General features: G+C 39.9%; 27 protein-coding genes, 1 long non-coding RNA gene and 1 pseudogene across 48 annotated transcripts in view; 16 read left to right on the top strand and 13 right to left on the bottom strand.

Moving 5' to 3' along the window:
- Nucleotides 1–371, top strand: part of LOC146695600 (uncharacterized) — a 407-nt gene extending 36 nt beyond the window's left edge. The window contains exons 1-2 of the long non-coding RNA XR_014923598.1: nucleotides 1–4; nucleotides 153–371. The exon at nucleotides 1–4 is cut by the window's left edge and continues 36 nt beyond it. This is a non-coding gene — a long non-coding RNA (uncharacterized LOC146695600). The remainder of the gene's footprint in view (nucleotides 5–152) is intronic.
- A 686-nt stretch (nucleotides 372–1,057) lies between these two features.
- Nucleotides 1,058–3,736, top strand: LOC146695599 (uncharacterized). The gene is made up of 6 exons (XM_085477893.1): nucleotides 1,058–1,266; nucleotides 1,534–1,636; nucleotides 1,716–1,768; nucleotides 1,877–1,955; nucleotides 2,177–3,042; nucleotides 3,151–3,736. Exons 1-5 carry the CDS (start codon nucleotides 1,264–1,266, stop codon nucleotides 2,710–2,712), a joined length of 774 nt encoding a protein of 257 aa, XP_085334019.1. The 5' UTR covers nucleotides 1,058–1,263; the 3' UTR covers nucleotides 2,713–3,042; nucleotides 3,151–3,736.
- Nucleotides 3,737–4,858: 1,122 nt separating this feature from the next.
- LOC146695598 (uncharacterized) lies at nucleotides 4,859–9,769 on the bottom strand. The gene is made up of 6 exons (XM_085477892.1): nucleotides 9,553–9,769; nucleotides 7,985–8,894; nucleotides 7,620–7,716; nucleotides 7,136–7,246; nucleotides 6,521–6,687; nucleotides 4,859–6,188 (listed from the first exon to the last, which is right to left on the bottom strand). The coding sequence occupies exons 2-6, from the start codon at nucleotides 8,890–8,892 to the stop codon at nucleotides 5,141–5,143; spliced, it is 2,331 nt and encodes a 776-aa protein (XP_085334018.1). The 5' UTR covers nucleotides 8,893–8,894; nucleotides 9,553–9,769; the 3' UTR covers nucleotides 4,859–5,140.
- A 1,459-nt stretch (nucleotides 9,770–11,228) lies between these two features.
- On the top strand, nucleotides 11,229–23,664 carry gclc (glutamate-cysteine ligase, catalytic subunit). The gene is made up of 16 exons (XM_085477890.1): nucleotides 11,229–11,886; nucleotides 13,180–13,292; nucleotides 16,667–16,849; nucleotides 16,993–17,106; nucleotides 17,372–17,430; nucleotides 17,642–17,778; nucleotides 17,893–17,967; nucleotides 18,507–18,623; nucleotides 19,764–19,902; nucleotides 20,001–20,113; nucleotides 20,216–20,308; nucleotides 20,421–20,525; nucleotides 20,632–20,713; nucleotides 20,797–20,906; nucleotides 22,242–22,362; nucleotides 22,462–23,664. Exons 1-16 carry the CDS (start codon nucleotides 11,737–11,739, stop codon nucleotides 22,641–22,643), a joined length of 1,893 nt encoding a protein of 630 aa, XP_085334016.1. The 5' UTR covers nucleotides 11,229–11,736; the 3' UTR covers nucleotides 22,644–23,664.
- A 3,425-nt stretch (nucleotides 23,665–27,089) lies between these two features.
- On the top strand, nucleotides 27,090–41,808 carry elovl5 (ELOVL fatty acid elongase 5). Its single transcript, XM_085477889.1, has 8 exons — nucleotides 27,090–27,287; nucleotides 32,372–32,436; nucleotides 32,744–32,931; nucleotides 35,956–36,033; nucleotides 36,529–36,700; nucleotides 37,051–37,175; nucleotides 38,287–38,421; nucleotides 39,694–41,808. Exons 2-8 carry the CDS (start codon nucleotides 32,379–32,381, stop codon nucleotides 39,820–39,822), a joined length of 885 nt encoding a protein of 294 aa, XP_085334015.1. The 5' UTR covers nucleotides 27,090–27,287; nucleotides 32,372–32,378; the 3' UTR covers nucleotides 39,823–41,808.
- Nucleotides 41,809–45,521: 3,713 nt separating this feature from the next.
- On the bottom strand, nucleotides 45,522–54,566 carry fbxo9 (F-box protein 9). Its single transcript, XM_085477888.1, has 13 exons — nucleotides 54,276–54,566; nucleotides 53,451–53,522; nucleotides 52,351–52,482; nucleotides 52,196–52,253; nucleotides 51,935–52,034; nucleotides 49,944–50,074; nucleotides 49,740–49,854; nucleotides 49,468–49,586; nucleotides 48,369–48,459; nucleotides 47,172–47,267; nucleotides 46,992–47,085; nucleotides 46,053–46,207; nucleotides 45,522–45,965 (listed from the first exon to the last, which is right to left on the bottom strand). Exons 1-13 carry the CDS (start codon nucleotides 54,276–54,278, stop codon nucleotides 45,857–45,859), a joined length of 1,275 nt encoding a protein of 424 aa, XP_085334014.1. The 5' UTR covers nucleotides 54,279–54,566; the 3' UTR covers nucleotides 45,522–45,856.
- Nucleotides 54,567–55,809: 1,243 nt separating this feature from the next.
- LOC146695594 (serine/threonine-protein kinase ICK-like) lies at nucleotides 55,810–65,074 on the top strand. The gene is made up of 14 exons (XM_085477887.1): nucleotides 55,810–56,096; nucleotides 58,368–58,621; nucleotides 58,784–58,838; nucleotides 61,291–61,412; nucleotides 61,512–61,591; nucleotides 61,709–61,841; nucleotides 61,940–62,111; nucleotides 62,491–62,658; nucleotides 62,740–63,123; nucleotides 63,267–63,481; nucleotides 63,567–63,709; nucleotides 63,882–63,998; nucleotides 64,087–64,194; nucleotides 64,309–65,074. Exons 2-14 carry the CDS (start codon nucleotides 58,521–58,523, stop codon nucleotides 64,458–64,460), a joined length of 1,950 nt encoding a protein of 649 aa, XP_085334013.1. The 5' UTR covers nucleotides 55,810–56,096; nucleotides 58,368–58,520; the 3' UTR covers nucleotides 64,461–65,074.
- Nucleotides 65,075–66,590: 1,516 nt separating this feature from the next.
- LOC146695593 (glutathione S-transferase A2-like) lies at nucleotides 66,591–68,545 on the top strand. 2 transcript variants are annotated; one of them, XM_085477885.1, is made up of 7 exons: nucleotides 66,591–66,673; nucleotides 66,758–66,884; nucleotides 67,040–67,091; nucleotides 67,328–67,460; nucleotides 67,574–67,709; nucleotides 67,801–67,926; nucleotides 68,236–68,545. In XM_085477885.1, the coding sequence occupies exons 2-7, from the start codon at nucleotides 66,798–66,800 to the stop codon at nucleotides 68,362–68,364; spliced, it is 663 nt and encodes a 220-aa protein (XP_085334011.1). In that variant the 5' UTR covers nucleotides 66,591–66,673; nucleotides 66,758–66,797; the 3' UTR covers nucleotides 68,365–68,545. The 2 variants fall into 2 exon arrangements, with proteins under 2 accessions (XP_085334011.1, XP_085334012.1); XM_085477886.1 differs by having other exon boundaries at nucleotides 66,628–66,884.
- A 5,194-nt stretch (nucleotides 68,546–73,739) lies between these two features.
- Nucleotides 73,740–75,465, top strand: LOC146695592 (glutathione S-transferase A4-like; annotated as a pseudogene).
- Nucleotides 75,466–77,620: 2,155 nt separating this feature from the next.
- On the top strand, nucleotides 77,621–79,863 carry LOC146695591 (glutathione S-transferase 3-like). Its single transcript, XM_085477883.1, has 7 exons — nucleotides 77,621–77,712; nucleotides 77,798–77,927; nucleotides 78,004–78,055; nucleotides 78,429–78,561; nucleotides 78,646–78,781; nucleotides 78,856–78,981; nucleotides 79,081–79,863. The coding sequence occupies exons 2-7, from the start codon at nucleotides 77,841–77,843 to the stop codon at nucleotides 79,213–79,215; spliced, it is 669 nt and encodes a 222-aa protein (XP_085334009.1). The 5' UTR covers nucleotides 77,621–77,712; nucleotides 77,798–77,840; the 3' UTR covers nucleotides 79,216–79,863.
- On the bottom strand, nucleotides 79,429–81,215 carry tmem14a (transmembrane protein 14A). The gene is made up of 5 exons (XM_085477884.1): nucleotides 81,140–81,215; nucleotides 80,418–80,500; nucleotides 80,177–80,278; nucleotides 79,993–80,080; nucleotides 79,429–79,885 (listed from the first exon to the last, which is right to left on the bottom strand). Exons 2-5 carry the CDS (start codon nucleotides 80,491–80,493, stop codon nucleotides 79,846–79,848), a joined length of 306 nt encoding a protein of 101 aa, XP_085334010.1. The 5' UTR covers nucleotides 80,494–80,500; nucleotides 81,140–81,215; the 3' UTR covers nucleotides 79,429–79,845.
- A 4,622-nt stretch (nucleotides 81,216–85,837) lies between these two features.
- agpat5 (1-acylglycerol-3-phosphate O-acyltransferase 5 (lysophosphatidic acid acyltransferase, epsilon)) lies at nucleotides 85,838–97,470 on the bottom strand. Its single transcript, XM_085477882.1, has 8 exons — nucleotides 96,634–97,470; nucleotides 95,964–96,033; nucleotides 95,764–95,879; nucleotides 94,400–94,489; nucleotides 93,350–93,440; nucleotides 92,311–92,472; nucleotides 89,151–89,274; nucleotides 85,838–87,788 (listed from the first exon to the last, which is right to left on the bottom strand). Exons 1-8 carry the CDS (start codon nucleotides 96,850–96,852, stop codon nucleotides 87,563–87,565), a joined length of 1,098 nt encoding a protein of 365 aa, XP_085334008.1. The 5' UTR covers nucleotides 96,853–97,470; the 3' UTR covers nucleotides 85,838–87,562.
- A 1,907-nt stretch (nucleotides 97,471–99,377) lies between these two features.
- Nucleotides 99,378–137,164, bottom strand: mcph1 (microcephalin 1). Of its 5 annotated transcripts, none has more exons than XM_085477877.1 (15): nucleotides 137,062–137,121; nucleotides 135,689–135,753; nucleotides 132,669–132,760; nucleotides 131,751–131,869; nucleotides 131,510–131,594; nucleotides 130,903–131,014; nucleotides 130,696–130,827; nucleotides 130,513–130,593; nucleotides 128,423–129,520; nucleotides 126,112–126,227; nucleotides 123,022–123,059; nucleotides 122,744–122,906; nucleotides 122,592–122,669; nucleotides 99,937–100,174; nucleotides 99,378–99,842 (listed from the first exon to the last, which is right to left on the bottom strand). In XM_085477877.1, exons 2-15 carry the CDS (start codon nucleotides 135,720–135,722, stop codon nucleotides 99,790–99,792), a joined length of 2,439 nt encoding a protein of 812 aa, XP_085334003.1. In that variant the 5' UTR covers nucleotides 135,723–135,753; nucleotides 137,062–137,121; the 3' UTR covers nucleotides 99,378–99,789. The 5 variants fall into 5 exon arrangements, with proteins under 5 accessions (XP_085334003.1, XP_085334002.1, XP_085334001.1 ...); XM_085477876.1 differs by lacking the exon at nucleotides 137,062–137,121 and adding an exon at nucleotides 136,938–137,000 and having other exon boundaries at nucleotides 99,378–99,838; XM_085477875.1 differs by lacking the exon at nucleotides 137,062–137,121 and adding an exon at nucleotides 136,938–136,999.
- angpt2a (angiopoietin 2a) lies at nucleotides 109,449–121,242 on the top strand. The gene is made up of 9 exons (XM_085477874.1): nucleotides 109,449–109,946; nucleotides 113,098–113,253; nucleotides 114,130–114,251; nucleotides 114,359–114,597; nucleotides 114,997–115,124; nucleotides 116,190–116,291; nucleotides 116,919–117,085; nucleotides 118,177–118,307; nucleotides 120,113–121,242. The coding sequence occupies exons 1-9, from the start codon at nucleotides 109,680–109,682 to the stop codon at nucleotides 120,283–120,285; spliced, it is 1,485 nt and encodes a 494-aa protein (XP_085334000.1). The 5' UTR covers nucleotides 109,449–109,679; the 3' UTR covers nucleotides 120,286–121,242.
- A 1,711-nt stretch (nucleotides 137,165–138,875) lies between the features above and the next one.
- Nucleotides 138,876–147,541, bottom strand: npy4r (neuropeptide Y receptor Y4). The gene is made up of 2 exons (XM_085477873.1): nucleotides 147,440–147,541; nucleotides 138,876–142,822 (listed from the first exon to the last, which is right to left on the bottom strand). Exon 2 carries the CDS (start codon nucleotides 142,750–142,752, stop codon nucleotides 141,412–141,414), a length of 1,341 nt encoding a protein of 446 aa, XP_085333999.1. The 5' UTR covers nucleotides 142,753–142,822; nucleotides 147,440–147,541; the 3' UTR covers nucleotides 138,876–141,411.
- Nucleotides 147,542–147,744: 203 nt separating this feature from the next.
- LOC146695585 (beta-microseminoprotein-like) lies at nucleotides 147,745–149,920 on the bottom strand. The gene is made up of 4 exons (XM_085477872.1): nucleotides 149,839–149,920; nucleotides 148,551–148,656; nucleotides 148,205–148,307; nucleotides 147,745–147,985 (listed from the first exon to the last, which is right to left on the bottom strand). Exons 1-4 carry the CDS (start codon nucleotides 149,839–149,841, stop codon nucleotides 147,865–147,867), a joined length of 333 nt encoding a protein of 110 aa, XP_085333998.1. The 5' UTR covers nucleotides 149,842–149,920; the 3' UTR covers nucleotides 147,745–147,864.
- Nucleotides 149,921–150,133: 213 nt separating this feature from the next.
- On the bottom strand, nucleotides 150,134–156,783 carry LOC146695584 (sphingomyelin synthase-related protein 1-like). 4 transcript variants are annotated; one of them, XM_085477864.1, is made up of 6 exons: nucleotides 156,690–156,783; nucleotides 154,034–154,657; nucleotides 153,771–153,866; nucleotides 153,565–153,682; nucleotides 153,239–153,389; nucleotides 150,134–152,383 (listed from the first exon to the last, which is right to left on the bottom strand). In XM_085477864.1, the coding sequence occupies exons 2-6, from the start codon at nucleotides 154,651–154,653 to the stop codon at nucleotides 152,079–152,081; spliced, it is 1,290 nt and encodes a 429-aa protein (XP_085333990.1). In that variant the 5' UTR covers nucleotides 154,654–154,657; nucleotides 156,690–156,783; the 3' UTR covers nucleotides 150,134–152,078. The 4 variants fall into 4 exon arrangements, with proteins under 4 accessions (XP_085333990.1, XP_085333991.1, XP_085333994.1 ...); XM_085477865.1 differs by having other exon boundaries at nucleotides 154,034–154,654; XM_085477868.1 differs by lacking the exon at nucleotides 156,690–156,783 and adding an exon at nucleotides 156,247–156,401.
- Nucleotides 156,784–156,789: 6 nt separating this feature from the next.
- Nucleotides 156,790–158,968, top strand: LOC146695583 (dual specificity protein phosphatase 13A-like). Of its 2 annotated transcripts, XM_085477870.1 has the most exons (5): nucleotides 156,790–158,200; nucleotides 158,282–158,367; nucleotides 158,464–158,496; nucleotides 158,577–158,781; nucleotides 158,903–158,968. In XM_085477870.1, exons 1-5 carry the CDS (start codon nucleotides 157,989–157,991, stop codon nucleotides 158,922–158,924), a joined length of 558 nt encoding a protein of 185 aa, XP_085333996.1. In that variant the 5' UTR covers nucleotides 156,790–157,988; the 3' UTR covers nucleotides 158,925–158,968. The 2 variants fall into 2 exon arrangements, with proteins under 2 accessions (XP_085333996.1, XP_085333995.1); XM_085477869.1 differs by having other exon boundaries at nucleotides 158,282–158,496.
- On the top strand, nucleotides 158,786–160,494 carry LOC146695582 (dual specificity protein phosphatase 13A). Its single transcript, XM_085477871.1, has 3 exons — nucleotides 158,786–159,306; nucleotides 159,479–159,696; nucleotides 159,780–160,494. The coding sequence occupies exons 1-3, from the start codon at nucleotides 159,182–159,184 to the stop codon at nucleotides 159,989–159,991; spliced, it is 555 nt and encodes a 184-aa protein (XP_085333997.1). The 5' UTR covers nucleotides 158,786–159,181; the 3' UTR covers nucleotides 159,992–160,494.
- Nucleotides 160,495–162,575: 2,081 nt separating this feature from the next.
- Nucleotides 162,576–165,493, top strand: dusp13a (dual specificity phosphatase 13a). 2 transcript variants are annotated; one of them, XM_085477860.1, is made up of 7 exons: nucleotides 162,576–162,822; nucleotides 163,060–163,185; nucleotides 163,268–163,509; nucleotides 164,342–164,558; nucleotides 164,656–164,778; nucleotides 164,851–165,068; nucleotides 165,167–165,493. In XM_085477860.1, exons 2-7 carry the CDS (start codon nucleotides 163,061–163,063, stop codon nucleotides 165,394–165,396), a joined length of 1,155 nt encoding a protein of 384 aa, XP_085333986.1. In that variant the 5' UTR covers nucleotides 162,576–162,822; nucleotide 163,060; the 3' UTR covers nucleotides 165,397–165,493. The 2 variants fall into 2 exon arrangements, with proteins under 2 accessions (XP_085333986.1, XP_085333987.1); XM_085477861.1 differs by lacking the exon at nucleotides 162,576–162,822 and adding an exon at nucleotides 162,833–162,862.
- A 214-nt stretch (nucleotides 165,494–165,707) lies between these two features.
- Nucleotides 165,708–168,230, top strand: LOC146695580 (dual specificity phosphatase 29-like). Of its 2 annotated transcripts, none has more exons than XM_085477863.1 (4): nucleotides 165,708–166,015; nucleotides 167,167–167,352; nucleotides 167,476–167,699; nucleotides 167,797–168,230. In XM_085477863.1, the coding sequence occupies exons 2-4, from the start codon at nucleotides 167,174–167,176 to the stop codon at nucleotides 168,021–168,023; spliced, it is 630 nt and encodes a 209-aa protein (XP_085333989.1). In that variant the 5' UTR covers nucleotides 165,708–166,015; nucleotides 167,167–167,173; the 3' UTR covers nucleotides 168,024–168,230. The 2 variants fall into 2 exon arrangements, with proteins under 2 accessions (XP_085333989.1, XP_085333988.1); XM_085477862.1 differs by having other exon boundaries at nucleotides 167,162–167,352.
- Nucleotides 168,231–168,844: 614 nt separating this feature from the next.
- On the bottom strand, nucleotides 168,845–182,000 carry adka (adenosine kinase a). 3 transcript variants are annotated; one of them, XM_085477857.1, is made up of 11 exons: nucleotides 181,795–182,000; nucleotides 179,606–179,680; nucleotides 178,539–178,592; nucleotides 175,467–175,545; nucleotides 175,207–175,379; nucleotides 175,012–175,120; nucleotides 171,146–171,316; nucleotides 171,009–171,044; nucleotides 170,790–170,904; nucleotides 170,604–170,690; nucleotides 168,845–170,468 (listed from the first exon to the last, which is right to left on the bottom strand). In XM_085477857.1, the coding sequence occupies exons 1-11, from the start codon at nucleotides 181,884–181,886 to the stop codon at nucleotides 170,344–170,346; spliced, it is 1,116 nt and encodes a 371-aa protein (XP_085333983.1). In that variant the 5' UTR covers nucleotides 181,887–182,000; the 3' UTR covers nucleotides 168,845–170,343. The 3 variants fall into 3 exon arrangements, with proteins under 3 accessions (XP_085333983.1, XP_085333984.1, XP_085333985.1); XM_085477858.1 differs by lacking the exon at nucleotides 181,795–182,000 and adding an exon at nucleotides 180,881–180,987; XM_085477859.1 differs by lacking the exon at nucleotides 181,795–182,000 and adding an exon at nucleotides 180,695–180,830.
- An 8,111-nt stretch (nucleotides 182,001–190,111) lies between these two features.
- Nucleotides 190,112–197,489, top strand: ap3m1 (adaptor related protein complex 3 subunit mu 1). 2 transcript variants are annotated; one of them, XM_085477855.1, is made up of 9 exons: nucleotides 190,112–190,502; nucleotides 190,845–191,122; nucleotides 193,456–193,627; nucleotides 195,117–195,254; nucleotides 195,372–195,457; nucleotides 195,537–195,670; nucleotides 195,802–196,009; nucleotides 196,224–196,368; nucleotides 196,483–197,489. In XM_085477855.1, the coding sequence occupies exons 2-9, from the start codon at nucleotides 190,850–190,852 to the stop codon at nucleotides 196,581–196,583; spliced, it is 1,257 nt and encodes a 418-aa protein (XP_085333981.1). In that variant the 5' UTR covers nucleotides 190,112–190,502; nucleotides 190,845–190,849; the 3' UTR covers nucleotides 196,584–197,489. The 2 variants fall into 2 exon arrangements, with proteins under 2 accessions (XP_085333981.1, XP_085333982.1); XM_085477856.1 differs by having other exon boundaries at nucleotides 190,792–191,122.
- A 970-nt stretch (nucleotides 197,490–198,459) lies between these two features.
- LOC146695577 (vinculin-like) lies at nucleotides 198,460–222,330 on the bottom strand. 4 transcript variants are annotated; one of them, XM_085477850.1, is made up of 23 exons: nucleotides 221,918–222,329; nucleotides 215,908–215,978; nucleotides 214,691–214,841; nucleotides 214,035–214,143; nucleotides 213,076–213,198; nucleotides 211,428–211,588; nucleotides 209,601–209,691; nucleotides 209,361–209,508; nucleotides 209,074–209,227; nucleotides 208,618–208,793; nucleotides 207,545–207,735; nucleotides 207,110–207,136; nucleotides 206,638–206,837; nucleotides 206,210–206,338; nucleotides 205,920–206,069; nucleotides 205,691–205,799; nucleotides 205,287–205,589; nucleotides 205,077–205,201; nucleotides 204,292–204,477; nucleotides 203,103–203,279; nucleotides 202,059–202,262; nucleotides 201,880–201,984; nucleotides 198,460–200,345 (listed from the first exon to the last, which is right to left on the bottom strand). In XM_085477850.1, the coding sequence occupies exons 1-23, from the start codon at nucleotides 222,083–222,085 to the stop codon at nucleotides 200,199–200,201; spliced, it is 3,405 nt and encodes a 1,134-aa protein (XP_085333976.1). In that variant the 5' UTR covers nucleotides 222,086–222,329; the 3' UTR covers nucleotides 198,460–200,198. The 4 variants fall into 4 exon arrangements, with proteins under 4 accessions (XP_085333976.1, XP_085333979.1, XP_085333977.1 ...); XM_085477853.1 differs by lacking the exon at nucleotides 203,103–203,279 and having other exon boundaries at nucleotides 221,918–222,330; XM_085477851.1 differs by lacking the exon at nucleotides 207,110–207,136.
- Nucleotides 222,331–225,465: 3,135 nt separating this feature from the next.
- plaua (plasminogen activator, urokinase a) lies at nucleotides 225,466–229,168 on the bottom strand. The gene is made up of 11 exons (XM_085477849.1): nucleotides 228,843–229,168; nucleotides 228,116–228,209; nucleotides 227,995–228,028; nucleotides 227,759–227,897; nucleotides 227,587–227,669; nucleotides 227,443–227,487; nucleotides 227,170–227,350; nucleotides 226,907–227,052; nucleotides 226,668–226,808; nucleotides 226,440–226,588; nucleotides 225,466–226,032 (listed from the first exon to the last, which is right to left on the bottom strand). The coding sequence occupies exons 2-11, from the start codon at nucleotides 228,164–228,166 to the stop codon at nucleotides 225,838–225,840; spliced, it is 1,164 nt and encodes a 387-aa protein (XP_085333975.1). The 5' UTR covers nucleotides 228,167–228,209; nucleotides 228,843–229,168; the 3' UTR covers nucleotides 225,466–225,837.
- Nucleotides 229,169–233,734: 4,566 nt separating this feature from the next.
- LOC146695575 (inhibitor of nuclear factor kappa-B kinase subunit alpha-like) lies at nucleotides 233,735–241,973 on the top strand. The gene is made up of 22 exons (XM_085477848.1): nucleotides 233,735–234,030; nucleotides 234,462–234,622; nucleotides 234,713–234,807; nucleotides 234,917–235,034; nucleotides 235,119–235,188; nucleotides 235,263–235,351; nucleotides 235,452–235,541; nucleotides 235,649–235,773; nucleotides 237,100–237,207; nucleotides 237,294–237,429; nucleotides 237,565–237,765; nucleotides 238,250–238,352; nucleotides 238,756–238,879; nucleotides 239,473–239,624; nucleotides 239,723–239,784; nucleotides 239,877–239,986; nucleotides 240,310–240,359; nucleotides 240,606–240,714; nucleotides 240,834–240,981; nucleotides 241,106–241,155; nucleotides 241,383–241,482; nucleotides 241,624–241,973. Exons 2-22 carry the CDS (start codon nucleotides 234,518–234,520, stop codon nucleotides 241,681–241,683), a joined length of 2,205 nt encoding a protein of 734 aa, XP_085333974.1. The 5' UTR covers nucleotides 233,735–234,030; nucleotides 234,462–234,517; the 3' UTR covers nucleotides 241,684–241,973.
- Nucleotides 241,974–245,761: 3,788 nt separating this feature from the next.
- Nucleotides 245,762–254,981, top strand: erlin1 (ER lipid raft associated 1). 3 transcript variants are annotated; one of them, XM_085477845.1, is made up of 12 exons: nucleotides 245,762–245,840; nucleotides 246,735–246,863; nucleotides 247,067–247,148; nucleotides 249,307–249,353; nucleotides 249,441–249,502; nucleotides 249,612–249,737; nucleotides 249,828–249,901; nucleotides 250,814–250,872; nucleotides 251,039–251,130; nucleotides 251,272–251,361; nucleotides 251,468–251,547; nucleotides 252,684–254,981. In XM_085477845.1, the coding sequence occupies exons 2-12, from the start codon at nucleotides 246,751–246,753 to the stop codon at nucleotides 252,873–252,875; spliced, it is 1,017 nt and encodes a 338-aa protein (XP_085333971.1). In that variant the 5' UTR covers nucleotides 245,762–245,840; nucleotides 246,735–246,750; the 3' UTR covers nucleotides 252,876–254,981. The 3 variants fall into 3 exon arrangements, with proteins under 3 accessions (XP_085333971.1, XP_085333973.1, XP_085333972.1); XM_085477847.1 differs by having other exon boundaries at nucleotides 245,770–246,077; XM_085477846.1 differs by having other exon boundaries at nucleotides 245,770–246,081.
- A 4,195-nt stretch (nucleotides 254,982–259,176) lies between these two features.
- Nucleotides 259,177–262,746, bottom strand: spef1 (sperm flagellar and cilia associated 1). 2 transcript variants are annotated; one of them, XM_085477844.1, is made up of 8 exons: nucleotides 262,494–262,746; nucleotides 262,231–262,342; nucleotides 261,603–261,750; nucleotides 261,432–261,477; nucleotides 260,861–260,944; nucleotides 260,381–260,465; nucleotides 260,175–260,280; nucleotides 259,177–259,742 (listed from the first exon to the last, which is right to left on the bottom strand). In XM_085477844.1, the coding sequence occupies exons 1-8, from the start codon at nucleotides 262,600–262,602 to the stop codon at nucleotides 259,629–259,631; spliced, it is 804 nt and encodes a 267-aa protein (XP_085333970.1). In that variant the 5' UTR covers nucleotides 262,603–262,746; the 3' UTR covers nucleotides 259,177–259,628. The 2 variants fall into 2 exon arrangements, with proteins under 2 accessions (XP_085333970.1, XP_085333968.1); XM_085477842.1 differs by lacking the exon at nucleotides 260,861–260,944 and having other exon boundaries at nucleotides 260,381–260,459; nucleotides 262,494–262,722.
- A 1,041-nt stretch (nucleotides 262,747–263,787) lies between these two features.
- On the bottom strand, nucleotides 263,788–271,846 carry adam8a (ADAM metallopeptidase domain 8a). Its single transcript, XM_085477841.1, has 25 exons — nucleotides 271,764–271,846; nucleotides 271,554–271,672; nucleotides 271,379–271,452; nucleotides 271,203–271,281; nucleotides 270,450–270,526; nucleotides 269,897–270,125; nucleotides 269,108–269,185; nucleotides 268,918–268,986; nucleotides 268,359–268,528; nucleotides 268,190–268,271; nucleotides 267,964–268,106; nucleotides 267,685–267,862; nucleotides 267,500–267,589; nucleotides 267,151–267,346; nucleotides 266,973–267,054; nucleotides 266,704–266,884; nucleotides 266,534–266,620; nucleotides 266,364–266,448; nucleotides 265,917–266,028; nucleotides 265,605–265,803; nucleotides 265,356–265,403; nucleotides 265,222–265,278; nucleotides 265,059–265,109; nucleotides 264,880–264,960; nucleotides 263,788–264,625 (listed from the first exon to the last, which is right to left on the bottom strand). The coding sequence occupies exons 1-25, from the start codon at nucleotides 271,807–271,809 to the stop codon at nucleotides 264,581–264,583; spliced, it is 2,658 nt and encodes an 885-aa protein (XP_085333967.1). The 5' UTR covers nucleotides 271,810–271,846; the 3' UTR covers nucleotides 263,788–264,580.
- Between the last annotated feature and the right edge of the window lie 5,783 nt (nucleotides 271,847–277,629).

Below are 277,629 nucleotides of genomic sequence, written 5' to 3'. Positions count from 1 at the left end.
TGAGGTACCTCTTGACATAAAAATCCTTTTATGTTGTCATAAAACTAATGTTAAATTCTGCTTTAAATACACTTTATTGTACAATTTACTTAATGAATCGTGTTCCTTAGTTCTGTTTTTATTTATATGTATTTATTTATTTGTTTTATAAGGTAATAGATGGCCTAATCTATTTGCAGTGTGAGGTATGTTGAAAAGCTTGTTTGATCATAATGACATAGCATGTTTACGTTTTTTGTAATGTATTTGAAAACATAGGTGTATTTATGTTATTTTTATAGAATTTCCCTCACATTTATCCAATACCAAGCCAAATCACTGGAAAAATTTTGGATGGGTCCACAAGAGCACAAAGTGCATACTTTTTGAAGGTATGACTTGGACTGTGGTAACTATGTTCTTATCACAAAGGGTTTATAAGTTGCCACTATAAACAAACAGCATTTTCCAAAATTGAAGCCTTGTCAGAAGAACCTGAAAAATACCTTTCTGAAACCTTTTCTGTGTAAAGACTTGTTCAAAAGCAATGCACACAGATTAAAACATTTCTGTCTTGGCCAACTGATAAAGAACACCAAAAATTTAGTGGTGCGTGTTGAGTCTGTGGTCTTGATTTGTTTTGTACACACTATAGAAATTAATTAATGTAAACCAAAAATGACACTTTCTATATGTTTGTGTATCTGCAGAATTAATTACAAGTCTCACCTGACAAGCTTTTGCAGTTTTGCAGTGTCATTCTTGACAGAAAAACATACTTGTCACATTATTTTTATTTCCAGAAAAACATCTTTCAGATGTATGAGAAATTGATTGGAGCCTGTCTGGAAAACGGCAGCCACTGGACCTTGTTTGTAAGTTGCACAGATTTTGCACTCTCTCTAGTGCATGATACTTTTCAGTGTCCCTCATTAGGAAAGCTCAAGGCCCAAGCCTACCATATCCATCTTTTTACAAAACAGTTTTGTGACATACCCAAGAGGACCATAGTCTATATGAATTCATTTGGCGAGTCGGAGGTCAGAAAAAGTGCGGTGTTGAAAAACTGGAGGTAATTAATTAACATATTTAACATAACATATTTAATTTAATTGAAATCATTACCGAACGTGGTTATTGATTTCTCTATATGCTTTTTATTTGTAATAACTGCGATCTCTCAGCTCATTTGCTTCAGCAAGAGGCTGCGCTGGAGAGTGGACCTTGTCACATGTGAGCCACCCACATCAACAGGATGGGAACTCATGTGGAGTGCATGTCATAATGGTACTGAAAACTATAGCTTTAACCTATATAAGTAATGTTTACATTTTTGCCTATTCAGTTTTTAAAGCCTTAGAGGCAGGATGGTAAAATCTCAATTTTTTTTGTAGATTGAACCATTTCAGCAGTAATGCTTTGCTTTGGTTGCTCTGTTTTTTTTTTTTTTTTTTTTTCTCGGGGGGGGTTAAAAACAAACAAACATTTCTTTGTTAATCTAATTCTTTTTGTTCTTTTTTTTTTTTTTTTTTTTTTTTCTTCGTCAATTATTAGTTTGCCCAATCTCTCATTGACGGTAAAACACAAGTGGAGGAGTACAACACTGAAATCACAAAGCTCAGGTCCCGACTTTGCCACTACTTATTTTCCTCAATAGGTAAAGATAAAATTAGCTGCCTTCTTTTTCTCTAACATTGGAAAATGTAACTTGTACTTAAACAAATTATATTTTGCAGATCGAACTAGGAAGTGCAGTCAGTGCTGGTGTGTGATTGCAGCCAAAGACCGGGTACACTATGACATGTCCTTAGCCATATAGATTGTTTATTTAATGGACTTTGTTCATTTGTTTTTTGTTTGTTTATTTCTTCTTCTTTTTTTTTTTTTTAATTCACAGGTGCAGTGCCAGAAATGTGGTGCATACAAGCACATGCGTTGTTCAAAGTCTGTTTGTGGCATCTGTATCTTCTGTGAGAGTAAGTCACAATATAACTAAACAATGTCCAAAAATGTTTAAAGTGAATTTTTTTTTCGTAATTTTGCCTTTGCACACCAGGACTGTGTAATTAAAGTGGATGTTTCAAGATCCAGTTTTTACACAAAACTATTTTAGACATAACTGTGTCGTATTGTGGGGATTTCTCTTCACAATTAAATTGATATAGTGCTGTTTATATCATTCTTCTTTATGTAACAGCACAGTGCAGCACAGCAGAGGGAAAGGAGTTGTGCAGCATAGTGGGTGGCTATACAGGAGGAGCAATAGAAGTAGCCAGTGAAGAATGTCATCAGGGAAAGCATCAGGCAGCGAATGACAAAGGAAAAGTTCCTAAGGGAGAGAACATCTGCAGCAAATCGACAAGTAACAGTGAGATAGGAAGACTGACAGTCAGAGATGAAGGTACACAGACTGAAGACAAAGAAAAAGAAACAGAAGTATACGGCACAAGTCTGAGTACAGATAATGCTGCTGCTGATGATGTTGACAGGATCGATGCAGATACAGAATTCCAAACTGATTCAGAAGGAACTAGTACAGTTTACAGAGTGCATGGTCGCTTATCTGTACCAAGCTCAAAAAAGAAAACCTACACAATAACAGAAGACGAGATCAAGCGCAGAATCAACGCAGAGAACATGTCAGTTCATGTTTTCAGAGGTTTGATTGGGGTAGATATACATTTCGTGATTTTGATGTCACCTGAAATAAATCCGGGTTACTCGTATCAATGAAGTGACAATGTGGCTGGAAATTGTGCATTTGCTGCAACATATACACAATTACACCATGTAAACAAAAGCATTTAACTTTGTGCGCGTGTGTGTGTCTCTCTCTGCTCTTTTGGTGTTTGCACTTTTTCTTTTTTAGGGCCGTAAAGCCAAACTGCCCGCAATGATTCTTGACAGGCCTAAGAAGGCCAAAACTAAAGTAACAGTGTTTAGTGTTCTGAGTGAAGAGGAGGCTGGGGAGCTAGCCCTCGGGTTTGCCGGAAGATTGGCCTGCGATGTCACAACAGACATGGTCTGTAAAGGCATCGACCATTCAAGTGCTGATATGACAAAGTAAGTTAGTAAAACAATATGAAAGTTGTATCTTTTTTGGTATTATTTGTCATTTCCCCGTATTTGGGTTATTGGTGTAACATTGTTAATCTTACTTTCTAATAACAGACAGACTCTTCTCAAAATCCAACACAATCTTAAACATGAGCTGACTGATTCCTCAACCTTCAGTTTGCTGACACACACCTTTGGCCCCGCTGCACTGGATTCTGTCATTTCATTCCTGTGTGAAAAACTTGATCTTGTCTCTTAAATAATGAAACCTTTTGTGACTTTTGTTTGTTCTGTAAATCAGAATCTTGAAAATTGTTCATTGTTGTTCTAAGTTTGTGTTAACTATTTGGCAAAAATGATTGGTTCCTAATCCAAACAGCATAATGACTGTTCTAACACATATCTTAAAAATGCTACAAAGAAAGAAAATTATCACATATGTTTCAATATGAATGTAATTGTGTCACACTCGGTTTGTAGTAACTTTCCTGTTTTATTTTGAGTTTTGGTATGTTTACACTGTTATTTTTATTTCCCGTGTGTTCGTCTTCCCTTATTAGTTTTACTGTATTTAATTAGTCTGATTTAATAACTTATAATTATTTACTTTCCAGTGTTTATATATGCTCCTCGTTTGGATTATTGTTTGTTTGAGTTCTGCCTGTCTTTTCTATTAAAGATTTGGACTTTTGGACTATTAGTGGACCTCGTAGGTTTTTATTCTGTTCAATTGGTAATTGACTGGGTTTAATTTAGTGGCCTGGAAAACAGGCCGGAGGGGTCTGGTCATTTTAACCCCCTAAGACCCGAAATCTTCCATGGCATGCATTTTTAATTTCTCTTTGATATTTGGGCCGATTGGAACCCGATGAATGTAAAAAGAAAGAATTACCAGGTTTTGTTTTTTTTACCTAATTTTTGTTTCTGAGAAAAATGAGAGCCACATATGAGGACATTAATTTGAAATTTCGATAGAACAGTTGCAGTATAATGTCCTCATAACTGTATATCAGGCACTTGTTGATCAAGATTTAGTATTTTGGTCTAAATAACCCAAAATGTGATGTCCACATGTGTGGACGCCAGGCTGGAGTAAAGTGTTAGAGCTATTTATACCTATGTAAACTTTTATACACTGGTTTTTACCTGTCTTGTTTCAGAAAGGTTTAAAAGGGTGATGTCCACAGTTTGTTTATTTATTTGTTTGAATTCCACATATTTTATTAAAGTAATTGAGCTTGAACACAGAAAAAACTGAATCAAATAATCATAAAATCAAATCACTTGCACTATACTGAAGTCTAATCTACTCTGAGCTAATGCCGGTTTCCAACACTAATGATCGGGTGAAGGAGAGAGATGAGGGTGTGCACGGCCACTGGTGCTCTTATCCCTGTTCTTTGTGATACAATCCAACAGGAAAGCAGTCAAACCCTTGGACATTAGCCAAGTTAACGTTCACAAATATATACACACAGAGGAACTCTGAGCCCCAATGTCAGCATTAGCACAAACATGCCACTTCATACCAAATCTCAGTGTGAGGTCAGGTGTTAGTCTCATTCCATTATTCTGGCTATATTTTCTTACTCATTACTATTAAACTTATACTTAAGACTAACTATTAACAAAATCACACCACAATAACTCTGTTATTACACTTTGTATTTAATCATAAAAAGGCTGGATGTTGAAACCTTTTACTTCTATTTTGTATGAGCCAGGATTCTCAACAGCTGATACTCTATGTCCAAAAAGTGACAGGTATCGTTTTATGGAGCAAAAAACTTAAGAGCACATATTTTATAAATAATACCAACAATTACAAATGCAGACCTTTAATAGTAATAAGTAATCCTTTATTTATAATGCATAGCAATATAAAAATAGTAACATATGAAAATATTACAATGGGCACAGATGAATTTGTATCAAAAACAGCAACCAAGCCAAAGTAATGAATAACACACATAAATAACTGCTTGAGAGACCAAACAATTTCTTTTCAACTGTTCCTTGGCAGAAAGTTAAGACAGCTATTCAGCTTTAGGTTTCAATAAACAGAAGTAATGGATGCAGTCCCTTTGAAATGTCACACAAAAGTCTACTTGTGCATATACTTAGCTTTAACTCTTCTCTTTTTTGTTTTGTATTCCAAAAGGTTTTCATTTTCTCCAGAGGATGTCTCTCTTTCAGTGGTTATCGACTGTTCACATTCATTTTCACAGACTGTTGGAATGTCGATGCTGGCCGAACGTTTCTTGCTAGAATACAATGGCCTAATTTTGCGTGCATTCTCTGTCGTCTTTATTTCGTACTGGCATATACTTTTGCCTACTTGTTTTGTTTTTAAGACATTTGTATGCAGTTCATCTATCATTGGAGTAATACCCTCTGGAATGAATGCCCACTGTTTAACTGTGTCTAAAACAGCATTTAGTTTTCCAACTGCATCTTCTGTGCATTTTTTGTCTGTGCTTTCAACTACAGGAGTGTCATTCAAAGTTGATAGAGGACTTTTCAGAGAGTTTTTCATTTTTTTAAAATGGCTACAAGCCACCTTCAGGCAAGCACATGTGTTATAGTGAGAGAACGTACAACAAGTGCACTGAAGTGTTTCAGCCGATGCAAAAAAACACAGATTTCCAAACAAACTTGGCATTTTTATCACTTTCAAGTCCTCACAGTGTACAAAGTAATGCCTTTCTTTCACTGCAATTCTTGCCAAGGTAGAAATGTCTGTTTCCATGTTTGGATAGATGTCATTGTCAGCCTCTGCTAATTTTGCAAGTAACACTAGATGCTTGCAAAGAAGTCCTCGTAAGCCATATGTACAGTTGCAGTAGGACTCAACAGGGCAGACATCATACACCATGTCTTCTCTTGACTCAGATGGGACTTGATATGCATTAACTCCATGGCTGTTCTTGACTGTAATTTTAAGAGCCCAACCACTTTCCATCAGTCTTGAAGCAGAGTCTGAAACTTGAGACAAGGTGTCAGCAAACCTGTTTTTCATGCGGCCCACATCTTGCAGGGTTTTTATGACTGAGAAGTAGTCGTCGGCCTTCCCTAGGAGCACTTCAATCAGATCATCCAGACGCCTATTCTTGTAGCCAGATAAAAACTGGTATTTCAGGCGGTGGAAAAATCTGAAAAACAGTTATTTGAAATGATTAGTAACTGTAATTGAAGGAATTTAAAGTTTTAATCAAGACTGTATTATTTTTTTAAAAATTGGAATACCTATTGCACACGTCTTTTATAAAGGAATGCTCTGTGCCGATTTAGCTGATTTAGGCAAATCCACCTACTCTGTTTTTTGTTGTGATAACATAAAAAACGCTGCTAGAATTTAAAGGATTTGCCTAAAACCTGTTCTGGCAATGACATGACGAACCTACTCAGTTTAGCCTCTTGGATTAAAGCATAATATCTTTTTTTCAGCAATACAATTGAATGAGGTCAAAATAATAAATCATACCTTTCAATCACATTGTTTGTTTCAGAACAAGTGTGACTGAAGCGACGGCCGTAGTCACACCACATGTGGCCAATGCCTTCCCAGTGCTTCTGAAAATACTGGCACACCAAAGGGTATTGCTTAAATGTCTGGCAGAACTCTGCTGATGTGGCTTTAAAGTCGTCCTCCTAAGAGAATTGGATGCAACAGAATATATTTCAATCCATTTAACAGACCTATTGAAATCTTTAATATTATGTATTGAAGCCCTTTTCCTTTTATTGAATAACATTAAGAATTTTAAGTTATTAATAATATGTCGTGTTTTTGTATTAAGAAGCAATTATTTCTTCCCTTACAATGGCTAAGAAGGAACACTAAACCTATAAGCATATTTGGTTTCAGCATCTGTCTGTGAAAGAATCCCACTCACAAGTTCTACTGCACAGTGGGTGACACAATGATGTTCTGCACAGCTTAAGTACTTGTTTTGATAAGCAAGATAAGAAGCCAGTTTTAGAAATTGTTTCAAAAATCTATTTTGTATCTCTCTGTAACTTTTTTTAGCAACTGAAAGTTATTATGCTCTTAGTGTAATCAAGAAATCAAAATGTGAAATAGACAAATTACACTTACAGATGTGCAAGCTTTCAGCTTACAAAAGAAAGAAATGATTTCATTTCTCTTTTGGGTGTTAGAAAGCCCATGGACCCCGGACTCTGATTTTGAAAGCCATCGATTAACAGCCTGTGAATGTAAGAGAAAAAAAGTTAATCTGGAGAGAGAGACAGAGGAGCAGCTGTACAAAAAGCATAAAAGAAAGCTGACGTCCAAAAATAACTTTGTCACTCACTGGACAAGAGGACCTGTGCATTACAGAAATCAACCAGGCAAACATATTTTTAAATGTCAAAAAGAGCTTTGGGAAGCAGCCACCAGAAGATGAGTGCACTGTGGTCTTAAATGGATGGACATAGTCACTCAACATTTTATCCCTTTATATTCATTAACCTGAGTAGGTGAATATCACAATGAGGCAAATCATAACAACAGGACCCTGTTGTAAAAATGTGTTTCAGGTGCATCTTAGACAACGTGAAAAGAAAACAATGTGGTTTACCTGCAAGACATGGTACCAGCATAGAAGGATAGCTGACTCTGGAAAAACCTTCTGCAAAGCATTTATTTCCGCAAAGTCTTTGTCAACCATAAATGCTCTACAGAAAAAAAGAAAACACTAAATGAGATTAAACAGTATGAAAATGTTTTTGCTATCTCAAAGCACCACTTCAATGCCAAATTAAACATTTCAACTCACAAGTAGATATATAAAATACTGCATACAGCCTATAGGAATAACTTTAACAACTGGAAAGGAAAGTTTTTTGCAGCCCATGCTGCAGCTATAGCATTAGATTCTGGCATGTTATAACTTTTTTGAAAAGGAATTATTTCAAAATCAATAGCTGTCAATGTATTATTTACCTCGGGGAAGTTGGGAAATGCTCACAAACTATTCCAAGAACAGTTTCCAGGGTTTTCTGACTTTCGTTGCTGACAATAGCATAGGCCACAGGGACTCCATGCCCATGATCATCTCTTACAACAAGTGTGAATAAGGGAAATGAATACTGGTTAACGCAGTGCGTGGTGTCAACAAATACTAACTGTTTTGCATAGTTCTCCATGTTTGATTTCATTACAGGTGTCTGCAAAACAATCATTAGTTCTTGGTCAGATGTGTATGGTTGATAGAAGAGAACATGTTCTTGATGTTTTCCATTAAGTAAGGTATGTACACTTTGACTGTCTCCACAGTTAAAGTGCTTCTTCCTCATCATGCAGGTTCTAACACTGTCAATGTCACGTGGTGTGACAAAATGCTCTCTGTTGTGAAGATCTCTGTGTCCATGTTCTTTGGCCCATTTATGACATTCGGTTAGTATGATGGCTGGCTTAGTTCCAAGGGAAAGCAGTTCCTCAATCTTCCTCCTCAAATCACTGGAAATATTGTTGAAATGTGCGTCTTTTGGGTCCGAAGGATCATGCCCATCATGCTTATCATATGTACGCTGCACGATGACTGTGTGGTCTTTCCAACATTTGAGTACTTTAAATGAAACATAGGCCTTACAGCCCACTGCTCTGTAGCTGTTTCGACTTTTTTTCCCAGCTCTGATGCAGTTGAATTTGTAATAGTCTCTTTTCCTGTCTTTACCTGAGGCAACATTTAAACATTTATAATGTCCATGAAGGGTTAATGAGTTCAATTTTTCTAACACAACACTGAATGGGTCCTCCTGGCATTGTGACACATGCACACAAAGTTGTGTGTCTTTTCCAGTTCTTTTTTTTTCGTCATTCAGAACACTTCTTCTAATTATGTCGTCCATTTCTGGTGGAAAAATAACGAAGGTTTAATTAGTCAATATTCATTAATTCATTTTAACTTGTTGTGGGGTTTTTTGCAATACAATGTAAATATTAAATATAATATTAAAAATATATATATATATATAAAATAATATAAAACAAACAGGGGCTAAAAGAAGCTAAACTTTCATATGGTATGTCTCTGGCAACTTTAACATGATGTCCCAGGGACAACATTTACGCGATGTCCCAGGGACAACATTTACGCGATGTCCCAGGGACAACATTTACGCGATGTCCCAGGGACAACATCTACGCGATGTCCCTGGGACAAATTTGTAAATTTCTGGATTACTGTTAATCTCCATAGAATCAAGAACTCATGTCCAGTTTCACAGCTATGGACCAGTTAATTATGTTTCCAGGTGATAGTTTGATTCATAGATTCAGCACACAACCATAAGTCTAGGCCTTTTAGTCCAGATTCTCTTCACTTATGTTTGTAAAATGATCAGGGGAGCTACTGCAATTTTGCCTGACCCAACCCCCGGGCCACGAAACACCCAAAAAGTTGGGGAACGCTGGTCTAGAGAACACTGGTTAGCTAATGCTGTCGTCAAGTAGCCTATCGCTAGCAAACAAACAGCAAGCCAAGTGAGGAACATATGTATAATGCTTACCGTTTATTAAAGGAAAGTATCCTAAATTGACTTCAAATTCGGCGGACAGGCGGCGGTTTTTCGCTTCTTCACTTGTATTTCGAAATACTCGAAGGCGGGTATTTCGAAGTCGCAAAGGAATGACGTCACAAGAAGGTGATTGGTCACTTGCAATGTTGAACCTGGAACAACATTAATTATGATGATGTGGGAACAATGCTGACACGAGGAAATCAGATCGTCCGTTAGTGGACATATTGTGTTGCTCAGTGGCCTACATTACTTCTGGACAATACTGTGCTACCTGATTGAATGTTGTTCTGAACACCTGTGCACTTTCACATTTTCACAGAGGATATTACAGTTGGAAACGATGGCCAGACCTCATGAGTACCTCTTCCTGGATGAGGCTGGTTTCAGCCTGCAGAAACGAAAGAGGCTGTAACATCATTGGCCAAAGAGCCATCACTGAGGTCCCTGGCCAACGGGGGGGTAATATTACCCTTTGTGCAGCCATGGGTCGGAGGGGCTTGTCCACCGGCATGCTGTCCTTGGGTCTTACAACACCCAACGTCTCCTCACCTTCCTAGAAGAACTAAAAGACATCCTCCTGGACCACCACCAACACCATCCTGGGCCCGCACATCACATTTATGTGATCATTTGGGACGATGTCCGCTTCCACAGAACAAACCAAATCAGAGAGCGGTTCACCACCAACTGTGACCACTTTTTAAACGTCTGTCTGCCACCTTACTTCCCTTTCCTGAACCCTATAGAGGAGTTCTTCTCATCGTGGAGATGGAAGGTTTATGACAGACAACCATACACAAGAGAGAACCTCCTAAGGGCAATGGAGCTGGCCTGTGTTGACATCCCAGCGGAGGCCTTCCAAGGATGGATTTGCCATTCCAGGGCGTTTTTCCTGCGGTGCCTGGCAAGAGACAATATAGCCTGCGATGTGGGTGAGGTGATGTGGCCCAATGCAGCTCAGCGACATGATGCCGCACAGTGATTGTGGTGTGAATAATGTAAATAAAAAATAATAATAAATTTAAAAAAAAACCAAAAGCTTCACACCCTGATCATGTTTTCAGGAGTACTGTTGTGTACAATAGATTCTGTTTTTGCATTCAGTTGTGTTACAGTAGTGTACGTACATGCAGGATTTTCTATAGATTTATACTCTTCATATGAAACTCACAAATCTAAATGCCTAATCCTCTGCAGAGATCTACGACAATCCGTTACTGTATGGTTTATAAAAAATATGCATTGGCAGTTATGAAACAAAGAACCTTTTCACAAATTGAGCATTGTGTTTTCAATTGTTTTGCTGTAGTGTGTAATGATGTGTATAGTGTTTACATTTTTTTTGAAAGCTTCAAGCTGCTCTTTTGGCGTGAAAGTTTGAGTTTTGCAGTGGGAAGGTGTGGTTGTATTTATGTAGCTTTAGAAAAGTGTGTTGTGTTTAGACATTGGGGAACATGGTGGAAACGTTTGTGAAATCTGTTTTAGCATTTGCGAAAAACTGTAATATGGACGAATGTTATATCTACGGCATCTCGCTCTTGAACGTGCCCTGGTGCTCGCTATGATTGACGGCTTGGTGGGCGGAGACTCGAAGCGAAGATTGCTGAGTCATAGTGACGCAACTCCACGCTACGCTCCGCCTGAAGATGTCACGTGTGTTGAAGTAGGCGGGCGTTCATATGAACAACACTGAGCGACTGCGTGCGGCAGAGTGGTTCCGAAACACAGACTTCTCTACCGGCGCACGTCGCTGTCATTCCCCCCCCCCCATATAGCTGCGCTTTTACTGGCTTCAGTCCGTAGCTGTTTACCGAGCTGGTGTCACCAGGCACTAAGTCGTCCGTTTAGCAGCGGGTGCGGAGTTATTAACTCACGGTACCGAGCTAACGAGGCATTAGCAAGTGATGAGCAGGGGCCTGTTTCTTTTGGACGTCCAGCTGAGGTTACCGACAGGGCACGTTGTTGCTTAGAAACCCCAAGAGATCCTTCATTCAGCCCGCGGCTCTGTTGAAAGCCCTCCATACTCTGCCGCTTGTTTTAACCGACGCTTCATGCAAGCTCTCCCACCTGGACAGACGAGCTAGCTAGCTATCGCCCGGCGTGCCGTTTAAATAGAAAGCAGGCAGAAAGAGCCGAACAGCGGTCACTTTATACCTGCAGTCAGCGTGTGCGATGGGTCTACTGTCACAGGGATCTCCACTGAATTGGGAAGAAACCCGAAAGTATGCTGACCACATTAGAAAACACGGTATCATCCAGTTTCTCAACATCTACAACAAACTGAAGGATCGTCAGAAAGATGTGCTAAAGTGGGGCGATGAGGTAAGGATTGTGGAATATTAATGCTGGTGTTGTCTGTTAATGCTTTTAATCTATTAGTAATGCGGCTGGGCATGATGCAACAGTGGTCCTGTGTTGATAGACTAATTAAGTGTGTGTGTGTGTGTGTGTGTGTGTGTGTGTGTGTGTGCGCACCTTGACCGACTGCAGCACATACACATGTAACTGCAACAAATCCTGCAGCTCTTTGATACTGTATACCAACGGTGGCAAACATAAGGCCCGGGTTCCAGAATTGGCCAGGCAAAGACTCCAATCCGACCCTCTGGCCATATTTGGAAAATTTCAAAGGAAGGCATAAGTTTTGGACTTTTAACTGTATTTTTACATATATTACAGCTTGCCCTACTCTGCCTACACACAAGTAATTAAGTAATAGATAAACAATTAAATGACAGAAAAGTTCGTGTTTGTCTGATATAGAATTTTCAGTTTTTCATGTGTCCACCATAAAATAAATAAAGCAGGACATTTTCTGTAAATTAAAAGAAAAGGTTTCCTGCTTTATGGGCAGCAATTTTAGACATTTCTTTATCGTGTAGAAAAACCAAGATGTGCTTGTTGAAATCGTGCTTCTTTGCACCAACCGCTCCGGCAGCTGTATATGGGCCCCGATGTAAAACTAGTTTGGCCTCCTTGCAATATGTGAAGCAATGTAATTCCCAGCATGTTTGAGTTTATTGACATGACAAGGCCGTAACCATGGAGCCAGTTTTGACTTTTAAGTCAGGTGTTGGGGAGCGTTGAATAAGAGTTGAAGAGAGCCGTGAGCAAAAAACATGACAAAACAGAAGTCCAGCTTTGTCACTGGTGGTGGTCCAACACTCATTTATTTTCCCTTACTGCTTACACTGCTGGCATGCTTGCTACCACATGAGGACACTCCTTATTGTGTGGATGGTAACTTAATGGCTACTATGCAATGTATGTGGGTTTGTCTGTTGCTCGCTGTGGTTTTCTTACATTTTCATTCAAAACTTCACATCTCTTCATCCGTCACCAGCCACAAAAATCTGTACAGCTTGAACAAAGTATTTTGATTTCAAACCATGTGGAATGCTGTTGTTATAGATTAATCCCTCTTTCAGACAGGGGATTACAGGGTAGCAGAGTCAAAAGTCAAGGAAATGTAACTGATGAATTGGAATTGATGTGATGGCATCTATAGCGCCGATGGAAAGTCTGGTGTTTATTTAAAAAAAAAAAAAAAAAAATCAGGCAAGTACTTTAAATACAGTATTTGTCTAATTCTGTCTTTGATCGTTTTGCTTTTAGGTTGAATACATGTTGGTGGAGTTTGACGACAAGGATGAGAAGGTTCGCCTCGTCCTGAATGGTGGAGATGTTTTAGCAACTCTGCAGGACCAGGGAGAAAACATAAACCCCAAGTAGGTACACTGTGTGTGTGTGTGTGTGTGTGTGTGTGTGTGTGTGTGTTCAGTTGCATATGCTACTAAAAGATGAAAGATGCTCATAATTTACTTGGCTAGTGTTGTTTTCTTCTTTGTGTCTCCTCCCAATATTAAACTGGGGATCTTTTACTCGTTAGGCGAATGTGTAAACCACTACACTGTGGAGGAGACACTGTGTTGTTGCACTGAAATGGCAACACACAAAACTAGAATATGAAAAACATTTGAATAAATGCCACACCTCAAATGTCAGGAGCTGTGACAAAAAGGCTGTCGGTTTGTTTTGAATAAATGTAAGCTGAGAGATTAATGGCGGATTTTGCTTTGCTTATGACACAGTGGGATAATAAGAAGAGGAGTGAGATGAGATGCTGTATAAAGGTTAAATCAGCATGCATTGCAGGTGGACACTTTCTTTTTGTATTTGTTTTGTTATCAGCCTCAGTGAAAGTTCCTGAGTTGGTGCATGGCGGCTTTTTTATAACTTAAATTGGAAGTGCAGCAGTTAAGAGAAAACACTTCTTTTTGATATGCATCAACGTGACTTAAAGTAACAGATGCTATAGCTGCTCAGTGGAGGTCTTATGCATTAGAAATTACAGCTCCCTATAGGGTTGGGCCATATTATACCGTTCACGGTAATACAGGTATAATGTTAGGCAACGATAGGAAAATGAAATATCGCGATAGAATATGAGTAAAACGCGCATGCGCAGTGCCTTTGTTTTCATACGCACATGGCCGATTGTTGAGTGAAACAGATGAACCAGAATTGGTTTGTACAAATGGTGCAACTTCAGTGATGTGGAACTGGTTTTGTCCGTCAGATACACGACAAAGCACATTTTTTTTGCAGAACATGCAAGCGGCCGTTGTTATTGTCGTATTTGTCGGACTAAGATGCTCTTAAATCTGGGAGTAAACTGGGTCCTAAACTCCGTATATTTCAGGTCAAACGAACACTGCAGCATCACTGAGAGTTAAAAACTGTCTAAAGTCTTTCATCTTTAATAAAACGATCAGCATTGCTGCTTTACCAGGTGTAACTATGAAGTTTAACTTCCAGGCATCCATGAAAACAAAAGTTATTACATTTAACGGAGTTAGAAGTTAACAGGAAGCTAGCGGAAGTTAGCTCGCTAGTTTCGCTAGTTACCCAAGAATGATATTGCATGTTCTGACTGAGATATTTCTGAAAAAATTCAAACGTTCAGCTCTGCTATCACTTCCAACATAAATGAAGACAGGAAACTAAACAGCAGTGACGTTTGTAGGGTTACTGAAGTTGGGCTAGCTGGTATATAATGATGTGCTACGTAATCGCTAGCGACACAGCTATGTTAGCATAACATAAACAGTGAAGCTGGAGGACGAACACTAACACTTTTCCACTTATAAAAGTTAACGTGAAGGTTCCTCATGGTTAGAGACAAATGCAATCGCATGGCAGGATGCTGTAAACGGACCAAATTTCAGTCAGGAGAACAATTGAGATAATCCATCCACAATACGAGGTTAGTCATTAATATACTGCAACAACATGGGAATAGAGCAGCTGCCAGAGAATTCAACATTAATGAATCAATGGTACAGAAGTGGAGGAAGCAAGAAGAATGAGTTTAATAAAGTTTGATTTATCTGACTGCTTTGTTTCGCTTAATGTGCCTTATAATCCTGTGCACCTTATGGTCCGAAAAATACGTACTGCACACTGCAGTTTAATGTTGCAAAGCACCTCTTTTTAACTTCAGTGGACATTATACATGGTTATGCTCAGGATATGTCAGCCCGTTCCTACTGGAAATGCCTTTTGGTTAAACTTTCAGCAAGGAATTTGCATTTGCACTGTTACATTTTTATAAAGCTTTAATGTACATAAAAACCAGCTTCTTATTTAAGTGAAAATAAATGGAAGGTTGTCTTTTTGCACTAGTAATGTTGTGGAGTTGTATTTTGTCTCGCATCAATTATATCGTCAGTTATATCGTTATCGCAAATTTTCAAATATATATTGTGATAAATATTTTTGGCCATATCGCCCTGCTCTAGCTCCCTATTCCTCCAGCTGTTGCAGAACATTTAGTTTAATGTGCAATGTTCAACAGAGTTCTGTGGCAGCTTATTCCCACAAAAATAAAATGCTAAACGTTTTTTACATGTTTTTTATTTACATGTATACACACACACTTAAACAAAAGCACCTGAGAAGTGCAGTTGAGTTGAATGTCCCATTCTGAGTGTGCAGCCAGGAGTCAGACCCTCCTGTCTCATCCTGTTTTTCACTCTCAATCAGCTGTTTCCATTCACTGTATTTGAGTATTTGTTTGTTTTTGTTTTTCCTCAAATCACACAAGTTGGTGCCATTAACAGAAATCTTGAGTATTTTTGCTGTGAAACGCTCCTGAGATCAGTAGTTTTTTTTTTTTTTTTTTGTTTTTTTTTTAACTATACACTCTAAAAACTACAGTCTTAAACAGTCAAACATGGTTGTCTTGTTTTATCTCATCAGAAGTTTTTAACCTAAGGTTATAAAAAAAAAAAGTGTCCATACAGAACATGCACAGAGACTCTCTGTTGATCACATTGTCTTTGCACAAGCAGTTAACTGGAAGAGACACATCTCCCCGACTCAGAGCTTTGAGTTATTCTGTTTGATTTTGGCACAGCCCCACAGGCTCCCTGCACATGGTACCAAAGCTTGAATCTTCCAGTCTTTCTGCTCAATAGTTCAATTAATATTGCAGCACAAGAAAAGGGTGCGTAGCACACTTGTTAAAAACAAAAAAAATGTACAGCACAGTGTTTCTGTGATGTGCCCTTTTTTAGCGTCGTTTAGGTGGCTTTAAAAATATGTGACGCGGAAATTAATCTGTTACAAAAGTTTTGTTGATGACTGACTGACATCTCCAAGGTGATGCCAAGGTATTTCCCCCCTGATGAGCTCCTCCTGGGAATACTGTTTGCATGTCTAATCTGTAGTGCCATCTCTGCAGTCGCTGTAAATGTGTTTGTACAGGCTCCTGAGTGTTATGTTTGCTTGCAGCCCATGACATCGGTCTAAATCTGTGTAGCCAACTTCACCCAGGGGAAATACCAGTGACAGTGGGAATAGTAGAGCCGATGCATTCCTCATTACTGCCCCTCTGTCGCACACACCAAAGAGCAGGCTCAGAAGCACAAATGTGTCGCGTTCATTTGCCCCTGCCAGGATTACGCCCGACGTATGATAAAGGGAGAGCGGTCCGTTTATTTAATCAGAAAGGTCATCGTGATACTGAAACCAGGGGCTTTTTTTCCAGCCTGACCTCTAAGTGTTGTAGCTTAATAATACACTTTGTGTGTTTTTGCAGTCACCCCACACTGTGGAGACCAGAGTATGGTAGCTACATGATCGAGGGAACTCCAGGTCAGCCATACGGCGGGACAATGTCAGAGTTCAACACTGTTGAGGGCAACATGAGGAAGAGGCGGCGCGAGGCGTCGTCTGTCCTGAACCCCAGAGAAACGCTCTGCACCGTCACCGCATTTCCAAGGTGCTTCAGTTTATACTGATCAAAGGTTTTTACCCTCATAAAGGAAGTCAATACAAATGTGAATCTATAAGCTGATATGGGATTGTTCTAATAAATGTCAGCCGCAGCTTTTTAATGTTGCGTTATGTGATGGTTTTGTTCAGGTTAGGCTGCCCGGGTTTCACCAAACCAGAGTACCGACCAACTCCTGTTGAAACAGGAGTGTCCAAGTCGCTGTTTTTCCCCGATGAAGCCATCAACAGACACCCGAGATTCAGGTAGGCTTCATGGTTGTAATGTCAGTACAGTTTAGATGTGTTTAATTAGAAATTTTGGAGTTAGTTGAGCAAAATGGATCAGAAACTGATGGGCAGGAAATATCCACATGGTTACATGTGATTTTTATTACCTTTTAGATTGTGATGTCATACTTTTGCTTCTTGTGTTTTTATTGTGTAGCACTTTATTATTATTTTTTTAATCTGTGAAAAGTGCTGTATAAATAAATACATTTTACTTGCATTTTTTACGGGTTTTTTTCAGCACTCTAACCAGAAACATACGTCACAGAAGGGGAGAAAAAGTTGTAATAAATGTGCCAAGTAAGTCTGACTGAATTGAGGATATTTTTATATTCTTGTTTTTTTTTGTGATAAGCAACAATTGCGACCTGTAGATGTGGTCAGAGTCGAACACATCTGTAAGCTACTGTAAATGGAGTTAAAGTTGTGTTGGTTTTTTTTTGTTTTTTTTATGTGATTCATTTGCCTTTAAGACATTGTGGAATAAATGCATGTGACCAAATTTCTTTAGTTTTCAAAGACAAGTGCACTCCATCTCCGTTTGTGGAAGAGTTTCCTGAGGATGATGGCGAAGCGGCGAGGGCGGCTCTGCCTGACCATATCTACATGGATGCCATGGGCTTCGGCATGGGCAACTGCTGTCTGCAGGTAGTGAATGAACTGACCGAGCAGCATGCCACGTCTGGTTGTCTTTGTCAGCTTCACATTCCTAATAAGTAACTTATAAGTGTACTTCATCCTATTTTTACGATGCTTTTGCAGGTGACATTCCAGGCTTGCAGCATTGATGAGGCAAGGTATCTTTATGACCAACTAGCAACATTCTGCCCCATTGTGGTGAGTGGATAAACAAAACACTTGCTTCCTGTCATATATTATGTTTCCGTAACTGACCTCATTCTCAGCAGGACTGTTTCAACTGCTTATCAAGCTATTTATGCGCTTGATGCTGTAGCAGCTTTAGAACCTGCAGTTTTTGCTGTGCTATAGTAGATGTGACGTCTAAGAAGCCAAAAACAGACCACACTGACATAATGGATGCTGTAAATAAACACTGTCTGTGGCTCTACAGTAGATGCACACTCCATGCAGGGGAATGCAAATAGTAAAACCTGCAAACAAACCAAGTGTTATAAATACATATTTATGCAAATTTTTGGTATTTTGTTGATGCAGTCACCTCTTTGATATGCATTCATTTGATTTGTTAGAAGCTCTGAAGCGCTGTTGGGTTCTTAACAGCTATTTAAGGAGGTTGCTCGTTTTTTGTTGGGTTGTTTTGTTTTTGTTTTTTTTTAACAAATTTGCATCGATTTTATTTATTTGAACCCACATTTCCTTTAAACGCACTAAAGAGAGTTTTCACTCTTTACCAGATGGCACTGAGTGCAGCCTCACCCTTCTACAGAGGCCATGTGTCAGACATCGACTGTCGCTGGGGAGTTATTTCTGCTTCGGTGGACGACAGGACGCAGGAGGAGCGCGGGCTAAAGGTGAGCAGGTGGACCTGAAAACGGCCAGGAGTAGCCATGACTTTATAAATGTGTTTTATTCATTTGTAGAGGCAGACTTCTGGTGAGTTGTTGGATTTAAAAGGGGCTTTTTGTGTTCCTGTTTCTGACATCTAAAGTCATTAGCTCTTGAGATCCACGGAAGTAACCCGAGTGCAATGGTGAAACTAAGTTACTAGGGAGATTTCCCAACAAAGTTTGAATGTTTTTTTTCTTTTGAGTGCAGTTTTCTGACAGTGCTTTCAAGCAGTTTAATATGATATGAGACTGTGAAACTAACTGCAAAGAGTGCGTGAGCTGCAGGTCAGCATAACCTTTTCATGCTTGATGATGCCAGATGAGCTGAGCTCAGAAAACCCAGTTCAGGCTGTCATTTTAGTTCAGGGTACTGATCAGATTTAAAAACCTCGAATGAAAGTGAGTAGCTTTATTTACTCACTGTATTTCTAGTATTTCTAGTCCAGCCGGTGTCAGTAGTGACAGTAGGCACTCTACATCATGGCTTGACCCTTTTATTTGTAAAGTTTATGTCAGTCATGTGTTGCATCATGTGCTTTCATGCTTCCTGGAAACTAATCTCTCGTCGTTCCTCCTATAATGAAGTGCAGTGTCACATCTGTGTGTAGAGGCCAAACTAAGATGCATTTCTGCTTTTGCATAATGCTTTTGCATAAAGGTGCAAGGAACAAAACACTGGAAGTTGTATTATAACCACTGCAGTGACTGAGTATGCTCAGATTTCAGATTATACAGACTTTCTTACATGTGTTTAAAAATAATTTGTAATGATGGCTGTTGTAACTTAAATGATAAATATGTATAGTAAAATGGCCAGAGGACCACTGATGGTCTATGCAGTTTGAGTGTTGTGCTGAGTCCTATCAAGTGGCAGTAGTGGATTTAAAATAGGTTTTAGTCAAACACAAATTTCTGCCGTAAATTTCTTGTCATCAACTACTACTTTACTAACTGCTTTTTTTCCCCCCTTTTTCTTATGCTTATGATGCTTCTCATCTAACCTTGTAAAGAGCCAACTTTTTATTTTCATTACTAAGTTACTTTTTATTATAGTTTGTTGAAGTGAAAGTGAAGCAGTAACGAAATGTTTTTCTTTCCTTGCAGCCTTTAAAAAACAACAAATACAGGATCTTCAAGTCGAGGTATGATTCCATTGACAGCTACCTGTCCTGCTGTGGGGAAAAGTACAATGACATTGATTTGACGATAGACGAGGAGATCTACAAGCAGCTGCTGAGTGCAGGTACTGATTCTGAAAATACAAACGTTTTAGCCACGGGGGAAATTCTAAACGAGATGATCGCGCAGTAATGAAATGAATAATGCATTCTGTGTGAATAGGCATCGACAAGCTCCTGGCCCAGCACATAGCGCATCTTTTTATACGAGACCCACTCTCTGTCTTTGAGGAGAAAATACACTTGGATGACGAGAACGAGTCCGATCACTTTGAGGTGAGAATTTAAATGATTTTTTAGAAGAGGGCCACCTGCATGTAAAAATGCAGTATACACATGGCTGCAGTGTACACGAATATTCATTCAGACTTCTTGCAGAACCTCCAATCAACCAACTGGCAGACGATGAGGTTCAAACCTCCCCCTCCAAACTCTGATATCGGCTGGAGAGTCGAGTTCCGCCCCATGGAGGTACTGCTCACCTCTTTGACTGTTTTGTTGTAATCTGCTTTCAAATTCAGTGATGTGGTGAGTTGTCTTATTTTTTTATTTTTATTTTTTTTTTTTTGCCCTTTCTTTCCAGGTGCAGCTCACTGACTTTGAAAACGCTGCATATGTGGTGTTTGTGGTCCTGCTGACCCGTGTGATCCTGTCCTACAAACTGGACTTCATAATCCCGCTGTCAAAGGTGATAACAACCCCACAGTTCTTTTTCTAAAAAAGGAAATTAACCAGTGAGTAGGGTTGTGAATTTTTGTACACAGTGATCTGATACAGGAAGTGTCTTTTATTAGGTGGATGAAAACATGAAGGTCGCGCAGAAGAGAAACGCTGTCCAGGAAGGCATGTTTTACTTCCGCAAGGACATCTTTAAAGGTGCTTAAAAAAACAGTTTATCTTTGGATCTGCGCTTGTTGTCAAGGCCTCAGACTGAAGCAGCTGATATATTTATTTTGCAGGCTGCAACCCGGTGCTCGATGGCACCGCGTCTGCTCAAAACGGCTTGGAGTCTGATGGTGCCAATGAGGAGTACACACTGATGAGCATTGACACAATCATCAATGGAAAGGTGAGTTATTCTCCTGCACATGACGTGTGAGCTATGCTGGTAGTAATGACTCAATAGGAAAATGATGTTGAACGACCGTATCTGTCATTTTATTTCAGTTCACCTTTTTTAAGTCACGATCCCTTCTTTCTTTTTATTTTTAACTTTTTTTTTTTTTAAATCCTGTTTTCAGTCTGTAATGACAGATTTATACTTGTAGTGCAAGTATAGGCCAGTCACGTTTGAGGCATTAGTTGCATGCAGGTTAACCGTTGCTGTGAAGAGCAAAAATGCATTAGACGACAACTGACTTTCATCAGACCGTGACTGAGCTGGGGGGGATTGTATCTCTAGACAAAAATGAGGACCTGCAGAGAGAAGAGTTCATTTTTGCTTCGATAACCACTGCTTCAACAACAAACCCAGTAAATTAGCCATTTCCCTGAGAAGTTGATTCAGAAGATTAGAAAAGGGATTCCTAGATTTACGATGCCAAACTCCAATAGCAGTTATTGCAAGGCACTTAATATTGTCAGGCCATGCAATTTAACAAATAGAAACCTAACGATCTTCATCCAGCAGCAGTTGGCAGTGGTGTGTTGGGAATCTTTTAACATAAGAAATATTTGGCAGAAGCAGATGTACACTCCCGTCTGCTCTCCTTTTCTCTTCTTTCCCCTCACCTTGGTCTGGTCATGGCAGATGTCTGTCCCTTCCATGACCTGGTCTTGCCAGAGGGGTTTTTTCCTGTTAAAGGGAGTTTTTCCTTCCCACTGTCGCCAAGTGCTAGAGGATTATTGGGGTTTTCTTTCTGATAGGGTCTTTACCTTAGAGTATACAGAGCACTGATTTGACTATTACACAAATAAAAATGAATTGAACAGAGTTGAATTTTATTGATTTTAAAACCTGATGATGTTCTCAACTATAAGTTGTCATTATTCATGAACCAGCTTTTGGATGGAGCACTATACAAGTGATAAGACAATAAAGCTGCCCTCAGTTATCATCGTATTGATTAAAACTAACATGCAGATGTATTTTAGTAGCCAAACTCTGGGATGGAGATGGAGGAACAATATTTCTGCCTGTGAAGAAAACATTGTTTGCAGATGCATGTAGATGAAATGAAACCCGCAGACTTGAGTTATCCAATTTTGAAGGAGCTTTGTTATACAAATAAAAGAGAGACATTTACAATATTAAAAGTTTTGGCCGCAAGGGTATCTGTTTTTAAATCTCTTGAAATAATCTGGAAGGGTTTGTAGTTGCAGTAGTTTAAGTTTTCTTTTTCTATCCTGCTGAGGAGACTTCAGCATTTTGTTTCTTTTTTTCTTTTCTTTTTTCAATCATCAGGAGGGAGTATTTCAAGGGCTTATCCCAATACTTAACTGCTACCTGGAAAACATGGAGGTGGATGTGGACACCAGGTGCACCATCTTGAATTATCTGAAGCTCATAAAGAAACGTGCCTCAGGTAAAGTGTCATTAAAAGGTTAATACTGAGTAGTCTCATAAGCAAAAGCATTTTTCTCCTTGTAACGCTCCCTAAACGACTTCTCCTGATGTTAAATAGGTGAACTGATGACCATGGCCAAGTGGATGAGGGAATTTGTCGCGAAGCACCCCGACTACAAGCAGGACAGCATCATAACCGACAAGATCAACTACGACCTGCTCAGAAAGTGCGACAGGATTGCTAAAGGAGAGGAGCAGTGCCCTGAGCTCATTGGCAACCCAGTTAACAGATCCCAGTAAACGAGAGAGGAGGGCAAAAAGTATTGTAGATGATACAAACATGCATGTAAAGAAAGACCAAAGGTGTGGCTCGGAACAGAAGAGGTCCAATCATATGAGAATGCAAACCGGCATGTGTGTAATGTAAAGAAATGCACCTGCTTCAGACATATGTGTGTGTATATACTGTATGAGATTTTTATGATTACAATGTTATTTTAATAGATGAGCAATAAGACATGCAAAGGGTAATAGAAATCAGATGTGTATTTATTTTTATCTGGAAATTAAGCCTATCTGTGAGAATGTAAATGTAGCAAAGAGTTGTACAGTAGTCTGCTTTTAATCTCCTGTAAATACTGTACTTCAGCTCTTTAAAACATTAACACAACTTTTTCTTTTTGCCTTTTTAAAATACATTTATATGACATGTTTGCTTTGCGCTGCTGACCCAATGCGTTCTCATCCCGGGGAGGTCATAAATCAGATACCGTTGACTGCCAGTCATAGTAACGCACAATGTATTGTTTGGTGGTGGTACTCAATGTGAGAGGACCGTGAGATCTACAACATCTGGGGCAGGTTTGTCAGCCTGGAGATCATGAAGTTCACTTTCTTCCCCCCCACTCAGATTACTTTGTTTTCACTTGTTTTTGTTTTGTTTACTATCACTTGTTGGTTGGGGGATGTGTTTGAGTGAGAACCAATCAGTATTCTGTCGCATATAGGCACTAAAGTGAAACTACTTGATCATATGCGGGCATTAAAAACTGTTTTTGTGTTGGGAGGACGTGAATCCCTTTGCAGTGGTAATCCTGCAATGTGGAGGCAAATTTTAAAAAAAGATGGACTGGATGTGACTGACCTGTCTCATGTGACACACCGCCAACTTTGACAAAAACCTCATTATCAGATTCCCCCCGTGGAATGAGAATGAACTGGCTGACGTTGTAGTGGGACCTTTAAATTTGGTGTTGCATTCAAGTGGTAAACAATTGTTTGCAATCTGATGCTGTTTTAAAATAAATCTGTGCAACAGTAAGCTCATGGGTTTCTATTTAATGGAGTCCCATTTCATTTTGCTCAAATATGATGCAGAAGCCTTGGAACCAACCTACACTTTGCAGTGAATTAATAACGGCTCTAGAGTTGACCTTTTAAGGAATAGTGCGTGTTTCAATATTTTTTCTGTTTTGGTCACCTTCTGTTGTAGAAGTCCTGAACCTTGTCACCCACAAGATGGTGGTATTGAACCAGCGTTTCACACAACAGTGACAGATGAGAGCATTACCTCGGTTTGACCTCCAGGATAAAGATAACGATTGTGGTTGGTACAGGCCTACTTATCCTGCAAAAGAAATCAAAGCCCTAGGACCCAATGTTCTCTTTAAAATAAAATGCCCTGGTCTGAATTGATGCATGATTATAGGCTGTGCACAAATATCAGGTTCACACTGTGTACTCATAACAAGAGGACAATCATGCTCTTCTGACAGTAATCTGCAGCTAATGTGCTGTTGGCATGATGATGTGCTGCAATCAATGTTAGGTCTCTTTGTGGAAACAGCGGTCGTTCAGTAACCAGTAGCAGGTCTTCAAAATATTACAGGTTGACCAGTGATTAAACAGAAAAACTTCTAAAATGATTATTAGGGGGGATTAAATTAAAAGGGACCATAATGATGACGAAAGATGTTTTAAGCTGTAATCATAGTGGCCATCGGTTGAACTGCAGCTTTTCTAGCCTTCCTGTTGTGATAATACAACAACATTCTATCCTGTGATTGTAACAACAAAGAGTAAGGCTTTTCTTAAAGGCATACTAATCATGGGTTGTTTTTTTTGTTTTTGTTTTTTTTTTGGGGGGGGGGGGGTTATAGTCTCCACCCCCACTCTGATCAGCAGGGTTTCTATCAGCAGAAGGCAGACGTGTACACACCCTTTTCCAAACCATTGGGAAGGGTCAAATTCAGGGAAAGAAACTTCTTTATTTATAAATTTAAAAGGAAAAAGGAAAGCATGGATGCTTACAAAAAATTAGTGGAAAATTACTGGAGCGTTTAGACAAAGACACCATTGTTTCCTTTAGGATTATACGAAGACCAAAAACAGATTAAAAATGAGTTTTGATGTTGATCAGATCAGAAACTTAACTTCAACTAATTTTTAGTTTTTCTGGTTGTTAACATGCATGCTATATCAGATAAATCTGTTAGTTGTATGCTTACAGCTTCTTTCTGTTGTCTCACTTTGGGCAGTATGACACAAGCTTTATCAATAAGCAGGAAAAAAAGCCCACATAATCATCACTGATTCAGTTCACTTTTATTTATATGGCATCAAATCACAACAACAGTCACCTCATAGTGCTTTATATCTACAGTAACAAGCACTTGGCAACAGTGGGAAAGAAAAACATCCTTTTAACAGGAAGATACCTCTGGAAGAGCCAGGCTCAGGGAGGGGCATCCATCTGCCACGATCAGTTGGGGATGAGGGGACAGAGGCAGGACAAAGGGCACACAAGTGAGCCAGAGATTAATAATAATGTATGATTAAATCCAGAGTGGCGTATATAGACACAGAGAGTGAAAAGAGGTGAGTGAAGCTCAGTGCATCATGGGAAGTCCCCAGCAGCCTAGGCCTTTTCCAGTGTAACTAAGGGAGGACTGGAAGCTGGTTCCATAAGGAGGGACCTAAAAGCTGAAGGCTCTGCCTCACATTCTACTTTTAAATACCCAAGAAACCATAAGTAAGCCCACAGTCTGAGAGTGACAAGCTCTGTTGGGGTGATATGATACTGTGAGGTCTCTAAGATAAGGTGGGGCCTGATTATTCAAGACCTTGTATGTGAGGAGAAGGATTTTAAATTCTGGGGGAACGTTCAATGGCCAAAGGGTGTTTCTGCGAGTGTGTCTGTATCAGTGTGAACTGAGTACTTATTAATGACAAATTGGATAAATGTGTTTTCTTTTTCTTTTAAAAAAATTAAGAAAAAAAATTAAAGTATGACCTGGAAAGTGTTACTGGTGAATTATAAAAGTAATTAAACAATATAAAAACTAATAACTGAGTCAAAAAAGTTCAAAATCCAACATAAACCACAGCACCACTGTGGTTTATGTTGTGCTGTGCTGTAAACTCCTCATAAGTGATGCTCACCAAAGGTTTTTCTCTCAACCCATTTAGATGTGGCTAAACATGTGGGATTGTTTGGGACTGTGTCTGTGCTTTATGGACCTACTGGTCTCTTAAAAGAGATGGGTGTGAGGTATGCATAAATATCCTGTTTACCCTGCAAGCATCCAGTCATAACTGTAAGGAGAAAAAAGAAAGAAAGAAAAAGCTGTTTTTTATTAAAAATGCATAGTGAGCACACAGCCATACTTCAAGTACGCTTAGCTCAGCAGCCACATGCACAATATTAAATGTCATTCAGCAAGAATTACCTCTGAGTGTAGCATGTACTGCAGCTAGCTCTGTACAAATCAAGGAAACTTTCAGTGAACTGTACACCATCACTAAACACACTGATTATATATTTGCAAAATATTTCATTTCAAAAGAGAGAGAAAGACAATGAAAGAGTGTCTTTATTATGACAGGTCATAAAAACAGTTGTAAACTAGACCAGGGATGTCAAACTCATTTTACATAGTGGGCCACGTCAACTCACTTTGATTTCAAGTGAGCATGAGAGTAATTCACATTAATTCGCAAAAAATGTCCCCTTTTCCCGTGGACTCACTGGAAAAAAACAAAAGAAGAAGAAAGAAATGTAAAAAACGGGGATTTTCTGTGTTTTAACTGATATTATTTTATCTATTACTTAGGAAAAGCTGTAAAAAGCTATGAAAATACAACAAAAATCTAAATATAATGCCATCTGTCATATTTCCACAGCCTTCCAGTGGGCCAAACTCGAGTCTTTGCTGGGCTGATTCTGGCCCCCAAACCTTATGTTTAACTCCCCTGATTTAGACACTTAAAGAAAAGATTTTTTTTTAAGTCTCCTGCGACAGGAGGATTTTTTTTCTACATCAGAAGTGATCTTTGATACAGATTAAATGATGCCTGATCAGAAGCCTGACTCCTTGGCATAGTGCAAAGCTTAAAAAAAAAATCACGATGCACGAACGAGCGCCCCTTTGACCAGCAGTAAAAACCTGTGACATAACTCGTGTCTTTAAACCATAAACGTCACGTGTGGCTTCAATTATTTCTACTTCATTTCTACTTCAAATATGTTTCCCACTGATGAGAAATAAAATCTGCAACGACCCAATTCTTCCTTCTAATGAATGTGACTTTGTAATAAAGTTACAGGAAGGTACAGAAAACCTGCATGTCATCTTCTTTCCCTTTTTCCTGCGTGTGCAGTTGCAACGCATCGGGTCACCTCGTGGCTGTAGCCCTCCTGCGGGGCAATGGGCCAATCTGCGTGTTCCTCCCACTATTTTCCACTGTGAGCGACAAGGCTGCACATTGTGCCCAGACCCGGCCAAGCCAAGGTTACACAGGCGGGCTTTTTTTCTCCTTTTTTCTCACTCCGCCTCCAAAGGTAGGCAGTCCGCTGCTCACAGCTGCATCCACTCTCTCCTGATCCACTCTCAGGGCTTCTTCCTCCGTCTAAATAAGGCGCCGGCCCAGCTCCGTGGCTGTACGGTAGGCGCTTTCTCTGTCTTCTTCTACGTTTTATTTCTTCTTTTAAAAAAAAAAATATATATAATTATTATTAATGATGCTGCCTTCATGGCGTCTGCAGTGAAAGCGACCAGTTTTGACTGATGCTCCCGAAGCGGTGACCTCTGCTGTTACTGTGGGTTGTAGGTTGCGATCGACGGGATGCGAAGTTTGTTGCTCGGCATGTTAATGAATTCCTCTCTGGAAGTTTCCGCTTTGAAATTAACGGGGTTAACGTCGTCGGCAGCAGCTCACATCTTTAGGTTAACGGGGCTGCTGCTGAACAGGATAGTGCGTAAAGTGCAGCTTAGGGTTACACGTGTGACCCCCCCTCCATGCAGAATAGTTGCTATTATACAATAATACTGTGTGTGTGTTGGGGGGGGAGGCGGTTTTGTGTAGCAGTCCCGTGAACCTGTCGCGATCATCACGTCAAAACTCTTTGGAAGTAGCCACCGAGTACTGCAACGTGTTTTTGTGCGCTTAATACATGTTTGTAAGTGATGGCTGTAGATAATGTGACAAACCCAGGAGTGAAAGTGTGCATTTTTATGTGCTCTCGGGAACTGAATTGGGTTTCTTCATCATCATCATCATCTGTAGAGCCACTTTATTCTTGGTGGTCACCCATGCAGTTAATGAGTACATTAGCATTTAAAGCAGGGCACTAGAGAGAATAAGCTAGCCTTATATCGACTATTTCCATGTAATTAATAAGACATGACAGATGCTTAGAGTGAAAACATGATGCTGGTTTTTAGTTGTAGTTTAATTTTTGTTGAGAATTAGTTACATGTGTTACCAGAGGTGGGAAATGTCCATAAAGTTTTGTAAGTGTCATATACACATGCAAATAAGCACAGACAGGTTTATACTGTACAACGGAAATCTTAGTTTGCCAGACAACCTTCACACAGCAGTCATAAAAAAATTGAGAAGATAAAAGTGTCCAAGAAAGTACCAGTAATGAATGTGAAGACAATGAAATGAGTTTAAAAAGCTAAGGTTGTGTTTATTCTTGTGCAGGTTAGCAAAACAGATGTGCATGGATTGGTTTGATAGTCTTATCTTTGTGTGGTGATGTTTGAGGAGAACTCTAATAAGAGGACTCTCTGATTTTTGACAAACACCTGGTAAATAAAGTGAAAATCGCCACAGTAGTGGAGAAATTATTACAAACCATTCCCAGAGTAGCCTGAAAGAAACAGAGAGCCTTTAAAGTGGCACATACTGCAGTGATGAATACTATTAGAGAGTCTTCCTCTCTTCAAGAAGAACCAGTTGCAGGAGATGGCCGTCCCTTTCTGACCCTGATTCTGCTGGAGGTTTTCTTCCTGTTAAAAAGGGAATTTTTCCTTCCTACTGTCACCAAAGCCCTTGCTCATAGGGGGTCATATGTGCATTATTGTAGGATCTTTATCTTACAATATAAAGCACCCTGAGGCAACTGTTGTTGTGATTTAGTGCTATATAAATCAAACAACACTAAATAGAAGCTTCAGCTCTGACTGTTTAGACATATTTTGCAGGGCTGCATGCAGCTTGTACCCAGCAAAGACTCACTGACTGGCTGCTAACCTGCTCCCCTGTTGAGGCTCAGCCTGCTCTGATTAAGGCCCTGCAGATTATCATGTTTTGGTGCAGCCTAATGCATCTCAGATAATCAGCGAGGATATCACCAAACTGGGGTCGATCAGAATAAGCCATATTCAGTGCCGACAGATAAATGATTACATGCTATGTGTTCCCTGAGCAGCGATTCAAATAGGTGTTTAACTTTTACTTATATATACTCTGTATTTATGGGCTTTAGTCAGTTTAAATAAGAATTTCTTTACATAGATTAAAAGACTTTCTGAATGCATGTAAACAAAGTCATTAGTGTGTCCTCTCAGTTCTGTTAGTTGCATTTCAGTATCATATGACTGTGTCTAAGAGGCGTGTGCAGGTTGAATTGAGATGCTTTGGTTAAATTTGATAGATCTGCTCACATTTCTGTCTTTAGTGGCCAAGGTTATTCTGAAAAACGGTGCGATTTACTGTCAATGTAAGAGTCAAAAAAGTGTTTTCATATGTGGTAGAAGAGCTACAGTATCTCTCAGCTTGCAGGAGAATGGGATTTGTCTTCATGCTCTCAGGGGGCAGGTGTAGCGACAGTCCAGCGGTGCAGCAGTCGGTTAGATCACAGACTGCTGCATTGACTCAATAGCTGGGGAAACATGTCAGAGGATATAAAGAAGGCAGTCGTACTATTTCTGTTTGCAAAGGCTGAAGTGATACAGCAGGCTTTTGCAAACAATATAAAGGCCTGCAGGAATGTGTAAACACCTCTGGGGTGATAATGAATAAAGCATGTGATCATGAGACTTATCAGATTGGGAGTAAGAAAATCTTAACGCAGGGATTCATGCACTTCTGAAGTGAGAGTATTGTTAAGACTGTATGTGGAAGCAGTGCTGTTATTGTGTAGAAGCACTGGTTTTTGAAAATGTCCTGTATTGTTAAAAACATGATGCGTTTATCCAGGCCTGCGTGTCGTGATGAATGTGCTTCCTGCTGCTGTAAATCATAGTAGGAGACAGGCTTGTGAACAGAACCTGGCAGTAGTAACTTATTAGACTTATATGGAAAAAATATCCAGTGGTGCACATCCAGACGTTCATACTGGCCTGTACATGGCCTTCTGCTTCATATCACTGGGCCGATCTGACTTTCTGAAGTATAGCAGTAAAACCTAACTTTTTGCTGTATGACAGTTATATAGTGGTATATCTACTGACAGAGCAATAATTTGCTTTCACGCTCTTCTTGACAGCTCCTCAGGCAGCTGTTTAAATCAGGAGGGGGACATTACAAACTGTGGGTTTGAAACGGTCACAAAGGGCTGAACTATCAGCAGACACAGGGCCACAACCACCACCACAATATGACAGCTTTGGCAGCAGAACATCCACAAGGTTTAGGAAATATACACATAAAGGGCTAATGAATCTGCACATTCTGACACGTTCATCATCTTCAACAATCTGAGAGCCAGAGGATCAATACACATTGGTAGTAATGGGATAGAGTCGTGGTTATCCTCTGAGTACACCTGCCTCCTGGCCTCTGCACTTCATTTGCATCCCAGAGTGAGAACTGGATATATTTGATGTGTTGATGGAAACAAGAGGGATGTGAAGGATCACTGCTAGGTTTATGGGATGTGTTAGGTGGAGAGAATCTATGGACTGAAGTATGGAGACTTAAAAAGGCAGGCAGGCACAGATGCTTTCAGCTGCTGATAGGCATATATCAGAATTGATTTCTTGGAGTTATGTCATGGTGTTTAAACGCTGCTTAGAGTTGATCATATTTTTTAAAAGGCTGTGGTTTTGATCACTAATAAAGACATCTTTCACAAGGATTGATTACCACTGCATTCATCTCTATGTCTACTTGTAGTGATAAAACTATGGTTGGTTTCCACCACACTCTATAGACTTAACATCTTTTCATTGTGCTGGTTTTGTTTTACTCCCTGAAATTGTACTTGCTCTCATAAGTGACTGTTGTTACTAATTCCAAATGACAACCATATTGGGAGAGGTGGTTTTGGGCGTCATGTTCTTCATTAGACTTATTTAGGTACCGTGGTATTAAATTTAGGTTATAACCTAGTATTTTGTGTGTGTGTGTGTGTGTGTGTGTGTGTGTGTGTGTGTGTGTGTGTGTGTGTGTGTGTGTGTGTGTGTGTGTGTGTGTGTGTGTGTGTGTGTGTGTGTGAGAGAGACGCACAGAGACATCCAGTGGCGTTAGCTCAGTCTCTCAACTCACATTTGAAATGACTGATTAAGCAACACAATCGGTTAGAAATTTCAGAAACTGCTCATCTACCTGGATTTTCTCACATGACCATCTTCAGGGTTTACACAGACTGGTAAGATATCCTGAAGAGCAGCATTTCTTTGGCTGAAAAAGCCTCATTGATGCCAAAAGTCAGAGGAGAATGGCCGGAGTGCTTCAAGCTGATGAGAAGACAATAGTAACTATACAAACAACCAGTCGTTACAGCCATGGTATGCAGAAGAGCATCTCTGAACGCATAACACATTGAATCTCAAAGAAGATGGGCAGCTAACAACAGGAAACTGATGCTACCACTTGCACAGGCCCACCAAGTTTGGTCAATACAAGACTGGAAACATTGGTAACATTTGGATGTTGAAGGTCTGAATTTGGTCCAGGTAACATGAAAGTGTGTTCAGGCTGCTGGTGTTGGTATATTAGTTTATTGGGGTGTTTTCTTGGCACATGTTGAGCCCTTTGATAACAACTGAGCACTGGTTAAACACCACAGCCTACCTGAGTATTGTTGCTGACTAATCCGGGTCCCTTTATGGCAGCAGTATACCTACTGATGGTTGCTTCTGGGGGAATAATGCGGCATGTCACGAAGCTCAAATCATCTTAAACCTGTTTCTTGAACATGACAATGAGTTTAGTGTGCTCAAAGGTCCTCTACAATCTCCAGATCACAATCCAACAGGGCTACACTTGGATCTGCAGCTGACAAATCTGCAGTAACTGCGTGGTGTCATCATGTCAATATGAACAAGGCTTTCCCAGGAGTGTTTCCAGCACCTTGAATCTATGTTGAATATGAAGGATTAATGAAGTTGTGAAGGAAAATGGGGTTCAACCTGGTATGTTGCATATAAAATCGTGGTGTGATGAGTCATCCTCTCCTGAATGCACAGAACTCAAGTTTACCCTGGGCATACATAGGCAGCATTAACATAACATATCTTTTAATCCTGCAAGAAACCAGAGCTCCCAGTGAACCTGCGAACTCCACACAGTAGTGCCCCACCAAGGTCTGAACCCAGAAGCTTCTTGCTGTGAGGAAACGGTGCTAACCACAGTCGCCGTGATGCTCATGCTGCTAAAAGTCTTAATTGTAGATGATACAGAGTAGTTCGATTACCTTACTGTAGCACATACTCCTTTACATTTATTATTCTTTTTTTAAGCTTTTGAATAATTATTTTGTAATAACGTCTAACAACACTCTGTTCTTTTTCTAGGTGAAAAATGGAGACCTTCAATCATAAACTGAACGCGTATATCGACTCATGGATGGGTCCAAGAGGTAAGATGATGCAAATTGCACTAATTCACTGAACGGTGCAAATCATTCACAACTCTACAAGTACCCTGTGAGAAAATGTTATATAAGGTAAACATTACTTAAAACCTTTGACCCAAGTCGTACGTTACATGCTCGACACTGCTCTGTGGATCGTCTTGTGCTTTTCCGCCTGCTAACTTTCTAGGTGTTGAGCAATATTCCTTTTGCTGGTGATTTCTTTTCAGCTCTCTTCATTCATTTGCTGCTGGCAGTCAGGCCACCTTATTGTCCATCCTCCTCTCCTCACCTCTTTATCTCCATATTTCAGATCAGCGGGTTCGGGGAATGCTGCTGCTCGACAACTACCCACCAACCTTTGCACTCACAGTCATGTACCTTCTGATCGTTTGGATGGGGCCCAAGTACATGAAACACAGGCAGCCGTACTCCTGCAGAGCCGTCATGGTGTTCTACAATCTGGGCCTGACGCTCTTGTCCTTTTATATGTTCTATGAGGTAAACGAACTGCTCAGCGCTGAGAGATGAGCTAAACTGGGCCAAAGCAAACACAGCAGAGTCGCACTGCAAATAGATTATAAAATAAAGAGGAGGAAACTAAAATGACCCAGAACTAGATATACACCAATTGGCCATTGATTGTGTTGTTACTGTGGCAACTATCAAGAGGCAGGTTATACAAGGCAGTAAGTGTGACGGTTGTTTAAGTTAATGTGTTGAAAATTCAAATCAGTTTCATTTATATAGTGCCAAATCACAACAGCAGGCATCTCACCTACTTAAAGAAAGTAAAAGTACCTCCTTGAAGAACATTTCTACCACTTTTGCAATGCAAAGCTAACCGAACCTTGTCCTATATTAATGTAATGATAAAATAATATTAGTAGATAGAAATACTGATTTTATTTCAGTTTACATTTTAATTCTTACAAAGGTACTGGGCTTGAATCAGGGAAGTAGGACATGAGCAGAGAAAAAGACAGAAAATTAAAAAATAGCTCTATTTTCTGTAGAGGGTGACTTTGCCTCTAAACAGGAAAATGAGTTGGAAAGAGGTTAAAGACTAATTTAGCAGGTGGGGGAATCCTAAAATCAGCGGTAATGGCTCAGCATGGGGAAAAGAATCACAACTCACAATTATTACCGTTTAGAGCTCCAGTAGATCTTCTTAGTGTACAGGCTGTGATCAGCTGACCCACTGCTCTTTGTGGATGTACACAAATGAATTCATCAAGATGCTCGCTGAAGATGCTGAACTTCAGACACCGCAACTTATAGACACCTGCAATCGTTCCGGTGTGCCAAAAAACACCCGCCCAATTTGGCACACGGTTTTCCTCTTTCATCTCTTTTTATGCGACGTCCTCCGGTGATTCCATTTGTTACTCTTCAGGCTTAAATCAGTTTCACGTTTGAAGACACAGTGACGAAATAATAACTCCCCTCAAAAAGTTTTGAAAATGTAAGGAGTAGAAAGTACAGATTTGAAAATGTAGCAGGTAAAAGTAAAAAGCTGTCAGAAAAAGTACTGATACCTATAGTAGCGAAGTATTTATACTTTGTTACCTCCCACATCTGCCTCTAACATGAGTTATCATGCTAGATTAGTACAAAAATTGAGTGTAAAATTAATTATAGCTTCATTTTTAACAGATATCAGTGCGCCATCACTCTTTTGCGAGGAATTGGCTGCCTGCATCTGTGGCTGAAAGCTGCACCAAGAGACAAAGCCCCCGGGGGGGAGAGAGGGACGCAGCTGGATGCTGACAGGCTCATTGTGCCAGCTTTTAGCACAGGACACTATTGTTTGCTGGAAAACTGCTTTTTTATAAACGGGCTGACTAAGTGACTGCAATTGAGAGACGCACTAATGTAAACAAACATGGAAGAGCATTCTTATTTGGCAGGGAGGCTCAGTCAGTCTGAGCTCAGTGCACTGGGATGTGGCAATAGTGCAGAGTTCTCTTATCAGTGACAGCATCTGCTGTTATGCGTACTGTGAACACCAGGATGTCAGAACCAGACATAGCATTTCTGAGGACGTGTAAGTCTAAAGTATCTTTAGTCTCCTCCCCATCACAGCTGGCAGACCAATCTTGTCTGTCCCGCTGCATTGCGTAAGGCCCCAGTGGACTGTTGCCTGCTTTGATTCATTAAGCACTCCAGTTTGGTAATGCCGCAGCCACGGGGTGAACTTTTGGCAGTGCAAAGTCAATCAAGGCCACCTGATGTGAATCAAAGTACAGGCCACTTTTGATCTTTGTCAACTTTCCAGAGCACAACTGTAATTGTGATCAGTTTTGTTTGACTATAATGCATCTGTAAGTCTGAAAAAAATCAATCAATCAAAGCTGTATATTAAGTTAGAGACAGGCTAATATCTGTGCCCACAAGATAAAATACAAACCTCATTCTGCTGGCGGTTTCTTGGCTCTAAGCTGTGTAAGTGAAGCCTTTTACAGCAGCAGACAAAGTGCATCTATATGGAAGTGGTGACTCAGCAATCAGCTAAGTCATCCACGTGTATTTGAATAATTATTCTTTAATGTGCCCTTTCAATGCCTCTAACAAGATTTACTAGAAATGGCAACAAATAGGCTGAATAATCCAGTTTCTGTAAGTTTCCTCCTCTTATGTAGTCCACAGAGATTACAGGCTGCTGCTGCTGCTGCATGTTTATTGTTGAAGCTAACATGTTGCAGATGGTCTGAGAGTCTGGATTTTAAGGAACATAGCAGCCGGTCAGAAAGTGTTCGGAGCTTTGCAAACATTCCAATGAAACCTTTGACATACACACACAAAAATCAGTGCAAACAAAAGGGAGTTAATGTAGACTAAAGGTGAGTACATGGTGTCCTTTGCTGAATACCACGGACCGGTTTATGCCCGACAATATTTTCACGGACCGGCCTTTAAGGTGTCGCAGAAAAATACAACAAAATAAAACTAGTACCGGTACTGAAAAATAGAAGAGTTATACATAAAACACGTGAAAAGACCCAGGAAAAGCGAGTTAACGATAAAAACGATAACAAAATAACGCTGAAAACCGATAAAAACCCTGAAAACCACACATTTCACACCTGAGCCTCAACTCTCGCGGCCTGGTACCAAACGACTCACGGACCGGTACTGGTCCGAGGCCCGGGGGTTGGGGACCGCTGTCCTAGAGTACTGCAATTAGCCTTTCCTAGATTAAACGACTTCCCGCACGTTGTGTGATAATAAACAATGAGCTTGATGCCTTTTAAACTGTATCATCTTTGTTGTCATTAATTGTTATCAGCTAAAGATGGTTCATCACAATCTGACACAACATGTATTAACAGGAGAAAATAGTTATCTTACTTGCTATTTGTGCGTGTATTTGCACACGTTTGTTAGTTGCTGGAAGGATTGAGTCATATTTAAAAACACAAATCATGCACTTCTATTTGTGCACTGCACATTCTTTGTGTTTAGTTGTTTTTTTTTTTGGTACAAAATAAATTAATTTTACATTTAATGTCTTTTTATCTACAGCTCATTAGCGCTGCGTGGCACGGAGGCTACAACTTCTACTGCCAGAACACTCACAGTGCAGAGGAAGCGGATATTAAGGTCAGTCACCTTTACACTGTGCACTCTTTTTGTGTGGGTGTTCCTCTGTCTTTTGATTGCTTCTTTGATACACTGATGGGCTTTATAGTGAAATTGTAAGAGAGTCTATACGAGAGAGAGAGCATATTTAGGCATTTTACTTAAAATGTGTATCCACTGATCTGCTTTGATTTCTGTGGGCAGGTAGCTATAAATCCAGTCAGATAAGCTGCAGAGACAGTGCATTTAATCCAGTTTTCGACATCATGATGGCTGTCTTCAGCATCAGTGAAAACAAGCCTCTCACTGAAATGTGCTTGGCTCTGCAGTTCTGCAGCGATTAAATTAAAAGGTTTATCAGTTTGTCAGTCCTACAGTTAAACAGATTCCTCCCAGACCTTTGGGTGCCTTTGGGAACCCATTCCAATTTTGCCAACATTTTTTTTTTTTTTTTTTGTGTATATATTTTGTTTGCTATGAAGGTTTCTCTCTCTCTCCTCCCCCACCCCCACCCAGATTATAAATGTCCTCTGGTGGTACTACTTCTCCAAGCTCATCGAGTTCATGGACACCTTCTTCTTCATACTACGAAAAAATAATCACCAGATCACGTTCCTGCACCTTTACCACCATGCTAGCATGCTGAATATCTGGTGGTTTGTTATGAACTGGATACCTTGTGGGCATTGTGAGTGTTTTTACACAGCTTCACCCTCCAGTAACCACAGAAACAGTCTGGCATCACAGTTCAGCTAAATAATTCAAGTGCTCTAACCCATTAGCCTTGAAGGATACAAAGTGACACTTATTGACCCACACGCTGCTACAATGTGTAACTAACTTTGCGCTTTTTACTGCTCACATAAACCATATTACTTCTGCATTAATTTACTGTTAATGGTTTCTAGTGTTTTTATTTTTTATTTTAACATAAAATCTGTAGTAAATTCTCCAAACACAACAGACTAATAACAAGTTTATTATCCCTGCTCTCTCTTTGTTAATATCATCCTGTCTCTTTCTTTTGTGCCTCTCCAGCGTACTTCGGTGCCTCACTAAACAGCTTCATTCACGTCGTGATGTATTCGTACTATGGCCTCTCAGCCATTCCAGCCATCCGGCCATACCTTTGGTGGAAGAAGTACATCACGCAGTTACAGCTGGTGGGTTCACATTCTTCCTCCAGTGCTAGAAACAATATTCAGATTCTTAAGTAAAAATAGCGGCATTTTAGTAAAAAATACGTGGTTTGTTTCAAATAAAAGTGCAATTAAATGCATAATTAAAATCCAAAAGTACTGGAAACTCCATGGACTTTAGTTTCTGCAGATGACTCTGTGATTTGTAGCTAGATTAGCGTGCGTGTGGAAGATGAATGAAAGTCAGGAGATGCAAGAGAAAACATATATGTGAAAGGGAAGGAGGCGGGTGGAAAGGTGAAGATGCAAGAAGGACAGGTAGTGAAGGTGGATGAGTTTAAATACGTGGGGTCAACCAGGTATTTAAACTCATATACAGTGGCTTGCAAAAGTATTTGACCCCCTTGAACTTTCCCACATTTTGTCACATTACAGCCACAAACATGAATCAATTTTATTGGAATTCCACATGAAAGACCAATACAAAGTGGTGTACACGTGAGAAGTGGAACGAAAATCATACATGATTCCAAAATTTTTTTACAAATAAATAACTGCAAAGTGGGGTGTGCGTAATTATTCAGCCCCCTGAGTCAATACTTTTTAGAACCATCTTTTGCTGCAATTACAGCTGCCAGTCTTTTGGGGTGTGTCTCTACCAGCTTTGCACATCTAGCGACTGAAATCCTTGCCCATTCTTCTTTGCAGAACAGTCTTATGTCAGCTCAGATTGCTACTATCCCTTGTAATCCTGTTTAAATAAGCAGTTATGAAAATGTATTGTTAAAAAAAGGTTTACTTTGGGTTTAAACAGTGTCTCAAAGTGCTTCCTAGTTTTAAATCTGTTTGCTGTAATTCTCCTTTAAATTTATTTCTTTTAAAGAACATTTAAAGGAAATACAGACTCCGTTACAAGGTCAAATAACTTAAGGCTGATTGACACACTGAACTGTATATTTTATAAGCACTTTGTGTGTATTGTATGAAAACGTGCACGTAGTGGCATAAAAAGAGCAATATTTCCTTTGCCTGTAGTGTTGCAGAAATATAAAGTAGTATGGAACATTGGGGGGGGGGCTCTCTGTCACCCTCTCACTCTGTGGTGTGTGATGTGTTTGTTTGTTTTTCTCCACAGATCCAGTTCTTTTTAACTGTGACCCAGACAACTTTGGCAGTCATATGGCCATGCGGCTTCCCGATGGGATGGTTGTACTTCCAAATAAGTTACATGTTCACACTCATTATCCTTTTCATGAACTTCTACATTCAGGTGAGTTTTTTCTTTGCAAGAAGGTAAAACATTCAAAGGAAGTAATTGTTTTATGCACGACTTTATCAGCGTGTCACATTGTTATGGTGGAATTTTGTCCCTCTCTGTCTTACAATGTTGATTCAGTTCATTGAATGTTGCAGGCACAGCACTCAAAGTCCAGGTCTCAGTGCAAATGAGATCTGGACTTAGTAACACCTTAACTTAGCCATTGCAACATCTTGATTCTTTTCTTTTTCGCCCAGTCTGTTACGGTGCTTGGGATCGTTGTCATGTTGTTTAAGCTGATTTTGACTAAGTCCTAGATGTCACACAGATGGCCTTTAAAGTTCATGATTCAGGTCCATCTAACTTGACAGTTCATATAAGCAGTTTGTTTCATTATGCTGTGTTTTAATGCTGAACATTTCCACTTTGGTTACATCTGTCCGAAGGACATTTTTCCAGATGCCTTGTGGTTTGCTCAGATGCAACATTGCATTCTTTTAGAGAGAAGAGGCTTTCTGTTGGAAACCTTTGCAAACGAGCCATACTTGTTCAGTCTTTCTCATTTTAATGTTGTGAACATTTAGCATGCACTCTTTCTGATGATCATTTAAATTGATTGCATTTTATCAGGAATACCTGGCTGCTACTTGGACCCTTTTTAAATCATAAGGAAGCAGTGAACGTGTGCTTAGTTTTCCCTATGAAAACTTTCTTTATCACGGATGTGCTTCTTGTTCCTTTGTGCTACAGCCCTCTGCCTTTACACAAAACCCATTAAAATTTAGAGAGCCATTCACTGGAGTGGATGACATCCGCAGTCCTACAATAACTTGCTCCTTAAAATACCTGAACTTGTGAAAGCACCAACACAAACCTTTATCTACAGCTGACTGTAGTCTGCTGCAAACGTACCCTTTGCACCTTTGAGTCATTAGAGCAGTGGCCAGCAGTTATTATTTCTCAAGCAAACTTACATTTGTTTTTATATAAAATGAAATATGCCCGATTCACAGACGGGTTCTGTTCTCAAGCTAACATTCACACTCTGATGGATTCCTCAGAGTTCAGTATCCAGCCCAAGGTTACTGTGTTATGCGACTAGAGGAGCCAGGAATCGAGAAATACCATGGAAACATTACTACCGCCTCAAGGAGTGGAGCCCTGTTCTCCTATATGTCGTTCGGGGCTATACTATAATAACCAGGAAGGCTGAGAGGAAGAGTGAATTTTCATCTATAAAATTATATGTAGTGATTTATTTTTCCCTCTTTTGTCTCACTCAAGACTTACAAGAAGAAGAGCGGTTCTCAGAGGAAGCATCCACAGAACAGCTCCCTGCTATCAACAAATGGACATGCTAACGGGACGCCATCAACGGACTTCACCGCACCCAAGAAACTGAGGGTGGATTGACATTTGAGAAACCTATTTCTCAATGTAGCGTGTTAGCTAATGCTGCTAGATGTGTCTTCTTACCTAGAATAGCCTAGCACTTACTTCAGATGAAATAAGCCATAGCCACATACAGTATAGCCAGAGACTTTCCATGTTTTTGCACATATTGCTACTTACTGTACTGAATTATTGACTTAATGAAGAAAATTAATATTTTGTAGTAAGGTTGAGACTGTACAATATTGCCTTCCCCACCTTCTAGAGGTAATGATAATCCAAAGCAAACATGTTGTTCTTGCTACCAGCAAACAAGCACACATTCAGTAACGCTTTACACCCGCAAGATCTAAAAATGAAAGCTGCACCGAGTGTGTTGGCAGCTGAAGGTTCTTCTCACACTCAGTGACGTCAACTTGAGGGACTGAAAACATGCACATGTACACGATGCTTACTGTGGTCCTTAATGTGTAACCAGAATACGCATCTCGCGTCTTGCTTTATCTTATTCCTGCCTCAGCAGTTGCATCATCTTAAATGTTGCTCCCTGTAATACTGTAATGCATACTTACTGAGAGGCTGTAACACCTGAAATTGCACATTTACAGAAAAATATTCAGTGCAGGGTCTGAAATTTGGAATATTTAGCAATCTAACAAAGCATAACCAAAGTATAGTGTTCTGCGCATTGTAGGATTTCTATTTAAAAAGCATTTAAGACAGCGTGACAGGGCAGCTGTGGTGTTTCATGAGAGTAGTTTAAATTCAGTTCTGCTTAATTCAGAAAATTTAGTCTTCCCTTGTCCACTGAGCTTTTAAGACCTTAAATATAATTTGATTAAATGAACCTATGCCATTAGCACTGCAGCATAAATGTTTATTTTTAAACTATTTAGATGGTAAAGATAATCATAGTGTTTTTGGCTAAGTAAGTAAATATGTTGTATTCAGACAAATTTTATAGTTGACTATGAAAGATCTGTTATCTTTAGATCAAGTTGTTGAAAGGCAATCTTACCTCCCGTAGGTAAACCAGTTAGAACATCTATGATCTGCCTGAACACGTGACTAAACATTCAAAAACTGGAAAGATTATGACAACTGGACGAATCCCATTGCTGAGGAGCTTTACATTAAAAGCTCAGTTAGGACAGTTTATTATTAATATCATTACAATTCTTTTTAATTATATCTTTATTGAAATAGGGTCTTCTGTGCCTTCTGGACCAGTTGATTTGGTTTCTAATGTAGCATTTTCCCATTTTTCTTAATGTTTGTTCACGTCAGACAAATATGTGTCCAACTTCATGTCTGAATCTTGTGCCTGAATCTACATTTCCTTTGTGGGATTTGAGAATTTCAACAAATTATTATTTCTAACAACTTCTAATCATAATTTGATGTCGATAAAACAGAATAGCAAAAAAACAACAGCAAAAAAAAAAAGACCGACCTTTTTCTATTCAAAAGTAACTACATCCACTTAAACCCTCGAAAGCTCACTTTGGATCATAATATACGTGAAAATAGCCAAAGTAGCTTTTCTCCTGGTTCTCAGCCTTCATGCTAAACTACTGGCTGTAGCTACATGTTTGGCACACATATATCAGCAAATGAGTATTTTCTCTATTCCTCTCATATCCACCCCACCCCCCCACCCACCCACCCAAAATAAATAAATAAATAAATAAATAACGAGGGAAAAAGATTTTAGTGATTAAACTATTTAATTTTATTTAATTTCCAAGCAGAGGCGGTAGTAAATGCTGGTATGGAAGAAGAAATGTATAAGGGTGGCTAAAGGATGAATCTTAAATTAATTTCTGACACTGTACCCATGAAATCATACAGGCATGTAATGACATGTAATAAGATGCACTGAGATCAAAGATTTTCTAGATTGTTAAATCGATAGATATATTTTCTGAAATCAGGTCATGAATCCAAATTAATGTGTTAGAATTTGTTTATTCACTGTAACACATTAAAAAAAAGACTATGAACATGTTTGTTGTGTTTGTCTTGAAAATTAATCACACTGACAATAACGAAAGAGAACAGACTCTTAATTATTTTTGAGTTTGCAAAACATTTACTAGCCGTTGCTAATAGCAAAACTAGTTTATCAGTTGTATTATGTATAGTTAGTAACTGTTGGTATGCGAACATGCTGCCATGTGAGCATGTTAGCACGACTGGCTGCATGAATAAAAAGATTTACAATTTCTATGTATTTAAAAAAAGAAGTTATTTACAAATATTTTTGTGACTGTTTCTGTTTCTGGCTTCTTCCTGTAAAAAGGGAGTTTTTCCTTGTCGCCATCACCGAGTGCTTGCTCATCCAGCATCATCCGATTCCTGGGGTTTTCTTTCTAAAGTTGTAGGGTTTTTATCTTGCAGCGTATAAATAACATTTATATGCTGTATAAATAACATTTAGTTGAATCATTTTCCAGATAAACTGCATTATTATAGGTGAAGTTATTATTGATCAAGCAGTGCAAAAGTAATTTAAGTAAACCGCTGCAACATTAAATGATTTACACATCAATGAACCAATCATTTTAATTGTCATTTTATATAACGACATTAAAAAATATGCATGTTTTCAGTGTTTTTCACTGCTGCTACACAGCCGTGCATTTGGAATACATGCAGTTTGCTATCAGTTTTGAAGATAAGTGAGGCCTGTTGCATTGGGGAAAAAAGAATGGCAGCATACGTTAGTCAGAAATTTGAATCGTTGAACAATACAGGTGCCTTCATAAATTTCTATACCATATTAACGCACCTAGTTTTTGGCGACACAAGCTGCATGTTCCCTCTTCTCTTTAAGCTATGACGTGGCACTCACATTTTCTTAAATTAATTTACTGGCCAAATCCCAATATGCTTTACTTCTTCTCCGCAGCCCTCAGGCCCAAAGGAGGCAGAAGCATTTCTGTGTCTTTTGTAAACATTTCTCTTTTTTAGCATGTCAGTGTTCACTGACTGTCTTTCAGAAGTGATCCTGAACCCGAGCAATGATCGATTCCCACTACAGAATCACGCCTGTGTTTAATGCAGGGCTCCAAAATAACCTTCCAATATTAGCTTTCAGTCTTGTCCCATGTGTGCAGATGTCAGTCTGGACTGTCTGAATCTTTAATGATATTTTCCTTTAGTTTATGAAATCCTGAAATTCTTTCCAGCTTTAATTTGAGACATGAAACAACCTCTCTGGGATTTTTTTCCCCACACCCAAGCATTTTACTGAATAATCATATTAGTTTTGAGAAGCTTCACCAGCTGTGGGTTTTTCCCCATTACGTAACATCGGCAGAATTCTTGTTCTCCCTGTACCCAACTTTTTGAAAACTTCTTGTTTGCATTAAAGCTTCCAAATAAGTTATAGCTCTTGTAGTTATAGTTTTGAATGATCTGCATATCAGGGCATTGTGCTTTTATTTGGTTTTTAAATATGATCCAGACCCAGCAATATATTATTGTCCTATGTGGGGGACATGAGTCTGAGAGCTCTATACCAAACAACATTAATGCATCTATTTGAGTCCTGGTGTACAGTCAAGAGGACATCCTCGACTTTCTAGTGATGCCACATTTGTAGGGATTTGATAGACAACATAGACTTTATTTTCAAAGTCATAAGCATTGCAGTTTCCACATTTTATAGCAAGAAAGGATGTTAAATTATTCATTTTTAATAATGTTTTGATTGATAATCTTTTTTTCTTCTCAGTGTGAGATTCCTAAATTCAGTTTAGTTCAGAATAGTAATTTTAACCTTTTCAAAATAAAACTTGTATTCGGTGTGATTTTTTATGATTCTCAGGAGATTATCAATTTCTATGTCTCTCTGTCTGTGCTCGCTCACTGTGGATTTAATCAGGATGTTGTGACCAAATGTCTGACCTCAGAAAGCAGACATGAGGCCAGAGTGAGGGGGTCACACCCTGCACAGCTTTCTCACTTACACATGAAACTATTCCAACTAGCTCTTTGGGAGCTTTGTCTTACAAAGTTTTTATTTAATGGTGTGGGGACAGAAAAAAAGTCTCTTCCCCTCTGTTACCGAGGTCAGTCAGCGTCGTTTCGACTCAGTCTACACAGTATATGTTGAGACAATGACCCACCCTCACCCCAAAGTTTTTTCCATTTGCCCTGTTCTCCTCCTCACGAGCACTGCATGCAAACTTGATGCACTGGAGAGCCGTGAGTCACACTGAGGTCGCGTTTGGAGGACAGAGCCACTGTTTGTGAGCTTTGGTGGCGTATCTGCTGGCCAGCCACTATTCAAACAATGACTTACTCACTGATTTTTAGAGGCCACGGCCTGAGGACATCCAGAGGTCAGAGTACATTATTGACGTTTATAAAATCAGCAGTACAGTATGCAATGTTTAGATTCCCACCCCACCCCACAGTATCTCTAACATAAGCACAGGTAGAAACAAGGTTTGGTTATCAGATCTCCTGCTGCTCCATCAATAACAGTTATTATAGGTAACTGAAAGTAAACAAAAAAAACCCTGTAAAACTAGATGTAAAAAAAAAAAAAAAAAGTAAACTGAAATACAAATAACAATTAGACCTCTGAAAAAATAAAACAAATCCTCTTTTAACTTGGAAAACCAACTAAAACAAAGTAAATGCATGTTTAGATTTAGTGTTTGGGGAAAAAAATACCTCATGAGGCTTTGATAGACATATTCATATTTTTTGCAATACATGTGCTGATTTATTTCTTTTTATCTTACCTTTGACATATTAAAGGCTAAAACTACGACTAAAACCAATGGAAATTAAACATTTTCAATAAATAAAAACTAAAGTAAAATTAACAAACTAATGTTGGAAAGTTAACTGAATGAAAAGCAAAAAGTCTGAAAGAAATGAAAACAAAAACTCCCTTTTAACAGGAAGAAAACTCCAGCAGAAACAGGCTCAGGGAGGAGCGCCCGGTTGGGATTAGGGGATGCAGACAGGGAAACCCACATTAATAGCAATAACTGTACATTTTTACACTGTTACATAAATGGTAAACAAACTCGAACATGTCATTGAAATGTAAACATGCAAACAGAGATATTTTAAAGACTTGTGAAACAGACAAACGTTCAAGTGGCCGTTCAGGTAATTTGCCTCAAACTAATTTCTCAAACTCTTGCTATGGGAAAATGATATTGTGTCCAGCATGAGTCAGAAACAATAACTGCTTACTGGTGTGGTTTTCTGGAGGTATTATTAGGCAATTTCCTCATTATCCTCCCACTGCTTTTCCCATAAATCAGTGCCGGCTAAATGACCAAACGATGGCTTCATCGCAGTGATTCAGGATTGCTGTAAAAGAAGCCGTTTATTGACCTTTTCCTTCAGTTTACTGTGAACCACCAAAAAACTGGCAACTGCCATTTTCATAGAGTTTTAGATCAGCCACCAGCTCTAGTAAAGCTACAAATGATTTCAGACTAATCCAAACAACTTTCACATTTATTGTTTTTGGGGTTTTTTCCTGTAAATCCTGTTTGATCTGCTCAGTTCAGAGAAAATGTAATGTGTGGATTAAACCCACGTGTCCTCAAAGAGACAAATGATGTAGAAGCATGAAATTAAATCTGCAATGCTTTCTGTTGAACTCATGTTGTGTAATAGGTTTTCCATTGTAGGTTTTCTGTAATCTATCAATTTTGAGTAAAAGAAAGCCCCAACACAGCAGCGAGGCTGTTTTGTTCATCACTGTTTATTTGAGGAAGAAAGTGCACAACAAAACAAAAACAGTATGAACATTCATTGCTTGGAACAGGTGGGAAATTCTGCTAATTATTTTAGCTCTCAGCATATTACCACAATTTCTGAAATCAGAAAATAAGTATTTTTCTCTAAAGTGTACCTGAAAGAATGACATGCTTTCATTTAGAAAACGTGAGGGTTCAAACAGCAACACCATAAAGCAGCTGCAGCACAAATTAAAACAGGCTGAGAAGTACGTGAGTTTTTGATGCAACGATGACTCAATCTCTGCTGTGGTCTTCGTGAGATCATGTGCAGGGTCTGCTTAGAGAGGCTGCTCAGAGAAAGCAGTGTAACTCTTCACACGTGCAAAGAAGAAGGGTGTGTACATCCTGTCCAGGTCAAAAGTAGTAATGACCGTTTCCCCAGTCAACCTAAAAGCATAATCACGGTCAGGTTTAGAACAGAAATTGACATTTTTTCCCTTCTTGGTCACTTCTATTAGCAGTCCTGTGACTTACTTGTAAGTGATGTGGCAGGAATGGTGGATCCACACAAGCTTACTAAAACTCTGATGCCCCCCAGAGGACAGAGCCAGTCCCACGTGAAAGCTGTGTTCAGCCTCCGGAGCTGGGTTCCGCCTGCAGAACCGATTCCTTTGGAAGTCGGTCGCTTTCTGTCAACAGATGCGGTTTACAAGTTCAGACGTAATCCGACAGGTTAGGTGAAATATTATGGAAAACTGGAATTCACAGCAGATGCTCTCAGAGACATGGCACCTAAGAATGCCGTATACCTGCCAGAAATGTGATAACTACAAAGCTGGCAATCAACCAGAAGAGATTAAGCCAAACTCACAGCTGAGATTCAGTTATTTCAGATTTTGTTTCTAACTGTATCCGTAACATAAATAAAGCGTTTTTTTCCCGGGCTCTGGGTGCTTCGAACAGAGGCATAGATTCTGTCAGCACCCGTGGGTCAATGCTGCAGTCTTTAGCACCCTCACACATTAGTAGAAGTATAACTTGTGTAGGGGGAAATCATTTTAGACCTAGTAAACTATAACAATACATTTAACAGTGTTGTGTTTATGTAATGCAATGTAATGTTATGCAGGAATGTTTTTGACAAGCACAACGCTGGTGCAGCCATGTACTGCACGCTAAATAACTTATTTGTGTTCGAGTAGAGGCCAATAAGAGGCCAACTTCTTCCATGAAAAGAAACAGACATGCTAACACACTGATGAATGAGGTACTAGGATTAAACTATGTAATTTTTTTCAAGGGGAAAATTCCCCAAATTGTGTAACTGCAACTGTATTTGCACTGTTTTAAACATGACTTTTTTTAACCACTTCCATTTATTGAGGTTTCATTTACTCAATGAGCTGGCCTTATTATACATATATGGTTATCTATTCATCTCCCACCCCTCAAATGCCTCAAACATTTCCTTACCTCATCTTTTTTCTTGCAGACAACAGCAAAAACTTTGGTTTGATTGCCTGTCTCCTGTGAGAGACGGAAGTGACCGAGCAGAACTGAATCCATTCTGAGAAATGAAGCACAATTAAACAATTGTCAATCCTTTATACTCTCTATGGGTCCAGCTGAGTTTAGAGAAAAGATGAGGTGTACCTGGTGTTCCTGGTACGCAAACGGGGAACAACGGACAAAGGCTCCTCAGGGGTGGTCAGCATGATGACGTGGCCATCAGGGAAGAAGCGGAGGTACCTGAGGTAACAATGTCATCACCAGTGTTGGTCAAGTTACGTGAAAAAAGTAATCAGTAACTAATTACTGATTACTTCCCCCAAAAAGTAATCCCGTTACTTTACTGATTACTTACTTTCAAAAGTAATTAATTACTTAGTTACTTTTTAAAAACACGATTTACAACCTGAATAGGTGATAAAGCCATAGATCTTTCAGCCCAATTCTACTTTTTCTACATAATCAATCATACAAAATGTAACCAAATGGAAAAGCATCTTTTTAAAACTTGTTTTATTAGTTTTAATCTTTTAACTTTATGCATCAAGCAAAAATTTTATTATATGCAACATTCTCTGACTTGAATAAATTAGTTTAACATTTAAACCTATTTTCTGCACATTCCAGCACATAAATAAAATATTTTTTGTGTTTACACTCACTCTTTCAAATAGATGCAAGTAAATCACAGCAGAAAATAAATAAAGTCCTTTGGTCTAGCGGTCCTTTTGCTCTATTTTCACCTGTAAAGCAGGAGTAGGGTAGGCGGAGGTTTACCCTGGTGCAGGTGTGCCGCAGCGGTCAGTGGAAGAATCCGCGAGTTTCTCTGTGACTTTCCCATTACGTCGTAGCACACTTGGTGCTTGCTTGGAAGTTTAGGGGTTTTTTTCGCTGTAAAAATAAGTTTTCTTCCCACGCACGATGGACGCTAATGTTTTTGTCACTTTTTATGGAATCAAATTCAAAGTAAGGTCGGTACTTCCACACTTTAAACGCTGCACGCTCATACTCTCCTGCACTCGATATATTATCCATTGTTGATCTGCACACAGCTGTTGTCACCAACGTCGCACTTGCTTACGTCACTGTCATGAGACATTCTTGCAAAAAAAAAAAAAAAAAAAAAAATCACGGTTTTAGTAACGCAGTGTTCCTACGGGAAAGTAACGGTAATCTAATTACCGTTTTTGCAATAGTAATCCCTTACTTTACTCGTTACTTGAAAAAAGTAATCGGATTACAGTAACGCGTTACTGCCCATCTCTGGTCGTCACTGTCAAAAATGTCATCTGTGGTTTCGTTACAACTCACAATAAATAAAGACTACACTCAAATATTTACCTGTAGTATTCAACATGGTGCCAAGCCCTGTAAAATCCATCCAGTGATTCCTCTCCTTGGCGAATGTACGATGTTTTGCTGATATACACACCTGTGGAAAGAAAATGAATCATCCAGTAATTCGTTTACATTGAATATGGCAGCAATAACTTCTAAAAGCATCAGCAAAAAACAACACTAGTGGCTGGTAATTTGAGGCATTTAGCTCTCAACTGTTGTTAGCTGCATGTAACAATCATCTAAAAGTTTGCAGCATAAAGAAGTATTACACCCGTAACATTATTCCTGCGGTCTTTTTATGTACTGAAACTCAGTACCCTTCCAGCAGCTGCCTCACACTGCAGGGGGCAACAGTGAACTGCAAGTTAAGAGCAGGTATGCAAACGTGGGTGGCAAACTTTCATGAAGTCCTTATACCTAGAGACCAGTTGGCGACACAAATATGAATTTCCCACCAAATGAAATTAGTCACAAAGAAATTTCTGCCCCAAAAACCTCCTTTCGTTTGCTTCGGGTCACTAGCAGATTCCCCATAGTTTACATGGAAGACACAGACTCGTCTGCAAACACTGTACAGTTACACTCCATGATGTAGTGAAAAAACATTCCCCTTCACAGTAAAACTTGGGTTTTACCACTGTAACCACACGTTTAAAAATCTGAAATTTTTATTTTGAAGGTGAATGATCTCCACCGAGTAGCTGACATATGCTTGCAGATCAGCCTCCATGCAAACTACTGAAGATTGCAATCACGAGGTGGTTTTCGACAGCACCATATTTCTCTGTGACAAATTTCAAGTTAGCAATTGCTAGCAACTGCTCTTTTCCCTCTTCAACAGTGGTTGGGAGATGGTCGCTGCCAGGTCTCTAGGCCAACGTGATTTGAAATAAACTGCTATAAAAAAATTAAAAAAAACATTACGTGGAAATTTTTACTTGATAAGCACGCTTGTGGTATCTGTCTTGATAAAAAAAAAAAAAAAAATTTCTATGACACTCTAGCTCTTAAATCATTTTGTATCTGTTACAAAACAGTACCTTTGGTATTTTCCTGCACTAATGTGGGTTTAGAAACCTGAGGTGTCAGTAGTAATTACCATCAAAACGGACTCTGGGCCTTTGCAGGAACATCTCCCTCCAAGATGTGAAGGGTACAAGTTTAGTGCACTTCCGTCCCCAAACTCTTAAACAAGCCAAGCGCCAAATCTCAGGGTCTCTGGAGAGAGAATGAAAGCGAAACAAAAAATTAAGAGCTCACAGCACCATGAGATCCTTTATTGCCTGATATAAAATTGGCAATTTTGTCAAAAGCTGAGCTTGCTGACAAATAATTTGTCATCCAGCTGATTTCTTTGAAAGCGAGGCTGACCTTGCACAAATGTAAAACCCACGGCAAACCAAAGACAGCTGCTCCAGAGCGCGCATGTCCAGATCGCTTGATACAACCCACCGAAATATGTACATCAGGATTTCCCGTGGCAAAGCTGCAATCAAAAAAAGAAAAGAATGATAATGGCTATGTGTTTATTATGACTCGAGAGGTTTACAATGAAATTACATTAGAGTTTTTTACCTGAAATGTGCACCTGAGTCATTTCAACCTCAGGAGTGCAGATCTTTGGAAATGAGCCTTCCACAGATAGCTGCTGCTCGAAGTAGGCAAGTAGATCCTCGATCTCCCCATCAGCATCACTATCCTCCATGCTGCAAAAAAGAAAAATAAACACAGTATGCTCAGTTTAAGAAATTAGACTATGCACTGCTCTCATACAAGCCAGCACACTATATTATTCACCTACCAAACTAAAGCAAAGAAAGAAAAGTTGCTTTTGTTGTTGTTGTAAATGGGGCAGCTTAAGTTTTAATCCAGCTGAGTGATCCTCCTCACACCCTCATTATAAGTTCAGCCTAGGGCTGCTCGATTATGGCAAAAATGATAATCACAATTATTTTCACTGAAATTGAGATCTCGATTATTTGACGATATTTATTTAACCCTTTAAGACCTACTATAGAACCAAGTCCGCCAGAGCTTTTTTTTTTTTTTTTTTTTTTACATGCTGTAGTGCCATTTTTGGGAGCATTTCAAGTTGCTATACATCAATACAACTGTTATAGCCCATATTTTAATAATATGTATGCATTAAGTCCATAGTAATTACATTAATTACAAAAAAGTGCAATAAACTACAAAAAAATTGAAAATCGTTGTTTTTTTTTTAACATATATTTCTACTTGGGGAAATTTAAGAGGCTTATCCCTCAAAACTTTAAATACAAAAAAGTTGCAAAAAATAGTTTAGAAGAACAGGAAATTTATTTTGAGTGTCTTCATAGTTTTATTTTGGGGATATAGCAATTTTTATATACTGCAGGGAAAACAAAAAACAATCCTATGATGCAAATTTGCAAAGAAAACAGCATGTGCATCAAAATAAACTATTTCCAGCAGTGCAATTCGAGTTCTAAGCATCCCAGAAACTATTCAGAAAAGTCAAACATGACTTATAAAAACACCAGTATAGGCTTTTAAGGCCTACAAGTAAAAAACTACATTTTCCGCGAAAATGACGTCACTTCCGGTTTCGGACAGGAAATGGCGGACATACGATAGCTCGCCTTGACATCTTTTTCATTGTGGGAAGTGTTACGAACAGCTGTTTCTGGAATATTATGTTTTTGTTCCTGCAAGCGCTTTTTATGCAATTTTTGCAAAGCTTTATGTGGAAGGAAACCGTGACCGAGGACAAGCTGATGGCATAAGATATAAGTACAACTCCTCCGGTTTCATATGCAAAACAAATTATTGCGCTAGCTTACGCAGTTCCGGTTCTACGGGGATTTAAAGGGTTAACAATAACAATGTATTGAATAATGACTTTAAAAAATAATATAAAATAGTGTGCAAATACTGATAACAGGGCAAATGTTTGCAATATAAAAAATAAATGAAAAATGTAAACATCTATGTTTAGTGAACTTTGCAGTGTTGCTCTGTGGTGCAGCTACAACACCGTAGCAAAGTTTACACACTATGTCTACTTGATCCACGACAAGTAGAACCCATAATGTTTCCACACCACTGAAGTTTTTTTTTTTTTTTACCTCTCTTTTCAACCAACGGCAGTCACTCTCCTCCCCAAGTAACTTCTGCTTAGCTTTCCGAGCTTCCCTTGGGTCTTCTTACCGGTAATTGTTGTGGCACGTGTTCGAAATGCAGAGAGGTGCGCTCGATTTGCCACACGGAGCAGCGCGAGAGTAAAGCACGAGGGAGGGGCTAATAATCGGCTCAGTCATTTTTAATGATCGTTGAAAGCCCAGATCGTAATCGTGATTAAAATTCGATTGAGCAGCCGTAGTTCAGCCTTTATACTACTAGTATAATTTCAATAATAATTAATATAGCAGCTCTCTGTTTAGCATCTTAATTACCTCACAGGGGAAAATGATCCCCGAAAAGAAAGCGATTTGCATAAGACTATAATTTTAGAACAACTTAATGTCTGAAAACATGCTGTCACAAAATAGACCTGCGGTAAGATTAAACAAAATAAAGTAGCTTACTAGTTCCCTCCACCTCTGTCTGCATCAGGAGGACGGCTGTAGTTGATTTTAAACTCAATGTCAGGAACAAGCTGCATAGCCATGCGATAAAATTTGATAGCTGCAAGTAAAAACATCAGATTAGACATGAGAAACAAATCAAACAACCTCAGAGAAATTACAGAACTAAATGGACGGCGGGTAAGGATAAAGAGTTGTTAACTTCTAAAGAGTTATTTTTATTTGTGGTAAAGTGCCATCTGTATCCTATGTAGCGCATACCTTCATAGACAGCTCCATTCTGCTCCTCCTGAGCAGCTCTCAAGAACAGCTCTGTGGCCTGAGGGAAGGTGACTCTCGTCAGTCATTTAACAGCTGATAATAATCGACAACACATGCAAGCTTACAGCTAGAAAAAAAATAATTCCCCAACTTGCCTTTTCCTCTCTAGCAATTTCTTGAGCCTTCCTCAGACCTTTGGCTTGGAGCAGTCGGTTGCTCGTTCCACTCGCTCCAGAGCTCGGTTTGAGCTCAGACATCCACTGAGCTCTGAACACATTGAGCTCCAGCTGGAATTCGATTACAACATTAATAGAGTGAGTGCCAAAGAAAGGTTTCAGCTTATCCATGCTTAGTTGAACTTTAACACTGCTGTTATAGCCTATTTGGTTTACAAATAGGCTATAACAGGCTATAATCGTTGCAAACAAACAAAATTAAGTCCTCCTCGTCTTTCATTGTACCTGCCTAACATATGAGAATTAATTTGGCTGCCATGTTTTGCATACAGCGCAGGTTTTGCCACTTTAAACAAATAAGTACATGAGGGGATAACATATCTTATCTTTGGCCAAAAGAAATGTTTTTGTTAGTGATTTCAGTGCTAGCTCGAAGGATACACTGATGCACAGTACAGGTTCGCTTTTAGGAATATTGTAGTTTTCTTGACCTTTATGCATTAATGACACTGCAGTTTTTGTTTTATTTTCAGAAGATAAGTTAGATGTACTGCTCCAGGCTCTGGGGAGGCCCCAGCCCTGACTGATAGCATAGTGTGTTTTTCTCTGCAGGTATGTTTTTACTACATTGGTAGTGTGTTTGGGATCATTGTTATGCTGAAAAATGAAGCTGTTGACAATCAGAAGCTTTATAGATGGTTTTGCATGATGGATCAAAATAACAGCACCTCCACCATGTTATATAGACGGCAGCAGACACCCACTGTTGTACCACTCTCCTGGCTTCAACTGTACATATTGATGACAATTTAAAAGAAGAATTTCAAATTAGACCCATCACTCCATCAGACCTGCTGTCACTGATTGTCAGTGCAAGTTTTGTGTAATCTGACACATCTCAGTCTTTTCTCCCTGTGTCCCCTCAAGAATGTCTTCTTACCACGCTTACCTTCCACTAACACCACTGTGTGCTTTTATGACTAAATAAATAAATTGCAAGAAAATGTGGCTCCTTGGAAGTAAAATTTAATGAAGCACAGCCCTAGAGTGTTGCACAAACCATAATTTATGCTGCTCACCTGAAGATCTGGATCATCTGAACTTTCATCTTCATCCTCTACTGTACTTTCAATATCTGCATTTTCGTCAGCCTGCACACGAAACCGAAGTTATAATTTAAAAAAATTAATTTACGGTTAACTATTTATATAAAAAACAGATTATCAGACATCCTGTATATAGCAGTCAATAAGGTGATAAATTTAGAGACTAGAATGGCAAGCCTCATGTAACCAAACTTAATAAACATAAACATTAATATATGCATTTAGCTCACTTTGGGTTGAAGTTAATTACACTGCTACTCCCTAAACAAAATCGATTTAAAATGCATATGAAATACGTAATAAACAACAATATTGTAAGTACACGTTGCTTTATATGCATTGCACACCGTTTTTTGTTGACAGTTTGATGCTCCTTGTTATTACAGCACACTTCCCTGTTCATGTTGCGGTAAATAAGTTTCATTTTTCTTTAACATACAAACTGTCAAAGTGGTCAAACTTGTTGCAAAAAATAGAAACTATAAAGTTCTGCTGTGGGCCTGATTTAGAAGCAACTCAGGTAACACAACCATATTTAGCTTAACAGTCTGCGATGCTAACCTCGGTGTATAATACTGTGAATTAATCTGCATATCGTTGATTTGAGGGTCTTGCATCTAAATGTAGGCGCCAAGTGTTGTAAATCAACTACTTTCGTAACTAGTTAGTAAACTAGTTAGCTTACAGCTCGGCTGAGCTGCAGGTAGCATTAAAAGAAGCCAGGTGACGTTAGCTACATTAGCTCGCTAGCTCGCTAACACTTTTCGCTGCATAACTGCCAAAAACACGGTGACCCACCATGACAACCTGGCCAGTAAGTCTCCTTGTTATCTTCACAGGCGGTCAGTATTACCGTTTACAGTTCACGGTCGGAGAAACGGACAACACAACGGACATATTTACGAGCTCGCAGGAACGCAGCCATTTCGCTGAGTAGCCCGGAGCCTCAATGGCACAGGAAGTCAGGAGGCGCTGTGAGACTCGAGAAGCGCCCTGTGTCACTCCGGCTCTTCAATATCAGCTGAAAAATAAACATCCCTGTGTGGGGCAGCGACTAGCAGCTGTCATTTATGAGTGGCCTGTATGTGTGTGTTATATTATAACAACAACTGTCTTTAGTGACCAAATTGTTGGCATGTTAATTACGGGACATTAAATACTCTGACAGGTGCACCTGTTCCACTGCTGGTGGAACCAGCCAATCACATGGCACATTTAAGCATGATCAAGATGACCCACTGAAGCTAAACCTGAGCATCAGAATGAGGAAGAAAGGTTATTTAAGTGGCTTTGAATGTAGCATGGTTGTTGATTAAAACTAGATTCCAATTAACCACTCATCACAACCGCAGAAGAGCATCTCTGAATGCACAACATGTGGAACCTTGAAGCAGATGGGCTGCAGCAGCAGAAGACCACACTAAATGCAACTCCCATCAGCTAAGGGGAAATAGAGGCTACAGTTTGCACAGGGTAACCATAATTGGATGATAGAAGATTGGAAAAATGCTGTCTAGTCTGATGAGTCTTGAATTCTGCTGCAACATTCAGATGGTTAGCATAAACAACATGAAAGCATGAATCCATCCTGCCTTGTATCCATGGTTCAGGGTTGTGATGGTGTAATGGTGTTAGGTATATTTTCTTGGCAAACTTTGGGCAACTTAGTACCAACCAATCATTTAAATGCCAGAGCCTACCTCAGTTTTGGTCACAGTGTACCCATCTTCTGATGGCTTCTTCCAGCTGGATAACACACTATGTCACAAAGTTCAGATAATCTCAAACTGACTCCTTGAACATGTCAGTGAGTTCCCTGTACTCAATTGGCCTCCACAGTCAACATATGTCATTCTTTTTTTTTTTTTTAATTTACTTATTTATTTTTGCAATTCATTATAATATAGCACCAAATGGCAACAGCAGTCTCTGAAAGGCACTTTATACATGTAAAAAAGAATGCGGACTAACAATTTAGGGAGTAGGGAAAACGATGATGACCTCACATTCATAATAAGGGCTCTTTTTTTTTCTTTAATCAAAGAAGAGTGCGAAACAAGAGCACTAAATGTTGCTCACTTTCGCTTTTGCTCTGCACCTAAACATCTTTTCCACTCTTTGCGTATTTTTTATGTTACTGGCTGGTCTTTACACCTCGCCATTCGCCCTTCACGATTATGTCATAAAATGTCGATAACTTTAAATGACTGCACTGCTTCATGTTTATCTTCTCTAGCAATGCGTGGACTAAACACAGTAAAAGCCCTTCTTTAAATAGTCCGCACTCCTTAAAAGCGATATAGATACATAAAAGCTGGTGTTTACGCTCCAGCATCTTTACGACGGGATGAGAGGAGGACTGCTGTGATTTGTTGAAATTAAACCGCAGGGTCTTTTCACAGCAACGCGAGATCTTGATAATCTCTGTGAGGAAGGAAGGAGGGAAGGAAGGGAGGAAGGGGCCTAGCTGGAGATTTATTTACGGTGTGTGTTGGGTACACTGGTTGCGGCTATTCGGAGTGTAACGGTAACAGTTAGCGGGCTAATGGAGTAAGCCATTTGTTTACCATCGACTACGAATGACTGGCTATGAACTGTTGGCGGTTTGACGCGAGGAGGGTAAGTGCTGTGTGCTGCTCGTCGTTTTATTTTGAGTAAGAAGCCCATTCTGTCCACTGTTTCTCTGATGGCTTGTCAGCAGCTGGGCCACCAGCAGCATCACAATGCGGTCAATGTTTATTTCTACCACGCTAGCTGATAGAGGGCTGGCTAAAATGTAACCACAAACTCACAGGGGGTTGTTGTAGTATTAAATCCAGTCAGTCTGAACAACGTCAGTGAACAAAGCAGTAAACAGTAGCTGGTTTGCTAGCTCTTGCCAGTAGGTTAACATAATGTGAACCCCTCTTTTGAAATGATTGGTGATAAATTGGCCAATATAATCAGTTTCCTGATACTGTGCTGTTACAAAGAAAGAAAAAGATATTGCCTCCTTCTTAATTTGTATTCTATTTATTATCATTTTAAACGTTTTAGGTCATGAATAAAGCTTGATGTTAGACAAACATAACCTGAGTAAATGCAAAATGCGGTTTTTAAATATGAGTTCATTTATTTAGGGTAAAACAGCACAGCTATCCAAACCCACATGACTGTGTGGAAAAAGTGATTGCCCCCCTGAACCTAATAACTGGTTGTGCCACCCTTGGCTGCAAGAACTGGAATCAAGTGTTTGTGATAAGTGGCAATGAGTCTGTCACATCACTGTCTAGGAATTTTGGCCCCTCTTCCATTAGTTTGGCCACATTGGAGAGTTTTCCGGCATGAACAGCCTATTTGAGATGCTTGAAATGCATGATCTTAATCTGATTTCACACCAGACCATGACTGGGCCACTCCAAAACAGACGGACAGTCTCCTTCAGGATTTTCTGATAGATATCAGAAATTCATGGTCTCATCAATTACAGCAAGTCTTCCAGGTCCTGAAGCAGCAAAGCAGCCCCAGACCATCACACTGTGACCATTATGTTTGACTGTTGGTATGACGTTATTTTTATGAATTTTTTTTGTTAGTTTTACTTCAGTCCAAAGAATATTTTGCCCAAATTTTTCTTTCAGCTGCACCCTTTAGCGCGGTCACCATGACAGATCATCTGCCTCCGCCTTATCCTATCTCTACCACCCCAGCACTAACCCTCTTCACGTCATGCTTCACTACATTCATTACTCCTTCCATGGTCTTCCTCTTTTCCACCTTCCTGGCAGCTACATATTCAGCATCCTTTATGTAATATATCCACTCTCCCTCCTCTGCCCATGTGTAAACCATCTCAGCCTTGCCACTCTTTGTCTCCATCTCAACTTGAGCTGTCCCTCTAATGTTCTCTGATGCTGATATTGAGAATCTGCACAGCATCATCTAGGATAGCAAAACTATGAGTGATGGCTGCTGGAAGAAAGCTATTTTTAAACCTTGTTATGCTGTACTTTGGCACTAAAAGCCTTTGTGTAGAAGTAAGAAACTGAAACTCACTACGCAAAGCATGCAAGTCTTTCAGTCACATCTTGATGGAGGTGGACTTAAATTTTCTGTGTAATAACACATTGACCTCGAGGGTTATGATTTTTTTATTTTATTTTATTCCAAATCCTGTATTCTATTAAATAAGGGATGGAAGGGTGACTATAAATTGCATGCATTCAATAAAAGATATGATATGAGTGAGCTGGTGTGTTTATGTTTCTACAAACTTCCGCTGTGTCGTAATTATTTCCATGCAGAGTTGCATTACTTTTTCACCATGATGTTGCGTTTATGATGGGAGAGGCGGACAGTTGTATAATGTCTTCTCCAGCACATCCCAAAATTTCCCCCCTGAACTACTCAAAATCCTAGTATTATCATCTCCGAAAATGGTGCACTATCAGGAAAGGGAAAAAATAATAATTCATGTTTTTTGTTTTTTAATCCATATATTCAAGTAGTTAGCTGGCCTCAGTTTTTGGTCACCTGAAAAACTCGACGGTATGAACTATGCATGGTGGGCGCATCACTTCACCTGCCTCTCTTCTTACCTCGATGCATCACATCCATCACTCTGGAGCATTCATCAGATCGCACGACCTTTTAGCATTGTTCCAGAGTTCAGACTCTACTGCAGAACTAACCAATCAAGGCTCTTAACTATCTGTGTGACTTTTTGGTTAGTATATCTGTACCTGGATATATTGTGGAAACATATACTTAGTGATGGGAGACAATATTAAATCTTTCTGACTGATAAGATTTAAAGGCTTAAAGAAATAATGTCCCACTCAGTGGTTAGTTTGTGGATCCTTTGCTGAGTGAACTCATGCTTGGTCTCTTTATTTTTTTTTTCTTTCTCAGCTCAAAGGACAGAAGTCCATGACACAATGAGTCCTCCACCTCTGCCTGTAGTCTTCTGCTGTTGTCACAGGAAAATCTGGTTGCATTCAGCAGTAGGAGGCGAACACATCTCTGTTTTCCACCCCGTTATTATCTGTCCCCTGACAATGCATAATGAATAGATACACTACCATCAGACAGCTCGGGGATGGCACCTACGGCTCAGTCATCCTCGGCCGCAGTCTGGAGTCGGGGGAACTAGTTGCCATTAAGAAGTGAGTATCACAAAATTGTGTTTCTCTGTAATCTGATAGATGTTTTTCCTTCTTGGGTTTAGCTATAGTATGATTTCATTTGGTCTCGACTTAAAAAGCTAACTGTAAGCCAAGACACAGGCTGTTTTGTTTTTTTTATTTTTTTCTGTTATGTTATTTCAGAATGAAAAGGAAGTTCTACTCCTGGGAAGAATGCATGAACCTCCGTGAAGTGAAGGTGAGCTTACATTTTCTAAAAGTTTAACATTTTAAAGTGAGTGATGGAAAATAAATCAACCGAAATTTAACATTGAATCTGTTAACACAATTCTTCATTCTTGGTGGGGAAAAATGATTTAATCAACCTACCACATTTACTTTAAACACTTAATCCTTAAAGGATATCTTGCAGCCTCTTCAGTTGTATCCAGGCTTGAATTGATCAGCATTGTTGTGCTTTAACATAGTACCTTGTTTTCTGAATGAAATACACAGAATTATATTTATATGTGACACAAGATGTCATTTTTATGATTTTAAAACATGTAAATGTGCTTGTCCTGAAGATTTTTGTTTTTATTCTACTAGTCCTCCTTGGCAGATGAGGGAAAGAGGTAGCTTTGCACACTGAAGACTCTCAGCAGAAACTGATTTATGCTGTACTACACAGGAATAGTCAGCCAAACCAAAGTGGCCAGCTGGTTCTGGCTCGATGTGCATTAGAACACGTCATTTGACCCCTGTCATGCTTGTGCCATCCAAAGTAGTCCTGAAGAATTTAACATACTCAGAGAAAATATATGTTGTCCCTTTCACAGCAAGAAACATTTGCCTTTATCCTTAACAAAACTTAAAACTGTCACCTCACTGTAAGTTACTTCACTGTCTAAATATTACTTACATGCACTCACTGGCTTCACTAGTTACACCTTCCCAGTACCAGGTTGAAACCTCAGAACTACTCATGGTATAGATTCGCCCACGCCATTACACCAACAACACCAGCCTGAACCTATGGTACAAAGCAGGATGGATCCATGCTTTCATGGTGTTTACACCAAATTCAAACCTTACCATCTGAATGTTGCAGCAAAATTCAAGACTTATCAGACAAGGCAACATTTTTCCAAGCTGCCGTTGTTCAAGGTTGGTGAGCCAATGAGAACTGTTGCGTCAGTTTCATGCTCTTACCTGAGGAGTGGCACCCAGTGTGGTCTTCTGCTGCTGTAGCGCATCTGTTTGTGCATTCAGAGACTCTCTTCTGCGTTCCTCAGTTGCTGTTATTTGTCTTACTGTAACTTTGATGCTCAGATTGTCTCAACTGTGTCTACATGTCTGAACGCATTAAATAAATTGCTACCATATCCTACTGAGAATCAAAGGGGTATTTGTGTTAATAAGCAGTTGATAAGATTACCTAATAAAGTATCAGTTGGGTGTATATCACTCATGAAATTCAACATGATAATATTTTTGAATTCATGATGTTGAGACAGACATTCTGCACTACAGGCAGGTACATCAATAAACACTGATTGCAACAGGAAACGTGACCATAAAGTATGATGTTATTACACGTGACTAGCTCTTCAGGATTTACAGTTAAAAATTAACCATATTTACCACATACTGGGCTTTAATCCCACGATAATGCATCTACTGTCCTTCCCTTTTATGGACACTCTCCTTCTGATTGGCTGCTCCACATGAAAAACCTTTGAACAGCAGTTGTTTGGGTTGCTGTGTGTCTGAGAGAACCATATTAGGAAATACACTCACTCTGACGTCATGTACAGCCAAGAGTAAAAAAAAAATCTAAAATCAAACATATTAGGATTACTTTCAAATCTCATTATTATCAAATTATGGTATGAATAACAACATCCAGCACATATATGACACAAAATAAGGAAAAGCATTATCACATAAGGCCAATGTTTCAGTTTGGGTTGATTATTTTTCATTATTTTGTTTAGAAAGCTCATAATGCTCTTAATGCTATTGTGTATATATGCTATTGCTTTATGGGTAATGTAGTGATGATTTACATGCTAGGCCATTTGGGAAATCAATGAATGCCTTTCTGTTTGTTTTTCACACCGTTTCAGTATTTTACTGTCTAAATTTCCTCACAGTGCAACAGTCACACACCAGCTCTAAGAGCAGAAGGTGATTCTTGTGTGCTGTTGGTTTTGAGCTCTGTTCCCCACCCCGGCCTACACACACCCCTTTCTAGAGCTTAACCTTGATACAGCAGACACGAGTAGAACATGCTGCTCCTTTGAGTCCTGCTGAGTAGATTTATAATTACAGCATGCTATCATGAAATCTGAGACCCATTATGGCTTTCCTCCCCCTTACTAAAATATAGCATGGTTAAACCTATACCATCCCAGTGCATGGGAAAGTGTATATTTCTCCATTCTGCTTTCTATTTATTCCATATCTCTTCCCCCCCACACCTTTTTTTTTTTAAAATTGTAAGCATAAATCCCACCTTTGCAGCATTTCACCCTCCAAACTACACCCTACCTATACCTACAAGGGTTTTTGGTAGTTGTAGGGTGTGCTTCTGAATGTGCTGCAGTGACCTCTGTGTGTTGTCCAGCATGTTTAGATTCATTTATTTCTCCCTCTGCTTCGGCTTTATGGAGTCCACATTGTGTTAATGCTTGTGTCTATTCTTGCAGTCCTTAAAGAAGCTGAACCATGCTAACGTGATCAAGCTTAAGGAGGTAATTCGGGAAAATGATCACCTCTACTTTATATTTGAGTACATGAAGGAGAATTTGTACCAGCTCATGAAAGACAGGTGTGTGCAGTGATTTAGGTATTTCCATATTTGAAAGTGTATTTGAGTAAGGTTTGCTGTTTCTGTACTCATCCAGCTTTGAATGGTTTCTTTGTGCAGGACCCGGTTATTTCCTGAATCTACTGTAAGAAATATCATGTTTCAGATACTTCAGGGGCTCGCCTTCATTCATAAACATGGTACGTCTGGTTTGGTTTGGTTTGTTTTTTTGTTGTTTTTACTCCAGGGTGTTCATTAAATGTTGCATCCCTGCCATTTCAATCTGGCGAGATGCTCATGCACGCGTCTCTGGTTAGGTTTTTTCCACAGGGATATGAAGCCAGAGAATCTTCTGTGCATGGGCCCAGAGCTGGTGAAAATAGCTGACTTTGGGCTTGCCCGAGAGATCAGATCTCGACCGCCTTACACGGATTATGTTTCAACTAGATGGTGATTTGATTTTTTTTTTGTTTGTTTGTTTTCGAGCAAACGTAGTTCTCATGTACTTGAAGGATGCCTAAGTCCTCTTACTCTTCTTTTTGTACCAGGTACCGAGCTCCAGAGGTGCTCCTCAGATCCACATCCTACAGTTCACCTATAGACCAGTGGGCAGTTGGCTGCATTATGGCAGAGCTGTATACCCTCAGGCCTCTTTTCCCAGGATCCAGTGAAGTAGACACCATATTCAAGATTTGCCAAGTCTTGGGTACACCAAAGAAGGTAGTTATTCACACACAGAGCCAAAAACATTTTGAGTTTGGGAGAAACAAGGTGTTACTTAATAAGAGTTGGTGTCCACCTCACTGAAACTCTATAGTGTGAGGAGCCATCTTTAAAAAAGGGTCTTTTAAAAAGACTCTTTGAGTCCTCCTTATTTGCTGTGTGCAGTTTGAGTCGACTTCTGTCAAACTAAGTGCTTATTAGTGTTGAGAACTGCTTGTGATCCTTTAGAAACATGCTACGGTGCATATGGTGGAATCATAAGGACAGGCTTGAGTGGGCGCGATCATGTCTACTGTTGGCAACGCAGCGAGAATGTGAAGGTTTCTGAGTTTTTCAAGTCTCAAAACGTGAACCGTGGACTGACTCCTCCTTCTAGAATGATTGGCCCGAGGGATATCAGCTGGCCAGTGCTATGAATTTCCGTTGGCCTCAGTGTGTTCCCAGTAATCTGAAGACACTGATCCCAAATGCAAGTCCTGAAGCCATCCATCTGATGACCGACCTGCTGCAGTGGGATCCCAAGAAGAGACCAGCGTCTGCCCAGGTAGTGTCTGATTTGATGTCCTGGTATTTCCATTACTCTGTGCAGCTTAGCGAAGAGAACAAATACTTTTTTTTTTCACAGGCTCTCAGGTATTTGTACTTCCATGTTGGCCAAGCTTTGGGGACGCCTCAGCAGATCTTGGAGCAGGGCAGGCCTCAGCCGAGCCGTGTGCCAATGCAGACTCCTTTACAGTCTCAACAGATGTTGCAGCAGCAGCCTCTGCTGCTTAAGCCTGTGCCCCCCTCCCAGCCTCCTCCTCCCAACCAACACTGCTCGCCCTCCAGGCCTCTTCAGCAGGTCCAGCACTCCCCTGCATCGGCAGCCGCCCAGGCTGCAGCGTACCAGCGGCACACAGAGCTGGTGCGAGAGCAGCAGCAGCCAAAGCACATCCTGAAGCAGGAGCAGACTGAGGGAACGCCGCAGAGCCATCTTCCTTACATCGTTGACAAGACTCTCCAGTGCAAGGTGAGGCTCCTAAATGCTTTGAAAAATCTGTGTAATCCACATCTGAGTAGCGCAAATGTAGAGCACAGAAAAAATGAATCAGTGAAAGGCTAAAGAGACAAGTTGTTGCATTGTCTTTATATTCTTGGCCAATCTTGGTGTAGCAAACGAGGCAGGAGCCAGAAAATGCAAACCTGCTGAGCTATCAGTTGAAACCTAAAGGAGGAGGAGGGCGGCGGCGGTGGGGCCACGGCACAGGGCACCTCAAGGGTGACGACTGGGACGACTACGAAGAAACTGATCTGACGTCTATAAGTATTCTTGGGAAAAGTAACTTCTCCACACAGAAGTCGAGGCAGGGAGAGGGCACGCCGAGCAGGTGAGGCTCTGATCTGTTTGTGACATTTGCACATTAGTTATGTGCATGCTGGTTATTCAGATCCCTCCACTTTTTTGTCTCACAGATATGGAAATATTCTGGATTTTAGCCGACCCACTGGAAATGAAGATGCACCTTTAAACCTGAACAAGACTGCATCCTATCAAGAGCCATCAAGAACTGCCTCTGCTAAGCAACATTACTTGAGGCAGTCGAGATATTTACCTGGTAATAAACAGTGTATTTTTATACATAGCAGAAGTAAGGGATGGGCTTTATTTAAAAAAAAAAAAAATCTATAATGTTGGGTCTCAGTTAATAGGTTTACCTAGCTCTGTTATTCTTAAATGTTGCCCATTTAAGAGTCTAATATTTATGATTGCCTTTCTGTTCATTTCAGGCATTAGTACAAAGAAGAACGTGGCCATAAATGCCAGTAAAGACTTCACTGGAAGCCATCTTTGGGGCAGCAGTAGTATTCCATTCGGAGGGACTCTGCCGAGTAGAGGCGCTCACGGTAACTTCACTGTAACCTTTAGACTCTTTGTTGTTGTTGTTGTTGTTAAAGAGGTTCAAAGTAATGGGCTTTTGCTTTTAACTATCAGGCACAAATACAGTCCCAGGTGGATACATGCCATCTTTTTACAAAAAAGACAGCGGCTCTGCCGGTCACAGAGGGCATCAGGGTCCTTCAGTGGAGACAACAGCATCAAGTGAGCACAGATCTGAGCTTTCTTTGATACCCAGTTCTTAAAAAAGGAATTTATAAAGGGAAAAAAACACTGCCTTCAAAACCCGCTTTTCGTGTTTCTTTGTTGCCGTTTCAGATTATGCAACATGGCGGTCTGGCCGGAGCCAGATGAACACGTCTGCCAACATGCCATCGACCAACAAAAGCACCCCGGGTCTGCTGCCTCGCCCGCCGCTGCAGACTATTCATGGGCGAACGGACTGGTCTGCCAAATACGGACACCGCTAGTGGCCTCGCCCCTGAGCTCCGATCTGTGCCCTAAGAACTGTTTCTCTCCAAAGAGTAGGCATAGTCGTTTTATAATCAAAATGTGTACATAAATCTTACACAGCAATAAATTCAGTTTTGTCGTGCGCACCATGGATGTTGTGATATGTAAAATATTTAAGTAAACAGGTAGAATGCAACCTGCCAAAATGTGAGCCCAGATTTGCTCATCAGTGTTTTATTTTGTATTTCTGGAGCTGAACGTATGCCCTGCGGAGGTTGCATTCGCAGTTTTGTATCATATCTGTTGTTTACCACATGTACACTTTATATGCATACTGTAACTATTCACTGTGACATTTTTTGGCTGACAAGTTACTTTGCCTCTGTACAGTAGTAATGTTTTTCTTTTTACATGATTATTCTTTTGTTTTACAGTGATTGCATTTCCAATCAGGTAGCTGTCATTTATGTGTTATCTCCTTTTTTATGTCACTGAATTTTAATGCAATTCAAGGGGTTGTGACATTGTATAGATCCGTTTCTGTTCAGTAACACATTTAACCCCTCTCGGCCAAACTGAGTGTAATTATTGAAATGCAGGTTATCAAGTACAATTAAACTTTTTGACTGGGTACTGGTATTCGCACAGTTTATTCTTTTATGAAGCAATTGTAGTCGATTGAAACGTTTTATTGTTATTTCTTTTAAATGGAACTATTACCTGTCAGCCCAGTTTCCATGTCAGGCCCACAGCTGCTGCAGGATGAGCACAGCTTGGCTGCTGGATTACTCTGTCAGGGATTAATCCAGCTATTAATACTAAAGCAGATAGGTTGGGAAATATTTGGAAAGTGACACAGTTTTCATCATTTTAACTCAAAATTGGATTCTGCTTGAAGCTTTCAAGGGGTTTAACTAAAATATTCCATCAGTTGGTGTAACTAGTTTCTACTCCTACCTTCTTAGATGGATTTGCTTTATTTTTCCAGCCTAAGGATGACCTGTTTCGTGTGCACAGAGAGCTCCTCTGACTCCTTGTTGTTTCAGATCGTCAGCCTATTCAACGTATGACAGCTCACAGCTGTACCTGTCAAATTCTGTTTTCTTGCTTTAAAAGGAAGAAGGCGGGATATTGAAGAACTGCATGTCCTAAACCTTTGCTCCAGTCTACATGTGAATAGCCTCATGTTAAAGTAGACATTCTGCACTTTGAGCCCATTTTCATTATTCAGCTGTAACTTGAATATATTTTGGCAAACGGCTTAATAACAAGTAGTACGGTGTTGTGCAAACGTCTTGCAACATCCTTCATTTCTTTATAATTTTCTTACAAGGAGCCAGATGTTATTATTATTTTATTGTGGTCTTGAGAAATAGTTCTCCAGGCTTTCTGGAGGCATTTCCAAATTTTTCTTTGGGATTTGGCTGATTATTATTATTTATTTTATTTTTAACAAGAATGTTCTTTTTCTCAAGCCACTTTAACACTGACCTATGAATCATTAAAGCATCAAAAAAGGGACATAGCTGAGGGATAAGCCAGATTTCTGTCTACATATAACAGACAACTCTGTAAAAAGCCAATTTTTAATCAATGAAGCTTCATCAGAAATGGTCTCAGTGGAAGGGTGGCAAGAAGCCTTTCTCAGGAAAGAAAACGGGAAGAAAAAGCTGAAGTGTGCCAAATTACAGAAGAGCTGGACTGGAACTCATCATCAGCATGCACTGCTACAACCAGCATTAATGTGGAGACTGACACCAAAGAAAAACACACATTGGAGCACTATGAGTCATGCATTGGACTCCCCAAAGCCCAGACCTCAACAGCAGTGATGGGCTCATCTTGACAGAGATCCAAAGAAAAGGCAGCCAACATCCAAAGAAGAGCTTTGAATGAGGAAGAAGAAGCCTGGAGAACTATTCCTGATGACTACTTAAAGAAACTGGAAAGAAAAAAAGCTGACTAAGAGTTCACGCAATATTTTATGGACCGCTAACAGGGAGGAACTAATCTTAACATCTTGGGAATTTTTTCTTTTTTTGCTACCAAAGCACATTCACAGCCTGTGTTGGTGGGCACTGACCAGTCACAGACTTCACATGTTTCCCCGCCTTCATCCTCCAGCCGCCCAAACCTTGGACTTCAATAAGTGTTATATAACAGCTGAACTTTTATTTGCACTTCTCCCTTCGCTTCAGTCGCTTCTCCACGAGTGCCGGAAGGATCGCAGGTATCGCAGCTTCCCATCCAGTAGTATCACTTCCATCTTCATTCAGCAGCTCATATTTCACTGTGATTGCATTGTTGCTTGTAGGTTCACGGGTTATCAGTTTAGGAAAAAATAACCAACAATCATGGGTGAAAGAGTTGTGCTGCACTATTTCAATGGGAGAGGGAAGATGGAGTCTATTCGCTGGCTTTTAACAGTCGCAGAAGTCGAGGTAAGTGCTTTTTTTGAAGACCTGCAGACTTGATCAGCTGTAACATTTGTCATTTCATGGTAAACGTTACAGCTGAATAATGAAAATGCACTCAAAGTTCAGGCTTTACATATTATTACTGTCCCAGAAACTGATCTAAATGTTTATATTCACAGTTTGATGAGAAGTTTTTGGACACCCGCGAAGAGTATTTAAAACTCGTAAATGGTGAGTTTAATAAAAACAAAACCCGTAACTAAAATATGAAAAACTGAATGAAACGGACATGAATTAAAGGGGGGATTTAAGCTAAAATCATGTTCATCTTTTAACTAAAGTGAATCAGCAGTTTTTGTGGGCAAAAGGTTTCAGGAGTGTCATGACCTACAAAGATGTAGCCTAAGATGAATTATTATGCCTGGGAGTGCCACCCTGCTTTACTAGCTTCTGTGTTTACCCTGCAGATGGAAAGCTCATGTTTCAACAGGTGCCATTGGTGGAAATCGATGGCATGAAGCTCGTTCAGACAAAAGCCATCTTAAATTACCTCGCCGAGAAGTACAACATGCATGGAAAGGACCTCAAAGACCGTGTCATGTATGGTCTTTTATTTGTTTATTTATTTATCAGACATAATAAAGATAGTCCGTCTTGTAATTGAAGATTTTTTTTTTTTTTTTTTTTTTGCTGTTGTTGTTTTTGTTTTTTAGGATCAACATGTACTCCGAGGGACTGATGGACCTCATGGAAATGATTATGGTGCTGCCCTTCAATCCAGACCCCACAGCCAAACTGGAAGAGATTGAGAAAAAAGCAAAGGAACGCTACTTTCCTGTGTTTGAAAAGGTAGAAAAACAGAATAAAATGAGTTGTTGATGATTATAATGGTTTCTGACAACTAAAGTATGTGCTATGTGTTTTTGGACAAACGTCTTAGGCTCTGACCGGACCCGTGTACCTGGTGGGAGGCAAACTAAGCCTCGCAGATGTGCTGCTGGTTGAATGCACCCTGATGCTAGAGGAGAAATGCGTTGGGATTCTCAAAGACTTCTCTGCTGTTAAGGTAACGTTGACAGAAACACCTTCTTCTATCATAACACTTGGTTTTTTTTAATGACACCATGAAAGTTTGTATTTACCTTTAAAGTTACAGGCCCTTTACAGGGTTTTTTCTGGGACATGCATGCTATTTCAGGGTATAAAGGTCCAATTTTTCAATCTTTAATAAATAAAGTTTTGGTTTAAAAAAAAAAATCAGGTAAGAGGTTCTCTTTTTAGATTTTGTTTTTTCTTTATTTTATACATGGAATGGCAGTTATTATTAAACCAAGTACCGTGAAATGCTCAGTCAGCTTTCTGTGTTTCCTCACAGTCTTTCCAGGGCAGGATGATCCAAATCCCTGCCATCAACAGGTTTCTGCAGCCAGGCAGTAAGAGGAAGCCACCCCCGGGTGAAAACTATGCAAAGGCTGTCATAGAAATCTTCCAGATCAAAATATAACCTCAGTAAAACCCATTACATTCCTGCTACATTCCTCATTAGGCTGCATGACTGGGATCAGTTATATCTGCAGGCCTACGTGGAAACAAATGCTGCACTAACACTATGGAAAGCATATGAATCTTGATGTGTGATCTTTCCTAACAATGTGAAATAAATAAATGTTGATCTTCCAAAAATATTTGAAGCTACTGTGTTTTTGTTCTGATTTTTAAAAAAAAAAAAGATAATAATTATAATAAATTTGTGTCAAAGAAATAAAGAATGGGAAAACATTTCTTAGTAATCTGACTAAACCACCTCACTGAGCAGTAGACCGTTCCCTTTTTCAGGAGCTGAAAATTAAGTGGACAATTGACTGACTGGCACTTTATGGCCAGAAACCAATATTTCCTGTTCTTTTGTTTCATGTCAAATGTTGCAGACATTTCAAGTTGATTCTTAAATCTTACTGCTTCTCACTGTACTTTTAAATATGAGGCCCCAAGAGATGTTAGTGGAAGTGAGTGTGGCGTTCACTAGTCTGTAACCCTTCTGTAGTGCTAGCTATAGGTGGCGAGTACTGCTTCAGTGACATCTGCGCCATGAACGCAAGAAAAAGGGAAGTGTAATTTTCTCATCACTGAGCAAGCAGCTGGTTTAAAGCAGGAGGGTTGAAGAACATGCACAACAAAGTCAAACAATGCTGCCCACATTACTCGTTTGAGTAATATGTTGTGGTCAACTGTATCAAATGCTGCACTGAGATCCAGCAAAACTAAGACTGACATTTTTCCACTGTCTGTGTTCAGACATATGTCATTAAACACTTTGGTCAGAGTGGTTTCAGTGCTGTGGTTCTGTCTAAAACCTGACTGGAAGGCATCATAGCAGTTATTCTGTTTTAAGAAGTAATTGAACCTGGAGGTTTGTTTTTCGCCATCTGCGCTCAGCTTTCCTACACTCTCTTTTTTCATTTTTCACCAGTGTGGAGTTTCTCCAGGAAGACTTTTTCCTTCCAGAGATAACCTTCACCTTAATGGGAGCTGTTAAGGAATATATTCTAAAACACTTCTTCAGTAAAGACTCAGAGAAGAGAAACACACAGAACTTCTTGCTAGCAAGGGCAGCCTCCAGACTGAGAGACTCGCGCTGAGAAACTGCCCCGGTCTTTATTTATACTTCAGTGTGTGTGTGTGTGTGTGTGTGTGTGTGGGGGGGGGGGGGGGGGGGTCCTGCTGATCAAAGGGTCATATAACAGCACAAAAGGAACAGCCTTGGTCATAAAGAGGGTAGTCTCCCCCTCACCCTAGATGGTTCACCCTAGATAACACAGTGAAGAAGTCCAGCAGTTCATCTAAACAAAAGGCACTTAGACTAAAACTGACATAACTACGTTAATCCTACCGTAAAACAATAAGACAAGGTACGACCTCTCCCATGCTCCTAGGATGTGGGGGTGAACACCCTGGAATGTTACAGACCTCCTAGGATGAGACAATCTTTCAATATGCCACAAACTATATACTTCTACACACAAGTGATTACATGCAGTATTCTACCATATGCAAACTTATATCACTGAAAGATTATACTGACTACTAAGTACAATTTTCCATTGACAGGAGCAAAAGTGTCCATTACATTTAACATTTTAGCATTGAAGCTATTGACGAGCTCATTGACTGAACCTCTGGACAGGTCAGGTGTTAATGGGAAGACCTGGTAAATATCTCACAACTGTGTTCAGTTATACACCGTTTTGTGATCACCGCTGTTGATATATTTGTGTGGGCTGAACTTTTACTTTCAAAGAAAACACAGTAATGATCAGACAGGCCCACATCAGACACAGTAACCTTCGAAATGTTCAGGCCCTTGGAGATCAGCAGGTCAAGAGTGTGTCCTCTATTATGTGTGGCCTCTGTTACATGCTGAGTCAGCCCAAAGTTGCCCGGAGTGTTACTCAGGTCTTTAGTCCCTTTGTCCTGAGGGTTGTCCACATGGATGTTAAAATCCCCAGCAATAATTACACAGTCCAAATCAACACAGATCACAGACAGCAGTTCACTGAGGTCATTAAAAAAGTCTGTGCAGTATTTGGGAAGCCTGTAAACATTAAGAAACACAACTTTGGATGGGGCCTTCAGCTGTAAAGCCACATATTCAAAAGACTGAAAACTTCCAGGAGATAGCTGCTTACATTGAAATGATTCATTAAATAAGACAGCAACCCCTCCTCCTCTCCTGCTCGCCCTGACCTCACTGATAAAACTGTAGTTAGGAGGGGTCGTCTCGATGAGAACAGCTCCACTGTTACTTTGGTCCAACCAAGTTTCAGTTAAAAACATAAAATCAAGGCTGTACTCAGTGATTAAATCATTAATTAAAAACGTTTTCCCAGCTAAAGATCTAACGTTTAATAAAGCCAACTTAAGTGTTTTAGAGGTATTACTTGTCCCCTCGTGTTTGGGAGCAGTCTGTGGCACACAAGGTATGTTTACTATGTTTAAAGATCTTTTAGAGTGCAGCTCTCTGTGTTTTGACCAGGCCACATGTCTCCTGTCACCTAAAAGTACAGAAATTTTAAAACCTTCTAGTAAACAGGGTCCCAGCTTCTCCTGGGAAAAGTCATCACTGCCATAATCCTCGCAGCCCGGACCCTCCACACATCACACATCAGACTGCGGAGACAGAGCATGAAGGTGGTAAGGAGGAGCTAAGGGGGACGAGGCTGGGCAATGTGACTTCGATTGCTCTGTTGAGGACGGGGCTCGATGGCGAACCTTTAACTGCTCTGGTGGGGGGGTTTATGGGGGACAAAAAGGGATTGGGCCGGGGGGTAGATCTGAGCCCAGCATTGACCCGCTCCATCATCTCCTCAGTGAATTTCAGGTGTGACGAGGAGGGAGAAAGGGAGGGGGAGGAGGGTGTTGGCTTGTCAGGGGTTTGGGGGACTGGGGAAGGTCGTGGTCCCTGGTCCTGGTCCTGGTCGTTGGTGTTGTTGAGAGAGTTGGAGGCAAATAGGGACCCCTCTTCTTGCTCATCCCAGGTGGGGGCAGATGGAGCTCCTCCTCAAGGTTTCTGCTGGGCTTTGTCTGTTCTTGGAGTACTGTTTGTTCCTCTTTATGAGATAACTCCTTGTTTATCTCAGCCTTGGCACCAAGCACAGATGGATGACGTATGGAATAAAACAAGTTGGAGGTGAACAGTTTCACCCCTGACTTGTTAAAATTAAATCCATTTGCTTTAAACAGATGCCTGCGTTCCCAAGAAATATTAAAATTGTTGATAAAATGCACTGAGTGGTCAGCACATGCTGATTTATTCAGTGCAAACAACCTGCTGAATCTCTCGTCTCCTCCTCTGACAGGCGGTACAGGTCCACTGATGAATACAGCTGCATTCAGAGAGTTTACAGTATTTAATAATCCAGTAAAGTCCCGTTTCAGAACCTCCGACTGTTGTTTGGACACATCGTTTAACCCTGTATGCAGAACAATGTTTGTCACAGTTGGATATTCATCTGCAATTTGAAGAATTCTCTCCTTCAGGTTGTTGACCATATCCCTAGGAAAGCAGATGACTTTAGTGTTCTTACCGCACATCCTTTGTACATCCTTTACAGCAGAGTCACCCACAATCAGAGTTTCAGGCCTAGCCTTTAGCTTTCCCTGTGGCCTTTTACTTTTCAACAGATTTTCAGACCTTACTTCGCTGCTTTTAGATGGATGGTTGTCCGATATAGATCCAGGGTCCTTTGATAGTGGAGCAAATCTGTTCTGCAGTTTCACATTCAGTTGTTTTGGAGGTTTGTTGTTAACCTTCCTATTCACGGTTGTCCAGTCCTGTTTCCTCCCGTGTACAGGGGTAGAAGAGCTTCTCTGTCAAATCAAATCAAATCAAATCAAATCAAATCACTTTTATTGTCACATCACATGTGCAGGTACATTGGTACAGCACATGTGAGTGAAATTCTTGTGTGCGAGCTTCACAAGAAACAGAGTTGTGCAAAATACAATAACATAAACAGGCAAAATATACGAATGGCTAAATCTGAAACTAATAAATATATGTACAATATATAATAGTATATGCAAAAAAAAATATTTCTGGATGTGTATACTAAATGTTTTTCTACGTGTGTGTGTGTATACACATATTTTACAAATTAAATAGAGTAAACAATAAATAAAATATATAAAAATATACAGAGTTGAGACATGTGCAAAACAGTGGCATTACTGTACAGTATGGAGTGCATAATGTTGAAGTTCCAGTAGTGAAGCTGAGGTGTCTATGACGTGTTCAGCAGTCTGATGGCCTGGTGGAAGAAGCTGTCTCTCAGTCTGCTGGTTCGGGACCGGATGCTGCAGAACCTCCTTCCTGATGGAAGTAAGTAAGTAAGTAAGTAAAATTTATTTATATAGCACTTTTTAAGACAAAAACGCTGTTACAAAGTGCTTCACATGAAGACATGTCAAACAAACAATATAGCAACATAGAGGAAATATAAAAGCATATCAAACAATCAATAGTACAATATAAATATAAAATAAAACAACATATTACGCATTAACATTACCCAAATGCCTGTCTAAACAGATGTCGATGGTGCGTAGTGAGGAGGGTAAACCGTTCCACAGTATTGGAGCCAGGGTTTGAAAAGCGTGATCCCCCTTTGCAGCGAAGTAGTCTGAACAGTTTATGGCTGGGGTGACTGGAGTCCTTGATGATCCTCCCCGCTTTCTTCAGGCACCGCTTCCTGTAGATGTCTTGGAGGGAGGGAAGCTCACCTCCAATTATCCGTTCAGAGCACCGCACTACTCGCTGGAGAGCTTTGCAGTTGTAGGCGGTGCTGTTGCCATACCAGGTGGTGATGCATCCAGTGAGGATGCTCTCAATGGCACAGTGATAGAAGGTCCTGAGGATGCGGGGGCTCATGCCGAATCTTTTCAGTCTCCTGAGAAAGAAGAGGCGCTGTTGCGCCTTCTTCACTGTTTTGTTTATGTGTACTGACCACGTAAGATCCTCAGCCAGATGTACTCCAAGGAACCGGAAGCTGCTCACTCTCTCCACAGCAGCGCCGTTGATGGTGATGGGGGTGTGTACTTCTCTGCACCTCCGGAAGTCCACTATCAACTCCTTTGTCTTTGCAACGTTGAGGGTGAGATGGTTGTCTTGACACCAGTGGGTCAGGGCGCTGACCTCCTCCCTGTCTCGTAGGAAGTGAAGGCCAGTCGGTTTCAGAGAATTCAGCTCGCTGTGTCCTGCCTGTGATACGTCCTCCCCCTTCCAGGAGACATGATTTATGTCTTGGTTTTGCACCAAGACAGTCCAAGGGGGGATTATCGCTTGAGGATTTATTATAATGCACAGAGTCTACTTTCTTGGTCATGTTATCTGTGCTCCTTAGCCATCTCGCTGAGAAGCACAACCTGCACAGAAAGGACCTCAAAGATCGAGTTATGTATGCTCCACTTCAATAATCATGGAATAATAAAGAGAGAACTTCTGATACTATATCGTGGCTGTATTTAAATACATTATTAAGCTTTTCCTTAGGATCAACATGTACTCTGTCACTGCCGTTCTGTGCAGACCCCAAACCTAAACTGGAAAACATTCAAAGCAGAGCAAATGAGCGCTACCTTCCTGTGCATGAAAAGGTAAAATAACTGACTCTTTTTGTTTAGAAAAACATGATTGTTGCCAAAATGGCCATTATGCATTTTTTTTGGACAAATTTCTCAGGCTCTGACTGGACCGTTTACCTGGTGGGAGGTAAACTAAGCCTCGCAGATGCTGCTGGCTGAATGGACCCTGGAGCTGGAGGAGAGATTTCCAGGAATTTACAAAGACTTTCCCAACATTAAGGTAACAGTGACAGAGCTGGATATGATTCAACAAAACAACGAATCACCTGTCCTTGTGAAACTGAAGCACATACAGGGCATTCCAAGAAAAATCAGTGCCTCCCACCCCGTCCTCTCAAAATCAACTTCTACAATAACTTTAGTATATTTAGAGACGTCATGAGAATTTGTATCTCTATTTTATGAATACTTAATAAGTTACAGACCGTTTAACTACACCGAGGTGGTTACCCTCTGCTATGTCAGAATATAAATGTCAAATTTTGCATATTTTCATTAAATAAACCAAAGTTACAATGAGAAGCACTCCCAGAGCGCAAACCTCTGCCAAAGCAGCTCACTCAGTGGGCAATATTTACTTTTAAGTGAGTCGTATTGTATTTTGTGTGCAATCATTTTGGTTTTTTTCTTTTAAAATGTACTTTTAAAAGAAAAAAATGTACAGCTCATTAAAGACATAATGCATTTGGTGAAATGTAAAAGTGAGATCAAAGGTCAGGTATTTGTTAAATGTTGCCAATACAAACAAAAGCAGCAGACTTTTAAGTGCAGTTTTGAAGATAGAAATTGGACCTTATTTGACCTTGAAATGGTCAGAAATCCAAAGTAATGTGATAGTTAAAATTCCCTTAAACTATTCTCTATATGCTGTCAATAAAAACAATGGAAGTAAGAAACATGTTTTAAATAGCTCTATATAGGATTATTATCACTTTGACCTTTCAGATCACTCTGTTGATGTTAAAAAGTCAGAGGTCAAGTGTGACATGATATCTTAAATCTTTATGTGGTATTTTCTATATGTTGACAGTACATGCCACAGTTGTAATATTTAATGTTTCTAGGTTATAGGGCTTTCCACTAATATACCATTAAGTACACTTTGAAGACCTTGGTGGATGTAACCCAAATTTTAATGGGTGGTTAACATGACAGAAGGACACAAACACAATTGCAGAGGTTAAAAAAACGTCAGCTGGTTCTCAGGGATTCAGGTGGAAGCTTTTTTAAGATTTGATGAATTTCATATTGAATGACTCATATTATTATTGTTATTAAAACTCAGTACTGTGAAACGCTTAGTCAGTTCCCAGTCTTTCCTCCCAGTCTTTCCAGGGCAGGATGATCCAAATCCCTGCCATCAACAGGTTTCTGCAGCCAGGCAGTAAGAGGAAGCCACCGCCGGATACAAAACTATGCAAAGGCTATCATGGAAGTCTCCCAGTCCAAATTACCATCTCAGTAAAATCTGTTCCTTATCATGCAGCATGTTTGTGATCATTTATATCTGCAGGCCTACGTGTCGATAAATGCTGCACTAACAGGATAGATGAGAAGGTATGTGAGCTTTTCTAACAATGTGAACTAAATAAATGTTGGCTAAATGACCTCCCCAACATATCTTGAAGTTCTCCAGAGGCCTGGTAATGAACTAATCATTCGATTCAGGTGTGTTGAAACAGGGTAATGGTAAATAGTAAATGGCCTGTATTTATATAGCGCTTTACTAGTCCCTAAGGACCCCAAAGCGCTTTCCATATCCAGTCATCCACCCATTCACACACACATTCACACACTGGTGATAGCAAGCTACATTGTAGCCACAGCCACCCTGGGGCGCACTGACAGAGGCGAGGCTGCCGGACACTGGCGCCACCGGGCCCTCTGACCACCACCGCAACGGGTGAAGTGTCTTGCCCAAGGACACAATGACCGAGACTGTCCAAGCCGGGGCTCGAACCGCCAACCTTCCGATTACAAGGCGAACTCCCAACTCTTGAGCCACGATCGCCCGGGTGAGATCTAAAACCATTATGTGCACTTATATGAACATCTGAAGAAGTGTCGCTGGTTGTTTAAAGACACATTTTGATTGAATTTTGTCTTCTAACACAACACTTTTTAGTTTGTTGCCTCAGAGCAATGTTATGCAGTTAGGCTGCCTTTCTTAGGGCAGCAACGCTAAAGCAGTGCTTCTGAACTCTGATCCTGGTGACTCTGTTTTAGGTTTGTTGAAAGGTTTTTATGGGGATAACTGCAGGGACTTGGGTCACAGGGAGAACCTCTGGGGAAATGATTTGAGAGCACTGAGTGATACATAAGCAGCCAAACCAACTGAACTTGTACCAAATTGCAGGAAATAGGCACAAGAACTTTTTATGGGAGGAAAAAATGTGATTGGACAGTTGGGGGTCATTCCCTCAGTGAGGAAAGTGAACTAGATGAAAGTGAGAATTAGGTTTGAGGAACAGTTAGGAGATCAAGGGTCAGTTAAAGGACACACATGTTCATGTACAAGTGTGTGGGTAACCAATAGTGTGTGTGTATATGAATGATGATGTGTGCCTGTGTTGGGAGCTGGAAGGGGGCTTTATGAAGGGAGCTGGAAGATACCGGGATGGTAGTCCAAAAGGCAAATGACAGAAATGACACCCAGCTCTGTTTTATAAAGTTCCACACATTTAAATTCATTTGCAATAAAGAGTTATCTTATCTTAAACACACACAAACATGCAATATCACATAAAGACCAGCCCAAGCATGGATGAGTGCACACACAAATACACTCAGTTATTTGTTTGTTGGATTAAATGCTTTTATGAAAATTGAATAGATAGATAAAGTAAAAGTGCCACAGGTGCATAGTGAGGCCCTCATACTGTATATTTAACATATACAACAGTGATTAAAAAAACAATAACAAAACAAATAACCTTTTAAATAAGTAGAAATTATTAATAAAATGATTAAACTTTTAAGAAAAAAAGATCATAAAAAGTTTGTTTTTTCAACAAAAACTAAAAAAAGGAAGGCAGACTGCCACGTGCAGCGCCGCATTTGGATGTGTCTGAAGCTTGGAGCTTGACTTCCCTACGTTTCTCCTACAAATGGGCCTTGAGCTTGTTTGGAGGTTCTAGCAGGGGAGCGCAGCTACTGGTATACCGATGGATGGTCGTCCGCCGGGGGGGGACATCGTCCGCTGCCACCGAGCGCTGGGCGTCGGGAGGGACACACATGGACCGGTGAGGGAGGAAGGGGACACCCGCCTAGCCAGCCAGATCAGCCGAATCAACCCTAGCGATCAATGGGGTGACAGATGTCGCAGCCAGATCGCCCTCACATCCAGAAACGCTCGGTCGTTTAGCATATTTTATAGCCCTGCATAACAAACCTGTTCACAATGAGGGTTTAAAGACTCAGAGTCCTGGTCGGGATCCGTACAGTTTGTCTGGTTCATCTTATAAATAGAAGCTGCATCGGTAAAATTATTTTAAACAGTAAAACAGAAAACTGTATCTGTTTTACCCATGATGGTTAGCGACAAAATGCAAATAAGCATGCTTGCATTGGCTGAAGCTGCCCAATCAGCGCCTTCACGCATTTCCCCCGCCTACTCCACCCCTTCAACAACCCTGAGCGCTGTGAATGTTACGTAAGGTTAACTTTTACTTCCACTCTTTTGCATTTCTGCGTAGAGGTTGAGTGCGCACAGGTATGAAAACTACACACGCAGGGGAACAGCTTCCACATTTATGCAGCTGCTTGCGAATTTACTGTGATTTCACTTTGCTTCACAGATTTTAGGCCCTGAAAAACAAAAAGAAAACACCGACAACAGCCATGTCCGAAAAACCTGTGGTGTACTATTTTAATGGGAGAGGGAAGATGGAGTCAATCCGCTGGCTTTTAACTGTTGCAGAAGTCGAGGTAAGTGAAGGAGGTGTGAGTTTTTGAAGAACTGCAGGCTTTTGTGCAAATCTGATTTGAAATACTTTCTTTGCAGTTCGATGAAGTGCTTCTGACAACTCGGGAGCAGTATGAAAAACTCCTTGATGGTGAGATGGGTGCATGCAGGGAATGCAAGAGATAGGATTATTCTGGGTAAACATTAAACTAAAGGTTCAAACAAGGAAGGTTAAAAGTTTTGGGGTTTTTTTTAAATCTGTTAAATCGTTTAAAATTGAACTCATGACTGTGGGTGGAGTTTTTGTGGTTTGCCTCCAAGTCATGCTTTAACTCCCCCTCCCATCCACCCCATGGTCTTAGAGCCACGTTATGTAATCTAGATTGAGACAGCAGCTTGTATGCAAACATCTCTTAATATCTTCTCATCTACAGTCAAAGATGCACGTTAAAACAAATTGTGTTGGTCTTTTCCACTGGGAGTGCAAACCTGCTTTACCTGCTGCTGTTGTGCTTGCTCCAAAGATGGGGCGCTCATGTTTCAACAGGTCCCTTTGGTGGAAATGGATGGCATGAAGCTCATTCAGACAAAAGCAATCCTGAATTACATCGCAGAGAAGTACAATCTGCATGCAAAGGATCCCAAAGAACGAGTCATGTATGGTCCTTAAAAAAAAAGTGTAATAAAGTTTTTGTCTTACATCATAGCTGTATTTAAATAGGTTATTATGCTTTCCTTCAGGATCAACATGTATTCCGAGGGATTGACAGACCTCATGGAAATGATTATGATCCTCCCCTTCACCCCAGATCCCAAACCCAAATTGGACAACATTCAAAGCAAAGCAAAGGAGCGCTACCTTCCTGTGTATGAAAAGGTAAAATAACTGATTGTTTGGTTTAAAAACCTGAGTTTCTGCTGATCATTGCTAAAATAGGTGTCATAAAATAGGCTCTGACTGGACCCGTGTACCTGGTGGGAGGTAAACTAAGCCTTGCTGATGTGCTGCTTCTTGAATGCACCCTGATGCTGGAGGAGAAATTTCCAGACATTTTGAAAGACTTCCCCAATGTCAAGGTAAACGTGTTTCAACAAAAAAATAAATCAACAACAAGTTCAATGATAAAGCCAAAGCCCAGTGCTGTGAAACGCTCATCTTTCTGTTATTCCTTCCAGTCCTTTCAGGGCAGGATGACACAAATCCCCGCCATCAGCAGGTTTCTGCAGCCGGGCAGCAAGAGGAAGCCGCCGCCAGATGAAAAATACTTGAAGAATGTTGTGGAAGTCTTAAACCTCAAGTTGCCACTTTAAGAAAAACGCTACAAAAGATCTGTTACATTCCTCATTAGGCAGCGTGATTATGATCAGTTACATCAAAAATCAGTTACATCTAAAATCTTAATTAGTTTAAAGGACAAACAACACAATAAGAGTTAAGAGGCAGATAATCATTTACCAGCCTCTTAACTCTTATTGTTAAGAGGCAAGTAAATACGTGAAGATAGACGAGGCACCAACACAGCAACATGGAAAGAACTTCTGTAATCTTCTTTAGCAATAAATACATTTGACAAAAACACTTGAAGCTGCTGTTTTTCTTCTAGATAAAACACAACAGTTTTTAATGAATTAAACTTGTTTTAATTTGCTGTTATTAGAAAAAAAATCACAAAAACTCTTTCCCCATCATAGACGGACAAGAATACAAATGAAAATGCTTCAACTTGTTCTTTTTCTCAAGTTCTAGAAATAAATCCGAGCCCTAACAGCACCCAGAGCTCACAGTCGTCTCCTGTAGTGTGGGTTAAGAAATCATGGAAGTTCCCATTCATACACTTGCTCATATGCATGTATTAAAAAATAATACTGCAGTAAAATTTGATTTAGTCGGCTTAGTGGGAATGTTTCCTGTTTCCAGGGTAAAGGTTGATGTTCTCCCGGTCAGACGATCAGAAGTAAGAGGCGAAACACCATCAACAAGCTGTAAGACAGACAAAAGCAACTGCATCAGCGAGTTTAACAAATAAATGTCCCAATCCCTGATTTGTGCAACAATTTGTACTGTCTGGTAGCACGTCTGACTCTGACCTTAGCCCTGTCATTATTCCAGCTGGCATTAATTTCCCAGAGTTCTTGTATCTCATTCCCATGATGACTGCGAGAACTCCCGAGGACACTGAAAGAAAGAAAACACCCTGTTATGACACTAGCTGGACACTGAACCTCTACACTCTTGATTGTAGCCGGGCTGCATATAGAGAGCCATACTCACGCAGTGACACCTTGATGTCCTTTGGGTCACTCGTTATGTTGTAGGCACCGAAAGCGGATAATCCGCCAAAAACTAGACCAGCCATCAGGGACATCACGCTGCCTGCGGGGAAACGCAAAAATCAATCAGGTTTGATTTCATTTCCAACACTTTAATATTTAGTTGAGCTTTATGCACAGCTGTGGTCAGAATCTGAATCAGAAATACTTTATTAATCCCGAAGGAAATTATGCTCCTCAACCTTTTCTCTTGTATCCCATAAATCCTCCAAAAGCAATGGCTGCAGCATAGCTGAAGCCAATCCAGTCCAACGCCATCGTAAAGCTGAAAACCAAAAAGCAGTGCAGGGTGTCAGGTGGTTAAAAGACACAACTCAGGACACTTATTCAGCTTTAATCTTTACCAAGCACGCGCTCCCCAAAAGAGGTGGGTGGATAAATTTAATTATCGACAGTATCGATATCGGATCGATACTAACATGACAGGATCGATACTTTGTTTCTATCCTCTAAGTTCAGTGTATAGCCACTGATGTGTGTTATTATTTTTTGTTTTTTGATTTGTAAATTGATGATGATTCACCTCATTAGTCATGACATAAGTTAAAAATATCGGTATTGCTATCTACTGCATCCACTTGGTTTTGGATAAATACGCAATTTTGCAGGCACAGCACTGCTCACCAATGCAGATACTGCACTGCTCCCAAACTATTCTTCATAATTCTTGGGTTTCGACATATGTGTAATCTAATCATATCTACCCACAATAAGATCTCCGGATGTTGCTGTGAGCCTCTGGGATGATTCAACTACAGAAACAATCGCAGCACAAAGCTAAAGACGTGCACATGAACGCCTATGCTGGCTACTTTCTTTAAACTGTTGTTAAAACGACTACGTATTGGTGAAGCTCACATGAATTGTTACTGTTGTATGAATCGTGTTGCTGCATATTACATACCTGGAGTCCAGACAAGTGAGCAGCAGCAGCAGCCACAACCTTTGGTCCGAAATTGCGCTTCCTCGTTGACTGGCCGTGGAGATACGTAGAAATGCGTAAATCCCGCGTCATCAGGGGTTGTGAAGCGCGTCTCTCCCGCCGCCATCTTTCTCAGGGGTTGTGGCCACAGTTATATATCGTATTTCTATGCACAGCTCCCGAATGTTATTGTGTTTATTTATTTTAACGTTATCTATTCATAACGTTTCACACGTTACCCAAGCTGTTTTCTGTACCAATACGAAGCCAGATTCTAATTTCGGTTAATTTTTAGGTCCAGGTAATTTTTATTGGTGAAAGAGAAAAAATGATTTGTTAAAAATGTTGTTGCTCAGGTAGAAAACTCGTGGACGGAAAGTAGAAGCGGATCATCTCCCTCTAACCCTAGCATCCACCTCTGTCACACCAACCATCTTCCATCAACCCTCTCTGTGGTCCTCTTCTTTTCCTCCTGACTGGCCTGACTCCTGACTTCATCCTTCCACCATCCTTTCTCCGGTAAATCTACTATCCCTCCACTGCAAATCTAATCCTGCCCATTCTGGTCACTCCAGGATAATAATAATAATAATAAAAAACGTCCCCTATCTCTTCCTGTCTGCTTGTTAATAAGAAGACTTTGAAAGTACAAAAACATGACTATACACATGTTTGTCTGTTTTCCATTTTATTCATTTACTTATTTTTAGATTCTTTGGTAAAGACTAATTTTAAAGGGGGAACTTGTCAGTATTTACCTTTCCTGTTCATCTTTGAAGACTTAGTGTCAAATTAAATTTTTACATAAACATTAACAATTTGATATATAAGCGCACTCAACCCTATCATTTAAAATAAATACCTTATTACATTAATTATCCTGAACAACTTACTTATGTCCAGCTGTCCATACAGGTTCAACCTACAGGCAGAGCAAATGAAACCGCTGGAAAGTTAAAAATCCTGACTTCAGGAGGTGCGGCTCTCCCGGACCAACATGGCTGCTGTCTTGAGTACTTCCAAACAAAAACCAGAAGCGACCCCTAGCGGTAACCTCGAGCTAATATTTTGACAACTTTCCCTATCTCTGACCCATTTCTGAGTTTCTAGTGGCAAGTGACTTCTCTGAACTACTATGGCTTTTCACACTTCTAAAAGTAGCCCTTCAGGACTCTATTTCTTAAAACTGGAGACACAAAGCATATTACAAATGGTAAGTGGACTGGTGCTTGTATAGTGCTTTTTTTCTTTTTCTTTGTTAACTTTACTTGAGCACTCAATGTGCTTTATACAACATGCCTCATTCACCTATTCACACACATTCATACAAAAGATTTTTTTTCTACACCTCAGTCTTTTAATCTAACATTTAAGCACAAAAAAGAAACATAAAATTCAAGATCTGCAATATGATATAAAATATATCTCCCAAAGAAGAGCCCCACATGTGTCTCCTTCACTGCATTGAGCTACAGAGTCAGGTGTGCTTAATTTTAGGTCTTTCTGTAAATTATTCCATGCTGTTCTCCTCAGATCTGTCAGAACTCCATGCACATCAAAAAGCAAAAGATGGTCTCTCCCTGCTTTAGCCCAGAAGATGCAGCGTTCATTTTCTCCAAAAATGGTTTCACATTTTGTTTCATCATATTTCCACTTTGAATGGGTTCATTTTGAATGAGCTTTGGCACAGAGTTGTGTTCATTGATAATGGTTTCTGACAGTGCTCTTGAGCCCATGCAGTGATTTCCACGACAGATTCGTTCTAGGTTTTTATACAGTGCCACCATTGGGCCTTGTACCTTGTCCCCTGTGCAGAGATTTCTCTAGATTCCCAGAATCTCTATATGATATTATGTAATATAGATGATGAGATATTCGAGCCAGGTCTTCCCAATTTATGTTAAAAAATAGATATTCAAAGTATTTCTTTGTTTTTCTTGCTGAATGGTGAAACTCTATAAGGGGCCCTTTTTATACCCTTCATGTTTATGATCTGTTGCCAATTAACATAATTGTTTCTTTGTAGTATCACTTTTCCAAACTTTTTGTTCCCCCATGCAAAATTCTTTGAGACGTGTGGCTGACATCAAATCAAAATTGAACTTTTTGGAACTGGGGTTGTATTTATACTGATTTAATGTGAAATTTAGTGAATGCAATGTCTCTAATAAAAACACAAAAACAGAAAATTCTAAAGTTTGGCTTTCAGTGCAAAATTCGATTAGATCTGCAGTGTATGTAAATATGTTGCAAAGGCGGGTAGGAAGGGCACGAGGTGAGCAAGGATACAGTCAAAGCTTTTACGGCATTTTAAAGTAAAATCAAACAACTTCTTCTTAAGTACAAATCTTGATAATATTAATACGCTTTATTTGTACACACAACATTTAAAAAACAGACTTAAAGTACAAAAAGCAGACTTTTCAGAAAGTAAATTCAAACATCAGCCCAAAGAAAACAGATACAGTTAATGTGATGAAACAGAAATAAAGATTCAAGGTTATGACAAATAAACAACACTAATAAAATCACAAAAGCAAGAGAGCTGAAACAATAAACAGAACCAAAAAAGACAAAAAAAAAAGAGATGACATCACATACGACACCAATAAAATCTCCTCAGGTAGATCATTCTAGAGTCGAGGGGCTCTAATGGCACAGTGATCACCTTTAGAGTGTGACTGTGAAACAGCTGGAAGGCCCCAGCTGAGTATCTAAATTTGCAAAATGGCCCATGAGGAGTCAACATGCTCTGACATGCAGCCAGACCCTGACGCACTCAGGAAGCATACAGGGAACCAATAGCAAGAGCTGGATTCATGTCAGGCTATCTGCTAAAACTACTAAGAAGCAAGTGCTTAACCAAAACATGTCTTATTTCACACCACATTACAGCCTGCTGGATGTTTTAAACTCATCTTTTTGCAGTAACACCATAACACACGTGAATAATGAGATCACAGAGGAGATAATATCTTATAAAAAAACCAACAGATTGTTATCAGGTTTTAGCTGTGTGGAAATTTTGCGCTGTTTGTTGTAGTTTTTCAGGGTTTTATCAAAGATAATTGGTTACTCTGGTGTGTTGGGTGTTGCACACATAAAATAAAATCTACAGTAAACTGCACACTCCTACTGTAAAGCTTTACTTTACTTCTCTGTAGTATCATAGTTTCAAAGCGCCGTAGCCCAAAGAACTTACCCATGTCACAGATGGTGATGTGAAGAGTCTGCTTTCTTGGATCTTCAGCAGCATGTCCCAGATGATGCATCAGAACCAAACAGGCACATCAGAAAACTTGTGACTGAAGGCGAGGACTTTGTCATGAAGAAGAACTAGAGGACTGGTGGAAAGAAACTTGGGGTGAAGCTAGACAAGAACAAAGAAATGAAAAAGGAGGACGAGAAGACAAAACTGAAGGGTGAGAAGAAATTGGAAAAGTTACTGGGGATTAAAGAAATGCAGGAGATGAAGTAAGAAATTTAACAAAAACTTGATGAAAGGATGAGAAAAGGTTGGATGATAAGAAGAATTAGCAGTATAAAAGTAAAATTAAAAGAAAAAGGAATGACTTGTGTTTTTTCAAGCACAGCAGGCAGAGCTGCAGAACAAAGAAAACAAAGTGCAAAGAAAGGGGGAAAAGGAAAGTCAAAGGGAGGGAACAGGCTGAGCAGACAGGAAAAAAGTAAGAGAGTAAAAAAACAAAAAAGAGTTAGAATAAGAAAAGGTGACAAAAGAGAAAATAAGGACCAACACGAACAGAGAGAAAAGGAGGAGAAAAGAGTTCAGAAGCCAGAGAAGAGGAGAAGGAGCTCGGCTTCAGGAACTGGATCTGAAGCGTGACTGTGCCAAGTGATGGGGAAGGTAAAGACTTGCCTTTCTGCCTCCCCCCTCTATAGGGGTGTTTGCAGGATTTAAATGGGGGAACAGAGGAGAGCCAATAACAAGGCTGAAGGGATCATGGGAAATCAGAATATTTCATGAGAAATTAAAAAACAGAATTTAGAAAAAACTGGTGCAGAAAACTTAGGACATGTTTTAAAAGACACTGTAAAACCAGGCATTGCCTTAGTTCATGTTGACCAACTGATTTGCGAAAAAAAAATTAGAGCCAGGGCCCCCTCCCCTCCCCGCCTCACTCATCATCGTCTCCATTGTTCCCTTTCTCTGCCCACCTCCTCCTTTATCTCAGCCCTCTGTTGACCATCCATCACCAATCATTAAAAACTAAACATCATCAGGTTTGTTTCTGCATGATGTCGTTACTCTGAATAAACACAACAGGTTAAACCCCACAGCAGACCGACTGCATCTCATTGTTGAGCTGGTGCTTATCTCACTAATTTCAGAAATGCCTGCCGTTTGTGTTATTGATATTAATGCATTCCCAGGCTTTTAATCTCCAAGCTAAGTGCCAAACTTAACTTCAGTCACTCGTGCAGGTGGGAAGAATCATTTGTATGGAGGGCCGTGAAAGGTCCTAAGACTGAAGAGGCTGTCTACAAAACTTTGAAAGGCAGTTTAAACACCACAGCCCACCCGAGTATTGTTCCTGACCATGAGAAGTAATAAAGCATAATGTATATACATAATACAGAGGCAGAACAGTATGCATCTTCTACATATATGTGATATCAAACTTATAATCAAAGCAGTAAGAGCAACAGAGAAGAGACAACTTGCCCAGGAAAACCACTTTATTTCATTCTCACCCCCAACTTCCATAACTTACACGCATTAAAGGTTTCACCATTTAATAATAGTCCTCAAGTGTAAATCAATGCATTCTTAGAGGAAAATAAGCCACTATGAACTGTAGACAGTGTTGCCGCATGCTGCAGTGAGCAGCAGCTCCAGCAGAGAGCGTCTGTGCAGTCACCTGGCGGAAAGAAAATAGAGCCACCGTGGCGCTCTGTGAGACGGCCGAGGACCGACTCCTCCAAAGAGAAGGCACGCATTTCCAAAAACAGTTGGCATTTAATACACTGTCTACACAGAGTTTCCTGATGAGTTACAGTCAGAGCTCGTCTGGATAAAAATGACTAGAAAATGGCTGACAAAGGTCATTTAAAAACAAGGAAGGATTATTCAAGTGAGGTATTAGAGCAAGATGTAAATTACTATACCATCCACACAAGGAAATAAAACACATCAGGCTACAGGAGGTCGTAAATACGTAAAGTGACGTGTGGAAAATGCAACGCTTTCATGGTAAACAACGACAACAGACATACAGTGCATTTCACGATACAATGATGTTTAAAATACAAATGGCTTTGAGTGCACAGGAAACCTGCGATATACTGTTAACATGGCTTTGTCAGCTTTTTGTTAGGTAGACAGACGTGAACCTTAACACGGTCGTAACAAATGCATATAGAAAAGTTATGAATAATTATGAAAAAAATCAGATTTTTTTATTAACTCAGAGGAACAAACACGTAAAGTCTCTTTGCCGTCGCCGACAACGTATTGCTCAACTTAAAACACGCAGAGACGCTCTCAGTGGGACGATGTGGAAAAACAAAACGCAACAGGTTTTGGCAATGACTGACGATTTTAAAGGTGGAAGTAATGATTTACATTAGTGGAACAAGTTCACTGACAGTCCTCCACTGCGAGCTCCAACAGTGTTTCTTGACAAAAAAGGCTGAGCTGAAAAGAGAAAAGGGGGAGGGGCTAGTCTTTCACAGATCCACAAATATACTTGTTCTTACGGCTACATTCACAGTGAGGAAACAAAAGATGAATATTTAAAATAAACAATGTAGCTGGTGTCACCCGTATGGGCCCGTGTAGAGGACTGCATGTTGTTCGACCAATGTAAAAAACAAAAACAAACATCACCTTACACGAGGGGGAAAAGTGCATTTCTTCCTGATATGAGACTTGGCATGAAACAAGACAAACATTACAACCAATACCAATAAATCAGTGCACTTAAATGATCAATCAGCAGCAGGCTGTGCTCTTTAGTACAGCAGCCGACCGTGATCGTTGCATGTGTTTTTAGAGTGCTTGGCACACTTTGCTCTCAGAAATAATTAGAACTAAACTGGCCAAAGACCAAAGAAGAAGAAAACAGCATGCAAGGATACTAATTTGGCTAAATCCGATGAAAGGAAGGAGGGGTTATTTTAATAGAGGTATGAAGCTATTTCAATAACTTTTGGGGAATATAATACTTTAACAAAGGTTTTGTCATTTCAGGTTGAGGAGGGAGCAAGTAGCACAAAAGGCTAACATTTCTCAGTGTCTCCGGTCAAACAGTCAAACAAAAATATCTCTGAGCCTTTTATCACATACTGCTCTGCATCTGGAGCATACATTGTGTCGCGATACAGGAAAATGGCACCGTCTCGAGTCTTTTGTGCGTCTCATCGTGGCAGACTGGCCTCGATTTGTTAGGGAAAAATGTTTACCCACAGCCAGCCCAGAAGCGTCCCACACACCCAGGTTCTCACGTACAGCTTCCTGCCCTTTTCTGTCAGCAGCATTGGCAGTGTCAGTCCCCCAAGGATGACCAAGGAGGGCAGGGTTTTCGAGAGATTCAGCGGAGAAGGTTTGCCCTCACCGGGGAACTTGCATAATTTGTCGGAATCCTGCGACTCGTAGAAATTGGTCAGCAGCCTTTGAAAAGAAAGAAAAAAAAAGTCTCATGAAATCAGGATGAGGAGAGAAAAACATTTGAGACTATTTTTGTCACTTTCACATCTTTCTTACAGACTAAGAAATCACACATGGTCTGTTATACTACAACAAAGGAATACCAAAACAAATGTTTTCTTGTCATTAGTATAACAGTAAATAAAATTAAAGTTTATTACAGTGGAATTTACAATACAGGTAGTGAGCTACCAGTACTTTTATATGCAGTTTTACACCTTTGACCTTGATTTCTTCATCACGTAGAGAGAGAGAGAGAAAAAAAAGACTTTCTTAAAACACCTCATGGATTAAAATGTGCAGGTCAACTTTTTTTTTGAAGCAGAGAAAAAGGGGACATTTATTTCTTTTTACAGGTTATGAAGCTGAAATGAGCTGATCTGGACCACTTAAACTTAAGTGTACTTAGACCATGACGTAAATTGAATTTGACACCACTGATCTAGACCCTTCTCTGTCTGTGCCCACATGGAAATGTCACAAAACCATTATTCAAATGGTTTCTTCAGAGGTAATGTCACATAATCACACCAGAGAAGCCACAAAAGAAAACCTTACTTTTCTGTGTTTCTCACAAAAAAACGAATAAGCTATCCGCGACGAGCTGTCAGTGTAAAGACAATTTAATTAACGAGCAAATCGGCGACCACATTTGACCCAATTGTACACGTGTGCCTGAAGCAGCCTTTTTTTCTTTTTTTTTTTACTTACTAAACTGTGTGCCAAGAAGCAATTCTTATATACAGTTTGTTGTCCACAACTACATAAAGTCAAAACCACATTGTGTTCTTTCACCGTCACAACAACCCTTAGACACGCTTTTCTCAGTTTGCCAACATGTGTAACTGTTTTTGTTACGGGTCGATTTGTCGTTTATGTATTTTGTTCACAGGTCTTGATTAACAAACGATCTTTATCTAAATGAGAAAGCTTATTAAAATAAATGATTTATTAATTATTAACTTCATAATGACTACCTGGTATTGTTTTATTAGTAATTAATTAGTTAGCATCGTATAAAAAAAAAGAAGAGATATGTAGAGTAAATAATTATGTTTTCCAGCTGGAAACCTGTGAAACAAAACCCTTTGTTATATTTTACTGGTTGAATATTAAGTTGGTACTGTGTTAATTTATTCTAACTACAGAAACACAAAGTTAAGGTTTATCTCTCTGTAACAGAGCAGTGGCACACAAAAGAAGTTGTTTTGCAAAAACACCTCGCAGCTCACATATTGACTAGATGACATGCAATTTCAACATGATTAATTACTCCACACACAAGTGCGTGTACATGCTCTCACACACAGGTACGCACACACTCACCGGTCCTTGATTTCGAAGCGATCGTGCAGCCATCTGCGGAAAAACGCCGGCTCCGAGGGAATTTCTTTTATGTCCACACGGTCGAAGTGTATGTGGATGCGGCGGCATTCTTTGCAGAGGAATTCTGTCAAAGAGAAAAATAAATCCATAAAAAGACCAATCAAAAACAGGAAAAGCCTGTCAGTGCAACGACACGTACAGTAAGCACTTAAAAACCAACACGAGGTGACAGTGATGGACTGGAGCTGCTGTGATGCAATTGCCCAGTAAAGACCAGTAAAGGAAGGAAATCACTTAAAGGCAATTCCAAAACAGTCACTGGTGTTACATCATATGACACAAAAGACAAAACATCTTTCCAAATATTATAGATTTAATGTTTCAGTTTCAACTTTTCTTCATACAATATGTTAAAATCCAACTGTCAGTCTGCACTTAAGCAAAGAAACAGAAAGTCACACGTCTGAGGAGGTCATATATAAAAGCGTAACCAAGTGTGAACGCTCAAGGCTGCTCGTCTATCCCCAGAGACCTTCAAGTTCCTGTTTCCACAACATGCAATATCATCAGGAAATGTGGCACTGAGGCCAAAAGAGGAAACTTGATCGAAGTCGGCAGCGAAAGACTGCTGGAGAGAGCACCTCCATCAGCGGCTGCCCGGATTTAAATTGACCTTCGCACACAATGTGTGCCAGTTTAACGAGCGTCGACAACTCGTTGACGGCTGAAGGCACGAAAATATTTTTACTGTAACGCACAATAAAAACGCCGGAGTCATTCTTAAGGTGCAAAGCAGTGTTGGTGCATTTCCTCCTCGTGCTTGCGGGGGGTTAAATCCTGTTTTTGGGTTTCTTGGCTGCAGACACTCGTGTTTGGCACCAAGAGGCTAAAAGACTCTTAAAGCGTTTCATAAATCAAAGCTCAGTCTCAATGACTGCATGTCATGTGTGTTTGAGCAGAACAATGCTGCAAAACAACCTTTAAAAAACAACCACCTGGAAGGGAAAACAACTCTGCTGTGAAGTGACAAACAACTCGCTATGATCCAAATATCTTTATTAAAAACAGAGAGGGAATCTTTGATCTCGCGAGTTGAAAGAAACCGATTGCTACCATGAGCGGTGCAGTTACAAGTTGGACCATAATATTTTAAACAAGGATAGTCTTTACAATTTTACCTTCTTAACATGCACCTTTCAGCATGAGCCGACTCCACCACAGATTCCCATGTCACAACACTGCTGCCACCATGTTTGACAGGTGGTCTGGGCTGTACCTTTCCCTCTCCATACTTTTCTCATTGATACAAGTTCATGTTTATTTCTTTGGTCCAATATGATCGCAGAACAGTGCAGATGCTTTTAGAGGCTTTCTGGCAAAGTGTAATCTGTCCTTCTCATTCCTGAGTTCGCTCCCCTCTGCACGTGCATTCAAGGTGTTTGACAATCACACTCCTGCCTCCTTGAGAGAGTATACTTTGTGTGTGGTTAGATGTTGTGAAGTTGTCTTTCTCAACATCACTGTGCACTTTAGCTGTCTTCTGTGGTCTTTTAGGCCTTTTGATGTTGCTGAAATGGCCAGTCTTCTTTTTAGCAAAGGCAGCAGGCGGATTGTTGATTTGGACACTTAAAACTTCTCTCTGATAACCTGACAGCTTAACAACAGCCTCCCTCACATGCACCAATACATCTTTGGTCCCTTATTTACAATCACAGTGAGAAGCTGTAAAATACTAAGTCAACATACCAACTGACCTTCAGATGTCACGTCTCCTTCATTTATCATAAAAAAGGGACGGGTCTTCATCTGGCCATGAAACTGCTTGTCAGTCTATTGTCAAACTAATTTTGACAATGAAAAATTGGGAACTTCGTATAAAAATTGCTACAATTCAGAAACACTTCATGGATTTTATTATTTCTCTCTCTTATTCTCTTTCATTTAAAGCTGAACATGTGCACTTCAATCACATCAACTGATTTAAAAGCTGCGGTGAAGTACAAAAGAAAAATTGCAAATATGTGTAATCGTATACAAGTAGTACTCCAGAAGATAAGAACGTAATTTGTAATCACCGGTAACAATCAAGCATTTGTTCTTAAGTTATAATTTAATCAGTTTAAAGATTTGTGTTGTTGTTTTTAATACACTCAATAAAAAAGGGATATAAAACTTTATTTGCAATAGCATTATCCCCCCTCCTTCACAGTCAATGAACAAATCCAAGTAACCAATAAGTTAATAAAGTTATTTTTAAGTCTCCACATTTTGGCTGCTACCATTTTTTTAAACCATGTTTTTGTGACTACGAAGGAAAAGTCCTGGACCACATGCTAATGTTGTTGTAGCGATGCAAAAACCACCCCTTATTTACAGCTATCAAAACAAAAGGCCTCCCACAGAGGCACTGAAATGACTGCAATCAAATCAACAAGCCATTCTGATTTGAAATGCATTACATTTAATATTAAGAATGTGTTTGTTGTTTTTGTTAAGTAAAGCAGGAATTGGAGCAGCAAATATTATAATTTCTATTGTGCAGTAAATCACTAATTTGTCTTCTCTCAATTTGCAGCTATTAAAGGACTACAGAAATATGCTGAATGCTAATTTAGTCACCCCGATAAGAAACATTTGCTTTGGCAGCCTTGAGTCCCTTCCAGTTCCTTGTGAAATCACCAGCGTCACCTTCGCCACATGAGGCCAGGAAGTGCGTGAGGACAGGAATGCTTTTCTATTCTCTGTTCTGTTTTCTAGAAACACACAGATGTTTATTCCTGAAACGGGATGTTTTTTTGTTTTTTTAATTCATTCAAAGAGCGCTTGTTGAACAACTGGGAACACGGAATAATCAAAGGCTCCAAAACACCGAGTCATGTTGTTTACAGGAAGGTGTGACTGTTAATAGGTGATGTTTGCTGTGTGATTAATTACCGGTGGCGTCGTTTACAATGTTGAAGGACTAATAATACTCCGTGTGTGTGTGTTTAAGGATGCACTGATTAAGAAGAAAGCAAACTGAGGTCGCTGTTACGGGCAAACCAAAGCATATCTCGTGCAACAACAGCTGCCGTCTACAGAAATAAAGGTGCACGTAATCAGCTGTAACACCAACAACAGAACCCCCACGACTCGTGTCTAAAACAACATGCCTGCATACCTGGCATCGCTGGTGCAGATCTCCTCTGCCCGGAGCTGTCCAGCGTTCCCTCGTAGGCCACAGTGACGTCATACACAGCATCCAGGTGGCCCTTCATAGTATCGATGGCTACGTGAGCTGCTTTCATTCTGGGTGTTAGAGTGTGCTTCAGGACAGTGAGCCCTGTGAAAAATATGTAAAAACCGTCATAAATTTGTTTCTTATCAGCACATGCAACCAGTGTTTTACATATTACAGTCCCGGTGTCTTAGTGATTTATGAGCCACGCAGACGGCTCCTCATACACGAGTGTGCATGGGAACCTTTGTTGTGCGCCATCTCCCCATCTCTTCTCATTTCCTGCCAGCTCCACTGCTCTACTGTAAAACAGGTGACGGCTAGAATCCCCCGCAAAATGAAGAAAAACAAATGTGAATGTGGCTGTTTGAGATATTCACAGCAAAGCTTGGTGGATCCTAGGTTGGTGTGCCACCGTCCTCTGCTCACTAATGCCACACTAATAACAGATAATGTCATGCGCACATGTCAGCGCTCCAGAGCGATTTATTTGGATTAATGGGGGAAGGTGATATTCAGTGCCGAGGCCGAGATAGTCCTAATCTCTGCAGAATCGAGGCTGTTTGTGAGCAGAAAGCAGCACAAGCCCCTGAACTGTTTCAGTTCATTGCACTTCATGGTGGTGCCAAAATAACAAAGCTGGTGGAACGTGGCTACTTCTCAGCGCAGCACCAGTATTACAATACTTTTTATTTAGTGAGGTTTTTACCTGATATGTTTACTGTTCCATATAATCTTTTATATTCATGAGCATTTATATGGCTTTCTGAGTCCTTAATCCTACTGAATCCAGGTCTGCTTCTAGTTTTATACAGTTTTTCTCATTTGTTAACGCTCAAGAAAGTTTTATTTGCAGGTTATGTTTTAGTGGTCAAAGAAGGTCTCAGAACTAAATTTAAGTCAGCTGTTTTACTGACTGAGTGGGCTGAACTGAATCAGTATGCACAAGTACAGCAGTGAGTGGCTGCTGTTATGACTCTACCTTCTTTCGCAGCAAAAGCCTGACTGTCAGCGATAACATTCTTGAGGTCTGGATTATACCGAGTTCCTTCAGGGAAGATGACGAGGTACATCTATGAGGAGAAAAAGCACATGAAATCAAAGACAGTTTTCTAACAAATGTACTATTTGTTGAGAAGGAATCTGTAAACCCAACATTGTTTAGGCTTAAAAGAAAATGAAAACATTTTATCGGGTTATCTTGATTCATACCAGTTTAGATTCCAGCTAACCTGAAAACAAACCCTGCTTCCCAGGCCCCGGCTGTATCGGATTCATCTACTGTTGCCCAACCTGTGCAGATGCCTTTATGACAACATTTGCACCAAATGAAACTATGCAGCAGTTTGAACCAATGTGAATTACTGGCATCCGCAGCCAAGTGGGATTTACCGATTCCAGCCAAACTGAACCATTTGTGAAAATCTGTGTCTTTATTAATATGATCGTACGTTTCTTGTCTCAGTTTCCAAATTTTTGTTCCATTAACAATTGATTACATGAACAGGAACTATCAGCAGTGAACTGTGTTACACAGTTTTCACAGTGAGCCTTTTGGAAACCATGACGGCTTGTGCTACAACACACACATACGCACAGGCAACACTAATCCCCCACAGTCAAATCCAAAAAAGCGATTAAAAGCAAGTCCTTGCACCGCAGCAAACACACAAAACAAATGAATCTCAACACATAAAAACATCCAGTTATCCATTTAGATGGAGTAAAAACTGCTGCCTGTTTCCCACGGCAGAAAATAAAACATTTTACTGATACAGAACAAAACAAATCCTGAAATATTTATAACTTTAATTTCAATTACTATCTTGTTTTCATAAATATTCCAGGAGGTTAAAAAAAAATTAATGTGTTGAAATGGTAATGGCTTCAAATGACCTTTGAACAAAACATTTTGGATTTTCCGTTTTAAGAATATAATTACGTGCAATTTAAATCTTGAAGCCTCTTTTGTTTCAACTTAAAAGACAAAAAAAGATTTACATTCAGGAAATACTTGAAGATGTGTAGTTACCGGTGCTCCACGCTGAGTCTGAGCAAGGAGCTTCTTCCTCATCGCCTTTTCATTGAACTTTGAGCTTCGTTTCACATAGATTCCCCCGTGCTAGGTAGAAGAGAAAAAAAAATCCAAATGAGATTAATAGAGTAGTTAATTAATAGAGAATCTGTGGTTCAGGTCTACTAATCAGAAGGTTGGTGGATCGTTTCTCGGCTCTACTCGGTGTCAGAGTATCCTTGGGCAAGATGTTAACCCTGAGTTGTCCCTGATGCATACATCACAGTGTTGATGTATTACAAAACAAACAAACAAAAAACATTTGGTAAAAAGTGCGTGTATGAATAGAAGTGATTGGGTGAGTGAGACTTAAAGTGCTCTACTGAGTAGAAAAGCACTACATATGTTTATAGCAGAGATTTTTTTTAATGCTATGGAACACAATTGTGCAAAATGAAGGCTGCGTTTAGAGATGGGTTTGGTTTATTATGTTTATTACAGATGGTGTGACCCCAATGCTAAGTGTGGTCTCTTGGCTTAGGTGTGCTTTCATCAACAACAAATTGAGACTTTAGAGATGAGACGAAAGCTTTGCTACAAACCAGTCACCACACACAAACAAAAACAAAAAATTCTTGTGTCAAAGACTCTTCCTGTTTTAGACAGCGTTCTCACATGTTAGAAGAGTGTTTGTGGTAATCACCCGGCCACACTGGGGTTAGCCTTTTTTATTCTGAGATCTGTAAATTCCAAGCTGAGGCTGCAAACAATGCAGCGCATTCAGAGACAACTCCCTTCCACTCTTACAGAGAAGAAATGCAACTTAAACATGTTGATGCATACATACATACACCTGGCGAGCATGGTAGAATCATTTTGTTTTTTTTCCCTTGCCCCAAACCAGCCCTTATATCCATCTGTGTATGTGTTACTGTGGCGAAATATGTCAGGTTAACTACCATGATGTCTTAATGATCCAAGATGAAGTGACGAAACTTTACAGGTTAAGTTCAAATGGAATGCCAACGTTGCAGCACTGGTGTAACTCATGAGCACTCATGTTGTATAATAATGCAGTAAATATCAGTCACAGTGCCAAGCTGGTAAATGCTTTTATACTCTGAGCTCTCAAAACGCAGTACACACCTTGCCCCATTAATACAAGCACTTTTTTTCTACTCAAGTGCTTTTTATATAACATTCACACACATTCATACTCCAATGGATGCATCAGAGAGCAACTTGGGGTTAGCAGTATCTTGCCAGCGACTGGAACCACCAACCTTCCTGTCTACTTCCTGAACTACAGCCACCCCAGATTAAGCAGCTGGTCTCTTCTTAATCTTAAAAATGACCTCCTCATACTCACACAGATACATTACCTCAGAGAAATACCATCCATATAGCGGCAGCCACTTGAGTCCATCTTTAAGGACATATCTGACATGACCCAGAGCGCTCTGCCTGATGGCAAGCATGTCAGCAATGATCCAGTCAGCTACAACAAAAGAAAAGGTTAGATATTTGAATAGTGCTTTACATTGGACTACATTTTATAAAGCTTGATATTCAAATTAAGTACCTGTGCATTGATGATTTGACAGGTAAACCACATTCTCCTTGTTCTTTGGTATATCTCCATAAATAACAATCTACAGAAAAAGAAAAGAAAGCAGGTTGAAGGCAGTATACGTGTCAGCAAAAAGGTAATTTTACATCACTGTAAAATTAACATTTATATTGTTTCATTAAATGTTAAAACTTGAGTCTTTGCAATTAATCCTAAAGAATTTACTCGAACACTACAGCACATTTAAGAAGCCTTCATTTGAGGATACTGCAATGAATTTATGAGATTAATCATTTTCAAAGGCAAAGGTCAGCCAGCTACACCACTGTACGTGCCTTCAGTAAACACACCTTAACGTACGAAAACCGCCTATTGTTCTAGGTGTGGCAACAGCAGTGCCAAAGAATGCAGACTTTCTTGCAATGTGTCTGGTCCATCTGGTTAACTGGGCTGAATGCGTACACACACTCTTACAATGTTATATATTTACCCCAACAGTTCTAACAGATACAGAGACCTGAAAAAGTGCAACATTCTCCACAGACTTTAATCCGCTGTAAGTTGAAAACCTGCAGACATATGCACCCAGAGGCAGCTGTATCTTAAGACGGTCTGTTTTTCTATTCGTAGACTAGATATTAGTAGGTAAAATAACCCACACACAAAGTGGAGGATCACCCACCTCAACTCCTGTGTAGTTTTCAAAGAAGAATAGGACCATACTCTGGTAGACGCAGTACAACCGGTCGTCTATTTTGTGGTACAAACTCGATGGTAAGATAGTTGACAGCAAGCGCCAAGCCCCCCATGACAGCAGATAAGCCGGGGCTGTCCCCAGCATAATCGTAGCAGGAAACCAGTACCGCAGCGAGTATGTGTGCACAACCAAAGAGAGCAGCATGATTGCACCTCTGGCTCCACTGAAGTGACAGAAAATCCCTGAAGTGGACTGTCAGCGCACGCCGTGATTAAGTAGCAGTGCACCCTGGGTATCCCACAACACACCTGTCCCAATTTCAGCACACCTGTCCCGACTAGTCAGCGGAGGAAAAGTGAGAAAGCTGCAGCAAGAAGGGAATGAGGAGCTAGTTGGCTAAAGCTAATTTTAACCTTGTGTGCAAAAAAAAAAAACGCAGTTTGTCAAGTCGGCTCAAGCGCTTAAAGCCATACAGCAATGCATAAACTTAAGCTGCAGTTATCAAATATTAGTACGGACATCTCAGGACAGCAAACCGGAACACGTCCTCAGCCTGAACTCTGCACGTTTACTACAAGTTCAGGAAAAAAGGCATTAGCTTAACTACTCAACGTGCTCGCCAACACAGGAAGTTTTACCAAACGCTACATTTGACATAAATATCTTCTCTAATCGAGGAACCATGACCAAGTCAAAGCCAAAACTCGACCCTGGTGCTAAACGGAAAAAATATTTCCTACTTTCTTCTCTAGGTCCTCATCTTTACCCGGTTAGCTGTTCTCAAACTAGCTTCTTGCACCGCAAATGTCACACACGCCTCCCTACGCAATGACGCCGGGTAAAACCGACTGGCCACGTGACGTAATAGGGGCCAGCCAATCAGCGACAGTGCACCACGAGAACCATATGCTGTAACATTAAAGGCGTATGCCGCGTTTTTTGGTTTTCTTTCCAGCAAAACCCCTCATTTTCGTTTTCTTGTTTGAGAACATGTGGCGTCAAAAGTTGTCTCAGGACACACGTGGAGATTGCTTAATATGATATGTGAATATATTAACGCCATTAGTACTTATTTTTTTAAAGTAAAGATAGTAATAGTAATATTTATAGTTGGAAATATAACAGAGCTTTCTGTTTATTTTATTTTAAAGGGAAGATGCACATTCATTAATAGGAACACTGAGGCGGATGATGTAAATATTGGCAGATTTATGCAGGTGACATCTCCAGTGCCTGGCATAGTGGTTTTCTCTTTCTATCTATACACCAAAAATGCAAAAGCACTACACATTATTCTGCTGGAAGGAGCCATCAGAAGATGGGAACACTGTGGTCATAAAGAGACGGATTTAAATAATGCTCAATTGGTACCAAGGGCCAAAAGTTTTCCAAAAACATATCACTCACACCATTACACTCTGTACCCTGAACTGTTGATACATGGCAGGATAGATCCATGGTTTCATGTTGTTTACACCGAATTCTGATCCACCAGCTGAAAATGTGACTCATCAGACTAGGCAAAGTTTTTCCAATCTTCCATTGTCCAATTTTGTAGAGCCCATGTGAATTGTAGCCTCAGTTTTCCATTCTTAGCTTAGAGGACTGGCACTGGATGCAGTCTTCTGCTGCTTCTACTTCAAGGTTCAATGTCTTGTGCTTTCAGAGATGCTTTTCTGCACACCTTGGCTGTAATGAGTTACTGTTGCCATCAGTTAGAAGCAGTCTTGCCATTTACTTGCCAACTCTGGTTTCAACAAGGTGTTTTAGCTAGGGAACTAAAGTGAATATTTTCTTTTTCAGACTAAGCTCTGTAAACCCCACAGAGGGTTGTGTGAGAAACTCCAGTAGAGAGGCAGTTTCAATTACTCAGATCAGCCCAGATCAAATCACATTTGCTCCCCATTCTGTTTGGTTTGAACATCCACAGGTCATCTTGACCACATCTACACAACTAAACACACTGGGTTGCTGCTATGCGATTGGATGACCAGTTACATTTGTAATAACACGCGGCTGAACAGGCGTACCTAACAAAGCCAGTGAGTTATTCTAAAAACTCAGACACAGGAGGACATGAGGCCAATTACAAACACAGAAAATGTTATTTAGGTAGGTGGGTATAGTATGCCAGGTATGTGGTGCTTACTAAGAATAGACTGAAAGCCCAGATCATTTTCTGGGATTTGAAAAGTATTTACAATCCTTTCTAGAATATTCTGTTTTTTAAATCATCATCTGCAGATGATGATAAAATTTGCTAACCTAACATGTAAATGGAGTCAGAATTTATGATGCTGACTTTGGCGCTGCTCTTTAGTTTACTGAGCTTGGTACGAAGCTCCAAAAGTGATCAGTTAAAATGGCAACATCTTCCCTGTATTACGTTTGTGTTTCTAAAAAATTGTGACAGTTGCATTTATCCACCTGTATTTATGTAAAAGTGTTTATTTCCCTGTCTGCTGTGGAAAGATGATAAGTGTCAGAGTCCAAGCTGTGAAACATCAGGCTTGTCATCTGTCATCCAGTGCCCCTGCTGAGTAAACTCCAATCACACTTCTTCAGTTCACTGCTGAGTTTTGACCAAGACCAAGCTGTTACACTCGTGGAGTAATCATTTCATTACACTACAACAAATCAATAATACATAAGATGACAAAGAAGCAAAGAAAAAGAAGTTATTTTTATCGTACATTTTGATCCAGGAGTTCAGGAAACAAGGTCCAAAATCAATTTTTTGTAAATAAAGTATTTATTCAAAAGAGATATTGCAAAAAAATTTATAATCACACAAAATTTACTTTCTAATTACAATGTCAAACTGGCTCATTAAGGATTTTTAAACTCACATTGTCTTATTTTGTTCCTTTTTACACAGTAGTGCTTGCTACTTTAACCCAGGACAGTAAATAAGTTAGGGTTTCACAGTAACTGAGATTATTTCTTATTCAACAGTGCCAAAGGGTTAACAAAAAATCTATGAACACAAAAAAAGATAAGAAATCTGACCAAGATGAATACTGCATGGAAGAAATGAGGTAAACTATACAATCGCACACCATCACACATTCAATTGTTAAAACTACACTTCATGCTCCGAAAAACAGGAAAAAGAGAGAAAATAAGAAAAGTCAGTGGAGGTCACTCCAGCTCATAGTTATCGTATGACAGCTGCTTCAGATGTGTGATACTGTCTGAAATAAAACCACACAAAACGAGACAAAGTTAATAGGGACATGCTATTATAGTGACATGATAAATCACAGAACTGAACAGAATATGTCTCACCCAACACCCACTGCTCGGACAGGATCCTGCTTCCCTCTGGCCTCCTGCCGCTGTATTTCCCTATGCAGATTCCCGCCTGCCGCACAGTTTTGCAGACTGTCCCTCCACAGAGCTCAATCAGCTCCACCAGGCTCTGCGTGGGCGGCTGCGAGTGCTGAGACACAAACATGGCAGGCTGACCTTGGAACAGGTCCTGCTGGTGCTCCCCAGCAGACAGGTGCCTCTGGAGACGACAGATCTGTGAAGAAAATGGACATTCAAATGCTGCACGGGTGCATTGTTTTTACTATGTTTTCCTGTTTCAGAAAATAAGCTTGAGACCTTTATACCAGCCACTTAGTTGCGTACACCTGAGCAGCTCTTCAAGATCAAGATAAAAAAATTATATCTCAGCGTCACAAATAAGGAATAAAGGTGATTAAAGCAACTTTAAAGACAGCACGGTGAATTTTTTGCAGGCAACCAAATTTAGGCTTTATAGAAAAGGTTGTGAAAAAAAGAAAATATCCAGTGTGTTGCAGTTCTCTTTGTGAAAATACTTTGTTCACGCCAGAACAAATGGCAAGACTGCTTCACTTGGGCTTTAGCATAACTGAACGCAAAACATATCAGAACTTGAAGTAGATGAGCTACGGCAGCATTAGACTACACCAGGTGACACTTCTATCAGCTAAGAAGAAGAAACTGAGGCTACAATACACACAAGCTCACCTAAATTGGACAATAGATGATTGGGGAAAAAAACTTGCTTAATGAGTTTTGGATTTATTTGACTACATTCAGATGGTAGGGGCAGAATTCAGTATAAATATCATGAAAACACGGAATCTGCCTTGAATCAACAGTTCAGTCTGTTGCGATGTGCGGGGAATATTTTATGCTTGCGGCCATACCACCGTGAGCATGCCTAATCTCATCTGATCTGCAGGAGTTCTCTACTCACCTCTGTCCACTCCCCAGGTATTTATGTACTACTGCTGCATGTCATTAAATTTGTCTTCTCATTTCCATAATGCATGTTCTCCACCAAACAGTAGCAGTAGAGAGCTGCGCCTCCCTGAGCCTGTTTCCGAAATGACCTGTCCTGAACTGAATATTATCTTTACCCATTCTGGCCCCCTTAGTATGAAGTGAGTATTATTTAAAGGCCACAGCCTACCCAAGCGTTGTTGCTGACCATGCCCGTCCCTTTACGATCACTGTGTACCTATCCTCTGATAACTGCTTCTGGCAGGATATAGCAGCATGTCACAAAGTTCAAATCATCTCAAACTGCTTACTTGAACATGACAGGGAGATCACCAGATCTCAGTCCAACAGGACACCTTTGGGATGTGGAGCAGTGGGAGATTTGCATCATGGATGTGCTGCTGAGAAATCTGCAGCAAGTGATGTGATGCTATCGAGTTAATATGGACCAAAATCCCTGAGGAATGTTTCCAACACCTTGTTGAATTGGTGCCATGAAGTATTAACGCAATTCTGAAGGCAAAAGGTCTTCCAACTCATTAATAGTAAGACGTAACCTATGACGTGCCAGTGAGTATATGAAGTTAGTGCCAGCAGCTTATTGGCATACCTCAGCACAAAAGCTGGAAACAAGACTTAGAAGCTATTCTGGCTCTTTAACAGCAAATCCAGAGTTCATTAAAATGTTTTGCACAAAAACAGAAGTGTAAAAGTTACAGCTCTGCATGTGTGGCAGACTTTGTTGTCTGTTTCTTGATGCTGACTCAAATAAAGAGACTCCAGGAATTAATTAGCATAGTAATGACAGTTTTTTTGTAATCCAACTTCTGACAGAGCAAAGAGCATTACTCAAAATGTCTAAAAGCTAAATTAAAGGCACTGAACCTGCCACATCAAATGTTTTCCACTTTTAACATCTCATTCATCACAACTATACATAATGACAGAGATTCCTTTGCAGAAAAACTCATTGTTAACTTAAAAGATGTGTCATCACTCTGCCTGTTAAATCTCTCTTACATGAAATAGTGGTTAACATCAGGTGCTACTAATTTGATATTTGATATATCTTTTATTAGTTATTGGGCTCAGTTCTAAATGAAAACAGGACTCTCATTAACGTCATTAGCAACACCCGTGTTTACCTATTGTTTCGTGTTATAACAGCGGTGTGGATGAAGTCTATGAGCTCTAATGGGGATTATATGACTTTACCAAACTGGATTAATAAGCACAAGCATGTTCACATCATTTTGCCCTGTGATAGCAGTAAACATGCAGGTGCTACTAGCACCATTAACCATGGATTAATTATATTCCAGTCTCACAACAGTTAATGACAGATTAAGAATGAGCCATCATGCACAGTTTCAGGGCCCTGAGGAAGAAGCAATTTATTCTTAATTCTTTTCATTATTTAGTCCTGAGATTTATCGACTGTGACGTGTCAAAATGCCATCTGCGGGGGAAAAAAGGTCTGTGAGGAAGTGAGCTGTCGGTTTAGTACAGTATAAACTGTACATGCCCACACAGTCATGAAAAGGGGACACAAGCAAAAACACCACCACAATCGCTCCACGGTGGCCAAGCAGAGACAAACACAGAATAATCATGAACTCATATTGTGTGACTTTACAAGGAATTATGAGTCAATTTAATCTCCCGATGACTGCTCACTAATCCATCAAACATTGTTAGGTTTTTTGGCACACTTCCCAGAATTCATTGTGTTCAGATTTTCAGGAAACCTTTGTCCCTTGTAGTTCTACCAAGATTTCAAATGGAAACTTGATAAATATGAGTCACAGCTTTTCTTTCTCTGATAAACATGAAAACAATTCTCTCCCTTTTAAAGATCAGTGCTGTCAACCTACACGGCACTAAAAGAGGCAAATAGAGCACTCTTCCCTGAAACCGCTTTTACATGATACTAATGTGTGCTGCCGCCTCAAAAATCTAATTTGCATTCATCAGAATCACAAATCTGATTCCTTCAAGCCAGTTTCAGCACTGAAGTACTGAAAATAGCCTGAAGGTGGCTGCTGGAGATAAAGCAGCAGTTTGGCTGGGAGGCACACACCCTCACGGCCTAAACCAACGCACAATCACTGCAGCATATGAGACCAATTTAGACAGCAACAGCAGACATTTGCAACCCACAGCTAAATGCTAAACCTCACTCAAATACAGTTTATTGCAGTAGAAAATTGATAAATTCTGATCAAACTCTGATACATCCAAGTAACTCTAATCGGATTAGAATCACATAAACTCAGGTAAGAACAAGTTGAACTACAATCCCAACCTCTGTGCCTTGTTTCATTTTTTTAAGCTCACCTTGTTCTCAGACTTATTTGAAGCTCTTTGCCTGACTGAAGCTGTGATTTTCTTGGAGGGTCTTTCTTTTCAAGTTTGGTAACTGATGCTCTAAATTCTCACGACAGTTCTGTACAGTACGCAGCAGTGTTCAGCTGATAAACTGAAGGGGCAAACGGCTCTATACCAAGTCAAATACATGCAAAAAACAGACTTCAAGGCTTTAAGTCTTTATTCACAAAATCAGACACTGTTGAGGAAAGAGTTCAGGAAATAGCATCACATTAAATTTAACCCTCATTAAAGATTAAAAGACTTTATCTGAGCTATAATATGGGAGGAAAAACAGAAGCACACATACAAGAAGAAGTTTGTCTATCAATTATTTCGCCTGCCATTTATGACGAATGACAATCACGGTGACAATGTAGGAGCAAATAAGCAAATAAGTCCCCAGTCAAAGGCTTAGATTGGTCCATGATCATTGGTCATGAAGGAAAATGTGTATTCCCCATACTGTGGGCAAAAACATCCTTGTTATTGCTCTGGTCTCTAGAATATTGGTGAGGTTGCGTGGAAGTGACAGACTTCTCTACAAACACTGTCCAGCTGTTGTCGGAGCTGTAGAGAAACAGTGAAAAGTGTGACACAAACGAGAAACAGAGACCATCTACCCTCAAAGTAGTTGCAGATAGATTTATCATAACTCACAATTCTGTTTGTATCTTATTAATGTCGAACATTAATACCAATTTTTAAGGGTAGAGACGAGCTAAAGGCCACTGCATCAGTATCAGCATATATGCTAAAACCTTTTTTTAATTTAACATAATGTGGAAAAAAATGCTTGAGTTAATTGATAAACAGCGCAATCGCATATGAAATGTAATCAATAAACGTAACCCATGAAAGTCCAAAATCTTTTTTAAATTTAGCCAATCTCACTTTCTAGGTCTGGTTCTCCGACACGTCGAGATCCTCTATTGGTGTGGTTGTTGTTTTTATATTAATGCCTAGAACTTTTGTTCTGCCCCCCTGAATTTGTGCGTTTGTGATGCACGTTGGATCTGTTCCAGTGTATTAAAAGATAATCCTTGACTTTCATTTTTGGGAAGTTGATAAAGTCCCGTGAATTGAGTCTGACATAAAGAGAAGCTGTGCTGTCTAGAGGTGCAGGAGGCAACCTTGAAGGGGAAATAAGGTCAAGTTAAATCAGGTAAGGTTTTTGATTTGTGCTTCTGACTCCAGTGAAACAAAGCAGACAATGATGAGGAGTTTCTACAGTAAGCTACGACTAACCAGATCCCCCCTTTTTCACATATATTCATACAACACTTTATTCTATGGACTTGAATTGTTTTATATAGCTCACATTCAAACACGTTCAAACTAATAAGCATGCATTTGGGCTGTGGAAGCAAGAACCTTTTTCACCCCAACAAAATGGTACTGATGCCAAAAATGTACAAAATTGTAACACAATGGATGAGCTGCATTTTATTACCTTTTATTTATTCAAATTTTACATTTTTTTTTTGTAAAGTGAGAATCCAGAGAGGGCAGTGGAGGCAAACAGACAGCATGAGCAGCGCTGTAACCAGGATGAATAAATTAGCATCCTTGTATAATCAAACACTTTGTGTTCTCGACAGCTCAGCAGACTTTACATATGTTAACAGCATAAGGAAGCTGTATAAATGGAGCAGTAATAAATTCAATTAATGAATGGTCCCTGGACTGGATGTATGTTTAACTGAATCACTGTTGATGTTCCTGCCCTTCCCTTAGTTTTCAATGACGGTAAAATAAACTGAAATACTGAAAGTGATGCAGATCAATCTACTGCGTGGGTGATTCAGCCTGAACACCTGAAAAAGTCAATATTTTTGCAATGACTGCATGTCCTTCCTCTTTGGTAATGTGCTTAAAATGTGTAACATTTCCTTTATACCATAACTATTACATCAGGCTACTTCCTACAATTCTGTTTTGGTATTTGTACTGTCCCATGAAAAGGTTTGTGAACGTCGAGTGCTCATAAATGTGGTCTGAACGTCATCTAAACAAATCAAACTGGATCAAATTGTCATGGTCTGGGTCTGATGACCCAGAGCTCATGTATTTCTTGTATATGTTTTTCCATATGTTATGGTGGTTTTCTCTCCCTTTTTGTCCTTTCTCCCTGGGTGCTCCCGGATGTTTTGGGGTCGCTGAGGGGACTGCGATCCGGAAGTGTTCCCGCACTGGGGACTGCCGCACCTGCCGCCCATTAGCCCTCACCAGCTGCAGCTGATGGCTTCATGAGGGGCGCCTTATTTAAGAAGGTGGCGGAGCCCCAGTCAGCGCGGGATTATACTAAGTCGAACCTGTTAAGTACCTCCGTAGATTAGTGTGTTGTGATCGGCTTCGCTACTAAAGGCTGCCTGCTGAGCTGTGTGTGTTTTTGTGTCACCAGGAGTCGGGAGTCAGGAACGTCGTCACGAGGGGAAATCAGAGTGGAATCGGGTTTTTGGAGTTGTCACCTTTTCACTGTGTTACACCCCGGCCTAGGCAACCGGGGTGCAACGTAGAAAAATAAAGATAAGGAAAAATAAAACCACGAAGGCTCTCCACCAAAATCCCAAAACGAAAATATCCCATGACGAAATTATTAACCAACCCATTCACAACTATTTACAACAGACTATTTATTTACAACAAAACACCAAACTATTTACAACACGGGGGAGATCGCGACCATGACACACTGAAACACAGGGTTTAAATACATAGAGGGAGCAATCAGGAAATGGACCACAGGAGGGAAACACAGCTGGGGCAAATTAGAACTGACGAGACAGGGAAAATGTAAACTGAACACACTAAGATAACACAGACTTTCAAAGTAAAGCAGGAAATACATAAGTCATGCAAAAACAAAACACTGACACACCGAAACGTAACATTTCCCCCTACCCAAAAATCAAACATGTAACCCCAAGTGAAAAGTTTGATTCAGACAAACGAAGGCTGAAACGAAGGCAGACGAAGCTGATGGAGGCTGGAGCGGTCCCACTGACCCTCCAGCGAAGGCGGATGAAGGCTGGAGCGGTCCCACGGACCCTCCAGCGACGACAAAGGCTGGGGCGGTCCCACGGACCCTCCCCCCAGCGAAGGCGGATGAAGGCAGACGAAGCTGATGGAGGCTGGAGCGGTCCCACGGACCCTCCAGCAGACGACGAAGGCTGGTGCGGTCCCCCGGACCCTCCAGCAGAGGCGGATGAAGGCTGGAGCGGTCCCTCGGACGCTCCAGCGAAGGCGGATGAGCAGCTCACTAGCTGCACACACGGACACGCAGCCCACCAGCTGCACACACGGACACGCAGCCCACCAGCTGCAGAAGGCTGGAGCGGTCCCTCGGATCCTCCAGCGAAGGCGGATGAAGGCTGGAGCGGTCCCTCGGACCCTCCAGCAGACGACGAAGGCTGGGGCGGTCCCTCGGACCCTCCAGCGAAGGCGGATGAAGGCTGGACCGGCCCTCGGACCCTCCAGCGAAGACAGACGACTGAAGCGGTCCCTCCCTCGGACCCTCCAGCGACGGCGGACGGCTGAAGCGGTCCCCGGACCCCTCAGCGATCCCGGACGAGCCCCCATATGTTACACCCCGGCCTAGGCAACCGGGGTGCAACGTAGAAAAACAAAGATAAGGAAAATAAAACCACGAAGGCTCTCCACCAAAATCCCAAAACGAAAATATCCCATGACGAAATTATTAACCAACCCATTCACAACTATTTACAACAGACTATTTATTTACAACAAAACACCAAACTATTTACAACACGGGGGAGATCGCGACCATGACACACTGAAACACAGGGTTTAAATACATAGAGGGAGCAATCAGGAAATGGACCACAGGAGGGAAACACAGCTGGGGCAAATTAGAACTGACGAGACAGGGAAAATGTAAACTGAACACACTAAGATAACACAGACTTTCAAAGTAAAGCAGGAAATACATAAGTCATGCAAAAACAAAACACTGACACACCGAAACGTAACAACTGCTATGGACACGTGCACTGTGTGGGATTCTTGGAGGAATCGCCACAGGAGTCACAGTGCTTGAATTGTATATAGTTGTCGTTTCTGTCCACTCGCCATAAATAAATCCACTGTCCTTCACTTGAGTCTCGCGTTTGGGCCCTACTTTCTCTACAACTCCACGGTCTGCCGTCGCAGCCCGTGACACAAATAAATATTTAACAGCTGTACTATTCATGTAAATCTACAATTATCAATCTGCTCTTCTCAAGAAATATTGGCTGGTATGCACCATGCCTCAATTGCAACATCTTTGACAAAACCATATGAGAAGCATTACAGTGATGCTCAACGATGGCAAACATCTACAAAAGCATTTTGAAAGACCAATGTATTCATCGCTCCACAAGTTTTCACAAGAAAATGTAAGGGGAGAGCTACATGACCTGCTGCTTTGTAGAGGCTGGATGGTGCAATGAGAAAATGACCCAGAGGTTGAAAACAATGAGAAGCAGTGTTTAGGAAAACTGAACTGAGATGTTGTCGAATGAGCAACTCAGTGAAATTAAATGTTCAAGCAAATCATCCCAGAAATAATGATGACCTAAAACAGTCTTGTAGGAGTGATGGTTCAACATTCCTCCTACTTGTGGTGCAGGAAACATTTGATGGAGGCTGCTGCAGCTAAAGGAGGTTCTGAGTTACTGAACTAGTTTACCTTGTTTTTTCAGCCTGCACTTTGAGTCCAGTGTGTTATATAAAACATTAAAATTGTGCATGTTCGTGTGTTGTAAGTTTAGTCCGATTCAGTTTTTTGTCATTTTGACATCGAGAAGACCCCTCTAGGTGCCACTAAAATGTGATTAGACTACACATCACACAGGTGGTTAGTTTTCTGATGTCACAGAGCCCTTCATTTTTTTTTACTGACTACAACAACTTTGTCATGTCAAGATAGTGCTCCAATTGGACAAAAAGACCCCACAGTATGCACTCTGTGTGTTGCAGAATAGTTATTATAAAAATAAATGGATGCACGTGCTTGTATCATTACATGCTGCTGGAAGCCAGTTCCCTAATTTTCTATCAAACGTAACCATTAGTTTTCACAATAATGTTTTGCTCTCTGCTGCAAAACATTATTTAAGCCACAGAAAAACAAATCGCTAATGCATGCATTTTAGGCGTGTTGTTCACCACAGTTTCTGGAAATATTCCATTACTCCTAATTACTATCAGAACATCCTGGAAAATCACAACACCTTTTAGAAGGCTTCAAAAACATTCAGTCTGTAAAATAAATAAATGAGAATAAATAAATAAATTAAAAAAAATTGCACTTTGCTGTGTGTAAGAGTGTGGGACCATGTTTTGTTGGGCTATTTTGGGCTTGTGTAAACAACAATGGGCTAGGCTACAGAAAACACCCACAACTTGCTGAGATTAAAACTCCCAACCTAACAGAAAAACCTGCTTTGTAAAAATGGATTCTTTTTTGTAAGAAGGAAAAAACAATGAGCTTTCCTGTGACTTTTTTGGTCTTCAAGGGTAAAAGCATCTAATGCTTCATTATACTTGTGAATCATGGTTCTGCTAATGTCATTTAAACTCTGAAGTAGATGCAAATGAAAAAAACCCATCTTGTTTTTCTAATTGGAGGTCATAAAACGGCCACTCTGAACCACTGGGAAATAATAAATGACATGAAATGAAAATCTATTTAGAGTTTTAAGAAATTTTGAGCTTATCAAATAAACCAATTTTATTTAAAAAAAAAAAAAAGAGGACAGTGTATTTAATGTAGGTGCTGCTTATATGTACAAAACAGGAAATGGTTAATAATAAAGTTGAAATGGACACTTCTTCCTTTGAATCTCCCATTCAGGGCGCTTGCTGTAAACCGGGAAACATTTTTCAATGAATGGGATGGACGCTGCTACTATCAAAGAGTGTGCTGAAGGTGGACAGCTGCATCCTGAGTAGTTGTTCAACTAAAGCAAAAAAAACATGTGGGTATTGTGGAGGATATAGTAGAAGATGTGTAGTTTGTGCATCTGCTCCTGTGTGTTGCTCAGCGAGCGTGTACTGAAAGGAATCTCTACTTCAGTGCTCTTCACACTGACTGGCCAAAGGCAAGGGGGTGTGGTTTAAACTCACAGTTTAAAGCACTATAGCAAGTGGTCAGGGGTCTAATGAAAGGCGAGCACATGCAGTCTGGCACCATCAACCTTAGGACACACTACCTCTCATTCCTGATGGCTTCTTCTCCTCCTACCACTGAGAGGTAATAAAAGGAACCTGCAGAAACTCAAGAGAGCTGTTTACACTTGGATGCTGCTGGAAGAAGATATCTAATCAGATAGAGATAAGATTAAAGAAACCTTGAAAATCCAAGGGGGTTTATTTGTAAGTTTAACATAACTCGATCTACAATGAAGATGCTGAATGTGGACCTACTAGTTTTAAGCTTGTGCCTTGGTCTGGGAACTGGATTCAGTGCTGCTGAGAAAACACAATATCAAATCCAAAATGGCCCTTGCAGCTATACGTTTCTGCTGCCTGAGCAGGATAACTGCCAAACTCAGTATAACAACTACAACTATCCTGTCCAGAAGGACGGACCTACGGACAACGAGTCAATTCAGAGGCTGGAACAACTGGAGATCAGCATGGAGAACAACACGCAGTGGCTGCTTAAGGTAAAATTGTGTCACACCCTTGACATCAGTGAAAGAAATTTAAACGCAGTGGTTAAACTGTATCGCAGTAAGTTAAGAGTAATGACAGAAAGCCTCCGTAGGTACCAAAAACTGCAATGATGTGAAAGAGGACAAAATGTGGTGAAGAGCTGAAGGAGTCACCACAGGGGTGTCAAAGTGGAGATACTTTCATGCCGATCTTTTGTCCCAACGTGGGCAAAGACTAGTAAATTATTCTCTCACCATATTGCCTCTACACTTACGTGCAAGTATCAAATATACTTTTATGGGTGGAACAGATGATTATGTGAAACTTGCACATTTCACGTGGTGAATGGCTCATTGTGTCGGACCAAATTAAAACAAGAACAGTTTTTTCTCTCTCACTGTGTAGTTACATAGAAGCAGTTAAAAGAAATCACAGCACCAACAACCACATATTCAACAAAAAAGAAAGAACAAAACAAAACTTGTTTTTGTAAGACTGAAAGACTCTTCTGAAAGCTCTCCCACGTCCTTAAGTTGGATAAGTGGTTGGGAAAATGGATGGATGAATGGATGAAAGGCTCTTTGAGAATCTATTTTGATTTAATGACATTTGAAATTGACACAAAAAAATGTGCTCAGTGTCGGTGAGACACCTTTATTCAACCCGGACTGACAAAGACTTGCAGGCGCAGGTGTCCACACGAGTGGATGCACACTTTCCTTTCAGTTTACTGAGCCATTACATGTTCAAGCAAAAGAAGCGAGATGTTTCTTTTCCTGGGCCTTTTCTGAGTGTGATTAATGATCAGAACGAAACAAGACGAGCCAGAAACACAAAAAGCATCTCACAGTTTGATGACACGACCCCCGTCTCGTAACATAAAACAAACCCTGATCCGTTACATGGCGCTATACTCACACAAAGACTCAAGCGCTGCCTCAGAAATCACAGCCTGTTCACAATACAAACGAACATTTATCCAAAGCCACGTCTAATGTACTGATCGCCCAGATATTTCTTACAGACTAAAGAAGATTGCTAATTAAGTATGTGGCACTAAAAATGTGGTTTTACTTGGAGCAGCGCACTTCATCTGTTTCACATCAGTCTCTGCGCACAGAAGACGACTCCCTTATCTTCATCTGTTACATGTCTGCCTCAAATTAACACTTTAGGGAGAAGAACTCACAACTCAGGTGTGAAAAAGCTGCACTATGTCATATTAAGTATTAAGGCATATACTAATATACAAAACAAACCAATGTATTTCTTAATTCTGCCATAATGAATAACTGAAAACTCACAGCAGTTGATGACACTGAAGTGTCATTTGGAAACTGTGCTGACTGTGACAATGACTTTGCTACCCAATAGCTGTAGGGAGACTTTTTAGTAATTTTAAGCAGAAATTTGTTGTGTGTATTAAAAGTGAGGTGAACACCGTCATCGCAAATAAAGTAAGAGAGACATATTTGTTCAACATCAGAACAGCAAAAGATACTCAGGCTCATCTAATCCAGCAGGTGAGAGCGTGTTCAGGCACAGCTTTCCAGAGCGCTCAAACTCTATTTTAACTCTTCATTAAAAGCTCCACTGAGAAAAATGTATGTCATGTAACCCTAAAAAACAATAAGCAGCTAAGGTGAATTGAAATATTGCCTGCTTCATGTTTGAATGAATGCCTCACAGCCCTGCCTCACTGAGGTTATAAATCTCATCATCACCTCCATCCATCAATGGTTTGGTGGATGGATGGAAGAGATTAGACGAAAAGAAAATAATCTGAAAAAACAAGCAATTCCATCTATGCAGAGGACTTCACAGCAGTCAAATAAGCATACTGGGGGTCTTTAAATAAAGTTGCACATTAGAAAAGAAAAAGTTGCAAATCAGTAGGTTTGTTGTGCTTTATTATTAGAGTGTACTCGTTTCATTAATGAAAGTACTATTCATGCCGCACCAACTGATGACAGCTGGAGAAAAAATGTCTGTCACATGACTGAGGAACACAGTCATTGCCTCACTGATGCCTCTGAGGCACACAGAGTAAACAACTGATTAGATCATTGACTATCAATGGGACATCCTGCCAACAATTCAAATGACACCCTTCCACATATCTGCGTGAATCCGAGAACATAAACAAACTAGACAGCAAGAGAGGAAGACAAACAAAATCAGCACTAATTGCAGCCTTTGGTTGTTTTAGCATAAGTATTAGTAGTCAAATAAAATGTCTGCCGTTGCATTTCTGACTGATGAATAAATAACAACAGTGATTATGCAAACTAAGAGGAGATAACATCGATATTCGACTGACGCTGGTTTCCAGTTGCACACAAGTTGCACACTGTCATGAAGGATGTAACTTCTCACTCAGCACTTCCATCCTGTTTACGAGTCGTGTGACCTGATTGCCACTCAGGAACACCATGCAGGAAATAACTTAATGATTAGTCTGGGTCTAAATCTGGCAATACAGTAAGGTAGACGAGAACAAATCCCTAAATCATTAAGAAGTTTGACACGGGCAAGGTTACGTAATGTTTGACACTGAAACGAGACAGGTTTTCAGTGAAAAGGCCTCATGATGGGCAACCTTTGTAAATTTCTATCCCTGTGGTCCCATCTTAAAAATCAATCTTGGTGCATGTTTTCACTGTATTATCGTCCTATTTCCGACATTTACATTATCATCCACATTACTAATGAAATACACAGAGCACTTACATTTATTAGGGTTACAGATTATAAAAAATATATATTATCAGAGTCCATACAGTTTTAGGGAGGCAGGTGTAATGGCTCACATATTCACAAAACAAGCGTCAGGTTAGCGCCCGTTAAATCCCAGAAGGAGACACAAATCCCTTTGGGGGTTGCGTTAGGAAGGGAGCTGCCTGCTGTGGTGACCTCTTGTGAATAAGCGAGTACCTGAAAGTAGCTTTAGCTCATGAGAAACATTTTATTTAACTCCTGATTTCTTGCTTGTCCACAACCAATGAGAAACAGAATCTCTGTGTCCCATACTAATGTCAATATGTAGACCTCTGTATTACCCCTAATACACAGGATTATATACAACAAAATGACCAGGTGATGAAGAGAATCGGTAGCTCACAAAAACTGTCTAAACCTAATTATCATCGTTCTCTTTTGCAGCTTGAGAGCTACATACAGGACAGCATGAAGCAGGACATGATCCAAATCCAACAGACTGCTGTACACAACCACACCGCTACAATGATTGAAATCGGGACAAACCTGCTAAGTCAAACTGCTGAGCAAACAAGGAAACTGACCAATGTGGAGGCACAGGTGAAACTGCACATTTTGTTTATTCCTCAAAAGCAGAAATAACAGCCTACTCAGTGAAACGCTGCAATAAATATTATCGTTTGCAAGTGTTAAAAAAAATTAAGCAGAGAGAAAAACAGGCATGATGGCGTCAGTTTATTATTGTGGCTACACGTCAATGACCTTATGTGAGCCAACTGTACAGCATTTCCTGTTATTAGCACACTTGTATTCCCAGAGAAAGGGTCTATCAGTTTGTCACAATCAGACATCCGTCTGTTCAAAGACATCAACAGCTCCATTGGAGACACACAGCTAGGATCCATGTAAACAAGCTGCTTTTTGCTGAGTTCAGTTCCTCCGAACTGGGAAATTGGTGGCAAGGTCCCCAACCCCATGTGCAGTTCAATACGTAGGTTTGTGAAAATACGTGGATTCTCAGTTTCCCCTTGTTCAGGTATGTCTGCTGTATTGGAACTTGGCTGTTCTTTCCTGTCATGTTTTTTTCCATTTTAAAATGGTTATTTGTTCACAGGCGCAAACCCAGTTTAACTTGATCAACGTGACGAAATACAAAGATTCATGTCCAGATTGGCTCTTGACTGATATCTCTGACTCTTATTAAATTTAGGACTTATTTACATGTTTAAAGGTTTTTATTTCCAGGAAATTGGCTGTTGTATTAAACCTGAAAGCACAATAATATTTAATTTCATTATATCCAAAGTAAAAGAGTGTTTCATTTGGGTCCATCCAATTCTTAGGATATTGGCAACCAATTGACATAAAGACAATACAAAACATTTACAGCACAATCTCAAGTCTACAGAATCAATGGATGACCTATAATGAGATATGGCTAAGACACTGTGCTTCATTTCGTTCTTTTAATTTTAGGTTATTCATCATACAACTCGGATTGAGCGCCAGCTTCTTGAAAACTCTTTGTCAACCAACAAATTGGAAAAGCAACTAATTGTCCAAACAAACGACATCAACAAACTGAATGACAAGAACAGGTGAGGAAAGCAAACAAAATGGGAAAAAATTTAAATTTTCAAATTCACTAGCAGCAGTATTTAGGCAATGAAGAAGCTACCTGCTGAACCTGCATGCTTCTCCTCAGTTTTCTAGAGAAGAAAGTAAAAGAGATGGAGGAGCAGAGGCAGGTGGAGATGAAGACGCTTCAAGAAGAAAAGGAGCAGCTCCAGACTCTGATACTGAAGCAGACGGCTATCATCGGTGAGCTGGAGCAGCAACTGCTCAAAGTCTCAACCAACAACACAGCCCTGCAGTATCAGCAGCAGGAGCTACTGGACACTGTGAACAACCTCATTTCTAACATCGCTTCTGGCACCGCTCAAGGTGAGGCAGCCCCTCATCAGGCCATTGTAACCTCTTTTAAAATGAAAGATCAAGTAGGGGGTCTTTTAAGTAGCATTTATGTCAGCCTACATTTGCTAAGGGGTCCGACCGTAGACCTTACATGTAGGCTGAGACAGCTTGACGTAAAAGTAAAAGTCGAGACCAATAGCATTAAATCAGTTAAGATGAAGCTACAAGCTGTTGCTATTTCGTTTGATTTTATACTACCTAGGCTAGCTGTTTCCCATCAGCTTAAGTCTTTTAAACTTTACGTTTTGAGACTAAAGAAACATGCAGAACTTTTATCATAATCCAAACATATTAGCTTAGCACAACCTGACAGCTAAATGCTATACAGCTGTGAGTTGTTTAAAATGAAAAAGTTAATTTCTTCTACAGGTCCTAAAACTGTCATGATGCGGGACACACCTACTACATTCATGGACTGTGCTGCCGTCTACAAATCAGGAAATACCAACAGTGGTGTCTACACGCTAACATTACCCAACAGTACAATGGAGGTTAAGGTAAAGTAGGCCTGACTGACTGTTTTCAGCTGGTTTTATGCTACATTATCATGCTACAGTCATACTAGAAAAAACAGTGGTTGGTGGGTATGGGACAAACAAAATGACTGCAACCATGCCCATTAAACTTGTTCCCTTTGAAAAGGTTGCTTTGAAGATGAGGGCAAAATCTGCAAACACTCGCAATCAATGTGTCTTTAAAACAACTTTGGAGCCTCAAGATTGCGGTAAAACAGAAATAAGACAAAGACGGTCTGCTATTACTTTGTGACTGAACAGCAAGTTGATGATTATATGCAATCTGTGACAATACGGCAGTTAACAGTGAAAAATCCACAAAACTCTTAAATTTGGTGCCATCTACGTACACAGCAAAAGCAATAAAAAGCAATTCAAGTAGACTGGAAACAGAAATTATTTCAACCAGTTGAGTCCCCTGTTGCAGATTAATTGTGCTCATTGATGCAGACTGATTGAAATATGTTGGCAATCCATACACATTTATAAATTAAGCAGCAATTATTTGCAAACCTTCGCTAATCTGTTGGAGAGTGAAGTCAGTCCCAATTGGATCATGACTGTTTGGACACAAGTTGCCTTCCTAGTGACAAGGATGTTGCCATCCTATTTTTTCTCTCGTGTGACTGAGCCATAAATGGGTAAGGCACACTTTTTTAGATCATTAAAAATCACTCACTCGTACGTCACACATGTATCAGTGCCAGCACATACTGAAAATCTTCAAAATGTACATAAACATTCACACAGGCATGATCTGACCTATCAGTTAATAAAACAGAGCATGCTGCTTTAGGAGAAATTCAGTTTTGTCTTTTAAAAAGGGCAGCGAGGTTAGCTTAAAACGTTCATTGACTTTTATCAGCAACGCGCATGCTTGAGCTACAACTGTGATCTCCTTAGATACTTTTTAAAACTTCTGACTGCACTTCTGAAACCTAGAACACATTTATTTTATCTAGGTCAAAATATAAATAAGTATGCACTGTTTACAGAGGATTATATTTGAATAAATTTTCACTCCTCTTTTTTTCATTGTGTCTGTAGGCTTTCTGTGACATGGAGACAGAAGGAGGTGGCTGGACTGTTATACAAAAACGCTTTGACGGCCGTGTTGACTTTCACCGTACGTGGCAAGAGTACAAAAAGGTAAAAGCTTCGAGGAAGAAATTCTTCCCTTAAAAATAATATTACCCAGGTTACGGCCTCCATTCCAAATCAAACAGCCCAACAGTGGTCAGATTTGGTTTGGGCCATTGACTATATTTTAAGGAGCTGGAGATTGTCTCCTCTGAGGTAATTCAAAGAAGGAACAAACCGTAATCACTAACACAGAGAAGCAATGCCCATCTTCTGTTCAGGAAAATAATAGTAGCATTTACCCCCTCACATTTTAGAAAGAGGCTATACATATTTTTCGCTCTTTGTCATTAAGTATCATATTCAATTCCACTGTTATTACAGCCAATGCCCCTGAAATTGTACAACGACAAGTAGGATACAACTGGGCTGACACTATGAATGCAAGCGTAGTTAAAACTGACATGGTTTTTTCATTAACTTCTTATTGTAAAAGTGAATATTTGTGATTTTTTCTTAAATTGGATTTTGTAAACAGATTAAATATTTTATATTCAGAGGAAAAATAACTTTTAATGTTATAGTCAAAAATGTAGCACATTCTGATCTCCCATTGGTGTACTCCTTGTTAAACTGAAAAGCAATGACTGCAGGACATTCACACAGTTTTATAACTTTTCTTTTGTGTACTTTCAGGGATTCGGAGAACCTTCTGGAGAATTCTGGTTAGGAAATGAATTTGTCTCCAGACTGTCAAATCAACAGTCCTACAAATTAAGGATCCAGCTGAGTGACTGGGAAGGAAACTCTGGATTCTCACAATACGACCAATTTTCTCTTGACAATGAAGCACAAAATTACAAGTATGTTGAAATAAATCTATCAGGCCCCAAGTGGCAAGTAATTAATATTTTGTTAAATTTCATGCTTTGAGCAGCAAAATGTTTTTGCTCGTGCAGCTCAAGTTATTAAGGACAAAAAAGCCCATCAGCAAGTTATACACTGTTACGAAAGCACTTTTGAAGACTGCTATCCTTAACACATACTAAAAACTGCTGCTAATTTTGAGCCAAGATAACATCAATGAAATTAAATATGTAAATATAGAGAAGCTAGTAGCCTCAAAACAAGCTATATTCTCAACATAATGCAGCAGAGTGCAATCTCCAACACGTGAACATCAAGTTGAATCTGCATTAGAAAAGTATGGGTGTAATATTTTAAAATGTTTTCAGCTACTCTGGATGCAAACTTTTAGATCATCACAAGTATGCGTCCTTTACCTTACTGACAAACACAAGACTACTGAGTTGATTGACCTCATCACTCATCACTATCATTTATACAATTTTAACTGCTGAACAACAACTACTATTTGGACCCACTCTAGAAATGTCCCTGGATAGTGTTTCATGCTGTATAACACTATATACTTCCTGATCCTGATGTACTGGCATCAGCCCAAAGAAAACGTACTAAAGCTCTTCAGTACATGAAAAATAGGAAATACATTAAAAGCCTCAGTTTTTCAGACATTCTTTCCTGACAATAAGACAACCTCCAAACATGTTTTTGCTTTCCAATCAAAGCTGACTTCTATACCTGAAGCTTAATTTGACAATCAGAGCTTGAAATGTCCCATTTCAACACAGCTTTATTGAGGTCTCCACTCTACTCTAATTTGGTGTTGAGATCTTTTTTGCTCAGCGATGCCGGATAACTAAAAAGAAAACAGACAAATAGCATTACAAAAAAACTTCACTGTCATAAAATAAAAGTAGTTTTTTTTTAAATATTTGCTAGACACAAGTATCAACAAAATTAAATAGCGCTGGCTTCTGTTCTTCTGCTGTTAGGCCGAAGAAGTACATAAGTGAGGTTGAGCAATGCCTTTTGAGGAACAGAAATTACAGACTTCCTCTTCTTCCTTCATTTTCCCTTTTCCATTTTACAGGATACACCTTAAAGGCTACAGCGGAACGGCAGGCAAAATAAGCAGCATTGGGCAGCCAGGAAGTGAATTCAGTACAAAGGATGCAGACCATGACAAATGTGTTTGCAAATGTTCACAACTGACAACAGGAGGTAGGAACACACTACTGTAAATATCATGCCTTAGCTTGGAAAATTAAAAAATAAAAACGTGTCAATCAGTAATGGACATTTTCTGGAACAAATTCCCATCCATACAAAATCTTGGCACTTGCCCCAAAAATCTTTAAGGCCAATTTAAGGGCAGCCATCCTTTTGTAGTCGTGTCAAAGAGCACAATTAGCTCAGACTTAATCACTGATCAACTCATCGGGGAATTCAGTCTCTACAATGGCTCACATTAATAGCCTGGGAACAGAGCTTTTCCCTCTCTCTACTGATGGCTTAAAGGTCCTCGTCCATTCCCCGTAAAGTAACTCAGCTGCCAGAAGTTTGCCTCCTTCAGTACTGGGGTTTGCCAAGTGAACATGAAAACACACAAACCCTTACCCTATCCTTTTTTCCCATGAGGGGTCTCTCACAGGGGACTCCTTTGAGCACATTATACACAATTGTAACAGAGGGGCACTGGTCCAGCAAAAAGAGAAAAGTGGGATCTGTCATTACAAGCATGAAATTGAAATAAACAAAAATGCTAATGAATGCAATAAATCTGGATCTAAACGGGGCTAAATGCACTTCTCACTATAATGTCTTTCAAAACAACACACAAAAATAACAAGTTTTTTAACCCTTTATCAGCCAAGTATTCTACAGCCTGTCAGGTCTTATTTTGTAATTTTGGCTGTATTTTGTAAATTACAAAATACTTCTTATCTTTCAGGAACCATATAAATTTTCTCTCTAGTGCAGAAATAGTTGAGGAGTTTTGCTAATGTGAAGCACACATGGTAAAACCTAGGTGGAGCTTATTTTTCTGCCGGTGCTCAGACAGCAGTACCTTGTGAATGCTTTGTGCTACCTTGATACACCAAATATCCCAAAAGCACGTCTTCACTTCATTCTGAAACCATTTGAATTTTGACTCTATCACAAATGATAATGGACGTATGGTTACTTAAATAGCATAAAATGGATCGTCTGTCAGGCCGAGGGTTAAAAAACCCCCATTAATAATCTGTCTGAAAGTTCTTCTGTATGTGTGCTGCTGAGTATGAGAGTAAGTGCTGTGGGTAGTTCAAGGATTTTCAGATGAGTGGGTGAGGAGCGCCATAAACACAAAAAACCTTAACTTTAAAATGGGTTTAAAATTTAAAAATGAGGCCCGGCCAAAATGTTCTAACTTCCACAAAAAGTAATCACTCTAAAAACCCGAAGTGGTTTCCATAAAGACATTGGGTCCGCTTTCTTTACTTAATTCTGGGGTTTTTGTTTTGTTTTTTGTTTCTCTCTGGTTTCCCAAATGGATGAGCAGTTCTTGAGAAACCTGGCATCTACCTTTTCCGGACAGTCACTTTTTAAACACGCAGTCAGACACACATTTGATTTGACTGACCGTATCCTTATATAGCTGCCCTCTTCTTAAAACAGTAACTTTATGACTGCCTGCCTGCCACAGGTTTAGAGGAAATCTATGAACTTTAGCTAGAAAAATAACCTGCTTACACTTTCCCCAAATGGGCACTACGCTAGTTTCACAAGGCCATTTGCTCCTCCGGACTGGCTTCTGAGAAATCTGACAAATTTCCTCAAGCAATACTACTTTACAGGGTACATTAATGACCCCCCACCCCCAATGTAGGCAGCTCAAGCCTACATTAGACATAACTGTCCTTACAATCTGTTGTTTTGTATAATGGATCTAAACAAGCAGATTAGTTGTAATGTGTCTAAACACAAACTTACCACCTCTAAAAAAAGTACACAACAGTTAAATTAATAATGTTTTTCTATTGTAGGCTGGTGGTTTGATGCCTGTGGTCCGTCCAACTTGAATGGGATGTATTACCAAAAGGGCCAAAACGCCAATCGCTTCAATGGAATCAAATGGTACTACTGGAAAGGCTCAGGCTACTCACTGAAGACCACTACAATGATGATCAGGCCAGCAGACTTCTCGGGTTCCCTTTGAACAGTCAGATTAAAGAAAATGGGAACAACAAGACCAAAAATAAAAATTCTCAAGGGATCCAAAACACTTTGTGCGTATATTTTTATACACCTTTGTGCATCTTTCTGTGGTAGATTTTGAAATATGGAGAGTCACAGCAATACACATAGCTGTAGTATTTACAGTTATTTGAATAGTAATTAAAATGAGTTATATTAAAATATATTAAAATATCGGTCAGGCTCTATTCAGCTAGCTTATCAGATTCATTTAATTTCTTTGAATCACTTTAACAGTTGAACTATTTTTTAAAAACAGCTGCCAATGTCATTGTATAATAGAGACGATGGTACAAAATGCTGATAAACATCTGGTGAAAGTTTTTTTTTGCATTGTCAACATTTTTCAAAATGTAAATGTTAATGTAAAAATACCACAAAATGTTTCTCTTATGATAACAATGTTTTGCTATAGAGATTATATGTACATTTGTTGTTTAATTTATAAGTAGATTTTAAGGTTGGTTTTAAACTTTATCATATAAGAAAGGAGATTTCTTATTGCTAGTTATTAATTTTATTGCACATGAAGGGAAATTAATTATTTTAATATAATTCTACAGTACTGGGAATGTTTTTTAATCTGCATTTTTATGTAATGGTTCTTTTGAAGCTACAACAAACTACAACAAAGAAAAATTGGACACCAGTTAACACTGGCTTTAGGAGACTAGGACATGTAATGCTTGAGTAGCTGTTATAAACCTGATATTGAATGTTAAAAATCAACCACAAGGCAGAGAGGTTGATTCTGCATTGTAGTGGGTGACATAATAGTTAAGCATAAGTCATGTGACAAAGAATAAACAGCCTTGTGGATGCTGATCTGCCATACAGCTAAAGTGTTGTTTAAGATCTTTCAAATCTTTCTGTCATTTTATCTTTTCCACAATACACAATAAATTCTACATGCTACAAACTTGTGATTTTATTGTTGCCATTATTAGATTCAGCTGCACATTTCGGATTTAAAGCCTCAAAGGACCAATGCATGTTTAGCTACTGATGGTAATCTAGAATGAGAAAAGCCATTGAAAGATGTAGAGCAACAAACTTGACTGCAAGACGACAGTTGAGTAATGTAATAAGTAATGTATAAAAACATCAGGGAAATGACGCAATCGAGAACAGAGTAGATTTTCCAGTGTTTGCCGTCGTAAAATTTCATACAAAAATAAACCAAAAAACTATTTAAATCCATTTTTGGATGTTTGTCTAGAATTTTTCAAACTGTAAGAAATATAAAAAAGTGACTTAAGCCTAGTTTTCACGTGCTGCATTATATATAGATAAACTGATTCAGTTTGTAACGATATTTCAAGAGATATTAGACTGATGCAAACCTCCTCTTATTCTAGTAAAGAGTAGTCTTGATCATTTGATTTACACCACTTTATTGCTGGCCTAATGCAGAGACTGTAGAGGGATAGTTAAGAGTAGATCCATCATGGCTACAAAGATTTGAATTGGTATAAAAATGGCACCTGGCTACATGCTTTTGGAATAAAATAAATAAAAAATAACAAAAGAGAACCAAATTTTTATCACAAATTATCTGACAGAATAAAAAAAAACAAAAGACAATACTATTAAAATCTGTTTCTATGATTAACTGGCCACAGCTGAAGGAGCACCACACCACACAATAGAGGCCACAAGAATTGAATGAAAAAGGGAAGCATGTGGTGTGCCAAATGATAAAAGGCCATGGGGATATAAAATATTTGATCTGTCACAACAAAAGCCATCAGGCAATTTTAAGAGGAAACATGCTGACATTCGTCTACATTAAGACCCCAAGTCTTTCCTTGCAGGGCAGGACAGGACAGTGATTCATGAATGGCAAGTGCAGGAAGAGGCAACATCCACAATTCACACAGGATGCTTTAGGAAAAACAAGCCTACTGTAAATGGATGACTGGCAGTAATGAGACTTAAAGCATGAGTGGAATGCTTTCTAGATTATGTTTAAGGTGCCACTAAAATCTCTAAAATATATGTCCTGGAAAAATAAAAAATATCTTTTATTGCATTTGGAGAGTAATAAATTGGAGAAGAGATTATTTAATACTGTTGAGTCATATCTGAAAAAGGCTTTAATCTCAAGAGGATTTTGAACTAGTTAAACCAATAACGATGTGAAGATAAGACGATACAGCTTTTTTTACCCTACTGGAAAAAATAAAAAGCTTTCCTGTAAACTCAATGCTGGTAGTAAATCTGTCAAAGACCCTTTTACTAGTACTGTTTGAGTAGTTCTGAACTTACCTGTGCTGCAGGAAATTGATCTGAAAGTTCATACGGCTCCTCTGGAATCCACTGCCTTTGCTCCAAAGACCAGAGTATCTACTCAAAAGATTAGAGATAAGACAGAATCACCCTGCATCTTAACTTTGAAATAATTTCAAATGTCCACGTACCCATTCAAATGAGAGGATCCAGCAGCCACGAGCTATACCCAGCAAAATATTGAGAGTCCGCCTGTGTTCCCCAGACACCACATGAGTTGTGCTTTCACAAACACAGTCAACAATTAAAAAACCACCGAGTGCTTTCACCACTTGAACCACTGTGTTCTGCTTCCTACAAGAGACGAATAATAAGAATTAGATGCCTTCTTTTACCAACTTGTTAATTAACACAATAAAATTAAAGAATATGAAGCTGGTGGTATTCAAAGAAGCACATGCCTACTTACTCAGTAGGCATGCTTGTCATGACGAGTGTTCTCAGTGCCTGCAAGAAACATGAACCCACAAAGCTTACAAGAATGAACAAATCTGTGTTCACATAAATGACAACCACACACTGCCAGTAAATGTTTGAAATGTCTGTGTTCATTGGTTTCACACCTCTTGTATTTTTCTTGGCTACTTATAATCCTTAGTGTTACAGGAACAGCCATCACATTTTTGGCAATCAAGCATAAGTGGAGTAGATACAGCGTTTTGATTAAAAATGAATATTTGGATTCATTTGTTTCTTGGCTTGTGTTTAATAGGGACACAAATCAGAGAGGAAGAGAGAAATCTGTGAACAACAATCTTCACTTTAAAGTAGCCAAGCAGCAGCTACACAAAGAGACCAGGAAACTGAAACTGCGCATTATATCTCTTTTGTGTGTAAATATTGTAATTTGATTTTTGTTGAATGATGCAGCACTGAACAAGTAAAAGAGTTTTTCTTTCAGTGGCAATGCACTTTTTTTACAAACCAGCTGAATGTTTTGTAGCATTGATGCAAAAACATCAAGGCCATGGAAAGATGAAAAACACTTTCAGAGACGCTGACTACTGTAACAACAGTAAATGTACAGCCTGGTGGATGTGGTCTATTTAACCACATGCCTGGCACTAATACAGAAAAATATCAGCAGCACAAACACCTAACCACAAACAGGACCACCAGACCTTTCCTGCCACACACTGATGTCAGCCCCCACCAAGCTGGAAGTCAGGGGTTAAGGTCTGCTGAGAACAGTAGAGCCAAAACCGTCCACGAGCTGACACCATGCTGGTCAAAAAACACATTATCACCAAGAAGGCCCCTTGGGAAGGCAGTCAGTAGTTGTGTCACTATTTTGATATTGCAATTTATTTTATAGACATTAAATGACTGGGGAAAAAAAGTTGATGAAACAAGCTCATTTTAAATTCTTTCAAGCCAAGTCAAACAACTGAAAGTATGTGCAGATACTCTGAAAGTAGCCTTAAAGAAACTCTATCTTATGCAGTGGTCATGTTCTGGCACAAGTAAAGGGCAATGAGAATGAATTAGCCTCTGACAAAGAGCTGGTGTGAACCAGCAAAGCAGCAGAGCACAAACACTTGCAGCACAAATGAAGGAAATTCTTCTCAGTATGACTAGATCTCCTTGATGGCAACTATTCAGCACAAAGTTAAAATGAAGCAGTTCAGACAATCACGGAGAGATCAACTGGATCCACTGAGAGCCAACAACAATAAAACAGCCAGGTTATTACTTGCTGCAACACAGAATAATTTACATGAACATTAGTGAGGTTTACATAATATTTCTTGAGCATGTTAGAGAGTTGTTTAACCTATAATAAACTAGGAAAACGATAGGGATGATATACCAGCAACTTTGATAGGTACATCTGTTTAAACTGAGCAACAGAGTGGGGAAGAAAGATGATGAAGTGGCACTATTGTTGGTGCCAGAAGAGGGTTTACAGAGAAGGGTCGCAGAACGTGGAAATTCTCTGAGTAGGGATGTGAATTGATAAGAAGTCAGTGATTCCGTGTAATGTGCCATGTTACAAAGCTAAAACTGGTTTCCTGAACAAAATGAGTTCACTGTGCTCAAATGGCCAACACTTTCACCTGATCTCAACCCAATAGAGGACCTTTGGGATGTAGCGAAACGCAAGATTCACAACATGAATGTGTAGCTGATAAATGTGGTCAATTATGTGATGCTATCATGTCAACATGGACCAAAATCTCTGAGCAATGTTTCTAGCATCTTGCTGTTTTTCTGTGCAGTGAAGAAATAAAGCAAAAACCAAAAGCAGATCCAACCCAGTATTAGCAAGGTGTACCTAACAAAGAGACCAGTAAGTGTACATCCACAGCTTTAGTGCCTTAGACATAAAATCACAAAGTAAACTGACAATGCCAAAATATGATCTTTTAAAGAACTGCATCTTTGTGAGATATCTGAGAACACGCAAAGGTAGGAAGTGTAAGACAAAAGAAGAGCAAAGGTCCCATTAATATCTGAGTTGTATTTAATAAGTATAAGCTGACGACATGTCCAGAACTTTAAAATTATGTTACAAATTTGCAGTTTTAACCTAAAGCTGTGTAATATGAGTTTTAACTTTTATATAAGCACTTTTAAAGATAAGACAAGAAATTATCTCTGATGACTGTATTTCCCAGGACTATAGGGAGATTAATCCATCATCACAATCTTTACAAAACCAAAACAACAATTACAACCTCTTTGTAATCAAGCTATAATAAAGTTAACTAATAAAAGATCCTCCGGGGATATGACATCATTTTCATCTACAGCTTGTTGAGGTTACGAGTGTAACGAAAACACAACCCAGGTGCATTTCACAAGCAAGGAAGTTGTATGGTACCATCACAGAGGCAAAACACAGGAAACCCTAAGGAGCCGACAGTACCGTCAGTAGCGTCAAACGCCTACAGCCATGGAAGTGTATGACCTTACGGAGGAAATACTTATTAGGAAGTTACACACACAAGCGATGTTTGGTTTACTTCCTAAACTTCCTATATTACAGACAAACATGGGGAAAATAATCTTTTTGTTCTCTTACACCATGTTCCCTTTTATCTATCTATGTGACGAAGGAAGATAAACAATGGGCTGTACAAAGCCCACACTGGCTGTAAGCTGGAAGTAACCACAGCCACTAAACTAAAGAAAGAAAAGTAATATCAATGTGTGTCTGAAAAGGTTAATATAGGCAATTTAGCTGGCAACAAAGCACAACAAAGAAAGCGACTATATAAATAAGAAAATAAGAGATTTATAATTAAAACTGCAAACTCCCATACACGAGCAATATCTTTAATGACTCAGTAAACCTCCCACTGGTGGCATTATACTTGTAACATCCTGTTTTTTGCAATTGCTTTCCAATTTTCCCACAACACAGTAGGAAATGTACCGTAAACACGCATTGTTCAGTGCAAAAATAATGTCTTTCAATTAAGGCATGGAGACTAAACTGTCAAACTGAAGAGTTGAATTCAATTACACATTTAGAACAGATGTGAAGTCTTCTTACCTTTGTTTTGTTAACCATTTTCTGTAGAGTCAAGCTGACTTGCTTATTGTAATTTCCTTCAGCTTCAGTTAGGCTCTCTGCAAAACCAGCTGCAACTGTACATTCATTTCCTCTACCTACATTGGAAAACAAGACAATTTAAAACTGTGTGTGTGTGGTGGTGGGGTGGTTTTACACGAGCTATCACACAACAGGTGCTGTTTTGTATGTGTGTGCATTCATGTCTGCGCATTTGTGCACAGAAACATTAAATGAAAGCTGCAACTTTACACTACTTACTACCACATGACACTGTGCATTTTGATTTCTCTATAATTTTAACTGGTCAGGCTGCCCAGGATTACAACGTGCTTACTTCATTTAGTTCCTGGACAGTAAATAAAGCACTTAAATTTAAATGATCTGTTGATCCATACTTAGTTTCTCCAGGTTTATACTTATCCTGTTGAGGATCTTAGGAGTCAGACCTCAGCATTCATTGGGAAATATGGAAACGGAGCCAATAATCTAACTTGCAACTCGCAAAATGAAACCAGAGAAAACCCACAGTGACATAGGAAGATCACTTTTATGTGCAACTTAAATCTAATTTAACTATGTGCTATATATAAATAAGATATTAGGCCTTTAAAAGTTAAACACACCTACAGATTATTATGAGAGAGCTTTCATAAAGGCCTCATTTGTTTATTAATGTTATCTTGTAAGAACCATGCATTACAAAAATGTTTAGACTGGCTGAAATAATTATACTGCAAGCCATGTGAAGCCACACACAAACCCAGGGATTACAGACAACAGTATAAACATCTGTGAAGATTCCCGCCATGTTATCAATATGATTTGTTCAGTTCATAATGAAGTGATTAGAGCAGACCAGGCCTTAGTCCTGGGTTCATTTTTAACCCAAACCCCCGAAAAGCTGAGACACTGTAAAATGTAAATAAAAACACAATGTCATGATCTACAAGTCTCATAAAGCCACATTTTATTCACAGTAGAACAGAGAAATCATCTCAAATCTTTAAATTGAGAAATTTTACCATTACATTTTTGTTTTTCTTTTAAAGTTCATTTTGAATTGTATACCAGCAACATGTCTCATAAAAGCTAGGTCCATGTATTCCACTGTGTTGCATCCTCTCTTGGTTTAATACGAGTCTATAAACATCTGGGAACTGAGGAGACCAGCTGCTGGACTTTTGAGAGATGAATGTTGTCCCATACTTGTCTGACATAGAATTCTAGCTCCTTAACAGTCCTTGATCTTCTTTCCAGATTTTGTATTTCACAAGTCAGTTCAGCACCCAGACTTTGTAAAGCCACTGTGTTGTAATAGATTGAGTATGCAGTTTGGCATCATCTTGCTGAAATAAAAAAACCTTTCCCTCACAAACATGTTTGTTGTGTGGGAACAGATTTTCCTCTGAAACTTATCTATATCCACACACCTTTCCAGATGTGCAAACTGCCAATTCCATAAGCATTAATGCACCCTTAGACTATCAGAGATGCAGTCTTTTAAAGTGAGTGCTGACAAGCCAGATTGCCCCGTTCCTCTTTAGGCCAGAGGATGTGACATCCATGTTTCCCAAAGAAATTTAAAATGTTTATTCATCAAACCACAGAATAATTTTCCACTTTAAATGAGTCCTGAATCATGTTCAGATAAGACCTTTTTGCAGCACTGAGCTTTAATCTGCATTTGTGGATGGCATGGCAACCTGTGTTCAAAGACAATGATTTCTAGAAGTGTTCCTGAGCCCATGCAGTCATTTCCTTGTTAGAACCATGCCAGTTTTAATGCAGGGCTGCCTGAGGGCCTAAAAATCACAGGCATGCAGTATCGATTTTTAGCCCTAATTTCTCCAGTAACTGGAGAAAAAGATATTCATAGTATAGCATAGTCTCCAAAACTTCAATATTCTGAAATTGGTCCACAAGTTTTAGTTGTTTTTTTTATGCAGATTGGTGACTCTCTGCCTAAGATGTTTTGTATAAAAGTTACAGACCTGTTGCCAACAAACCTTATCAGTTTAGTAGTATTTCTCTAGCAGTTTCTTTTCAAACCTCTTGTCCATTCGATGCTATTTGAAACGTGTTGCTGCATTCAAAATCCAAATGAGCTCATATCTTTCATGAAATGCAAAATGTCTAAGTTTATGTCTAAGATCATTTTATGAGACTGGCAAATCATTTTTTCGTTTTTATTTAATTCTTACATAGCATCTGAACTTTTTTTTTTTTTTTTTTTTAAAGAACTGGGGTTGTATTATTACACTTTCTAAATTCTGGCAGCCATACTACTCACTTTCCACAATCTGAGAAGGAACATTGAAATCAGAGTTTTTCTGCAGCTCTGGCACAGCTTTAAACTCGGGCAACATCGTTTGTTGGCCTGAAGTTGATGCACTTCTTCTTTCTGTTGTTTCACTTGTAGCTTTATTGATGGTTGTAAATGTTGAGGTGCTTTGTCTTCGCTTTTTCCCCGTTGGCTTTTTATTAACGCTTGGACTATCCAACATAGGCAAAGATTCTTCCCCTTGATGAGTTTGGGTCTCAATGCTAGTTTCAGACTGCTGATCAAAATGTTTACCAGTGTCACTTTCTTCCAGTTTCCTCTTTTTTTGACCCTTCGGTCCAAAGATTTCACTTCTTTGTTTTCTATTCGTTGGGAGAGTATCCAAGTTAAAAGGTATTTTAATATCGCTTGCCACCGGTAGATTAAGTGACCGATGTCTTTGTTTTCTCTGGCTATGTTTAGCTGAAGAGAAATAGTCGTCAAACATGTCATCACCTCTGTCAGCCGTACCGGGGGTGCCACATTTGTGTTCACTGGATGAAGTGAAAGATCGTACCAATGCTGAAAATGACTGTTGAGCCCGTTTGGGTTTTTTCTGTCCTGAAGCAGCACCACCTTGTACAGGTGATGAGAGACAGCTAGAGGATTCCAGAGTGTCAGGAAAAATATGGGATTTGGTCTCTGCTATAACGTTTACTTTTGTGTTTTTTTCTTTTCTTTTCTCAGATTTATTAGGTGTTAATTTAGGTGACTTTATCTGTGATTGGGTTCCTTCTTTCTGATCGTTCTTACTGTTGTCAGACTTCCTGTCCTGACAAGGACTTTGTAAAAAATCTATTGATTTGTCTTTATCCATTTCTTTTTTTCTAACCAAGGTCCTCCGTGACTTTTTTTGTTTATTTCCTTCTTCATGCTCAGGGTCAGGGCAGGCAGGCACACTTATGACCTGTTCAGCCACATGATGGTTGGGTGAGAGGCAGTCTTTCCTGTGGGACAGCTCAAGATGTTCATGGTCTCTGACATCTGTGTGTGTTCTCCCCTCTTCCTTATCAGGTGAGTAACCAAGTTCAGGAACAGAAGCACTGGAATCATCGTCTGACTGGTCATCTATGTAGGAGAAAGAATAACAGTACACTTTACACAGAAACAAAAATGTTAAGGTGTAATAGTAATAATAATAATAATAATAAATCAATTGTTTCATACTTATTTTAACCACCTTCTGTCCATTGTTTTGCTCTGCAGTGTGGCTGATTACTAATAATTCTCGCCCTTATACAAATACCGGTATGTAAATACAAAATATACGGGCAGCTGTTTGCCTTTCACACATCCAGATTGAACACTACACCCCCACAGTAATTGCCCGGAGTGGTAAAACTAAATAACAGGTGGTGAAGAGAACTGTATATATATAACAAAATAAAAACACCAGGATATCTTCTTAGGAGAGGACACTACAAAGCAACACTGTACTGCAGTCACCATAAATCTATCCAAAGGCTCTTGATTACCCTCTTGATTACAGTGTCTTTTTCTTTGTGTGTGTTCTGTTCTTGGCAATCCAAGACAGTCAATAAAGATGTCCCTAAGGGAACAGTGAAATTTAATTCTATTCGCTGTACACAGAAACTCAACACTGTATTGGTGAATTTAATGTAAGATGTACCATTTTGTTTGCCAACTGCAGCACTATACAACAGGTTCTCTCTTACAGGTTGTTTCTGAAATCCCTTCAGACATTTCCTGTTTAATTTTAAATGAATACATTTCACTAAAACATGTACTATTGATGTTTCCAATCCTACTGATGCACTAAATGGGCATCTAATGGATACAGTCTGGCATTATAAATAGGAATCTGGCTTGAGAGCTCTTACTGTTACGAGGGAAACAATGCTGGTCTTGTATTTGAGAAAACAAAAAGAAAAACTGGCTGAAAAAGAAAAAAGAAAATAAACCATCCTGTCTAAATTCGATTACAGACCCCTTTCCTTTCTTAGCAATATACAAGCTTACTTTCTGTGTTAGGAAAGATAAATATCACACTACCATTGCCTGTAGATCGATATATCAATAACAGCACCCAGTTTTCTTACATATTAATTTGAGGACACTCGGTGAGCTCCCAAGAGAAGGCTTCAATCTGGTGGGTGAGGGAGATTCAGCCATTTGTGAAGCTGAAAGGCAGTGACATTTTCATGAGTTGGCTTCCTTTCAAAGATCCTGAAGTGTTTTAAGTCTGTCAGTCCATCAGGCTGTTCACCTGCTGCTGCACTTACCTGTGGGCGAAAGGTTTTCTCGTTTATCCTTCATGTCTTTCAAACGCTGAGCCATATATTCTGACCTTTTAAAAGCAGGGCTATAAACTATTCCATTCTCCTCGTCAATAATGATGGGTGACACGTCTGTAACTGTGAAGAAAAGAAAGTATGAAATGGCAGACAAAAAATAAATAAAAATAATCCACTGCTGTTATAGCCTTTTACCTATTGGTTCTTTTGGAGCAAAGTCTTTCATCATCTTATCTAATTTCTTCCTCATGCGCCTGTCATTTTCAGGTGTCCTCTCTGGAGAATCTTTTGGCTGCATGCAACGATGCTACGTGAAGCAAACACAAACAGAATACATTTTTGAATAGTTTTAGATGAAAATCACTGATTTTAACACACAGATTACAGTAAACACACAGGTGAACGATCAACATAAACAGGACACACAGACAGGTGATAAGAGCAACAATTAATTTATTTTTCATAAATTTTCAGTGACTTCTTGCTCAAAGGGAATCAGCAAAATAGCACAAACAGCATAACCGAACCACTCCACTCCCTGACTGGCAGGTTTTTCTTGGCTCACAATTGTCTTTGGGGATTAAATGCATAATAACAGCTGGTACACATATTTAAAATAAAGAGTGTGTTACCTTGAAACAATCAGACTTAATTTAGTGACTTCTCTGTATTTATACATCAGGATAAATAGAAATGAGAATATTCACACTTATTTATTCACACTAGTGATCCCAAATAAACACACTGCTTATTTACAGCTTACAATAAGATAAACATAATCATCGAGGTGCATCTCACTCACTTTCTTGTTCTTCAGCACAGGATTGCTTTCATCATTTAACGCTGGATATAACTTCTCATCCACACGGACGCCATCATCATAACATCTGAAGATCATTTCACAAAAAATTTGAAAAGGCACACAACACCTTAAAAAGGCTTCATGACAGCACAATAATAACAAAAAAAACAAAAACAAAACAAACAAAAACATGATGGACCCTTAAATTCAAAACTACTAACCTCTTGAGTATAATTCTTACCTTCCTATCCACAGAACAGAGACGAGATGCACATTACTTTTTTTGGCTTTTCTCCACGTTGCTGGATGACCATTTTTGAAGACTACATGTGTAACTTGCTTATTGAAGGTTTTTGATACCTGTAAAACAAGGGTAAAAGACCTGGAGTTGATTCCAACTGTTGAATTAGCTGCTTACAGGAAATCTAAATATGAGCCCCAAACAGATGTTCATGCAAATAATGCAGGCAAAGCAAAACAACCCCCCCCCCAAAAAAATAAAAAAATAAAAAAATAAATGGAAAAATGAATATTCTGGTAAATCCTTAAAGGGAAGGAATGCACTGGCCAGCTCAGGAGCATTGAAAGATCTGACCAGCCACAGAAAACAACTAATGTGGATCATGACAGAATTATTTTCATGGTTAAGAAATACCTTCTTTTTGAGGTCTTGGTGAATGGAAACCCTTGAGAACAAGGTCAGCATAAGGCTTTACCCAAAAATATCTAAAAGAGCCGTCACATTTCAGGAAAAATGGAATCATTGGACAAATGAAACCAAAATTAAGGAACGGGTTATGATCCAAAGCACACCAACCCATTTGGAGGCAATGTTACAGCATGGGCGTGTATGGCTGCCAGTGGGTACCAAGTGGCTTACATCATCAGCAACCATTATCAGTGGTTACTGATGGACTGCTGGTAGATGTAGTTGGATGAATTGTGTGTGAAATTAAAAGTGTACTTAGCTACAAACCTCTTGACTGAAAACTGAAAGTCTGCACATAAATCATATCTTGACAGTTTACTTTAAAATTAACTCTGATGGTGTAAAGAGGCAATACTACAAAATTGCCTTGTTGTCTAAAAACGCATGGACCCAACTTTATTTAAACAGTCTGTAAACACAACAAACACTAAAGTGAAAATAATGTCTCACCTGAGCTCCCATTTCCAGGAGCTGCTGAACAAATGGTTTTGAGTAGTTTCCTGTTTTGTCGGCTGACCACACATCAACATAGGCAACAACATCTGCAGATACATTGAACAGAGTTGCACACTTAAACCCAAAGTCATAAACCTCATTTTGGATGTATTGCAATTAGGGCTGGGCCATATTATACTGTTCACGGTAATACCGGTATAATGTTAGGCAACGATAGGAAAATGAAATATCGCGATAGAATATGAGTAAAACGCGCATGCGCAGTGCCTTTGTTTTCATACACACATGGCTGATTGTTGAGTGAAACAGATGAACCAGAATTGGTTTGTACAAATGGTGCAACTTCAGTGATGTGGAACTGGTTTGGTGTTTGTCCGTCAGATACACGACAAAGCACATTTTTTTGTAGAACATGCAAGCGGCCGTCGTTATTGTCGTATTTGTCGGACTAAGATGCTCTTAAATCTGGGAGTAATCTGGGTCCTAAACTCAGTTCAAACGAACACTGCAGCATCACTGAGAGTTAAAAAATAAAAACTGTCTAAATTCTTTAATCTTTAATAAAACGATCTGCATTGCTGCTTTACCAGGTGTAACTATGAAGTTTAACTTCCAGGCATCCATGAAAACAAAATTTATTACATTTAAGGAGTTAGAAGTTAGCAGGAAGCTAGCGGAAGTTAGCTCGCTAGTTTCGCTAGTTACCTAAACATGATATAGCATGTTCTGACTAGAGCTGGGCGATATGAGATTTTTTCATATCACGATATGTTTTTTTCATTTCAGGCGATAACGATATCTATCACGATATAAGCCAAATAACTATATTTGTAAGATTTAAATGTGCTGTTGCTCACAAGTAAAATGTGAAATAATCAGCAGCTTGTTTTTATTTAAATATTTATTTCCCATAATAAGTTCAACAGGGTAGATGTACTTAAGGAACATGAGACTTTTTCAGATAAATAAAGGCAAATATTGCAAACTACACAAAAGGCAGCCGCTAAAGCGTTTAAGTTTCAAAACAGAACAAACGAAACAGACTAAATTGTCAATTCCACTTAGAAACAAAATATTAATTCTAAAAATAAATCTTAGTTTGTTTTACAGAAGAACAGACAAAACTGACTAACTTTTGTCAATATCAAATAAACTGAGAACTAAAAGGAAATTCTCAATCTCTCCTTGTTGTATAGCTTAGCTTTTCAAACAGTTTTAACAGTTACTTTAGTCTGACAAAAGCCGAATGACGAATTAGCGCTTCCAGTCAGAGACTGAGGCTACGTCCACACGTACACGGGTATTTTTGAAAACGGAGATTTTCCGTTTTCGTTTTAAAAAATAATCCCGTCCACACATAAAGGCAGAAATGAAGGAAAACGCTGCTATGAACATGCCAAAGCAGCAGGTGGCGCTAGATTCCTAACCGTGCAGAAATGTTGGCCAATCAGAAGTCTAGAAGCCTCGGTGGGAAAAAGTAAACAAAGCTGGGGCATAGAAGCAGAACCGAGTCGTATGTGTGGAGGGACAGTAACTGTGTGTATATGTAAGCATTTAAACACTGCAGAGAGTAGAATTAACAGTAACAGTATTGTAGAAATTCATTTCACCGAAACAATAACGTGGCGCACAGTGTGACGCATGCACCAGTTTATTGTATTTCCAGACTTGCTTTCGGCACAATTTACAGTGCACGCTACTCTATTTTTTGTCAGACTTGAAATAGCCGAAATACCTTCACACTACGGAACTTCTATGGCTCTTCCGTTCGACAATCTCTCCGGCGTTGGAACCATCATCTGTTTTCTCTTCGGTCACGCTCGGTTGATTTTTCTAGTCGGCACACTCATTTCCTCCATTACGCGCTGGCTCCATTACCCGCTGGCTGCTTCCCAAACAAACCCACGTGCGGCTTGGCACTTGTGCTGTATGTAACAAGTCACGCGACGTGACGCTGCGGCTGTGATTGGTTCGGCTCTGCGCTACTTAATTTAGATTGGCTGACCTTTTTTTTTTTTTTTTTTTTAAAGAGGACAAGAGCGGCGAGGTCTATCGCGATAGCTTAATTTCTCTATCGAGTAAAAGTTATATCGCGATACATATCGTTATCGTTCTATCGTCCAGCTCTAGTTCTGACTGAGAGATTTCTGAAAAAAAATCAAACTTACAGCTCTGCTATCACTTCCAACATAAATGACAGTGACGTTTGTAGGGTTACTGAAGTTGGGCTAGCTGGTATATAATTATGTGCTACGTAATCGCTAGCGACACAGCTATGTTAGCATAACATAAACAGTGCAGCTGGAGGATGAACACTAACACTTTTACACTTATAAAAGTTAACGTGAAGGTTCCTCATGGTTAGAGACAAATGCAATCGCATGGCAGGATGCTGTAAACGGACCAAACTTCAGTCAGGAGAACAACTGAGATAATCCATCCACAATACCAGGTTAGTCATTAATATACTGCAACAACATGGGAATAGAGCAGCTGCCAGAGAATTCAACATTAATGAATCAATGGTACAGAAGTGGAGGAAGCAAGAAGAATGAGTTTAATAAAGTTTGATTTATCTGACTGCTTTGTTTTGCTTAATGTGCCTTATAATCCTGTGCACCTTATGGTCCGAAAAATACGTACTGCACACTGCAGTTTAATGTTGCAAAGCACCTCTTTTTAACTTCAGTGGATATTATACATGGTTATGCTCAGGATATGTCAGCCCATTTCCACTGGAAATGCCTTTTGGTTAAACTTTCAGCAAGGAATTTGCATTTGCACTGTTACATTTTTATAAAGCTTTAATGTACATAAAAACCAGCTTCTTGTTTAAGTGAAAATAAATGGAAGGTTGTCTTTTTGCGCTAGTAATGTTGTGGAGTTGTATTTTGTCGCGCATCAATTATATCGTCAGTTATATCGTTATCGCAAATTTTCAAATATATATCGTGATAAATATTTTTGGCCATATCGCCCTGCTCTAATTGCAATAACACCAAGATGTGCAATACCTTTAAGAACTGAAGAGTTGGTCGTTGTGGTCATTACTGGCCTCTTTACCTCCGAAACACAGATACTAGAAAATTTTAAAAAAAGACATACTGTGAGCTTGTGACCTAGCAGACCGCATGAATTTTACTCTGTCACACTTTTAAGAACAAGAAAACTGGCTGATTTATATTATTTACAATACCGAGTCACTTGACTAACTTATTGGACTCAAAAAAAAAAAAAACCCGACATTTTTTGAAATTAAAGTTTAGCTTCATCAGTCCAAAGAAATTCTTACTGTGACACAAGGAAACAAGGAAATTGTCCATCCTGGTCCATACTACATCAGAAATGTATCAATGACAGACATCATTCAAGTGTGTCAAGTGTTGAAATCAAAGCCACAAATCAGGAATACGTTAATGTAACTGATTATTTAACTATATAAATAGCATCAATAGTACTGCGGCAGTCTGAGCAGCATAAGTAAGGGATGGTTCAGGGTTACCTGATCCAGTCATAGCTATAAGCTTAATTAAAAAGGATGGGTTTTTTTAGCCCAACCTTAAAAGTACAATGGTGTACTGCAACAGGAGGTTTCTCATTTTAGAGACACTGCCCAGATAAAAGGAACCCGTCCAACACATTTGTTTTATGAGCACACCATATCAAAAATGACTCCTAGGTTCCTCACAATGTCTCTGGAGGCCAACATATCTGGTTAGACACCATGTTTATCAGATTTTTACGGTCAAAAATAACAATCTCAGTTTTGTCTGAAGTTGGGGTATCAGATCCTGACAACTTTGTTCTGAACTGAGAATAACAAGCGAGCTGCGTAGTAATGTTGTGTCAAATCAATTATTCAATTACCCCAAGCACTTCTTGATAAATTACTCAAGGCACAGACGCTTGCTGGGGGTACATGCTTAAACTTGTAGCGAATACCACAGCACTGCAAATTATGAATATACTCTCTATGCGAGGTACATACAAAATATATGACGACTTCTAAGCTTTGTACTAACTCGTACTTTAAATCAAATTATTAAAACGCTCAATTTTACTGTTAGCTAACTAAACCACCTATTAGTGAAATTGACTCAAGGCAGGTTATCAAAAATATGGATATAACATTAGTTACTGTGTAACGTAAAATATATAGGGCAGAGTCGTTAAATTTAACACTTATCAAAGAGCATGAATGAATGCCAATAATGTTAACAAAACCGTTAGGCTGCATTTTGATGCTAAACTCGCGAAGCTAACCATGGTGGCCGTCTATGGTTCATACTTCCGCTGGCACACGCATTTCACTTATTGTGACATTTAGGAGTCCGAAGACGTGAAAGAAGATATAAACACGCACTTCCAGAGGTTGCCGTTGACTTACTTTGTGTGGCAGTCACTTTTAAATCGCACAGTTTCGACCAACAACTCACTCCTGCTTGTATTGTTCGCGCGTGCAGTTTGTGGAAATGATGTATTCTGGGACAAACAGCTATGATTGGTTAATGTGTGACATACGACACTTCCGGTCTAGAAAGGAATGTGGTAGGGCCCCTACAAAGGGTTTACTAAACCGCGTGTGTCCTTTAATCACAGTTTTTATTCGGTTAAGCTCTGCAAACGCTGAAAATATACTGCTAATCCAAAGAAGACGAGTGTTATGCGGTACCGTTATGATATAAAGTATGAGTTTGTGCCACTTGCTGTTTTGCTCCATGAAGAAAACTCACGATTTAGCCTGCCTAATTAAAAAAAATAAATTAATTAATTCAACAATCAGTTAATTTTACTTGATATGCGCAAAGAAAAGGTAGCCATCAGATTTTGTAAGTTACTGCTTTTTTGTTTATTGTGTTGGTTGTTTATGTACACTCGTAAGTATAATGCAAAAATAAATAAGTTTGATGAAATAAAAGAAACAAAAAAATCTTTTTAACAATTAATATATTTAATCACAAAATTGAAAACTAACAAGGAAGATAAATAAAGACAATAAATAATAGAAAGATTGTTTTAAAAAGCAGCTTGCAGGTGAATTACATATAAATTCATGACACATGATCTACACTATGTTGGCTTATCTGCATTGACATGCTTATGAATTTTAGTGACATCCTCCTCTTAATCCATAGGGTTTAATATGATTGCAGCTATAATACCGTCAACTCTTCTGGGAAGGCTTTCCCTAAGGTTTAGGAGTGTATTTATTGGGATTTCTGAACATTCAGAAATCTGCAGACTCCAGAAGTGCATCTGTGAGGTCAGACAATGATGTTGGACAAGAAGTGCTGGTTTGCAGCCTCTGCACTAATTCATCTCAAATGTGCTTTGCTGGGTTGTGGTCAGGACAGGCCAGTCAAGTTCTTCCACACCAAACTCGCTAATCCTTCGCTTTGTGCACTGGTGTGCAGCCAGGTTGAACCAGTTTGTTCCCACAAAGGTATGAGAATGAAATTGTCCAAAAAGTCTTGGTATGCTGAACCGTTTAGAGTTCCTTTAACTAAGGGGCCGATCCCAACTCCCAAAAAACAACTTTACACCATACACCCCCCCTCAACCAGATTTTACACTTGACACAATGCAAACAAGTACTGTTCTCATGGCAACTGCCAAACCTAGACTCCACCATCCGATTGGCAGATGGAGAAGCGTGATTTGTCACTCCAGAAAACACATCTCCACTGCTCTAGAGTCCAGTGGCATGTTTTACACTGACACTTTGCATTGCACTTGGTTATGTAAGGCTTGGATGCAGCTGCTCAGCTATGAAAACCCATTCCATGAAGCCCTCTACACAATGTTTTTGAGCTAATCGTAAGGCCACATGAAGTTTAGAGGCCTGTAGGGACTGACTCTGCAGAAAGTTGGCGACGTTTGTGCACTATGTGCCTTAGACTCAGCTCTGTGGCCTACCATTTTGAGTTGCTGTCATTCCCAATCCCTTACACTTTGTTATAATACCACTAACAGCTGACTGTGGAATATTTAGTAGCTGGACTTGCTGCACTGGTGGGATCCTATCACAGTACCATGCTGAGTTTCAGTGAGCTCTTGAGAGTGACCCATTCTTTCACAAATGTTTGTAGAAGCAGTCTGCATGCCAAGGTGCTTGAATTTATACACCTGTGGCCACGGAAGTGTTTGGATCACCTGAAATCAATCATCACAAGGGGCGAGTTAATACTTTTGGCAATGTAGTCGAAGTTAAAACAGACATTTATTTGAGATATTAGTTGTGACGCTTTCAAGGAATATAAATTTATTAAATTCACACATAAGTAAGATAAGACACGTTTAAGTAATCCACATGCAGGCAAAACTTAGCACTTACTGCAACAACATAAACATACTGCCTCAACGAAACAAGTTATTTAACACATTTTGATGTAGTTTAAATCATGCCCATGCACATTTGATGTCCAAGCATTTCAATATTTACTGAACCCATCAAAAATAAATTAAGGCCTGCAATTTAACAATGTATATAAGTTAGTAAGTTTCAGTTTTATTTGTCACTTCAATCACAGAACAAAACCCTCCTTGTGTTTTATTCACCATGAAAGCTAAGACAGAAATTTCACAGGGTTGATACTATGAATATAAAAGACTGAATTGTACTGAAATACGTGAAATACAACGGCAGGGGGTCTCTCATAAAACAGTTTGTTACATAAGCGTCTAATATGTCTCAAAATGGCACACCGTGCAGTTCCACGATAAATGAAATGAACATTTATATTTAGGGCCTGTGCTACCACCACAACTGGTAGCACAGTCTCTGAAACAATCTCTGTTACAAACAGTCTCTGAACAGTTCACAGTCTCTGAAAGTGTATGGAAGGATGAGTAGAATCCTTATGAGAGGCATTCCGTCCCACCGTGTAACACATCACTTCAAAGTTTACTTTAGGCATTTTGTTGGTTTGAGGTCCGGTGAGTCTGAAGGCCACAGTATGGTCACACATGTTTTATACTTAATAAACAACTAATATGATTCAGCAAAGGTTTTGACATGTCACAGAAAACAGGTGCAAAAAATAAAACGAATAATGACTATTCTTGGTGTCTGATGGCTCATTGAGACACCTGAACTGAACAACCCCAACCACACTGGTCCTTCTAAAACATTGCAATACCTGTCAAATGACCACTCATGCCTTATAAATATATCGGCATTTACTATGGTCCTCCACTCTTTCATTCTGTTTTCCCTTTATCTCTGGTCACCACTGTAGGTGTTGATAATACTGCAATATGGATTTGTTCTATGATTCCAGCATAAATTTAAAGTGTTAAAATGTTTAACTGGCAGTAATTCTATAAGTCACAGTTAAGCCAACACCCGCTGGATTTATGTCATAATAACAGGATACAGTAAGATAGTATATGGCATGAAGCATGAAATTCTGAAAAAGCAACAGTTAAGATTAAATGCACCTCCTTTTTCAGTGTCTTTATAGTTGCAGTTTGCTCATAGTAAGACACGGTATGAAACACTTCACTTTAAACCACTGACAAAACGTTGCACTTTAAAGGTATTTTTTGTTATGCAAATGTTGACTACAATTTTCACCACTGCAGGCAGCATTTTACCAGTGGGTGTGTTGAGATTTTTTTCTTAGGTGTTGTGCATTTCTTTTGACGTGATATTTCTTTTAACCCTTACTTTAAATTCCTCAAAAAGTTTTGCTTTTTCCGCACCACCATTGTTTATAGCAGCGATTCCCAAAGTCAAGAGTGCTTCAGCCCAATTAAAAACTAGAAGATCCCATGGGGCACACCCATTTTAAAATTTCACTTCAATTAAAATACAATAAAAAGAGATGTATTTCCTTGAAAATGTTATTCAAAAAACATAAACAGGCTTTTGGCTAGAAATTGCTAAAGTTACCAAGTCATACGTAAAATACTATGGTCAATATGGGACCCACCTGCTACTGGGATATAAACTTCAATACAAGAGAAGCAAATATAGGTTGGATTAATAAGTAATATAACAAACTAACCGCATCTTATCATTTTTATTCACTTTTTAAATAAATAAATCCATTTTACGGAATTTCTGTACCTGTAGTACACTCGCAGCCTATTGTGGCTCCAGCCCACACTTTGGGAATCTGTTTCATAGTAATGCGTCAATGACTAATGCCTGTTTTCTACAAGTACCTGTTTGACTGGACTCGACCTTGTTTTTAGGGTTTGTCATTAGGTGCAAATGGAAAGGTGAAACCCAGCAACAAAAACCAACACCGTGGTTTCCAAGTCTGAGAAAAACCCATAGACTTATAGACTTATACCACTCTTTCGATGTCCTCCATCGTTGTTGTCTTTGTCAGATAACAATGACGTTGTTATAACGACCCCATGCACATTGAGGTGGAAATGAGAAACTGAGTATAGCAAAGTTGAGTTGAGCCAAAGTTGTGGAAACAAGGCTTCAATGACTTGCTGGGCTGACTGATTGCACCATGTTATGTTACATACTGGTATCATACAAAAGTACAGTTTCGTCCTAGTTTAAGTTCAGTTAATATTTATTTAACACAAAACATAGATTTTTTTTTTACATAAACTTGTGGTGAACTTTTTTTTTAAACATATAAATTTACAATAAATAGCTTTAAGCTGCTTTTTAAATGGATCTATTGACATTAAAGTAAGAACAAACAGCAACAGTTTGTCTTACAACTGTACAGTTTACGTAAGAAGGATCCTTTAGGCTGAAGCATCAGTGTCACACAGAGTTGCTCCTGCAGGTTAGAGGCACAGAGGTATGGGACACTTCAATGTGCACAGTGGACATGGGATATTGCTCACACTCTTCCTCTAGTGGGAAACAGCGGCAGTGTAGGAGCACCTCGCTCACCTCTTGCCTAAAGTTGGAGTTCAGGAATCCGTAGATGACGGGGTTAATGCAGGTGGAGGACATGGCCAGCAGGTGGCAGAGGGAGAACAGCAGGTTGTGGTGACAGACGGGCAGAGCCTCCTGGTTCCAGTCTGACACCACGTTGAAGATGGTGAGCGGAAGCCAGCAAAGGGCAAAGACTGTTATGAGAGCAACCAGCATGATGTTGATCCGGCGGCTGTGGGTCATGCGCTGGCACTCGGGGGTCCGGGCGCGGTCCAACATTTCTTTGCGGTGACGGAGCCGCACAATAACTCTAACATAACAGAGCAGGACCAAAAACAGTGGCCCACAGTACTGGAACAGCAGAAGCCATGTGGTGTAAGCGACCCTGTGACCCTGGGATGGCCAGTGCTCCACACAGGCTTCCATATGTGAAGAGGTGGGGACGTAAGAAAAGAGGGAACGGTATGAATTTTGAAGCGCAGACAGGTTTTTGTATGTATGAGTAGGAGATGTGTTGAGATAAGCATGAGGAAAATCTTGGTCATGTACCGATGACACGGGCAGGATTACATTGGTATAGGGCTCATTTGTGAGCAGCTGAAAGGCTAAGAAAGGCAAAGATGTGAAGCAGGCCAGTATCCAAATGAGAACAATTGCCATGTAGGCCTGAGGAACACTTGGTTTCCATCCAGAGGGGTTAATGATAAGCTGGTGCCTTTCTAAGGCGATAAACACTAGAGACAGCACTGACACACTCACAGAGACACACTGGATGAACGGCACCAGGCGACATAACAGCGAGCCAAACACCCAGTGGTCCATGATTGTGTATATGACAGTGAAGGGGAGGCAGAAGACACATACCAGAATGTCAGAGAATGACAGGTTGCAGATGAAAATGCTGGTGACATTGACCTTTTCTCTGCGGCGGGCAATGATGCAAATGAGGCCAATGTTGCCCACCAACCCTAGCACCATTGTAACACTGTACCAGGCTACAAGGCATGCTGTCAGAACAGGAGACATGTGGCACTGCTCATCATGCTCCAGAATGGTGAAGTCTGAGAGGAGCTGGGTCTCATTCCCTGGCCAGTCCTGTACAGACCCATGGCTGGCTCGCTCTTTCTCCCAAGCTGAGGATTGTGGAGGGGTGGAGCTGTTGAAGATCAAAGGAAAAGGTGACGCTGACAAAGAAGACTGGGTTGTGTTGCCACTCAAGGACATCTCACCAAGACTGAAGTGTCACCAGCACCATGGATCAAACTGTCCATCCCAGCCCTCTGAAAACATGCATCTGAAACAAAGAGAGAAATCACAGATTCATGAAATGCATTTATTCTACTGCTCTTATACTATAGAAGTCAATTAATGTGTGTATGTAGGAGTGATACTGTTGCTATAAATGAAGGAGAACTAAGCTGATCCTGTTTCTAAAAAATAGAAACTACATGTGTGAGGAATTAGTGCCTGATAGAGTTGAAGGAAGTTCAATTATATGTACAATAAATGTTTGATGGGGTGGAACCATCAGCGTAGCTTTGTGCTGAACATTGGGGGGGAGGGGGGGCAAGACAGCAAGATCTCTGTCTAAATAAATAAATAAATCTGGGTAAATTCCCAGATGATTAAATATGCTACTATATTGCTGGTAATACCTGAAATGAGTAAAGAAAATCAGCCTATTTATGCAAGATAATTCATAATTTTATTGGTGGTGGTGGGGGGGTTATATTGGTTGCGTCTGATTATGGTAAATGGCCTGTATTTATATAGCGCTTTACTAGTCCCTAAGGACCCCAAAGCGCTTTACATATCCAGTCATCCACCCATTCACACACACATTCACACACTGGTGATGGCAAGCTACATTGTAGCCACAGCCACCCTGGGGCGCACTGACAGAGGCGAGGCTGCTGGACACTGGCGCCACCGGGCCCTCTGACCACCACCAGTAGGCAACGGGTGAAATGTCTTGCCCAAGGACACAACGACCAAGACTGTCCAAGCCGGGGCTCGAACCGGCAACCTTCAAATTACAAGGCGAACTCCCAACTCTTGAGCCACATTATTGGGGGGTCATAACCCCTCTAACCCCCCTGGAAATTACGCTCCTGGGTGGAACAGTGGTTAGCACTGTTGCTTCAAGGCAAGAAGGTTGCGGGTTCAGGCTGAGGCCTTTCTGTGTGGAGTTTTTTATGTTCTCCTGTGTCTGCACGGGTACTCCGGCTTCCTCCCACAGTCCAAAGACATGCAGTTAGTCAGGTTAGGTTAAATGGTGAATCTAAGTGATGAGAACATGTTTGTCTGTCTCTTTGTTAGCCCTGCGACAGACTGAGAACCTGTCCAGGGGTTGGTAAGCAAAAGAAAATGGATGAGTGCGTTACTATGAAATGTTTTACTAACATTCATGGGTCCCCAGAGCAGAAATCCTAAACACTATGATGACTCATTGGCTAGTTTGCTGACTTCAAATTCGTAGGGGCTCTTTGGTGTAGCAAGGATATCAGGACTGCGAGTAATGGATGGTCTGTGTGAGTCATTGCAGTCACTTTATGGTCAATCTGTGTCTACACAAGATTCATTCAGGCCCACTACTGAGTCGTATATTACCTGACATTTTGGAAGTCCTCAGATCCCACTAAACAAGTAGTATTACATTCACTGGCCTCATTTATTAGTTACGCTTTGCCAGTACAAGGTTGGTCCCCCGTTTGCCTTTGGAGTGCATTAATTCTTCATGGCAGAGATTCAACAAAGTGCTGGAAAAATTCCTCAGAGTTTTGGTCCAAATTAACATGATAGAGTCACACAGTTGGTGCAGATTTTTTGGCTGTGCGTTTATCTTCCATTCCACCACATCCCAAAGGTGCTCTATTTCTGAAATGATGCATATTTCTGCTGTAAGCAGCCATCTGAGTATAGATGCAATATGGTCATAAAAAACATGATCATCAACAATACTCGGGTAGGCTGTACTATTTAAATGATGTTCAGTTGGTATAAAGAGGCCCAGAGTGTACAAAAAAATATCCCCCAAGTCATTATTATGCAAAATTCTGACCCATCAAATTTTTTTCATCAGACCAAGCAACATTTTTCCAGTCTTTTCCTGTCCACTTCTGGTTAGCTTGTGTGAAATGTCAGCTAAGAAGATTCCTTGCATTCCTCTTCTTAGCTGACAGGAGTGGCATCTAGTGTGGTCTTCTGCTACTGCCTATACCAGGGGTAGGGAACTCCAGGCCTCGAGAGCCGGTGTCCTGCAGGTTTTAGATCTCACCCTTGATCAACACGTCTGAATCAAATGATTAGTTCATCACCAGGCCTCTGGAGACTTCAAGACATGTTGAAGAGGTAATTTAGCCATTTAGACCAGCTGTGTTGGATTAAGGACACATCTAAAACCTGCAGGACACTGGCTCTCGGGTTCCCTACCCCTGGCCTATACGCTTCAAGGCTTGACAGGTAATGTGTTTAGAGATGCTCTTCTGCATAGCTCTGTCATAAAGAGCGGTTATTAGAGTTACCGTTGCCCTTGGCAATCTGGCCATACTCCTTTGACTTTTGGCATCAATACGACATTTTAGCCCAGGCTTTTTTGGGCTGTTCTCTGAAAACTGTAGAGACAGTTGTGTAGGATAATCCAAGCAGTTTCTGACACAATCAAACCAACCCTTATATCAGCAACAATCATGCGACATTCAAAGTACTTTAAATCATCCCATTCTAATGCTAAGGTTGAACTTCATATCTATATTAACTAGCGTCCATGTGACAGCTGATTATATTTGTGTTAACAAGCAGTTGAACCACTGTACCTAACAAAGTGGCCAGTGAATGTTTGTACATTACAAAAGGCAAAATAGACTTGATAAAATACAACAGAAGCTGTGCTTGTGTAGACAGGTGAGTTGGTGAAGATAAGAGAGTATGTGTTCTGTCAGTCCTGTGAGACAGATGACTGAAAAACGTGCAGAAAAAATGCACGTGGTGGAGACAAACTGTCAGGACCAACGACTGCTCTTGCGATCCTCCACACTTTAAATCCAGATGTTGAACATTATAATTATTAAACATCTAGATTTATCTTTGTCTTAGATATCAGGTTGACTGCAGTCCTCATGTAAGAATGACACCTATATAAAAAGGAAGAAAATATGAAGTGCTTTCACAGTTTAAATAACAAAAGACTTTGAGTACAGGTGATAAAAGGTGATAATTACATTCTTTTGTAAGCGACTTGGCCTCACACTAATAATTGCTGCAATTCCTTGTCCAAAAATCAACAGTCAGGTCTCAAGACTGAACATAAAAAGCTAATGATATCAAAATGATTATGAATACACAGACTTAGATTCATTTATTTTAATGAAAGGGTATGACATTGTCATGATCCTAAAAATGGACTGTAGCCGTCTTCCCTGGAACCTCTGCTATGTGCCATGAAAACCATAAGAAAACGAGACTGTCACTTTCCATTAACAGCGCACACACTTTGCTATCAGTCACTTCACCCTGCATCATTACTAACCTACTGTGTCAGTGTGTTGAGTGAGCTGCAGGCAGGGTGGCACAGCATCGATCATCCTTTGTTCGGTGAGGAAAGGCAAGTGTAATGTCACCGGTAACTACATGCAACAAAGAACTGCAACAGTGAGTAGAAACCATGTACAGCAGTAGTAAGAAAAGGAAATATTGAAAACCAACAGCCATTTTTAAACCGCTAATGCTGCAATTGTGCGATGCTGTGGGGAACACATACATCAAGTAGTTGTGTTAGTGTGTTGGACACACTGCAGCGCTAAGTCTCTGCATGGTAAGGAACACTGTGACCTGTCTCCACTTGACCCGTCATATTATTCTTATCTTTGCCTCAAAAAGTGCCCTCCATCTCAGAGAAAATAGATGAAACAGAAATGAAGGCAAGGCTGTAATTTTCCTTGGAGAAGCTTCACCTTTTTATTTTTAAAAAGACATTGTACTGTGCAGTGAAAGGTGGATTCCACATATACCTTTTAAGCAGCAATCTTGCACTTAATCTACCTGCTAAAGAGTGCTGAGGGTAGTGTCATATAAAGGTAATATTTCTGAGAAATGAAAAATAGTTTATTATAGCTGAACACTGCACTTGATTATAAAGGTCTGACATGTGCTATTCCAAAGGGATGAACGATTTGGGGTTTTTTTTTTTTTTTGCGTGTAATGAATCTGTACTGCAGGTAAAATGCATTTGAAAATGAAAATAAAGATATATGCTCGACTGAAAAACAAAAAAAGCCCAGTCTTTCAATTACCCCTCTGCAATCACAGGTTGTGTTTCTGCTTCACTTCTTACCAGTACAGCCACTTACAAGATTCTAAAAATTTCCTAAATCCAAAAGAATAGTCCAATATGTGTGTGCAATCGATACAGCTGCTCAGAGACTATTTTCTTTCATATTGCCTTGTGCCGGTGATAATCAGGGTAACGGCAGCAGGCACTGTGCAGTGTGCTCAACCTGAGCTAAGCCTTGTTATCTGCTGGAGGTGTCAGGGATTGTGGGTGACACCTCTCAAATCTACTACAAATACTTTCACAATGTGGTTCTCTTTACATTTCAACAAAGAACACGAAATATGAATGCAATGTTGTTCCCCTGTTTGCGTTTTCTTTTGGATAAATACCACCAGACATGCGTGCTGTCAGATGCTTTTGTTAGACTGTATAATTGAAAAGATATTTGTAGAAGGAGAGACCTACATTACACCTGCTTACAGTCTCTGGACACTGCAAGCTGACAGTCTAGAAACAATACAGCATTCATTTCATAGCTGATTGAATCCTAATCAATACTGATTTCCCTCGACAAAGATGATGAATCCATTCAATACATCAATATTGCGTGTTTAAAAAAAAGAAAGATAAAGGACTCACGTGATGGTTTAGCTGAAAAATGAGTTTCAGTGAAGCCAGGATGAGAGAAAATGATGCTCTGAACAGGTGTGAATCCTCAGGGATTAGAGTTGGAGAAGAAGCTGTGCACTATAACAACCAAAGCGATTGTGTCAGAGGCAGCAGCGAGAGGAGCACAGCTATAATTGTGCTTAGAGCCCCTTCAGGTGCCAAAGACCCTCTGAGGACCGTGCTCTGCTGTCACACGGTGGTGAATTTATTCAATTGCATCCTGAAAATGAAACCAGCTGCAAGTGCTGACAAGAAGACACTGAAGACTCAGGAAGCAGAGTTGAACCGAATTTATTGATGAAGAGCAAGTTTGATAAAGTGGTCATCTTTGTTCATTGGTAATTTAATGTCATAATCTAGACCCGGTCTGGATTTTAGTCGCCTTTAGAGTGTATTCAGATAGGGCTGCACTCTTTTTCATTGTCAGACTTCATCACCACCTTAACAGAGCAGGCCTTCTCATTCACAACCAGCTCACACTCCTCAGGAACATCTACAGTGTTTGCATCGGGGATCCTATGATACAAAAAGAAAAAAAGAAACAATAATAATCAAAAACAATCTCAGGGGTTTTGTTCATTTAGTAACTCTAAAATTGGAAGTTATCATTGTTAAAGCCTAAAAAGAGAACTTATCACAGTCCTACGAGTAAGAAAGCTGAGAGAAAAGAGGTTTATTTGTTTAAAGAAAAAATGCCTTAATGATTAAAAAAAAACAATAATGTGGAAGTCTTACTTGGTACAGCAGCTCAAACCCTCGCTTGTACAAGAGCAGTCCATGCAGTCTCTCACCCATGCAGAGTCAAAATCATGCAGCTCTCCATCCTTATCCACACACCCTACATGTAAAGAAATGAAAACACAGCTCAACTCAAAGGAGTTGTTGACTTACTTACTCAGAGGCACTCCTTACTTGTGTTTAAGCATCTATTAGTGTATGCATAGGTGTGGTTAAGGGATTAGATGTGGAATAAATGTCTAATATCTGTAAATCATGACAGAGAAACCTTTCCCCCACACCCAGTGTCCTGCTGCACTGCTGCAGTATTGTATCTGTACAAGAAAGGTCTCATGTGACTCACCTTTTGGAGGGTTATTTGGATCTTTGACCTCTAACTCCTCGAAGAAGCATTGAGAGTGACAGAGCACAACGAGCCCCAGCAGACAGACAAACACATGTAGAGAGGACTGAAAGAGAAACACATTTCATACTAAAGTAATTTCTATCCTTTTAAGACCTTTAACATGACAGGAAATGGCCAACTACTGCTTCGACTAACAACTATTCTGTTCAGTTGACACAGTGTATACACAGTTGTACCTTATATCTTACATAACCCGAGGTGTGTGTAAATATAAAATATAATTCTGAAAAAGCAGAATGATTTGCAGGTGTCATAAACTCAGTGTTTAAACTAAGATATTTTACTAATTCATGAAAATTATGAGCTTATTTTGAATCTGAATTGACAGTACCACATCTAAAAAAAAAAAGTAGGTACAATTACTAAAAAGAAAGTCAAAGATTTGTAATTAGGTTCATTGGCAACAGGTTAGCAACAGGACTGAGCAGAGGTTTACCAATCTGCAAAAATCTGCCTCTACAAATTGTGGAAGAATTTCAGAATAATGTGACCCAACATAAACTGCAAAGACTTTGAATATTTCATCATCTACAGCACAAAACATCATCCAAAGATTCAGAGCATCTGCAGAAATCTCTGTGCGCAGGAGATACGGCTGAAAACGAATTCTGGACGTTTGATCTTTGGTCCATCAGGCAGGACGAGATTAAGAACAAGGATGAATCTGTCACGGAAATCCCTGCATGGGCTCAAAAAAAAAAAACACTTCCAGAAATCACTGTACAAAGTTAACTGTGTCATCCACAAATGCCACTTAAAGCTCTATCATACAAAGAAGAAGCCATATATGAACATGATGATGAAAAGCCACCATCTTCTCTGAGCCAAAGCTTATTTAAAAAGGACAAAGTGAACCAAACTTTTGGTCGATCAAGAAATATTTTTGTGGACTATAGTTAAAAAAAGAGTGGATGCAACACAGAGATAAACAGGGAAGCTTTGGTACCATTAAATTAATTTTAAAAAATGTTAAATTTTCTCTTTTTAAACACTGGTATGATTTACATATTCTATGGTGAATAAAACATGGGTTTATGAGATTTAAAAATCTGTTTTCTTTTACATTTTATAACATTTTTGGAACTGAGTTTGTGAAATATATACACTCTGACAACAATTACGTGATTGAAATCTCATAACTATTCATATTTACATTTATACTGAAAGTTATTTTAAAAAATAGCTGTGATTAGAGAATATATAAAAGAAAGTGTAAAATACGTACCATCCTCAGTTATGATGTATCCCAGCCAACAGAAAAACTGTGTGTGAAAATTCGGTAGTCACGGATTTTATTAAGGTGTGACTCCCATGTATATCATTATGATAATATTTAAACAGTGATGAACGTTTTTTATCAAATATTTGTTTTAAGGTGGAGAAGACCAGCAGGTTATGTTGAAACTGCATATCAAAAACAACATTTTCACCAGCGATAGAAATGGTTTGTTTCTTCTCACGAATCAAACTCAAGCACAGTGAAAAAGCAGCCGTGAAATAATTAGTCAGAAAAACAAAAGTTATTTTCCTTGTCTAGCAACTTTTATTCCTGAGCCAAAAGGCGGAGATTGATTACTTGCATCGATAAACGATACACGTTGTAAACAGTTAAAGAGATAAAAGTTTGGATCAGACCTGCCAGAGTAAACACTGCACTTTTGAACCTTTGCTTAAAAAAAACAAACTGCTTTTAAAGCTTTATAGGCAACAGATGATATCTCCATGTTTCTACAGTCACCACTTAACAATCAGTAAAAAAAAAAAAAAAAAAATCAAAAAAAATCGTAGAAAACCATGACAGAGTATCAAACTGGGATAAAGAGACAATTACACATATAAGGTTTAATGTGCAAAATATACATTTTTTGCAATGAATATTCACATACTTTATTGAGTTTAACTCTGAATATAGGGAGCTCTATGTCAGTGGTGAGTTCATCTTAGTGCAAGTGAAATAAAAGACATTTTTTATGTTAGTGCAGAGGATTTTTTATTTTTTTTGCACATCTAAAGAAACGAGTGCTCCTTTGGTAGCAGCTATCCAACAGGTGTCAGATATGTTTGCAGCAAAGCCTGAGCTCTGAGGCATCACCACCTCAACTCCCGAAGAGGCACAACTACAGTATCAACCCACAGCTATCTCATTAGATTTCTGCTGTAATTATCAAGTACCACCAAAAACCCAAACCACCACCGAACAGTAAACAAACCCAAAGCAGAAGCTAAGAATGACAAAAGTGATCATTTAAAGGCAAATCTTCAAAGAAAATAAATGTACCTGCATCGCTTAGCCAACAAATAAATCTCATTCTTTTCCTTTGGCAGTGTGCAATTACATTTAAAGGTACTGCTCAACATTTTGAGACAAACACTTATTCAGCGTCTGATATAATGTACATATGAAACTGACTTTTTGGAGTCATGTGACCGCTAACCACGTGATGTTAACTTTTGCCATTTTGGACATGTGACAATATAGGCCAAGTAAATAAGGCCCCACTCTCACAGGTGTAGAGAACATTCAGTGACCCGACCCCCACCAGTTACTAGGGAAAAACGAGTAATCCCCTACTGGTTGGCAAAAACCTCTTTGAGATTATTTTGATTCCCCATAGTTACGTAGCATGAAAACAGCAACTTGTCTGCAATCACTCACCAACTGCTCTCCAAAAAGTAGTTAAACTGTGAGAAGTCCAACAAACAGAGACTATTTGACTTTAAAGTGAAAGCAGAAGTTGAGTTTTAAAAATAACATTGTAAACTGTGAGAAACAGCTTTTATTTTGGAGACAATCTCCATTTCTGGTTTGCGCTACACTTTTTCCAAGTTTCACTACCACTCAGTGGTTAATAAGAGAGTATTTCCACTTAAGTTGGTATCTTCCATGCTAACTACAGACGTTTACAATGATCTTCTTGCAACCACGGCAATCACAGGGTGAATGTATTTTTCTTAGCAACTGGTGGTTGTATCATGTCCAACATGGTGAGAAATCTGTTGTCCTGTGAGAAACCTCTATAGTTAGCAGCCAGACAGCATAGCTTAGCTTAGCGTAAAGACCAGAAACAACCAACGACATTTATCCAAAGTTAAAAAATAAAAAAATAAAAATCCAAACAACAAATATCAAAACATCAGTATTACTAAAACTTGATGTTTATAAAAGAGTTTATCATTTCAAATGTGCTGGTAGTGTACCCTTAAACAGACCCTGGTCAACTATACCCCGGTTTCCAGTCCATGTGCTAAGCTTAGCTAAATGTCAACATAGAAGTTAGCTAACTTCTATATTGACAGCTAATCTAACATGTAAGAAAGTATTGTTCCACAACTGTCACTTTTATCAGAGAAATTAATCAAAGAGAACATGTTTTTAAGTTTTTTTGTATAATAAATTATCAAGTTTTTTCACTAAGGCATTCACATTAGAGTCCCATGCATGTTTCCACTACTGTAACTTCAACTTTATCCAATCAGAGTTTTCATGAAGGCCGGTTTACTGAAGGGCCAGTGATACTGGTTGGGGACGGGTCCATTCACGTTACACTCAAAAAAGGAGAACATGGGGAACCAAATGCGTGCCCTTCGGCTATGCTGGTAGGCACGAGTGTTAGCTAAGGTGTGATAGTAGAGGAAGAGGCGGGTGGTGATGTAGAAGGCGATGAACACGTCGATGGAGTAGTGCTCGTGAGCAGCCAGGATGAAGAAAATCCCAAACAGGTTTAACACCCAAGATATGGTGTGAATCAGATTCCATGTTCGTGGAGTATCTGCAATTAGGAAACATAATTATAAGACATGCTCAGTGTATTTTATGTATATCCAAAGCTTGCAGACATCCTTGGTACTAGTTTATTTTGAGCTGGACAGCTGGTATGAGATATTTGTGCTGATATACTTTGTTGTTGCCAAATGTGCCACTGTGCATTTTGTCCAGACATATCCACTTTGGTCTTCTCTATCCAAAAGACATTTTTCCAGAGGTTTTGTGGTTTGTTGAAAGGAAGTTTTCAAAGCTTAACATTAATGCCATGTTCTTTTTAGGGAGAAGAGTCTCGTGGCAACTCTTCCAAACAAGCCATACTTGTTCGGTCTTTTTCTGATTGATGGACTTCAAATAGTTTGGAAATGGACTTTAACTGCTCCCAGACTGATGGGCAGAAACAACTGTTTCTGATACATTTCATGTTTGGCATTGTGTTAACACTTGTCTAAATGCTCCAAATCAACAAACAGCCGCTGCAAACCTCTACTGTGATAGAGGTGCTCACACTTGCTGATGATCAGATATTACTTACACTTGTTTCTACTTGTGGTCTTGATTCCTATGACAGAGGTAAGCCTGTGCTTAGTTGTTTTATGCATTACTTCTGCATTTTGGCTTATCTATTGTTAAATAAATAATGACATGAGGTGTATTTAAGGGAATTTAAGACCTGCTGAGGAACAGGTGATTTATAAAAAAAATTAAGTCCCAATACATAAAACCTTAGAGTTAAAAGAAGGTGTACTTTCCTTAATTATAATCACATCATTTCTTTCCTACTAGTAAAAATACAAGACCTAACAAGAAAGTACACTCTCACTAAACTCATTGAAAGCCGAACAAAATAATTAATCCTCACATTCAGTCACAAAGAAGTTGAGCATCGTGATGACAACAGTGTGCCCACTGAACATGTAGTCTCCACAGGTTTGCACGCCTGTCAGAGTCATCCCAAATCCACTCCAGATTGTTAGAGCCCTCTGTATCTTTCCCCAGGTGTCACCATATGTCTGAGGGACAAAAAAACCCCTCCAGTAATTAGTCATGCTGTGAATCACAGTGGCAGCTGTTTATTAGTTATCACCGCAGTACAGCTGAGTGATCAACTGAACTGTAACACTGCCAACAGCAATGAGAATAAAAATAAAAAAAACTCCAGGAGGAAAAATGATTTGCACTTCCCACCTTGCTGGCACACTTCAGGTGCTGCCCTGGCACAGAAAGCGAGGTGGCAAACATGGTGCAGCAACGAAGCAAAAACACCGTTCCCATTAAAGAACACAGCCGTCTGAAGAGGATGGACCTGAAACACAGACGCACGTCCAACTCAGCGTAATGTGATGGCAGCAGCTAGGAATGTGCAAACTGCAGAAACGGGACCTATGGGCTACCTGTGTTTGTGAAGGAGCAGGATCAACAGAAACATGTAACATAAGATGAGACCACAAGCTTCAGCCATGGCAAAAGCCCAAGGAATTCTGGGTACACTGTTAAGAGTACAAAAACATGCATATCAGAAAGCAGATAAGATATGAGTGCAGCTCAATGTGTACGTGAACTATGGAGCTTACGTTGCTCAACAATCCCTGGAACCACCATATAGATACTTATCAGTGCAAAATATGCAAAACATATAAAATATGCAAGCTTGTACCTGTCCAGGAATATATCAGGCAGCGGTGGGTATGTCCTCATGTCAGGGACGCGCTCATGTACGATGACCATGACAAAAGATGTGAATCCAAAAACAAGAAAAACATATATGGAACTGATGACTGTTTTCCAAACCTCTGGGTCCAATCTACCAGCTAAGTGCTGCCTACACCTCCCGTTGGAGTGTGTGTGACACAGCACCTCTCCTGAGCTGTATCCAGATCTATTGCTGTTCCTTGACCGCAGCTCAGTCCCGTTACACAAGCGATCACCTCCATTACACCCGTCAGCTCCATCGCAGCTCCACTTGACCCCAGTAGTGCCTGTGGAGAGCCCGGCGGGAAGACTGTCCGAAGGTGAGAGGCCCAGCTCCTCTAGCTGGGCCTGGTTTTTTCTCTGGAGCTGGCGGAGGGCTATGGTTAGCCTTTTGATGTCTCCCAGCACCGTGAGGCCCAGAGGAGGACCCCTCAGGTCGGCCTCAGTCAGAGCCAGCAGACTGAGGCCGTCCAGGCGGTGCTGTGTGCACAGTAGCTCCACGTACTGCCCAAAACCTTCTTCCTTCAGCCACTGGGCCACCTGCTTACAGCTCCAGGCACTCACATCATCTTCCGACAGTGCCATGCTGCTGCAGAAACAAACATTGTTAAGTAACGTGGGGTATGACAGATAAAAAAATAACTGAAATTACAGCGGCAGAGAAAAGAAGTATGCACACGCACTGATGTTCTGACTGATCAAAGGGTGCTGTTAACAATTCTCTAAAGCTTGATAATTAAGTGCCACGTCCTCCTCTGCATTTTGATCACTTGATTTCATAACTGTTCAGTGCCATTCTTTTAATGCAAAACTGCCTGAAGCTCACCCACTGACACTTCTACTCAATTTGCATGAAAATTAACACGAGCACTTTCCCCGCTGTTCATATCATACAGCGCTGCAGTTATATAAATTATTCATAAGTTTGCTGATTATTCTCCACAGTGTAGCGGTTTATACATTCGAATAACAAGCGAGAGATCGCTGGTTTGATCCCCGGGAAGAGTCATGAATCTCTTTGGTTCATCCAGAAGATCATCTGGGGTGTAGATCTGCCAAATTAAATATGCGGAAAAGCCCGCTGTGGCGACCCGTTATGAATGACAGAGCAGCTGAAAGTAGCTTCTTTATTCTCCAAACCATTCATGGTTTTTTTTTCTTTTTTGGCATGAAATTTGATTTAAAAAAAAAAAAAAAAAAAAAAAAAAACAGCATCAGGCACAGCAGCATCTCAAACAAAACAGTATAGTAACCAAAGTAAAACTAAATGAGAGCAAATTTCAACAAATTTATTGTTTCTTTAGTAAATATATGGGTTAGAGGTCTGTTATTTTTGTCACAGATAAGCATATCCATCATGACTTCTCCAAAACTGGGATTTGTAATCCAGCCGTCCCAGAATTGAAGCCACTTTGATAATTTAGAGATTGTTAGATGGACAAAATGAGTCCTTTCAAGGTCAAGGCAAATTGTTATTGCCGTATTTTACAGTTTTCACATTTTTGGTCACTTTAACAATTAAAAAGTCATCATTTTTAATCAGTAAGTGCAGGGTTAATTAGCCGAGGGGTTGGCTGCCTGCTTGTGCTCTTATTTAGTGAAACCCTGCAGTGCACGCTGCAGCCTGCTTAGCTGGTTTTGCCTCATCTGTGTTCAGGTCAGTGACTGTACGTTAGCACTTTGTCCTGCTTTAGCCAGGACAGAGTGTCCCACCTAAAGCAGGAATTCAAAACCCCAAAACAGTGAGTCACTAAAAAAACCCACAGGAGACTATAATCAATCTTTGCTTTGCAGTTCGCTCATTTCTGCCCTTTGAACTTCTGACAAGCTCACCACTGTACAGCTCCACTCGTACTCCAAAGGTCTACAAGTTCAACCAACACGGCTGTAGTACTGTACCGATGGCCTGCCTGCTGAGTCTGGAACGTGCTGTACATTTTTTCGTAATATATTCTGACATTTTAACAGCTAAACATTTATGACAAGATTAATTGATTTAAAAATAAAACAGCCAAAATACTAGATTCTAGCCTCAAAGCTTTTGTTGGTGGTTTCTGAATTCCGCCTTCAGCCTGACAGCCACACCTAGTATGACATCACTCCTCTGACACTGGTTCAGTTTGGCACTGAAAGTCACCGCTGATGAAAATCCCTGAAACCTACAAGCAGCTCACTCACCGAGGCGTGTGCAGATCTGCTCCCTCAAAGAGAAATAAGTTATTTTTAACTAGCCTCGAGATTTTACTGGCAACATCCCGCAGCTACTTGGGATATAAAAGTGCCATGTCAGCTTGTTTGGCTGGCTTACAGTGAGTCACAGTCAGGCAGTAGGACACAGCTCAGTGTGTGTGTGTGTGTGTGTGTGTGTGTGTGTGTGTGTGAGTGAGAGAGAGAGAGAGAGAGAGAGAGCGAGAGAAAGCCCTTCAGTGTGTGAGAGAGACAGAGGCAGCTCAACAAAGAGCTCATAGTGTCTTTTCACCGCAGAGGCTACAATGTAACGTCAGATTGCAACATTTCACTACTAGCTCAGCAACTTTCTTCACATGAACAAAAATGTTCAACTTAGAGCAAACACGTCACAGGAAGTCCACTTTATTATAACCAATGATCGTCTCACTTACCAAACATCCACTGTCACTGCGCTGCTACAAGGTGCGGATGAGCCGTCTGTTTACTCCACCGCTCATAGGAGTATTTCACAGCCAACATGCTTCGGACTACTAAGCAACAACAAACAGGAAGAGGCAACAGCAAACAAAAAGCAGCCAAGAGGAGCAGGATGCTTCCTGCGAGACTTCAGCTCAAAGGACACTGACATCTGCTGGTTACACTTGGAAAGCCTGGGATTTCTATAATCCGTCAACTTTGACTGTTTTATTGTGGTTTTCGTTCTTAAAACAGTATTGTCATTCTTGCCTTGGCATTCATTTCCCCCCCTTTATAACATTCAAACTTTTTTATATGAGGTTATGTTATACATCAATATCTCATGCATGAACTTAAGCTATGTATAAGTGAAGAGTGTGCTATCGTTTTAGCAACAAATCATTGATGAAATGAGCTGTTTTCATTGTCATTTTGGGGCATTGAATATTAGTGTCAAGACGACTGCGGCAGTAAATCTTGTTACTCTTTTAGCCGTGAAAGCATCATTATGTAGAGGAAAGTAGGAAGAAAAGTTAATACAAACTAAACCTATAATGTTAAAAACATGTGCCATCATTCACTAAGCAAATGCTTATTAGAGATTACAATAAAACTGCATTTATGTATGCAGACATGGTACCTACTAAAGCATCAGAATGGGGAATAAGGGTGATTTAAAAGTCTCTAAATGTGGCATTGTTGCTGGTCTGGTCTGAGTATTTCAGAAATGGCTGACTTACTGGGATTTTCTTGCATAACTGTCTTTAAGGTTTACATAGAATGGCCCAAAAAACAGAAACTATTCAGTGAATGGCAGATCTCAGAGTGAAAATGCCTCTGGACTAACTGCTTTAAGCTGCTGGGAATTCTCATTATGACCAAGATATGCAGAAGAGCATGGATAACACACGATAACACACCTTTCTTGAACATAACAATGAGTTTATTGTACTCAAATGGTCTCCTTGGTCTCTCAACAGATAATTATATTCTCAACATAAATGTTTTTAAATAGTTTTTTCTATCACGTTTAAGTAGATCTCATGTCATATACCTTTCCTACAGATTGTACCGTTGAGTCTGCCATAACTGGAAAGCAAGCTTGAGAGGTTGACTGAGAACCAGTGCCAATGAGCCACCTGTTTTTGACAGTCAGAGGCTGAGTGAGGTGGAACTGCTGCTGAAAGAGAGTCAAGGCGAAGGCAGCAGAGTGCAGCTTGGTTTCATTTTGGTAAAGAACAAAGCAGACCGTCTGCCATTGTAAAAACTTTGCAATGACAGACAGAAAGTCCTCCTCAGGTGCTGCCACAGGGATGATATGTGATATACAAGATTTGGAGCCAAAACAGGAGAAGTGTGTGGCAGGGGGATCAGAGAGAAAGTGGGAGATCCCATCTCTCCAGGATCTGGAGGAGGTTTTACACTCAGCTCCACGCTCCTGTCGACATGGAGACGAGGTGTGGCCGAATCTGTTTCTGGGAGACATGTGAGTATCGTGAGCTGGATTTAAATTCAACGTATGCACATCTGGATTGTATTCATGTGTTACATCTGCTGTTTGTGTCAGGTTTATGTCTCATGACAAGTTTGGGCTCTACCAGCTAGGGATCACTCATGTGCTGAATGCCTCACATGGTAAACTCTGCTGTAAAGGTAGTGATGATTTCTATGGAACCACAGTGAAATATTACGGAGTCCCTGCCAACGACCTCCCCACATTTGACCTCTCGCCATATTTCTACCCCGCAGCTGAGTTCATTCACCAGGGTTTGACATCAGGAGGTACTGCAAGCAGATTTTCAGAGAGGATGATACAGATCTGAGTTTTCATTATATTTGTTTCTGCCTTTTCTGACTTTCAGGGAAAGTGTTTGTGCACTGTGCTGTGGGTGTGAGTCGTTCAGCTGCATTGGTCCTAGCCTACCTGATGATTCATCATCACCTCAGTCTGTTGTCCTCTATACGTTGTGTGCAGCAGAAGCGCTGGATTTTTCCCAACAGAGGCTTCCTGCGACAGCTCATAGACCTGGACCAAAAACTGCAGGATGATGGTTTAAACGAGCCAGAGTAAGAAAGCCAGAAACAACCCTCTATTTCCTCCTCCATTTGCACCATTTATTGCATGTATAAACCAAAGTGTTCAGCTTCATTCACTCCCCTCCCCTGTCCTCTTCTAATGTGACATCAGTGGTATCAGAGCGAGCTCCTGAATTCTCCCCCTGGGGTTTTTTAGCATCAGTGAACAGACCAATCAATGCTACAGCGTTACAACATTAAATAACTACATCCAGACAGTCCGAGAGCACACTGAACACAGAGAGCTAATTTTGGAGCCAAGCAGCGTTCAAACAACCACCTGCTCATGCCTCTCACCGAGCTGTAGACTTCGGTGGGAAGGGGGACGGTGGGCACAGACAGCCAGAGCAGTGCGGGGGTGTGCTGAAGGAGCAGTCTGCGTCCGGGGAGAATGTCAAGGAGCAAACAGCTACAGGACCTGCTACTCATTAAAGAACTGGAGGTCATCTTGGATTCCTGCCCTGTGGGGCTCACACCGGTGGATGAAGTCTGGCCCAACCTGTACATAGGAAATGTGTGAGTGTGCTTTTGTACAACATCTTTCTGAATTCTGTTGGAGAGAAATGCCTGCTGAAAAGGAGAATTTGTATTCCTTTTACATTTAAGTTATTTAGCATTTATAGACACTAGACATGGCTGTTCTATTCTTTAGTTTTACTCTTTTTTCCATCTTTTTCCATGTCTACAGGGCTGTAGCACAGAATAAAAAGACATTGCATAAGCTTAGCATCACTCATGTCCTGAACGCAGCGCACTCCAAGCAGGGCAGCATTGGTGACCAGAGTTTTTATGGGAACACCTGCGTTTACTTTGGCATCCCAGCGGAGGATTCAGAGGACTTTGACCTCAGTCAGTACTTTAAACCTGCAACTGACTTCATACACAAAGCCCTGATGAGCAAAGATGGTAAACTGAATGTGAATATTATACTGGGTTTTTTTTTCTTTTCAAGAGCTGGCCCTCATGATATTTTCCATCCTTTTCTACAGGAAAAGTTCTGGTGCACTGCATCATGGGTGTGAGTAGATCGGCCACTTTGGTCATAGCGTACTTGATGCTGTGGCAGCGTCTTACTCTGAGAGATGCTCTGAAGCATGTTGTCCAAAAACGAGCCATTTACCCCAACCGGAACTTCCTGTCCCTCCTCCTCAAGCTGGATGAACAGCTGACACGAAAGAGGAGGCTGTGTCCTATTCTCTGACAGCCTTTGTTCCTCACTGCACCTTCATTTGATTAATGAACACCTCTCCATATGTAGAACTCCACTCTAATTGGCGATCAGTAGTTTGTAAATATGATGTGTAATTAGATTTTGTTTGATGTAGTTGCAGGTGTAAGTCTGGAGTGACCTTTATTTATTTATTTTTATTTTCGAGGTTGTCTGCTGCCTTTCTACAGTCCAGCAGCAGCAGCGCTCACACTGAGCCTTTATGTCATGTTTCTCCTGGTTTGTTTTTCCATATTTAAATCATATTCAAATGTTCTCTGTGAGTGTTAGGAGTCCTGCTCACATGCTATGTACGGACAGTTTTATGAAACCCATTAATGTTTTGTCAAATCTCACTTAAATTGTTTGGTCAGATGCATAATGTTCAAAAATATGTATATCTGACTTCTAACAAGGTTTAACCTTGAACAGTTTTCCTGATAAGACACCTACTTTTTTAGTCAAGGATTCCTCAAATAAAATAATTATTTGTTTCATTTTGCTTTTTTTTTTTTAATTGCCAAGAGCTTACTTAATATTGCCTAATCAATCTGACAAAAACAGGTATGTCTAATTGCTGAGCTGTATATCTTAACAGTGCTCTGTTTGATTGAGATCTGGTGACTGTGGAGGCCATTTGAATTCAGTGAACTCATTTAAATGTTCAAGAAAGCAGTTTTTATTGATCTGAGCTTTGTGACACAGTCTTTCATCCTGCTGGAAGCAGCCATCTGAAGATGGTACAGTGTTGTCACAAAGGGATGGACATGGTCAGCAACAATACTCAGGTCAACTGTGGTGTTTAAATGATGCTCAGCTGGTACTAAAGGGCCCAAAGTGTATCAATAAAATATCTCATATCTCTACAATCATTCCAGCACCATCAGCTTGAATGTCGCAGCAGAAATCGAGATTCATCAGAACAGCTGATGTTTTTCCAGTGTGCTGTTGCACAATTTTGGTGAGTCTGTGCAAACTGTTCTTTTCTGACAGGAGCCACACCCACTGTGGTCTTCTGCTGCTGTAAGCCAAAGTTAAATGTGATATACGTTCGGAGGTCCTCTTCTGCATACATTTGTTGTAACAAGTTGACCTTGACAAGTGGTTACATGACTTTATACTGCCTTCGTACCAGCTTGAAGCAGTCTGGCTTCAAGATGACCTTTTTAGACAGAGTTGTGTGGGGAAATCACATTAGATAAATGGACTGGTTCATATATAGCGTTTTCCTACTTCACCTGAGCACAAAACTTCAAAAATTCAATAATGTGAAGTTATACAACTTTACACTCATTCATACAAGCGCTTTTCCCCCCAAGTAAGTGCTTTTTATCTAACATTCATGTACACTCTTTTGGATGCATCACAGAGCAACTTGGATTAGTATCTTACCCAAGGATATTTGACATAGGAGATCTAACCACTAACTTTCCATTTAGTAGATGACCTGCTCTACCTCCTGAGCTGCAGCCACTTGTAGATCAGCAGTTTCAGGAATATTTAAGGTTGTTGGTGCCTGTCTGCTGCCAACAACAATGCCACATTCAAAGTCACTTAAACCACCTTTCGTCCCCTATCCGGTGGTTAGCTTCAACTTCAGCAGGTCACCTTCACCATGTGTACATGCCTGAATGCAATGACTAGCTGCCATGTAAATGTAAGTCATTAGATATTTGCATTAACAAGCAATTAAACAGGTGTACTGAACAGACTGGCCCGTGAGTATGTATCGAAATGGAAGTAGCCATGGTGACATTACTTACTGGTTCCTGTTTTAAAACTTTGAGTCACGGTCACATTCTTGTACCTAATAAAGTGGCTGGTCTGTGTACATAAACAGTTTTAAAATGATGGCAAAGCAAAGGTTTATTTACTAAGTTTGGTCATTAGTTGAACTTAGATGCATGAAAGGCAACTCTGAAGTGGCAGTTTAAAGGGTAATTGATTTGTCAGGATGAGATTGGTAGTGTCTGGACCAACTGGAGACCTATTACCACTGTGGGTTTTGTGTCTGCACGCAGAGGAAACCTTGAACAACAGGAAAGAGTTCAAGCAGGAAATGGTTAAACAAACAAGAAATAAATTCAGCTTGAAAAAAGCAGATAAAAGCACTTCTGCTACCACACAAGCTGACAGAACAAACTGGTGGAGACTGGTAGATATAGTGCTGGGCCTTGATTGGATGATGAAGTGTAGGTGTGCCATCAGGTGTTTGCTCAGGAGTAAGAAGAGACCCAAAAGATAAAAACATTATAATTCTGACAGGGACCAGAAAGAAAATATAGGATGAGAACTCCAAAATAAAAGTGAGGTTATGCCAACTGTTACTGTTGCACTATTGCACGCCTAAGGTCATGCAGTCTTCCTTTCTTTAATTGGTTATTTGATAGTAAACAGCCTAAATCAGTATGAGCAGATTAAAAGCAGATAAAGCTAATAAATCACTGGTGAATATCATCCACATCTCTTAAAGGGACAGAGCAGCAGGCTTTACTCTGCAGCAGGGTAGCAACTCAGACACACGCAGAGCAGCCACGTGTTACATAACAGTCCACAGTCATCGTGGAAACATGTGAGCTAATGTTAAAGTTCACAGGATAAGGCTCAGGGTTGCCCCATGAGAATGAAACATCAGGTCTGCATTCAACATGAATAAAATGGGTTTTGAGTGCCTGAACAGTGAACACAGTATGTTAGATAACTTTGTCACTTTTGAGTGTATGATTACAGAGTTATAAAAGGAAACAACCCCAGCTATGTGTGACTGTGATGAACAAATAAGAGCAGGCAGAGTAGGAGAGGAAACCGAAGCGCCTCGAAGTGAGGTAAGTTCATGAGATTGGGCTGGTTTGGGGGATCTTTCAGGTAAGAAACATTTAGAAAGAAAGCATGTGTGGCATCTTGAGAAAATCCCACTCTCAGGTCTGTGTGTTGTTAAAAGAAGCTGGGATGACTAATAAGTTTACATAACAAACATTAACATTTACAGAAGCTTTTCATAGTGAAGGGCTAATAAATGACATGTGTTTGTGCGATTTATGAGTGTCTGTGTGTTTGTACAGTATGTCTCTTAGGGATCCTCCGTATGAACCTCCCTCTGTCTCAGAGCTGCAGGAGTTTCTGCTCGCTGACAGACGACCGACTGGACATGTCAATCAAGTCTGGCCTAACCTTTACATAGGCAATGAGTATGCGTGCACATATTAACATGCACACACATCTATAAACATTCTGCACTCGTGCAGCACTGAGTGTGCTATTGTGTTTCAGGGTAGCAGCTCGTGACAAGGGCACTCTTCACAATCTGGGCATTACTCACATTGTAAATGCTGCTCATGGAACCCCCAACCCAGGCCACGGGCTCTATTTCTACGTCAACACTGGCCCGCGCTTCTACAGAGACATGTCAGTGGATTATTATGGTGTTGAAGCTGATGATGCAATGGACTTCATCCTCAGTCCATTCTTCTATCCAACAGCAAGATACATCAGAGCTGCACTAGCCATGGGAGGCAAGTGGGCAGGGTTACAGCATGTGGCTGGATTAGATCTCAGTGTCATACAGCCACACCATCTAATGAGATTAGATTTTATTCTTGACTAAAATAAGGAATCCTTATTTTAGTTTGGATTTAGATTTGGTTTCTGGCTCCAGCTTTAAAATTAGGATTTCATTTATTAAGCAGAACAAGCTCTTCAAGCTCTTCAAGCCTTATGTGAAAAAGTGATTGCCCCACAACGACCACCACGTTTGACTGTTGGTATGACATTCTTATATGAAAAGCTGTGCTAGTTTTGCAGGAGATGTAACAGGTCTAAAACCTACCCACATTGCTCACTCCTGGGAAGGTTCAGACATATTCCAGTTTTCCTCCATTTGTGCATTTGCGCCCTCACTGTGATTTGCTGGAGTTTCAAAGGTTTGTAACACTTTTCGGACTTTGTTTCCCATCTGTTCTTGAGTTTCTTTAGATTTCGGCATGATGTGTTACTTTTTGAGGTCTTTTGGCCTACTTCACTTTGTCAGACAGGTTCTATTGAAATGAGTTCTTGATTCATCAGGCCTGGCAGTAATCAGGCGAGTGAAACTGAACTTAGCTTTCCAAAAAATGCTGTTAATCATGGTTAATTCATGATTTAACAAGAGGGGACAATTACTTTTTCATACCAGGTAGTAACGAATGAAATCACAATTTAAAAACTGATGATGATTTGAAACATTTAAGTGTGACAAATGTGCAAAAAAAAAAAAAAAAAACAGACCAGGAAGGAGGCAAATACTTTTTAACAGCATTATATATCTATAAATGGTATTGAGGGTAATGTTTATCATCTCAATCCCAGGACGGGTGTTTGTACACTGTTTGATGGGCGTGAGTCGATCTGCAACCTTGGTGCTGGCCTTTTTGATGATTGTTGAGGGCCTGAGGCTGCAGGAGGCAGTAGCCGCTGTCAGGCCGCATAGAGACATCTGCCCAAACCCAGGCTTCCTGCAGCAGCTCCGTAGCCTCGACATGAGCCTGGAGAGAGAGAGGAGGAGACGAAGACAGGCCCAAACACTGTAAAGATACAATCAGTCACACACAAACCCATAAGCATCCACATATGCAAACACATATGCACACACACACAACACACACACATCTTTATTGCTGCAGGAGTCACTTAGCCCGGCAGGAAGAAACGGCATCTCTGACAGAGCTGAGGAACATCCTTTGGACAAACAGGAAGCCGGTGGCACCCGTCAATCAAGTCTGGCCAAACCTCTACATTGGAGATGAGTGAGTGGAAAACTCAAATGTATCAAAAACGATATTCTAGTAAATCAGTCTGTATGCCGTGTGTGTATGCAGGTCTGTGGCACGAGATAAAATCACACTTTCATCTCTGGGTGTAACTCACATACTAAACGCTGCAGCAGGACGACACCGCATTAACACAGGCCTGCAGTTCTACAGAGACCTCAAAGTGGAATACCACGCTGTTGAAGCTGCAGACCACCCAGAGTTCAACCTCCAGCCTTTCTTCAGATCAGCCGCACAGTTCATTGACAGTGCGCTGAAGAAAAATGGTTAGAGGCTAAGCAAATAGACATGCATACATTAATGTTAAGCAATCTGCGAGTTACTTTCAGCTATTATTAAAAGGACTGATCAAAATGTCTTTCAGGGAAGGTGTTTGTTCACTGTGCCATGGGTGTCAGCCGCTCTGGAGCGCTGGTTTTGGCGTACCTGATGATTTGCCAGGGCCTGTTGTTAGTGGAGGCTATCACTGCTGTGCGTCTGAATCGAGACATTGGACCCAACTCTGGTTTTTTGGAGCAGCTGAGGCAGCTGGAACTGAGCCTCAATACACAGAGCAGACAGATCCCAGAGGAGGACTGTACCAACACATCCTGATAATGAACACACTCAGGAACGCTTCATTCCTCCCTTGATTGGCAACCTGTGTTATTTTAATTAGTTTCTATCAAAATAATTAAAACTTTAAAAAAGGTCTGCGTGTCACCTATTTTATTCCCTTGACTTTTTCAGGCCTCCAGAAATAACTCGGCACTGACGAATCGTGACTGATTCTTGCAGCTGTCCACACATTAGTGACATTCCTCTGATGATGCAAGATGCCACTCGTACTGAACAACTGAGTTTGTTTCTGTTTAAAACAGTGCCTGAACAGTGCGTGCTGTCATGTTAGGGGTCTCATATACAGGATTACATTATGAAAGCATGCCATGTGGAGAGATCAGGTGTTGTAGTCTAACTACCTAAAAATATCATGTTAAACACTGAGCCTGAGAGAGCAGTTACCATTCCAGGTCTGTATTTCAGTCTTCATTGCTTCCTCCTGAGGGAGGTTCCTGTTGGTACACACACATGTACAGCCACCGGACACAAACTCGCTCTCTCTCTCACACACACACACACACACACACACACACACACACACACACACACACACACACACACACACTGACATCCACTGAGGAAAGTAGAAGTCTGCGATCCACATTTAATAGAGGTGAGTAGTTTCTTTATACTAAATTGCTCGTTTTTATTTAATATCTGTTTTTTTCCCCCCCGACTTGATGTCACACACCTCGTGGATCATTGGTGGTTTCAGTTCAGTGTGACTTCAGTGTGAACAGTGTTTCAAAGAATGTGCATGAAGGGCTTGGTATGAAGTGTGACTAGATGAAGAACAAGGCTGCTAATGCAGGGGTCCTAAAAGCTTTGAAAAATTGGTATAATTAATGTGACTCTATTAGCGGAGAGCGAGATTAAAAAAAGTCATTTAAATTCCTATTTGGCTCCCGATATCTCGTGTACTATTCTGCTATTGTTTATTATTAATATTGCAAAATGTATGATCAGTTAAGCAGCACCAGCAGCGATGATGCAAACAGAAAATGTCACGTCTGTCGCTTGAATTTGTACGTGACATCCAAGAAACAGCATGTGTTGCGCACACAATAATACACAACAATATTACACAGAATACTGAATGACAACATACGGTTTGTGTGATCGTGGACAATCATAGTTAAACCCCTTTTCACGTTTCTTACTTACATGCATATTTTTTAATGTGTTTCCATAGTAACACTGATTTCAAAGTTGCATGCAGTATTTAATAATAATTTAATCTTAACTGGCATACAAAAAGAGAATATTGCTTTCATTTATGAATTTGTAAAATCCCTAAATTAATAAAACCATTTAAATATTCTTTACAACATTATTTTTTCTAAAAGTCTGGTCTTCCTACATCTTCTATAGCCATTGTTTCTGTGGGTGATGTACTAGGTTTACAGTTATTTTCACTATTGATCGTTCATTTTTTGATTCATTGCTTTTAGTTTCAACAAAAATGAGAGAAAACAGAAAGGAAAAACTACAGCTTGGAAAAAGGTAAAACCAGATGTTTACATTGGAAAAGCTGGAGCCGGTTAATTTTTGGCATGTTGCTTATAAATGACTGATAAGTATTTAGGAAAAAATGCTCATGGACTCCATAAACATCCTTGGCATATAGGTGGTAATGTTAGATCCCTGTAGAGCTTTGGGACAGATGGCAGTGTGCAGGAGGTGATTAATTTCAGGCATATGTGTGTGTGTGTGTGTGTGTGTGTGTGTGTGTGTGTGTGTGTGTGTGTGTTGTGGACAGCACAGGAAAACAATGTCCTCTTGCATGGTGAAGTCCAGAAGTAGAAACCCATATGCAGCTGTTCAGGTGGACCCAGACAGCGCTTACATCACTCCAGGAACATTAGACCTTGAGCAGCTGTTCTGGACCGGCACCACAGCTCATTACACACACTTCAACGAGGTCTGGCCAGATGTCTACATCGGGGATGAGTGCGTAAATCTGAGTACTGCAGATGTCATTGTACTTATCAGCCCTTATACAACTATTCAGTCAATTGTGTCAAAAGTTCATGATGACAGCTTCATACTGAGTCTGTGTTTGCATAAACACAGGAAAACTGCTCTGGAGCGGCCTGGTCTGAAGGATCTGGGGATTACACATATCCTGAATGCAGCAGAGGGAAAGTGGAATAATGTGCTGACTGGTGCTCAGTACTACAGAGACATGGAAATCCAGTATTATGGTGTAGAGGCTGATGACAAACCCACTTTCAACATGTCCCAGTACTTCAGGCCTGCAGCAAATTTCATCCACGAGGCCCTCGCTCACCCACAGAGTGAGTCCTCCGGGACTCTGAGGAAACCTTTGAGTTCATTATCTGGAGGATAAGTTTGTTTGTTTCTAATAAATCCATATATCTTCATTTTTTCTAGACAAGGTCCTGGTGCACTGTGTGATGGGCCGGAGCAGGTCAGCGACACTGGTCCTGGCATACCTGATGATGAAACACAATTTAACTGTAGTGGACGCAATTGAGCATGTGCGACAGCGCCGCTGTATCCTGCCCAATCACGGCTTCTTAAAACAGCTCAGAGCCCTGGACATTTCACTGCAGGAGGAAAGGCTGAGACAAAAGAAAGAAACACAGGACCAACAGTAAATACTAAGAAAGGAACTTAAAAAGGTATTTTAACTTCATGTCATGTTTTCATGGATATTATTTTTTTCTTTTAATATATAATTAAAGTCATGTTTTCAGTAACCGAGTATGAATCTCATTAAGTTACTCACTCTGATTCAGTCCATAACTCTGTTTTCATGTAGAAAAGATTTCCTTTTCATAAGATTAAAGTGGTCTTAAAGAATAGTTCTCCAGGCTTCCTGAGGTTCTTTTAAAGTTTTTCTTTGGACATTTGTTGCTTTTTCACTTGTCCTGTCATTTTCAGCCTAGTCCTTGTAACTGACCATCTAATGCTATGTTTCACATGATGAGCCAGTGTTGTGTGTATACAAAACAGGCAACATAGCAAAGAATCCATCTGAATTTGTCTTTAGGCACTTTGTTACTAGTGGTTTGTTACAAAAAGACACATTTTTTTATTTGAATCTGCTGCAATCTTTAAAGAAATGAAGAAATTATGAACCAACTGCTTCATTTTTTAGTATATTGATGCCAAACACACTGCCAGAACCCTGCAGAATGATTCCTGCAGACCAACAGCAGACAGAATTTTGTTGCCATCTGCAGAAAGTTAGTGAGTACTGCAAATGTATTACAAGATCTCAGGGAGTGGCTCAAAACCTTTTGACCACAAAAACAAAGTGTTAGTTACAGCAACTGAAGAGAAAAAAAACCTTTGTTTTAGGTATTATCCAAACTCTTCTACATAAAGAAAGGAGGCCATAACAAGCCATGAGAGAAACCTCTGAAATATGAGGTGCACTTCACATTATATAAAAAATATGAGACACAGAAAAACATCTATGATAAAATCTGTTTATTTTTTAATTTCAAAATTTACCACAATGATGGGCAAACTGAAAATTGTTGACAGTAGGAACAAACAGGTTATAAGGCTTTTTTGGTGTATCTGAACATGTGAAGGAAGCCATGAAATTTAGGGACAGTGACCAATGATTCAGTCCAACCAGATACAGATTTGACAACACCTCTTACAGTATTTAGTTCTACACATATTTCTTACCTTTTACATAAACTTTGAATAAAGTTATATTCAAGTATTCAGCATTTATCTCACCAGTGTATGAATCACAGCACAGACATTAATACAGACGGTTTATAACACTTGGCCCCAGATACGATTTTCCTCCAATTTCTTATGAATCTTTATTTATTACTCGAGAAAACAGATTTGATAAAAAATGGAAAAAAATAGTTATTTTTAAAAAATGATTTAACAGAATTGCCCCGAGGGTTTGCCATGACAATGCAGGAGAATGTTAAGTCAATTGAAAAAATAAATAAATCAACTGAGAGAAAAAGTCTGCTTTAATGCCCACTGTATTCTTCTGGCAGAGAACCCCCAAATATAATGATGGATTCCCAGAAACGCATTATATATAGAAGGGAGGTCATGCTTATACATCAATACTCTCACAAGCTTACAAGTTTCCCTGCAGGCTCATATAACATCCCCAGGCCTCTGCCCATCAAGCCTGCAAACTGCTAGGGAGAAAGAAAGGCACTCATTATTTGATGCCGGTAACGTTTGAATAGCACTGACATAATCAACATTTTGCAGCTTTCACACAACTTAATAGGCAGAGGCCTTGATACATTAAAAAAAAAAAGAAAAAAATGTACACTTAAAATGCCATTTGATTCACAACGGGCATTTTGTGAATGCTAAATCATAACATAATCAAATAAATCACTGCAGCACATTTCTGAGCCGCATTCAAAACCTCATCGGGGTTTTATTATTTAGTCCTGTGTGTGTGTAAATGCATCCTCCTGTTGCTGTAGCTGTTTGTGCTTGGACTCTTGTCTCCAAGGGGACAAAATAACACACATAAAACATAAAACAGACTCACACGATGTTGACATGGTTTTTCCACGAGAGTCTGATGGGTGTCAGTGCATCCACATGCAAGAAATGTCAGAGCTGAAGTACAGTTCAAAACTGTAGAAAACAAATGTCCGTGAGAGCAGGATTTTATAGTTAGAGCCCTTTTTGTAAAGGACAATTACCACATTTCCTGGTGTTTCCATGATTCCTTTATGGTAATTTATTTAAACGCATTAAAAGTTCCCTTGGTTCTTAGCGTGGAAGATGGGCATATGAACTAAGAACTGATAAGAAATGATGTGTGGATAAATTAAAAGAAAAGAAAAAACTTGAAGTAAAACACATTTGAGGGTTGCACTTGTAGAAAATAGTGGAACTTATATGTTGGGGTTGTGGAGGCAGAGTGGGTATGAGGTTTCACGCTGAAGGAAAGGCTTTCCTGACCAATCCTCACTTGAAGTCTGGTTTTTCTGGGAAGCTGCAGCCTGCTCGCTGGATGATGACATTGGCAGCGTAGTGTGCCGCCTTCACACACTGATCCAGAGGTTGCTCCTGGACAAGCTCAGACAGGAAACCTGTGTTGCCAAAAAAAAAAAAAAAAAAAAAAAAAAAAAAAAAAAGAGGCTTCCACAATAAAAATCAACAGAAGACTCAAGACTGAAGCAAATCGACCAAGGCACAAAAAAAATAGCAACACCGGGGCCTCTTACCTCCTACGAAGGCATCGCCTGCACCGTTTGTGTCAACAATATATTTGGGGTCAGTTTTCACTACAGGGAAGGTTTCAATCTTGTCACCTGGAAAGACGAGGAGAAAAACAGTTCACTTCCACACAAGGACAAGAGACAGAGTGAAACAGATGCCAGGAAATGGGAGAAAAAAGAAGGAAATATTACTTTGAGCCATAACCGTTTCATCCTTCCCCTGAGTAATAACTACAACCCTCTGTCTCTTTTTGTTGTCTTTGGGTAGAGCCTGGGCTTTCCTGACAATTTCCTTAATGTCCTTTGTCTGTAGACAAAATACACATCAACACACAAAGCAGATGATACACAAATACACAGAAAATCCAGCCTTTCTCTTGTGTAAATGATAAAGTCTAACAGTCTACTCACATCAAAGTCTTGCTCTTTAGCAAAAGCAGCTGCCTCCTGAGAAAACAACAACAACAAAGATCACATTGAGTTAATCTGAAATATGTGCAAATCATCAACGTTAGTGTGGAGATTTCACTGTGAGAACTGTGGCTTACTGTCTCATTGCCAAACAGCACATCAACGTAGGGCATAACCTGCATGAGGTTATCCTTGAAGAACTGGCAGATGAAGGGCGCAGAGAGGTTCATGCAAAAGAGCTTGTTATTTTCGGAAGCATGCTTCGCTACTTTCAGGATGGACTCCAAGGAGACAGTCAGGAAGAAACCCTGGAAGGAAGGAACGACACTGGGTCAGGACTAATCTGCTTTTTATATCTGATGGGTCTAATGAGTCACATACACTAAAGTCTTCAACAAAACAAAAGCCCCACATTGAGGGCACAAAGGTGAGTGAGAGCACAGAACGTCAGGCAGGACAGTCATTGTCACAGTTAAACCACTGAGTTATCACAGATTAATCCAAGCACGTGTTTGTGGTGCTGCTTTCGTCTTGACTCACGCTGCCAAACAATCTGAGCAAGCATGATATTAACCATCTCACAACCATCATCCACGCAGAGCACGAGATTCACATAATGAATACCAACTAGGGCTGGGCCATATTATACCGTTCACGGTAATACCGGTATAATGTTAGGCAACGATAGGAAAATGAAATATCGCGATAGAATGGGAGTAAAATGCGCATGCGCAGTGCCTTTGTTTTCATACGCACATGGCCGATTGTTGAGTGAAACAGATGAACCAGAATTGGTTTGTACAAATGGTGCAACTTCAGTGGTGTGGAACTGGTTTGGTGTTTGTCCGTCAGATACACAACAAAGCACATTTTTTTGCAGAACATGCAAGCAGCCGTTGTTATTGTCGTATTTGTCGGACTAAGATGCTCTTAAATCTGGGAGTAATCTGGGTCCTAAACTCTGTATGCTTCAGGTCAAACAACACTGCAGCAACACTGAGAGTTAAAACCTGTCTAAATTCTTTCATCTTTAATAAAACGATCAGCATTGCTGCTTTACCAGGTGTAACTATAAAGTTTAACTTCCAGGCATCCATGAAAACAAAAGTTATTACATTTAACGGAGTTAAAAGTTAGCAGGAAGCTAGCGGAAGTTAGCTCGCTAGTTTCGCTAGTTACCTAAGCATGATATAGCATGTTCTGACTGAGAGATTTCTGAAAAAAATCAAACTTACAGCTCTGCTATCACTTCCAACATAAATGAAGACAGGAAACTAAACAGCAGTGACGTTTGTAGGGTTACTGAAGTTGGGCTAGCTGGTATATAATGATGTGCTACGTGATCGCTAGCGACACAGCTATGTTAGCATAACATTAGCACAGTGAAGCTGGAGGATGAACGCTAACTTTTTTCCACTTATAAAAGTTAACGTGAAGGTTCCTCATGGTTAGAGACAAATGCAATCGCATGGCAGGATACTGTAAACGGACCAAACTTCAGTCAGGAGAACAACTGAGATAATCCATCCACAATACGAGGTTAGTCATTAATATACTGCAACAACATGGGAATAGAGCAGCTGCCAGAGAATTCAACATTAATGAATCAATGGTACAGAAGTGGAGGAAGCAAGAAGAATGAGTTTAATAAAGTTTGATTTATCTGACTGCTTTGTTTCGCTTAATGTGCCTTATAATCCTGTGCACCTTATGGTCCGAAACATACGTACTGCACACTGCAGTTTAATGTTGCAAAGCACCTCTTTTTAACTTCAGTGGATATTATACATGGTTATGCTCAGGATATGTCAGCCCATTTGTACTGGAAATGCCTTTTGGTTAAACTTTCAGCAAGGAATTTGCATTTGCACTGTTGCATTTTTATAAAGCTTTAATGTACATAAAAACCAGCTTCTTGTTTAAGTGAAAATAAATGGAAGGTTGTCTTTTTGCGCTAGTAATGTTGTGGAGTTGTATTTTGTCTCGCATCCATTATATCGTCAGTTATATCGTTATCGCAAATTTTCAAATATATATTGTGATAAATATTTTTGGCCATATCGCCCTGCTCTAATACCAACAACACAGGAAGATCCAAGAACCATAAAAAAAACAACACGGGTGAAGGCTGGATACTGAGAGAGATGCAGATCAGTACCAGGGTAAAACATAAGTGATTATGCAAGAGCACAGAGCAGGCCAAATAAGTGAACGCCGCCCTAAGTTAGGCCGGTCAGTGACCTCCCCACAAACCAAAGGTCGCTAGGGGAAAAAAAGCATTCCTGAGTGGTAGCCCAATGGTTGCTAGTAGAGATGGCACGATACCACTTTTTTATGTCCGATACCGATTCCGATATCATAAATTTGGATATCTGCCGATACCGATATGAATCCGATATAGTGTTCTTTAATCAACAAAACTGTTTTTTAAATATCTTGCTGCATTTTGTATAAGTTCATACTCAAGTTTAAAACAACAACTACACTAAAGCTATTCTGTTATACCTGTATGCAAAAAAAAATATTTCATAGTTCAGCAATACTGATCAATCTAATAAACTCAAACCTACACCATCCTCCCTATTCTGGTATTTTAAAGAGTACTTAGCGTAAATATTAAGCAACCTAACTAATAGGGTTCCAACTCCCAGCAACAAAAAAAAAAAAAAAAAAAAAAATAGGGAACCACCCCTCACACTCCACCTCATGATGCTTAATCGACGTAATCAACCTTAATTTGATGCAGTGTGAAAAAAAAAATGCACCGAAATCAATTATTTTTCAAGAAATATTAAATAGATTCAACATCTTTCTTCAACAAAATTGCAGACTGCACAGATGGTACCTTCCCAAAGGAAAAAGTACTATAGCTTACTAGGGTATATATATATTAGACTTAATAGTCACTATATACAGTAATGGACTTATATTCATTTTACATCAAATTAAAACTTTGGGTGTCAGATTCAGATAATTATTTATTAAAAGCTCGACATTTTAAATGACAATAAGAAAGAAAAGTATGTCTTTGTGCCCCCTTTTCCCTGTTAATGCCCTATCGGCCCCCCTGGCTAAACTTTGCTAGATCCGCCCCTGCACAGTTACCAGCCGTCAGCTACGTAGAAAAAGATCCTGGTGTAGAAAGTAATATTAAATAAATTCTAACAATAGCTTATCAAGCTTAAACGTACTGCTGTTGTTCAGCCGCTGGTTTCCTCTTTCTGGTGCAAAGTGGGCCAAAAACAAACAAGAGAGACGGACTCGGGACAGAAAAGCCGATCAGCTGATCATTAAGCAGTTTCATGATTGAAGTAGCAGCAAGAAGAGGCAGTCGCTCCATATATCGCTTGTTAAGCTTAACGCAGGAATGCTTTACAAACATTCAGAGATGGACTTACACACTTGCTTTACTTCTCTCGGGGATAACTTTGTCGGAGATGAAATGCCGGGTTGCTAGCGAAGCTCCACATGCTATCCAGACCACCGACAGGTCCCGCATGCCACAGCCGCTCTATCACGTGATGCATACTGCTCCGACGTGCTAACGTTCTGAGGTGAGTTACGGCGTGTTGCAAGTTTTGTGAGGTGCTTTCGTGATATTTAATGGATCGGATTACATTTTTTATTTTTCTCCGATATCCGATCCAGTAATTTAGGTCAGTATCGGACCGATGCCGATACGTGATATCGGATCGGTCCATCTCTAGTTGCTACAGGCTGAAAGCAGTTGCATGATGAAATTGGTTGCAAGGAATTTATGCTGCTTCACTGAGATTGCTCTAGTCGCTTGTCTTGTCTTCAAATGCTCACCGCCCACAACTTTACTCGAGGTTGCCAGGTGGTCACCAACCATCTCCAGGCCCATGTGACCACGACCTCACAAAGTAATTAAATTACAAACCACTGGACAAAAAACAAAACAGATGCTTGTGATATGACTCCATGCCCACCTTAAAGCTTCATTAAAGTGGCACAAATTAGCATACAGTGATGTAATACTTACAGCAATGTAGTAGACTTTAGCTTTTTCCACCAGCTTCCAGTTCTCCTCGAGGTCTAGATGTTTATCCTTCTTATAACAGTTAGCAGCAGCTAGGTTAGCCACCAAAGACCTGAGAGCAGAAAAGTAGTGAAACACAGGTTTATAAACAGGTTAGATCACACTGCGTTTGCATGCTGTTAACATTCAATTACCCACCTGTTATCTCCGGTGATGCAAGCAGCACATGTCCCCGTGGGCTCCTCGTCCTGCTCGTAGTAGTGGGCGTCGACGTGCACCTCCTCAGCCTTCTGCTTCAGGATCTCTCCAAACTTGTCTTTGCCAATGCAGCCAAAGAACGTGCCCACCTTATGAGGTTCTTGGATCATCCACTGTAGACAGTAACAAAACCTCGCATCAATATCAGCCAGTACATCCTGCGCACAGAGGGCAACATTTACACTTCAAATGAATCTCACCTGAGCGATCTTTATGGAGTTCTGTGTGGCTCCTCCAGCGTAGTATTCAACCTTGAACTTCTTCACCAGCTCCTCGAACCTACAGAAAGAAACAAAGGTGTGACTGACATTTCCAAAAGGAAAGTGTGTCAAACTAGATAGGGCCAATCACTAATCAGAAGTTTGAAACCTAGAGCAAAGGATTAATAATGATGACTGATCAAACCGTGTTTGGCACCAAAGGTTTACACCTTATCAAATATACTTTATATATTTATTTGCTGAAGAAAATAACATGAAATCTAATGGTAGTAAAGCTTAGTTCAGTATAAAGATTGGAAACACAGCGTGCAAACTAATCCTGGTTTTTCAAATGACCCAGAGCACAATTAAATGAAGATATGTCTGATTTTTTTTAAAAGACTATCAGTTGAAACAGAGCTGACTTTCCTTGTTTTGAGTCCTCCCTGGGCCACCAGAAATCCACTTACTATTGATCTAAGTGGTCTAACAGTGCACTGATAAGTGATATTTTTAAGGCAATCTCCATGTAGACGTCACTGCACAGAGCATTATTTGCAGTCTCTTCAAGAGTCCTGGAGACAACCCCCCCCCCCCCAAAGTTTGCAATTTTTCAAAAACGTTTTTTAAGGAAAATGCATTTATGTGCCTCTTATTGGGGAATATCAAAAGTTTTCCGCAGGCAGTGATTACCATAGTGCCATTAAACTGGTTTGCATGACACTGCATAATTGCCTCTTTTATTGGGTTTCCCTCTATAGCGTGCCTGGTGATGGTTTAGTCAGTAAAATCCCTTCGTATCAGACTAGACTCTGCAGACAACAGCCTCATATTTTTTCCAGGTCAAGTATACAATACGTGCATGACTGACCACTGATTATACTATCTGAACCATTTACCACTGTTATATAACACAGACACGCTTCAATGTTCTGTTTACAGCTAAAGCACGAGAATTTGCCATCTTACGCTCCATAAATGTAGCCTACACACCATAATGTGTTTTTGTGGTTTATGTGAGTATCGGAGGCAGCATGTTCAAATACAGTACTGTGCAAAAGTCTTGAGCCACTTTGTTACCTTCTAATTTGCTAGGAAAATGAGCAACAGGTGCCGTGAATGACTAAATCATGTGCAAACATACATGGTAATACTGTAGATAAGGCAAAAATGGGGTCTGTGCGTTTGTGCACTTCTAATCAGCTTGAAAGTCAGTACTTGACATGAACGCTTCTATTCTTCAACACAGCCTGAACTATCAGGAAAGACTTCTTGTAATTTTCTTTAAATAGTCTTCAGGGATAGGTCGCCAGGCTTCTTGAAGGACATTCAAGACTTCTTTGGGTGTTGCTCTGAGGAGGCCAATCCATGACTTGTAGTGCTTGGGAAGCGGTTACCAATCAGAAACTTTCCAGGTAACTCAAAAGCTGATGGTACTTTTCTGCATTTATGATTTCATCAATTATGATAAAATCCCAAAAACCACTGGTTGAAAAGCAGAATCAAAGGATACCAGGGCCTCCACAGATGGCTGTAGACACTCACTGCTGTACCTCTCTCCTGACCTCTTGTGTACATATTGATGACAATCTGAACACAAACTCTGAAAGTTTGATTCATCACTCCTTAAGACCTGTTGCCACTAATTTTTAGTCAACCTCTTGTGAAATCTGGCATTTCCCTTCCTTAAGAATGGCTTCTGGACAGCCACCCATCCACTAAGAGTATTACAGTAGATGGACTAACTGAATGGCCAGATGCATCTCTCAGGTGCTGATTTTAAAAAAATATTTCTTAACAACATTAGTTTCAGATATTGGTCTAAGAACTCTGCTGCTTCTTCTTTTGTCCAGTTTCCTCAAGGTCACACTGTACAGCATGCTAACCTATGCCAGGTGTTTGGCTAATAACTCATCTTGTTGATGCAAAAATACAATTTTATGTCTGGGAACAAATTATGTTTGTCTGCAGTAGCCTGCTGGTAACAAAGTACCCAAGGACATAATTTAAAAAAAGACTCTTTTCTAAGTTCTTTATTATGTATACACACAATCCTTGGTTCTGATTCATTCCTTTAGTTAGGTACCTTTTTTGTCCTTAAATAATTCATAGGTCAGTGTTAAGTGATTTAAACAACAATAAAACAAACAAAGAAAAAAAACATTGGTTTAAAGATCGAGTACAAGGACTTTATTAAAAATCGATGTAAGGACGGCCTTAACAGACCTTCAGAAAGCCTGAAGAATTATTGCTCAAGACCACTTTAAAACAATTACAAGAAAACGTGGCTCTTTGGAAGCAAAATAGAAAGAAATGAGGGGCAGCTCAAGACTTTTGGACATTATTGCTTCTCTTCAGAAACTACAACAGGCCCACTGTTGCTAAAGGTCCTGAGGTGGGGGGGGGGGGAAATCCCCTGCATGTTACGCTTCTGAGGACTAAATCGAGCACAGCCTGAGAGGCTTAAGAAGAAGCAAGACTAGCAGATTAAACGTGTGGACTTGCACCTTCTTGTAAGTGATCAATGATTCCCTTAGTTCACATCACAGATCAATATCAATCACAAACTGATACAAAAAAGTGTCATTTAAATATGTGTTGACATCAAATAACATTCGTCCTCAAAAATGAGTTGTGCATGCAAGTGCCTGCCATTACTAAAGCACAACCTGTTGTCATATATAGACTGAACTGTGAAGAGTAGGAAAACATCAGTATAATCACACAAGGCCACATATGACTTTCTTATCTCATAATGTTAAATGTTTGCTTTCTGGCCCTTGTCTCAGAGGGACTGGGAGGAAAAGTGTCCCAGTCTGCTATTGGATGAGATGGTCTCACTGCGCTGAATCTGCTGCTCTACCACTGGCTGTATGTGAAGGCACAGAGGTCAATCGTGGCACTTTCTAGTGTGCGCTTGTTTTGACTGGCCCGCTCCAGAGCAGAGGGGTGCAAACTCAGTATGAATTCAGAACACAAGCCATGTTTGAAGATTAGGTAAACCCACATGGGAAGAGCTCTACAAAAACCTACATAATCTACAGTGAATGTTGCAACAGAGGAGATACTAACAGTTCTTTGTGCTTGGCTTCAGCCAGGATCTGATCGTTGGGTTTCAGAGAGTACCTGCAAATAATCAGAGAAGAAAAAAAGAAGAAGAATTACTTTCAAATAAAACAGAAATAACAAGCATGTGGACGCCATTTATGTGAGCCGGGATTTTAAGTGCAGTAGGAAAGCTTCCAAATGTGCTGTTCACACATTTTTCCTGTGAAAGTGTGATTTGTTTTCCTCTTGCTCAAATAATCTCAGCCCAACTAAAGCTAAATAAGGTATGGTTTCCTTAACGGGAGGTCACACAACGGTAGGCTGGGGATTAAAGTGCAGTTGCTGTGCTTTTTTGTAAGTGGGACTGAATTAGAGCTACAGTCGGCTGGTTTAGCTCTAATCCAGGAGTTTATGCAAGGGGTTAATGAGTGGACGCTGAGCTGCCCTTTGTCCCGTCTGTCTTGGTCAACTCACAGAGAACATGGCTACTCTGAGCAGATCTCAGCTGATAGCTCCCACTACTACAGAGAATATTTAAATGTGTCATGTCAATACAATCCCTGGATTTCTACATCATAGGTAATAATCACAACTTCTACAGGATCTTTGAAGTCCTGAGTTTTTGGTGATGTAAATACACGTGATGATCAAACAGGGTGCGGTTTCTTTTCAGGATACATTAAAGCAATGCATCTGCTGAACGTACAGCTCTGCTGACGCTGATTATTAGACAGCTCTGCCGCTTCCTGTGCTTCCCTTTATCGTCCTCATCTTGCTCCTGATCAAATTACATCAGGGAATCTCTTTCTCCTCCAGCCTGTCACTGATGTGACCTCACTGATACCAAATGTCTCCCTTTCAATTGATCTTATGTGACTTGCAAAAAGTAAAAAATAAAATCACAGTTCGTTACTCTTTCTCCTTTATAACATCGGGGTTAGAATAAGCAGCAAAGCAGTATTATTTTGGAAGTAAACACCTTCTACCAAGTATGTGTTTACATATATATGCACTATTTTATTACCACTCATTACTGGACCAATCAAAAGGGCAGGATTACAAGCACTCGTGATTCTAATTCTCATACTTACTTGTCTAAGAAATCTTTGTCCACAACGGCACAAATGTCCAGCAAGGGGTTTCCCATTCCAAAGAGTGAATTAGTGCTGAAACATAAAGACAAACAGATTTGAGCTACATCTCTTAATTTTAATACGACAGCGTTCACAAATCATCTGTACATTAAATCGTTTCAGTCCCGTCGATTTGTCTTCACTTTAATAAAGTGCTCTTAACAGTTGAGCTGGAGTGGAAATCCATTACTCCTTTGCTCTGGTTGAGTAATCTGTCAAATGCTCAGGCATTTCAGAAACATGCAGAAAGCCAAATTGCACTGACTTAAAAATTTATGATTGCTCACTCCAGTGAGCGTGCCATTTTATTTCTATTCAACAAAAGATCTGTTTCCACCTGACTTTAATTATGTGACTTAAGGCACAGCACGAATCAAAGAGACATAAATAGGAAACATGCATGACTCATCAGAAGGCACTACAAAACCCAGTCAGTCATGCATGTAACTTTGTTATGGCGTCACAACGTGGCAACATCAGGACAGCAGTACACTCAGTGTGCGTGTGCTTCTGCTGCTTGTGTAGTCTGTTCTTTTTCTGGGTCAAGCAACCGAAAGTAGAGCTTGAATATCACAACTAAACATGCTGACAAAAAACCAAAACAAATAACAGAATTTCAGAGCACCACAGGAACCGCTACTCTGTGTCAACATGTTGGGCACATCGGTTGCCAAATCCAGCCAGCGAGTTAGTCCACAGTTGTTTCACCTGTAAGCAAAAACTGAACTGTGCGTGCATTATAATCCACATCCTGCCACCACGTGCCCTTAGATCTCAGTCTTGGTGTCATTTTCACAGGTGCCCTTCATATGAACAATTTTTTTCTTTGTCAATGCTTTTGGGAACCCCCCCTCCCCCAGATGGAGCAAGTCTTTGAACACAGCTCTTCAGAGATGCCACCTCCACATGAACACATGGAACCATACTTGCCCATAAAGGTTCTCTGTCTACTCTCGCCCAAGGCAAAGATTTACAGTTAATACGAAAGAACAGCTTTTTCAAAAAAAGCAAAGAGCAGGGAGACGCAAAGACCTGACGGTGACTTACGCTACACAGATGGGTTTCTGTCTCGGAAAACCGTCCAGTCGATATTTGCTGCATCGTATCTACTGTCTCCTACAGCACATATATAACTTCCAATGTGTAGTCAGATGATTACTAGGCATGTGCAGACAATTACACTAAACCATGCCTGCCTTTAGATCAACTCCCCTAACGTAAGCTTGCTCTTACCTTGCAGCAGACATATTGTTCCTCTTTGTGTGCACACTGATAAACCTGTTGGGCGACCTAAAACCGGTTGAAGAGGGAGCTAAAGCATTAAAAAAAACTTGACAATTTCACCTCAGTGTGCAGGAAGATCGATTTACCCCTGCAAACACAGCTCCTCCTACTCGGAGCTGGCCGATTGGAGGCAAGGGCCACGGCTGTGTGTGTCTCTGTGGTGATTGGCTTGTCTTGCTGACTCTAGGCTCAGTTCACTCACTCATTTGAAGCCAAATTACACCGTGAGAAGCGTGCTGCTGATTGGGCTGTTGGAGTGCCGCAGATGAGGTGAATGTAGTAATCAGCAGCAGCCATCAGATTTCTTCAGAGGGGGTGGTGATGGTGGAAGCACTACAGCATTGCAATGACCGCCATGTGACTTGTTTCACAATTGAGTGTTTTGGGAGCTGGTAAGGGATGGTTCTTGTAAGCTTTCTCTGCAGCTGTGCAGAGTCCCACACCAAGTCCCAACATTGCTTTCTGGTGGTGCTCATGCTCGACCACAACCTAAAACCTGCCACAGCTAGATGGGCTTGCTTCACCGCAGAGGTGCCCAAACCCAGCAGGCTTTATGAGCCAACAGTTAGCTAAAACCCTGCTTATCAAAAAGCAAAAATATCAAAGGACTTTGCACCCGCTGCTTTACGCTACGACCTCGCCAACATTGAACTGCTTCAGAGGTCTCGAAAACATCCCAAATCAATGCCTAAATTCGCGATTTTGTGCACGTGTGTGTGTCTCTCTCTCTCACACACACACAGGCTAACAGTGTCAACCTTTTAAGGTTTGATAGCACATATATTAGCATTTAACTTGGAAGCGTGGGAGGAGGGTCGTGTCTCCTCGCTGTTATTAAGGATATTTTTTTAGTCTTCGGTCACCTTATTTTGACGGCATTCTCTTTGGGCGGAGGCTCGGGCTTCTCCTCCTCTGAGAGTTTAGGTTTCTTTGCTTTGGGTTCGTCTGAAGCCATGTTGACTGGGTAAAGCACGTTGCGATCACCTTAGCCGGCACGAAAAAGCGGTCATGCCATGAGCAATGGGGCTGTCGTTGTTTCTCCGGGGAATGGCTCGCAGGCAATAGTTCCCTCCCGCCTTTGCAGAGACGCCGTGCAGGGTTAACGTGAAGCGATGGCAAGGTAAGGAGCAACTTTAGTCACCTCCATGACTATATATATATATATATATATATAAAATGGGAAATAAGTGCGGCAGCAGTTAGTAGTCTTAATGAATCATTCTCGAAAAAAAACCCATTCTCGTTTGGTTTTTGGCTGGGTTTTGTCCCACACTGCTTAAATAATTTTGAGTTTCCCGGTCTGGGGAGGCCAATCCATGACTGACAGTGCTCCATCATGGTTTTTCTACTCATGCATGTGTGTTTGGATCATTGCTAAAAAAAAATGAAAATGCTTTCCAGGTGTTAGTACATGGTGGATCAAAACATGATGGTATTTTTCTGCATTAATGATATCAATGATTTTAACAAGCTCCCCAACAGTCTAAGGAGCTTGGAAAGAAAAGCGTCTGGACTTCTTTAAGTTGCTTGAAGACGTTTCACCTCTCATCCGAGAAGCGTCTTCAGTTCTAAGGTCAAATGGCCGAGAATCCCAGATTTAAACCCAGTGGGAGTATCTCCCCCCCCAAAGAGGGGCAAAAGGACCTTCTGATGATCCTCTACCTAATCACATGTGCCAATACTCCCACTGGGTTTAAATCTGGGACTCTCTTCAGTCCACTTCTGGTGTAATTTGGCATACCTCATTTCGCTCTGCCACCTTTCCCATGAGAATATTTGTGATGAGCCTTTAGTGAAATATATTTGGAGATGGATTAACTAAAGTGTCAGGTTTTTGCTGCATTTTTTTTTTCAATTGCATTTTTATAACTTCCAGATAATGTTCATCTGCTGTAGATAATTTCTTTTAGGCCTGGCACTTCTTTTTTTGCAGAGTTTCTTTAGATCTTTTAAAGACGCATAGAACACAATGCAGTGACTCCCTGTAATGAAAAAGACGCAAAACATAACGAAACAAAAAACATTTTTTTCCCAGCACAAGATGTCTTTTACCGCATCTATCTAGCCATCTGTCTATCTTAGGAGTATCATACATGCTAAGAGAAGACCGGGATACATTAAAAGCTAGTCTAAATAACTTTCTTTAAAAGGTTCTAACAGTGAATAAAAAATATAACAGCTTAATTATGGGTTATAGGGTATACTGTCTATCTTTGCCGAGGAATGGTCGGGAAGCGCTGACCGAAATCCTGCAAGACTGTACTGAGGGAAACAAAACCCCATACCCCAACACGGCGCCGGGCTATAGCTGTCCGTAAATATAGCCTGATGAAAAAGCCGGAAACTTTGTTATCAAAGTGCGGCTCGAGTTAACGCCGAGGTTGCTTTGGTATTTAAACCACCCAGGATATTGTTTTTAATAATATGTAGGCTTTGACTTTCTGATTTGTTTTCTTGTTGTACCGGCTTCGTTGCGTTTACGTGTTGGTAGATCTGCAGGCGTCTCCTGAGCTGCTCGGGGAGTTGTGCACCAATTTTTGGTTCAAAAGTTGTTTTTTTTTCTTTTCTTTCTTTCTTTTTTTTTTTTTTTTTTTTTAATTGAGCAATTGCAAAATACAAACTCGCAAAGAGGATAACACAGGTAATAATACAAATAAGAATTTGGAACAGTACAAAACATACAGTATTAGGGGAAAATTAAAGAGAAACACACATTTTTATTTTTATTTTTTTATTTTATTTTATTTTATTTTAGAAATTCTGCCTCAGGATAAATGGTATTTAAAGATTTTGAATAAAGAATTTGGACAGGTCGCCAGTCTGTCGCAGGGTGTACCCCGCCTCTCGCCCGACCCTATGACAGCTGGGATAGGCTCCAGCATCCCCCCCCCCCCGCGACCCTGAAAAGGGTAAGCGGATGGATGGATTTTAAAGCGTGTTTCTTTAACTTTAGGTAGAATAGGCCATTTCATACATTTCGAGTAAACTTTATCAAATTTATTTGAAGTAACTCAACTAGAACCATTCCAAGTAACCATTCTATCATAGCTATGGAATATTTTGCCTTTGATGAAACTATTAGGGTGACCATATTTTGATTTCCAAAAAAGAGGACACTTGGCTCAGTCGTGAAGAACTTGCTTAAAGAAACACATTTAAACGATGCCTTCTCCGTGGGGTTAATGAATTGTGAAATAAAATATGTCATACAGGCTTTTACAAGTCAACAAGTGCAAAAAAATAAATAACCTAAAAGCCTCTGGAATTAAATAATGGTACAGAAATAATGCCTCATCTGTATAAGAAAAATTACCAGTGCTGGGTCAGTACGAGGGAAATAATTTTGCAGTTCGTCTGAAAAGATGGACTTGCGCTTTGGGATCTTTTAAACATCATTAGGCGCGCTGCTGCGCGCTGTCTGTCCCGTCTGTGAGCGCAGAACACCCATAAGGTTGAATTCTGAGGAGAGAAGTTATTGGTAAATATAATTTTCCAGTAATGCAAAATCTGTTTGTGAAAGTGATAACTTGATTGGGATTTTTTTTTTTTTACCTCAAAATCACATTACAAAATAAAGTCTAAACCTCCTATTTTATTAAACAAGGATCTTGGTATGTGAAACCAAATGGAGTCAGGCTGTGACAGACAAGATTTTAACCATTTAATTCTAAGGGTGCCAACCATGGATTCAAATTCTGGGGCTTTGATACCAACTTTATTGTATTCCTGAAATCTTTTAATGTAGTGGGTTTTACTCTTCCACAAAAATCGGAAAATAACTGTGTTGGCATTATTAATGTTTTTAGAGGAGATATATAGAGAGTGACAAGGATGGATCAATTTGGAGATACCTTCAGCTTTGGATAGGATGTTTCTACCATAATAGTGAGGTCTCTGTGATTTCTTCATATCCATGATACGGTTAGAAATATTAGTGTCTTCTCTTCTAATGAGGCATTTAGATATTGTCAGCCCTAAATATTTGACTTCAGATTCAACTCTAATTGAAGCAATTGAGGACTCCAACCTTGTATGAATCGGGAGTTCACAGTTTTTGATATTAAGAGATAAACCAGAAGCTTTAGAGAAGATTGAGACAATACTTAAAGTTTTATCTACCATTGATTTATCTTTCAAAAAGCTAATGTATCATCTGCAAACTCACTTATTTTAAAATCTTTATTAAAAATTGATATTCCTTGTATGTTGTTAGAATTTTTGATTAATAGTGTTAACAATTAAGCTGCCAATATAAAAAGCTTTGGGGAGATAGGGCATCCTTGTCGGATTCCTCGTTGCACTGAAGCGCCTAACAATTCATCTTGGTGTCTCCAAGAAAGCCTGCCAGGTTTTTTTCAGCAGTGCTAAAAGCTTAAAAGAAGCCATTCAGCTGCTGCTTTAAACGCAGTAGTGATGACTAAATTGTCAGCTTGATTTTTTTTTTTTTTTTAAATCTTAAAGCAATCTAGTCTGGCCTCAGAATTAACATCTGATGTATATTTTATTTAAAAACGATGTAATTAGAATTTAACTTATATTCTTCATCTTGTCTCCTCATATTATCTTTACCATCACACCCCACCGGCCGCGGCAGATGGCCGTCCCTTCCTGAGCCTGGTTCTGCTGGAGGTTTCTCCCTGTTAAAGGGAGTTTTCCCTCCCCACTGTCACCTAGTGCTTGCTTATAAGGGATTATTAATTTATCAGGGTTTTCTTGCTGCTACTGTAGGATTTTTATCTTACAGTATAAAACAACTTGAGGAGAAAGTTTGATGCTATATTAAAAAATCTTAAATTCAACTGAATCTTAAAAATGTAATATAGCATCACATCACCATAAAATCAACGGCTGAAAAATAAAACAATAAAAATAAAGACCTAAATTAAAAACAGTTTGATTTGTTTTGTGCTTTCAAAATATATTGTCAGATATGAAAAGTGCTGCATTTATATGCTCTGGTCATCAGTACTGGTATTTTAATGTATGCAAACACAGGGAACATACACTGATGGGTAAGTACCACAGATGAAATAATTAATGAAATAGTGAAGTTTATAAATGAAATAGACAACTATTTAATTAATTATTAATTTATTTCATAATGCAAACATGTAACAAGCAGTTCTCTGTATTTTGTAGCTTTTTTGTTCATCATTTTCAGCATGGAGAGGTTGGAGGCTCTCCACCCTGATGAAGAAAAGTTTTTGATGGAAAAAAGCGTTTGTTTTTCTCTTAACTTAGGTGGATTGGGGAGGAGCCCCAGCTCGGGGTTCGCACCATGACTCAGAGAGATTGTCATTTCACCCACACTGGCTGATGTGTTAAGACACACCTGACTGTATCAGAGATCCTCTCTCTGACAACATCGTCTCGCTGAGGTGGATCATCTAACTTTCATTCTGACTTTCCTTTTTTTGGATAAAACGAACACAAATAAGACAAATTAAAGCCTTCCAGTGGCAGCTTCCAACTACTCCCATCCTCACCCTGCATTGTTACAAAGGCACCAGTGTATTTAAGAATAACCTTTTTATTAAGCTGTAACACATTTTTACACACACACGGTCCCCGTCCAAAAGCAGGTCCAAGAGTTTGTTGTTTTTCTTCAGCACTGCATTTTTCTCTGCTAGGGCCCTTTTCCGCTTAATCTTCCTTGGCTTGTTTTTTCTATTTTTGAAGTACAACCTTAAATTTGCCTTTTCTTCTTAAACAACTTTAAGTTTTTTCTCGACAGTAAAGAAATGTGTCGGCCTCGAGTACATATTCTGTTATTCTTTTTTTCATAATTTATCTTCTATTCTCTTTCTTCACAAGTGTCAAACTCTAGGCCTCGAGGGATGGTGTCCTGCAGGTTTTAGATGTGCCCTTCATCCAACACAGCTGATTTAAATATCTAAATTACCTCTTCAACATTTCTTAAAGTTCTCCAGAGGCCTGTTAATAAACTAATCATTTGATTCGGTTTTATGTTGACCCGGGGTGATATCTAAAACCTGCAGGACACCGGCCCTCGAAGCCTGGAGTTCGACAACCCTGCCTTAGTTGCTCTTGGGCCATGAGTTCGTGTTTTATTCAATCATCTTTTTGCTTCAGTTCTATAAAGTTTTGTTTTTTGTTTTTCATCTATTGCCTGGCTTAGTTTGTGCTCCAGGGCCTATTTCTTGTTTCAGTTACCTATTTTCAACTTGAAGGGGAGTCAGGAGTTCCACATGTTTATTTTTCTGCTCCCGTATCATTCTATCAATCTCAAATTTGTTCTCAAGATCTTTGCATTTTTTTTTCTAGAACCAACTATGACCAGCGTTGGGCAAGTTACTTTGAAAAAGTAATTAAAGTTACTAGTTACTACTTCAAAAAAGTAACTATTGCGTTACTTTAAAAAAAAATGTTTAACCCTCTGGGCTCCACGGTATAATTGGCCATTTTTCTCTACTTTTGATTTTCCCTCTATTTAACCTTTAAAAACGATTTACTTTGCCTTGTTTGGTATCATTCTTTTAAGCACAACCTCAGGTGTCTGGATTTACAGTTATGTTTTCATTTAGACATACTGTATTAACACCTTATAAGTGCGGCAGCAGTTAGTAGTCTTAATGAATCATTCTCCAGGATTTTTGAAGGACATTCAAATCTCTTGTTTGGTTGTTGGCTGGGTTTTGTCCCACACTGCTTCAATAATTTTGAGGTTCGGGGTCTGGGGAGGCCAATCCATGACTGACAGTGCTCCAAGGAGTCCAACAAATAAAAACATATGTTCAAGACGAGATTATTGGCTTGTCTCTCAAATAATAACTTATGTTACTAAATGTGAAACCCAATCAACCCCACTTACTGATCACTGTCTAATAAGTCTCTCGTTATCCTTATGTAGACAACAAAGGGCTGAAAGCATATGGAAATTTAATAATAGTTTATTGCAGAACAAAGACTTCTGTACACAAGTTAAAAAAATAAAATTAGAAATTGATGACATGATGTCTAATGTTGGCAAATGGAAATGGTTCAAATACAGTGTTAAACAACTAGCTATAGAATCTGGGAAAAAGTATCAACAGAAAAATCAAATTGAACAAATACATTTGCAATGTGGTAAGCCTGATATAACTGCAGAAGAGTCAGAAAGCTTACAATCTTTACAAACACAACTAGACGATGTGTACCTGGAAAAAGCTAAGCGAGCATATGTGAGATCTAAAGCCAAGTGGATTGAACATGGGGGGGGGGGGGAATCATCTTAATTTTATAACCTAGAGAAACGTAGACAAAGGAAAAAAAAAAAAAAAAAACTAAATTGAGTAAGGATGGCACTATGATAGAGAAAATGTGTTCATTTTTTTACTTAAGAAATGAACACATTTTATAATTGTATAAGCAAAAAATTCAAAAAGAGAATGCAGATATCTTCTTTGATATGATCAAAAATCGGGTAAAAACAATTAAATGAGGAAGATAAATTATTGTTAGAAGAAGATTTGAACATAACTAAAATAGAAATGGCCCTAAAACAACTGAACTTTTGCCACTTTTTGGAAAACAGCATGAGGTTGATTCCTGTGAAAAATGAAGTTAAATATTTTGGCATTTATTTAAATAAAGACATCAAAATTAGAGAGTCAAAAAACCTGAAAGACAAAATCGATGCTATGTCCAAAACACTAAATCATTGGTTAACGAGACACATTGCAATTTTTGGACGCAATTTATTATCAGAGTCAGAGGGTGTTTCAAAGATGATTTGCCCAGCTTATTCATTATACATTACCCCGCATAGTATTAAAAAGATTAGCTCCGTAATCAATCAATTCATTCGGCGTTATAAAACACATTACATTAAAAAATCACAACTGGTCAAAGAATACACCAAAGGAGGTATAAGGACCATTGATTTTCAATCAGTGGTTGGAGTATTTAAAATAAATTGGTTAAAAGTCTTTATATTAAAGCCTGACTCCATGTGGTTTCATATCCCCAAAAATATTTTCAAAAAGGTGGGAGGGTTGGCTTTTCTCCTGAAATGTGATCTTAATATATCGAAGTTGCCGGTCAAACTGTCAGAATACCATAAGCAGGTCTTGTCTTATTGGAAGATGGGTTTTTCCCATAACTTCACGCCCCATGGCTCCACCTTGTGGAATAACAGGACAATGACAATTAATAGGAAGTCATTATTCATTAAGGAGTGGTATGAAAAATAGATAATTTTTATAACAGATTTACTTGATGAGAAGGGGCAGTTTCTCGAATTAGGTGTTTTTAAAGTCAAGTTTAACATTCAGTGTTCCCTTAGAGAATATAACAGAGTTTGCAATGCGATCCTTCTACCTGTGCTGAATTTGATGCAAAATCATTTCCATTATAAGGACAAATAAGTTTACCTTCTTTACAGTTAAATCAGATTCCTTTAATCAATAAAAAGTGTGGTAATAAAACCATAAATAAAATGTTTAAAAATATATTATTTCACGATTTTAACAAAAACACAAAATTAAAAGGGCGTTATTTCAAAATAACAAACAAATAGGCCATTTCAAAAAATGTGTATATCCCACCCAAAGTTGAAGAAATGCAATTTAAAATAATTAATGGGTATTACCCAGCAGCAGAAACGCTTAAAAAAGGTTTGGATTTGAGATGGAGCCATATAAATTTGTTTACAAAAAGAAGAAAGCATTGACCACTTTTTTTTTTTTTTTTTTTTTTTTCCCTGTTCAGTAACGACTAAATTTTGGCAGGATTTGGTAAACTGGATGAGTTACTCTAACATAGGTTTGTACAATAATGATAATCTGTCAAAGGAACTTGTCATGCTTTGTAACATTGTAATAATTATGGGCAAATACCATATCCATAAGTGTAAATGGCGAAACAAAAAACCTTCCCTAAATGGGTTGAAGATTGAATTAAAGTCACTTTTAGAACTGTTGAAAGACTCATGTGAAGATGCTGCTTTGATATGTGAAAATGTGACCCAGTTTCTATCCTTTTAATGAATGTGCCCTATGTATGTAAAAAGTAAGCCTCATGTATGGAAAAATGTTGTTAGAAAAAAAAAGTGAAATGTCATAAGAATGGCCTTCACATATTTATATTGTAACTGTTCTTTTGTTTTCTTTTGTTTTTCCTATTTTTGGGGGGTGGGGTGGGGGGGTTGGGGGGCTTTTTTCGATGTTATTGCACCAATTTTATCTCCCATTGAGAGTTTGTAAATTTGTGCTAAGTCTAAATTTAAAAAACAAACAAACAAACAAAACTGAGGGGAAACAAGCCCCGGTCCCTCCACACGGCGCCGGGTTATAGCTGTCCGTAAATATAGCCTGATGAAAAAGCCCGAAACTTTGTTATCAAAGTGCGGCTCGAGTTAACGCCGAGGTTGCTTTGGTATTTAAACCACCCAGGATAATGTTTTTAATAATATGTAGGCTTTGACCTTCTGATTTGTTTTCTTTTTGTACCGGCGTCGTTGCGTTTACGTGTTGGTAGATCTGCAGGCGTCTCCTGAGCTGCTCGGGGAGTTGTGCAGCCATACTGGCTCAAAAGTAATAATCTTGGCACAGAGGAGTGGAGTCAGCAGGTAAAACTTTTTCTTTTTTTATGATTTGTGATTGTTTTAAGGCTATCAAATATATTTAGAGCTGCCATGCGGCTGTTACGTCTCTCACTGTCAGGTTTATTGATCACATTTAAGGTTAATTGCAATGTGACTCTTATACCTGAGGTTAAAGTTAGTTTGAGAGGTTGACTGTAGGAAGGTACATGTTAAAAAGTGACATCGCTTTGTTTTGATTTGCGCAATGTCGGGTAACTGTCAGGATTTATTTATTTTAAAATCTGCTGATTTTATCCTTGCCTGTCACTCTTAGTTAATAACTGAGCACAACCAACAACAACAACAACAATCACTTCATTGTTGCAGCTGAGATGATCCACAGCCTGTTCGTCATTAATCACTTGGGAGACATCTTCCTGGAGAAACACTGGAAGAGTGTCATCAGCCGAAGTGTGTGCGATTACTTCTTCGAGGCAAGGGAGAAAGCAGTGGATCCAGAGAATGTGCCCCCTGTCCTCCAGACCCCACACCACTATCTCATCTCCATATACAGGGGAAAACTCTTCTTCCTCTCTGTCATCCAGACTGAGGTCCCTCCACTGTTTGTCATCGAATTCCTGCACAGAGTGGCGGACACATTTCAGGTGTGGTTTGAGCGCTGTGTTCTTCAAGTCTTTGATTGTGTCTAGAAGAAGTAAGACAGATTGTGGTTCACGTCAAGTGATCAGATTTCACTTCCCCTTAGCTGATGGTCTGGAAGAATGCAGTTAAGGAAACAAAAGAGATTGTACAGTTAAGGAGGAAGGTGTCATTTTTACTTTCCTATGTGAGATTTTGGAAAATCGTTCAGAGTTGTTTTAACCAGCTATTAAAACGCATAAACCGTGTATCATGTGCAAGTAAGAATGTCAGTGCCTGGGCCTATACAAATGGGAAACCTTAGATGATTCAAATATGGTAGTTATTAACTGAGCATAACAAAAGAAGTTTCTGCCTTCTTCTCTCATACGCTTCTGAACGGACGCCCCATTCGGTCTCCAGTTATAACCCAGAGACAAAGTATTGGTCTTGTGGGGAAGTGCCTACAAGAGTGACATCAGAAGTTCTGTGAACATTTGATCTGAACCGTGTCACTTCCTTCCATTGACCTGTATCACCGTTTCTGACACAGTGGAGGAAATCCACTGCGTTTCACCAGTGTGCATCAGAACAGGACTCTGAGGAAGGGATCCATTTGTAGCAGGAGTGTGGAGAGGAGTGTGGCGCTGCACAAGAAGCTTCAATTTTAGGATTTGACAGGTGCACACTCACCTTCAATACAAGTGCAGTAATCAAGAAAAAAAAAAGCCACACATGTGCATGAAACATCTTAAAGCAGTCTTCTAGTCAAACTGTGGTTGTTAATCTACACGGGGAGTTTTTTTTTTTTTTTCATGACTTGAGGCTTTTAAGGCATTGCCTGCTCTAAGGCAACCTAAGCAGCCCGTTAAAACTACACAAAGCCTGTAGTGACACTTTGTGTTACGGTCAAACCCGGGGAACAAATGTGTCTCACCATTTCGCACTCCCTATAAATTAGAAATCAAGTGTTTAGTTACCTACTCTTTGTGACCAAGGAAGTAAATCTACACACAAATGATCGAGGGACACATTTCCAGAGAGTAACCAGGTTAGAGTACAACATTACAACATCAGAGAAGAGTGTGTGAGTGTGTGTAGGCAAGTCTTGGAGAAAATATTCATGTTAAGGAAGTAAGAATATAAAATGATCCTTTTTACAGAAAAGGTTTCTGGTGTGTTATATGGACATGATGGCAACAGAGGCCAATACTCATTTTATTTATTTATTTTATTTTATTTTATTTTTTATTTTTTTATCTTGTTCATTATTGTGTCTTTTGTATCATGTTAACAAAGTAATCTTTCCACCAGTGCATCCTAGAAAGCTTTCCACTGTTCCCTTATTCATGAAGGTTCGCCACTGCAGGTGGAGCCGCATATTTGTTTTGGTAGATTTTTATACCGGATGCCCTTCCCGACACAACCCTTCCAGGTGTTCCTGTCTTATTCAGGTCTCAAACCAGGGAGCTGACATAATGTGTTAACTCTACACCATGAAGCCACGAGAAATGCATCAGAAAACAATCTTCCTAAAAATAAAAAAATATATATAATTAAAAAGAAAAAACCATTGTATTTCTATTACAATAAAGTAATGCACAGGAATGATCCATGGATGCAAGTATTGAGTAAGATAAAATGTACCTGCTGTAAAAATTAAAGGAGGTATATAAAAATATAATAATTACATTTTTGGCTCATCCAGCCTAAGGAGTCATGGGGCTTGTACATTTGCCCCTCTGTCCACCAACCATAAGAATCGTTACTACTCCATCAGTATTGGTCAGATTTAAGTGAAGCTTGTACCGAGCGAGCACTTAATGGGACTTCATCCATCCTGTGTTAAAGATCGAGGTTGTTTGTTGATTTATCACCACATTTTCCAGATTTTCACACTATAACCTTCATGCACACTTAACAACTTATCAGTTTCACCAAATTCCTGCTCTTGAAGTGTTGAATCCAACCCATCCAGCAAAGTTGTTTACATAAGATTCTCAATGTTGATAGATTTTGCTTACACAAAACGATAAAGGACTTTGTGAAACAGCAAAAGTTGTGAAATATTGTGTTGTTACACATGTTACCACTTATACCATGCATACCACTTCTATCCTGCTGAAAGATGATCATGATCCTATTGGTCATGGAGAGAGTGGTCCGATTGGTTGACTTTTTATGGCCTTGGTCCTGGTCCTTGTGCTGTAGATGATGCGGAGAACAGTGGCATCGTCTAATATGAACATCCATACGGATACATCTCTGATGGGCCCCAGATGGCTTGCTTGTGTATAAGTGCTTGAAAAACATCTACATAAACTTTTGGCTTTGGTGTAACGGGCAGCTTTGTTGACAGGACTACTTTGGAGAGTGCTCCGAAAGTGTGATCAGTGACAACGTGGTGATAGTTTATGAGCTGTTGGAGGAGATGCTGGACAATGGATTTCCACTAGCAACAGAGTCCAACGTCCTCAAGGAGATGATCAGGCCTCCCAACATCCTGCGATCAGTCGTCAACACGCTAACAGGTAACTGGAGGTCACCCTGACTTTGGAGTGTTTACCAACCTCTAAACTAAAGTAGAGATGGACCGATCCGATATTACGTATCGGTATCGGTCCGATACTGACCTAAATTACTGGATCGGATATCGGAGAAAAATAAAAAATGTAATCCGATCCATTAAATATCACGAAAGCACCTCACAAAACTTGCAACACGCCGTAACTCACCTCAGAACGTTAGCAGTCGGAGCAGTATGCATCACGTGATAGAGCGGCTGTGGCATGCAGGACCTGTGGTCTGGATAGCATTTGGAGCTTCGCTAGCAACCTGGCATTTCATCTCCGACAAAGTTATCCCCGAGAGAAGTAAAGCAAGTGTGTAAGTCCATCTCTGAATGTTTGTAAAGCATTCCTGCGTTAAGCTTAACGAGCGACTGCCTCTCGCTCTCCGGCTGCTACTTCAATCGTGAAACTGCTTAAATGATCAGCTGATCGGCTTTTCTGTCGCGAGTCCGTCTTTGTTTTTGGCCCACTTTGCACCAGAAAGAGGAAACCAGCGGCTGAACAACAGCAGTACGTTTAAGCTTGATAAGGTGTTGTTAGAATTTATTTAATATTACTTTCTACTCGATCTTTTTCTACGTAGCTGACGCTGGTAACTGTGCAGGGGCGGATCTAGCAAAGTTTAGCCAGGGGGGCCGATAGGGCATTAACTGGGAAAAGGGGGCACAAAGACATACTTTTCTTTCTTATTCTCATTTAAAATGTCTAGCTTTTAATAAATAATTATCTGACACACAAAGTTTTAATTTGATGTAAAATGAATAGAAGTCAATTACTGTATATAGTGACTATTAAGTCTAATATATATACCCTAGTAAGCTATAGTACTTTTTCCTTTGGGAAGGTACCATCTGTGCAGTCTGCAATTTTGTTGAAGAAAGATGTTGAATCTATTTAATATTTCTTGAAAAATAATTGATTTCTGTGCATTTTTTTTTCACACTGCATCAAATTAAGGTTGATTACGTCGATTAAGCATCATGAGGTGGAGCGTGAGGGGTGGTTCCCTATTTTTTATTTATTTATTTTTGTTGTTGCTGGGAGTTGGAACCCTATTAGTTAGGTTGCTTAATATTTCTGCTAAGTACTCTTTAAAATACCAGAATAGGGAGGATGGTGTAGGTCTAAGTTTATTAGATTGATCAGTATTGCTGAACTATGAAATATTTTTTTTGTATACAGGTATAACAGAATAGCTTTAGTGTAGTTGTTGTTTTAAACTTGAGTATGAACTTGCAGACTTGCAAAATGCAGCAAGATATTTAAAAAAACAGTTTTGTTGATTAAAAAACACTATATCGGATTCATATCGGTATCGGCAGATATCCAAATTTATGATATCGGTATCGGACATAAAAAAGTGGTATCGTGCCATCTCTAAAGTACAAGTAAACTCTGCAGTGTTAATGTGTACATTTGTGGCTTCACCTTGGTTTTGTTTCTTTTTCAGGAGGTAGTAATGTTGGAGAAACATTGCCACAAGGTCAGCTGTCAAACATCCCATGGAGGCGGGCTGGTGTCAAATACACCAATAATGAGGCGTATTTTGATGTGACAGAAGAGATAGACGCCATTGTGGACAAATCCGGTACAAACTGACACTTATTTGTATTTGATCAGCACATATTATATTGCTGGATATTTTGAAGTCCCTTTTCTTCATGTAAGGTTTCATAGGTGAGATTTATCGCTCCTCCTTTTCCAGGTACGACAGTATCTGCAGAGATCCAGGGTGTAATTGAAGCCTGTGTGAAACTCAGTGGGATGCCTGACCTGACGATGTCCTTTATGGTGGGGTAACTTCCTCTCAGTCTTTTATGCCTAACCGTCAGTGCTTTGCTTTTTTAACACTTCTTGCTGTTGATGACAGAATCCTCGGCTTCTTGATGACGTGAGTTTCCACCCATGCGTGCGGTTCAGGCGCTGGGAGTCGGAGCGTGTCCTGTCGTTCATCCCACCGGATGGAAACTTCACGCTCATGACCTATCACATCAGCTCTCAAAAGTAAGCGTGGGCATCATTTCTCACTTGGAGATGAAATAATTCAGATTTAATTGACTTAAATAAGAACATTCACACCACCAATCATTCAGGTTTATTGTAGCCATTGTTTTTTTTTTTATGTCCTTCCTCAGTCTTGTAGCTATTCCAGTGTATGTGAAGCAGAGCATCAGTTTCTTTGAGGCAGGATCTTGCGGTCGCCTCGACATCACCATTGGACCCAAGCAAACTATGGGGAAGACAGTGGAGGACCTGAAAGTCACTGTCCACATGCCCAAGGCTGTGCTTAATGCCAACCTCACAGCCTCACAGGGAAACTACACCTATGACTTCACTACAAAGGTAACCAGCCACCACAAAGGCTGTCATGAGCAGTAACACAGCAGGAGTGAGCTAAGCGCGCAGTTAGGATGCCTTTTGCTTTACTACAAACCTGCACACAGGTGTGCTGAATATCAGTCACCAAAAGCCTGAGAAGGTCCTGTCCTGGTCCAGTTGTGGATGTTTTGGAGACACTAAAATGAATAAAAAGCATTTATTTTTCCTCTTTTGATAGTTGTTGGTTTGGGACATTGGTAAGCTTAACCCCCAGAAGCTTCCCAACTTGCGAGGCAGTCTGAGTATGCAGACAGGAGTGCCTAACCCTGAAGAGAACCCCTCACTCAATATTGACCTAAAGATCCAGCAGCTGGCCATATCAGGTAATCTATCAAAGCATGACTTCAGTCAAGTTTGAAATTTAAAACCGTCGATCCCTTCAGCCCTGTTATTTATCTTCCTTGATTTATATTACACTGCTCTCCTCCTCTGTGCAGGTCTTAAAGTGAGCCGTCTCGACATGTACGGAGAGACGTACAAGCCATTTAAAGGTGTCAAATATGTGACTAAAGCGGGCAAATTCCAAGTGAGGACCTGAGCAGTTACTGTCAGAGGTCAGCAATCCAACATGCCAAATAGAAGTTTGCCGCACCGCTGACTCAACTATCCAATAAGTCTTACATATCCACCTGCTCATTGTAATTAATGAACAATTCTGCATTTTTTTAGGTTATTTATTTTGTTTAGCATCATATTTGTATGAACTGATGGTTTTTGCAGCTTGCAAAGGGAAGCCTTAATAATCAGCGTGACTTAATTGAAGTGCTATTAGTTTCTATCCAGTTTGAATGTGACTCGTTCCTTTCTGTCTTTTAATTTTTTAAAATCCAACACATTTTGAGTGTTGCCTAAGGGGAATATTTTGGTTTGAAAAAGGAGATTTACAGCTCACTGCCACGCTCACCACTGCACCTCTGCACCTAAATTAAGTTGCCTGCATGTTGCCTGAGAATAAACCGACCTGCCTTTGAAAACTTTTTTTTTTTTTCGTTAGTCAGTTTTATAAAGATATTTTTATTTTTGAAAGATGAAAACTCTTTATCTACTTTCTAAGCAGCTGCAGTGTCTTCACGCCCTGCTGGTGTTTTGCACTCCCTCTCTTATGTGGCCTTTTTGGAGGAGCTTCTGATGCTTCTTATAGCACAAAACGTCATGTTTTGGATGCCAGAGGAAATTAAAACAAAAAAATGTATATCCTCCATTCAAGTGTGGTGAAGACTTGTGTGGTGGTCATCGTTTGATGATCAGTGACTCAGACGGGTTATCGGGAACACTTCTGTCTGAAGTCCACAAGATCCTCAAATAACCTCAATTCCAGCTTCTTTACTCAGCACAGCATTTACACAATCAATTGTTTATGTGGGAAATACTACTTAAAGCTCTTGTATGAAGTTGAATCTGTATTTCAGTTTATAAGATGTCTTATAAAAACTCTAAAATGAAAGCTGAGTGGTTGGGTTTTTTCACCCTTTTTCTGGTTTCAAAAATTGGATAGTAACGCAGATTTCATTAATTTTACTCCTCTGACCACCTCAGTGAGACAGTTAAAGAAGTTCAGAATTTAATAGGTTGAACATAAATGTAGGGATTTGTGTAGCCCCAATTTTTAGGGGCACATATTTCAATAGACAAATTATTGCATGAATTTAATCAAACCTTTCAGGTCTTGAGGCTGATTAATGTTTTGTTTTTGTTTTTTGTTGTTCCTCTTCAGTGGACCTGAGGACTTTCATTGTTGCTAACCTCACCAGTGTGTTCTGTCTTTTGGATGTAAATTCACTGGACATTTTATTAGGTACATCAGTCCAACTGCTGGTTAATGCACATATGAAATTAGCCAATCACACCAAAGCAACTCACTGCATTTAGGCATGTAGATGTGACTGATATGACCTGCTGAAGTTCAAACTAAGCATCAGAAGAAAAGTGATTTAAGTGACTTTGAATGTGGCATAGATGCTGGTGTATGCAACTGAGGTTTACTGAGAATGGCCTGAAGGACAGAAAATATCCAGTGAGTGTCATTTCTGTGGTTGCAAATGCCTTATTGCTTTCAGAGGTCAGAGAATGGTTGGACTACTTCAATCTTACAGGAAGGCAACAGGAACTCAAACAAGCTTTTGTTGCAACCAAGGTATGCAGACGAGCAAGTCTGAATATACAACATGCCAAACCTTGAAGCAGATTGACTACCACTGCAGAAAACCACACCAGGAGTCAATTCTGTCAGCCTAGAACAGGAAACAGAGGCTACAATTCACACATTCTCAGCCAAACTGGACAACAAGGGACCTGGTTTGATGAGCCTGACTCTTTCCTGGTATTTCTTTCAGACCATTCTCTGTAAACCCTAGACGTTGTTATGTGTGGTCATGAGTTTTTCTAATACTTAGAACAGAGAACAAGAGGCCAAGTCCAGTCATCATTATAGTCTTTTATTCTTCTTCCAAGGCACAGCAGATGTGTTGGCAGGGCTAGAAGCTATCAGTATACATTCTGGGTGTGAATGAACACATCAGGTACACACGCAGATCTACATTGTGTCGCTCTCAGTGAATAGTCAGTGCTGCTACATGCTCAGTAGGCCCAAATAAAAGTGAAAATGCGGTTAACATTCTGTGCTGCAATCCAGAGCCTTGTCCATTAGTGTCATTTGGACTGCTCACTACTACTGCTTAAACGAAAAGACTTCACATACAGGTGCATACAAATTCTCCACTGTTAAATTAAGGGAAATAAAAATATGAATTTGCTGACTGACTGCATGTATTAATGTAAAAATATGTTTAATCCTAGATGACAACAAACTCATTTTAAATATATTTTAGTGTTAACCTAAAAATAAAATCTACGTTGCTAGGCTGACAATATTGCCTGATAAAAAGAGTTGTCTTGTTTTCAAACCACCGGGGTCATCTAAAAAAGGAAACAAATGGATTTTTCAGATGATGCTTTAGAGCATTTAACGTGGGACTACTGAGCTCAGACAGAGGGATAATCTGGATATCTAAAAAATAAACACCCAAACAATAAAAGGATGCTGCCTAAAATCATCAGCTTTGCTAAAATTTCCAAACAGTTCAACTGTTACAAAGAGTGCAGTACAGTGCAGCACTACAAATAAATTACAAAAAAAATGCAAAGCAGAGTAAAACATTCATATATTTTGGCTAAAAATAAACAGACCTTAAAAAAAGCACTCCGGGTCCTCTACAGAGGACGGCACTGTCTGCAGTAACCTGGAGTTTGAGTGTTTAGAAGCTCACAGTAATGTAAAACAAATCCTTTGGCATTGATCACTGTGGAAGTTCAACTAAAATGAAAACACAGAACTGAAAACGCACATTAAAAATATATCAGTTAAGCTTGACTTTGACTTCAATGTCACACATACTGCTGCTGTCAAGTGAAAACCCGTGAGCTGTAGTGTCAACCTCCCAAGAAACAACATAGTCACTAACAACCATATATTTTATTCTAATCATATAATTGCTTTAAAACAGTCTCACTTGTATTCATAACACCTTTAAGTCCTTCAAGTATAAAATCATTGAAGTGATGATGCTAGAACTTCTGAATTTGTAGATCTTTAGTAAAGAACCTTTATTGTTAAAAAGTAAACAGGAAGGAAAGTGAGCGCCTCAGCTCGCTCCACTACTCCCGACTTTAGAGTCAAACTGAGTGAATAAAGCTAAAAATCTTTCATAAAACAAACAATTATTGTATGTACAATAGACAGTAAGAAACTCACTGAAAAAAACTGAATGCAAAGTAAACGTCCTCTGGGAGCATTTTAGTGTCATAATTCGCCTTTAGAAAATAGAAAACATTTTCATGCAAAAAATATATACCTGAACTTTGGATAAAGTCTTGTAACACAACATACCAAAAATATACTTTAAAAAACTGTCTCCGATATACCTGTGCGATTCCGCTCACGCCATTAAAAGAAACCTGCATGGGACCAGATCTAATGCTTCCTGGTGCAAACACCCAAACTACAGTGGAGAATGGCTCAAAATCCCGCAGCTTCCTCTTGAAGTGCACATGCTTACGCTTAATGCATATGCACATTGCTACTTTACTCGAGGTTTGTGCTATTGAAGCAAAGTTTTAAAGAAAGAGCATCATCCATGTCAGCGACCAGGTATGATTATTGGTACCAGGGGGTCTTCCGCACCCATCGGAGGGTGAAGCCCGCATCGGTGCGGATCTTGATGGAGGCTGCTTCTGCTTCTCTGACCGTCTCCTTCACGGACTGCATCAGATTCTGGGCGTTATGGACCAACATCTCTGTGGCCTGGTGAGGCAAACAAAGCAGTAAAATAACAGCTTAAAGCTCTGTCACAAATTTTGGCCATGACATGACTAATCCACCTTAAATGCAGATTTAAAAAAAAAAAATTAAGTGTCCCATCAGTTACATTTGTTCAGTAATGCCAGACTACCAACTCAGCTTTTAGTGTAATAACAGGGACTGCAGTGTGTAGTAGAGCTTTTCAAGTTTGAAAAGACAGCTACGGCATTGAAATAGCACTTTGCTTTCTGCAGATGCTGAGTTTATGGATAATAATAGAAAAAAAGGTTGGATTGTGCATCACTGTGAGGTACAGTTGGGGTGAGAAGTTTACTTACAAATGTCATCTTGATTTTGAGCTTTTTAATTATTTCTTTGAACTGTTGCAGGGTGAAATAATTGTACAACGTACATCTTTAAAAAGCAAGATGTGACAAAGACACAAACACTGACACAAAACAAAAGAAGATTGTTGATTTGTGTCTCTGTGCTTTTTAACATTTTGCTGTTCCAGGTGTTTTTTTTTCTTACAGGCGCAACATTTGTGCTTTTCTATTTGTGCTCTATCCTTTTATTGTACTTTGTCCCATTTTTTCCACTGTTCCTTTTTCTTTCTTTCCTATTTTTTCTCTTGCCTGTCAGCTTAGAGATTGCCATATTATACATTTACTGTAATAACAGAAACAACCCAAACTGTCACCGTTCAGGAACAACCCAGGAATCTCCAAGGTTCAGGCCTGCCGTGAACTGGAAACTGCTGGAACACCAGTGTTACTGTGCACAGTGAAACGAGGTGATTAAAGGTGTGATTGGAAAAACTGAAGGTGAGGCTTTCAAATCTAAGAACACTGTACCAACTGTCAAGCATCATGGTAGTTGTAGCATGTTATTGGGCTTGTTTTACTGCCAAATACAGTGGACAGTGGATGAAATAATTAAGAAGGAGGGCTACCCCTAAATTCTTCAGCTTCAATTCAAACTAACATCTAGATGAAACTTGGACGCAGCTGGATGTTCCAACAGGACAATGATCCCAAAATCACATCAAAACTAGTTTAAAATGAGTAAACCTCAAGGCTAACATCAAGCCCTGACTGCAACCCTACTAAACATTTGCGGATTACACTTAAAAGTCAGGTCCATGCCTGGAAACCAATCAATTTAAATGAACTTCACCAATTCTGCCAAGAAGAGAGCCAAAAATGATACCAGAAGTTTGATGATGATTACCAAATGCATTTGATCAAGCTGCAACTTGCTAAGTGACATTAAACAAACATTAGTAGGTAGGGTATGTATATATTTCAGCCTGTATGTACACTTTTGACCTTATGTGGATGAGAGAAAATCCTTCATAAATTCAAACTTGTGCACAAGTTCTTGCTTATTAAAGTCATTAAATATGTATGCTGCACAATCACTCCACTCTGGGAAAAGAACAGCTCAAAGAAATCATTAAAATACCATGACATTCATGCCCATGACGGGTGAATTTAAATTTCTGACCACAACTGTATGTGCTTTGTTGTGCGTTTACCTGCTCTGACTCCTCTTCACTAATGTTTGTCCGTCCCAGCATGGTGGCTTTGACAGTAGAGAGGATCTTCAGCTGAGTACTGATGGTAGGGATTCGTTCACAGACCTTTGGCAGGAAGAACAGATGTTAGATGTTTCCCGTTGAAGACAGAGTGCGCTTGTGTCTATGCAAATCCTCACCTGCAGCAGGTTCGTTCTGATGCGTCTGTCAGTGCACTGTTTGGCCACTTCTTTTGCCAGTCTTGTCACCTCATCCGAGGCCTTGGCGATGTCCTTAGCGCACTGGATCAGTGCTCGTTTGTTCCCGCTTCCACCACGCACCAGCCGAGACATTTCTGCCATCAGCAGAGCCATCCGCTTGGCTGCGGCTATGATGTCATTACCCTGTTGAAGAATGGGGATGTAGAAAAGGAGGAAGCAGTTAAAGCTGTTAACAGAGAAATATGGTTTTGGGAAACCAGACATTAAAATTCTAGTGTTTTGTATTATTACATTTGAATTAAAATTAAATGCAAGCATGTTTAACACGATTTTTAATTGAGATTTTCATTTTCTTTGTGATATTAGAGTCAACCTGAAGTTAGTACACATGAGGTAATGTTAAAGTGATTAATAATAGGGGCTAAAAAGCAGAAGCAGGTGACCAGAGTGGGTAAGCAGGCAATCTAATGTCATATATAAATCACCCAGAAGTCTTTGGGAAACTGTCATCCTTGGCTTCACAGGTTGGCCAGACAATGAAAGTCTGACAACAGAGGCAATGATGAGACAGAGCGTCTGCCTCCTCCTTTGAACCGCTTTACCCAAACATGAGCTTAAGGACTTGTGAAGCCAGTACCAGTTTATCCACGTGGTGCAACAATCAAACCTGACATTCCCACAGTCCTCAACGTTTTGTGCAACCATTGCATGGCATCAGCATTACCATTTGTGTAACCAGGTCTGAAAATAATGCAACAAGAGTAAAACAGCAGCTGCAGCTGGTTGGAGTTTTCCATTGGTAGTGGCAGATGCAGAGCTCAGTGTTCAGACAGCCCCCGGTGGGTGTTTCCTGTCCTGCGGGGCTTTCCTTGTGTTGTGCATTTATCTTTTTGCATGCGTGGGTGTACGTGCACGTGTGCGTGCGTGGGTCAAACAGTACCCAAAACACTTAGAGCCTTTTACACATACTGTTTGATCCACATGTGGTTGTGTGTGCGCTCATGTGCATGTATGTGCGCAGACCTTGCTGGACCACTTGCGCGCCTCCTGGTGGAGAGACTGGGCAGCTGCCAGAATGGGTTGATTGACAGGCTGGTTGGATGGCATCAGCAGCAGCTCTGGCTCATAGTCATCCTCACCATCAGTAAACTCATCTTCATCATCTACCTCCCTCTCCTCTACTGCCTCCTCATCTTCAGGCTGGGCCAGGCAGTGGGGGGGTTTGTTGGTGGTGGTTGGAGGATTGATGGGGATGGGAAGGAAAGGGAGGGAGGCAAAAGGGGTGGGAGGAGGAGGAAAAAAAGGAGGAATGTGGAGAAGAAGAGGGGAGTGGAAAGCCAGGGATAGCAGGAGGGAAGGAAGCATGGGAAAAGGAGGCATTTAGTATAGTATGAGAGGCACTGGGTGGAAGAATAAAGGACAGGAGATTTACAGGAGGAAGGAGGAGCGTATTCAAGCAAGGTGAAGGTGCAGGGACAGGGGAGGTGAAACTGCACACATAGGCACAGACGATTTAGATGGGGGCAAATTAAAACGAAAGAGGAGCTGGTTTGGGAAGGCAGCGGGTGGATGATGTGCCTTACTCTGAGGCGGTGGCTGAGCTGAGAGTTTATAACCTATTTGCATAATCAAACAAGGTCTAGTGCTGAGTTGGCAAACTGAGTGTGACCCAACACCAGAGATGTCTGGATGTTTGTGGATAGTTTTTAAAAGACACACAAAACATCTGTGGAAAAACTGTTAGCGGCGCCATTAAGGGGAAAATGGTTATCAGCTCCACAAAGATAGCAAGAGGGCATTACTCCTAGTTATTTATACAGATTAGCTGTTCCTGTGTACAGTTCTTTTACACACACACACACACACACACACACACACGGAACATTGACAGCCACAGAGATATGAGGAAAGACGAAGTAGATAACGTCTGCTGTAAGTGGAGTGAGCTTTTGTAATATAGATTTGAGGCTGGGATTTCTCACTGCAATATCTCATATTCACTTCGTGCATGTTGAGTGTGCACGTGTACACCGTGAACAAAGTCACATGCTGACACTTTAAACAGATGACAGTTTCCGGTTCCCCCCCATCCACAGATGGGACTTTTTTTTTCTTTAGACAACTAGCCAGCAACTAACTAGAAATCATGACTTTAAAATTATACACAGATGTTTGGCTAAATATGCAAATATGCGTGTTTGTGTGAACTGACCTTGCTTGACCACTTGCGCGCCTCATCGTGCAGCTGCCTGGCTGCCACCATCATGGGCTCGCTGAGCACCTCTCCAGCTTTCTGCTCCGGGAACTCCTCGTCCTTTTCCTCTGGAGGAGGAGGCCGAGGCGGAGGCACTTCCCCCTCTGGTAATGGAGGTTTGGGTGGGGCCTGCTCATCACTAACCTGAAAACACACATACAGGTAGTTCATAATAATTCATAGACATTATTCCATCATACTGCTGTTTGATCCTAAATTGCTTGGGTCTGACCACCATGCATAACAATATGTGATTCACAAGTATATTTAAATTCAGTTTTATTGATATAAAATTCATAAGAACAGTTTCCTCGATGTGCTTTATATTGTAAGGTGAATCCCTACAATAATACAAAGAAAACTCCAACAATCAGAGGACTCTATGAGCAAGCACTTGGCAACAGCCAGAAGGAAAAACTCATTTTTAACAGGAAGAAACCTCCAGCAGAACCAGAGTACATATCAGAAATGAGTATTTTTATCAAGTCGGGACAAACAATATTATATTTAGGTCTAAAATAAATGGAGACAATCAAATTTAAATCATAGAAAAAATATTCTTGGCTGTCGTAACCCACTCATGAGCAATGTGAAGACCCTGTTTCAGAAAGTTTGTTAATCCCACATAAAGGAAGACTGATATATTTCCCTAAAACACTGGAATCCCAGTTTAATAGTTTAACTACTACTGCTAAAGTCTACTGTGGGAATAAAGTGTGTTATGTGTGTTTGAATGTGCTTACATGGAGCTGATCCAAGTCAGGAGGTGGAGGAGGGAAGTCCGGCTCCTGAGGCTGAAAGGCTTCTCTAACTTTTCCGACTGCAGCCAGGATCCTCAGACACGAGTCCAAGTAGGCTTTCTGCAGAGCTTTGGAACAAACAGCGAAAACATGGTAAATAAACCTGAGTCATTCTTTATCACTCATTATATTAAACATGTTTTTCTCCTGTACCTTTATCTTGGATGTTCCCTGCCACCGCCTTGGCGTCCATCACCATAGGCGAGATGGTGTGCGAGAGGATGTCTGAAGCGTGTTTCACAGTGTCTCTGAATCGTGGGTCTTCAGAGTTCTCAACTTCCCTCTTAGCCACCAACAGGACCCGATTAGCTCTCCTTGCTATGCTTGTTGCCCCGGCAACAAGCATTTGGGGCTGAACATTTGCCATGGCAACTCTGCACTTGTCGATGTCTTTCTTTATCGCCTCCTCAGACGCATCTAGCAGAGATTTGGTGTCGATAGCTTCATCCACTAGACCTGGGAGAGAAAACACAGATAAGCACGCCTCTGTAAATCCTCTCTCATGTGCAGCAAGGTAATATTTTAAGCAGCACGAGAAATGCTGAGAAAATCCACACCGGTGAGTCTCTCCACATTGTCGATCCACTGGTTCTTCATGGTGTCAAAGTGTTCATACGCCGCTTTGTTCCCAGGGTTCTTCAACAAGATCCGAGCGGCAGACGTTACCTGGATGTGAAAACAAACAAAAAAGTAAACAAGTCACGCTCAGACTGTATATAACACCTACAGGTTTTATCTTGATACGTGATCATGCAAATCAGGGGCGGCCAAATCAAACAGAAGTACCTGTGGTGTGAGCTCCCTTGCATGTTTCACAGCAGCATGGATGCCTTCTACTGTAGTCTTATTGGCTGTTCCCACAGCAGCAGCCTTCTCTGCCGTTGCCCCCAGCCGACCCGCGTGGGTCTCAAAGTTCCCTGCGCGCTCTTCAAAAACCTTTCACAAACATTAGCAGCACTTCAGTCAAAATGTAGACATAATCAACCTCCCACACCACACAGCTGAGCCATGGTGTCTATTAGTGGAAACAGGTGAATGGGATGTGTTATTGGTGCTGTGTTTTGTGCATTACTGACCTCTTCTCTGTTTGGTGCATCGGGAGGTGCAGTTGCAGCCACAGCCAGCAGTTTGATAGGTGTGGTGGTGTCACTGAAAACATCAGACACCTCCTGGGTCATCACCTCCTGCATGCGCTGCCTCAGGTCCTGGATGAAGCAGAGATTGTTGCATAAATCCACCAGGGGGAGCTCTGCACCAGCACTTTCAATGAAATCAACATTACTGAGTCTCACACTATGCATCCTCACTCCCCATGCTTTTGTTATATTGGCTGCACCTTTGGATCAAACAGAAATATTCTAGCCATCGTGCATTTTCCCCTTTTCCATGATTTTTAGTCAGGTATGTTTTGTGTATTTGGAAACTTGTTTACATATGATTACAGGGGAGGTTGTGTTTCTGCATTAATCTATTTATAGACTAAATGTGCATGCTTGTGAGATACCTTAAGGGTGTCCTGCAGCTGTGCAGCTGTAGCGCGTGCATGAGGAGCCTCAGCCTCTCCCCTGCCAGCCATGTCTGCCAAGGATGTCATCAGAGCCTCTGTTCGGTCACAGCGCCCAATCATATCCTGACGATACGGGCCTAACAGGCCTCCTGCCAGCCTCCTCCCTTCCCCGACCATTCCTCTGATTGCTGCCTGACCTAGAGAGTAACACAGGGTAGAAGTCATGCTCTAGATACCTCAATAACAACCCATATTCAGATATAGAAGTATCGCTTTTTCTTTTTTCTTTTTGTTGGTCACAGGGACTAAAAATACAAAGTGAGAAGGGATGTCATTTCTTGCAACATCAATAGTAGGAAGCTATAGTTTGCAGTAAATGCTAACATTATATAGTTTCCAGGAAGTTAATAATGTTACTAATAATAACATGTTTGGTTATGTCTTCTAAGAAAGCTTCATAGAGAGATACCTGTGTTCCACTGTAGCATCTCACACTCTGCTCCCATACAGAAGCATGGGACGAAATAGGAAACAATCAAATGACAAAGCAGGAAGACTGCAATAACAAAGCATGAAAACAATACAAGAGTCCCTGAATGACTAAACTAGTCAAGTTAGTCAATCAGTGATGCACAAAATGCATCATTGTGGGCATTTAAGGAAACAGCACAGTCATTTCTGTGCCACGCAATCACATTTCCTGCCTGAGTAATTTCACAGTTACCTCACTGATCACAAATGGCTAACATCCCCAAAGAGCGATATTCACTTGGTGTCTGGTTTCTTTTACAATCCGTCCATCATCCACAGAGATGCACAAAATGCGCTGGAAGGTCAGGGTGTTTATTTTTGAGACAAACTACTGCATCATCACTCCCTAGAGCAGTCATCCAGCACCACTTACCTACTCCTCTGTCGTCCACTCCAGGGTTGTTCACCCAACGGAGGGCCTGCTCCATCTTGCCCTCCAAGGTTACTGCAGGCTTGGCTGGTCTCATGTTGGCTACGGCGCGGTTGGTTTTAGACTGCAGGGTCAGTAGCGCCGCCCCAATCTGCTTAGCGAGTGCACGGGCCTCAGGACTGTCACCTTTACCCCTGAGACAGTAACAAAGATAGACAACTTGAGGGAGAGACAAAAAAGCATAAAAGACTTAATATAGACTATAAAATAACACTACACCCCTGTTAGATACCACCAAAAAAGAGAAATACCACTTTTAAAGCCTAACATTGCTTTTTTGTGTAGTAGAAATAAAGACAAAACATTTCTATATGTGTATGTCCAGATTATTAGACATAAAACTACAAGTTCTGGTCAGGACAATAATTCAGGGCACCGTTTAAGAAATGCCTTTATCATTCTTCTAAGAAAAGAAGAACAAAGTCAGATTCTCTTTTTATGACCTTGCACAGCCGTTTTGACAGGATACCATAATACAGTGATAATATCTCTACTAAATTACACATTGTAAAAGTACTATCTGTTCCAAATGCGGAAATCATAGCCACATTTTCTACATTTTTTACCTTCAAAGTGCAGATCAGTATTAATTAGAGCATATCTAGGTAATTTGTTCAGTGTTTGAAGTTGAATTTGCTTTATGCTCAATAAATGCAGCAGAAGACCATTACAGTTATGTTCCTAAAAGCAACTAATCTTCATCATCATCTTCGCCATCATCCACTGAGCTACAGAAGCATTTGGATTAAAGACTGTTGTTTAGTTAAGTGATATTTCCCTTTAAATTCCCCTCCACAAAAACACCGTGACACCGTATTCAAACAGTTTAAAACCTTTTTGGAGGACTCATGCCCAAGGTTGACAGGCAACAACATACTTTCCAGGTGGGTAAAATATGCCACCTATTGGTGGCATGGGGTTGCAGTTTGAGCCTATGGAAAGAGTGTCTAAGTATTACGTATAGTTTTCACAATGCACGTGTCATCGAGCATGAGAAATGTGAGGTGAAACCGTACTGTCTGCGTAGCTCCATAAGCCTGGCAGTGAGTCCTGCGATCTCACTTATGGAACGCAGGATGTCATCCCTCTCTTTGGGGTCTTCGCATAGATCGGCGATGCGTTTGGCTTCTGCAAGGAGCGCTCTGATGTTCTCCTCCCCCTCGGGACCGCCGTGAGGATCAGCCAGCCATGCCTAAATATGCACATGTGCAGTATGACATATGAAATAAGTACATCTTTTGACACATGTCTCACAGTAGAGCTTCTACCATGTGAAGGGGCTATTTACTAGTGAAGATTTTACCCAGTGGGGTCTCTCTTTTAAACAATAATAATTCTGAGAGAATTTGTAAAGTATTAACTGCAACACTTGCTTGGAAAAGGATTAGAGAAGTAGAGAGTCGGATTTGCTGGAATAAAGCAGTTCCCTGGTTAGTGTAGCTCATTCTGATATTATTGTTGTTCTATCTGACCTGTGCAGCATCCAGCCTCCTGGCAATAGCCTGTTTGGCATTGATTAGAGCCTCCAGTCTGCGAGCAGCACTGTCCACTTTGCCAAATAACAAGTCTAAGCCCTGCGAGCACTGGCCGGCACGCTGCACACACCCCGGGGTCGGGCCTTGGCCTCTGTTAAGAACAACAAAGACACTCAGCCGAGGCTTGACAGCTAAATACACAATTCAAATGCGCACCTAATCGCACACCATGGACAGAGGATGGAAAACTGTTTAACTCACACGTTCTTGCAGAAAAACCCTACCTAGCTCGTAGATCTGTGACCTGGTCAGTCATTTGTCCCAGAGCCTTAGTGGTCGCCAGTATGTCTTTCCTCTCCTTCCCAGCACACAGCTCTCCCACCTTACCAGCTTCGTCCAGTATTGCACGCAGGGCCACCTCACCGAGGTCTCCTGGAAACGACAGACCGCCATGGCATGACATTCACGTTTGACGATTAGGTGTTTTTAGCTGAAGCCACAATAGATAAGAAACAAACAGCCACCTGGCTGTCCGTGAGGGTCTTTGAGCCAGCTTTTAGCTTGTGCCATCTTTGACTCAATCAAAGCCAGAGATCTCTTCAGGGCCTCCATATCCTGAAGTAAAGAGAAGAGATGTGTTAAAGACAAATATATTGCTTTCATTACAGAAAAAAAGACACTTTTTATAAGTAGTTACAGTTTTACAGATTATTTGTTGTCATAATTGCTATCTTTACGGAAACTCGGGCACATCTAAATCTGTTGTCAGTATTTATGGGTTGAGGATGGTGTACACAAGACTGATGAAGTGTATAGGACTAACAAAATAAACTTTAAATCCAATGTTCACTGTAATGGGGAACGGTATTACCAGCAGTGTAGCTTTCTGATTTTTAGATTTTTTCTAACTGTGAGACTTTAATTTCCAGTGTAAAGCTGGACTTGGTTGCTTGGCTCACATTTGTAAAGGCTATTTTGTTGTGGGAAAGTTCAACACATAGATGTATACATTAAAACTGCCTCATATAAAACCTATATTTAGGTTTATCCACGATTAAATGGATGGTGGCCTGCAAGCTATGAAGTCTTAAATGTGGGCACTAACAGCACAAAATTGGTTTTATTAATATTAGTCAATGAAGTCGTATTACATTATTAATTTCATGCTGTAAAATGGGTTCTATGTTTTACACAGAAATCACCACTTTTTACAATGTCTTGCTAAAAATAATTCCTTATTATAAAGGAGAAAATAAGACTAAGTGACTTAATCTAAAATGTGACAGACTCTTTCAGTGCTTCAACCAGAAAGGAGAAAAAAAATGTTTTTTCCAGTTCAGAGAAGAATGAACCTCTTAAGTGGAACCGTTCAATACAGCCCATCTATTATGGATGGATCTGGACACCAACCAGCTTATTTCTATAATTCATGACCCGAGAGGACGGCAGACATGGCTTGCCAGCGGTTTCTCTCACAAACTGACAGTAAGTGCTTATCACAGCTCATACACAGCGGTACAGACACAAACAGACAGATCATTATCAAAGGAGGCTGTGTGCAGAGAGAAACATGCAGAGTTACAGGTTAGACGAGTGAAACAGTGCTTAACTTTGGCTTAAATTATCTCAATGCACAATCTCTAACTGATGCCCAAAAATTACTTTTTCCAAGCATGTATATGCAGCCAAAAACAGCGTCTTATTGTGCTACGATGGTCGATCTTTGACAGCGTAAACACGAGACGATACACCAGAAAAAATACCATGACTGAAGACAGGTGTTAAAATAAATAACCGAGCTGAGAAACCTCTGTTTCAGGCCGTTTGACTCGAATGGACGTCTGGAGACAAACAGATATGCACATATGACAATAAAGTGATGAAGTATGTGTGCTGTACATCACACATCAGCCAACAGTCAGTGGACTGAAACACAAAACACTTACTGTCAAATACCAGCATGATAGATAATAATAATAATGTAAGCATGAGGACATATTGTGTCTCCTTATCTCTCACACACATACACGCTTGCATGCTGGAAACCGCTGATGGGGAGAGAAACAGGCTTACCTTCTACAGGGAGGAAAAGAATGGAGGAGGAAGGTACAGAAAGGAAAGGAAAAAAAAGGAAAAACCAGGAGTTATACTAGCGAGCAAAAAGAAAAAAGTGACAGAAAGTGAAGAGTGATTTTTTTTTCAGAGATGCCGCTCAGTGAGGCTGTATGTATGCAAGCAGGCACGCCAGCGAAATCTGATTTAGGTATGTGGGGATTATTTTGTGGGTTTTTTTTAGGTTTGTGGGGTAAAATGAGAAAAATCAGAGTCTTTAAATGCAGCACAGGTTGTACCTTATTGGCCCAGGCGTCTTCATCCCACGTGGTGAGCTGCAGGACTCTTATGATCTCATTAATTTCAGCGCTCATCTTTTCAAAAGTGAACCTTCGGTTTCTCTCTGCCTCCTCAACCCCGGCACCTCGACTACTCTTCGTTGCGACAAAAATCTTTATAGCTGAGGAAAGAAATAACAGTATTTATGTTTAAACTCAGGTAGGACGACATATTCAACTTAAGATGAAGTGCTCATTTAACTTAAGAATCTATTGTGGCAAATAGAAATGACCCACTTTAAAAAATAAAAGCTTTTAATATGCTGATTTTAAATGACCTTTGTGGCAGCACTAACATGCTTGGACTGATGGTGATTAATGCAAGTTTAGTATTTTCTCTCTTTATAGGCATTATTTTTCATATCTACCAACTTTTAAAGGATGGGGATTAAAATCTTAAATAGTCTTCAGCATCTGTAATACTATTATAATTGTTATTTTATAATAATTATCTAATAATGCTACTGGCTCTAAAAGCAAGTGTAGACCCATAGACAAACATTTTTCATTTTCATCTTCTCAGGTATCTTATTTGATTTAATGTCGGGTTTTTTGTTTTGTTTTTTTACTATCCATTGTTTAAAAATATCGATGTACCTGGCAAAGTTAAGTGATCAATCCCTAGTTTGACCCTCTTATCCAGTATGGTCATGAAGAAAAAAAAGGGGAAGAATGCAATGGATAAGTCTCAACACAGTGGTCCAAAACCAGTTAGTGATCTCCCAGTGGTTACATACATTTCAATATACACTACAGGACAAAAGTACCAGTATCACCTTTGCATTAAACCTACAGGAGGAGCTTAGCCATAGAAACCCATGCCACGAAGCTCCTGCCGCACAGTTTTTGTGCTGATGTTAATGCGAGAGGGGGTTTGGAACTCTGCAGTTAATCAGTAAAGAGAGGTTTGGCAGCTTTCACCCCGCACATGGTCTGAGTCTGTGTGGTTGAGGTTCTGTGGAATATCAAGTGAAGAATTTTCACAAACTGCCTTATTGCAAAGGTGGCATCTTATTACAATACCAAGCTTGAATTTAGTGAGCACTTTAAAACCATCCATGCTTTCACAAATGTTTGCAAAGTCAGAGTCCATAGCTTGGCATGTGATCTGATACACCCGTGGTAGTGGGACTGAAAACACCTGAATTCAATGAGACTGAACCAGTGCAGCAAATGGGGGGCAGTAAAACCAAATCAATAAGCTCAAATGTCCTGTATGCTAAAGAGCTTCAGAAATGCTTTTTAGGTGTGGTAAAACAATAATGTAATTTAATTTAATCTATCTATCTATATACATATATATGTAGAGAGAGAGATTATTTTTCTTTCTCTCTTTTAGTTGCCAAATAGTTCAGATTTTATGACACTTGACCATGTAGTCTCAGTGCATTCAAGTAGTTGAAACAGTGCTCCTCTTCTCTGTTGGTTGGTGCAGAGTATAAGAGTAGCGCAGCAGAGATGTTTGTAGGCGACGTATGCGCGCAGTCACACTCACATCCCCATCCCCAGCATTTAATGACTGTAATTATCTGCGTTGCTATAACAACTCTTGGATGCTCAATGATCTGTGCTGTCGTTAGCCCACACATGCGCAGCCACGAACACACACCTGAGATAAGAACGGGCAGCAGCTCTTTGACAGTGTTCATGGAGCTGACTAGCATCTGTCTGTGCTCTTGGTGTGTCAGCTCCTGCTGCCTCTCCTCTATCATCTTTGACATTTTGGTCATCCCTGAAAAAAAAGAAAATGTTATTGACTTTGGTTTTGGCGCTGCTTTAAGTATGCTTGAACAATCAAAGGCTAAAAGCTTCCCCCAGTGTATACGCTAACTAAGCAGTTCCAACACAAACATTGTAACTTCACGAACGACTGATCTCACACAATGAAGGCATCAGTCAAGTGGGAGAAAACGTTTGGCATCAAATTTCCTCCAGCTCATTATGCCACACTGCACTGACAACACAATTGACCTGTTGCCTCTGGTGATAAATAGCCTGTTTATGGTTCTCCTGTCAGTGAAAAGACTCTGATCCTTAATCAAAGCATTTTAGTGTCAGAAGAGCACTCAGCGGTTAATTTAGCTGGCAGGTGGATCTTTAAACTAAAGAATCGTGTAAAAAAAAGTTTGTTGTCGCGTTTTCTGCTTTATGAAGCAAACTAATCCGAAAAGCACAGTTTATAACAGCTCTGCACAAATTATTCAGCAAACATTCTTTATTACTATAACTTCTGTTTCATTATCAGTGAATCTGACGGTTATTGCCTCGATTAATTCTACCTTTAAATGACTTTTTGCATTTTCTAAGCCTCAATCTTTAAATATGATATTGTAAGTCTCGGCTTAGTCTCGGCTTTATTGGTGACAGTTCCTACCTCTTTCCAGTTCCATAACATTTATAATTTCTTTATTTAAATAAATTAAAATGAGTAAAAATGTACATGTTGCAGTAGATTTTGAATCAGGGCTCCTATTTTTAATTAACCTGTGTGAATCTTTACTTTACTAAAGTGACGTTTTAAGAACCACACAAAGACTTTCTCACAGAGTAGTGGGGATAAAACTTCACCTGGTCCGAGGTTCTTGGTGTATGTGATGAGGTCTTCCATGGTCTCCACCACCTCAGCTACTGCCAGATACTCCAGGATACCTTTACACACTCGGATTATCTTACGTACCTACAACACAGCACGGACACAGTCTTAAGCAGATGCAGGCGTAAAACAAAAGCCACATTTTAATATGAGAACAAGGAAATTCCTTCTTTGCAGGAGCTTTTTTTAGCCTGAAGTTACTCAGTTTTTTGTGTGTGTCTGTGTGTGTGGGCTTGTGTGTGTCTGTGTGCGTGTACAGTCTTGTGATGTACGTCTTGTGACTGTGAGAAGCTGCTCTTTCAAAAATGAGGCTAGTGATGGTGCACATAATCGCGTGCCCAATGTGATTCCACTTATTGAGATGCCATTGAACAATCGCACAAGAGTACACACAAACAAATCCACCACACTCACACACGCATACACACCCTGAGTTATGACAGAGGGAAGTCATTTGATCTCAGTGATTGGATCTGGGTGCATCTGAGACTCCATTACAGCTCTAAGCTGAGTTCCTTCTTCCTCTGTACGGCTATATAAAGCTTTACTTCCATGAAAGATGCCACACCTCTGAAATAAGAGTGATTATGAGGACACACAAATGTAAGGAGGCATGCACAAACAGACACACCTCTGCCTCGTCGAAGGTAAGGAGCAAGTCGGATGTTCCGGACAGTATCCCTCTGGATCCATCGATCAGGTAATCTCGTGCAGGAACAGAGTAGGGATCCGCTTTCAGCATCTGAGCAGCTTGGACGAGCTTAGAGCATGAATTCTCCACCCTGAAGACACACAGCAGACTTAGGACTCATACTGAACACACGCACACCTACCAGTCAGTCACACTGCATCAGACCCGAGAGACATCAAGGAAAACCAAACCAACACACAGGCGAGATGTGAGGCTGACAAGGTGTCAGGCTAAGCAGCCCACACAGTAGGCAGCGTGTTGTGCACTTTGAGTTTTTCACTACCGGTATTTATTTGGCACTCGAAGGATCAAAATTTGAGAAGGCCTTCTTATTAAAACCTGTGGAGACTTGAGACAAATGATGCAACCTTCAATTCAGAGTTTGCAATCTGCTTTTTAAATAAAAAAAGGCGGTTTCATTTGCAATCCTAAATTTCTACTTCAGAGATCAGTGATTACGATAGATTTTTAGGAACATTCAAATAAAGCCCGGTCCCTTCTCTTTCTGACCCCCATTGGTTAGGGTATCAATGGCTGCTGGTTCATCTATATTTAGGTAGGTTCACATTCCCACATGCTCCCTCCTAAGCCCTGTGAGTGAGATTTATGGTTTAGTGTCCCATGTATGTGTGAGTGAGCTGTGAGAGTGGTATGTGGATCTGATTGAGGTCTGGACCTTTTTAACGTAGCTGAAAAACGATTAGAAAAAATATATAAACAAGCAATGAAAAAAAATATGGCAGAGACAGACAGATGATATTACTGGAAATGTAGAATATGCGTGGACATAAATGCAACAAATACGGGTAAGCAAAAACAGCGAGGTCTGTGAACCCCAGAACTGCTGAGTAGCTGCTTTCAGCCAGCACCCGGAGTTCATGTCAGCTCTTTGGATGCAAGCAGGAAAACAACAAACAGCTTCTCAGCAGTCTGGAAGCTGGAGCCGGACGGTCACTCGGATCCGGTCTCAGAAGTGGCTCTTTGTTGTAGCTGGGAACACAGCCACGTTTCCTAATGTTAAATGGGCTGAAATCTTTTTTTTCTCTTTTTAACAAGTTCTCTGTCTGTTCGCTGAGATAAAGTGGATTTGTTGCTCATAATTTTCTCTCTGGATGTTTCTGTGAGTGACGCACACAGTGCTTCAGATGCAGACTCACTTAATAAACGCAGGAGGCATGTCTCTCTTCATCACCTGGTCCTCGGTAGTTTGAACCGTTTCCTTTCCCACCTGCAGCACACACACAAAACCACAGACAAATTATCATTAGCTCCTGCAATACAGGAAGCAGTGTTCAAGTACTATTAATAGCATGACGGGTGAATGAGTATGTATCAATTCACACCTATTTCAGTCATGCATGCATGTCATATCTTTGCCTGAGGGGAAGCGGCTCAGGCTCGGGATGATTTTGTGGTCTGTTTTTATACACAGAGGCAGGAAAGACGTTTAATGTCGCACTTCAAAAGCTCTTTCAATCTTTAGATCATGGCTCCATACTGGAGATCTGCAGTGCTGACTTTATCTATTCATTAGTATAACTCACTGGCTTTGCTTAAGCAATTTAAACATAAGCAAGTAATCATCCATCCACGCATCCATCCATCCTCTTCAGCTTATCCAGTTCAGAGACTTGTGGAGGCTGAGGCCTTTCCCAGCTATCAAAGTAGATCACAAGTCAAAAAAGAAATACGCAACTGACTTCAAATTTGTATTTTGTTTGACAGCTAAGATTTAAAAATGCACACCGTGATCTAGTTTGCATAATATTTTAAGTTGATGTGTCAGAACTGTCTGCTTTGACTTATTAAGCATTTTTTTTCCTGTTGAGGTGGAATTATTTTAGAAAGCACTGGGATTTTATTACACATGTCTGGTATTAAAGTAGTACGAGTCAGGGCATTTAATCTTCCCCAAAACTAGAAACTACATCAGTAACAGATATATAATGAAGAGCCTTGATGCACAAAATCACAGATACAATCATCAAAGATAAGGTATGTACTAAAGTTCAGTATTCCTGCAGAGGTTCAGACTGTTTGTTAACCTGTGAAACAGAAAACTTGCTCTGACCCAAACAGACACACACTTGAGATGCAATTACAGTGAGATGATGACATCAGTCTCCCTGCTGCTGCATCACTGAAATTTGCTTAATAGAGTTTCTGGCTCCAGAGAATCAGGAAGCAGCCATCGCACACTCTGAGCCCCAACCAGTTCCCTCTTCACATCTTATGATGGTGCTTTTATGACATTTATGGTTGCTGTAGGGATTTTAATATCTTTGCGATGCACTCCATTTTTGGTCAGTGCATAACACTATCATCATCATCATTATTTATTTTTTTTTAATGTGAAATGCTTAAACAATGAATCAGTTTCAAAGAAGTGACATGGAAGTACCTGCACCCCCAATAAAATGTACTTCATGACCAGTCTAACTGCTCAAAATGTTAAGTACAGCTGTCCTAAAAAAGTATTCACACAAAACTTCTAAACTGTAATTAGATATTTTCTTTAGAAAAAAAAAGATTTCATTTGAGAACATTTGGAAATCACCATGTAAATGCGAACAAGACATAGATGGATAAAATTAATGTTAAACTCCTTAAAACAATGAGCTATGCCTGTTGCACTGACTTTACAGATCTACTATAAATTACATGCTACATAATCAGTAAAATGATGCCATCAAAATGATAGATATAAGTGATGTAAGCTCAAAACTCAGCAATCAAAGCTCAAGACTTTTCTAACAGCTCAACAGTTTCAACATAGGATTCAGGATCCTCAACAGCTTGATTTGCCGTCACGAATGCTGAGACTGAGATACTTAAAAAGAAGAGCAGCTTTTTGGACCACATAATACTGATTAAAACAGAGAAAACTGAACGCTAGGTGCTATCAATTCACAGTTAATTTAATATAGGATCTACAAGTAAGCGAGAGTACACAGGAATTTCTTTAATGGAAGCTAAAACAATTATTTATGGGACAGAAGTCGATCTTTGAGCAGAATAAATATGAATATTTTCTCCAGGAGATAACAAAGGTGTTTCTTCTTCCAGAAATGCACAGAGCACACGTGGGGTAGAGAGGACGGAAAAAACCTTAATGATTGTTTTCAGGTGCATAGCAAGTATTTTACCATTTTAAAACCTAACTATATATGTTTTGTTTTTCTGGGGTTTTTTCTGTGAATGTGGTGCTTTGTTTACTCAAGTAGAAAAACACTATATAAGAACCAGTCCACTTTACTACCAACTTTGTTTACTATATGGCAATAGATACTTACAGTATGCCTAAATGTAATCTGAAAATGGACAGGAAGTCCTAGCTGAGTAGCCGAAGCCGTCAGTTTCCCTGTTTGGGAAAATGAAGATTTTGTTACACGAAAATGTGTGGAATGTAGCTCCCCAAGTAGAGCATGTCCTCCTGATTAAACCCTGCAAGCGAACTCAAAGAGTGCCATCAGGTGACTGATCAAAGCGCTGCGGAGAGCAGAAGAGCTTCCTGTAAGCAGCAACACTTGGTATTGATTATTCAATACATTATTAATGCACAGTTAAGAGGTTTGCTGACAGTGTGATGTGTATGCATGTGTGTGGGTTGTTTTTTGTGTGTGCAGTTGTACATCCTGCAAGGTGGGACTACTTCGGCAGGAAATGCAGCTGTCAATCACAGCTTTCAGAGCGGGTGTATAGATCAGAGATATTACCTCTGATGAGCGTGCAGCTGACATTTCTGTCCAATCTGTGAATGATGGCTGATCTTTTCTCCCTGCCACTAATGACTAATAATTATTTTATAGAACATCTTGGTGGCCTGGGGTTCACAGACTGTGGCCACATGATCCCATGCTGCTGCATGCCATCTGTCCTCTGTCAACCGCTCGTTTTAGCTCTGTTTTGGTCTCCACTGGGAAATATTTGATTCATTAGCTTCTACTGGTTTTCATGTGGTAACCAGACCTTTAATGACAGTGTGTGCAAGAACTTGTACTAAAGAATAAATAAATGAAAAAGAAGAATATTTTTCCTCATGGAGTAAAAAAAAACAACATTGTTGTGTTATTGTGAGCAGAAAGATCCTTAAACCAAGCTGTGAAACACAATTTAATTGGCTAAAATACAAAATAAATACTATATTTTTAGCAAAGGTTCATACTGTATGTTAACTGGGACTAAGACTCAGACTGTGTGTCAGTTTTTTTACATATTTTCCTTTGACAAATACCACTCACACCAAAATTATAAAAAAACAAAACAAGCAAACATGTTCAAAACTAAAAAAAAAAGGGGGGAAAAAATATCTTACAAATCTACAATAACTCTGGATGATTCATCACCGTGCCCCCGGTTCCTCTTGCCCATGAATATCATTTGCTTTTATTAACATCAGTTTCAAATCTGTAAACGATCTATCAGCTGTAAGACTTTATGTCATAATACAGCTTTATCCATGAATAGATTTAAGGCACACTGGTAAGCAGAGAGCATGTGTGGACACATAGCCAGAAGACTTTTCCCGGGTCTGCCAAAGAACAAGGAGAGATGGCTCATATTTAGAGCCGGCTGAGAAGAGTTTGTGTGTGTGTGTGCGTGTGCGTGTGCGTGTGCGTGTGCGTGCGTGCGTGTGTAGAGGGCTGGAGATGGGAGGGCAGACCATGATGCTTGGCAGGGTCTGGTCTGAAAAAGCCAGAAACACTTTCTCTCCCTCACAGCGTCCAAGCTAATGTGGATGTTTTCTCCTTCCTTTACCAATCATGAAAAATTCTGCATCTTCCTGCAGCCTCCCTCCTCTCCCTCTCTGTCTTAGTCTGCTCACTTCCATCAGCGTGTGGTTACTTCACTCAACGGTAAATCTATTTATTCCTTCCTCCCCTTCCCACCCCCCACCCCCCAAACATACTCAGGGTCTGTGCTGACTCCTTGAGGAGCAGACACCTTGCAAACTCCACCAAGCTCACACTTTTAGGCACATAAAAAACACCAACAGTATCTTTCACATCTTTTAGTCGGATCTGCATCAACCCACGCACAACTTCTGATGGATTGAGACAGACACTATCTTTGCAAGTGTGTGTCTCAGTGACCTAGATTTTAAGTACCCCCCTACAGCCATCCCACTGTGGACGGGGTTAACAGTGAAACTGTATCAGTGTGCAGTGGGACTCTGTGGTGGCATGTTGCTGTATACTGTGTTATATCTTAGTTCAAATTGCACAAGCGTAGAAGTGATTCACCTTTCTAAAATAAAGCATATGTGTGCATGTCCTTACATCCAATTAAGTGTATCTACCCAGCAACCAGCTACTGCTCGTTTTACAAGCTCAGTTCTCAAGCGCCCTTTGTGCTCGCTTTCAACACAATCTTGTCACCCACTTCATAGCTCTCGTTCCTCTGTCAGTGGAGCAATCATCTTGTCTGAGAGTACAACAACTCTCAAAACGTACATCCCTATAAATATACCACTATAGAATGCGAAGTGGGGAAAGATGCAGGCTTTATTACTTTTAGTTAATCCCTTTTTTATGCTTCCATCCCACCTACCAACATTTCTTCTGTCTGACACCTTTTTCCCTCCCCTCTGTGCTCAGCCCTGATATCTTCACACCTCGCAACTCCATCTGAGACCCATCAACAAGCCTGAGGCTGCTATTAGCCTCCTTCTGCTCGCTGTCTGTGAGGATCAACTGAATGAATCAACAAGGACAAGCAGAGACAGAGGAACATGCCTGGTAGCAATGAGACATCAAGGACTTAATCCACTTGGAGGGTATTGGATAAAGGATGGGGTTTTCATTGTGGCATGGTGCAGTGTTCGAGTTCAAACTGAACAGCCTGGGTCATTATCAGTTAATGAGATATTTATCAAGATGATCTTGTGTGTCCTTGCACGGGAAAAAGTGGACTGCTATTCAAGAACCACAAAAGATGTCACTCGTAAGTTTTTTTCACAGGAACACTACACAAGTTACTAATTGTGCAACCTATCCCACCATCGCATCCACCATTTGTGTCGAAAAATGTAGGCACTGTGCAGCAGATCAGATTTTTAACATTTAAGGAGCAATGATTTCAATTTAGTGTGTCGTTTCTATTTAAAACATGACCAGAGAAGCAACTACTAATGAACGTGAAACCAGCTTCTTCTCTGTAAGAAGTCCTCCTGTCTGCTGCTATTTTCTCTTAAGTGAGTGAAGCCAGGTCACCCCAGCATCAATGCAAACGTCCAGGATCAGCATTAATGATGTGGCCTCTATTGATTTTCTCCCAGGCAGTGCGTACAGAGGGGACATCAGTGACTGACTAAAGCTTAGCTCTCTATAAAAATCGACCAATTAGATTCCACAGGACAGAGAAGAAAGACAGTGGTGGTGTAAGTGGAAAAGTGGAGGGTCAAAGAAGTTTGGAAAAGAATGAACAAAGAGATGAGCAAAGGAGTAAGAGATGAGGTGGGAGTCTGATAAATGACCAGAGTGTTTATATAGTTTCTGTGGAGTTTATTACTACGGATGGATGAGTTTCATAAACTGCAAAGTCTGCAATAATCTAACTTGGGCTGTTGAAGCTGAGAGCACAAAACCTACAGTACACAGGTCCACCTACGACACAGCAGGACACACACACACACACACACACACACACACACACACACACACACACACACAGAGAGAGAGAGAGAGAGAGGCATGCTTTTAATTTAATCACCACTCATTTCTTCCGCCCTACAAACTTCATTGACCTCAGCTGCCATCTGATTACAAATCTCAGCAAACTTTGCTATGTTGTGTTGCTTTGTTGTACTACTGTAGGAGCTACTGTAGGACCCCGTTAAAACATGCACGAGCGTTAGCTGGGTGTATGACAGCTTTATGTAATTTTAATGGCAAATAAAGACCAAACAGGGATTTAACTCCGTGAACGCAGAAGCCCCACAGAAAATAAAATGAACCGATATTGGCATATGATAGGTGCAGGGCAGTCTGCTGACCTGCTATTCTAATGATTTATGACACATTAAACAGACGCTGTCACACCACTGCAAAAGCCAGTCTCCAGAAATGTCGCTTTTCTGCAGGTTGAAAGTTTGAGTGGTAAATGTCACTTCATGCAGGCACTTTGCCATTGAGCTCATACTGAACTGACGCCCTGATTCAAACTCACCCGCACAAGGTTGCTGACAGCAGCCTGCACAGCGGCCACCGGCACCGTCAGATCCGGGATGGCTTTACCGTCTACCTCCCCCTCCTCGTGCATAATGACCAGGTGAGAGATCTGCTGGGCCACTGGCTCCAGGATACTCTCGATGGTTTTGGTGTGAAACACCGGCATCGTGAAAGACTTTTTTACCGCAGCCCCGACAGAAGAAGAAGAAAGGCGGCTGGGCGCTCCAGCACTGATGGTCTCCCTTATCTCTGCTTCTTCCCTCTCCTCCTCACCGACAGGAGGACAAATACCGAGTTGTCAGCCCAGCCCCTGAGAGGAAACCCTCTCCTCCCGGTGTGCACCGTCTCCTCCGTAGAGCTCTTCGGTAAAGGCTGGACTCAGACGGTTGGTGTTCTCCGGTGGGAGCGACCCAAATCGTGACAGAAGGAATCACCGCCCTCTGTCCAATCACAGCGAAGGAATACAGCTGCCAAGCTGGTTGGTGTTGGTGCGCATTGACGCCTTCCCTGCACACACACACACACACACACACACACACACACACACACACACAGTGAGAGCTCTTCCCAAATGACGTCATGCATGCCAATAGCCCCCAAAAAGGGAAAGTGTTGGGGTAACTTAAGCTATTATGATTCAAGATAAGGGGTGGGGGCGCGCAATATCAAGGAAAGAACAAGGGAAGGTTGTAAACATATTGAGCTGTGACTCCCTGCAGACTCATAAAGGTCAGCTTTACATCTGTGAGACTGTAAGGGATAGAAAAGGGAGCAGGTTCTGCACCACCTAGTAGGCTCTAGTGCAGAAAAAAAAATTGTTGGTGTGGTTTTATGAAGCTTCGAACCTACATCTGACATATGATCTCCGTCCATTAAAAGGTGGGTCAGGAGTTCATGTCTCCAGGCCTCAATGTGCAGGTCTAAATAAAGACCAAGGATTCAGCTTGCTGCAGTCTGGAGCTGAAAGGAGTCTCAAAGATTACAGCACAGCACCCACATGCTGTTTCTCTGCTTCTGGACTTTGGTGCTGAAGATAGGCTACTTAACAACCCAACTGACAATGCCCATGAATGTCATTTATATCTGCAGTTCTCGCTTGTGTGTGCATGCTTGCCGGCTTGTTTGCTGTCCCTGCACCTCATAATTGAATCTCTGTTAGGGAAAGTGGCGAACCCAGCAGCAAAAACTGCAGTATTCATAACCTCAAGACCCCAGATTAACCAAAGAGCCTGCAACCAAGTGTGGATGCATGTGGACAAAAGGTTAACCCCCCCCCCCCCCCCCCCCCCCCAAATCAGACATAGTGGACTGGTTAGAAATGACCCCACAAATGTCCTCTCATCTCAGGAATTGTCCTTAAAGAGGAGTAAGAGTTGTACTCACTGCATCTCCAAACCATATACGGACTGAGGCAGAGTAGGAGATGCAATAAAGTAAACTGGTGTCTATGAGTAATTGAGGAGGGGTAGGACAGTCTCCGATTGGCTCCAGTAGCCCTGCTGTGAACTATCTGTATATGTGGACTTGTCCAAACAGACTTTGAAAGAAAACATTGCTGCAGGTTGTTAAGAGAGGCTTTAGAGTATGTGCTCAGAAATGACACAATGACCAACTGGATGTTGTGGTTGTTCACAGCAACACTGTGTATTCTGATGCTTTCATTGCACTTAATCTGCGTATCATGGCTGGAGCAGTGATGCTTAGTGCTCCCTTCAAATATTTCTTTTTGAGTGATTGTTGTTGTGGTATGTGGTCATATTGTGAGTCATGCTGTATGTCTGAGAAGATATGAGGTTTGGCCACTGTGCAGCAGAACCATGTTTAGTAGCACTGCCTGCACTTGCACATAAGCCACAGTTTCTTACTATACCACTACAACATGCAGTGCTGTGCAAATGTCTTTAGTCACCCTTGATCTAATCAGATGCTTTTCAGATAGTGTTACATGGTAATGCATGGTACTTTTCTATGTTCTGTATTCCATCACTTTTGAAAAGATTTCCAGTGAAAGATTTCCAAACCCTGACGTTTTCTCTGCTGTGGTTTACAGTAGACATGCACTGCTGTGCTTTCTCCTGACCTGCTCCATACATGTTAACAACAATTTTAACCAAAAATGTAAAATTTGGATCCATCACACCTGTTTGAACTGCGTCTTGTGTAATTTGGCATACCTCAGCCTTTTCTCCCCCATTCCCTTCATTAAGAATGGCTTCTTGACAACCACCCATCCACTCACACCATTTCTGATAAGGCTTTAGTGAAAAGTAGATGGATCACCTGAAGGCCCAGTTGTATTTTTCACATCTGGTGTCAGGGATTTGCTGGATTTTTTGCTATTTCTTAAAGATGTCAGGTAGAAGAAGTCGGCTGAAAATAAATACAAAAGTCAGACAGTCAGAGAAAACCTTGGAAAAGACTTTCAACTATTGCTCAAGACCACTTGGAAGCAATAAACAGTGGTGATGATTGCATGCAATAGTTCAGTATATATGTTTTCCTTTGCAACAAGATGAGTTGAGGATTTAGCATAATGACTTTGAAGATCTCCTGAGTTCACTTTCACTGAGAACTGTCAACAGCTTGACATTTGTTGTTTTTATAGAAATGCTTTGATTAATAATTGATTAGGTTCCTTGAATTTTATTTGCGGTCTACACATTCGTAAGGATGAATGTTCTTATTTAGTAATCCCCTGACATTTTATCCAGCACCATCACATGATGACATTTCCTGGTTTAAATTACCAAATGTCACATACTTAATTGTGTCCAAGTGTAAAAGATAAAAATTGTTAATCTGTTGACGTGCGAATCGAGCTCAAGACTTTTGTTTCTTATTAACCATTCATGCATTATCTTTTTTTTTAAAATTGTTTGTATTCAAATGCATTTTTAGCCTTTGCCTAAATAATAAATTGGGGCTAGAAACACAGATTCAAGTCCAGACAGTTAATCTGTGTTACAGGTACAGCAGGATAATGAGATAAGGTAAGGAAGTTTTAGCAGATGCAGTCACAGAGTATGCCTCTGCAAGCGCCAGGTTTCTAAAAGTCTGGAAAACCACAGCTATGGAGGGTATGGGAAACAAGTGAGCAGGAAGAGCAGGAGTGGTTGAAGTTATAGTACAGGGCATGTGGGAGTGGTTGGATGTCAATCTACAGCAGACTGCTGTAGACAAAGAATGCTTTATCTGTGACAGAAGACAAATGCAAAGCAGTTTATCTAGTCTGGTGTCTTGTTTTGACCCCTGTTGTGTTTCTAGTCTATTGAGTTCTGTCTCCAAACTGCTACACAGCACACAGATCAGATATGAAACAGATCAGACGTCACTATTGTTTGCTCTAAAATACTTTTGTGATCTTTATTTTGAGGCTAAAAAAAGAAAATTTCACACAACAGTGCCCTCTGGTGTTTGACTTTGGGACTCTTTAGCTTAGTCTGATTCAGCTACTCGGGTGAAATTCTTTATTTCTGTATAAAAGGAAAACAAGTGGCCTTGCCATTTGTTATACATATAACCCAGGGATAAAAGAGACAGTAAAAATGAGTTGATAAATAAGCTTTTATTATATATATATTTTCATCAACAGCAGGACCAGCCTTTTATATGAAATTAAATTATTTGACATAAATATGTTTCCTAATTGCTTATTTTAAAAGTCAATAATAAATATGCAGAATACCTGAAAAATGCACAAGTAATAAAAATATATAATGCAACCAACAATTAAAGCAGTTTTTAAAATACTCTTTTTAAATATTTACATTAAATCGTTTCAGTGCAAAAACATGTTCACAGTAAGCGATGGTAGCTGCTCTCAGAACAAAACCTGCAACATCTGCACTTGCTTGCATGTGCAAAAAGCCTGCTGCCTTTAGGGAACACTTAATAAATAAATACGATTCTGGGACAGTTTCATTTCAGGGGATACATCAGTCCTTTTGCGTATTTGATGAGTCCTGTTTTTCCTGCGATCCATGTGTTGTAGTTGGTGACCTTTGTGTAGACACCTGGTTTATTTTTCAAGGCACAGCCCTCACCCCAGCTCACCACGCCGAACAGAAACATCCGACCTGATGCTCCACACACCAAAGGACCGCCAGAGTCTCCCTGCGGAAAAGGGCAAAACAGCCAGGTGTTAACTAAAATTTCCAGGTTTATCATTATTTTGTTTCCTGATTCACTTTTTCCCTGACAAACAAATATTTTCATGTGAAAACTGTGAAAATATACTCAGAAAGTAACCCTTGACATGTCTTGAGGTTGACAACTAGCAACAAATTTTAACCTAAAGGTAACTCATCTGACATTATGCTATTCAGCACTTTTCAATGTTAGCAAGTTTCTTCAAGAAGATGAAGAAATACTCTTCAGATCCGCTTTAAAGCTGTCAAAGGTTATGATGCATGCTGCAATTCAAGTTACCACTTCTTCTAACTCACTTCTCTTTTGATGTATATTTTAAAGCCAGCTCAAATGTCTTGTTTCCCATGGCATACCCTGCGCCCTGTCCTTACCTTGCAGGCATCAGTGCTCCAGTCAGGGCTTGCAGCACAGAACATGTTTTCAGTGATGCGTTTTCCGTAGTGCACTTCTTTGCTACAGTCAGCGTTGGACATCAGTTTTACCTCAGCCTTTTTCAGATACTGTGAGAACTGGAATGAGCCTGCAACAAAGTGTCAAATGTGAGAAAAGGTTGAGAGAGCAGAGCTCAGTCTAAAGGATGGAGGTCCTGTACTACTAACCTGCGCTCTCCCTCCCAAATCCTGCGATGGTGCAGGTAAATCCAGGAGGTAGCTCAGTGTGAAATGGAGGAAGGCAAGCTATGCGTACAGAAGCTGATTTAGCTGCACGTCCTCCATCTCTGCTTTTGAGCTTAATCAGAGCTGAAATGTAAAAATAAAAACACCCGTAAGTTCTGTGCTCAGAGCAGTTCTTTGTATGTGTATATGCACAGTTTAGTCACAACAGAGTTTGTGCTCACCTATGTCGTTATTATAGGTAATATCATTATATCCTTCATGCATGATGAGTCTTTCCACAGCAAACTTCTGCTCACTACTGGCATTCGTTTCATTAATGGCACTCTTTCCCAGGTATATGGACAGATGTGTGAGTTTGGTATTCTCACTGAACAAAAACCAAACACACAAATGTGTAAACATGTCACACACCAACATGAATGATTTTGAAATTACAGTGCGATGACTTCATTGGAGGAAATAACACGGTGCTTTGTTTTCTCACCCATCAGAGAAGCAGTGAGCTGCAGTGAGAATCCAGCTTGGTGAAATGAGAGTGCCACCACAGAGGAAGCCATAGCGCTTATGAAAAATGGCAGCAACCCATGGCTGCGACTCTATAGGTGTGAAAGAGCCTCCTACAATTTTATGAATCCTCCTCTCAGATGTCTCTCCACATGTTTTCACTGGAAGGACACATGGGATAAGTCAGCGGGAGCTAATAAAGAGAATCATACCTTGTGATTTAGGAAAAACTGGATTTAAACAACAAAATTACCTGTATCTACAGGTAGTTGAGGAGGCGTCTGTAGTGGTGCAAAACCTTTGTTGGAATAGAAAACAGAAAGCATTAGAAAAATTCAAACCAATCTTCAATAAAATATAGCAAATAGAAAAAGTAAATCACCAATATGAGACTTACATGTGGGAATATCACAGTATTCTTTCACAGTCCTTCTTTCTCTTGTGACATAGCACCATGGCATGTCAGAATTGTCAGGATTCCTAATGTTCAAGTACAATCATATTAAACATGGGTTACCTGTTGTCAGACATACAGTATAAAAACATCACATTGGTAGCCCAAAGCATACCTGCAGTAACGATGTCTGCCAAGTCCATTTACATTTTTCCATTGAGGTTTAACCCTGTTCCAGTAGAGACACGCGCGACCAGTGGATGACTTGTCAATATTTCCTCTGTATTCACTCCCATCTCCAGACAGACACCGTTCTGCAGATCACAGCACAAAGAGGGGTGAGAACATTTAATGCATGCTGTCAAAGTATAAACCTTAAGAACTTTACCTAAACCCACTGAAATGACTTACGTCTTGCTTGTTTGGATGATCTTTGTGAAAAAGCCTGAAAGAAGCATAGAGAAACTTAGTCATACTGAAAAATTAAAAACCTTCTGACCTCCATCAGAATAGCTCTTAAACCACCTCTTACCACATCCACGCTGACCGCTGCAAGGATGGCAACGAGGACAAAGAGATTCATCTTCACTTCTTGTTTTGCTTCTGTTTTTTGGGGATATTTTTGTCTGTGAATTTACAGAAAAGGAACACAACAATCGTGGGTAAATGGAAGGAAACTTGCTGTCCCCTTATATGGTGCTTATCGTTCAACACATGACGGAGACGTGTGACCGCTACGAAACCGTGTGCTTTCTTGCTCCGGTTTTTAAATGTGAAGAGTGACGAAATGTTTAATGTCATGCCAAACCAGTTCAATATTCAACATACAAACACAAGGAAAACACCTCATGTTCTTTCGCCATGCCACTGACATAGATATTAACTTCCTGACGAAACGCTGCATTCTTAAGGTTTTAATGTGAGAGCGACAGATAGAGGATGTCCATCGTGTGCAGACTTTAAACAATCTAGCACTACAAACAGCACAATATCTACGCTGATTAACAGTAAAGTCTGCGCACAACCTTATATCACATTATTATTGCAATGTGTGCAGTTCAAACTATGAATTTCTAGATATTCTAAGAACACAATGTCAATTTGATAATGACATAAGAAAATAATTGTGTGGTTAACTTTCAGTGCGCTGTGTTTGACATCAAACAGCTTCATATCTAAGAAATCATGTTCATTCTTAAATATAACTAAAACAGCTGACTGTCTAAAAGTCTAAGACACTTTGCAAGAGAAGTGTTTACCTTTAATTCCAGACTTTCAGTGCCAATGAAGACTATTATTTCTTCCAGTTGACTCTCCTCTCTGTATCTTCTGATATGCACTTGCACTGTTTACGTACTCAGGCTCACACTGATGGTTGTTCTGGTGTTTCTGCTGTGACTCTGCTTGTGTTTCCTCCCTTTTAAATTACCGTGACTGCAAGTGGGAGGGAATTTGTCATGTCCTGTGACACACATCCAGTGAAAAGCCCCTTCCTCTTAAGAAAAATTAAAAAAAAATATATCCAAAATTGGTCATGTGTACACTGAAACATGTGATTGAAGAATTGCTGTCCAGAATTTGTGGACAGAGTCGGTTACAAAAAACAAAACAACAACAAAAAAAACGTAAAATAAGACCACAAAAAAGAAAAAAAAATGTAATAATAAGTTTAATAAATTGCAAAATGTAAGAATAAGTCTCTAATCTGTACAGCATTTTTCATAATCTTTTCGTGTACATGGAGCTTACATGAAAGTTCTGAAAATCTGACAATGGTTGCTTAATATCGTCTGTACTGCTTTCATGACATTACAGTGACTGTGCTCAGAGATTAGTCTAAGGCTCTAAATCTATTATGTTAAGCTCTGACGGACTCTGTATGTTTGTCCTAGCTGTGTGTGTTATAGCAGAGCCTTAAAGTCTATAGACTGTCAAAATAGCAAACAAAGATTTTTTTATTTATTTGGAAAAAGTGATTTCAAATGTATTAACCATTAAAAATGCAATGTCAAACTTCTACGTACAGTCAGTTTGGACATAGACAAAGTTTAATAATCTGCCTCTCTTTCTTGATGCATTTTTCTTCCAGCCACTCTGGGACAAGTTAAGTTTTGGTTTTATCTGTCCAAAGATATGTTGTTGTTTTTTTAATCGTGCGGGTTCTTTTAGTTTAGATGTTTTCTGGAACATGCAGATACTGACAGTTTTAAACCCTCAGTATTTGCATTCATGAAATCCTCTCTTGATTGTAGATCATGTTATTGACTTTATTGCATGTTATGAAACTGTTTTTTAGTTATGGAAATAAATCTGCAATGATCACCGAAGCAGTCCTGTGGGTCTACAGATTGTTGACTTTGCCACTCTTAAAGTTTTTCTCTCCCTAATTGATTTGTTTTCATTTTTCAGCCTAATGATGGCCTCCTTCATGTGCACCAACAGCTCTTTGTACCTTGTATTAACAGTTCTAGTGAAAAGCTACCAAATGTGTGGGCTCAGCTGGCCGTGTAACTGTCCATCCATCCATCCATTCGCTTCCGCTTATCCTTTTCAGGGTCGCGGGGGGCGCTGGAGCCTATCCCAGCTGTCATAGGGCGAAAGGCGGGGTACACCCTGGACAGGTCGCCAGTCTGTCACAGGGCTAACACATAGGGACAGACAATCATTCACACTCACATTCACTCGCACATTCACACCTAGTGGCAATTTAGATTATCCAATTAACCTATCCCCACAAGCTGCATGTCTTTGGACGGTGGGAGGAAGCCGGAGTACCCGGAGAGAACCCACGCAAACACGGGGAGAACATGCAAACTCCACACAGAAAGACCCCGGCCTGATGGTGGAATTGAACTCAGGACCTTCTTGCTGTGCGGCAACAGTGCTAACCGTGTAACTGTTTTCAAGTCAATCATCCAATTACTTTGAGCCTTACTACAAAAATTGCAATTTTTTAAAATAAAAACACCTCAAATTAAACCTAAATTAAAGTTAATCTTATTTAAAAATCAACCATGGAGGTGTACAGAGGCAAATTTAATAACAATGAAAAACTGACTGTACAGCCTTTTATATTCTTTTTCCTTGCTGCATTAATTTATAATCTCTGCTGAAGAATGATAAATTTAAAAACAAAACATTTTTACCAGTTCTTTTTTATAGACTTTTATATCTTTATTACTAAAAACAAAAAACCCAAACAACCTCCCACCCCTCACAAATTGCACCTATGTTTGCTTGTAAAAAAGAAAAGAAAAGCAGCAGCTGTTAAAGTTCTCATTGTTTCTGCGCACTAACAGCCTCATACTATTTCCTGTACAACAATAGTCATTGTTATGAATTTTATTTGGAAATTTCTTGACTGAACAAATTACCTCATTTGATGCTTGTGTTAGTCACGCTTCCTCTTTGATGATGATGATGATAGCCAAATTTTGCACTTTGTGCAAAATGTTTGGGACTCATGTCCAGCACAATGAAACGGTAAGCCAAGACATTACTGCCTCTGAAAGGAGATATGCAATAAAAGCCTAATTTAACTAACACAGCCAGGTGTTCAGCCAAAAGGGGAACTACATGTTAAAATTACCCAATCCTGGGAAACCCAGGATAGTTGTGGCTGGAGTCAGCTGCAACCCGAAGTGTTGATTTTGTCATTTTGACTCCAGGAGTTTCGTTTTTATGCCTTTGATTTACTCTTGCACAGTTCTTTTGGACTGTTAATCTTTTAATTATTACTACTGAGCTACAATGGTAAGAGGTAATGCTACTGTAAATAAAGGGTGGGTCTTCTTTTAGTACAAAAATGCAGTACTGAATTGTTTTACTTAAATAAAATAACATTTCTTTGAATTTTCTTTCATTTCCAATTATTGAGTAGCTTAAAGTAAGTTTTGATCTATGCTTTTCCCACACACTAGTCTTTATATGACACGCCAACATGACGTATTCTTCTTTAGCTTTCATGTCATATCCTGTTGGTTTTCTAGCTTATACACTTTTAGACCAATGGGAACCATGATAAACATCTGTGTGAATAAAGTGGAAGAGGTGATAATGACACACAACTTCACAGAACAAAAGTAGATTCATATTTTTTCCATCTTGTACCATATTTGAATAGAGTAACTTTGCAGAAATGCATGCACTTCTGACTGAATCATCTTTAAATAATCAGAATTCATATCTGAGTTTTGTACTTTTTAATTTTAGAAGTTAATTATTATTTTTATTTTTCTCTTTTTTTTTGCATTTCAATATAGATTCTTTTAAAGAGGAATAGCTTTATCACACCTCTTACACCATCCTTTAATTTATTGCAAGTCTAGGGCTTAGTTTAAAAAATCCCCTCTCGATCTCCTTTCTTTGGTATGCAGATGACTCACAGATTTACCTGCTACTGAAGCATAATCCATGATTTCTTTGAAGGCCTTACAGGTCTGTCTGGAAGATGGTAAGTCATGGATTCCTTTAAATTTTTTCAACTGAGATTACCAAAACACAGAAGTAATTGCATTGGGTGGTCCTGACCTCAGTTCTTTTACAATTTAGCACACTTTGAGCAAATTTAATCTAATGTTTCACACATTAACAGAGTAATGCTTCTTCCATCCATAGCTACTTGCAGAAGTGAAGCCATTCCTCTGTTTCAGAGTCTTTGAGAGAGCTATCCATGCCTTCCTGTTATCCAGACTTGACTAATATAATAATTTTTATTTAGATGTCTTCTGTTTACTGAGGTACTTTCACTTTATGTTTCCTTCCTTAAATTCTGTCATTTTTTCACATCATTTTAAGTTATTTGATTCATTTAGATGTGTAACACTTTGATCAACAGCTGTTCTCTTTCTCTCTTCTATGTAAATATATTTGACTTGACTTAAAATAAAACATGAATAGTGGATTAATGAGAAATTTGTGTCACCTGTGTTCTCAGGTTCTCTGTATTCAATCACGAATTACTCACTTCTGCTTTTCAGGGAAATTATTATAAGAAAGGTTTTGAGAATTTCAAAAGTAAGCAGTTTTGAAAGAGACCTGCACGCAATCACATACTTTGATTAATGAAATCTGTCTGGTTTTTAAAACCCGACAGCAAATGCAATAACAGAAAAGACAGCTGCAGGAAGGAGTATCAACACTGCTTTGTCATTACATCAGCTTGTAATCACATTTTGAATGGTGCAATCACATTGCCTCATTTATTGTACTTCTTCTTTGAGCTCATGTTACAAGAAATGATGAAATTGTAATTTATCCCAGACAATACAATTTTTAATTAATTTATTACATCATCTGCTCTAGGTATTTATGCTATTTCTTATTTTGTCCTCTTATCACCAATAGAGTTTTAGACTAATAACTCTTTGGGAATCCGTGATTTTATGCCCATCAAACTGGGTTATCTTTGGTATTTTTTGTATAATCACCTAAATAAATGGGAGCTAAATATGTGTTTATGTGACAGGCCGTTAGTAACAAAGAGCCCGAAGAGAGAATCTAAAATTGCTTGGTAGGTTGTGGTAAAGTTGCCTTTTACATTTAGCCACAACACTGATTCATCACTTCAGTTAGTGTTTTTATGCTTGAATGATTCATAAGTCAGTGTTAAGTGACCTGTAAAAGATTCCACTGAAAACGGTCAGGCACAGGAAGTAGACTGAAAATGAGTCAAAAGTAGTCAGTAATCTCCAGATAAAAACTTTAAAAGACCCTCAAAAACTCTAAGAACTACTACTCATGATCACTTTTAAAATTAAAATAACCTCTGTCTCCTTGGAAGTAAAATATTAGGCAGTGAGGGGTGGCCGAGACTTCTGCACAGTGCTGTATATAAATTCCTATTGTCTTTCAGCTTGTGCAGTGTACCGGTTGACTGTAGCTGTAGACATTGCACCACCTAGTGAGGAAATGAAGACATTACTATTTTTTAAAAGAAAAACATTTATTCTTGGTAAGAAATTGGTACAGCTTTTGTCGTTAAGCAAACAACCCAGATCATCATATATATATATATTGATATATAATTTTGTGAAATTAAAAGAAAAACGTGACCCATTATTCACTGAGTTGCTTGGAAATCCCCCATCAAGTGGACAGACCTAAACCCCCATGTGTTCTGGGCCTGCCTGCTACGCATGCGCAGAAACTACGCCTGCCTGTCAGAGAGAGTGTACTTTCACTTTACATCGAAGTCGAGCTGTTTTTCAGTCGTTGTTGCCTGCCGGCCAAAACTACAGAAAGAACTACCACGCAAACTTCATCATTGAAGCCCTGTTTGATGGTCCAGTAGGGTAAAAGTGAATTTTCGCGGGCTGAGTCGGTGTATTTTAAACACTACATAGGAAAACGACCCGTAAACAACACTTAAAGCTAACTGAAGCAACAATGCTCTGACACATACAAAGTAAGCTAACTCTCCTCTGCCGACTCTGAGCTTCTGCACAGGTAAGTTGATTACATTTGTGAAGCAGGTTATGCTTTTAATTTAAAAGAATGTACAACTAGTCAAGTTATCTCTGAGTTATCAGACTGGCACTAAATCGTTACAACCGTCCAACAACAACAAATGACCAAAACAGATAGTTAGCTACAGTATTATAAAGCCTTAGTTACTGTAATTACAGCAGGAATAAAACATAAAAAATAAACCAACAACTACATAAGAAGCAATTAGCTTCAAGTGTAGAAGATTATATAAATTGGTATATGATAACCATGTTAAATGGATTTACTCACCTCTGTTATTCACATAAGAATGAATAGAATAAGAATGCACTATTGCATAAACGCATACTGTACAGAGCACCATACTGCTAACATTACCTGTTAACAGATAAGATGTAAATAATAACCTAAAAACTTTTTTTTCCTGATAGCTGAAGGCCCTTACAAACTACCTCTGGTGCCTGGTGATTGCAGCAGATCTGACAGTATGGAGCGGGCTGCACTCAAACAGAGCCAGCCTTGTGGCTCTTGGGAGAGGAAGGAAAGACTTGGGACGGGAGGCTTTGGGCACGTCTACCTATACCAGCACCTTGTAAGTTCTGTCATCCATCTGTACATCTCTGAAAACATGAACCGGGTGTGCCTTTGATTTGTTTTAACTCCCTGTATGTGTTCGCAACAGGAGTCAGGAGAGAAGATTGCTGTGAAACTTTGCAGACTGGAGCTGAACTCTAAGAACAAAGACCGCTGGACGAGAGAGATTCAGATCATGAAGAAGTGAGCAGTAATTGTCTGTTTGAACAGACAGGGTGTTATTTGAACTTATTTCACTGTACATTGTGTTGTTTTCTACTGTGACAGCGAGTTTGGTGCTCTTTATGTGCAGGCTGAATCACGTGAACGTTGTTCAGGCCAGAGATGTTCCAGCAGAGTTGAGCTCCATTGCGATAAATGATCTACCACTGCTAGCCATGGAGTATTGCTCAAAAGGAGACCTACGCAAGGTAGCACATGGATATTTAATAAAAACCCTAAACACTTTTTTATCTTTTAAAGTATCCAAGTAACCAATATAATTCTTTATTCAGGTGCTGAATAAACCAGAAAATTGTTGTGGCCTAAAGGAGAGTGAAGTCCTTGCACTGCTCAGTGACATTGGTAATATTTTTAATCAGTTTTACATTATTTAAAAAAGTCATACATATTGATGCATAATCTGTACAATTTTACAGGTTCTGGTATTCAATATCTCCATGAAAATAAGGTCATTCACAGAGACCTAAAGCCAGAGAACATAGTTTTGCAAGAGATTGATGGGAAGGTAAACTAGCTTTTCTTTTGTACATGCACGCACAAGTTTTGAATACACATAATATGACTTTGTATTCCTTGCTTTCATTATGGAAATATGTTTCCTCCAGCACGTGCATAAAATCATTGATCTTGGTTATGCAAAAGACTTAGATCAGGGCAGTCTTTGTACATCCTTTGTTGGAACTCTCCAATATCTGGTAAGTGTTGTTTCACAAATATATTCCTTTGCTGTCAATGTGTTTTTAATATACGGTATGTTAAAAATCAGACCCTGTTATTATTAACTTGTCTGTCTGTATGCCAGGCCCCAGAGCTGTTTGAGAACAAGCCTTACACTGTAACGGTGGACTACTGGAGCTTTGGAACAGTAATCTTTGAATGCACTTGTGGCTTTCGCCCCTTTCTTCACCACATGCAGCCTGTACAATGGTGAGTCAACATAGCAACGATGCATGAATACTCGGGAATCTGGGCGTTAGTGAACTTCCAAATTAGTAAGGCCATTAACGCCTCTATAATGTGAGAGTTTATTATTCCTCTCCTTATTTTTGTCATATAAATACTGTTACAATGGTAGATTTTCAGAGTGAACGTGGTCAGCGTTTCAAATAAAGAGACCAAATGACGTACAAGGTAACATCTGAGTCAAAACCTCAAGGTACTCTTGCCTCTGTATGATGTCAGAAAGAGGGAATATCCATAATAGGTTCATCCTGGGCACATAACTCTGGCTGTGAACACTGAATTCTGTGCCACGAAGCTCCTGGGGCACAGTTTTTGTGTTGATTTTATCATTAACTGCAGGTTTACAACTCTGCAGTTAATGATTCAGCAGAGTGCTGGCAATTATCCGCCCCAGCACTTGGTGACCACTCTATAACTTTACATGGTTTGCCACTGTGTGGCTGAGTTGGTGCTGTTCCCAAACACTTCCGCTAATCTTGAAAGAAAATTCACAAACTCACTTGTTGTAATGGTGGATGACAACAGCTTTAACAGAGCCACATTCAAAATTCAGCAAGCTGATTAGAGAAATCCAGTCTTTCACAAATGTTCGTAAAGGCAGATTGCAAGGCTAGATACTCGATTTTCTTTACACCGATGGCAATGAGACTGAAAGAATCTGAAAAGATTAAGAGATGTGACCCAATACGATATAATGAATATTTTGAACTGAATCATGCAAAACTACCCCAGTAGAATCTAGGAATAGAAATATGGGGCTAGAAATCGAAACATCACTGGTAAACGTTCTGATTTTGACACCTCTACGCAGCTGATGTGCTACGTAAATACAAATAAAGCCTCTTAGTAAGGTGTCGTTCCATCACTTGCTGACACAGCAGCTAAAATGTGCAATGTTTACTCAAGTCTCTGTGACTCCACTGGAGGAGTGGTGCACCATTCATTCAGAAGATATTCACTCATTTTGTGTTTTTGTTATGGTGGTGTATACTGCTGTCTACCATGTATCACTAAAATGTCCCTTAAAATTGGGTCAAAAATGCCAGAACATATGATTCATATCATTTGTATCATCCTCATGGATGAATTATCTGCCTTTATTGTGTTTCTACTGGGGCTTTATGACAAATTTAGGGCTCCCTATCTGGATTTTTACCTTAATTACTGTTATTTATCCTCTTCATAGATAGAAAAAACACCTGTGTAATGTGAAGACCTGTTAATAAAAGTAGAAGTAATGTAAAGAGAGAGCATGGGCTTTGTTTTTAACGCGTTTTCCTGCTTTGGTAGGACAAGCAAAGTCAAGAACAAAGGTCCCAAAGACATCATGGCAGTAGAAGATATGAATGGAGAAGTCAGATTTTCTACACATCTTCCATATCCCAACAATCTCAGCAGGTAGACTTAAAAAGACACTTTTTGTACCCAACAGTTGAGCTTCTTTCATTATAAGTAGCATCTGACCTCTCTGAGTTTGTTTCAAGGCCGCTGCTGGAACCAGTCGAGTCTCTTCTCCAAATGTTGTTATTGTGGGACCCTGCGATGCGTGGTGGCGGCCTGGATCCTGGCGCAAACAAGCCGTACTTCTACACAGCTCTGCAGAATATTCTCAACATGAAGGTTAATATTTTGAACCTTGCTAGACTCACTTAAACCAGGTTATATGGAATGCTTTTGTGGTTTTATACATGTGACCGGACTGAGAAAGGATAGCAAGCAAAAGAAGCCTGTCATTCTGCATATTTATTTCTTCAGATCATTCATGTGTTGGATATGACCTCAGCCCAGCTGCATTCAGTGGTTTTGGGTGCTGAGGATAGTTTACACTCCCTGCAGCTTAGCCTGCAGATGCAGACTCAGAGTCACATCCCCCCGCTGAGTCAGGAGCTGCTGTTGGAGACGGGAATCTCCCTTGACCCTCGAAGACCGCTCGCGCACTGTCTGCCAGATGGACTGGTATGTGACACATAAAAACAAATATGAAATGTGAAACAGGTGCAGACCTGTGACCTACTTTTTTTTCATCTTAAACATTTTGGTTGTTTTGAAATATTGGGGTTTTTCCAGAGTTAAACTGCTTTGTTGTTGTCATGTTTTAACAGTGTGGTAAATTTAACTGGAATCGACTGTTTCCAGCTGAATCCAGCAAAGGGCGAAGTAAAAATTAAGCAAGTCAGATTAGTCAATTATTACTGACAATGCTGAATATATAGGAATGACTTGTTTCCAGCTGAATCCAGCAAAGGGCGAAGTAAAAATTAAGCAAGTCAGATTAGTCAGTTATTACTGACAATGCTGAATATATAGGAATGACTTGTTTCCAGTCTCTGGAATAATCCAGCAGGAGAGTGTTTGTTATTACCGATGATTATTAGTTAAACATTAAACATTGCTTAAACACATGATTATACCCAGAACAATATTCATTCTCTGCTTTCAGCGTGGCTGGGACACCTTTATAGTCTACCTGTTTGATAAGAGCCTAACCAAGTACTCTGGACCGCTGACTGCCAGACCTTTGCCAGACAGTGTCAACTTTATTGGTGAGCTATAAAACTGTATATTGAGCTCGTAAACATTACTCAGCAGATCTTTGGAGATTGTCTTTTAGCCTTGGAAGATAGTGACTAAGAAAATTGTGAGTGGTTACATGAAGCCATTTATTTAACTTTTAAAAGTCTCAGATCCATGAATATCCCTCAGCTGTCTTAAACATCTAGTTAAATTAGTATATCTTTATGAGGTTCTTAACTGATGGAGATCTTACATAATGTTTACATAAAGGTTAATTACAGGAAGTGAACAAACCTAGGTGGCAGTGTGCATAATTATAATGAGATTTGGGTCTTTGTGAATGCTTTTTAGAAGCATGAAGCAAAATTGTTTCAATGTGGTGTCTAAATCAATGTGGTATTAACTAACTTTGTGTACTCTCTATGGTCTCAGTGAGGGAGACTAAGACACAGCTGCCACTGTCTGCTCTTAGAAAGGTGTGGGGTGAAGCGGTCAGCTACATCTGTGGACTGAAAGAGGATTACAATCGCCTATACCAAGGGCAGAGGGCTGCTATGTGAGTACATAAAACACCACGCATAAAAAATGCACTACTTCAAGAAATTACCTGAACATTTGATAATCAGTAAATAAGTCAAATCAGTAAAACACAAAGTGGGTTACATCAGTTTGTCCAGTTGGGAAGCACACTGGACAAACTGTGAATCTGTGAACCTGTTTCACCTGCTTTGGTGCAAATAAAAGTGACAACAGGAGCGCTAAAAAGACAGAAAAAGATAATCCCAAAAAGTTTAGCAGGTGGTGGCCAAAGACCATTGCTTTCTCCTTATCCCTCCTGACTGAGCTTTGCATTTTGCAAGTGCACTTGTCATTGATATTAGCGTCAGCAAACCAAGAGATACCACGAGATATTGAGAACAATGAGCGCTGGAGAGGGCCTTAGAAGAACCTGATCTCATCTCAAGAGAACAGGGCACCACTTTTATTTGCACCAAAGCAGGTGAAATAGATTTGCAATGCTTTATGTTTCATTCCTTAAGTTTAACTGACTTTGTGTAATACTGTGATGAAGGAGTGATCCCTTAATTGTCTTTTGGAGCAGTGTGCATTCAGGTACTCAAACGTTTTAACATGTATGTGTCTACGTAGGCTGAGTTTGCTACGCTTCAACACCAACTTAACGCGCTACAAGAACATGCTGTTCTCCCAGTCGCAGCAGCTCCAAGCCAAACTGTCTTTCTTTAAGACGAGCATCCAGCATGACCTTGAGCAGTACACCAAGCAGAGCAAGGCTGGGATCTGTGAGTGGATGCTACTGTCCTGTTACAACACTGTTAACTCATTACTGAAGTCTTAACTTGACTATATCTTATTGTTGTGCTGTTGTTGTTATCTGAAGCTTCGGAAAAAATGCTGAAGAAATGGCATGAAAATGAAGAGAAAGCTGATGAATTTACAAAGGTGAGGCGGTTTTAAATTCAGTAATTCTTCACAAACTTTCTTTAAAGTTTAAAGACAGCTAAGAGTGTTTTGGTTTGGTTTTTTTTCTGCAGGTTGCAGATGTGGGGTATCTGGATGAAGAGATAGTGGCTCTACATTCGGAGATTGTGGAGCTCCAAAGGAGTCCTTTTGCTAGGAGACAAGGGGATGTGATGGAGCAGCTGTGAGTATATCTGTGATACAAACTTATACTATAGCCCTCTCTTGTAACACCATAGTAAAAGTCCAGTGTAAGAACTGGATTATATTTTAAGGGAGGCTTATGTACTGTATAATTTACTTTATTGCTTATACTACTCTTTAGAAATCCCTATTAGACTAAAAATAGAAATGGAAAATGGTCTTAATTGTCCACATTAGCTTCACGTAAACATCAGAATACTTTTCGGAGGGATTTTATCATACATGATTATTTGGAGAGAAATGTAAGCATATCCTTTAAAAATAACTGCCGTATGCATGTGTTTATTCTGTCTACTTGTTTAGTGAGCAAAAGGCTATTGAACTCTACAAGCAACTTAAGGCTAAATGCAAAAGTAAGTACAAGTCATTCCAAAAATAAAATAGCAGAGATGCTTTTTGCCAATTAGAGTGCAGGTAATTCTGATAAAGCTTCTAATAAACAAGTTACAAACTGTGCAAAAGGTCTTGTTGATCAAATGTATCATTTTGGTCCCAAAAGATTTTTCAAATTTTTTTAGATTAAAAAACAGAAGTTATGGTAGTTGTGTAGTATATCCAAATATTTTATGTACATGATTGTGTAAGTGTGTCTTCTGCAGCCTCTGACCCTCCACATGGCTACAGTGACAGTTCAGACATGGTAAAGACCATTCTTCAGACAGTTCAGAACCAGGACAGAGTGCTGAAAGACATGTACACCCACCTGAGGCAAGTTTAATTTTAACAGACACACACAAACATGTCTAGTTTAGCCCACCTAAGGCACAATTTTACAGTTCCCTGTGGGCCACGTGTGATTTTTTTTCCATCTTTCTCTTTCTCTGTAGCACAATTCTGGTGTGTAAGCAGCGCATCATGGATTTGTTCCCTAAACTGGAGAAGGCGTTAAAAAACATAACAACTGCAGAAACAGTAGTGATGCAGATGCAAGTGTCGAGACAGAGAGAGTTCTGGTACCTTCTCAAGATTGCCTGTGTAAGCATTTAATAGTTGGCACAGCAGAAAATATTCTTGGGGATGAGCAGTGTTTAGGGAACATAAAGGTTTGAATATAGTCAAATGAGACTGTTGCTAATACAGGGTGTGATTGTGTTTTCAGGCACAGAGCAGTTCTCCATCTCCTTCACTTACACAGCCTTCCACTGACAGGTGAGATCAGTTTAATATCTGAAAAATACTACTGAAGTTAACAGCTACAATAATCTGTCACACTGTTTTGAGATTATCTCCCAAATGTAAGGATTTTATGTGTAGTTTAGAAGATGAATCTTTGCACAAAACCACCACTAGAGGTCACTCTTTGGTCTTTAAAATCTCAGTTTGTAGGGGGAAAAAAAAGACCCCCAACCCTCCTTATAGTCTGTTTTTTCTTTCAGTGAAACAGTTCATCATTTACTTGATGAAAATCAACGTTATCTGAGTCAGCTAACGTCTTTGCTGCAAGACGCCACCCAAGAGATGGAGCACAGTATTATGGTATGGCAGAGATGTGTTTTTATGTTTTGCTCATGTATATCAGCAAATTACCAAGTTGTTTTTTATTAGAGCACTAATTAACAGCTAGTTATTGGAGACTGGCACAAAAGTACTGAGCGAATATGTTGCTTCTCTGTGCAGGATCAGGATTGGAGCTGGACTCAGTATGGAGCAATGAAAGTGAAGCCTCAGACGCTCTAGAAACTCACCAGATATCACACACTTTAAAAAGTGCTCTATCAGAGTCACACTATGTGAAAGCTTTGTTATTCCTCACAGTGTCCTTTACATTTATGTAATGCTGTTGACTAGAATGTATGAAACAGCACGATGTGGTAAGCTACAGACAATTTAATTTGAAGTATATTTTTGAATGTTAAAAAATATTTCCAGCTGTAGATACAAGATATTTATTTTACTGGCAATACTGACTAAAGGTAAAAACTGCTGCTGTGCATGATTGAATGTGAATAAATTTCTAGAAACTTGTAGTACATGTACAAGGTTTTGAATTTGTTCAATGTTTAGTTTCTATCTGCACGGGTGAAACTTTTTTACATTCACGCAGTGGAGCACACACAAAATGCAGGTTTAAAATTCTCCTGGGATTTGCTGAAATCCAAAAGTCTAATGTAAAATATGATGCAAAACCAGACAATAGTCTACGATACTGTATTTGTACTGACAGTAAAGGGAAATAGGAACAAAACCTGTGATATGCCAAATTACACAATAATTGGGCCTTGCAATAATTTGAAGAAAACAGTAAATATCAGATGATCGCCTGTGAGTTAGCGCTTTGGCAATAGTCGGAAGGAAAAACTCCCTTTTAACATGAAAAAGCTTGGCTGTGTGTCACAACCAGTTTGGGGTGAGGGGACAAACGTAGGACAAAGGCATGCAGTGGAAGAGAGACAGAGATGAATTATAACTAATACTCAAAAGGAAAGTGGTGTATAAACACGCAGGAAGAGAAAAGACGTGTGTGAAGAAGAAACACTGTGCATCATGAGAGCCCCTAGCAGCCTAGGTCTATTGCAGTGTAACTAAGGGAGGATTCACCTGATCCAGACCTAACTATATGCTTTATCAAAAAGGCAAGTTTTAAGCCTAAGTGTAAAAGTAGAGAGGGTATCTGTCTCCTGAATCCAAACTAGGTGGTGGTTCCACAGAAGAAGGGCCTGAAAGCTGAAGACTCTGTCACCAATTCTACTTTTAAAGACTCTGGTAACCATAAGCAAGCCCGCAGTCTAAGCACAAATAACTCTAATGGGGTGATAGAGTACTATAAGGCCATTAAGATAAGATAGGGAATGATTATTCAAGACCTTGGTGAGAAAGACTTTAAGTTTATCCTGCTTTTAACAGAAGATAAGCCAATATAGAATAAAAATGCTCTCTCTAGTCCTTGATCATCTGAAGGCTTTTCAGTGAATTTTTCACACATTCTGATAATAACGAACTACATTAGTACAATGTACGAAGAGGACTCTCCATGTACATGAACAAACTGGGTTCTATTACACAACTGCAGCGCAGTACCTTTAATACCCACAGGGTGCGCTAAAGGTCTTATGGAGTGATAAAATGGTAAATGGCCTGCATTTGTATAGCGCTTTTCTAGTCCCTAAGGACCCCAAAGCGCTTCACACTACATTCAGTCATTCACACACACATTCACACACTGGCGATGGCAAGCTACATTGTAGCCACAGCTGCCCTGGGGCGCACTGACAGAGGCGAGGCTGCCGGACACTGGCGCCACCGGGCCCTCTGACCACCACCAGTAGGCAAACATGGGGTTAGTATCTTGCCCAAGGATATTTGGCATGCAGCCAGGAGGCAGCCTGGGATCGAACCACCGACCTTCTGATCAGGTGCTCTGCCACCTGAGCTACAGCCACCCCATGATAAATGGAAATTTCAACATTTTGGTTAAAATTGTTGTCAATATATAGAGAGAGCCACAACAGTGAGTGCTCACAGCCATCTGTAAAAGACCACAAAGGATATATCATGGTTTAGGGGACAATCCCACAACCTTTACCATTATGGAAGCAGTGTGGGATTATCTTGACAGAGAGCAAATGCAGAACAAAAGCCAGCCAGTATCAAAAGAAGATATTTGAATATGTTTTTATAGTATTCATACCAAAAATGATGAATGCAGATGCTTCACTGGCTGATGAGCTGAACACGTTTTATGCTCGCTTCGACGCCGCAGCAATTAAAACAACAAACGGCTGCGCGCGCTCGGAGTGCACCAGTGAAGAAAATGCATTCGTCATCACAGAGCATGCCGTGAGGAACACCTTCAGGAGGGTGAACACCAGGAAGGCAGCAGGACCAGATGCAATTCCTGGCCGGGTCCTTAGAGCCTGCGCTGATCAACTAGCACCGGTGTTCACGGAGATCTTCAACCTCTCCCTGGCCCAAGCTGTGGTTCCCACGTGCTTCAAACAGTCCATTATTGTCCCTGTTCCAAAGAAACAGCCCGCTTGCCACAATGACTACCGTCCAGTAGCACTGACTTCAATTGTGATGAAGTGTTTTGAAAGACTGATGAGAGATCACATCACTTCTTCACTTCCTGCCACCATCGACTCACTTCAGTTTGCTTACCGGACTAATCGTTCCACAGACGATGCCATATCTCACCTGCTCCACACATCTCTGAGTCACCTGGACACTGGCAGAGGGAATTATGTTAGGATGCTGTTCGTGGACTACAGTTCAGCATTCAACACAATAATTCCCTCTAAGCTTTTCACCAAGTTGACGGATCTAGGACTCAGCTCATCACTGTGTCAGTGGATCCTCAACTTCCTCACAGACAGACCCCAATCAGTGAGGGTGGGAAAACAAGTCTCCCCCTCCATCTCACTCAGCACTGGAGTGCCTCAGGGCTGTGTTTTAAGCCCCCTGCTGTACTCACTGTACACTTATGACTGTGTAGCCACATCAGACACCACCTCCATTGTCAAGTTTGCTGACGACACTGTTGTTGTGGGCCTGATCTCCGACAACATCGAGATGGCCTACCTGGAGGAGATTAGGAACCTGGAGACCTGGTGCCAGGAGAATAACCTCCTCCTAAACATCAGCAAGACTAAGGAGCTGATCGTGGACTTCACTACAAAGCAGGCAAGGAATTACAAACCCCTCATCACCAGTGGCACGCCAGTAGAGAGAGTGGACAGTTTCCAATACCTGGGTGTCCACATCACTCAGGACCTGTCATGGTCCTGTCACATCAACACCCTGGTTAAGAAAGCCCGTCAGCGTCTCTTCTTCCTCAGAAGACTTAGAGACTTCCATCTGCCACTGAAGGTGCTCAAGAACTTCTACTCCTGCACCATCGAGAGCGTCCTGACGGCAAACATCTGCACCTGGTTTGGGAACAGCACCAAGCAGGACAGACGAGATCTGCAAAGGGTGGTGCGCTCAGCCGAACGCATCATTCAATCAGAGCTCCCTGACCTGCTGTCCATCTACACCAAGCGGTGCAAGTCCAAAGCTAGGAAGATTATGATGTACCTCTCCCATCCCAACAATGGACTCTTCTCACTGTTGAGGTCTGGGAAGCGCTTCCGCTCCCTTAAGGCCAAAACAGAGAGAATGAGGAGGAGCTTCTTCCCCCAGGCTATTCGGGGCCTGAACCAGGTGTAGGACTGGACTCTCCCAAACACGTCGCTATAAGACTGGACTCTCACACACGTCACCACACGCACCACCACACATTTCCTATAATCCTATAATTCCTATAATTTATAATCCTTATCTTTATAATCTCTTCTGCTATTTGCACATTCTTTACTGTAAATTCCTAAGTTAATTTGTAAATTTTTGTAGTAAACTGTAAATTGTAAATATTGTAAAACTTTTCTTCTGTCATTTAATGGTCGGGCATTGTACAGCTACAAGCATTTCACCCCCATGTCATACTGTGTATGGTTGTGTGTGTGTGACAAATAAAATTTGAATTTGAATTTGAATTTGAAAAAAATGAAGTGAAAAGAACTTCCTTAGTCCACTGGTTTTTCTGGACATCTGTCAAAGACTGGCGATTGTTTTATAATATTGGTTTTGTAAAACATTGATATCCATACTGATATCTTCTTGCGAAGCCATTTGGGTCTTATATATCTGTATAAATAAAAAGGTTTTATCAAGATTTTAAATAAAATAAATCGTTTGACAAATTCCACCCATTTACAATGTCACTTCTTTTATTTCCAACAGTCCTGAAGGCAGCATAATGCAGCGAGTCAAAGCAAGATTGAAACCTGTGGGAGGCGGGGAAATGGGGGTGGGACGTTGAATGCTAAGATCAGAAGGGGACACGGTTTGCTACAGCGGTAATTTTACATATTATAAGCCTGTGGTTTACAGTACGTACTGAAACATTATTTGGTCGTAGTGCAGGACGATTTAAAAGCTTTGCTTCACGCCAGTAGCCTAGCAAGCTTACATTAGCATTAAGCTACACTGAAACAGTGCTTCACTTCCGATCCCACCCAGTGAGAGCTAGCCAGCCAGCTAGCTAGCTAGCTAATCCAACCCAGCCAGCTAGGTTAAACGTTACCAACCGAGTGGTGGGTAAGCCTGTGTTTTCTTTTTCAGAATGTATTTGTTTTAATGTTATAGCTACATCAAAGGACCTGTAGCTTTGAAGCACATATGTTGCTTCATAAGTTGGATGAGGAGTCACTTGCTTGTTACCCTTCTCAAGTCTTTCTGTCAGCTAATCGTGCCTGTCACCGTTAGATGTTTAAACTAAATACACGTGAAGTGTACTTTAACTAAGCGAAGTCGTTAATTGTCACCAATAGTGTTGCTATATGATATGCATCGATTGCTGTTAAGGCAGCTATCATAGGCATAAAGGTTTCCATGTTTGACCTGGGTGCACCTGTGTTAATAGCTGACCGTCTCACTGGTGAATATAAAAGGCGTATTTATGAGAGTGTGTGTAACGATTTGCTTAAACTCTTACTTTCATTACAATGGGGTGAAAAACGGGGTGCACGGAGCAGAAAAGCTAAGCCATATAGTGTGTTGACCATAGACTTACTGGATGTAAAGAGGCAGGTTTTATGGCACAGCCCATGCATTACTGATGGTTCACCTAAGAGTCTTGACTGCATGTATTGCTGTTAATAGTTACAGTTTCCACCTGATCACAGACGTGACAGTGCCCTGAGGACTTAGTGTTGTATAAATATTTCAGTATTTTCCTTTTCTGTCTGCAGGTGAGTGCTAGCAAGGATGACGATGCCGCATGTAGGGGCAGTATTTGCAGCAATAACAGGAGTGATGGCCATCATGTTGCACTCCTCTATTCACAAGATAGAAGAAGGACACCTCGCTGTGTACTACAGGTACATCAGGCCTGACTCATCACACCTGTTTCTAATGAAAATGACACCTGTACTAAGAATGTGGGAGTGCTATTTGTAAGCACCCTGTTTCAAATGATGGTTATAAAGTTATATGTCCTCTTCTTTTTTCCACTCTCATTAAATATAATCAAAAGAAAATCAGATGTTCTGAACTCTGGCTAAATAATTTGTATTTGTTTCAGAGGTGGGGCATTGCTGACTACTCCCAATGGTCCTGGATATCACATTATGCTGCCTTTCATTACCACCTACAGAGCAGTGCAGGTAAGCCTCTCTTTCCAGGCTTGAAACATGGCCTTTGAGCAAAGGCATGTGTAATGTAAGATTCAAACAGGAGGTGCCTGCGCTTTAAAACTAGAGTGGGATCTTCTATAAATAAGTCAGCTACAGCATGCAAACAGTTGTTATTCAACCGTGGCTGCAGGGGCTCTGTTTTACAACAAGTAAATGGAGCATTTACATGCCAATACATATATAGTTGTGGGCAGAAGTTTGCATACGCTTATCATTGGCATGAAAGTCATGGCAATTTTAGGTTTTTCATTGATTTCTTTGAGGTGTTATTTTTCTGGGGTAGAATGATTGTGCAGCCTACATCTTTAATGCCTTTAAGAAACAAGAATTGGTTGCACAGGTTTGAATTTATTTAGGATTTTCTCAAATCCACACTGTGTTGCAATTAAACATAGAGGTGCAAATATATACATACAAACCCTCTAATACTTATTTAAATGTCTCTTTACAAGTTCTGGCACAATTCTGTCTGGGTATTTGGCCACCGTTAATGGCAGAATTGGTAGAGTTCATTTAAATTGGTTGTTTTCTTGGTACAGACCAGGCTTTTAAGCATCATAGTTCACAAATTTTCATTTGTGCTTTGGGAGGGCAATTCCAGAAACTTGATGTTAGCCTGGTTTATCCATTCGAAAATCAGTTTTGATATATTTTTGGGATCATTGTCCTGCTGGTACACCCAACTGTGTCCAAGTTTTAACCGTCTAGCTGTTAATTGTAAGTGAAGTTGAAGATTTTGGAAATGGTCCTCATGTGCTGTTATTTCATCCAATTTGTGCAATGTACCAGTACCTCTGGCAGCAAAACAGCCTCAGACCATGCTACAGCCAACACCATGCTTAACAGCTGTTATAGTGTTCTTAGGTTTGAAAGCCTTACTCCTCCAAGCATAAGTCTTGTCATTGTGGAAAAATAGCTCAATCTTTCTGTCATCTGACATAAAACCTTTCTCCAGAAGGCATTTGGCTCGTCATTGTTGGCAGCTGCAAAGTTAAGCTGGTTGGTTGGTTTTGAAACACAGGTTTCTTTCTTGGTTGCATGTTCTTAGTGTAGGGTGATATAAAACTCCCTTTACTGTGGACAGAGATGTCGATGTTCCAATAGATCATGGCAGGCTTGAGCTTTAGTGGTTCCTGGCTTGTTCCTGAACATTCTAACAAACATCCTCTCATTTGAGGGTGGTAGTTTGGGTCTTGTTCCAGACCTTGGCAACATATCCAGGTAACTTGAAGAATTATGGCTGTTTTGGAAAAATACTGTTAGAGTTAACGAACGTTTACAATCAGAATTGTAAAAGAGTATCATAGTAATATAGTAGAATATGCTTTACACATTGTATGCATTCAGCTTGTATTAACTTGAAACAACCATGCACTTCTTTATGTAATCTTGTATAGCTCCTAAATTATATAATGTAGTATAAAGTAGCATTGCACTCAATTTCAAATCTTAATAATACACTCACAGGCCATTTTAATAGGTACCTTGCTAGTACCAGATTGGACCCAGTTTTGCCTTCAGATCTGCTTCTCTGAAGCAAGTGCTGGAAACATTCCTCAGAGATTTTGTTTCATGATGGCATCAGACATTTGCTGCACATTTGTTGGCTACGCATCAATTATATAAATCTCTCACTCAACCACATTCCAAATGTGCTCCTTTGGACTGATATCTGGTGTCTGTGGAGGCGACTTGAGTACAGTGAACTGATTGTTATGTTTAAGAAACCAGTTTGAGATGATTTGACCTTTATGACATGTTGTGTTATTCTGCTGTAAGCAGCCATCAAAAGATCATACAGAGATGACATTTAAGGCTGTGGCATTTGAATGATGAAGAACTCCTGCAAATCAGAAAAGATAGGGGGTGCTTGGAGTCGTATGGCCATAAGCATGAAATAAGCAGGATGGATCCATGATTTCAATTTTTGTGATCATGTGCAAATTGTAGTCCTTTATTCCCAATTTTGATGCTCAGTTTGAACTTCAGCTATGTTTAATAGCAGTTGAACCTGTTGTACCCTGGATTTTATATGCTCAGTTTTAACAAAAAGGAAAACACACAGGTCACTTATACTGATAACTATGTCACAATATTTTCAATGTTTTTTTTTTTGTTTTTTTTTCAGACTACACTCCAAACAGATGAGATCAAGAATGTGCCTTGTGGAACAAGGTGTGACTGGACTTCCTAATTCAGCTGTTAATAAAGTCATTCCCACATTAATATATATTTACCTGAAATGTTTTTTTTTCTTCACAGTGGAGGTGTGATGATCTATTTTGACAGGATAGAAGTTGTGAACATGCTCGTCCCCTCAGCAGGTGCAGCTTGTTTTTGTGAATTTCTTTCACTGCAAAACTTCCTTATTTTGTTGACTTATTAACCCTGTTGGCATCAAAGTAATTGTTGCTTTTGTTCTGCTATATTCAGTGGTGGACATTGTGAGGAACTACACCGCAGATTACGACAAAACTCTAATTTTCAACAAAATTCACCATGAACTCAACCAGTTCTGCAGCGTGCACACACTACAGGAGGTTTACATTGAGTTGTTTGGTTAGTACGTTTTGGTTGCATTTTACTACAATCCTGAAATTCCTGAAATTGGATCATACATTAGAACTTTTTCTTTTATTTTGTTTGCAGACATCATAGATGAGAATCTGAAGACGGCATTACAGAAAGATCTGAATGTTATGGCACCTGGACTTACAATACAGGTACCTAAACACACACATAACCTGCACATTTTCAGTGACATTTTAGGGATGATAAAATCAGCTAGTTGGTTTTGTGCTGTGACACATCCAGAACTCAGATTCCACCTTCCCTCATTCCCTCGCTCTGTCCCTTTTACAAAGACTTTAAGGTAACACTCAGTACTTAGAAGTCTATATTGTACATAGTTTAACATTTCCAGCTGAAATAGAGAATGTTTAGTGGGAAAAAGGTGAGATCGCACATGGATCATGGAGCTGGTAAATAACACACAGTTTCATACCAGCTAGATTTGGGCACTAGCAGCAAATGTACAGAGAGTAGAGATTAACAGTCAGTCCTTCGTACTGCCTACTAGTACACTAATAGTGTTGTTTTTGTTTGTTTTTTTCCTCTTCCTCGTTGGCAGTTGATCACCAAATAGCCCAAACTTATTGCACGTTTTCTTCCGCACTAACCTGTGTTAATACAGTTAAAAATGCTCCCTTTGAGGTGAGGTAAAACAGAAGTCAGATTAAACTGTTGTTTACTGCATTACCTATTAGCTTCTTGCAGGAACTATAAATTCATTTTAAGCCGCGGGGTAAACCAGGTTACTGTCTGTTAGTGTTTGTTTAATGACCCCTGCTCATGGGCCAGGACCATTAGTGCACAGCTAGGAAGAAACAGATGTTAGTGTGTCACCCAAACAACCCCTCCCCCCAAACCCACACACACAATAAATAAAAATGAAAATATAAAAAAATAAATGACATTTGCTCACCAGTTTGAGGGGAGGAGTCAAAGTCTGAATAGATACTAGTAGGCCAATCTATCTGTTTCATGTGTCTTTTTATTTTTGTGAGCAATTTTCCCTCACTGTTTCCCTCTTTTTTTTTTCTTTTTTTCTTTTTTTTGTACTGTTTCCGATAAAGGCAGTTCGTGTTACCAAACCAAAGATCCCTGAGTCTATCAGGAGGAACTTTGAACTTATGTGAGTTTGTACAATTGAAGTTACCAGCATAGACTTTGTACATGGTTTAGTTTCTGTGATTTCCTCACTCAATTCATGCAAGACCACATGGAAAGCAAAATATTTGCAAGAACCTCATTTCTGTCTATCCTTGTGTGTCTGTCTGTGTGTGTTTGTGTATGTGCAGGGAAGCAGAAAAGACTCGTTTGCTAATAACAGCTCAGACTCAGAAGGTGGTGGAAAAGGAAGCTGAGACTGAAAGGAAGAAAGCCATTATTGGTAAATGCGCTGTTTTACTGTAAAGCAGGCAGTTCCCTTTTTATTTGCATGACCATCCGTGCAATTTTAGCATTTTGCCTCTCAAAGTTATTCATGCGAAACCCCACTGCCAACCTCAGCCTTCTCTTTTCTGTCACACAGAGGCTCAGAAAGTGGCTCAGGTGGCAGAGATCCAGTTCCAGCAGAAGGTGATGGAGAAGGAGACAGAGAAGAAGATCTCTGAAATAGAGGGTCTGCCTGAAATCCTTTGGTTCCTTTCTGTGTCATGAATCTGTGTGTTCCTGAGTTGTGGTGTGCTGGTTTATTTGTCTCATTCAATAGTGCTTCTTTGTTTCAGATGCTGCCTTCCTGGCCAGAGAGAAAGCTAAGGCTGATGCAGAATTTTACACTGCTGCCAAGTTTGCTGAAGCAAACAGGGTAAAAAGACCCAAACAGTTTAAACACTTTGTTGTTAACATCAAATGCAGTCATCACAGATCGTATAGTTTTAAAACAGTAACACTCTGCTGAGAGGTGTTTTTTGCAGTGGCTATAGTAATAAAAAAATCCCTAATGTAAAAGAGAATAAGGCTTGATTTAGACTTCTTTGTAGAGCCCATGATGTAACCTATGTAGGTGGCTGACGTTGTTGACGCATTTATGCTTGTGCTGGTCCAATATGTGTTAATTACCTTGTGGTTGTGTCCTGATGCGGTGTCAGCTGATAGAAACAGTTGAAATGCTGGGGCTTTTTCCCTCCCTGGTCCCTGCTCTTTGTACTGGTCTGTTTTGTTTTTGTTTGTTTGTTTTTTAACGGCAAACATATTTGTCCCTGAAGTTTTTCTACTTCTCTGTGCATACATTCACGTCAGTTCTGATCATTACAACAGTCTGCATCCAGAAATTTGTTGACGTTTGTGAGTTCTTATATTGATGCTATGATTATCATTCCTTATTTTGAGATGATGATCCATATTTTCTCAATGATAAATTTAAAAACTGCGGTGGAAAAAGTAGGCAGAAATTCACAGGAGGACTCCATTGTACTGAACAGACCATTTACAATAGTTGCGGGCTGCGTCGACTGCGTGTGTAGCTAAACTCCCAGGGAAGTGCACGTTAGATTACGGCATAGGTTATGGCGTAGATTTCCAGCAGTTGTAGTAACATAGTTTTAGTTTATGTTTATTTGTAGGTTTATACGGAAAACGCATGGATCCACACAAACCTGCTGTAATGATCTTAATAACCTCACTTCACCTGACCTAAACAGAATCAACTTTAAATAGATGCAGACTTTCGACAAACTCTACCAAACTGGGTAATTGCAGAAAGATGTCACAAACCATTAATTACCGTCCTCCTGACAAGAGTCAGGTCTTGAAGCAGCTCCACTTGATCAGAGTTAATTTAATTGCTCATCACTGAAGTTGGTCCAGCTGCAATGTTGCATTTATTTTTAGCCATGTAGCTGTATATAGTCACATTAAGATAAAGTGTTATCACAAACAGCAATGTGATCCAGCACTAATTGAATCCTCACACTCTTCTGTCTCTCTTCTAAATCCCTACAGCTGAAGTTGACACCTGAATACATGGAGCTGATGAAGTACCAGGCCATAGCAGCTAACAGTAAGATCTACTTTGGCCAGGACATCCCGAACATGTTTGTAGAGGGGGGCAACGGTCCACCAAAGTCTCCGCGCTCCCCTTCATTACCGAATGCTGAATCAGACTTCTTTAAAGTGAAGCCTGATGGACAGTGAGTCCACAGCTCTGCCTCTGCACAGGACAGGAGAGCTTGATGAGGAATTGTCTTGTCACTGGGGCGTAGAGCGCTGAACTGAAGATGATGATGATGGGTGGGGTAGCTTTTCAGCTAGTTTGGTGAACCGCACGCTTCAGTCTTAAATCTAAATGGCAAAAAAAGAGTGGGAGAGGGTTTAAGGTGGAAGAAAAGTGAAAGTGAGATGGGAGAATGTGACAGATGAAAAGGATTTTTTTTGTTTTGGAGGGTTTTGGAGGGTTTTCAGCCTTCCACATTTTTAAAAAGACGAGCTTTAGAAATGAGATTGATGCCATAGTTAAAAAACAAGCATAAACATGCTAATGCCTGAGAAGGTGACGGCAACTAGTCGCCCTAATTTACATGTGCTTGCAATCAGTGCGGTGTTTAACTTTTGCTTTTGGGGCTGCATTCATTTTTCGTTTTTCTTTTGTTATCTTTTTTTGTTATTGATTTTTTGGATGCAAGGTCAATGATTTGTGATGAGCTATTGATTTTTGAGAGTTATGTGGCTTGGCTGCACTGGAATCTGACAGGTGACACTAATTAAAAGCTGGGTGGACAATGTATGTGCGTGTGATGGGGGTCAAGTCATCTCTGTGCCAACCTCACTTGCACTGACTTACTAAGGTGGCTGTTCTTTTAAGAGTATAAGGGCCCGTTTAAGCTGCTGGTGGATGAACTTGAACACTTGATGGGTTATATACAGAAGTGAGTGTGTTATAAATGTCCAGTTGAGTGAAATTATACAGATATTAGCTGTGGAGGGGTATCAGATTGGAAATGTAGTTTATTATTTAGTGTAGTATTCTGTTATTAGTTGTTTTTTGGACCTCCTGTGACACAGACTCTGAAGCAAATGAGAGGGGGGAAAATGGAAGAAAGATCTGGCGTTGCTTAAAGATTTAGTCTAATACAAATTGAGGATGATTAACAGCTGATTGTTGTAACAGCGAGCACTGCAGGAAGTAGAGATTATCATTAAAGAAGTCAGCGCATGTTTCTTTCTTCAGATTGGTTTCCAGAGCCGTGCATGTTGAAATTATGAGTTTGGGATGGTTCAGATAGAGCCTGCAACCAACTCTGTTGTTATGCAGTGTCTTCATAAGTGGTTAAATGTAAACTCTCAGGACATGTATTAAATATTAATAAGACAGCTGTTTAATGTTCACTCTCCAAACAACAATTAATTCAGATTTTCACCATGAAGAAAGCTGCGGTTTGAGAGGAAAATGGAAAAGCACCACCTTTTCAGCTAGGTGTCTGTCTGGAACAATGCCAATTTAAGAGCATGCAGGGCGACTGAAATAGGAATAATATTTAAAACGAAATCGACATTTCATTGTCAATGTTTACATTTTTTATGGTGATTCATAACTAAGCGGACTACAGGATCTTCTGTCATTTCTCACCGAGATAATTGAAGTACCACAGAGCTTCCTATGACGACAGAAACTCGGAGAGGATTCACGTAACCTCCAATCAGTTTTTGACAGCACGAGTTCTACTCAAAAACAAGTTGGTCTGTTTAGAGATGAATGTTGCTTTGGCTTAAGAAAAGATACGGGTTGGTGCTAGTTTTAATGTGTGTGTACATTTTGATTCTGTTCTGCTTTGTGTTTTAGAAACATGGAAATGCAATTGAGATAACGAGCCTTAAATAATATAATGGTTTACCCCAGACTTAAAGGTTCAGCGATTCTTACAGGCTAAAAGGCTCCTCATAGACTTTGAAGATGTGCCGTTCTGTACGGATCGTCGCTCTCGCTTTGAAAGACTCAACAGGCAGTGAACACTACGAGTGTTTTGAAGACGCCGCGCTGTTTCTGTGACCTCCATTTGGCAGTTTAACGCTGCACCTCGCAATTGCTTTGGTGGTGGGTTCAAATAAAAGATGCAAAAGAGGGGGATGAATCACTCACAAAAATAATTTTTGTCGATTTTTTTTTTTTTTTTTTTTTTTTTTTTTGTACAATCTGTGAAATTTAAACATTGTTTCCTTGTTTTAAAAGGTTTATATGCAAAAATGTTTTCAAGTTTTGACAATGTTCTTATGTAACAAATAAAACCTATTTTGATACCTCTCTTCTCTTTGCATTGATGTGTGGGCATTGTTGTGCATTCGAATGCCACAAGGAGGAGAACTTGTGCCATGGTAGATGAGTCACTTGGTTTGAATACTAGCAGTGGCAGACTTGATCAAAAGAAAGAAGGAAAATATTTTATGAATAAATGGATGGATAAAGACCCCAGGGACCCATTGAATATGTGTCAGTTTGTACATTTCCAAAAGTTATGTATGTATAGAAGTAAAATCAATCATGAGCTTGTACAAAGTTTAGAAACACCTTTATTTTATGTGCTAAGTTATAGAAGGAAACTCAAATTTCCCATACTATTTTGTGACACAAAACTACACATGCACACTAAAATATATTTGCATCTTAACTGCAGCACAAGTGCCTCAAATCTCACTGTTGTTGTATTTATGTCCTTTTTCCAATGTTTTCAACAAGTGACATTATACATTATATCTACAGGTTTTCTATATGTTTACAAATTGATAGATATACCAACCCACATTTGAGCCTGTGCATAATTGGCATGATTTATATCCCACCACATATTCTAATAAGAGGAATTTATATGATGTGCGACTGTAGCTTTTTATTTCATTCCAAAGGCTGGGTAGTTGTGGAAAAATGAGCACGACTCAGTGAACACACTGAATATATAAACACGATCCATCACACAGTCCTTGTTGTTCTAACCCACATAATGTGTTGTAAACACTCCAAAAACAGATCTGTGTGAGTGTGTGTCTGTTGAGTTTGTAAAGTGGTCATCTGAAGAAAATAAAACCCGCTCTTCCCTCAGCACAGCCAGTCAGCTGTTCACAAATGCTTTCCAGGAAGCATTCAAAGTGTGTGTCAGTCCATGTTACCAGATGAAGGATGGCTTCCTCTTGTGACCTCTCAGCCCTCATGGACCCTGGTATCCTCTCACAGCCAAACCAGTGGTTTCTGGGGGAGGGGTTTAGCTTTTGATTGACCCAGATAAACTTTTTCCCCCCACTTTTGATAAGATTTTAAAGATATATGATCATATTGAGTGTTTTCGGGTTTAAATAAGCTTCACTCCTCATTGATTACAAAGGAAATTTGTTGGGTTTTTTTGTGTTTTGGCCTGTGCTTAGTGTAATGGGTGGTCTTATTACTTCTTGCCATTTGCGCAATTCCAACCAGTTTGAAGTCCTCTCTCTTAGGAAGTGAGGTTATGGTCAGGTTTTTTTCCCTTTCCTGGCTGAACCAGCGCTTTTCCTTTTGTTGCTTTTCATCAGATCCTGGATGATCCATCTTGCCTTGACATCATCCTGGATGTGTCCCCAGATACAGAAAGGTGTGGTCCCTCATCTCTGAGTAAATCTAGTTCCCAAACAGCAGGGTGATACTCAGTGTGATTCATCAGCGGCAGGCAGCTCCTTTATCAAAAGCAGCTCTGTTCTTCAGTTTTCCCTCACACTACTCCTTTTAATACAGACAGTGGTCTGTATTAAAAGGAGTATTAACTTTGCTATTTCCTACCACTTATCACTGTCTGAGTTTCTATGGAGACCCTGGTAATTTCTAAAGTCTGCTATACAATTAGGGCTCTTCTGTGGCTATGAATAGAGCTCTGTTTTGGGAAAATAACCCAAGAGATCATCAGGATTACTGTGTTTAAGACGCCAATATTGCTTGGTAAAACAGGTCTGCTTAATTTGTTTGCTTTTAAATTGTTCAAATAGTTGATTTTGAGGGAAAAGGAAGGGAGAAATGGAAGCTAAGTAAACACTGTTTTTAATGTTTGCTGCTGCAGCCATCTTAACTCTTACAATCTTCAGTTTTTCAATCTGCTGTCAGGAGTTCCTGAGTTGATATGTCAAGTTATTATCTCAAATTTCAAGTCACTTCTGAGTAAGTTGAAATTTCAAGATGCTAACCCAAAAGTTTGACATGCTTAAAATAAATAAAAATGAATCAGTGGCAGAAAGAAACCTCCACAGGGAGTAAATGTACAAGTACCAGCAAAATAGGAAAACTCAACAAGGAATTAACGACCAGCCATAAAAAGTGCAAGCACGAGATTTCACGTAAAAAGGAATAAAGGCTTTAGCTTTCAAATATTTGACATATTGGAGCCTCTGTAAGTTCAGTTGATTTGATTATTTGTATACATTTTATATACAGTATATTGTTATATCTATTTTGAAATCTTAGCACGAACCTTAAATAAAATTGATTGTTGGTATCTTTTTAGAACTCTTCATGGCATAGAGTCAGAGGATTTGGAAACACGCCTCAGAGCTTTTGGTCCGTACTGACATGATAGCATCACACAGTTTTGTCTGATGCACGTCCATGATGAAAATCTCATGTGTCGCACAGCATCACAAAGGTACAAATGTACATGTCAGATATTTATTTTAGATATTTTAAGTACTGTGATTGAAAGAAATGTATTACAGTAAAAGAAATCTAAATTTTGAATGATAGTTTTTTAACATCTGTCCTTTATATTGGACTTTGGGTCTTGCTTAACCACAGTGATGTAATGATGTTGTTTTCATCTTCCTGTGGATTTCTGGTAAAAATTTCTTTTTGTCTCATGAACATGAAATAGATGAGGGAAGCACATCTGAACACTAAAAACATTGTTTTAAGAAATAACTTCCCACAGTCAAGCTTTTGATTAGCTGTGCTGTAAATGTAGATCACCTCAGCCACTGCTCATACAGTGATCGGGCATGTTATGAGATCAGGAAAGGTTTTTACTTAGAAATGTGGAAATCATCTGCTCATCTATGTTTAAGAGAGGTCCTTATTAAAGACACCTGGTATGGTATTCTGCTGCTGTAGCCCATCTGCTTCAAGATTAGACTTGATGTGCTTTCAGACATGCTCTTCAACATACCTTGGTTGTAACGAGTGATTATTTGGGTTGCTGTTGCCTTCTTATCAGCTCAAAGAAGTCTGGCCATTCTCCTCTGACCTCTGGGATAAACAAGGCATTTTTGCCCAGAGAACTGCTGCTCACAAAATGTTTTCTCTTTTTCAGACCATTCTCTGTAAACCCTAGAGATGGTTGTTTGGGAAAATCCCAGTACATCAGCAGTTTCTGAAATCCTCAGATCAGCCCATCTGGCACCAGCAACAATGTTACATTCAGATTCTCTTAAATCACCTTTCTTCACCATTCTGATGCACAGTTTGAACTTCGGCTTGAGTTCCTGCCATGTGATTGGCTGATTAGACATTTATTTAACCAGCAGTTGAACAGAAGTACCTAATGAAGTGAGTATATGTATTGGTTGTCAGATAAACAGGGACATTTTCATATAGTGTGGTCCGGCAGCAGAACCACTTTAACTGGGTGTGATTGTGACTCATCACATATATTGTGTCACACTGAGTCAGATGTTTTCCATTGTTAGGCGTAATTTACCAAAAAGAAATCAATAATTCATTAATTTAAATACATGCATTTGTTAAGTGGCTCCAAAGTGTAGTGGTTTATAAGCTAATGGATCCCAGGAGGAGAAACGTATTCCTTTATGGTTGCATCAAGAAGTATCCAGTGTAAAAGTCTGTCAGTTCAAACATGCAGAGCTACCTGCTGTGGCGACCCCTTGTGAAAAAAGGAGTAACTAAAATCTAAATCTAAAATAAGTGTAACTGTAAACTCATTAGGTGTTTGTTTTTCTCAGTCATTAATTAAGTGATAATGATGATTAATGAGGTGGCATGATTGTGAGCACGACAGTCACATTGGCAGGCAGCTGGAGATGATCAGCTGCTCCTGGTACAGCTCACGGGGTCACATGCCTCTCACGCCAACAAAGCCCACATAAAGTAAAATAATGAGGGACATCTCTCTCTCATTTGGCACTACAGAAAAACCTCAAGAAAGTGAAATGAACTTTATATCTGAAAAGCAGACGTTGGGCTGCGGTCTGCTGCTGCTGTGTCACGACTTCGTCAATGCTCCTGACTTTGATGTCACAGTAATTCTAAAAAAAAAAAAATGCTCGATAAAGTGGAAATGAAATTATTAACTAAGTTCTGGTTAACTAAGGTCTGGTTTTCACACTTACACAAAAGCAGGAAACTTACCAAAAATGAGTGAAGGAAGGAAGTGGCTGCCGCCAAATGCAACACCATATATAGTTTTGTTTTGTTGGCTTTAACCCACGACTTGGCTTATTTGATACACTGCCCTCTTATTTAGTGAGACAATTGTGAATGGGGATTTGTGGCTTTATTTAGAAGCTGACAGTCAGAAATTATGGGCTGTTAAAAGAAGCCCAGAGATACCTTTCACAAAGAAGCAACTATTTACATTCAACAAGTCATGATTTCATATAAAAGGGTCATGAAGCATAAACACAGAAGATTCAAGATATAAGGCAGTGGATCATATTATTAAAGAAAGAAAAAGAGACATTTCTGCATCCTGAAGTGTGTACATTTTATGTTCTGGGATAAAATTCCATTTTTTTCTTTTTCAAAACAAGGATTTAAAAAGTTCACATCTGGAATCTCCCTTGTGCATTTCAACAGATGTGACAGTTTTAGCTGGTGGGATTAGATAAGATGATCATTTGCCTTAACTAATATTTCTTTTTTACAAAATACAGGTTTACATATCAGAACTGCTACAGACATTTCTCTGTCTGTATAGTTTCACAGCTGCTTCAGTGTGTGTTGCCTCTTGCTTTGTACGTCTCCAGATGCTGTGTCAGATCTTGAATACGGACATCCTTCAAGTGAACCAGATGTTCCAGCTTGTTCACTTTCATCTGGAGGATCTGCAAACATACACGACCAAGAAAACCAAGAAAAGAAAAAGAAAAGAGGGATGAGGCTAAAGAGAGGATATTTCTTTGAAGGCTTCTGAAAACTTCATAGTGCGGTGAAAGGAGAAGTTGCACGTTTGTGTCATCCTTCTGCTTCTCTCTAAACATGCAGATGTGACCACAGATGGAAAAGAAAAATAAGGGTTATATCCGCTGAGCAGATACTGACTCACTCGCCACTGCTGACACAGGACATTACACATGCCTAACACACACTCCTAAATATTTTTCTCCATCTCACACACACACACACACACACACACACACACACACACACACACACACACACACACACACACACACACACACACACACACACACACACACACACACACTTTAGCAGAGTGTTTCCTGCATTCATGCATGTCTGCATGCAGACTTTACCTCCACAGTCTCCATCAAAGACATAATTGCTTTTTCTTTTTCCTTCAGCATTTGTTGGAAAGCAGGATCCATGTCTGAATAAAACTTTACTGCACGCTCCACTTTACTGTACCATAAAAAAAAGAATGGACAGGCTATTATTTTTGTTTTAAATGTTCTTGCGATTCATTGCATTATAATTAAAAGCAGTGGTTTTTTGGTCATACCTGTTTTTTTGCCTGTTCTTTTCATCTTTTTTCAATTCCTCCAGCTGAGTTAGAAGTCTTATCTCAGTCTGTTGAATTTCTGAAGAAAAAAAGTGTCTTGTTTTACAAACTATGATGTGAACAAAACACAATGACTAAAAGAATCTATACAGCTGAGTAAAAGAGATAAGGCTTGGTGGCAGAAAGGGTGACGACCAATAGCAGAAAGAGGGTGAAACGCTGAAGTAAGATTAGTAGATAAAGGAAAAAAATATCAGGCTTTAAGTCAACGGTGCTGAGCTCAGGCCAGCGATAAGAGCCATGTGGAAACTGATACGAGAACCTGAGTCATGTGTCTGATGGCGGGAGCGAGTGTAGACGGAAGAGGAAAGAGCAGAGGGTGGAGGCACTGGCCAGCTTTGATAGGGACGGATGAGGTGTGGGAAACAAGTTCACTCCTTTAGGGTGGTGGAATTTTCTTCTAATCAGTTCTCCCCGATTCCTTCAAATGGACGTTTCTTTGTGTTTCTGATTGGTCACTGCCATCTCTGGGATAGATTACACTTAATTTGGGCCTGAGAAGATCTTGGAGACGCTTCATTTCAGTGACAAAAACAGCGATGAACAGTCACTAAACTGCTCCCTTAAACAAAAACCAAATAAAGAGGGGGAAAAAAACACCTTGCTGAATGCTGAATATGCTGACTTGGTGTTTGGGAGTTGACCGGCAGATATAGCTGCATTAACAAAAAAAAGTCTAAAATAACACCAAACTCACTTCCTGTGCTAAATAAAGCACATCTTAGCTTCAGTTTTGTTTGGCTTCAGTTAAATAAAAAACAACAGTTTCAGCTGATATTCTGCACAAACTACACTATCATTATGACACATGCTGCAACATGCATAAGGCCAATATAAAGTCATTGCATTTATCCTAATTCAGCTGTTTTATTTCCATAATCTACTTAATGTTACTGACTTCATCACAGTTTGTAACTTCCAGCAACACCTACATCACTATCGTGTGATGTGATGCAAAGCCAAATATGGCATCAAATGCAGAAGATTGTACCTTCATGAGGTTTCTCCTGGTTCCTGGTGTCATAATACTCCATATCCTAAATTTATAAAACAAAATATATATCCACTGTAGTTAGATTAACATGGACAAGCATGCAGTAATTCATATTTTGCATTCAAATAGACAAAAAAAATGACCTATACCGTGTGTGTCACTACACACCAGTATGTTGTTGGTGGTGTACTCCAGTTTCTTGTCTATCTTCTCCCTGAGGTTGCTCAGGACAGGCACTATTGCTCCTGTGGTGCTCTGTGCAATTTTCTTCAGTGTCTCCTCAGGCACATGGAAGTCCAGCTTGGAAAATACCTTCCTATCCTCATATAAATAAAAACACATGTTTCTAATACCTAGAACTATGCACAGTAGTATCAGCAGACTCGGTGTGATTTAACTGATGAGACACAACATAGGAGCCAAAATGTTTTCAGCAAATTCCCATAAATCTGAAGCTGGCTTTGTGCCATATCAGTGGCGAGGGATGGAGTGAGTGGGTGTAAGTAGGATATGTCCGCAGGACCAGATGTGGAAGCCCAGGAAAAATTTTATTTGGATGGGAAAAACATTAGGCAATGTCTGTCATTCCTATTAAGAGATATTAATTAGCCATCTAGCTTTTTAACTTTTTTGTAGCTTGTGTACAAGTTTTTGTGGCAGGCTGTTAAAATGTGATGTTTTTCAGCTGTGGAGAGTGTTTTTCTCTGGCTGGGATGTAGTCATTCAATCCACCAGATTCAGAAGAATCAAACACACACACACACACACACACACACATAAAACAGTGATGTCTTGCCTGTTGAGCAGGTTCCAGTTGCTGAGCTTCTGCTGTGTGGAGTTTGCAGAAACATAGTTGTGCAGATCAACAAGCTTGGGGAAGAAATATTTTACCACCTCAGCAGCCATCACTAAGGTTCAAAGAGAAACTTAGTCAGATCACAAATAAATAAAATTACCGTAGCTGGAGACATGGAGCTATGCAGATCATATTACTCCTGCTGTTACTGCTTGATTGTTTGGTTAGCACCTCCATGAGGACTGCTAGGCTAACTTTACTACCTGCATCGCTGAAGTCTCTTGTGATGTGTCTTTTGGGCCGGGACAGCGGTATCTTATCTATCCACGCAAACAGGTCCTGTAGTTCCTCTTCGTTCAGTTCTCGTTCCATTATTTATAAAATTACAGTCGTTTCTGAACGATTAAAACAGTCTTGATGAGCTAACCTATAGCTTCAGCCCACCTCAGGTTGTTTGAAGCGTTGCTAGGCGATCAGCTGTTAAAGGGCCAGTTCAACCCCAAATCAAAAATATAGATTTGTTTCTCTTTTGGCCAATCTTTGAGGGATTTGGGGTTTTAGGGAGTTGCAAAGTCTTTCAGTTCTAATGTTGTGTTGTTATCGGCCTTCTCTTGAATACATTCAGTCAACTTGTGTTGCTCTGGTGCTCAAAGCATCTAAAAGTAAGCACGGCATCTTGCAGACATCATGACCCCCAAATCTACCCTTGAGGAGAGGCTCCTGGTAGTAATGGTAACCCCTTCATCTGGAGCAAACTCACCCTGTATGCTTTAGCAGTTTCTCTCCTTTTCCATATCCATACTTCTCTCTCTCATCATTCTGGAACAAGTTCGTCTTGGTTTTGTGTTTCCATTGTTTTCTGTGACGCTTTTAGTTGGTTTGTGGGAAACTCTAATCTGGCCTTTATATTCTTGAGTGTAACCAGTGGTTTGCACCTCGTTGTAAACTCTCTGTATTTCAAATGAAGAAGGCATCTCTTTATTGCAGACCTTGACAATGACACACCTCCTCAAGAGTGTTTGGAGGTCTTGGAGGTTTTCTTTTCATGACCATGGAATAATTATGTCATCATGCACCTTAATTCTCTTCTGTGGTATTTCAGCCCTGTTGGTGTGGCTGAGTTGATGAGTGCATTCACCCTTTTCATGTATCAAATTTGACTTTTTTCATTTTTTTTTTAAAATCTCCCTGATAGGTTTGTTTAGGCTTTTAGCTGAAGGCAATCAATGTCTCTTTAGACTCTGAAAATGGGGAACTGTATAAAAATTACTATAACTGAAAGAGTTAATGCAATGGTTTCTTAAAAATCCCTTTGAATTAAAGCTGAAAGTCTGGACTCCATTCACATGTTGAATCAGGTTTTGCAGGGAAAAACTACAAAATCAATCTTTTTTTCCCCCCAACCAATTATAGATCTAATTGAGTTTTGTTCTGACATTACGCTGCTGATAGGACAGAGCAAAAAAATCAACAGAGAGTCACAGATGTTAATATGAATATCTTCTGGATCATCTGGATATAAAGACAGAGAAAGTGACAGAAACACTGAGTGTGATGGATCACGTTTATTGCAAGCCAATAAATTAGAACATTCAGAACTGAAAGATTTAAAGACAAATCGAGGGTGAATCCTCATCATTGGTATTATGAGTGAAAGGACTTTGTGATCTTGTCTGCTGCATAGAATAATCAATATCCTTTGACATCTATCAGGTCAGCACGCAAAATAAAACAGATATATGTACTGGTTCAATTGCACAGTCAAGCATAGACAGGTCAGTACAAAGAGTTTTAAAAAAATGACAAGAAAAGACCTTCTTCAATTAAAAAAATCTACCTGTAAAGTGCTCATGCCACATTTTAAAATCCCTTAACAACCATATTTCAGAGAAATGCAGTACCAAAAAAAATGTGAGGGAAACGGGAAAAGGAACAGTTACAGCATTGATAGTGCAGTTACCTTATAAAATCTTCACATATCCCAGGATTTAGGCAAAAAACAAACAAACCCAAAAACCAAATGTTTCCCTTTAAAAAGACTCAAATAAACTAAACAATCGTCATGGCAGCAGTGCCATTTGTCATTCATAAAGCACAGAATATGAGTCTGCTGATCATTACTTCAGGTTTTCATTAACATACTGAAGGTGTACATAAGCAGTGGTAATCCTCAAGGAGACCACAAAAGCTGTGTTGCTTAACAATGCCGATTCTTCAGCGGATCCTGTTTCTACTTTAAAACAGAAGAGCGTCTCCAGACAGGATCTTCTTGGTCCTTCTAGGTGAGACAAAAACAATGTCCCCTGTCAGAGGATTTCAGTGTTTACACCTCGATGAATTAGTCCCACTGTCATCTGGGCCTGCTGGGAGGCATCAGGGCAGCCCTCCCGCCGAGCTAGGGGAGCAGATAAATAGTATTAGCACACATACTTGGGATGAGACATTTTTATTCTCCAAACTTGGTCTTGGTGTGTTTATTTCCCCATGTTAGTGCCTCACCAACTCACTGGTGGTCAGGAGAAGTTTATATGCTTACTGATTCACTGACTGCTTGTTCATTACACTGCTATGCTAGGACAGAGCCAAAAACCACAGACATCTTCATAAACGTGATATAGCCTCTGAGAATGTCTGAGTCTGAATACATACCAGCTGAGTGTGAGGCAATGAAGACAGGACTGCGGAGGGCTTTGGCTTCGCTGGAGGCATTGGGGGCTTTGGTTTCATGATCTGAGAGACAAAACAGTTCATGTTTTAAAGAAGCAGCAAACGCAAGCACTGTTAAATGTGTATACGCAAATAATGAGTTCAGTTTGAACGTTATTTACCGGCTTTGTTGTGAGTGGTGGCAGAGGTCTCGATGGAGGCAGTGGCTTACTCTGAAAAAAAGAGAAAAAAAAGTATATATATAAGACCAGAATAATGATACTAAAATAAAATTTTTTAAAAATAATTACTGCCCCAAAAGACAATGAAGACATGCAGTTTTACCTCAGTAAAGATTGGCTTTCTTGAAACAGCTGGAGCCTGCGTGAATGGCTTTATAGCCTAAATAAAAACATTTATTTACTAGTTGAAACATATAAATAACATTTAAATGAAGCTGGAACCGGAGGTCAGATTACCTGCTGAAACACAGATGGCTGGGGTACGGCTGCTGCTTTCTTGGGCGGCTGTAAAGGGAGAAAATAGAAATGAGTACAGTCTAAAATTTTATTTTTTAAGCCTTATTCCTCACTGGTTTTTGACAGTTTGACTAAAATACAAGTCTGTTTATGATTTGAATTTGGTCCAATAACACAGGCCAAAATCTACTGCCACAGCACATTACGGCACTCTGGTGGCAAATCTGCTACATCACAGAAGGTGCTCACCTCTGGAGCTGCTCGGCTGGGCTTTAGTGCTCCAGTCTGTGATCTGGTAGGAGCAGAGAAGAGCGGTTTACATGCTTGAGTGGCCGACGACTCCAAAAATTTAGGCTGGCTGATTTGTGCTGATCCAAGAGGAGGCCTGCGTCGTTCGCTGCTCGACCGAAACAACGGGTTGAACTGTCCCGCGGAAGATGGGAGGTATCTGCAAGGAAATATGCACAATTGCTTAAAAGAAACTCTGACAAGCTTATAAAGTTTTATTTACTTATTGTGGTGATCCAAAAGCTAAAAGAGAGGAGGAGCTCCTTTCTGTACCTCTTCGCAGGCTGTCTCTTTCTGACGTACCACATCAAACTCCCGATAACCACGAGCAAAAGAAGAAGTAAGCCAGCCACCACTGACACTATGAACTTAACCAGGCCTGACTCTGTACACACACACAATAACACAACAGATTAGGCCAATGAGATTTTTTTTGCCCAAGGATGAGCAAATAACAACATACGTCACCCCCCTCAGGAAGCAAACTCCTCTGTAACATAATTAGGGCGTATGTACACACTAATAAGGAAATGCCACTGCATCAGTGTCTGCTTGTATTCATCAGAACAGAGCACGATTGTTTTAAGGCCCATGAGAAATTCAATCCAAGTATTGCAGCTCAGTGGAAAACAGAGCATATGGGTCATGTGTAAATCATGGTTATTAAAAGGGCAGGGAGAAGCGGGCTATCAGTGGGTGTATGTCAGGATAGTAGAGTACCTTGAGGCAGCTCGGACTGCTGCACATCACAGAAAGGTGGAGCCCAGCCAGGATCGCAGTGACACTTGCTCTCATGATTGCAGACCTGTAAGAGATCCCACTCATAGTACGCATGTTGTGCTGCCATAAATCCACAGTGCTTTAGAGTACCGAGGATCTAAAGTTCTCACCCCACGGTTGTTGCATTTGGCAGAGCAGTCATTTCTTCCATACATTTTTATGTTTTTTATGTCTTGACACTGTTGATTGTAGCATACCTAAAGGACACACAAAGACTTTGCAGGAATCTGTAGCGCATGGATGTTTTCTTCATTTTAGCTACAAAGAGCAGCTTTCTCACCATGTTTTTGCCGCACTTAGTGCCAGTAGGTACCATGTCCAAATCTTCGGGGTAGTTATCTTCAGGGTTCATAGTTGCCACATTGCACATGTCTCCGTTTCCTACTTTGTAAAGGGACTTCCTGGATGTCACAGGGAACTCCCATCCGCCGGAACAAAAAAGTTGACCACAGGACTGCTCTCTGTAACCGAAAACCACAAGGGATGGTTTCAAGAACAAACAGTACCTGGCAGTGAATATGTGCAATTGTAGAGCTTTGGATTGCATACCGGCCTGGGCATCTCTGGTTAAAGTGTGTCTTTCTGCAGTTTCCATGCAGATAGAAACAAGCGTCTGAAGCGACTTCAGCATCTGAAAACAATCACAGCAAAAAATACAGCTTGATGAGTCTTGATTATTAAGAATAAAGCACATCTGAAGCAAACTGTGATTCACTAGTTTCTTAACCTGGTCCCCAAAGCCTCTTGCAGTGATCCCGGCGTGAAGGACACTGTCCATTGTAGCAGTACCCTGTTCCATGGTTACACAGCAGGCCATTCTGGGTGTAGGCGTCAGTCGGACAGACAGCAGAGAAGCCGGTGCAATATTCTGCCAGGTCGCAGTCTCCTGCTTTCGGTCGGCAGACGCTGCCTGTCGGTTTCAGCTACGGAGTGGAGAGGAACACAGATGGTGATGTACCGACTACTAAAATACACGCACTCACACATAACCAGCCAGACGGCACAGTCAGACTGTGTCTTGTTATATAGTAACATAATTAGTATCAGTGTGACTTCACACAGTGAGTAGTACTTACTTGGCAGTTGTGGCAGCACTCTCCCTCTCCACACTGGGCTCCTGCATTCAGTTTGCAGGTGGTGGCATTGCAGCAGGGATTCTTGCATTCCTGGCAGGCATACAGAGGCATGCACATCTCAGTCATCATTGTGTGTTTCAGTAATGGGAGTTTGGCTATACAAAACGAACGTGATATGCACAAACCTCCACCGTGCCGCAGTCGCACTCCTCTCCAGGCTCTAAGAAGGCATTTCCACACATGGGGCCCCCATAAACTCGATCGGTGGAAGGAGTATTGAGCAGACATGCCGGGTTGATCTCCTCCAAGAACTTGCTGAGCTGCTGCCGACTGCAGCTGCTGAACAGCTCCGGATACTTTAAGCTAGAGGAGGTGGACGATAATAAGACCATATCAGATGTTTTTCCTTCGAAGGTCTGCACATAGGAGGGTGTTCATTTGCACAGGTGCAAAGCTGAGCTTACCCAACGCTCTCTGACATGATGCAGCCTTTTTTTGACACAGAAGTGCCACAGACACAGTCTTCAGTGTCGTGGGACAAGCCTAGGTTGTGACCCATCTCATGCGCAATGGTGGAAGCCACTCCAATTGCATTAGTGTTATGGTCCTGTGCGACATTTAATTCACAAACATTTAATTTCCACATCTTTCCACTTTTAATTAAAGAAATCCACATTGAAACATGACTACCTCATTGACAGCTCCAGAGTTAGAGGTGCACATAGCATTGGTGTTTGCTAAGCCTACAGTGGAGCCATCAAAATCCACAGCTCTGAAAGGTGATGAGGCAAAATGTTTACAAATTATCTTATCATTTTTTAGATAGGTTTAGTAAGCAGTAGAAAGACGAACATCTTACGTTATGAACTGCGCATTGTCATGTTTGGTCCTCGGCAGAAGGTGCTGCTGACGCCACTCAAGGAAACGACGGAGGGTGACCTCAGGGTCAGTGCTGACATGTATTTGATCTCTGTATGACCAGATATCCAGGCCGACGAGCATCACACGAACGCCCACAGGGCGATAGAGCTGAAACAGAGCAGCGCGGTGAGCGAAATCAGTTAAAATCAGCATTTGCAAAACCACAAAATGCTTCAAGCAGCAGATTTTATAAATGTGCAACAGGAAACTAATGTTGGGTATAGTGCTGCAAGATGATGCATACACATTGGGAGTATGCAAAGAGAATTGTGGGATATGTGTGAAAATTTTCAGTTAAGGTGTGAAGATTCACAGTTAAAGTTAGATTTTTCACAGTGAGAAAAAAAAAACCTTCTCCTTCCTTTTACTGGTCAGATTCCAGTCAGTAAAGAACAAAGTATCAGGACACATTTCTTGCGTGAAATCCAAAGTGAAAGTAAAGCTTGAAGACGTGTGGGACACGAAAACACAGAAACAGTGCCGAGACACAAACGTACTTTGTCCACGTGGTTTGCTATTTCAAGCGCTCTGGCCTCTATTGTCTTCTTACTGCCAAACTTCTTATACTGAAAGAAACCATTATTTCACTTAGTATCACATTTAACAACATGCCATGAACAAAAGAAGATCTTACACCTCAAAAATTGTCTTACTCGTGACTAGGCAAAAGAAAAAGTGAGCTCAAACCTCTCTATGGTCAACCACAACAACCAGCTCCACCGTCCTGGGTCTCTTCGTTCGCTCTGCTTTCTGAGCTCTGCTTTTCTGAGAAACACAAAAGACACATGATATTAACAATGTTGAGCATTTGTGTATGTGTACCTGTTTGGTTAGGATTATGCGGTTAAAGGGTGGTTAATGAAAAATAAAAAGTTTCAGTGTTTGGGGTGACTGTGGTTCAGGTGGTAGAGTAGGTTGTCTACCAATCAGAAGCTCCTCCAGTCTGTGTGTCACAGTGTCCTTGGGAGAAACACTGAACCCTGAGTTACCCCAGATGTGAGTGTGAATAAAGTGTGTGTGATTGGGTGAATAGGAATCCTAGTATAAAGCGCTTTGAGTTTTTAAAGTTGAATAGAAAGGCACTATGTAAGTCCATTTGATCGTTTAAATGCTTTTAGAGCAGTGTAACAGTGACTTTGTGCTAAATATTCACACACTCAGTCACAGGTAATGACCCAAACATATTAAAAGCGATCTATAACTTCTCTCTGTGGTGTTTCCCTTTTTTCTTAGATCCTTTCATTGACTAAATGTATTGTCACTTGTGGGAAATGTGGTTATTTCACTGTAACTTCACTTCTAATTGTCGACCTAAAGAAATCTATTTTCATACATCTTCATAAATGTCATGACGATAGAGAATTACTTATATTTTTGTATCACAATGCAAAGTCCTGTTTTTTTGTTTTTTGCATAAATCTATGAAATGTGAGACAGCACCATAAATCTGGATGTGTCCATCTTGTGTGTCTTTACCAGACTGGCGAGCCGGAACAGTCCAGACGGACGAGCTACATGATCATAGAAAGTGGTCGTGTTTCCATGGGAACAGAGGCTCCTCTTCTTCCTCAGGTGTTTGTAGTTGTAAACAGCATGAAGACCCTCATCGCTGTGAGTGTCGGCACTCTGGCCGTCATCCTGCTGTCCTGCCTTGGTACCGAGAGGCTCAATGAGGTACGTCTGGTCCCGGAGGCGCACAAACCCCCTACAGAGGGGACAAAGGCAAACTTTTCAGCATGTCTGGTTCTCAAACGTCAACTTTCCCCTTTCATGACAGCAACAGAAGGGTTAACGAGAGAAGTCTGCATGCAAGGAGCACGAGTTACTGTGCATGCAGTCTTGATGATCTTTAGGAGGGATGCTGATCTTCCCTTTAGTTTGGGCGTGCTGGCCATGAGTCACAGACGAAGTCTTACCGTAACATAGCATCATGGTTTTTATGAAATTTGGGCACCCCTTCAGGGAAAGAAACCTTTTTGTAATTAGAGGTAAAAGATGAAAGAAAAAAATTATAGCCTGCATTACTCACTTTATTCCTGAGCAGAGTCCAATGCTGGCAGAGGAGTCCTCCACTCCCACGATGTGTCCGTGGTAGTAGCAGTGAACCTGAACAGACAGCCATGATTTGTACCAGAATTAATAATGACATTTGGGATTTTTTAATCTCCCAGATATCTCAGTGTGGTCTGGATGCTAATCTTAACCTTATATGTCATTCCCACTTCCTCCTGTTTCTTCCTGCTGCGTGTGTGTCTGTGGTCATAATCGGGAACCTGAGAAACTTTTTTTTTTATGCAATTTGATATTTTGAAACGTGCAAGAAATAATTACACATACTGCACAAAATGCCCCTGATCTGATATTTGTAGCAGATAATTACAATTTACTGCAAAGTGTTTACTTTAGAAATACGTTAACAGTAAGCGTGGATACAAATAAGTGAGCACAAAAGACCTGTTGTCTTTCTTCAGGTCAGAGCTATGATTTTAATATAGTCAAAAGATTTATATTGGCATTTCGCAAAAGGAAAAAAAAAAAATCCGGTAATGAATGATAAATGTACAAACACCTCTGAAAGCAGTTGGTGGCACAGGATATCCTGCTTTCATATGATTCAAGCCTGTGCAGTCAAATACTTACATGGTAATCTATACCAGTAAAAAGGATCTGAGAGAGAATGACTATGGAGTATCGTGCTAAGCATCTTGTGCACTTTCACAAAAACAAAATAGACACATTTTCCCGATGGTGTAGACAAATAAAATAATGTAAAGATACATACACTTAGATCTGGAGTGGTTGAGATTTGGTCTCCCTGATCAGAGTAATGTGTCACAGAGAAGGTTTTACCCACTAGATTCCTGAAAAAAGAAAGTGCACAAATTGAGGAACCTCTAAGGTTTAAAAAAGCCTTAGAAAGTAGCTCAAAATCAAACAAGTCATTTAAAGTTTTCTCACTTGTTCTTTTCCAAATGCAGAGTGTGGTTTTGCCCTGCGATCCATATAGAGTACTGCAGTGCATCAGGGTATTTCTGTTCACACACACACAAGAAGCAGAAGGGATTTAAATTCATTCTTCAGATCACTTTTTTCTTAATGAACTGCTTCAACAGCACAGTAGAGTGAGTGTTACCTTGTGTGTAGCAGCAGCATCATCATCATTAAAAACAGATGAGTCCTTCAGCCTCAGAGGTATCACTGTTTGGTACTTTATGACATGAGGTAGAGTCTCTACACTGGCTGTAATTATCCCTGCAAGTGTTAAATGATTTATTAGATAAATCGAAAGAAAGAAAGAAAGAAAGAAAGAAAGAAAGAAAGAAAGAAAGAACTCTTTACATACCCCATGAGGAGAAGAAAATCCATATAAAACATCCAGAACTTGACATGTTGCTCTATCAGACACACTCTGTCATTGTGTGGTTGGCTCTCTGAGGGAAATACAGAGGATCCTCAGCTCTCCGCCTCTCTCTCTCTCTTTCTCTCTCTCTCTTCCTCTCTGCCTCGTAATATCCTGTAGCATCTAAATCAGAGCAACCACGAGTCACCACAAGAGATTGTCAAAAAAGAAAAAAAGAAATTGTTAAAAAAAATTGTCTCCAAATATGTTTTTGAACTCTGTAGTCTGTGATTTACATGAGGGGCTGAACGAGCAGAGTGAAGAAACAGACACGAATAACAGAAGCACTTTAAAAAACCACGCCTGGAAAGTCTGTGAAAGTTATTTCTGCAGTTAACTGAAAAATAAAACGCTTTGCCACCAAAGTTTCACCCATCCTAACCACTCTCACAAACTGTTGAGTATCAAAGCTTACTGCTACAGAACGGTAAGAGTTATCTGTCTTTAGCCATCAGGGCACGTTGTTGTATTTGCAGCCATCTAGTGGTAATGTGCTTGAAGCATAGGCTTGAAGTTTAGGGATGTTGATTGGTGACCTGTGTTTTAATGTTTTTAGGTCACAAAAAAAAAACACATTTAGGGAGCAATTTTCAAGAACAATGAGCTTGCAACTGACTGGATGCCTTGTGAAGGAAAACTATGTAGGTCCCACTACTGAAGAGAGACTGCCCTACAATCCAGTGCCCACTGGTATCAGACCAGGGCCCGCACTGTATGCAGTTCTCTGCATTAGCAGCCTGAGACCTGCCTTTGACTTTTTTATAAGAAAGAAGCTCTTTTAGCTGCTGTGCACCTATAAAAATCTGCATGGGAGGAGAATTGGAGAGATATACATGAAGTGTAGATGAGAGCCTACCCCAGAATAAAGCTACATGTGGCATGTGGGATGACAAGACTCCAAGTTCCAAGGAGTTAAAAAGAAAAAGGGGTTCACACTCCAACCAACAGAGGCGCTCCAAGGACACGCTGACAACATCTTTACTTCGTTCACCTGTAACATGGTGGACTAATGTTGCTTGTATTAATTCATCTCCTTGTTTGTTGTGGGAAGTTGTGGTTTTGCGTGCCACATTTACTGTGAGCCAATGGCTGTGATGGGGTTGGATTAATTGAAGGCGGGTGTATTTGATTGCACTGATATGCTAGTCTACTTATAGCCCACACTACAAACACCGCTATGATGTTTTGTCTCTCTGTGCAGGTATGTCATATGATCAGATCTAAGATGACTTGATTCAAATATGTTTAGGATGGATAGTTTGCTGCTCTGTGAATTGTATATTGAAGATGTAGTTATATTGTGTCTCTCTGTGCAGACCAGGGCCTACTATATGCCGCAGCCTAAAGGCAGAATTGGGTTGCTGAGGCTGGAGTGATTACTGGCCATCTACTTTCAGGGTGGTGGGTCTTGGGGGACAGCTGCTGGTTGATATCTGAAGTGCAACTGAACTGAGGCATCGCTGGCTCTGGCCTTGGACTGTGGGTTTTATCCCCTTTTCAAGTGGGACACTGGACTGTTTTATCCCTTCATTTTTTTGATCATTGTACTAATAAATTCTTTTTGAATTTTATTGGTTGTTGTCTTTTGCCCATGGCTGAGACAGCTGGTCAGACCTAGAATCTGTTTGTGTGTGTGTTACACACCTTGGCAAAGAAACTCCTCAGATGAAATCTGGCTCTGGTTGGCACATTTAGGGGAAACAACCCAGACCTACCTCACCCAGCTCCTCCAGTTGCAACAGAGGAAGATTTTGTTGTCTGTCTTTGCCATGGTAGTTTTGGTGAAGGCAGTATCCTACATGCCCAAGTGAGGCTAAAATGTGCACAACACACAGGTAACCAACAGGCAGTAATGGGGAGAAGAGGAAGCCTGGACTACAAGAAGCACAAATACGGTGTGGATAACCTAGACAGGATGTTGGCACCTCGAGTTGTTGAAGGAAAACTAGCAGATGGCTGTTGGGTCTTTTCTACGATCTCCTGGATGTTGTGGAATACAATGCCTTTGTTCGGTGGAAACCACTTCACAGGAGTGGGAGTCCTCTAACACCTACAAATGAAGAGTGATCCTGGAAGAGCTGGGGCACATGCTGGTGACCTCAACAATTGCAAGACAGCCTTGTCCCCAGTACTCGATAGCTGCCATTCATCCCAAGATACAGTAGTCTGAACCAGAGTGTGACCCATACCCCACCAACAAAATGAGAAGACTGAGCAAGAAGTGCACCTGCAGGATTAGATGTTGGATTAGAACATCCACTTGCTCCACCTATGGAAAGTGTGCCTACAAAGACCACTCCCTCGTGGTTAGCACATCCTAATGAGGATGCACACAAACTCAAATACAAATTTTTGTCATCTTAGTGGTCATTTGGTCATTAAATGGCCATTTCTGGCCCCTAAGACGCCAGGTGGTTGTTTATTTTTGGTCATTCATCACAAGAACTGATCATGCAAAATTAAATAAATCATTGTTACTGTTACTTTTACTGACCTGTAATGATTGAAAAAATATTAGGTTTCATGCATTATATGGTTAAAAAATTCAGAACTTTATTTCCTTTTTCTCTGAAAAGTTACTGGGAAAATATAACCAAACTAGGCTTTAAAGGGTAAAAAAAAAAAAAAATCTGAATTTGAATAAAATGTTGGTTTTCGTGACAAGGACTGATACCAGTTTGAAAAATCAAGTGGAAATTGTTTTAATATATTCATTTATGGCATTTTGTGAAGGTAAACAGAAGGTGGCCACTTTTGTCCACGAATATGCTGCTGGGGGTTTTCTGTCACTGCACAAAAAAGTTATGACGCATGTATAATCATTGATACTGTTAATTATTGAAATACATTTAACTGCAATCATAGTTAGAAAATGCTTTTATGCTTTTCTCTTTGTAAATAATTCGAATTAGCTGATCTAAATGGTATTAAAAAGGGTTAAAATTCAGAATTTGAGTGAAATTTGGGGTTTTATAATTAGGGCTGATGCTAATTTAAACTCAAATACAATTATATCTGTTTTCTGATATTTCTTGAACTACACCAAAAACTTAATGTTCTATAAGATGAGAGCGGTAGGGCTTGAAATAACCTTCCTTTGGAATAAAGCATTGATATTTATTATTATTATTATTATTCATTTATTTTTTTTAACTATTAAGTTTGAGGGAAGACAGTGTTTCCCACAGCTGTATTAGGTCAAAGCAGGGCGACTAGTGTTCAGTGATGACTATCAGGTGACGTCATAACCCCGCGCCAAAATACAACCGAAAAAGTCAAGAGCATCTGGCTGTCACTATAGGTCTTGTCTTATTGGAAGATGGTGTTTGCCCATAACTTTTCACCACATTGCTCCACCTTGTGGAATAACAGAACAATTACAATTAATAAGAAGTCATTGTTTATTAAAGAGTGGTTTGAAAAAAACATAATCTTTATAACAGACTTACTTGATGAAAGGGGTCAGTTTCTCTCAGTTTCTCTTAGATTAAAATAAATCTAACTTCTCTATCTAATTCTTCTGTTGTTAAATTTACATACTGGAAACTCAACAGCTCATTATTACAAAAAGACGATGTGAAAAAGGAGCTTAAAGAACTGATCTCAAACTTTTGGTCTATAGCTCAAAAAGATTTAAAGTATGGAAATAACTGGGAATTATTAAAATTTGAAATTGGCAAATATTTAAGGAAGGTTGGCAGCCTTAATGCAAAGTCCAAAAGATTAGAGGAAGAAAATATAATCTCTCAAATCACACAGTTATCTAATAAACAAATTGACACTTTAACTGAAGAGGATAAAATGAACCTTGCTAAATTACAAGATAAATTAGATCGTTTATACACAGACAAAGCAAAAGGAGCTTTTATCAGATCAACATCTAAATGGCTTGAAGAAGGTGAGCGTAATTCCCATTATTTCTTCAGTTTAGAAAAGAAACACTCAAGTATAAATAATATTAGCAAATAAATGATAAATGGGGTTATAACAGAGGATTACAGATTAATCTCTAAATATTGTAGTCATTTCTATAAGGAACTTTATAGCTCTACATTTTCTCAGGAAGCTACAAATCATCTCTTAGAATCGCTGAATGTTAAATCTATCAGCCAAGAAGATTCTATATTATGTGATCAACCCATCTCATTAGAAGAAGTCAAAGATGCAATTGGGCTATTGAAAAATAATAAATCTCCAGGTACGGATGGTCTTACTGCTGAATTGTATAAAGCTTTTTCTGAAGAGTTGTCTCCCTTTCTTCTTGAGGTATTTGCAGAAAGCATAGGAAACCAACAGCTTCCCACTACGATGAATCAAGGTTTGACTACGTTGATTCCGAAGCCTAATAAGGACCTATTAATGATTGATAATTGGAGACCAATTAGCTTGCTAAATAATGATTATAAGGTATTTGCTCTAATTATAGCTAACAGACTTAAGATGATTCTTGACTCTGTTATTGATGAAACACAATCTGGCTTTATGCCCAAAAGACACATAACTAACAATATCAGATTGGTTTTAGATATTCTGGATTATTCTGACCTCATAAATTGCAATGGTTTCATATTATTTTTAGACTTCTACAAGGCCTTCGATACAGTGGAGCATGAATTTATATTTCAAGCTCTGGATAAGTATGGTTTTGGCTCTTACTTCTCTACAGCGATTAAAACATTATACCATAACAGTAACAGCAGTATTAAATTAACAAACGGTACTTCACCCAGATTTAACATACAAAGAGGGATAAGACAAGGCTGTCCCATTTCTCCATACCTGTTTTTGTTAATTGCCCAACTATTGTCTAACCATATGAAATCAAGCAATGTAAAAGGTATATCACTAATTGGCAAAGATGTACTCATAACACAGTTAGCGGATGACACTACATTATTCCTAAAAGATGAAAATCAAATCTCTATTGCTATTGAAACTATCTCCATATTTTCCAAAGCTTCTGGATTGTACTTGAATATTCCTAAATGTGAACTTATGGCGATAAAAGAATGTTCGAAAACAGCTTTGTGTAACATTCCAATAAAACAAGAAGTTCGTTATTTAGGTATCATAATAACCAAAAATCAGGAAAGTAGAATCACTCAAAATTTTTATCCTATTCTAGAGAAACTCAAACGCAGATTTAATCAGTGGCTCTTAAGAGATTTGTCGTTAAAAGGCAGGGTATTAATAACTAAAGCAGAAGGCATCTCTCGTCTTACATACGCTGCATTGGCATTGCACCTTGATAAAAAACTTATAAAAGAGGTTGATAAGTTACTTTTCAACTTTATCTGGAAAAATAGGACACACTACATTAAAAAAACAGTTCTTATGAACTCCTATGTCAATGGAGGACTTAATGTGTTGGATTTTAACACTTTAAATAACACATTCAAAATAAATTGGTTGAAGAATCTAATTACTAATCCTACTTCCATTTGGAATACTATACCTGTGTTCATGTTTTCTAAGTTAGGTGGCACTGAATTTTTCCTTACTTGTAATTTTGATATTGATAAAATCCCTTTAAAAATCTCTGCTTTTCATCGTCAAGCTTTTTTAGCATGGACTCTTATTTACAAGCATAACTTTAGTCCACACAGTTATTATATCTGGAATAATAAGGATGTTTTATTTAAAAGAAAATCTCTCTTCTTAGATAGTTGGTTTAGGAATGACATTGTTTTAGTCAACCAATTATTTGATTCAAATGGTATGCTTTTCTCCTATGAAGAATTTTGTTTACATTTCAATTTAGCTATAACTCGTCATGATTATACCAAAGTATTTGGCTCAATACCATCAG

Source organism: Copadichromis virginalis, linkage group LG13, assembly GCF_057382275.1.
Source record: "Copadichromis virginalis isolate Kocher_CV1m ecotype Utaka linkage group LG13, C_Virginalis_male_GT1.1, whole genome shotgun sequence".
In the NCBI taxonomy this organism is placed as follows: Eukaryota; Metazoa; Chordata; class Actinopteri; order Cichliformes; family Cichlidae; genus Copadichromis; species Copadichromis virginalis.
The sequence above is the reverse complement of the archived record's forward strand: the minus strand, read 5'-3'. Positions and strand labels throughout refer to the sequence as shown.

Bases quoted from the DNA above. Each gene is read 5' to 3' on its own strand.
- LOC146695585 (XM_085477872.1), bottom strand. The intron at 148,308-148,550 runs GTGAGTCACATG...CTTTACATGTAG, and splicing joins TCCAAATAACCCTCCAAAAG to GGTGTGTGGATAAGGATGGA. The intron at 147,986-148,204 runs GTAAGACTTCCA...TTTGTATCATAG, and splicing joins GGTTTGAGCTGCTGTACCAA to GATCCCCGATGCAAACACTG.
- plaua (XM_085477849.1), bottom strand. From the start codon at position 228,166: ATGAATCTCTTTGTCCTCGTTGCCATCCTTGCAGCGGTCAGCGTGGAT. The intron at 227,351-227,442 runs GTAATTTTGTTG...GTGTCCTTCCAG, and splicing joins TCAACTACCTGTAGATACAG to TGAAAACATGTGGAGAGACA. The intron at 226,809-226,906 runs GTGAGCACAAAC...TTTACATTTCAG, and splicing joins TACCTATAATAACGACATAG to CTCTGATTAAGCTCAAAAGC.
- LOC146695598 (XM_085477892.1), bottom strand. From the start codon at position 8,892: ATGGACGACATAATTAGAAGAAGTGTTCTGAATGACGAAAAAAAAAGA. The intron at 7,247-7,619 runs GTAAACCACATT...TTACATTCACAG, and splicing joins GCTGGTACCATGTCTTGCAG to GCTGTTAATCGATGGCTTTC. The intron at 6,189-6,520 runs GTATGATTTATT...ACTGTTTTTCAG, and splicing joins ACAAACAATGTGATTGAAAG to ATTTTTCCACCGCCTGAAAT.
- LOC146695580 (XM_085477863.1), top strand. From the start codon at position 167,174: ATGTCCTCTTGCATGGTGAAGTCCAGAAGTAGAAACCCATATGCAGCT. The intron at 167,353-167,475 runs GTGCGTAAATCT...GCATAAACACAG, and splicing joins GATGTCTACATCGGGGATGA to GAAAACTGCTCTGGAGCGGC. The intron at 167,700-167,796 runs GTGAGTCCTCCG...CATTTTTTCTAG, and splicing joins GGCCCTCGCTCACCCACAGA to ACAAGGTCCTGGTGCACTGT.
- fbxo9 (XM_085477888.1), bottom strand. The intron at 52,483-53,450 runs GTGAGCAGCATA...ATCGAATTCCAG, and splicing joins CAGATGATCCAGATCTTCAG to CTGGAGCTCAATGTGTTCAG. The intron at 45,966-46,052 runs GTAAGTCACAGG...TTATGCTTTTAG, and splicing joins TCCTGCCACATCACTTACAA to GTTGACTGGGGAAACGGTCA.
- LOC146695582 (XM_085477871.1), top strand. From the start codon at position 159,182: ATGTCAAGGAGCAAACAGCTACAGGACCTGCTACTCATTAAAGAACTG. The intron at 159,307-159,478 runs GTGAGTGTGCTT...CCATGTCTACAG, and splicing joins AACCTGTACATAGGAAATGT to GGCTGTAGCACAGAATAAAA. The intron at 159,697-159,779 runs GTAAACTGAATG...CCTTTTCTACAG, and splicing joins AGCCCTGATGAGCAAAGATG to GAAAAGTTCTGGTGCACTGC.
- angpt2a (XM_085477874.1), top strand. From the start codon at position 109,680: ATGAAGATGCTGAATGTGGACCTACTAGTTTTAAGCTTGTGCCTTGGT. The intron at 109,947-113,097 runs GTAAAATTGTGT...TCTCTTTTGCAG, and splicing joins ACACGCAGTGGCTGCTTAAG to CTTGAGAGCTACATACAGGA. The intron at 118,308-120,112 runs GTAGGAACACAC...TTTCTATTGTAG, and splicing joins TTCACAACTGACAACAGGAG to GCTGGTGGTTTGATGCCTGT.
- LOC146695584 (XM_085477864.1), bottom strand. From the start codon at position 154,653: ATGGCACTGTCGGAAGATGATGTGAGTGCCTGGAGCTGTAAGCAGGTG. The intron at 153,683-153,770 runs GTAGCCCATAGG...TCTGTGTTTCAG, and splicing joins CTGCTCCTTCACAAACACAG to GTCCATCCTCTTCAGACGGC. The intron at 153,390-153,564 runs GTGGGAAGTGCA...TTTGTCCCTCAG, and splicing joins ACCTGAAGTGTGCCAGCAAG to ACATATGGTGACACCTGGGG.
- LOC146695591 (XM_085477883.1), top strand. From the start codon at position 77,841: ATGTCCGAAAAACCTGTGGTGTACTATTTTAATGGGAGAGGGAAGATG. The intron at 78,562-78,645 runs GTATGGTCCTTA...GCTTTCCTTCAG, and splicing joins GATCCCAAAGAACGAGTCAT to GATCAACATGTATTCCGAGG. The intron at 78,782-78,855 runs GTAAAATAACTG...GTCATAAAATAG, and splicing joins ACCTTCCTGTGTATGAAAAG to GCTCTGACTGGACCCGTGTA.
- LOC146695594 (XM_085477887.1), top strand. From the start codon at position 58,521: ATGAATAGATACACTACCATCAGACAGCTCGGGGATGGCACCTACGGC. The intron at 58,622-58,783 runs GTGAGTATCACA...ATGTTATTTCAG, and splicing joins GAACTAGTTGCCATTAAGAA to AATGAAAAGGAAGTTCTACT. The intron at 63,124-63,266 runs GTGAGGCTCCTA...ATCTTGGTGTAG, and splicing joins ACAAGACTCTCCAGTGCAAG to CAAACGAGGCAGGAGCCAGA.
- dusp13a (XM_085477860.1), top strand. From the start codon at position 163,061: ATGTCTCTTAGGGATCCTCCGTATGAACCTCCCTCTGTCTCAGAGCTG. The intron at 163,510-164,341 runs GCAAGTGGGCAG...TCTCAATCCCAG, and splicing joins AGCTGCACTAGCCATGGGAG to GACGGGTGTTTGTACACTGT. The intron at 164,779-164,850 runs GTGAGTGGAAAA...GTGTGTATGCAG, and splicing joins AACCTCTACATTGGAGATGA to GTCTGTGGCACGAGATAAAA.
- ap3m1 (XM_085477855.1), top strand. From the start codon at position 190,850: ATGATCCACAGCCTGTTCGTCATTAATCACTTGGGAGACATCTTCCTG. The intron at 195,458-195,536 runs GTGGGGTAACTT...TGTTGATGACAG, and splicing joins ACCTGACGATGTCCTTTATG to AATCCTCGGCTTCTTGATGA. The intron at 196,010-196,223 runs GTAACCAGCCAC...CTCTTTTGATAG, and splicing joins CCTATGACTTCACTACAAAG to TTGTTGGTTTGGGACATTGG.
- LOC146695593 (XM_085477885.1), top strand. From the start codon at position 66,798: ATGGGTGAAAGAGTTGTGCTGCACTATTTCAATGGGAGAGGGAAGATG. The intron at 67,092-67,327 runs GTGAGTTTAATA...TTTACCCTGCAG, and splicing joins GTATTTAAAACTCGTAAATG to ATGGAAAGCTCATGTTTCAA. The intron at 67,461-67,573 runs GTATGGTCTTTT...TTTGTTTTTTAG, and splicing joins GACCTCAAAGACCGTGTCAT to GATCAACATGTACTCCGAGG.
- LOC146695583 (XM_085477869.1), top strand. From the start codon at position 157,989: ATGACAGACAGAAAGTCCTCCTCAGGTGCTGCCACAGGGATGATATGT. The intron at 158,497-158,576 runs GTACTGCAAGCA...TCTGACTTTCAG, and splicing joins CCAGGGTTTGACATCAGGAG to GGAAAGTGTTTGTGCACTGT. The intron at 158,782-158,902 runs GTAAGAAAGCCA...ATGTGACATCAG, and splicing joins GATGGTTTAAACGAGCCAGA to TGGTATCAGAGCGAGCTCCT.
- tmem14a (XM_085477884.1), bottom strand. From the start codon at position 80,493: ATGGCGTTGGACTGGATTGGCTTCAGCTATGCTGCAGCCATTGCTTTT. The intron at 80,279-80,417 runs GTTGAGGAGCAT...GTTTCCCCGCAG, and splicing joins TATGGGATACAAGAGAAAAG to GCAGCGTGATGTCCCTGATG. The intron at 79,886-79,992 runs GTCAGAGTCAGA...TCTGTCTTACAG, and splicing joins GGAATAATGACAGGGCTAAG to CTTGTTGATGGTGTTTCGCC.
- npy4r (XM_085477873.1), bottom strand. From the start codon at position 142,752: ATGTCCTTGAGTGGCAACACAACCCAGTCTTCTTTGTCAGCGTCACCT.
- elovl5 (XM_085477889.1), top strand. From the start codon at position 32,379: ATGGAGACCTTCAATCATAAACTGAACGCGTATATCGACTCATGGATG. The intron at 32,437-32,743 runs GTAAGATGATGC...TCCATATTTCAG, and splicing joins CTCATGGATGGGTCCAAGAG to ATCAGCGGGTTCGGGGAATG. The intron at 38,422-39,693 runs GTGAGTTTTTTC...GTCTCACTCAAG, and splicing joins TCATGAACTTCTACATTCAG to ACTTACAAGAAGAAGAGCGG.
- adam8a (XM_085477841.1), bottom strand. From the start codon at position 271,809: ATGTCAAGTTCTGGATGTTTTATATGGATTTTCTTCTCCTCATGGG. The intron at 270,527-271,202 runs GTATGTATCTTT...CTGTCTGTTCAG, and splicing joins CAACCACTCCAGATCTAAGT to GTTCACTGCTACTACCACGG. The intron at 267,347-267,499 runs GTAAGTACTACT...TCCACTCCGTAG, and splicing joins AGTGCTGCCACAACTGCCAA to CTGAAACCGACAGGCAGCGT.
- LOC146695599 (XM_085477893.1), top strand. The intron at 1,637-1,715 runs GTAAAGATAAAA...TATATTTTGCAG, and splicing joins CTACTTATTTTCCTCAATAG to ATCGAACTAGGAAGTGCAGT. The intron at 1,956-2,176 runs GTAAGTCACAAT...TTTATGTAACAG, and splicing joins CATCTGTATCTTCTGTGAGA to CACAGTGCAGCACAGCAGAG.
- LOC146695577 (XM_085477850.1), bottom strand. From the start codon at position 222,085: ATGCCGGTGTTTCACACCAAAACCATCGAGAGTATCCTGGAGCCAGTG. The intron at 215,979-221,917 runs GTGAGTTTGAAT...TGTGTGCTGCAG, and splicing joins CTGTCAGCAACCTTGTGCGG to GTGGGAAAGGAAACGGTTCA. The intron at 207,137-207,544 runs GTAAGTGGTGCT...GTATGGGAGCAG, and splicing joins AGTGGACGACAGAGGAGTAG to AGTGTGAGATGCTACAGTGG.
- erlin1 (XM_085477845.1), top strand. From the start codon at position 246,751: ATGACGATGCCGCATGTAGGGGCAGTATTTGCAGCAATAACAGGAGTG. The intron at 249,738-249,827 runs GTTAGTACGTTT...TTTTGTTTGCAG, and splicing joins GGTTTACATTGAGTTGTTTG to ACATCATAGATGAGAATCTG. The intron at 251,548-252,683 runs GTAAAAAGACCC...AAATCCCTACAG, and splicing joins AGTTTGCTGAAGCAAACAGG to CTGAAGTTGACACCTGAATA.
- adka (XM_085477857.1), bottom strand. From the start codon at position 181,886: ATGGCTTCAGACGAACCCAAAGCAAAGAAACCTAAACTCTCAGAGGAG. The intron at 179,681-181,794 runs GTGACCGAAGAC...TTTATGTTTCAG, and splicing joins GAGAATGCCGTCAAAATAAG to CACTAATTCACTCTTTGGAA. The intron at 171,317-175,011 runs GTAAGTATTACA...CCTTCCTTCCAG, and splicing joins CTAAAGTCTACTACATTGCT to GGTTTCTTCCTGACTGTCTC.
- mcph1 (XM_085477875.1), bottom strand. From the start codon at position 136,960: ATGAACCATAGACGGCCACCATG. The intron at 132,761-135,688 runs GTATTGCACATC...ATGTATCTGCAG, and splicing joins CAACTCTTCAGTTCTTAAAG to ATGTTGTTGCCTATGTTGAT. The intron at 131,595-131,750 runs GTAAGAATTATA...AATGATCTTCAG, and splicing joins TCTGTTCTGTGGATAGGAAG to ATGTTATGATGATGGCGTCC.
- gclc (XM_085477890.1), top strand. From the start codon at position 11,737: ATGGGTCTACTGTCACAGGGATCTCCACTGAATTGGGAAGAAACCCGA. The intron at 13,293-16,666 runs GTAGGTACACTG...GTGTTTTTGCAG, and splicing joins GGAGAAAACATAAACCCCAA to TCACCCCACACTGTGGAGAC. The intron at 17,107-17,371 runs GTAGGCTTCATG...GGTTTTTTTCAG, and splicing joins AACAGACACCCGAGATTCAG to CACTCTAACCAGAAACATAC.
- spef1 (XM_085477844.1), bottom strand. From the start codon at position 262,602: ATGGAACGAGAACTGAACGAAGAGGAACTACAGGACCTGTTTGCGTGG. The intron at 262,343-262,493 runs GTAGTAAAGTTA...TTTGAACCTTAG, and splicing joins AAGAGACTTCAGCGATGCAG to TGATGGCTGCTGAGGTGGTA. The intron at 259,743-260,174 runs GTAAAGTCTGCA...GTATGTTTGCAG, and splicing joins CTTTGATGGAGACTGTGGAG to ATCCTCCAGATGAAAGTGAA.
- agpat5 (XM_085477882.1), bottom strand. From the start codon at position 96,852: ATGCTGCTCTCTTTGGTTGTGCACACATACTCGCTGCGGTACTGGTTT. The intron at 93,441-94,399 runs GTAACTACACAT...TTCTCCTCATAG, and splicing joins AGACTCAGCGTGGAGCACCG to ATGTACCTCGTCATCTTCCC. The intron at 92,473-93,349 runs GTAGAGTCATAA...TATTTTTCACAG, and splicing joins GGCTTTTGCTGCGAAAGAAG to GGCTCACTGTCCTGAAGCAC.
- LOC146695575 (XM_085477848.1), top strand. From the start codon at position 234,518: ATGGAGCGGGCTGCACTCAAACAGAGCCAGCCTTGTGGCTCTTGGGAG. The intron at 237,766-238,249 runs GTATGTGACACA...CTCTGCTTTCAG, and splicing joins ACTGTCTGCCAGATGGACTG to CGTGGCTGGGACACCTTTAT. The intron at 241,156-241,382 runs GTGAGATCAGTT...TTTTTCTTTCAG, and splicing joins ACACAGCCTTCCACTGACAG to TGAAACAGTTCATCATTTAC.